General features: G+C 39.2%; 14 protein-coding genes across 21 annotated transcripts; 7 read left to right on the forward strand and 7 right to left on the reverse strand.

Annotated features, from left to right (window-relative positions):
• Window positions 1–26238: 26238 nt before the first annotated feature.
• Window positions 26239–60038, reverse strand: LOC117299519 (equilibrative nucleoside transporter 3-like). The gene is made up of 14 exons (XM_033783068.1): window positions 59830–60038; window positions 58297–58740; window positions 56407–56488; window positions 49302–49435; window positions 48517–48608; window positions 40937–40987; window positions 38045–38130; window positions 36414–36462; window positions 34141–34238; window positions 33119–33223; window positions 32024–32138; window positions 28799–28884; window positions 27164–27357; window positions 26239–26485 (listed from the first exon to the last, which is right to left on the reverse strand). The coding sequence occupies exons 2-14, from the start codon at window positions 58674–58676 to the stop codon at window positions 26365–26367; spliced, it is 1593 nt and encodes a 530-aa protein (XP_033638959.1). The 5' UTR covers window positions 58677–58740; window positions 59830–60038; the 3' UTR covers window positions 26239–26364.
• A 124-nt stretch (window positions 60039–60162) lies between these two features.
• On the forward strand, window positions 60163–70436 carry LOC117299557 (WD repeat-containing protein 74-like). Its single transcript, XM_033783110.1, has 10 exons — window positions 60163–60243; window positions 60939–61045; window positions 61563–61748; window positions 62195–62338; window positions 62627–62728; window positions 63190–63290; window positions 63895–63950; window positions 64402–64544; window positions 64934–64993; window positions 68561–70436. The coding sequence occupies exons 1-10, from the start codon at window positions 60180–60182 to the stop codon at window positions 68732–68734; spliced, it is 1137 nt and encodes a 378-aa protein (XP_033639001.1). The 5' UTR covers window positions 60163–60179; the 3' UTR covers window positions 68735–70436.
• LOC117299590 (RNA-binding protein Rsf1-like) lies at window positions 69153–76614 on the reverse strand. The gene is made up of 4 exons (XM_033783142.1): window positions 76508–76614; window positions 75300–75879; window positions 72245–72469; window positions 69153–71357 (listed from the first exon to the last, which is right to left on the reverse strand). Exons 2-4 carry the CDS (start codon window positions 75863–75865, stop codon window positions 71252–71254), a joined length of 897 nt encoding a protein of 298 aa, XP_033639033.1. The 5' UTR covers window positions 75866–75879; window positions 76508–76614; the 3' UTR covers window positions 69153–71251.
• Window positions 76615–76973: 359 nt separating this feature from the next.
• Window positions 76974–85107, forward strand: LOC117299579 (UBX domain-containing protein 1-like). The gene is made up of 11 exons (XM_033783132.1): window positions 76974–77114; window positions 78328–78381; window positions 78971–79059; window positions 79969–80062; window positions 80494–80530; window positions 80987–81081; window positions 81652–81771; window positions 82300–82371; window positions 82897–83071; window positions 83541–83724; window positions 84297–85107. The coding sequence occupies exons 1-11, from the start codon at window positions 77062–77064 to the stop codon at window positions 84341–84343; spliced, it is 1020 nt and encodes a 339-aa protein (XP_033639023.1). The 5' UTR covers window positions 76974–77061; the 3' UTR covers window positions 84344–85107.
• A 190-nt stretch (window positions 85108–85297) lies between these two features.
• LOC117299568 (acidic fibroblast growth factor intracellular-binding protein-like) lies at window positions 85298–93013 on the reverse strand. Its single transcript, XM_033783121.1, has 10 exons — window positions 92830–93013; window positions 91761–91959; window positions 91349–91475; window positions 90785–90885; window positions 89942–90075; window positions 88737–88845; window positions 88317–88386; window positions 88049–88135; window positions 87398–87498; window positions 85298–86546 (listed from the first exon to the last, which is right to left on the reverse strand). The coding sequence occupies exons 1-10, from the start codon at window positions 92918–92920 to the stop codon at window positions 86468–86470; spliced, it is 1098 nt and encodes a 365-aa protein (XP_033639012.1). The 5' UTR covers window positions 92921–93013; the 3' UTR covers window positions 85298–86467.
• Window positions 93014–93532: 519 nt separating this feature from the next.
• Window positions 93533–110489, reverse strand: LOC117288590 (pre-mRNA-processing factor 39-like). 5 transcript variants are annotated; one of them, XM_033769518.1, is made up of 17 exons: window positions 110275–110489; window positions 107880–108503; window positions 106971–107095; window positions 106442–106570; window positions 103155–103267; window positions 102495–102662; window positions 101738–101993; window positions 100834–100944; window positions 99979–100143; window positions 99548–99674; window positions 98486–98694; window positions 98050–98109; window positions 97262–97443; window positions 96800–96892; window positions 96092–96229; window positions 95610–95922; window positions 93533–95082 (listed from the first exon to the last, which is right to left on the reverse strand). In XM_033769518.1, the coding sequence occupies exons 1-17, from the start codon at window positions 110381–110383 to the stop codon at window positions 95026–95028; spliced, it is 2979 nt and encodes a 992-aa protein (XP_033625409.1). In that variant the 5' UTR covers window positions 110384–110489; the 3' UTR covers window positions 93533–95025. The 5 variants fall into 5 exon arrangements, with proteins under 5 accessions (XP_033625409.1, XP_033625400.1, XP_033625416.1 ...); XM_033769509.1 differs by having other exon boundaries at window positions 93533–95085; window positions 110275–110488; XM_033769525.1 differs by having other exon boundaries at window positions 93533–95085; window positions 101753–101993; window positions 110275–110486.
• A 606-nt stretch (window positions 110490–111095) lies between these two features.
• LOC117292151 lies at window positions 111096–119144 on the forward strand. The gene is made up of 10 exons (XM_033774091.1): window positions 111096–111258; window positions 112261–112344; window positions 112864–113002; window positions 113570–113635; window positions 114181–114409; window positions 114967–115644; window positions 116349–116433; window positions 116984–117032; window positions 117234–117334; window positions 117990–119144. Exons 1-10 carry the CDS (start codon window positions 111220–111222, stop codon window positions 118137–118139), a joined length of 1620 nt encoding a protein of 539 aa, XP_033629982.1. The 5' UTR covers window positions 111096–111219; the 3' UTR covers window positions 118140–119144.
• Window positions 119145–119233: 89 nt separating this feature from the next.
• On the reverse strand, window positions 119234–131718 carry LOC117292143 (spermatogenesis-defective protein 39 homolog). Its single transcript, XM_033774079.1, has 16 exons — window positions 131686–131718; window positions 130680–130784; window positions 129835–129958; window positions 128993–129193; window positions 128393–128464; window positions 127952–128034; window positions 127376–127537; window positions 125880–126019; window positions 125553–125580; window positions 125048–125121; window positions 124524–124614; window positions 123291–123422; window positions 122398–122529; window positions 121878–121964; window positions 120720–120914; window positions 119234–119931 (listed from the first exon to the last, which is right to left on the reverse strand). Exons 1-16 carry the CDS (start codon window positions 131704–131706, stop codon window positions 119911–119913), a joined length of 1668 nt encoding a protein of 555 aa, XP_033629970.1. The 5' UTR covers window positions 131707–131718; the 3' UTR covers window positions 119234–119910.
• Window positions 131719–132938: 1220 nt separating this feature from the next.
• Window positions 132939–155107, forward strand: LOC117295338. Its single transcript, XM_033777935.1, has 15 exons — window positions 132939–133128; window positions 137882–137995; window positions 141054–141191; window positions 141746–141901; window positions 143081–143173; window positions 144076–144192; window positions 144990–145145; window positions 146500–146703; window positions 147103–147621; window positions 149198–149392; window positions 150302–150472; window positions 150790–150879; window positions 151873–152010; window positions 152901–152981; window positions 153934–155107. The coding sequence occupies exons 1-15, from the start codon at window positions 133068–133070 to the stop codon at window positions 154305–154307; spliced, it is 2607 nt and encodes an 868-aa protein (XP_033633826.1). The 5' UTR covers window positions 132939–133067; the 3' UTR covers window positions 154308–155107.
• Window positions 155108–159298: 4191 nt separating this feature from the next.
• Window positions 159299–169684, reverse strand: LOC117299156 (ATP-binding cassette sub-family B member 10, mitochondrial-like). Its single transcript, XM_033782621.1, has 13 exons — window positions 169449–169684; window positions 168350–168897; window positions 167563–167775; window positions 166724–166926; window positions 166170–166304; window positions 165719–165865; window positions 165146–165281; window positions 164521–164616; window positions 163843–164052; window positions 162492–162571; window positions 161759–161939; window positions 161229–161307; window positions 159299–160455 (listed from the first exon to the last, which is right to left on the reverse strand). Exons 2-13 carry the CDS (start codon window positions 168843–168845, stop codon window positions 160227–160229), a joined length of 2205 nt encoding a protein of 734 aa, XP_033638512.1. The 5' UTR covers window positions 168846–168897; window positions 169449–169684; the 3' UTR covers window positions 159299–160226.
• A 5005-nt stretch (window positions 169685–174689) lies between these two features.
• Window positions 174690–179127, reverse strand: LOC117296515. Its single transcript, XM_033779489.1, has 6 exons — window positions 178952–179127; window positions 177300–177370; window positions 176543–176621; window positions 176012–176218; window positions 175427–175528; window positions 174690–174937 (listed from the first exon to the last, which is right to left on the reverse strand). Exons 1-6 carry the CDS (start codon window positions 179007–179009, stop codon window positions 174849–174851), a joined length of 606 nt encoding a protein of 201 aa, XP_033635380.1. The 5' UTR covers window positions 179010–179127; the 3' UTR covers window positions 174690–174848.
• Window positions 179128–181993: 2866 nt separating this feature from the next.
• LOC117289138 (cholesterol 7-desaturase-like) lies at window positions 181994–198606 on the forward strand. Its single transcript, XM_033770132.1, has 7 exons — window positions 181994–182577; window positions 191977–192168; window positions 192473–192651; window positions 193258–193352; window positions 193648–193795; window positions 195362–195535; window positions 196135–198606. The coding sequence occupies exons 1-7, from the start codon at window positions 182070–182072 to the stop codon at window positions 196294–196296; spliced, it is 1458 nt and encodes a 485-aa protein (XP_033626023.1). The 5' UTR covers window positions 181994–182069; the 3' UTR covers window positions 196297–198606.
• Window positions 198607–199661: 1055 nt separating this feature from the next.
• LOC117289134 (uncharacterized protein C19orf47-like) lies at window positions 199662–205922 on the forward strand. Its single transcript, XM_033770118.1, has 7 exons — window positions 199662–199773; window positions 200351–200553; window positions 201333–201411; window positions 201784–201897; window positions 202539–202697; window positions 203688–203800; window positions 204242–205922. The coding sequence occupies exons 1-7, from the start codon at window positions 199752–199754 to the stop codon at window positions 205088–205090; spliced, it is 1539 nt and encodes a 512-aa protein (XP_033626009.1). The 5' UTR covers window positions 199662–199751; the 3' UTR covers window positions 205091–205922.
• A 2138-nt stretch (window positions 205923–208060) lies between these two features.
• On the forward strand, window positions 208061–233690 carry LOC117296017 (scavenger receptor class B member 1-like). Of its 4 annotated transcripts, none has more exons than XM_033778884.1 (14): window positions 208061–208164; window positions 208205–208298; window positions 214518–214795; window positions 215615–215772; window positions 216670–216811; window positions 219436–219648; window positions 222103–222244; window positions 225258–225327; window positions 226464–226642; window positions 227794–227906; window positions 229882–229955; window positions 230744–230795; window positions 231289–231459; window positions 233330–233690. In XM_033778884.1, the coding sequence occupies exons 3-14, from the start codon at window positions 214655–214657 to the stop codon at window positions 233432–233434; spliced, it is 1560 nt and encodes a 519-aa protein (XP_033634775.1). In that variant the 5' UTR covers window positions 208061–208164; window positions 208205–208298; window positions 214518–214654; the 3' UTR covers window positions 233435–233690. The 4 variants fall into 4 exon arrangements, with proteins under 4 accessions (XP_033634775.1, XP_033634750.1, XP_033634758.1 ...); XM_033778876.1 differs by having other exon boundaries at window positions 208099–208164; window positions 214501–214795; XM_033778859.1 differs by having other exon boundaries at window positions 208064–208298.
• The last annotated feature ends 911 nt before the right edge of the window (window positions 233691–234601 follow it).

A 234601-nucleotide genomic window follows, 5' to 3' on the forward strand; every position in this document is an offset into this window, starting at 1 on the left:
AGGCCATTATTTAAATAGAATGTGATGCCGATGTTAGACGTTGTGAGGATTTGCATTTCATCAATTTCTTTGCCCAAGAATGCTAACAATGTTGAATAGGGCCTGTACCTGTACTTACAGTTGGCGAATTCCTATCCTGCGGCTATTTTATTTAGTTTTTATCCGTATCATACCCTCGTCTCCTCTTCATCAAGGGTAAATTGCCGTCATCTTGAAGAATTTCCCCCCTCGATGCCCAGACCCAGCCTGCCCAGTAAAGCGGAAGTTAGGCGCTACAATTGTTGCGTGCACCCGGGCAAGAGCCACCGGGGGCCATCCATGAGAGAGATATCAAGCCTGGCATACCCAACCATTATCTGCCCTGAGATTATTACAGCGAATTGGGAAAGCAAAAAGGTAAATGTTGAAAGAGAGAGGGGTTATGAATGATATGAGGAGGGAGAGATACGAGCGGCAATTCCGGAAGCACGGGTATACGAGGCGCCAAGGCTTCGCTAACGGTCGACGCGTGGGGAAGCAAAGCCCGATCCCCCGGGGGAGAGAGAACCAAATATCCCGAGGTGGGGAAAGTCTTCGTCGGAGAAATTTGATATGATCGTAAAGTCTCTAAAAAGCCCTCTTCAATTATTTGCCGGAATAATCGGCGGGAGATCATTCACAAAGAGAGTCTATGGTCTCACCAATCATAATTCATTTTGAATCTGAGGCAATTCCACTCAAATTTGTTACACAAGTTACCGTTTAAAAATTTAACTTGCCGCCATAAAGTCATCACGGTATATTGCACTTAATCATAGCCGGCGTTCATTCACCTGTTCTGACAGAACGACTACCGCTAGTTCATAATCGGTTCCGTTTTGTGCGAATGCCGATGGTTTAGTATATCTGAGAGAGACGTGTTTAAATTGTTGGAAGCTTTGGCGACAACTGAAATGAGGCATTTTATGTCTATGATATAGGCCGTGTAGTCATTAGCAGCTACGGTTTAGCGTGTTCTGTCTACTCATGCACCTGCACTTTGCACCCTTTTTGTATTTTAGTGTACATTATTGAAAAAGTACTATTTGAGATTTACTAGTGATGTTATTTAACTGTAAATCTTGGTTTCGCCCAAAACCCCGCACTAAAATGCACTAACAAATGAAGCTACCATATGATGTGTGATGTGGTCCTTTATAGATTTCATCAAATGAAGCTACCAGTTGATGTGGTCTGATGTGGTCTTGACGTGATCGTGTGGTCTTAGGCAGGCCACATCATTATGTATACCAGTTGGTGTGGTCTGATGTGGTCTTGACGTGATCGTGTGGTCTTAGGCCATATCAAATGTATACCAGTTGGTGTGGTCTGATGTGGTCTTAGAAAGAAAGAAAAAACGAAGCTGTATCAGATGATGTGACCTGCAAATGAAGCTACTTAATGTGGTCTGATGTGGTCTAACAAATATATACAGTTGATGTGGTCCGGTGTGGTCTTAGATCCTACCAAATGCAGCTGTAGGCCTACCAGTTGATATGTGGTCTGATGTGGTCTTGTAGATCAAATGCAGATGTGCCGGTTTTCATGTTGTGTTCTGGTGTGGTCTTAATTATCCACATCAAATGAAGCTGTACCAGTTGAGGTGTCTGATGTGGTCTAACAATTAATTAACCTGTGCCAGTTGGTGCAGTCTGATGTGGTCTTAGATCAAATGAAGCTGTGCCAGGTGACCTCATCAAATGAACCATATATCAAATGAAGCTGTACCAGTTGATGTGGTCTGATGTGGTCTTGTAGATCAAATGCAGATGTGCCGGTTTTCATGTTGTGTTCTGGTGTGGTCTTAATTATCCACATCAAATGAAGCTGTACCAGTTGAGGTGTCTGATGTGGTCTAACAATTAATTAACCTGTGCCAGTTGGTGCAGTCTGATGTGGTCTTAGATCAAATGAAGCTGTGCCAGGTGACCTCATCAAATGAACCATATATCAAATGAAGCTGTACCAGTTGATGTGGTCTGATGTGGTCTAACAATATTAACCCGTGCCAGTTGGTGCGGTATGATGTGGTCTTAGATCAATTGAACCTGTACCAGTTGATGTGGTTTGATGTGGTCTAGACCTGGGCCAGTTGATGTGGTCACTGATCGTAGATGTCCTTGCTGTATGGTCTGAGGTTGTCTAACAATGAAGCTACCAAGTTGACGCAGTGAATTCCACGCCTACGGAAAGCATTTACATTCCAGCACGGTCATTTCGTGAAGGCAGGCACACAGGCAGGCACAAGTCTAACACGCTTGTCGCGTTGCTCAATTTAGAAACAACTCTCTCACAACCGAAATCCTTTCAACTGTGTATAGAGAGTCTCGTGCCGTAAGTGGTATAAGCGTGCCCAGAAGTGAAAACGAAAGTGACTTTAATTTGACCGGGGAATGTACTTTTATTAGGGTGGTCCCCCATGGCATGCCTCTTTGTCACTCACATTCCTTGTATGCAATGGTATGCATTCTAAATCTCGGAACCTTTTTGAGGTATGTGAGATAGGCACTATTATATTATAGGAGTGCACTGTTTTGTTTAGGTGTGACAGACATATTTAGCACACCAAATGGTGACATAGTGTTCATTCATTCATAAATAAATAAATAAAATAAAGAATAAAACATTTGTTAAGAATTCCACCGAAAAAAACCCCATAAAATAGCAGTACGAGTGTACATAAACAGGGTGACAATAAACTAGGAATAGTACTGTGCCCATAGTTAAAAATGGCTAATTCAGAAAAGAGGTGGTAACCTCTTGTTTTCCTTGTCTGTATTCATGCAGTTCTAACCTGGAGGGTTCCACTGCGTTTCCTGGCACTGATTGCTCATAGCTGTCGCTCATAACATTTACAATCTTGTTATCGCAGAAAATCAAATACCGCGAAAATAAACAGCTGTGTTTTTGTTATGTTTCATGTTTTTTCTTCCATTGAGTTGTGTATCCACATTGTTCATAATGCAGGAATACAGGCTTATGTGCAACTCGTGTGTGTGTGAACAGCTTCCCCGTAGGCCTAACTACCATGCGTATTTCTGGAAACTAACCGTTCAAAAGATGTAGGGCCTTTATTTCCCATGGAAACTAGAAGACAACACTCTAAAACAAAGTTTACTATGTCGCCTTGAACACCCAGCAGGGTGGATATGTGCGCTTTACAAGTCTTATTATTATTATTATTATGTCTTCAGATAAATTATATGTACCGCAATCCAATGCAAGCGGTAGTTCCCATGAAAACTAGAAAACAACTCTAAAACAGGTGAACTCTAACAAGTACCGCAATCCAATTCGTGCGGTAGTTCTTGTCAAATAAAACATTAAAGCTCAACCATAGAGAAAGGACCCCTCAACGATATTCTTGGTAAAACACCCCTGGGTCGATGTGACGTCACTGGCTTGATGCCAGACGACTGTTTACCACGAGTTGCGTCTTGTGTACAAAACCGTATACTCCGTTCAAGGTCGTGTGAATCTAAACGAAATCAAAGGGCTTTGGAGCTGGGGATGAGAACGTGACTCGGTATATAAATAAACATGTCGTTAATTTATTCTTGGAAGAAAGATTGACAGGCCGCCCCCCCCCCCCCCCGGAGGAAGATAACTGTTGGCTGACGTGTGTTTCGTGCAGAGCCCCAGTCCAATCATGGTCCAATACAAGAAATTTAGAGATCATAGACATTACCAATACACCACCACTTATTACCAGCCCCAGCCAAAGCCCCCCATCACACCCAACCTCGCCCACTGATTTCACTTTATGAAGGCCACTCTTTACTCGCACCATGGCAATACTCCTAAAAGGCAGTGTAGTTGGTGGGGCATCGGGGAGCTGTTACACGCAGAACATAAAGAAAACCTTGTCATTTCCAAATTGACTTTTCTTTAACACACAACACAATAAACTTAAACTTTACATAATGATCACCAATTCGGAAACAATGTGTTGAAACTTTCAATAGTTTATTTTAAAGTGAGAAAATCGAATTCTGCAAACTACCTCTATCAACCAAATGGACTTGAGGCATGAATGCAAGACAAAACTAGTTTAGCTGAAGTGATACGACGTTTGGATGTGTGCCGAGGGGGAACATTCTTAAATTCATCTAATAACCATCCTCGCCCTATACTCTGCTCCTCAACTTCACATTCATTCAGCACAGAATCTACACATCCTTCACAAGACCCTCAAGGAATCCCACCAATAAAGAAAATAATGTGCAGGGAACATTTTGACGGTAAACACTATAATATTGATATAAGCATTGTCTAGTTCCAGCACTGCTTAACACACGTGGGAGTCAACTCAATCCGTTCATGTAATGGGATACAAACAGCTGTCAAAATCTCGGACGGGATCCAAAAAGAGTTTAAAGGCACTGGACACTATATTTAAAATAATTGTTGGCATAAAAACTTACTTGATAATTAATGAGCTACGGAGAGCTGATAAAACATTTTGAGAAATGGCTCCCCCTGAAGTAACGTAGTTTTTGAGAGAAAAGGGGAATTTCTCACTCAAATAATAAAAGGCTTCAGCCTAGCACGCACAGTTGTGCAGCAAGGGTGTTTTTTCTTTCATTATTTTTTGCAACTTCGATGACCAATTGAGCCCAAATTTTCACAGATTTGATGCATATTATGTTGGGATACACCAAGTGAGAATAGGCCTGCTGGTCTTTGACAATTACCAAACGTGTCCAGCGCCAGTTCATGCTCCTGAAGACGAGCAGGGTATACTGTTCGAAACGTCGAGACCCCACCGGCTCTTCTCGGAGCCACTCTCACACAAAAGAGATATACCCATGGTTGTACCCGCAAGTTGACTATTTATTTGGAGTTTCTTCCTGTGTCCAGTGCCTTTAAGAACAAAACACTGAGGCAGTTTGGTCTTCACTCTCCACGTTTCTCTAGTGATGCGATTAAGTAACTATGGTGTAGGGTGTACCGTGGGAAAGTTGTGTCCTTTCCGTAACTCACAGAGGGAAGTCGAGGGAGAGAGAGACGCTTTACGCGGTTTAGGAAGTGGGGATGACGTGCGCTTGCTTTTGTCCTCCCCAGATACCGGTATATTAACTTGTCACAAATGACTAATATTGAGAGAGAATTTGTTTTGAAATAGAGGAGACCTTGGGCGGATCTCACAGAGAGTTTAGACTATAGTCTTATCTTGAGCTAGGACAGTTCCTCGTCCTAACTTAGGATTGGCCTTAAGTTTTGAATAACTCCTAAATAGTTATAGGACTATAGTCTTAAGTTAGGACTGTCTTTTTGAAATCGACCCCATGTTATTATTTTATAAACTTCAAAATGATACGAGGCTTTTCCAAAACCCATAAAGCGTGAGCAGCTTTGGCAGTGATTTCTATAAAATTGTATTATGGGATTTGAGGCATTATGTGGTGAAGTATACAATATATATTTGGTTTGCGGTAACACCATGTATAGCTGCCATTAAGTTTATATTAACTGGATATAATTAGTCCTTAGCCGGATAATATTTACAAAACTGTATAAAAAAAACAAGCAATGTTGCGTAAAAAGTGTTCCCCTTATGTATTTTTAGAATTCCAATACAATTTCGTACGCGACATTGGAGTTGGTCCTGTGCCACATTCTATTATTATTATACTCCCTATCTCCTGAGCGAAAGACAATTACGGCTAGTTTCCAAGTTACGAAACTTATCCAAAACAAAGGGGCCTTATCTAAACAAATGCAACTCCTCAGTTGCTCAATAGCTCAATGCTCAGATCAATACAATGAACTTTGATCTTGCCATGGGTGTCATCTGGATCCTCGAAAACGGAGATAGGTTACGCCAGGGTTACGCAAGCAACACCCTCCCCCCCCCCCCCCCGCCCCTGCAAATCAAAACAACAACAAAGAACGGTGACAAGTTGGCACGGGTGTGCCTCGCGAATCAGATAACATTCGGCACGCGAGAGAGGGTGAAATTGGGCCCTGTTCGCCCCGGTTGTGAATAGAGGAAAAAGAACCACACAAACAAGGTCTCTCTTTACGGAGCAAGGTCTAAACACTGGGGGCCCACCCGTCCGTGCCATGGAGCCAGGTATATTTATGCACTACCCTGGATGACGATTTTGTGATGACAATCGAATAACGATTGCACCACTCTCAGAAATATTAAACACTACTCGGTTTGTTGCTATGATGAGACAAAGGCTATATTAAGAGATGATGCAATTTCGTCACGGTATGTAGACGAATGCATCTGTGCAGGGTCGGAGAGAACAACATATTTGCATAGAACAAAACATGAAAGTTGACCTGGTGAGAAAAGAAATAAAGAAACTTTACGTTTTCTCTTTTTCCTCGTCTCTTTAAATCTTTGAAAACTTTATTTGGTGTTGGACTGTTGGAGGAAAGCACTTTGAACAAAACATGAAAGTTGAACTGGTGAGAACGAAGCATTTGCACTAACTTGTGTGTTTCATTTTGACATTCAGCAAAGTGTACCCATTACCCTGTTTGAAATTCTTGTTCTCGGGCTAGGAGGGGTCGTGGTTCTCATAAGAAAAGTGAACCCCCAATGAGAAAGTGTAAGAGTATAAGAACAGGGACCAGTTTCATAAAATAGAAGGTTTCACATGGTTTCATTATTAGGCGGTTGATGTCGGTTTTAACCAATGGGAGACTTTCTGGGACGATAGAGGGCAGCAGACTTACTGGGTAAATCCATTGTTCTCAGAATTATGCGCATGTTCAGAACTACGTAAACAATGGAAACTTACCCGGTATGTCTGCTGCCACCTAGCGTTGGAAAGTCTCCTATTGGTTCCATTTTACACCACGGGGCCTCGCGAAGGTGCCATATAACATATTGAAGACGGAAGATCGAAATATCACCGACTGTCCGGCCAGCTCCTATGGCCCACCACCAACGGCCCTTATTTGGTCCCAGAAACCACGGCCTGTACAAGCCTGCATGGTCATGAAGACCAGTTCCGAAAGCTCACGTGTCCAAGCCGGGCCGAGGCCCAAACACGGGATTAAATAAGGGCAAAATATGACGACGGCGTAGACTTTATAAAGAAGTGTTGGTTGCCGGGCGAGTATGATGTTATGATGGTTTACAATAGCCCTTTTGAGGTATGGCGGACACTATAGGAGTGCACTGGTAATACAGATATATTTACCCAAACCTAATCTTATGAATGTGTCCGCCATATCTCAAAAATGGCCGATTTATAGTCAAGACAATTAGCAAGGTTGTGATTTTTAGTGTGCATGAAAGCAGTAGGCCTACATTCGGCCATGACACCTGGGTAACCTCTGGGTAGTAAATGACAACACTACACGTCAATCCCCTACACAGACATTACAATAAGAAACACCAAGTACAGGAAGTTTTGACGGCTAGTTTCATACTTTCAAAAAACCCACCCCAAAACACCCTGGTGTTTTGCAATAAACTACAAATCAACGGGTATTTTATGGTTAAGCAAGACCTACGTAATGCTTACAGATATATAGGGCCCCTAGTTTTTTTTTCTTCCTGCGACATAGGTGATTAACCAAAATTATGTCATACAACCTTTTTTTGATGAGTTGTTTATGATTCGTTCGCAAGACCCTGGTAAAGGGTGTCACGCTTATGCAAAACGTGTACTTGTTTATTGTGTAAAAGTTAGGCACTGTCTACTCAGCAAGTTTAGCTTCGGTAAACCGATAACTATTTCATGAACACATAACTGTGTTCCGTTTCGGAAGTCAATACATAATTCTGGTAGTAAATATCCCAATACTTTGATGATGAGGTTACCAACTTATTGGTTTGATGTACTTTGGCTGTTCCAGTTATTTATAGAACACAAAACAGTCGTATCATGCGTACTATTTTGGCAATTTGCCTAGAAGGCGACACGGGCTAACTCGTGTGCTCGCAAGGTCAAAATTTTCAAAATTTGAAAAACAAGAATAAAAACAAAATTTACACAGGTGCATCGCATTTGTTTATGTCTATCTCGTTTGTTCACCTCGCAATGCAGTAAACAAACAAACAGAGACGACAAAATTCACTTCCAGGAATCAATAATGGGCGGGAGACATTTCAAAGTTTGTGTACAAGTTAACACAAAGAAAATGATACAATATGAACAAACAAACTAACAGACGTGTACGAAATAATGTTCTTCTGTTAGCCCAATGAAACCGTATAGTCAGAAAGTGGATTCTTGTCATTAGAATTATTTTCATTGGGAATATTGGGACCTTGTACTTAGCCTACAATAGCTCTTCAATCTGAAGTGGTAGTTGGTGACTTGAACAATGGTGTCGTTGTGTAAGCAGCATGGTATGGCGATGGTCAGTACGTAGTCAAAGTCCCATTCTCATTGGAGTGTACTGACACTTGGAGGGTACTGACAATCGGGCGAGTTCGTCTTGAAAAGCGTTTGAAACCGTTTATTATGAAATGCAAATGGTGAGATAGATCATTTAAAAGTAACATTTAATGATCCACACAAACATGCCTCGATATTGCACGGTTTTTCTTTTGCGTTGCGAAGAAACACGGTCGGCCATTTTGAATCCATAAAATGGCCGACCGTGTTGAAAACTGTGCAATATCGAGTGATCCTATTGTGTGTATCATTATATTCTACTTTTATAATATCTTCCTAGCCATAATGTATTTCATTTTACAAACGGTTTCTTACCCTTTTCAAAGACCAACCTGTCCGATCCAAGGCAACTTGTTCCCTTCAATTAATTACAACATAATTCGAATTCGCAGCTTCGCGGCTAGGGCTGTTGCTAAGGGTCGGTGTTGCTTTCAGACGTCCTATTCCCCATCGCATAATGACGCAGCGACCAAGCCGTAGCCGAAGCCGTAGCCACCAATTTGGACAAGGCCTGTGGGCCCAATTTCATAAACAGAACATACTGCTTTTTAGCAAATTATGATTTGGGCATGACTTGCGACAAGTAAACTTCAGGGAATTTTGGCAGTAATTAAGCAACTGTGCTTAGCCAGTTTATAGGCGTGCGCAAGGCGACTCGCGCAGGAAGACGCTCACGATCTTTTTGCATTTTATTTTGACACCTCGAAATGTATCTCACTGCAGCCATCTTTGTCAGATTTCCTGCATACACAATGCACAGTTATAGTTGAAAAGGTAATTTACTAAAGGGGACCAGACTATTTCCCCCTTCAAGCCTCACTTTGGTTACATTGGTTTGAATGGAAAAACCAAGATGGCTACACCATGATAAAACAAAAAGTCTATTGGCAGACCCAGAGCCGCAGCGTGTGACGTCAGTGCAAAGGGTCAATATTAGTCTCAGGGTTCTCAGAATAAAATGTGTTTGCCGTACGTCTTTATATCCACATTGTTATCAAGGCTAGAATGAGGAGTATCGGGACGTGGTTAACCCTTCCCTATCCTCCTATATGCACAATTTGGTTTGTTACATCCCTGGATCCAGGGCCCAATTTCCTGCTAACAATTTTCTGCTGAGCATAATGAGCAGGATACCTGTCACAAATTGTACATGTTTCGTGGTAATTTGGCTGGTTACCTTATTCTGGTAAGCATAATACTTTTTGGGGGGCTGAAGTAGCTATATGAAATTGGGCCCAAGGATTTGAGCCTATTCCTTTTTTTACGAGAAAAACAAAAATAAACCAGAACACAACCGACTTTAAGTAAATTCAACGAGAACCACAATTTATGCAAAACACCTCATTAACACTGAGAAAATAATTCCATTTCTAATTGGGTGTCCTTCCTTTAATCGTTTGGTTTCTGTTTTAACAGTTAAGCCTGTAACCTTGTGGATAAGTCCAGTTTGCCATTATATACTCCGGACACACACATGGACCGACATTTTCTTTTAAGACTCGTGCTTCAAAAAAACATGTTCGGACACGTCCTCATTTTAATCTTCAGCCCTCAATTTTGGTCCAAAGCCAAATGTTTTGGTTAAACAATGGTATCTTATAATATGCAACAGCTATTAGCCAGTGTATACATTCAGAACTTATCTTCGATATTTCTTGTTAAGGAGAGATTGCTTAGGCTCCAGGGGGAGGAGGGGGGGGGGGGGGCTGGAGAAAGATATTAGCTAGAGTGTTTTTTTAAAAGTTCCATGGGGTTAACATTGAGTTTAAACAGCAACATAGGAATTTAGACACTTCTTAGGTGAATGTCTTTCGCCTCTTTTTTAGATGACACCAAAATGTGTAAAAACAATTGTGGCTGGACTGTAACAGAAATTTGATAGCATCATCACACAACCTTTATGGCAGTTTTTGCAAGTTGGTTCTGTCTAGTTGATTAAGATTATATTTTGTTGTCTATCTAAGTTATGAAATCTCCGCACTCGACTAATTCGTCAACGTCTTTCTTTATTCTCAGAATAATAACATAGTTGGCTTTCATTTGTCATAACTCAGTGCTCTAAGTATGTTATGTATTTACTTTTGTTGGATGGGGCCCAATGCTCCCATGCGTTAACTTATCAGCAGCCCCCCCCCCCCCCCCCCCCCCACACACACACACATCCTTCCAGGTTCTAGAAATAATAGATGCCAAAGAATTATCCATATTTTCTTATGGTTCACTCGATGACAATGGAAATTGTCACTGTCAACTATATAATTGAACTAATACAATCGGTGGACACGTATTCGTAATCCCACAGAGTGGGGGAAACTGGAGTGGAGGATATTAGACTACCAACAGAGGGCGGTGTTTTATTTTAGCGATGCGTCCGGGTGTAACTAAGATTTCGCGTTTCGATGCAGCCAGTTTTTTTCTAAGTAACCCGTGTACATCTACTTAAAACTTGATGGGAGAAGAAAAGTATTAATTTAATGGACAATTGAGCAAGTGGGACATTCGTTTTTATAAGTATGCCGCATGTTTGTTTTTTGGTTTGTTTTGTTACGACGCAGTGCGCAGCGTTTGTACACACATGTCATGTTCATGCACATAAAATTTTGTTTTCACGAACAATTGTAAGCAATTTCGAATTAATGCATACATACAATCTATCTGCCCGGGTGTAGATGGTTACCCTAGATTTACATAATAATGATTGTATGCTGTGCCCTTCTAGATATCCTACCACAAATATAGTTAGACGTTAAGATTGAATGCTTACACAACAACACTATATGTAAGTTCTGACTTGCAAGCTGTTGTGTTGGTCTAGCGAAAACAGTAAAACACCATGCACAGTTTTCAGCTTGTAAATTCATTGGCCTCACGGTTGCAACAACCCAAAGCATTTTTTTATAAAAAAAAATAAAAAAAAAGTTTTCGGATGAAAAAAATTTCGAATATGACTTCGTTTCAGTGGGAAAGATTCACAGATTGAAGTTTTTTTCCAAATATACCTTAGTTTTTTGTACTGACTTAAGGCATCACACGTGCTTAGCAATTAAATTTGATACTGAATTTTGTTAAAGATCAATCTTAAGTTTTCACCCTTTGTGGTAACTCTGAGTATCACTGTTCATCTTAATCACACACTAAATGAAAACAAACTTATCCAGAAAGTCATAATAAAGATGACCGTTAGATAAGGAGCCAATTTACGACCAATGTAGCACTGGTTGTACATACAGAAAGGAAAGCCAGTTTGAGTTTGAGTAATCAGGTTAGACTATTACAAATGGTTGTATTTTATTTACCAATCATAATTCCTATTCATTTTGTTTTTTAATTTTAAAACCACAACAGAAATAAAAGAGCAGATTCTGGGTAGGCCTACTACTGTTCATCTCAATCCCACTCAAAGTGAAAGTCATAATAAAGACTCCCTTCCGACAAGAGGAAATAACGTTTCACAGACAAGAGACGAGACTGATGGAGAGCACTGGGTCGCAAGGAGAGGTAGAATCCAATGCAATGAATGGCGACTAGCCCTCGGTACCCCGTCATCGATACCAAGACAACGAGACAGCAAGTCCGAAGAATCGATTAACAAACACCTCAAGCCAGCACTACTTCATAATCAAAACCTTACAATTAGTGCCCATCCCCTCAAATTAATCCCACAATGGCACAGCCAAACTAGAAAATCAATAAGGCATTGCTCAAACACCGGTGGTACCATACGAAAAATCCACAGTCACCTGCTTAACACACATATTAGCAAAATAACAGCTTTGCTCTCAGCTTTCTACACCACTAACCAACTCCCTTGATACTCGTTTTTAGTGATTCTTAGGGTATTTTATTTGGCCTCAGGAGTCAGGATAACAAACTCAATTTGCGGAGAGGAATCGCGACGCGACGTTCAGGCACCACGCTGAATAACCAGCGAAGTCCCCAAGGCCTTTTGGTTTTTAATATAAAGCACTGGTTTTGTGTATCATTTGACGTCAATTTTGAGAGCAAATCTGGCGGGAGTTGAGGGTAAAACATCCATGGGGATATACACAAGGGGATTGATGTCGTGTGAGATACCGTTTGTGTTGCTTGATGGTCGTCTCTTCAAATATAAGAAGACGGGTACCACTTTGAGTGATGGGGAGTGATGGATTCAATACTCTACGATTTGACAATGTCTACTCTTTTATAATTATTATACCATTTGACCATACTTGGGTATACTATAATAGCCTACTTGTTGAGAGATCAATTTCAATCGGCTGAAAAAGAGGAGAAAATCAAGTATAAGGCCTTATGAAGGCACTCAGTCAACAATAACTGAACCTGTTCCTTCTCATTGGTCAGAAGCACGATCTCTTGTGGTTACTAGATAACCCTGATAGGAAATCAGCAGAATTTGAAATCAGAACGACCTACAGTAGACATACTACCTCACACCAAATTGTGCCCTTTTGCACCAACACGTCTTAGGCACATCTTAGACCTATCCCAAATGTGCTTTGTTTGATAAACCTATAGGCACAAAAAACAACACGGGAAAACTGACAATATAGGCCAAAATAGCTGGAGCACCCTGTCTAAACCATTGGCGAAACCACTGTAGGGTTTTGAAGTGTCTGACTGGCACCCGAAACAAAAATACTGACAACATAAGACCGCAAACAATTATGGTCAGATATAGCTAGGTTGGTAGAGAGCCAGCACTTAAATCTGGAGGTCGCAGGTTCAAGTCCCACTTTTCAAAATTGTCTGAAAAGTCAGGTTTGATCTGTATGTGTCCTACTTTTCAAAACTCACTTGTCCTTTGCGGAAATCTCACCCAGCCCGACCCTCAACATCGTCAACTTAACAAGCAAGAACACTAAAACAAGAACTCTTCTAATAAGAGAGAGACAGCCAGATAAAAAGACTCCAAGGTGTGACGATAAAAACTTAATGCTATATTCTCCCTCATTAGTGCAAACTGCAAAGCAGATTGTGTTATTTTGGCAGCACAGTGGCGACTGGTTTCTCACCCTTGCACCAGCCTACCTATTGTGCCGTACCCGTGCCATCAATAATTGCTCGCGATACGATCATCGTGTCTCCCTGCTAACCTTGGCCGTCCGACTCGCTGGCCGCCTGCCTCTCTCAAAGCAACAGCCATGACAGTAAAAAACAAAAAGCCGAACAATTGAGGGTGGATAAAAGATGTTACATATAGATGATAAAAAATCAATGAAATATTTAACCCTGCGGCAGTTTTGCTGTTGTGAAGGTCTGTCTGCTGAAGTGGACGTTTTGATTAGAAATGTGGTTAAAAAAGTATTACTAAAACAAGTAAACACCCACATATTCAGTGATTGATTTCTTCAGATAACAGGCATTTCTTTTTGAAACAATAATAACGCGAGGCATTTTCTGTCTGCTTGAACGGGCGTTTTGTTTGGAATTTGTGATTTTAAAAAGAATATTATAGGGCCTACCATTCAAACAAATTTGATGGTAAAAAATATATTGAAACAAGTTAGCAACCATGATATTTAATGATTAATTTCTATGAATGACCAGCATTTTTTTAAAAATTTAAACAACAGTACCGCGATAATTTTTTTCTTCAAATTAATCCACAATAAGTGATTTATTCTGAATTGTACTGACCGTGACCGAACCATATCTCTGTAGACAATCGTACTCTACTGACCAGCATCTTGCTTTAATAGGGAAGCCTAATATTGCCGTATGTAGACATCTTGTCTCTTCTGGAAAGATGCTGGTGGGCCGGGGGAGGAGCTAGGGGGTGGGGTCAAGGAGTTGAGGATGATGATATTTTGAGAATATGACGATCTCTTCTGACTTTTCTTTTTCTCTCAGTAAACTGTTCAGGACATCGAAACATCTTTCAATTCCGATGTGGTTATGGTTGGGTACGGTTGAAGCTAATATTGGCTAAAGTTTAGGCAAGCACATTCAGACAATAGTTTCGGTACCCCAGTTTGGAAATTTTCTTAAGTAATTTAAGATTACTCCCCCCCCCCCCCCAGATCGATAACTACATTCCATGTAGCATATTTTAGGTGCGGAAGAGATTGGATGGGGGAGGGGGGGGGGCGGTAATTTCATGTTCACATCCAGCTGAAGAAAATCCTTATTATGTACACAATTTCAATTTAGATTTTACAGCAATGTAACAAGCTTTTGGCCCTTTTCTTAAATAATGTCCGAGTTCATTCTCATGTCAAATTTCACTGTATAACTCCTTTCCATCAAGATGATTGTCACTTCGAATAGTCACCCATCAGCCACTTTTAAAGTATTGTATTTTAAAACTTAATGTTTAGAGTTTAGAATGTAATCGTATTAATAAGGTATTAAAATTGAACTTTGCTTCAAAAGCCTCGCAAAGAGCCGCAGGAAATCACAGTCACAGCATTCATCCAATACATAAGCTGTTATTTCTTTCTTGTTCAGACTGTCCCGTCTGCCATTCCAGATGGTAGCTTGTTATTTAGTTTACGATGGAGAATAAAACAAAGGTGGATTAATATTAGGAGGTGCGATGAAGTATAGGCCTACGAGTCCAACGCCAACAGTCTGTGGTCGTATTATGGGAAACGCCTTTTGTGGGATAACGGCCTTGGCAGACTGTTGAGATTGCAGTGATGGGTCGATATGATGTGCCAAACCGTTTGGAAAGGTGGCTAATTGTCCTGTTAACTTCACAATTGTCATAACCTAGAAAACCGAGTCATCAAACCACCTGCAAACAGAAACAACCTTGGCGGCCTGTTAAAACATAGACAGTGGGGGCGCTGTTCCTATTTGTAAGTGAAGCCTCCAACCATATAGTCATATAATATTTTAAAAAGTCTTTGTGCCCCCTGAATATCCATGCACAAAACTGATGAAACCACAAAGGCCTACCCTTTAGAGGGCCACTGTACATCCGTACAACCAATATTGGTATTATAACAGTTAGGATTGGTTGAAAGTGCAACAGGTCATTTGCATAATTAGCTTCACTATAGAGGGCGCACTCAAACTCAATTTGGTCGCATAAGACTGGCTACCTAAAACAACATAAAACTGTGAATAATTTAAATCCATTTTCAAATATTCTGGTCGATCTTGCATCCAATAGATCTATCTGCTCACCATCAGGGAGATGGTAAGAATATATGTCTTGTTGGCCCTTGTCTTTAAGGCAATAACTATCTCTGCTAAAAGCAACATTTGATCTTTGTTGGCCATGCTTGTTGACTGTGCTCTGATTCTTATGCGAAAATCCATCGGTGATATATAACATTACATTATCAATAATAGGTCGGAACAGCTAACTAGCACTGTCGGTTGACATTGGGTAAACAATAACCTACAGTATACACCCTTTGTCTAAACCAGCATGACAATACAAAGCCTAATAAAATAAAAAAAACTCACAATTTACAACTGAAACTTCTATTTATATCTATGAATTGATGTGTCTACATTCCACAGAGGAAAACAAATCCCCCTCTAGAAGTCTGAGGGCTTATTATTGGCTGTGACAACTAGAAGTAGATGTGAAAAATCGATACGGGAAGAGCCAGGTACTTGCACGCGATGGGGAGGAGAAAAAGAAGAAAAATATAAAGAGAGACCGGCTTTAAAGGTACTGAACACCTTTGGTAATGGTCAAAGACCAGATATTCTCACTTGATGCATCTAAATACAATTATTTATGCATAAAATAACAAACATTTAAAAAATTGACTTAATTGGTCATCGAAGTTGCAAGACTCAAGAGAATAATGGAGAAAAAAAACACCCTTCTTGCACAGATGTTTGTGTGCTTATAGATGACTTATAAAAAGGCCAGCTTCAGGCCTGAAGTTTTTTTATTTTTTGAGTGAGAAATTACTCAAAAACTCTAGGTTATTTCTGAGAAGCCAAATCTACAGCTTCCCAATGCTCATACTCATACCAAGTAGGTTTTTATGCTGACAATTATGTTGAATAATGTGCAGTGCCTTTAAAGGCGTCGAACAGCGAGGCGTCTTCGGACCTAGCGCGGTATCCTGAAGAGTCAATACGATTTGGCCCGATGCGGAAAGCTCACGTCTCCCGGCATAGCAAATCTCGACAAGGACTTAAAGGCATGTCTTCGCTGGTTTATTGATGTAGTATGAGGGCGATAGATACAAGTTAAACGCATTGAGTGTGATTGTTTTTGGTAACGTTTGGTGGGTTGGTTTTTGTCTATATGACTTTGGGCGAGATGGGGCGATTGAAGTGTGCTAGACGTTTAGCCAGAAGCAAACAGTATTGTGTTGCGATGTTTCGAGGGTCTTCAAGTGATAGTGTTCTCAATTTTGACGGCATTTCAGATTTTCAGATGGATATCTCAAAGTTTTGGTGGGCTACTGGTAAAAATGTATAAAAGCGAGATTTTATCAACGAATTTCACCCCCCCCCCCCCGATACTTTACAATAGGGCCTAATGCATACTTTTGTACAGGGTTACTGCAAATACCTCTGTATCAGGAGAAGTGGGTTAAAAAAAAGGTCCCTGTGAAAGTTTTGTTCATCTTTGTTACATGGAAGTTTGCAGCCCGGGGATAAGGAATATTGTTTGGTGTTACCCATAAAATACATCAATGTGTGACAACACTGTATACTCAGTACTTTCCCGACATCTATGAAAACATCACAATCAGGCATATTACTCGTACTCGTGTGGGGTTCGGACCGACGACCCTTACAATGCTAGAGCAGTGACTTACCATTAACGTTTGGTAATTACTCAAAATAAATATTAACTTAAAAACTGACTTGGTAAAACAAGCATTGAAGAGCTGTTGATAGTATAAAACATTGTGGGAAACGACGCTCTCTGAAGTAACGTCGTTTTTGAGAAAGAGGTATTTTCTCACTAAAATAATAAAAGACTTCTAGACAAATTCGTCCAACAAGGGTGTTTTTTCTTTCATAATTTTCTCGCAACTTCGATGACCGATTGAGCTCAAATTTTCACAGGTTTGTTATTTTATGCTTATGATGGGATACACCAAGTGAGAACACTGGTCTTTGAGAATTACCAAACGTGAACAGTGCCTTAGAGCATCTCTGTTGAGGCAATGAACTTCTCTATATAAATCAACTGCCCGGAGAGAAACTAAAATACCCCTTGAGCGTCTGAGGGCGGACTCACACAATACAATATTATAACACCATTCCTAGATTAATGCCGCCGTTTGCTCTGCTCCTGCAGGTAATCACACGGACACATTGACCTTCTTCTAAAACAAATTATACCTCATCATCCATCTCGCCTGAGGGAGAGAAAACCGGGGGATGCTGTCGATGGCGGTCATAGCCCGGGGGAAGATCTCCAGCCGCCGCCCGGACAGGAGCCAACCTTGACACCGCTTCGGAATACGGCCAGAGACACACACCAATATTTGGTTGAATCTTACACGAAAACAAAGAGAAATGTGTCCTCCAGAGAAGGCAACATCCTCGGCCATCGACAGTTAGAGATAACATAAAGTGATGGAGCATGAAAGTGGCCCCAGGGGTGGCTACTTGATTAATAAGCGGACATGGGTCAACCTTGACACCGCGCCGGAATACAGCCCGAGAAACGCACCAAGAACAGCATTTGGTCGAATCTTACACAATCAAAGAGAAAGAAATATGTCCCTGGAGAAGGCAACATCTTCTCCATAGACAGTCAGAGATAACATGAAGTGATGGAGCATGGAAGTGGCCTGAAGGGGGTTAGCTGTTAAAATAATTGAAGCTTGATTGTAAATAAGCTTACATGGGTCAGCCTTGACACCGCGCTGGAACACAACCAGAAACACAAAGAAAGCATTTTGTCAGATCTTACACGACCAAAGAGAGAGAACTGTGTCCTCCAGAGAAGGCAACATCCTCGGCCATAAACAGTTAAAGATAACATAAAGTGACGGAGCATGGAAGTGGCCCCAGGGTGGCTTTAACTTCGGGCGGGCGAGTTCACGGTCAGGGTAAAAGAGGAGAGGGTCAGTTTAAAGGCACTGGACACCCTTGGTTATTGTCAAAGACCAGTATTCTCACTTGGTGTATATCCCAACATATTGCACAATTAATTAACAAATCAGTGGAAATTTTGACTAAATTGGTCATCGAAGCTGCAAGAGAATGATGAAGAAAAAAACAACCTTGTTGCACAAATTTGTGTTTGGATTTCAGATGCCCCCAAAAAGGCTTCAGCTGAAGTCTTTCAATATTTAAGTGAGAAATTACCTCTGTCTCAAGACCTAACAATGATTTATACTATCAATTATTCATCAATAATACTTCTTTTTTAATCTGTTGATATGGTTTGGAAAATCATTCAAAACTAGTCAACAAAGTTAACAGAAAAGATTGATGACAATATAGGTGAAAGTTACTGTCTACAAACAATTCTTAAACTGGGATCTTTTTGAAGTGATGACATTTTGATATTCGGGTAACCCCTGGAGTTATAGACCCATATAGATTTTGGGGGCAGTATTCTCGGTGCTAGAGAAGTAGGTCAAAGAGCATAACTTATTTAATTTTTGAGAAAATTACATCCTAGTTTATTTACCAGAGGCTTTTAAAAAGTCTGAATTCAGATACAAGTCTGAGTGTTATATAGTTTCTGGTGACGACAGACCAATGCCAATGGACAATAACAAGTTGACATTACTCGGTAGAGACAAAGGCAACTGCTACAACAATAATTTTTATGCGAACAAACTCACAAAAATCACAACCAAGAAATTAAGCCAATGAATTATTATTGTGACCTCATTTTTATTTACGTGTTTATACAACCTTGCTCTACAAAAAAATAAAATACATCATTTTTATGTGCTTCAATATAGCTATTTCAAAGTTTGGAAGATTTTCTGAAAGTGTTATTTAAATTGAGTCTGATTTCACAAAAAAACTGCAGCTGAGGCAGTAGATACTACAAACTGCAAAGGAAATCTAAGAAGGAAAACAGCCACAAACAGTATATGCCTAAATGAAAAGTTTCTTGGCAGTTAAAATATTCTATTCATAAAGTCTGCTTCATGCTTAGCAATTTTGTGTTTGGGCAGCTCTGTGAAATGGAGCCCGGGCTCAATTTCAAAGACCCCCCTTAAGCACAAAATTAATAAGCAGCTGAGCACAATACAATTTTGCTTACCAGAATAAGGTTATCAGCCAAATTACCATATCATACCCACCATGACTGGTTTCCTACATAGTTTTGCTTAGTACAACATTGCGAAGCACAATTTCTATGAACACTGGCCCTGGTTGGAACATGAGAGACTATCATTTTGTAAAACATGTCTTGACCAAGAATACATAATTCATAATTAATAGACCTATACCATTGTACAACCATGTTGGTTTGGCTCCCTGTCTTCAATAATGACAGTAAACACACAATCTTATTCTACAAAAGGCACCAGTCTATTTAGTCCTTTCAGCCTCGGTTTGGATACACTGAGATGACCAAATGGCTGCTATATGATAACGGTCTAGTATTTAAAATCAAATTCAAAGAGCCTCATTCAATGTTGACAAACTTGAGGTGGTAGGGCGTTCCTCCCCATCCCCCCCCCCTCCAAAAAGAAAAGGAAGTCAACTTTGACTTAAAAATCCATAGATATACAGGATCTCGGTTAAACTGTCCAGAATAAAATGCAGTTTTTCTGGTAGACACGACAGAATATTTTATTAAAATAATACCATTAATAAGATTGAAGTTTAATTAGAATCTCACTGGTGTAGTAAGATTTAAACTTCAATCAGTACTAAATTGAGTCAACAACTATGTGACAATCAATAGGTGACATATAGGCTGGGGGGACCCTAAACATCAGCCGCATCCTTTTAAAACAAAACAAAGACCTGCATGTGAACTTTTTTTTTATATTTGGGGTCTGTGTCCAAGCCAAACTCCACTTTTCCTAAACTCTGAAACAGCTAATAATGATTGTGCAGGTAATTTTTGATGAGATTGAATGAACTGAATAAATCAGTATCCAAATACAAGTCTCTATGCAACACTACCAAAATGTTCAACTCCTATAGCTTTATCAATAGACTGGTACAAACCTAGACTTTTGGACAAGTCGTTAAGTCCCTTGTGGTGAGATAGTCGAGTTGCAGCGGTGCTCTCGCCAGGTCACTGCACTCGTGCGAATTGCTGGTTGCCAGACTTCACCTGCAGAGCACGCATGAGCAGTGACCTAGCGATAGCATTGCTGTATCTCACCACAAGGGACTATTAACGAATTGTCCACTAGTGTAGTACAAACCCTAGGTTTTCTCAATAATATTTGAATATTTACACTCTTCAGACTGCAGTACAGCATAATGTACAAAATATACCACTATAAGAGAATTTCAGCAACACTTAGCGGTACTACCAAAACTTTAACTCCTATAACTGTATCTGGTACAAATCCTAGGTTTTCACAGTGTTATTCGAATCCATGTGTTTACAGTCCGTTCACACTGCAATATAGTAGACTGTATTGAATATGACATCACCGTTCAAATATTTGCCCGTTCAAATAGATGGCGTCTGCGAGCGTGTGCATTATATGTGGTGTGTGCGTGCTTGTAAAAATCAAACCGGGAAACGCTGCGTGCTGCGTGTTTCTTTGATGTCTGCGTGTAGACGCGCATACGGTTTGACCTACACGATGGGGACTTTCACAGCAGAAAAGGGGATATTCAATACGGTCTATACAGAAACAACACATCGTTCAAAATATACCAAGTCAATTTAGTCACTACACTGACCGCTAAGAGTCGCAACAGTGTTCGACTCTTAGCGGTCGGTGTAGTGACTAAATTGACTTAAAAATATTTCCATCTTTCTTTGACAATTTTCACAAACATTTTATCACTAATTAATCAGTTGAAGATTTTCACAAAGGGGGTTTCATTAACTTTGCACAAATCATGACTAAGTCTTGATTCATAATCACAAAAATGTTCACAGAAAATGAAAAAAATCTCAAACCCAGGTCGTAATAATTCTTTCTCGAGTCTAGAATACGAGAGCTAATCATCATTTTTCTAATTTATTTACATGTACAACAAAGAATACTAGACGCACAAAACACGTCAATAAAAACTACACAAACTGTTCTATCACAATTGACAATATTGACAAGAAGATAATAATGCATATTTATTATGCATTAAAAACCTTTCTTAAATAATATAATAGTGAAATAAAAAGATTGTACAAACATGGGAGCAACGTGTTCTTAGACAGATTAATAATAATATTAATTATCATCATTAATGGGTTTTTGTCAAGAATGAATTCCAAACTTCACTCATCATTTGTAAGACATACAAATTACACCTTAAAACAAAAACTATATCAATATAAATCCAACCGCAGGCTCAATTTAAAACAATATAAAAGCAAGTTTGTCTAATGCTCAATGATCAGTTAAAACAAATGGAAGCACAAATTAATTTTGTTTGACAACTTAACAAAGTGTTTTTCAAAAGTAGTTAAAATTTACAAATTAAATCAGTTAAACAAAAAGCAACTTTTACAAGTTATTAGATCACTCAGAGTTTTTTTTAAAAGATGGGGTGCAGCAAGGAACACCAAAGGAACAAAAAAAAATCCATTATTTTTTTGTTTACACGCTGTGATAATTTGTGTCAGGTACCCTACATACAAACATGACAGTGGCAGTTCTAATTCTCATGTCATGAAAGGAACCAGACTATCTCTTCCTTTAAGCCTCAGTTTGGTTACATTTGATCATATAGTAAAGCAAAATGGCCGCACCGTGATAAAGATCCATTGAAGTAATATGTCTCACTCCTTTTTGAACGTTCTGTAATGTTCCCATGGCAACCTGTGGCCAGCAAAAAGATTTTTGTACAAATATGACTTGATTGTTCTTTATTTACAAAGTGATTTTTTTTTTACAGAGGATTAGTTAAAAATAAATTTCTTAAGAATTGACCCATTAGCGGCAGCATTTATATTTTGAACCAATTAAAACTAAAGAACCTGAAATATGTATCTCAAAAGGAAAGCTCCCCATTTCCTGAGAAAAAAGTAACATTTTGACTTCTTAAATATGTATAAATTACATAAACCAATCTACAAGTAACTCTAACCTTTAGATGACTATATGTATCATAAGTCACAGACAAAGATAATTCCGCACTAAGAATATTGTCATCCAAAAGAGGTTAAGGTTTGTGAGCAACCCAGTTATGGAACTGGCAAAAACGTTCCTTGCAACAACTACTTCATCAACAAGGATTTAGCTAAACTTGTGGACAAGTCGTTGTTTCAAAATACAGATAAGCCTGTGCTAACTGATATCAAAGCAATAAAATAATTAAAATAATTTACATCTGGAATTAATTGGCTTGCATATTTTCTTTCAAGAGAGGAGTGAGTGGTTAGAAAGAAGAAAAAAAACCAAAAAAAGTCTTAAAAACCAGTTGGTATAAAATTATTATTCATCACATCACTTTAATAACTATTGAAAGTAATTAAAAACAAAAAATTATTGCCAAAAAAAAAGAACCCACTCAATTTTGTGATAAAATGAAAAATCAACTAGAGTTCCTGCTTTCAATTTAACAGTAATGAAATATCAAAAACCAATTTGAAATGTAGATATTGTTCTTAAATTGGTAGATCAAATATTAATGCCTTAAGTAGGTCAAATACAAGTGTTCAAAAAAATTTGAATTAAATTTATTTCATGTATTATTATTTGATTAACCCAACCTTCCTGGGTTTAAAGTTTTGGCAAAATATTTCCTGTTGAGCACGAAAATGCTGTAAGGGCCTAACTATAAGAAAACATACACAAGAGCAAGAAGTTTGTGTCTTTCTTTATACTCTTAGTACTAGTTGTGCAAGTGTAGGGAATACATCACACTAAATTAGACACTTGTATACTCTTTCCAACAGTCTGTTAGGAACAGCACATAGGGACCTCACGGTGATATGCACAATATAAGAATGGATTTATTATTATTATCATTAAATGTTTGTATGCAAGGCAGTAAATAATGAATGTTTATTGTAATGCAGCAATATGGCCCTTTTTGAATCCACGGCTTCATCTTTGGGTTCGGCTTCAGACTCCGTTCTCTCGTCTGAAGCCCTGAGCACCTATACGCAAAGCACACACAGTATAGTCAAAACAATCAAGGGGCTAAGCTAGCCTGAGCCGTATCTTGAGCCAAAGTCGTGGTTTCGAAAAGGGCCTCAGTGCTACATGGGCCATGGCAGGAACAGGGATACATAAATACCCCAGATAATTTCGCTATTCCTATTGGTGGAACGCAAGCATGTCCAGGGGGTGTTTCAACATGTGATATAAACATGGATAGAAGTGTTTAAACATAGGCGTGGCGCACAAGCTTTACGCTTGGTGCTAATTTAGGAGTAATGCAGTAAATACACCGGTAATCGAAAGAACCATTAGTGTGCAGGTGCGTACGCATTGGTTGAGCGTTGTGTGCATCTTGATGATTAATTTTGTGAAATAAAGAATGAGATCGTGTGAGAACTGAAAATTTACACACAAAAAATTCGATAGATTTTCAATCATTTTTATGCTTTTTAACAAAAAGGGGCATTTATGATTGGGAATAAAAGAGTGCTGACTCGGTCTTGAACATTCGTTTAAAACCTTGCAGGGTCGTGGCCGTGCGATAAAGGACCTAACTGAAGGCAAGGTCCTTTACCGCATGGAACTTACCCTGCAGTTTTTAAAACAAACGTTCAAGACTGAGACACCACTCTTTTATTCCCTTATTATATACAGTGACCAATCAGGCATGTGTGGGTGAAGAATAGTATCAAAATCCTGTACAGATTGGTGGCTAAGCCTTAAAGACAAATATAAATGCTCTCTAGAGATTTCAAAAATAGTTCATCAATTACAACAATAATTACTGATCAAAATATTGAGGGATTTATAGAGGTAATCCACAATCTATGCAATGCAACATACCTGACAAAACAAACGACCGAAAGCTTGAGCTTAATTAGTCATCCAAGTCATGAGAAAATAGAAAGGAAAAAAACAAACCCTTATACGATTTCAAACATTTGGGTTTTATACTGAGAAATATAATTACCGATCTAATTTCTCAAAAAAAGTATATCATTTCATGTAAAAATATATCATGGGAATTTGTGCACTATGACCTTCTCAGCTTTATTACCTTGCATACTAGGGCAAATCTGTGAACAACTTTATATTTCCAAGCTTACAAATATTGACCACACCTGTTTAAAAACAGGAATTGGTTCACTGTTGCAAACCATGCAGACATAAAAGGGTCGGATTTCAAATATAAGTCTGAAATTTCTCGTCCCTATAAAAAGCTCTTACAAGCAAGTTTTAAATGTTCAAGTCTAGTACATGTTTATTAACATTAGTATAGTTTCTGTTGATGATGTTCTGTGCTATTTCTTTAGTGTTGTGATACCTTTTGTGTGTTTAGAAGCCTTTAATTGTCAAGACTTTACACCTCACCACAAGAGAACAAACATCCAGCTCTGTTCTCGTTAGGGAGGTTATTTTCTGGCGTTGTAACTTAACAACCACCACCTAAAAATGACCACTTTAATTAAAAATGGAACCTAAACAGCCTCTCCACTATGAGTTACAACAATACATGTATGAAAACCATGTCTAAAACAATAAACTACTTAGTTATAGTTTACTGGCCTGTAGATATAGTCCTAAGGCATAGTAGCGGACCATCTGAGGAGGGACTGAGATACAGTATATTGATGGTTAAAACAAGCCGCCTTGATGCTCTATCAGATATACCACTTTAATAAATGGAACCTTGACAAGCTCTGTACTACTTAGTTGTAGTTTACTGGCCTGTAGGTATAGTCCTAAGGCATCGCAGCAGATCAACTGAGGAGGGACTTGGTGGTTAGAACAAGCCGCCTTGATGCCCTATCAAGTATACCACTTTAATAAATGGAACCTTGACAAGCTCTGTTCTACTTAGTTGAAGTTTACTGGCCTGTAGGTATAGTCCTAAGGCATCGTAGCAGATCAACTGAGGAGGGACTTGGTGGTTAGAACAAGCCGCCTTGATGCCCTATCAGATATACCACTTTAATAAAACAAACCTTGACGAGCTCTGTACTATGAATAACAACAGTACATGTATGAAAACCATGTCTAAAACAATAAACTACTTAATTATAGTTTACTGGCCTGTAGGTATAGTCCTAAGGCATCGTAGCAGATCAACTGAGGAGGGACTTGGTGGTTAGAACAAGCCGCCTTGATGCCCTATCAAGTATACCACTTAAAAAAATGGAACCTTGACAAGGTCTGCACTAACAACAGTACAGGTTTGACAACCTTGCTAAAACAATAAACTACTTAGTTATACACCAATCTGGGCGCGCATGTGTTGAGCACCGCGCGCCATTTGCTGTGGTGTCTTCAGTGCCTAGATTATGCACGAAGACACCGCAGATGTTAATTTATTTTTATTAACAGAGGGCGCTACCATTTTTTAATTTTTTTTTTTGCGGATTGGTCTTTAGTTTACTGGCCAGTAGGTATAGTCCTAAAGCATCGGGCAAGACCAACTGAGGACGGACTGAGATGAAGAATATTTGAGGTTAGAACAAGCTGCAGCACTTGCCACCACAGTGGTAGACTGCAGGACTTGCCACCACAAGGTTGTGGGTTTGAATCCTCAAACTACCGTAACCACTGACTTCAAAATGACTAGAATAAGTTACTGAAATGCAATTTCTTGATTTGTGCAATTCATAATCATAGACGTTAAACCAATGTTTGTACGAGAGAGATTGGCTGTTGCCAGCTTGGTGTCAAGTTCCCTTGTGGGAGTTTGCCCAAGTTCCCTTGATGGGAAGATCATCTAAACAAAAAAACAATAACACAGGACAGGTTGTTGGCTTTACAGTGTCCTGGGATCATCTTTTCTTTCACTCGTCTTAGAATTGCTTGATGAACCACGGGAAGAAGAGGGAGAACTGGAGACCACAGAAGATACCAAGCACTAAGAAGAAGACCATCATTGATGCAGCCTTGCCTGCCCACTCTGGAGGTACTCTCCTACAGAGAAGAAAAACAAACCAATCATTTAGTACCGTCAAACCATACTTAGCTTGTTAATATTTTCCAGCGGGTTGGCCAGAAATCTGAAATCATTCAATTGCAAAGGAACAATCATTTTATAAAGCTGTGAAGCATACAGCCGTCGATTTCGCCAAACTCTTCCTAACTTAGGATTAATCATAGGACTAACGAAGAGTTCAGAAAAAGGTCTTCTTGCTCAGCAGAAATGTGTTACCAGCCAAAATATCGTGAAATGTATGGCTAGTTCCCAACTAATATTTCTGCTGAATAACTAATTAAAATTGGTCCCTGCTGTGCATAAAGCAGACATCAGCAAAAAGTGTGCCCCACCTATGAGGTACCACATGAATAGTTTTTACCAATTATTTCTTGATGATGTGAAAAAAACCCGGACCCACTGAATTCTGCGCTTACAATCACCATTCTCCGCTTACACAACAAGCAACCTTGTAACCGTAGAAAGCCTAGTAACATTGAGTACGCACAGGCACAAGCAAAACTTCCCTGCTAACTTGTGACATACGCTTGCTGTGTAAGCGCATAATTCCCTGCTTTCATGAGCGCTGATTCTTTGCTTTTGGTAAGCAGAACCATGAAATTGGGCCCCGGTGTGTCGTAAAAAATTCTCTGCAGAAATCATTAAGCCAGACTTACTGTGGTCCTTCCATCATGATGGCCGTCTTGAAATACCCGTTGGTGAGGGACAATATAATCATCAAGCCGATGTAGACGTAGTCGTTGAAGTACACAGGGATCGTCCGTGAGTCCGGTCTGTAGTTACAGAATATGAACAGAACGAAGAACAAAAGGCGACCAACGGCCACGATCCATGACTTATTTGGGAACGGCTGCGAGAAAAGACGGGAACAGAAAATGACATGTAAACATCCTTGCAGTCTTGTGACCCGTGGTATACAAAACTTCTTTCAAGTTAAATACACTAAGCCTGAGATAGGAATCATGCAACTGGCATCCCCCCTTCCCCCAGGAATAAAAGAGACTTTTTAACATACTACGCCTGAGATCAGAATGAGGGAACTGACTCTTGCTTTGTTTCAAGGAGGAAAAGAGACTTAAATACTGAGCCTAAGTCTAACTTAGTCTCAGTCTAGAATGACAGAACTGAACCCCCCTCCCACCAGTAGAAAGAGACTTTAATATTAAAATACAGCACACATCACAAAGTTGGCATCAAATGTCAATAGCACACATAGTCTGAACAGATAATTAAACAGTAACGAACATAATATCCTTATTTTGCATTTGACAATAAGTAAAGCACAACACAAAGTAAATGCAGTAATACAGTCAGCTGTTTAGAGAGAAAGAAATTATGTATAAACTCCATTGTCACTGCTGATGGACTAATAAGAGTTAATACAATAGAACAATGCATTATAATCAGTACAGGCCTTCACTAAATTTACAATTTGTAGCAACAGAAAATTGGCAGTGTTTCGTTATACAGAATAATACAGTAAGAATAGAAAAACAGCAGATCATCATTCAATATCAATATTCAATAACCACACATACATGTACACACATTAAAAATAAGATTCAATGTGTTAAGCCTGTGGGGGGTAATGAGTTAAGTTCAAATAAGTACATAATCATGTATTTAAGCAACAAAACCACAATTGTTAAAACGCAATAAAAAACACAATTCATTGCATTAGTTACAATTAAAAGACTTTGAAATTGTGATGATTAAGTCTTCAACCTGAAAATAAAATGGGAAAGAGGCAAACACGCGAAGTTAATTAATATTTGAATCCTACAGGAAATACTTATTTATAGTATGTGTATTTTTGGTGTTTTATGCAAGGGCATAAAAGCACCTTACTATTGTGGTTGAGTTTTTGAGATAATGCCCATAATCAAAACCGCGTGCAATGTACAGGAGTATACAATTTGATTCAAATTTTGGGCCATACAAACTAATGTTTTTTTAAAAACTTTGTCCTAACCACATGTCTTTGAAGTGAAATGTTTTGCTGTACTGTCGAAAGCTGGTGTGGGCTTCTAACCAATGGTATTTATTGCCATTAATTTTAAGGCTGATTAAAAAATGTATACCTTAAGCAAGGGGTCTATTACATGAAACCGGAAGTAATAGAAAACCTACGGGTCCGTTTATTTTGCATTGGGTATCTTGTGGCTACTTGAACATTCCAAAATACTGATACCCAGACGGCACCATGTATTGATTTCACTACAGTTACATGTAGATCACAATCTTGCAAGCATAAGTAGCTGTCCATGATGCAATCTTTGTCTAGTACTCACCCATTTGATCCAAGCAGGCACCATACTCCCGACAAAGTCCGCCATGTTGAAGATGAAAAAGCAGGTCAGGGGAGTGAAGTACATTTCTAAAAAAAAAAAAGAGTGAGACACAAAATTTGACATCATGTTTAGGAGACAATCTGAGAGCGTAGATGGGCAACATTTAATGGACAGTGTGAACTTCATTCATTCATTCAGTCGATGCGGAGCATCGGATGATGGCCCTCCAAACACGTTGGTCCTCCATTGCTGTACGTAGCTCTTCCCGACGCAGTCCAGAGTCCCGGCACAAGGTGTCCACATAGGTGGTTTGTGGTCTACCTCGGGAACAGTGACCTTGAGTAGGGGCCCAAAGCACAAGCTTGCTCGCTGCCAGCTCATCATGTCTGAGACAGTGACCTGCTAGTCTCAGCCTTCTTGCCCTAATCTTGGTGCTAACTCTCGGCAGCCCACCGTAGAGCTCCAGGTTTGTGACATGCCTCTCCCAATGAATCTGTTTAACAGAGCGAAGCATTCTCGTATAGCAGCCGTCCAGTCTCTTTTCTAGACGACTGGCTAGTGTCCAGGACTCACATCCATAAAGCAGTACTGATTCCACAGTGGCAGTAAAGAACTTCACCTTCAGGGACTGGGACATCTGACTTGACCATATGTTCTTCATGGAGTTAAGTGCCTTCCAGGCAAGAGCGATACGACACTTCACATCTTTCTCGGTGTCATTAACCCACGAGCCCAAGTATTTGAAATCTGCTACCCGGTTCAGCTCGGAACTGACGGTTGTCTTTAAGGGGGTGGTAGTGTTGCTATTAAATATCATGTACTTTGTCTTCCTGGTGTTGAGAAATAGCCCCACTCTGGCACATTCGGTCTCTGTTCTTTGCAGAATCAGTTGAGCCTGCTCAATCTCATCAGATATCAGAACGATGTCATCTGCGAAATCAAGGTCTGTGATCGTGACTGGAGCCACTCGTCTGCTCCTCCTCCTGTCAATGGTGAAGCCAAGCTCCTCCTCTCGCCCATCAATTGCCCGTCTGAGTGCATAGTCTAGCACCACAATGAAGAGATATGGTGCCAGAGTATCACCCTGTAACACCCCTGCTGATATTGGGAACTCGTCTGTTTCTCCATCTGGTGATATTACCTTAGCTCTGGTGTTGTTGTAACTATCGCTGATTGCATCCACAAGCTTAGCCGGGATACCATATGCCCTCAGGATATTAATCATCTTGCCACGATGCACTAAATCAAAAGCCTTCTTAAAATCAATGAAGGTCATCACGGCTGGTAGGTTGTTGGATTTTACCCCTTCGATTATCCTCCTTAGGGCAAGGATCTGTGCTACTGTTGATCTTTTCTGCCTGAAACCATTCTGGTTGATTCTTAGATGTGGATCCAGGGCGGGTCTTATCCTGTTCAGAATCATCCTGTTGAACGTCTTTGCGACAACCGAGCTGAGACTAATTCCCCTGTAGTTGTCCACACTGCTAAAGGCTCCTGATTTATGTATTGGAATGATGTTGAGCAGGGACCATTGCTGTGGTTTCTCTCTCCTGTTTAATGCTGCATTACAAAGCTGCAAAATGATCTCATCAAGGTCGCAGAGTTTTATTACCTCAGCTGGTATCCCATCCGGTCCACCGCTTTTGCCAAGTCTTATAGAAAGCTTCGCCCTCCTATACTCGTTCATGGTGAAAGAGGCATCATCAATAGGTAGGCTTTCAAACACTGAAGAGATCTCATGTTCTTCATCCAGCACTTGTGGAGGGTTTCCCAGGAGCTGGCTAAAGTGATTGTACCAGGTATGCACCCTGCCTGCTGGCGATGCTCCCTCCACTTGACCTGCATTAATCGCTCGTCTGCCTGACACTTCGTTGATTATGGCCCAGGCCTCACTGTACTGCTGTTCTTTGCTAGCAGCCTCTACTTGTAAAATCTTGCTAAAAATGTCGTCCTCCTTTAACTTCTTATATGTGTTGAACAGCTTTTCTTTAGCTCTCTGTATAGCCTCCCCACTGCCTTCAGTAGTTGCATCTACATGTGTCTTGTATGCATCCTCAACCTCTTGCCTGGCTTCTTCTACCTTGGGGTGATCATAGAATTGGACCTTCTTTTTCTTCCGCTTGACTGGTACACAGGATTCAGCTGCACCCCTATTTGCCTCAATGAACCTTGCATATCTCTCTGTTGGGCATTCATCCGGAAGAAGTTGGAATCTGTTTTTTTACCTCTACAGTATATTGCTCCTGAAGAGCCGTGTTGTTTGCAAGGGCATACCAGTCATACTTGATCTGCATCCTTTGATGCCTCCTAGGGGCTCTCAAACTCAGACGGAACTTTGCAGTGACAATTCTATGGTCTGATCCTACACTGGAGAATGTGCTATAGGCCTCAGTATTCATGACACTGTTCCTCCACTTCTTCCTGGCAAGGATAAAGTCAATCTGGTACTTGTTGTGATTGGGACTCAGGTATGTCCAGTATTTCCCCTCAGATTTCCGAAACATAGTGTTACTGGCAATAAGCTGCTTTTCCTGCATGAACTCTATCAGCAGCTCACCATTCCTGTTGGTCAGATCATGAAAAGAGTGTTGAAACTCGTCGCTGCCAAGTCTTGCATTGAGGTCTCCAAGAATCATCAAAAAGTTATTAACGACAGAGTAAACTTAACGACAGAGTAAACCTTTTGTTTTTGTTTTTAACAATTGTAGATGAATACAATCAAACTTACATGTAAAAATTACATTTCAAAAGGCGGATGCGTTCTTGAGACATCTCCGAGTGAACATGTTCACACAGGAAGAATAATTCGTGATAGGAATACACAATCCGATAGACAGTAACACTTCTCAGATTGGTAGGATTTGAAACTTTGCATGGTGGAAATAAGATATAGAAGAGTTTGCGGTAACACCATGTAATGACTATCTCTAAAAGAGTTGGGGTGGTTCTGAGTTAAACCAACGGTTCTTTTCAGACCACCCCAACTCATATAGAGATAGTCATTACATGGTGTTACCACAAACTCTTCTATAACTTCTCAGATTCAAAACTTGGAGTTAAAAACTTGTATATATTTTTTACAAAACCACATTACTTTGAAGTGAAATGTTTCCCAAAATGTTTCCCACTCACAAAAGCTGCTGCAGACTTCCAACCAAATGTTTTTATTGCCAAAAGTGATTACCAAGCGTCAAGTTTGGAAATGTTTTCACCAAAGCTACTTACTGATGAAACTTGAGTGTGGTTGCTCCATAGTGGATTGCACTCCAATGGAGAATGCTGGAAATATGGACAACGTGACGAAGAACAGCAGCCACACACTAAACGCATCCAGCTTGATCTGTAGGAATACATCAACAGAACTGATCATTATATCAAAGCAAATGGGGGTATTCAAAGGGGATCATCAAGGGGTCTAATATTTTTAAAGGAACACGTTGCCTTGGATCGGACGAGTTGATCTATATAAAGCGTTTTTACCTTTTTTTTTATAAAATGCATATGGTTGGAAAGATGTTTTAAAAGTAGAAATAAGAACACAATGATCCACACAAGTTTGCCTTGAAATTGCATGGTTTTCCTTTTACTGTGCGAACTAACACGGTCGGCCATTTATGGGAGCCAAAAATTTGACTCCCATAAATGGCAGACCGTGTTAGTCGACGAGGTAAAAGGAAAACCGGGCAATTTCGAGGCATGTTTGTGTGGATCATTGTATTCTACTTTTACATCATCTTTCTACCCATAGGCATTTAAAAAAAAAACAGTAACAAACGCTTTTCAAAGACCAACTCGACCGATCCAAGGCAACGTGTTCCTTTAAGGGCGAACAAACCATGGGTGAGGCTGTATGGAAATGAAAAACATGAAAGTTTGATAACATTCTGTTGGTCTGAAAAAGGCATTCTCTAGACAATTCCGATTTTATATTTAATACCAGGTAACCATAGTGACACCAAGCGTACTTGGCACAAGGCATACCATAGACAAGGTGTCTCTGTGGCAAATGGTTCGATACATGTTTTTAAAAGTAGAATGTAATGATCCACACAAATAGGCCTTAGAAATTGCATGAACTTACCCGCCAGTTTGTTGAGTCAAATTGTTGACTCCACAATATAGCTGACCGTGTTAGTTCGCAAAGTAAAAGGAAAAATGTCATTTTCGATATTTGTGAGGTTCATTATATTATACTTGTAAATCATCTTTTTTTAGCATGTTTGCATTTCATACCAAACGGTTTCAAACGCTTTTTATAGACCAACTCGCCCAATCCAAGGTATCTTGCACCCTTTAAAACATAAGCTGGTTATATCTTACCCTCTTGAAGATGAGGATGAGGGGCGGGGAAGTTGTGTCTAATGCCTCCTTCTCTTTGTCAGTCAGTACATTCACGGTGGTGTTGTGGTGCCACTTAACAAAGGGCTGTTGATGATTAGAAAATGAAGCGTACAACGGATAAAACAAACTGATGATTGTTAATTGAGAGGGCACATCATGAGTTACAAGGTAAGTTTAAGAAGATGTATTGGGCACCAGGTGTTTTGTTGTACACAGCAGTGGAAACAACCAAGAGTGGGAACCATCAAGGTAATGCACCCAACGGGGTACGTCACTAATGCCCCACTTGGTCATGCATCTTTGTAGCACATCGTGTAACTGTTTCTCAAATAAACTTTACAATTTACCAGGGCAATAACAAACACAATTGTCTGTGTCCTTTCTGCCCCACCTCTCTATCTCTTTCTCTCTCTCTTTTTATGTATTTTCACTTGCCTGATTCTGTTACACAACATATACCTCTTAAAGGAACACGCTGCCTTGGATCGATCGAGTTGGTCTTTCAAAAGCGTTTGCAACCGTTTGTTATAAAATGCATATGAGTAGAAAGATGTTGTAAAAGTAGAATACAATGATCTACACAAACATGCCTCGTAATTGCACGTTATTCGACTAACACAGTCCGCCATTTATGGGAGTAAAATTTTTGACTCCCATAAGTTGCCGACTGTGTTAGTTCGCAAAGTAAAAGGAAAACCACGCAATTTCGAGGCAAATTTGTGTGGACCATTGTATTCTAACTTTTAAGATCTTTCTAACCATATGCATTTTATAACAAACGGTTACAAACGCTTTTTATAGAACAACTCGTCCGATCCAAGGCAACGTGTTCCTTTAATGTGTGTTTTGTTGTCATTTAACTTTCGAAAAAAAGAGTTTCCTAGGGTCGAAAATCAAAACTTTTTTTTGTAAATAAATTTGTTAAATGGTTATAAAATAAACAGGTGACAGGTCTGCTGCGACTCAATTAGAACATCAGCTGCAATGTTGGAATAACTTACCGATCTGTAGGCAATGACGAGGCATATGACCGCCAAGAACAAGACAAATACTGCACAGAGGAAGTATGCAATGGCTGCTGTCTGCAGAGAGTCAGTGGCTGTTGTAAACAATCACAATTAACAGGTTAATTAATTGGTCTTGTTAAATAATACATCAGCGATTGCAAACAAGACAATGTCGGGCAGTCTGTAAAATTGGGTACAGAAACAATGGTGCAAAGCAAAACATTTTAAATGCACATTATATGGGATTTGAGGCATTGTATGGTGAGGTTTCAATGTTTGGTTACCGTTAACACAATTCTACTGGCTAGGTAGATTATGTTCGAATTCCGAAAATCTCCTTTGCAGTGGTAGAGCAGTCTCTCGAACTCCGGAAAAATCTACTCTGCGGTAGTAGAATACAAAGCAAGACAAGTTCTCTGAGGAACATAATCTACCCAGCAAGTAGTACACATTGTGTAACCGCAAACCAAATTGAACAAAATACACATTATTATCAAAATCATCATTGATAGTTTTAAAAAGAACAATCAGATGACAATACAAAGCAAGCAATTTAAAACAGGGAAAATATTAAAGCCCAATATACTGTATAACAAGGCAATAGAATAATATTTTATTCACAGTAATGACAAATCACAAGCAATATACATGGAAACAGGACAACGAAGGTCAAAATCAATGTCTATAATTTCTACACAGACCCTGAAAAACAAAAGAACACATAATTTAAAGTATTACAAAAATTGAAAGCATTGGATTATTATACACATTTGTTATAAGCAATTGCAAAGCAAAGAGAGACACAATTGAAAGAACTGCAATAATTGAAAGCATTGGGAAATTATACACATTTGTCAAGCAAAGACACAATTTAAGGCATTAAAAGAATTGAAAGCAATGGAATATTATACACATTTGTTATAAGCAATTGCAAAGCAAAGAGAGACACAATTGAAAGAACTGCAAGTATTGAAAGCATTGGAAAAATATACACATTTGTCAAGCAAAGACACAATTTATAGCATTAAAAGAATTGAAAGCATTGGAATATTATACACATTTGTTATAAGGAATTGTAAAGCAAAGAGAGACACAATTGAAAGAACTGCAAGAATTGATAGCATTGGAATATTATACACATTTGTCAAGCAAAGACACAATTGAAAGTACTGCAAGAATTGAAAGCAATGGAATATTATACACATTTGTTATAAGCAATTGCAAAGCAAAGAGAGACACAATTGAAAGAACTGCAAGTATTGAAAGCATTGGAAAAATATACACATTTGTCAAGCAAAGACACAATTTAAAGCATTAAAAGAATTGAAAGCAATGGAATATTATACACATTTGTTATAAGCAATTGCAAAGCAAAGAGAGACACAATTGAAAGAACTGCAAGTATTGAAAGCATTGGAAAAATATACACATTTGTCAAGCAAAGACACAATTTATAGCATTAAAAGAATTGAAAGCATTGGAATATTATACACATTTGTTATAAGGAATTGTAAAGCAAAGAGAGACACAATTGAAAGAACTGCAAAAATTGATAGCATTGGAATATTATACACATTTTGTCAAGCAAAGACACAATTGAAAGTACTGCAAGAATTGAAAGCAATGGAATATTATACACATTTTTATAAGGAGTTTGAAAATTAATACAGAAGAGAAGACACAATAAAGCGAAAATATCAATAGCATTAAAGTGCACAATGGATGGATGGGAATTTGACAGCACTAAATAAGCCATTTTGAGATATGGCAGACACAATGCTTCGACACTATACGGTTTGGGTAAATTTGTCTGTACACACCCAAACCAAACAGTGTACTACTCTAATGTCCGCCATACCTCAAGAAAGCAAATAGAGTCTTACAAGAATTTGAACATTTGGATTAAATATGTTTTTGTTTCCCTCACATAGAAACTTAAGCGCAACGTTTAGATTCCTAAAAAGGTTCCAGAACATTGGATGAGCAAACGACTTGCACAGTCTATTATGTGTGTATAGAGTGTTAAGCCCGGTTCATTCTTCCTGTGAATGGAATGATACGTATGTTGACGTCAAAGGGTTGTTTTCGCAGCAAATGTTTTGCAGGAGTTAAACACAAGTCAACTGACGCGATTTATTCGTTGTGGATTTGTGACATCAAAATGCCTATATCCAATTCGCACTCGCAGTAAGTATGAACCAGTATTTAATGGTCCAGAAATTAATGGGCTATGTTGCATTAGACATAAAATGCCGAAGTGTACTTACTTGCCAGAGTGATAATGCCAACAACTGACACAAAGGTTCCACCCAGACCCTGCCAAACAAAAGAACAAAACATCAATACGTCATTGCGGTACCCGCTGCCAAAACATATAGGATTCAAACTGCCTCTATCTACCAGGCAATCTCGGTGGTCTAGTTGGTAAGACACTGCTCTAGAATTGCAAAGGTCGTGGGTTCAAATCCCAGCCGAGTAGTATGCCTGTGATGTTTTTTTCACAGGACTCGGAAAAGTACCGCATATACAGTGCAAGCACACATCAGTGTATTGGTAAAAACAAAAATTAATAAACATCAATAACTAAATTTCATCATCCCATGGCGGAATAAGATCTAATGCTCAAGACAAAAACCACCGGTTAAAGGTTTTGCTATGATTTTTTCAAAAACCAATTCGAACTTTAAAAGAGAGAAGTCTCCCTTTATATGGGATATATACATGTATATCTAAACTCAGAAGATTTTTTTATTACTATTTTGCCCTCGTGCAATTGAGAGAATATTTTCAATCAAATATTTCAACTATATAAAAAATACTCTTACCATTGCACACACACACACAATTTATTTATTACAAACATTATTCATTAATTTATACATGTAAAAGAATAACAAATTACTATTCCAGACTGCCATCTGCATGTTTAGACATAGTCTAATCATTCCTTCCCTTATGAACACATTTTCCAATAGACCTTTATCATGCAGCCTCCATTGGTCATGTTCCTTGTATCGAATAACAATAATGAATGCTGATAATCATTTTGCAAATAGGAACCTGACTATTTTGTTCTTCCAGCCTCGGTTTGGTAACATTGATATCAATGGGAGAAAGTTAAGATGGCTGCAACATGATAAAGGTCTATATACAGAATCCTTACAAAAGTGGGATAAAACAATTCAAACTTCTTTAACCTTGGTACTCTTTCAGAGTCATAATGGTCTGTTTATTCAAAAGGGGAATTTGTATGTGGTAAAAGGTCTTTTGGACCAAGTCTACACTTGTACTCAAGCTATAGACCGATCCAGGCGCGCAAGTGCTGGGCGCCGCCATGCGCTGCGCGCCACTGCTGGGGTGTCTTTGTGCCTAGTTTTGTGCACAAAGACACGAGAAAAAAAACGTTTTCATTTTCACTTTTTATGAGAATTGAATGTCTTCCTCGACAATCTATGAAATTTCCTTGATATGGCTGCTTGACATAACAACATTCTACATTCTTGATAAATGTTTTAAATTAAGCAGAAAGTAAAATACTGAAATTCGGACAAAATACCTTGCATTTTAGCGACTATTATGCAGTTTCCGCATCTTTGATCCCCTACTCGCCTAAGACAAGCACCTTTTTTAAGATTATTCGGCTTATATTTTGTTGCAAATATTTGTGGTCTGTGATCTACATTAGTATATCATGATGTCCTGGAAAGGAAATTGTGTAAGTCGTTCAGGAAAACATTTACGGTAATTTCCATAAAGAGTGAAAAGAAACATTATTTCCTCATGTCTTTGTGCACAAAACTAGGCACATGTACACCCCAGCAATGGTGCGAGGTGCTAAACACTTGTGCGCGCGGTGTGCGTCGGATCGGTCTATAAAACTACTCCTGCATATTTTTACCTGTCCAACAATGTAACTCTGGAGGTAGCTATCCGGCAGTTCAGCTGCGAATGCAAAGAGGCCAGATTGATAGATGGCAGCGGCTCCTATGAACAAATCAAAACAAGATAAGATACAAATTAAGCCAATGCAAGGAATCACTGTATGCGGCCATTAGGGCTCAATAAAACGATGTTGCTTACCATGCCATTCTGCGCTTAGTGCAAACAGAACAACATGATTCATGGGGCGACATGAGTGCTAAATTTGGTGGTAAGCAGGGTTGCAATGTGATACAGGTCTATTGAACCAAGTCTACACTATCACTGAAGTAATATTACTCATATTAACCTGTCCAGGGGCAGGTTTCACAAAGAGTTAAGACGAGTCTTATCTCGAGTTAGTTACTAGTTACTCCTTCTAACTTAGGACTATCCTTAAGTTTTGTATAGCTCCTAGGACCAGTCCTAAATTAGGACTATCTTTGAGAAATAGATCTCAAAGCCCAATTTCATAAAGCTGTTATAAATGCAAAACACAGGTGCTTAGCAAATTTTGCTTTTTAGCAAAACTGAGTAGTGAACCAGTCAAAAACAATGAACACCACACTGCATTTAAGCTGTAACCTATTTCTGCTGTGCAAGAATTTGTTGTGCTTAGCATCTGTAAAATGATCTGCTTTGTAAAGAAGAGGACAGATAAATGTTGCTTAGCAGAGAAAACTAGTTACCAGCTATCAAACCACATTGCATGTTACTAGTTTCTGCATATACTTTGAAAATAAATATTTTTCAATTAGTATTTTTTTCTACCCACCATAGGATCTACAATTTTCACACTTGATATCAAGCTGCCGAAATACAACTCATTAAATGCGCAATTTACAGAAATGCACTTTACTACCATGGCTGTGAGTTGTTGATTTTTAAAGCAAAGAATTTTAATATGTCAGACTTTAGTCAAAAAAATCATAGCCGTGATGGCTTTATTGATCCAGTTATTTGGCATGTGTTACATTTTCCTCTTGTACCAGCTGGTGTACATGTTTGCGAATCAGGACACTTTCCAAGCATCAAGTTTGACTATGGCTACAGCTTCAAATATTTAAAACGCACTGGTTAAAAATGGCTGCTGCAGCCACATCTTGCACCAGGAAAACAGCCATGAAGCCTTATTGTGAAGAAATGAACCACACATGATCCATGCCCAAGATATTTGCAACACTTCATGCTACATAAAAGCACAGAGCAAAAGTCGAGTTGACTCACAGTCCTTGAATGGCTGTGGTGCCCTGTGCTTTTGCTGTGGTGCCCTTTGTACGGTTCCAATACAAATGTACATTTTCCTCATAGAAGTGCCCCTTAACAAAGGGAAATTTCTATGCCCCTTCAAGAGTGAAGTTCAAGGCTTGGACTCGAAACACTCAGCTCCCCCACCACTCCCCCCACCCCCACATGAAATTGCAGAAGGAGACGCTACCATCAGGCATCTTGATAAATTAGCCAAAAAGCATTTATATTGCTTTTCTGTCAACAGTTGAACAGATTCTCTATTACTCACTTTGTGAGATTTGTCATGCGGCATGTACATGATGGTTTTACAGCAAGAAAATCACATGTAATGGTGCAAATATTCTTGCACGCATCATACCGTACAATAATGCACAGTAATTCAACAGAAACAAAACAGAATATCCCATTTGAGGCAGTGATCTGCACTAATGCTTTAAAAGGTTAATACGTCAACTTGAATCCCTCTGTAAATTAGCCTTTATTGCAATACATGTACACGATCCAGTGTAGATGCGTTGAAGGAATACAACGTACAGATATTGGTTATTTAAGTGGCCTATTAGCCTCTCCGTGTATGTATTTGAATGGCAGAAGCCGGAAAGCACGTTCCAGAAAACGCATGTTTAACATTTCTAGAAAACAGACAAAGAGAACAGCTAGATTGTATATATATATATAGATGCCTGATAGACAATGGTATTTTATTTGCCTTTTATGGTCAAATCAACCAGTTTGGGGTTTGAACTATGGGACAATAGGAAGTGATATCAGTTAACTTGACAATACCACCAGACAAACAAGTTCCAGAACATTCACAGAACCAGAGTTGGTTTCATTTCTTTGTTCTGGCTGTAAAGTTAAAGACTCTCAGAAAAGCAAACTTAATCACTGTACTAGACAAGAAACAAATGAAGAGAAGACAGTGAAGAAAGTTTAAAACATTTTTAGATGAGAAGGACAACCCCAGAGATTTATTCCAGTGAAAACCAACTCAATCAGTTAGTGACTGAAAACCCAATCCACATGCCCCCCCCCCCCCCAATGGGATTTGAACTGGGGTCCCAAAGGTGGAAGGCAAGGCCAGATACCACTACACCAACCTGACAGCGTTAAACACCACAAACCAAAGAATTTTAACACAAAACGCAGTAGATACAAAGAGACCACATAGAATTATGTGCGTTGCTTAGGGTGTATTTTCATTTTTCACAATGCGCACTACCCATTCAGCAAAACATAAGAGGAACACATTCCATGGATGTCAAGGAAAATGCCTGGCAGGGCAAAACTTTATCATTTGTTTTCAAATTTTCAATGGCACAGCCCAGAAACCTACAGACAAGGAAGTCAGTTGAACAACATAGCATTGCATCCCTGATAAATATAGCAAGTATTCCAAAAGAAAATATTTTTACAAATTGTTAGCATATATATATAAAAAACACCCAACAAAAATATGCTTGTTTTGCAGGATGTCTGACATTTGCCGCAGTTCATTCAATCTTGACTGACAAATATGTGTTCAAAACAGGGTCCCCGGTTTGGGATTTGTGTGGATCTGACTCTGTTGACGTAACACTCCATGGGGTCACGTCACCCCAGGGAGGAAATGTGTACATACCATTGAAAAGCACAATCGTTGCCATGGTGATGCCGAAGAAAGCTCCAGGCCCTGTAAAGGAGCAACAAAAAGAAAACAGAGAGAAGGTTGTTAATTAACGTGCAGTTCAATCATTTACTTGTAATACCCGACTCATAACCCTAATCAATAGACCTTTACCATTGTCCGGCCATCTTGCTTTTCTTCTATTCGACCCAATGTAACCAAACTTGGGCTTGAAGGAAATAACAGTCTGGTCCCTCTCATGATAATGAAAACTAGAACTGCCATTTCCACTGTTGTATGTGGGGTACCTGACACAAACGTCCACAGGGTGCGACTTTGAGATATTTTGAAACAATACAAGTGTGGATGACAATCAGATAAACCAGGTTACGTCAATTTGGACATCAACTATTTCTTTAGGTCACTATGTTTAACATGGCAAGTCTGTTGCCACCTAGCACCGCAAAAGTTTTTTATTGTGCTATCGATGAGTCATTGATGAACATTTTTGCTAAACCACAAATGATATGAAATTACAGTTATTGCACAAAACAGGGAAAATTTACAAAAACATATGAAGTTCAATTAAATTTTCTCCTGAAGACGAGCAGAGTATTTGAATTGTCAAGCCCGAACCGGCTCCTTTGAGAGTCAACACTCCCTCAAAAGAGACTCATTACAGGGTTGTACCCGCAAGAATACTATATTTTGCCACTTCTGGAGCAGCTTCTCAAAGGATAAGCAGATATTTAATTACATGTAACCACACAGTGATTGTCATTGGTACCTTTTCAATTCAATTTAAGCGGGGGACATAATTGAGCTAAGCCTTATTGACAGCATGCAATCAATTCTTTTTGCATGCATCCACATTGCAAACACGTAGATGGCTAGTTTGGGGGCAATTTGATCAAGAACCAGACCGTGTTGAAAAGGAGACTATTCTTTGCGGGTGCAAGGTTCAGGTGGCTGGTAAAGAGGATGTTAAGGACCTAGAAAGAGTAACTAGAGTCTATGGCCCTTCATGAAGCTACGGCTTTGAACTGGGTTTCGTCTGCCTGTTTGAACCTCCATACCAAAAGCAAGAATTTTCAAACTTAACTAACTAGAGCCCAAGACGGAGCCCTGGCCCAAGCCATGGTTTTCAAAAGGGCCCTGAATCCTTCCCTATATCCTTCAGATATCCTTCAGATGTTACATAAAACTCGACTAGTTAATGTTTACAATAATCATGTGAGCGTCTTCTGTGAGCAAGTGAAACTTAATTGTTATTTTAAGACAAATTAGAAGCAATTTGACAGGGGGCATGTGGGTATCCAAACAAACACGCAGTTTTGTTTGTTCAAATCAATAAAAGTGGACCAATATTTGAGGTAGAAATTAAGAAACTTAAAAATACAATGAACAAAATACAATGGAAACAAACTACATGTTCTTATTTTTTTTTTAAATACTAGGAAAACGGCAAAATCATGATCTTATTTCCCTTGCATATTTCCTTAATCATGACTTAGTCTCATTTGATAGGTTTATAAAGTGCATTACAAAGCTAGAAATGAAGTTTAAAGATTTCATAATTCAGTTCCTGAAGGAAAAGATAAAAAACCATGTTTCGCAAGAATTGCAAGCACGGCATGGTTTGGTTTACAATGCAAGTGCAATGTACACATACTCCACAAGGGAACTTTTCTACGTCATCAGTGACAATAGTGACTATATTATGGCAGAGCGCCAAGACCTCTTCTGTCCTCCAAAGGTCATAAAATTGAAATAGAAGTTATAGAAAAACAAACATTTGTTTGTGTTTCGAGCCATGACCTGGTGAGGTATCAATTTCAGTTTGCCACAACACCATATGTATACTACTTCACTGTTGTGTAGATTGTCCTCGAGACATCGTCTTGCTGTTTATTCTACTGCTGCAGAAAATATTTTGGAATTCGGGAGACTACTTAGCTCTGAAAAGAACTGTCCTGTAGCCGATTTCACAAAACGCTAGGATTAATCCTATCTCGAGTTAGGAAGGACCAGTAGCTCGTCTTAACTTAGAATGGGTTCAATGCGTCCTACATCTTCGGATACAGAACTTAAACTCGTTTTAAGTCCCAAGATTAATCCTAAATCAGGAAGAGTTTGGTGAAATCGACGGCAGCTTTTTTAAAATACTACCTGGGACAACTACTATCATTATGTGGATTAACTCTTTTTAGCTGCTAGCCAACATTTGAGTGGAAAAAATATTTAAAAAAAATAGTAAATTAGGAAGGCTTAACGAGTTAAACAGACGTTTATCCTGTTTAATAAGCATTTTATGCTCTTGCCACATAATTAATTCTGCAACTGCAAACAATAGAAGCTAACTAGTCAATATTTACTGAGTCCTTAATTAAACAGTGAGCATCATGGTGACTTCAAAGTCCACATGTCCTCAGAATTACAAGGACAACACGTGTGACCCAAACTTTTAATAGACATTAGGCACTAGCCAGGTAACTGTTAACTTGATCAAACTGTATAGCTAATTATTAATTTTTGTATTTCATTATCAGCTATTTAACATTTATTTTACCTCATACCAGTTTATAATTTAAAGACAATTCCAAGTCTCATTCATAGAGTTATATATTGACTAGAGCGCTAATGTGGGCCGTGTGGGCACATCCATGTTTATGTACAAACCAATACAAAAGCTTGAAATTTTGTACGGCAATTGTACGGCTATTTGCATAATAGTGCGTTTGTTCTTTTCTATGTTTCATCGAACCAAAAAAGCAGCAAATGTGACGCACAATCTGCTGATGAGTGTACAAACTGTGAGCATCATGTTTAAAAGGCGCATATACTTTTTTTAGTACGTCAATCAAGTCGGGCTTACGGTTTTCGTAGCACGGACGTACGCCAATGGGCAGTTGCGTACGAAAGCACACATGCAGAATGTAAAAAAATCGCGAAAATGTGTGTTCTCTTAAAATTAATCTTGTTCCGAAGTCACGTAACACATCAAAGATGTCTGTGCCCAGCAAGTTAGCACTCTAGTCAATATATATATATAGCTCTATGAGTTTAACATCCTTAGTGGCCGTAGGTCTTGCGTAATTTTTTTGTACACTGACTTCCATAACACTTACATCTTGAAGAAATAAATAACATCACACCTTGAAGAAAATGCCTGACCCAGCATTTAATAAGAAAGCATGCCTAAACAATCATATGAGGAAAAACATAGTCATTGAACCTGTTTTTCTTCCTATGCTGTTTAAGGAAATGCCTCAACCATCCTAGGAGGAAAAACAGTTACTATGTATTTTTTTATTCCAAGGGTGGTTAAGGAAATGCCTCAACCATCCTGGAAGGAGAAACACAGTTACTTTGTCTTTTTTTAATCAAATGATATTAAAGGAAATGCCTCAACCATCCTGGAAGGAGAAACACAGTTACTTTGTCTTTTTTTAATCGTATGATAGTAAAGGAAATGCCTCAATTATCCTAGAAAAAAGACATGGAGGTCTATGGTCTAATTGCGCTATGTAATCCTTCTCTTTAAAGTTTAAAATCAAAGTAAGTTGCCTGATGTTTCGACCGTAGCAGAGTAATAATGTTCATGGTTGATTACCAGCAAAAATGAAACTTTCAGACCACCCTTACATATATAACAAAACTGCTCTTGTGTTTATTATGTGTAATAGTAAAAGTCCTCACTACTTTACTCCTACTGGTTCATAATAGCCACCAATTGTTTCTGAAGTAGAACCTTTGATTGGCTACAATTTTCCCATTTTTTTTTCTGGGCCCTTCCCTTAATCCCTTAATCCCTTTCCCCTCTTTTTTTTCAGTAAGTGGATGTATTTGTTTGTACTTGGTTTATGCCTCTGAAGAAGGTCCGGTTTGGATCGAAAGCTATGGCCATCTACCTAGCCCCTACTCATTATAGTAGTAGAAGTATACTATGCACTATCTTCATGCAACGCATGAGGACATTGGCAGGCCTGGAATTTTATCTTTGAGAGGGCAATTGGAAAATCAAAAAGTTTATGGGAAACTTTTCAAAGGGGCACCAAGGCCAAGGCTCAACTTCATAGAGCTGCTAAGCTAAGCTTACCAACCAAATTTCCATGTGATTTTCAGAATAAGCAAACAAGAGATGAATACCAGTAACAAACAATATGCAACAAAAGGACATTTGGTTGGTAATCCTGGTTTTATCAAGGAAGAAATGTCATGCTAAGTAAATTTTTGTGATTAGCAGCTTAATGAAATCGGGACCAGGGGACAGCAGAGGTCAATGCCTCCTTTGTTGAGGCCACTTGGGGCTTTTGGTCACATCGGGCAATTTTGTTGGGTGTTTTCAGGGCAACCTACTGCACTGCATTGGAAAAAGGAACTCACCATTATCAAACATAAGCAATATTTTTCTCACAATCTGAGACATTAGTTTTTTCCTTGCTTGGTGGTTCTTTGAACTGGGCCCAATTTCATAGAGCTGCTAAGCACAACAATTTGCTTAGCATGAAATTTCTTCCTTGATAAAAACAGGATTACCAACAAAATTTCTATTTGTTGCATATTGCTTGTTGCTGATCAGCTGTACATAGTTTGCTTTAAATCCGGAAAATCATGTGGAAATTTGATTGGTAATCCTGTTTTTATCAATGAAATGTCAAATGGCAGGAATGTCATGCTAAGCAAATTATTGTGCTTAACCGCTCTATGAAATTGGGCCAAAGTTGCCAGTAAACAGTCCCCTGTGACATCGACCTACATACATCATTGCAAGTTTGATGGGTGTATGCACTCTTATTGTATGTAATTTTACCCCCACCCCTAGTAGTTTGCTTTAAAACTCTGATTTATGTCAAGGTAAGGTGTTTTCACACAAAAATGAGCCCACCTTTGTAAAGAATTGAATAACTTCATATTTTGCTCTAAAGTGTTCATGTGTATTATATCCTTTAAAATAAATCAATATCTAAAGCTTTTAGGCTGCGTAAACATAATAAATATGTAGCCGATAATATTCAAACAGAAATCAATGGCAAAATGTATATTTCATAGTTAACAAATTGATTGATGCTTTAACGTGTCATTGGTCACGTAGGCTTTGTTGTTTCTTGCAAATACGATAGCAGGAACCTTTTTGACCTCCTTTGTTTTCGCACAGATTTTGAAAAGAAAGGTCAAAGGCAAGGACCTGCTCAACAATGAGTCAATAAACTCGGTGTGCAACTTGTTTCTAGCATTTTTTTCTTGGGTGGATGAACTTGTAAAGAGTTTTTATGGCCTGTTAAGTTTCATGTATCGAGCATTGTTCAATTCAATTCAATTCACAGTTATTTCCACAAACACATTGTTGTCGAATCGATCCTCCCCTACTCATAATGGTTGTTTTACTATTGATAAAGGTTAAGTCCAAGTTAACATGTACTACAACGAATTGCATTTTAGATTCATAGACTAGGGATGAGAGTCATTGCTGACAAAAATTGTTTGAAACAGGAACCCAGATCTTTGACAGAAACTCCATCTTTTGACAAACCATGATTGAGTTATAGATTCCAATGAGCTTTTGGGAACAGAACCCTCGGTGCTAGAGAAGTAGACTAAAGAGCATGCTTTTTTTTTTAATTTGAAAAAAAATACAGCCTCTTGATTACCAAGTAAGTCTGAATTCAGATAAAAGTCTGAATTATCTCATCCCTGATAGACCCATAACAGAAGCTTAACTATTTTAGAACTTGCAATGCAAGGGTAATTTCACGCGCGGCTCACACACGTGACTAGAACTAGGCAAACAGGGTCCAACGTAATACTGGATGGGCTTAGTTTGTGTACATAGTATATCGTTTGTGTGCATAGTACTCTAAAGCATGGAAGCATGACCAGGACCCAATATTTAAGCACATACAAATTATGCTTTCTAGACTAGACTAAGGTTACCACTCAAAATCTCCTAGTCACATGTACAATATGACTGGTAACCTCCTAATTTTTTTCTTAGCAGCAAATTGTTAAGCCATATTTTCTAAAAATTGGGCCCTACTGCGTTGCTACAGAAACGTAACATCGGTGAGAAGGGTCTTTACATTGTACCTTGGGGGATTACTGAAGTGAGTGAGCAAATAAGATTACACTTAACTCCAAAGTGGTAAATAACCTTGTAAAAGTGTATGCTGCTAAAGACAGTGCCTTAACTTCCTTTTAAATACAGCTTAATAACTGAAAGTGCTGAAAAACAAAAGTAAATGGATGAACAGTTCTAATTGACTGCAAGCCAGTTATTGTACACAAGGCCCCCTGCTACACACAGCTACAATACTCCAGCAAACTTTTGCCGACTTGTGGATGGGGAGTGGGACTACCAAAGGCCAGGGTTAAATCCACAGGAAACCAGTAGGTGGAAAAGTCTGGAGAATTCATCCGATCCCACAAAATATTCTCTGCTGCTGAGTAGCTTGGGACATTACAGTAAACAAAGTTTACAGATACATGTAGGGTTTAAAGGCAGCTACTAGCCTGGCAAACAAACTGTAGTGTGGCTTGGCTAGTCAAACGTCCTTCGAATGTAATGTGGCGCCTAGTCTTAATGTGAAAACTAAACCTGTATAGTTTACATGAAGATGTCACACAAAAATGGTTGGGGCTACTAAAAAAAAAGGTACAATGCCTGCACATATTCGGTTTCATTAAGAAACATAACATGGGTGGAAAGACTGTATATTTCAAAGGGGCCTGATAATTAATATAAAACTTAATTACACTGCCCCCCCCCCCCCAGAAAAAAGGGGGACAAACACAAAAAACATAGTTTAAGGGAACAAGCACTTTCAATTGATTTGTTCGCAGAAAAAGTACGTACTTCCAGTGACAAAATTGTTGATGAAAACCAATTTTACATAACAAAATTCCTATCGTCAAACATCACGCTGGAGTTTGAATCATGCCTCCATAGGGCAACGTTATTTCCGTCATGCATTATCTCTAAATGTGTGATTCAATATTTACTGAAATTTATCAAAGTGACACCCCTCCACCCTTGATTCCGTGGAATGCACCAAAAGTGCACGATGCCATTAACCCCATGCTATCAGCACTCTCAAAATGACATTCACCTCACATGTTCAGAGTGTGACAAGTTACATGCAGAAAACAAAATTTTACACAAATAATGGACAGTTCTAATGTGGCATGTCCCCTGCCCCCCCCCCCCCCAAAAAAAAAAAACGATGAAAGAAGGAACACTCTACTCTGCTCTCAATCACAAAGAAAGTCAAAGACCAAACCTGTAAAATCCACAACAAATGAGTTTCAAAGACCCAACCATGAAAGCTTTTGAACGCAAAGCTTGCTTACATATATTTATCTTTGGTTCTAAAAGTCATTCTGCAATCGGAGATGTTTTATATTTTCATGTTCTGATGAATTTGATCGTAGTTATTTAATCTTTTTTTTTTATATAATAAATTATAATTAAAAGACTTGCTTTCAATGCTAAGTGTCTGCTTGTTTGAGATTGTTAATCAAAATGAACCAACCAAACACGAGGACTTCAGACAAACCACGCCTGAATCTTGTCACATTTGTACTATATTTCTACTCACACTCAGTGGAGTCTAGGATGGCAAGTATTGTGGTGAGAACAAACAGTGACAGCATGAAGTTCAGACTCAGAATATTAGCCATCTTCGAGGACCTGCAACAAACCAACAGAATTGCATGAGTTCAACAACATTTAAGTCACGAAACATTAAACAAAACAAATTCAAAACCCAATGGGAGACTTTTAACAGCCCTTTTCCCATTAGTACTACGCGCACATTACTGAGCATGTCCATGCACGCTCAAAACCGCAATAAAGGATTGTTATATCTGCTGCCGCCAGCTTCCTAAAAGTCTCCTATCGGTGCATTTGTTTTTACATCCAGAGCATGTCCTTGTCGCCATCTGTAATCTTAATTAAAACTAATTTAACTAGTCCTTGATTGTGTAATTTGCATGCATCAGGGATAGAACAACCGATGCAGAACTGCCAGGATTTGAACTGCCTCTAGCCAGCAGGCTAGCTCAGTTGTCTAGCGGAGAGACATGCTCTATCAACCTAAAAGGTCGTGGGTTCGAATCCCACCCAAGTGATTTTCCCGTGGATTTGTTTTCACAGAACTCAGGGAAAGTCTTGAGTATGTCAGAGAAAGTCTTGAGAATCAGATCAATGTATATGTATTGGTAAAACAAAATTATATCAATTAGTCTTTAACGTTCAGGTTTTGAGGCTATACATCATAATGACTACTTCATCAAATCATATTTCACCTATCTTCCAACAAAAGATATCTTTTAAGTAAAATGATTTCTGTTTTCTTGGTGTGATCGGGGAGAACAAACTTACTTCGGAGGAACAAACAAACTGATCGCCAAGAAGAAGACGTTGGGGATGAAACCAGCGATTCCGATGTAGCTGACAAACTTGTCTTTGTACTCGGCATTGTCGCTGACATTACCAAACTTGTGCTCTGTGAAATACTGCAAACAAAGCCAAAACAAAAAGGAAGCAAGTTAAGAATAGAAATTTATAGAATAGGGTACACAAAAAACCAAAACTTCCACAGATTTACATTTAACTTACATGGTTTAATTATTATAATGGTAAAAAGCTTCCCTTAAAAAATAACTTGTTGCTGAGTTTGTGAGAAATAAAAATTGTCATGAAATTCATTTTAGCAACTACAAAAAGCAGTGACTCTCCTGAAACATTGCTCTGTGATTTTCACCTTTTTTCTCAAAAACTTGAAGGCTAATGAAGCTGAAACTTCTACAGGTAAAGTATATTAAATTTTCATTCACAGTGGGTAGGAATGTATGTCAAGGCCAAAAACCTGATATTTTCAAAAGGTATCGAAACCTTTTAATCACGGATATTGTGTATACAGTAACAGAAAATATACTGTTGGTTGGGGGCCAACAGCGTACACATAAAATGATGTCTAGCCCTGGTTATAGGTAATCTTACTCTAAGTGGCAACCATGAATTATGAGTGACTCGTCAATGAAGGGCACAATATTTGAACTTTGCTTTTGATGCAAAGTGTATTGAAAGTAACACAAGTGCAAAGAAATGGTCCAAACAAAAAAATCACAAAAACACAGAAGAAGTTTGTCCTTGACGCAAAATCACACAAAAGTGACAAAATCCATGAGGGGATTGAAGCCATGACAAGCCACAATTTTGGTTACAATCACTTTCAATGCCAGCTTATGAATATGAGGATTTGGGTTTGAGAACCCAAGGTTGAAGACCACAAGTGGGAACCTACTTGGGTAAATGTGGTTGCCTTTAGTTTTAGGCTTTATTTTAACATCCCATGTCTTTGGGTGATGACACATTTTTTTTTTGAAACCTCAGTTTCTGCATTTTTTTTTTGAAACCTCAGTTTCTGCCCTGACCTACTATGACCTCCAGAACCCTTCATGGTTGTACATTCCCTGAGAATTTCAAACAGTGCCTGTCATGAACTCAATGCGAACAAGACCAACAACAGACTACTAATTACATGCATAGGCCCTCAGGGCTGTTTGCCTCGTTTTTGAAAGGGCAAGGGCACCAAGGCATTTTCTCTTTGGCAAAGGGCACCCTATGAGGAAATTGTAAATTTCTACTGTAACATTTCAAGGGCACCAAGGCAATGACAAGGGGCAACGAAGGCAATCGCCTCCGTTGCCTCCGTGAAGTATCAGGCCTGGGCCCTACTAGATCCAAAACCATTTCATGAAGCTGTTCAAGCAGAAAATACTGCTTGACAAATTTCTTTGCTACAAGCAACAACTGAGTCAGGCACCAGCCACAACAATGCAAATTAATGTAATTTGGGCTGGTAACCAGTTTCTGCTAAGCAATACTGTGCTTAGTGAGTTTTTGTACTAACATCTTTTATGAAATTGGGCCCAGAACAGAATGCAGAATAATAATTGAAAACAAGTTTTTATTAATTCTGGTTAGATATTCCCGGGAAAACCTGCATGGAGCCTCTCAATGTGGACTGTTCCCCACCATGAATCAGAATTGGCCCACTGGCTATTGGAGAAATGTAACAGGTGCGTATGTTTAATCGCTGGTTGAGGGAGAAGGCGGTTCATGACCCCTCAGCAGCATTGGCTAGGTAGTAAGCCTATGATGCAGATTGCAATCGAAATTTAGTTTCCTTATTTTAAAAACAAGGGAAACATGCTGGCACCATTTCTACACATTGTTATCTGCAGGATCTATGTTTATATTATATTTCAATGTATTTTTGTATAAATGGTAAATTTTTAGTGTAATTTTTATATAACATATTTTTAGACATGCAAAGGCAAAACGAATTTCACTGTACAAACTTTTGTTTTTTACAAGTGACAATAAAACATTATTTTATTCTATTCTATTCTATTCTATTCTATTCTAGATAACGGCCAGGCAGGACACCCAACAAAGATGGTCAAAGTGCCAGACATTTATTTGGGCAAAGGACAATTGCACATGAGTAGTGCATCTGTGCCTGTAGATTTTTCCCCCACAAGATTTGAGTATCATAAATACATATTCCCAAGGCAATTAATTATTATTACATTTAAATACTTTGTAACAACAATACCTAAACAAAGCGATAAATTGTTTCAGTCATCTTCTATATCAGTTAAACGTCAAGTAACGTTAACAGTAATTTCAACTACCTATAACTCCCAAACCTTTTAAAGCATTTTTAGGGTGTGATTACTTAGAAACAACTAACAGAGTATGCACATTTATGCACATAAAAATGTTTTGTATTTCATAACTGAATAAAACAAAACTAAACTTGGTAACAGGAGTGAGTGAGCATTCGATTTGATAGACCTTTTGCTAGCAACATTTGACAGTTGCCAATTTTATCATCCCTTTTGCCAAAAAATTGTTATTAAAATCCCTGTTGACTCAGCTGGAACCCTTATGCCTAACACTCCTGCAATTTGCCCTGTTGGCGTGACCATCCATCTTAACAATCAAAGCGAAACTTGCTCAGCTACTATAGACATTGATGGATCAGAATTTGTTTTTGTAGAACAACATCCAAATAATCCTACTCTCTCAAGAATGGGCCAGGTCTTGTAGAAAGCGTAGGTGTTGGATTTGAAAGCTGTCCAGCAGAGCTTCCATGACGCATTTAACGGATCAGCAAGCAGTGTCAATGCTGATGCAAATTGCTCTCTGTGATTATGCGCCATTTACCTGTACCATGTACATACAATGGGCAGATGATAGGCCTACAGGTATTAGTCTACTGTACAATCGTGGTGCAGGTTTTTACAACTACAATTTTAGTGTTGATCATGTTTATCCAGGATAAAGGCCCGGTCAAACAAGCCTCGATAAGGAGAACCAAAATGAGAACGTTAAAAATGCAGGCCCTTGATTGGTTGAATGAGCGTGGGCGTATTCTGCGTGGACAATTCAACTAATAGAATGCGTTCTCTTTGCGTCGTTATTGTTCTCTGCAGTGTGACCGGCCTTTTAAAGCATCTTTACTTTGACTGATTTAAATCTGAAAATAAGTAACAGGTAGCCGGGCAGGCCTGCATGTTTTTTTGACAGGGCAAGGTCACCACAGGCATTTTCTCTGGCAACAGGGCAACTCTTCTGAAATTTTCGATGCGCATTTGTGACATTCGTATTTGAATCACGTTCCCATTCGCAGGGAATTATGAACTGGGCTTTAGTCAGGTAATTGCAAAGAGGAAAATAAAATGTAGTAGTTTAATGACCAAGTAGTAATAAATAAATTTATTACCAGATAGCAATTAAAGCTTCACAGGAAAATAAAATTTATTACTCAAATGACTTACTAGAAATAAATTTAAAAACAATTAGAATAAACTAGTTAGTTATTAAAGTGCATTTTATTTTCCTCTTTCAAACCTGAAATAGTTGAAATAAACAAGAAAACTATATTCAATTATATAGCCTACATGTACTCCTCTTTTAATCTTTAAACCACTACTAAATATTATTACAACCACTGCTAAATAGTATATAGATGTCCGAACAGGTTCATGGTTTTGTGAAAATCATTACAATGTACAATGACTTAGCCTTTGAGAACGACTCTGCGAGGGTCGAAATGACAGGAAGCCATTTGCAAAATGTACCATTTATAAAAAGTTCTCTGTGAGTAACGCACATAATATGAACAAAAAAGCACAGCTGCTTCTTCCCCGTTGACCTCCCTCAAGTTGATCTGGATACATCATTAGGCTAAATAATGATTCAAGCCTGATCCTTCACAGAGGCAGCACAGGCGATGGCCCTCCATGCCCCCTGGTTATTGTCTTGGTGCCCTTGAAATGCTCCAGAAGAAAATTACAATTTCCTGTGATAAGAAAATGCCTCTGTGCCCTCGCCCTTTCAAAAACAACACATACAGGCCTGTTGATTTTTGCTTGTTCCTCAAGCCATAATTACATGTACATGTACTTAATCACATGGAAACTGGGGTTTGATAACTATGCATTTGGTGCTCCACATGGGGTACATCTACGGCATAATCCCCCTCCTGACCATTGGGTCTTCATTGTATGCCTGGAATCTCAGGAGTTCTTAAAGGATTTTAGAAAGGTTCCTTCAAGAGGGAAAATTGTGTATGGGATTTGAGGCATTGCATGGTGAGGTATCATTGGTTTGCAGTAACACCATGTGTGACTACCTACCAGGTAGATTATGTTCTTTTGAGAAGTTGTCTTGCTTTATATTCCTGTAACAGGCTTGTAAAAGGCCTGATACTTCATGGAGGCAATAAAGGCGAATGCCTCCGTGCCCCCTGGTCATTGCCTTGATGCCCTTGAAAACAGTAGAAATTTACAGTTTCCTCATAGGGTACCCTTCACCAAGAAGAAAATGCCTTGGTGCCCTTTCTCTTTCAAAAATGAAACATACAGGCCTGCTACTACTTCAGAATATAGATGTGAAAATAGTGTGTTAAAGTACTGGATACCCTCTACCTATATGAGACATTACATAATATACAATCATGACCCTTGACCTAACCATTGTCCAACTCTATACAAACATACCCTCATCCAGCCAGGGCTAAGGGTATGTTTGAACACTGCCTGTGTTCCCTTGAAAGTTAATACCTTGCCCATGAGTAACAAGACCAGCAGGAGCAACATGAGCAAGGCATTCAGCTCCAACCACTGAACAAAAGACTGCCTTCATTGATCTTCCTGGTCCTGAGGGTCTGACCTGACTAGCAGTGTGGACCCTGCATGACAATAGACCCTTATCACAGCTGATTCAACCTTGGGCTAATAAAAGGGTTTCGATTATCTAAGATCCATATCAGTAGGATTTGAACATTTTGCAATGCCAGACAGAAATGGTCCAGAAAAAGATGATTCATAGTACAAAACACAATTGAAACAAATTCTCTATGTTTCCTACAGGTTCAGCAACTAGGGGAACAATCTGTGCACACTCTACCAATTAATGTAAAAAAAGGTTTCACCCACTTGTTTTTTAAAGAGTTCCAATGTTTTTTTGTTTTTTTTTCAATAAGTTGACCACCACTTTTGAATACAGTGGTGAATCCCCTCTGTACATAATCTGTGTATGCATTTAGGCCTGAATTCTAATATAGGGAAATTATGATAAAACATACCTACTTAAAAAGAAATAAAAAAATACTAAAACATTATGTGGACTGCTGAAAAAAACCCTGTAAAGCCCAAGTCACACTGCAGCGATAAGGATCACGATGCTCAGAGAACGCATTCTATTGATTGAATTGCTCAATGCAGAATATGCCCACGCTCATACAACCAATCGAGGGCATGCAGTTTATCGTTCTTGTGTTCGTTCTCGTGACCGGGCCTTAATTACGATTAATTGACAAAATAAGGCATGATGACATCTGGTTTCAAATGTGCTGGTACAGAGCCGTACTGTTAGTTTCTGGCTTCTTTTTCCCAATGGGAAACCATACCCATCTGACATCGAATCCTGTTTCACTGATTAGGCCGAACAAAAGAAAAGTTCGAAGTGTCTGACAATCTTGTTTGGATGAATAAAAAATATAGGAAAAAACATAGAAACATACCAGGACGATGTGCACAAAAATGAGGTTTAGGGTCGGCACCATAATATTTTATTTTATACGTTTTTTTTAAATAAAAAGATACAGGGTCGGCGTGATTTTCTAGGGATGGTCGGGTAACCGGAAACACAACAATTATTTTGTTCAGCCTTAATGGAAAACGTTTTCCACAGAGCATTGTTTCTTTACGTGATTGATGAAAACCTACAACCAATTTGTTGTTAACCAAAGTACCAACAGTTTGAAGGTATTTGTTAAAGTGTCTTTGAAGCAGGATGGCTATGACGAGTCTGTGCCCCTGACTGCTCTCAGGGCTTAACCAGGTAGCCAGTGCGCCCTCTAGTTCTTATATATAACTCTATGGATAATTCAAGGAGCCAACTAAAGCGATTGCCTGCATGCCCCCCTATTCATTGCCTTGGTGCCCTTGAAAAATGCTCCAGTAGAAATTTACAATTCCCACAAAGGGTGCCCTTTACAAAGAAGACCATGCCTTGGTGCCATTGCCCTTTCAAAAAACGAAGCATACAGGCCTGCCAAATTTCCACTTCCACATTGACAAGATTATTTTATAAAAATTGCATAGCAAAACCTTGGCAATAAGAAATGGCTGTTAACTGTGGGTCCATGGCCTGAACCAAGACTGCATCTCAGTTTGGTCATACATGTTATACACTGTACCTCTTCTTGTGAAAAAAAGGACTGAAGGCCTATAATCAATAACCCCCACACCAGAGGAGAATTGACCATTATTGCCCTTCTGCCCTCTCCCTCCTGTGTAAGAAAACAAAGCATTGCACAGTGCATGCTCTACACATGCTCCCTAGTGCCAAGTCCTGGCAACCTTGGTTCAAGACAAACCTAATGTGACATGGATTAAAAAGTCATATCTCGTGCCTGTACCAGGAAAAAATGGAATATCAACACAAATAACGTCATAACCAGTTGCCAGAATATGCAGTACCTTTGCCATTCAGACAGTATCCTGAAAACTCATAATGCAGTTCAGCAATTCCAAACCTCCAACAAACAGTGATGAAGCCAACACGACATTCAATGTTAAAGGGTTAAAATAACGACAAAACCACATCCAGAGTCAAGTACCTAAATACCAATCATCAAGTTTCCTAGAAAATCAAAGTGTCTTGCAGTCTAGAAAAATCACTGAAACCAGGCCTGGAAGTACAATGGGTCAACGGAGGCCATGGGCTTTGTTGCACCTTGTCTTTGCCTTGGTGTCCCTTCAAAAGTTTCCCTTGTAAAATGCCTTGCCCACTTCCAAGATGAAATTCAAGGCCTTTGATTATACAAAAGCTTTTTTACCAAATATAGAAAATAATATCCCCTCTTCCCGATGATGTAATAAGAGGCACCTTAGTTCCTACTTACTGCTGTTGCTGTGATGAACATATTCCAGGGGAGTAACGTAGCAACGCCATGTAGAGCCATGATGCAGAAGATCATCTTAAATCTAGGGGAAAGAACAAAGAAAACACAACATGTCAATTTAGCTTCTTACAAATCAATTTCAAGTTTGACAACATCTCTTGCTTTCGTTGAACAAAAAAAAGCAATTTTACAAGAATCTATAATGACTGAGAATACAGTGCTAACATGGGTAAAACCAAAGCTACCATTCCTTATCCCCTATGCAAATTTCCATCAACTAAATCCCTTGCCAGTTATGGAGCTCTTTTTAAATATAGTATGCAGTTCCCAGAATATTATTTAGATTTTATGTTACTTTTAAACATAATCATTTTTTTTTTAAAAATATGACAAATAAAATGTCGCTAATTGAATCAAACACAGTATTAATGAGTCTTCAAGCAAGCAGGCAGGCAGTGGATATTTGGGGAATAAATGTTTTGGAAACAAGTTTTAGAATTGTTTTGATTACACAAACTTTTATTATACAAACGTTTACGTAACCGGCAAAGGAAACAGAGAAAAACAAACTCATGATGAACGACAACCATACATAATTTTATGCATTATTTGATGTCTGAAAATTCTAAAAACAAGGAAAGATACATTCTGAAGGAAAATAGCACAGTATTTGTACATTGATTTTAAATTGCTGAATCACACAGCATTGTAAGATGATGAGAACCAAAATATGGTGTTCTTTTAATTAAACTGTAAGATGACGCTTCCTAATCACCCACTTCCCCATGTGAATGTACACACAATGTATATTTTGTGTGCAATCACCATGAATCACGAACCTCCCCTGTTATCAATTCACACCATACTATCAATCACTATCATTGAATGACAATGGTGAAATGAAACTTCTTGGGCTTCCCACTAAACTAAACAGGAAAACAGTGCTTTTGCGGGAGTGGAAGTTTCCTGTTGATTGATGCACACACCTCTAGTTAGCACAGAGACGTGCTGATTTGGACTCTAAACTCTTAAATCAATGTTGTGTCATTACAGGCCCTTTTCGAAACCACGTCTTCAGCTTTGGACTCGGCTTGAGGCACCGTTCTCTTGTCTGAAGCCCCGAGCGCGTATACGCAAAGCACACGCAAATTGTCAAAACAACCGGCAGGGCCAAGCTAGCCTGAGCTGAATCCAAATCCGAAACCGTTGTTTCGAATCGGGCCTAAGAAAGTTAAGGTCGAGTGACAAATCCTGTGTATACATTTGTTATTTAGTAAATTACAAATGAACAAGTGCGTATGTACACAGGATTGATTTCTCAACCTTAATTTTTGCAAAAGCTGTTTGAAAATGAAGTGATGAAAACAAGTCCCTTGTTTTGAGTGATTGGATAGCTAGGGCAGGGTTACCTTTGCGATACATTGTTTAACATTGACAGATTCTGTGTTCATAACAAGTTCCCACATTTCTGGTAATAGAGTGAGGGATACAAGGTAGCATACCCATGGTCTTTACCTATTAAATACTCAAGACATCTCGAAAGACCATCTCCTACCATGTAAGGAAGGCATACAATTTACAAGAAAAAGATTTGTGCTCCAAAGGAACCAAAGCTTAGAAAGTCAAATAAGCTGTGCTGAAGAAAAAAAAAATGAAAAAAAAAAACGACATCAAAATTAAAAACAAAGGATTCGAACTGCCTCTGGCTACCGGGCAACTTCACGGTCTAGTTGGTAAGACACTGCTCTAGAGTTGCAAGGGTCGTGGGATCAAATCCCACCCGAGTAACATGCCTGTGATATTTTTTCACAGGACTCGGGAAAGTACTGAGTATACAGTGCTAACACACATCGGTGTATGGGTAAAAACCAATTAATATCAAATACTTACTTATCTACGGGGGCTGATGTGGCTTTTATCTTCTGCTCTTCATGCATTGTGGCAATGTCCTCCCTTGACGCTGAGAGACGTATCGAGGACACTGAACCACCCCATGAGGTAGCGTGTGAGACCCCAAGAGGTAGGTAAGATGCCCCCTTAGAAGGTGACCCGTTGGGTGTGTATATGTGTCCATTGCTCCCATGACCGTTGCGTGACTTCAGTACGGGTGATCCCTGTGGTGTTCCGGTCGAAACGCCGACTGGGTCGCGGATATTTCCATTCATCAACGGCTCGTCACCGTTGCATTCTGTCTCCTCCTCTGGCTCTTCGACATCGTGAACGATGATCTGTGGGTAGCCTCCCTCGAGCTCGATACTTGTTTCTTTCATTTCGTTTTAAAGATGTGTCTTTGTTCTTTGCAGGGACGTGAGGGGTTTCTCTCTGGCTCGTTAGCTGTGTGAAAATGAAAACTGCTAAAAATTAATAACAAGTTCAAAGGCAGTGGACACTATTGGTAATTCCTCAAAATAATTATCAGCATAAAACCTCACTTGGTAACGAGTAATGGGGAGAGGTTGATAGTATAAAACATTGTGAGAAACGGCTCCCTCTGAAGTAGCGTAGTTTCCTAGAAAGAAGTAACTTTCCACGAATTTGATTTTGAGACCTCAAGTTTAGAATTTGAGGGCTCGAAATCAAGCATCTGAAAACACACAACTTCGTGTGACAAGGCAAGGGTGTTTTTTCCTTTCATAGTTATCTCGCAACTCCGACGACCAATCAAGCTCAAATCTTCACAGGTTTGTTATTTTATGCATATGTTGAGATACACCAAGTGAGAAGACTGGCCTTTGACAATTACCAATAGTGTCCAGTGTCTTTAAAGTGCTTGTAATCGTCTGCTTCTACCTTTAGTGCCCTTAGAGCAATGTCTGTATTAAACAATTAGTTTGGGGTTTTATTGTGACCAATGGGTAGAACAAATGGGGGACATACTGGCTATGTCACTGGTGCTGGCATTTATTTTCTTCACACAACACTACTAAACAAGTTAACACCCTCACAAAATCACAGCTAAAGTTAAACATAATAATTACATACTACAGCAGTTAATAATAACATGATGACATTTGGGTAAATCCTAGGGAAATTGTGAGAAAATCAAAAACTGGTTCGGTGAGGACGACGGCCTACTATATTTCGGATAACTTTCCGTATGGCGCCACTTTTTGACAATTTTTTACAAAAAGGGATATCTTATTGAGGTAAACTAGATACTGTATTATTTCATATCGTATGAAAAAGTGGTGGCGCCATACGGAAACTTTTCCACTATTTCTATGGATCTCCATTTCTAATCTACCTCCATGGGCCTACAAACCATGCTGTGTACGTAAGTAATATTTTTACAACAAACAAAAGCCATGAGTAACAGCGCAGACAAGAAAGAACTGACATTTTAATTTCAAAAGAGATTTGTTGTTAAAAATTGTCTTAAAAAAAACCAATTATTTTAACACACCACGAGCACATTGTACCTACCGTATAAATTGTCCACGAAACCAAGAGAGTTTAAACACTTATTTCAGAAAGTCAAAGTCTCACGGCAGAAGTAAGATACGGAAATTGCAACACACATGTTCGTGTTGTTCACTGTGACTCACTGTGAAATGAAGCAAATTGGGCAATCTGATCTTGCAGTTTATTTCATACACGCAAATCACACGTAAAATAGCGCGCCGAATGTGTTGAATGCGTGCTTGCACACAATGTGCGCGCAAAGAATTTTTAACGGCGAGCTTATATAGCGCCCTCTTGTGACAATATATTTGTTGAATTATTTCCGCTATTTTCCTTCCGTTTTGCGCCCTCAAGCGACTGCATAAAACAAGATGGCAGCGTCCACGAGCATGATGAACAACGTGTGGCTGGGTTCGGAAACGGGCATTTTAAAAGGTTTTTAATGAATTTAATAATATTTTAAGACAGCTGTTGCGTAGTATACGGCTTGTACATTTTAAATTAATATGTTGTCAGTTTCTAAGCAGGTCACTTTGATTGAGCCATTGTCATGGACACAAGTCAACGTGCAGTAGACATGCGGATTAGGTGGGGCGGGGGCAGCACGGCGTAGTAGTAGAAAGGGGAGTGGGTAGGGTGGGTGCGATAACCATGATAACCAATGAAGATACTTACAGAAGGTAACACAACACCTAAAACAGCAGAGATATAACTTTAAAGTCGGTCTAATTCAATATATGATTAATATTCATAATCATATATTTTATTTTAAACTTTAAGTTTAATAATTTAAGTCAACTCAAAAGGTACCGAGACGAGACATTCTCTTTAAAATTCTGGGAAAAGTTATATTATTTGTTTTGATTGAATATTGAATTGATTGATGTTTATTAAGTTTAAATCTCATTATCGTGCTGTTTGCTTGGGTTTAAGTTACACCATCTATCAATAATTTCCCCTGAGTCCAATTCTGTGAAACAAAATCACAGGCACAGGCACATTACTTGGTGGGATTCAAACCCATGATTGTTGCCAATTTAGAGCAGAAGATGTCTTACCAACTTGACCTTCATGACCTTAGGTTAGGAGACCCTCTTTTATAATGAATTTGTTTTCCTCTGCTTTTCTAGGTGTCAATGTGGGTAAGAAGACCGCAACGAATTACAGTGATTTGAAGACACTGGACAAAGAGCAAGAAATATCAGCAATGTGCTGGGCAACAGAAGAGGAGCAGATGGTGAGAATTATTCAAACTAAGCAAGATATTGTTGAATGCTTCGTTTTTGAAAGGGCAAGGTCACAAGGCATTTTTTTGCAGGGCATCCTTTGAAGTTTGTAAATTTATACTGGAACATTTCAACAAAGGCAATTGCATTTGGTGCCTCTGTGAAGTATCATGCTTGACTTCATATAAACAGATGACTTAATACTTCAAATAACAAGCATTATTATAACATTTGTTGTAACTTTTGCATTATTCCAAGCTTAAAATTCATGTCTACTTTTTCAGGCTTGGAATTATTATTTCACGGAGCTCAAGAAGATGGCCATGGACTATCGCCCCAACTTTTTGCCTTCAATACTTTCCCACAGACTTTCAAAATTAAAAAACCTGAAATCCCAGGCCTGCTTTAAGAAGAAAATATTTTGAGAACTCTAAATAAGTTTAGTGGTTTTCTCCAAGGTGAAAGCTCTTGTTGTGCAATGGACGTATAATTTCCTCACAAATTTCTCCCAAACCTTTTCCCTTCCAGCTCTTAACCGGCCTAAGAAATGGCACAGTGAAGACCTTTGACCTGGAGAAGGGGGAATTCACCGAGACGAGGGACTGTAGCGGTGGTGAAGGCGTTTTCAGGGGTCTAGCTACATGGGACGATTCCCTCATCACATGTGTGGAGTCGGGGTTGCTGAAAGTGTGGAAAGAAGATACAGAAGAGCAGGTAAAGTACATAGTCTTGGCTCAAGACGTCAGTGATTGTGGAGAGTGTACTGCGCTCATTATAGAGCGCCCTCCAATGGCAAGATATCAACAAACTTGACTGGCTCTCACTAACCAGTCAAATTGGTTTAAATCATGCCAGAAAAAGGGCACCCTATTTGTTGTGAGCGCAGTACAGTATCCACTATCGACCTTCGCGAAGGGCACAAGCGCACTGACTGCAATTCAAACCGTGATGTCTCAGCCTTTACAACAGTCCAACAGGCCTGACCATTCAGCCAAATTTACTAAACTTGACACTCTTGGCCTGCTTGGCCTAAACCCTTTTCCAAACATATCCCGCTATCCGACTATCCCAACAGCATGTAAAGTATACACTCCTTGTTTAGCTTACTGATCGCCAGTGATCCATCAACTAAAAGCAAGGAATCCTCTCTTGTTTTACAGACGGAAATAAATGTTGGAGCAAACATTCGTAAAATGCGGCAGAATCCTGTGAAGAGAAACGTTGTGGCAACCGGAGGGATGGAGAATGACATGAAGGTGTGGGACTTGGAGGACCCCGAAAAACCCGTTTTCCGAGCTAAGAATGTAAGTATCATTGATTGATTGATTGAATTTATTCAGGTTAGAATACAGCGAAAACATGTCAAAACAAATACACAACAATAGGAGAAAGTAAAACAAAATAAGATAAACCAACATAGAACACAAGACCAGTAGAAATACTGCTACAAAATTATCCAAGGATAACCCAAAGAAGCCAATGGCTAAGACTTATTTCAATTTGGGTTCTTACAAACAACTGTAACAGAAAGTTTCACCGGAAAGGGGCCTACCATAACTAAAGCCTGGTGTTTCTCTTTGTTTATTTGCTAGGTTCGGAATGATTTCCTGGAGCTAAGGGTCCCTGTCTGCGTGAACGACATCAGCTTCATTCCAGAGAGCTCCAAAATTGTAACCTGTACCGGACATCATCATGTATGTATAAAAAACCCTCAGCCTAATTTCATAAAGCTGTTAATCAGAAATTACCGCTTGATAAATTTCTTAGTTGTCATTTTGCATTTAATGATATGGTGCGAGTCTCGCATGTGTGTGTTGCCTAAAAATACAGACCGCACAGTAACACACAGAAAAAACTGACTCTCGAAATGGTGCAACAAAGATTTATTCTGGTTACAACATCAATCAAGGGTGGATTTCATGAAGAGTTGGGGACTAGTCTTATCTCGAGTTAGGATGACTTGTCCTAACTTAGGACTAGCCTGGGAATAGTCTGAAGTAAGGACTAGTCCTAACTCTTTGTGAAATCGACCCCTGGTCAGTTGTTCTAAAAGTTTTGTACTATTATAAGGCATCCAGTTGCTCAATGATAAACGAGTGAGAGCGATTTTCCATGGTGACCCTGTAACTTCTAGTGCCGTTGTGTTTTGTTTCAGTTGAGAGTATATGACCCAAGTACTCCCAGGAGAAGACCTGTGATGAGTGTTGAGTTTGACGAGTACCCGCTCATGTCCATGAGTATTGCACCAGGAGGAAAGTGAGTCACTGCATTTAGTTATACGAAGTTATATAATAATAATAATAATAATAATAATAAAACTAGGTTCTTGTATAGCGCTTTATCACACCCCTAAGGGGTGTATCAAAGAACTCAATATTTGTTTCTGGAAGGTATGTAGAGCTAAGTTTGGAAGTATGAGGTATGTTCCTTTAAGGCACCATGTAATGGTTTACAAAGTGCTGTGGCGCAATATACTGCTGATCAGACCAGGAACACCGGGGCGAACCCCTTCTCTTTTCGATGAGTGCACTGGGTTCTTTGACGTGTTTTACACAACACATGGGACCAACGGCTTTACGTCCCATCCGAAGGGCGAAGCATCATGGTAAGGTGTCTTGCTAATAAGGAAACAGACTGGGACTCGAACCCACACTCTGTTAATCAGAAACACCAGAGATTGAATTTGGTGCTCTTAACCGCTCGGCCACAACATTTTCACTTTTACTTTCACTTTTGTTAAATATACAAAATTATGTAATAGGGTTTTTACCCTTCCAGAGTTCTGTGGAAAAAAAAGCCACAAGGATACACGTTAAATTATTGTGTTTTTTACTGGTTTAATGTTTTTATTTCTTTACAGTTCAGTTGTTGTGGGAAATACACACGGAAAGATGGCACACATTGACTTGAGGAAAGGTCAGTGTTAATCCCAAATGTTTTATTTTTAAATATGTATCGATAAATGACATAAATTAGCAAGAATCCAAAAGGATTCTTTAAAACAAATTTTCATTACAAAATCACACAGTAAGTTTGCATTACCTTTACTATAATAGTTTCATAAAATTTGTATGGATGTTGTGAAATGGCGGCACAGAAACAAACATGTACATCCGTTTTAAGTACAGCGTAATTGGCAACTGTTGCCATCACATCGATTCATAAAAGACAATCAAATGGATGTTCACATAGTAAACCAGAATGAAAAGACTCACTGATGCAGCGACATAAAATTTGAAATTGGGAAGAAGGACACTTTGAAAATTAGGGAAGTAAATGCTATAAACTGTATGGCGAAATGACCCTATTTACAAATCCTGAGCAGCCACTAAGCTCTCTAAGACACACTCTTTACTTCTGGATGCAGGTCAGGTTCTGAGAGTCTATAAGGGGTTTGCCGGCAGCATCCGCTCCATCCAGTGCCACCCCACACTGCCCTTGGTTGCTTCCTGCAGTCTGGACAGGTTCCTCAGAATCCACCACATACCGTCGGGCACGCTGGAAAATAAGGTGAGTGCATTGAGAGTGTGATTACAGGCTAAACATTTTGACTTTTTATAAGGCCGTGTCCGAAACAGTGGCTTCGGCTACAGCTACGGCTAGTTCAACATAATTGCTTCTCTCAACCAAGGAGTACAAATGGGTAGAGGCTAGAGCTGTGGAGTTGTCTGCGATGGACTGCTGTCCTGTCCAGGGGGGAATGGAAATATTCTCAGCCCTTTAATGCCAATAAAACCAGATACAAACACCGGACTGATGAGCCATATGGGCTCAGTACCGACTTCAATCCCATTTCAATATTATTAAATATTATTGTTATTATTCAATCCACTGCAGAATAGCATAGTTTTATTGACAAGCTGTGTAAATTTTCCACTTTTTGTTTTTCATAATAACAGATCTATTTGAAGTCACGGCTCAACTGTTTGCTATTTTCCAGTGCAAGTTTCGACACAGTGGTAAGCATAACTGTAAACTGTTGGTATGTTCAGTATTTTATTAAGTCATAACAAATGATTCCTTGTTTTGTCACATGAACATTTATGTTACTTTAAAATTAAGGTTATTGCTTTATCAAGTAGAACATCACTGAGGGACCTGACACAACAATTTTAACTGTATGGTTAATGGGATTTGAGGCTTTGCATGGTGAGGTATATGTGGTTTGTGGTATTACATCATGTGTCTGTTCTTTAGGGAACTACCATGGAGTAGATTTTCAGTTACAGGCACTGAACACGTTTGGTAATTGTCATAGACCAGTATTCTCTCTTGGTGTATCCCAACATATGCATAAAGTAACAAGCCTGTGAAAATTTGGACTCAATTGGTCATTGAAGTTGCAAGAAAATTGTGAAGAAAAACACCCTTGTTGTACAAATTAGTGTGTTTTCAGATAGGAATAAAAGGCTTCTGGCCAGAAGTCTTTTATTATATTAGTGAGAAATTACCTCTTTCTCAAAAACTACGTCACTTCAGAGGGAGTCGTTTCTCACAATATTTTATACTATCAACAGTTCTCCGTTGGTCGTTACCAAGTAAGGTTTTATGCTAATATATATTTTGAGTAATTACCAAACCTGTACAGTGCCTTTAACCTGTTTCTGCTGAGCAAGATTAGTTTGTTTTTGTGCCTACCTGCTTCATGAAAGTTGGCGCAGATCGGATGTTTGTGTTTACCCTGTTCTGAATGGAATGTGCCTTCTGCAGTATTGGTACTGCCCTATCAGAAGCCTGAAGGCGACTTTACGGAACCCGGTGTTCCTGAGGTAATAGACGATGGCGTTCAACCAACTGACCGTCAGTGGAGGTAACTGGAACATGAACAGCGACAAGAGGTTGGAGTTGCGTTCAGAGTAAAACTCCAGAGCAGTGACGTACAGCAAGGGCAAGAGGTTCAAAACGAATGCCGTTAAGATGATGAAGAGTAAAGTGTGGAGAGACTTGTTGTTCTGGGGTGCAACTGGATGATTCCCTAGTGGCTGATTTCCCAGTTGGTTATCTGCATGTATGCGTCGTGCATGCTGGCGTGAAATCAGCATCATCTTGGTGTATGCTACAAGGATTATCAACAATGAGACCACAGTTGTGCACGTGTAAACGGCTTGGATGAGCAACAAGCCTACTTTCTCCAAGTGAAATCCACACAGCCTGTCTTGCCCACTATAAACTGTTTTCCACTCTGCAATGAAACCCAGTATGATTGGTAGGAGTACCAGTGCTGCCCACTTACAGCAGACGGCGATGCGGGCGCGCTTCACTGTAACAAGGGTTGAGTACTGAAGTGCATAAACCACTGAAAGGTATCGATCTAGGGTCAAGTATAAAATCGACAGAACAGATTCACAGAAAAATGGAACCACCACAAATGACTGTATTCCGCACAGAGCTTCCCCAAAGAGCCACCTCTGAGAAATTGCCGAAACTGTCATCGGGAACGCCATAAAAATCCCAGTCCCGATGGCGGCAGATGACATGGACCTCAGAAATACTTTAGTCGTGGCCTGGATGCTCTCAACGTGATGAAGAACAACCAAACAAAGTGGATTCAACGTCACAATCAGAAGTGTGGTTGTTGCCATCAAAACTATACACACGATATCAATGATGGTGTCATCTTCGGTTTTCTGGCCAGTCAATGTTTGGTTTAGTTTCATAATGAATTTTTCGAACAAGATCGCAAACTAGAAGTTGTCTTCAGTCCAAAGCGTTGATGCTGTTTAGCAGTTGCGAATGAGACAAATATAACTTGGAGACTTTAAAAAAACATAGCCACAAATTTATGTCAACATTTATTAGGCTGTTCCGCTGAAATGTCAGGAAATTGCAAGTTCAGACAGGAGACTAATAATAAAAAGGGATGATGTTTGATTAGCAGTCAATGCGGATATTCGTGAAGACGTTTTTATTAATTATTAACTGGTCTCCACACAAATAAGCATAGGCAGAAAAGTTGTTTTTTCATTACTGATACCAGAACCGCTTGTCCAGGATATTGCTATCTGAAACACGAGTCGTGTCTGAAACTTGCATCTAATCACTCAACGCTTTTTAATAGTTTAATAGTTTTTAAATAGATGTAAACTCATATTCTCTTGGTTACTTGCATGGTGTAGTTATTGTAAAGATGAAGTTCAGAATTGAACCCACTCATCCAAAAACCAGTCCTTTACATGCTGTTAATCTGCAATCATGTGTCCTTCCAAATAAAGCTCCATTGAACTAAGCATTTCTAATTACCCATAAGGGCTGATGACATTTCTGCATAGTTTGACAAAATGTACATAAACCTCTCATGGTTTTCACAGGTAGTTTAATGAAAGTCCCCCAAAAACAGAAAACATAGTTAGTCCTGGCTGTCAAGTAGATGCTTGAATATCATTCATTACATACTGATTACAATTGATGAGCGGCACAAAACTAGGCTGTATTAAACTGTAATCACATACGATGAGAGTTGTGCACACATTTGTACTGTCATCTACCTGACGAAATTTTGAGCAATGATCAGGTTTGGGTTATTTATTAAACTTCAATATTTAGTCACGTTCGTTGCTCTTCCGGAGAAAAGTGGATCAAGTGCCATTAATCACCTTGCCAATTCACTAATCCTATCTCACTATTGTTTATTAACCATGGCAACAGTGCAGCTCAGCTATATACATGGATAAGTCACGCAACCTTTTTTTAAATTAAATTTTCACAGGTTGATTTTATTGCGTTCAACTAAATTTATATAGGATTAAAACAATCAAACATTTCCAAGAACCAAAAGGAATACAATGCCTTTAAGGTGCACATTTTTTAGCAAACACAAGACAAAATTGGTAAGAAGACAACATCGTCCAAGACACAGATTTACATAGTAGAAAACATCCCTTAAAATATTTCTGTCTCAAATATAATAAAAGATATAATTAAAACTAATTTCTTGTTTAGAATGTATCACTCAACGAGTGTTTTTTTTTCTCTTTTGAATCGATGTCATGCTAAAATTAATGGTTTTAACTATTTTCCCATGACCCAGATGGCCGATCGATCTCAAACTTCTACAAGTTAGTCAGTTTAAGTACATGGTGAATTACATAAAGTGCCTACACTGCCAGCAACTGTTTTGTACAGCAAAACCAAGTCTGTATTTAATCTGGGATAAAGAATATTAATTTTTGTTTTCTAGTACGCATGTACATGTACCCATATACACCGATGTGTGTTAGCACTGTATACTCGGTACTTTCCCCTTACACCGATGTGTGTTAGCACTGTATACTCGGTACTTTCCCCTTACACCGATGTGTGTTAGCACTGTATACTCGGTACTTTCCCCTTACACCGATGTGTGTTAGCACTGTATACTCGGTACTTTCCCCTTACACCGATGTGTGTTAGCACTGTATACTCTGTACTTTCCCGTGAACTTTCCAGCTCTGTGAACAAAATCACAGGCATATCACTCGGGTGGGATTCGGAACCCATGCGCTTTGCAGCTCATTGTTAAGTAACGTTATTTACCCAATGTTTTTCAGGACACCGAGGGTGGGGTCAAGGCAAACGAGAGACCAGTGGGACCTGTGGATGAAGAGGCAGAGAGCATCTGGAAGCAGATGGAGGAGATCACGGAAGAGTCAACTCAAGCAAAGAGGAAGGTCAATGCCGAGACCAAGACGGCCGTCAAGCGGAAAGCTCCTCCCGAGACATGAGGAGTGCGTTTGATGACTATTCTGAATACAGGCCTGATCCTTCTTTCCCATCTGAGGGCGAGATATTATTTTCTCAGTAAATGGAAATTTGTTCTGGAAAAATTTAAAAGATCACCATATATTTGATAAGTTATTCAAATGTGAATGAAGTATTCAGGTCCAATAAGTAACTCAGCACAAAACAATTTTGTTACCAGTACATTATATGGTTACCAGCTAAAGCTCATTTTCCTAATTTCTGCATTTTGTAAGGGCGCTTATATCACAGATGTCCATGATAAGCACTGCCATCAAATTTGACAAGGGTTAATTTGGAACAGATTTTTGGAGTTGGACTTCTCTTTGCTGTAAAAAATATTACACAATCTACAGAAAAAAAACCCTAAAAATCAATCACTTTTTGAAATGCAAATTCAAGTGAATTTAAACCTGAACAGGCATGTTTTATTTGTGAAAACGTTTCTGAAGCTTCGTTATGAGAATAAATCACCAATATAGATACAATGACAATTGTTTATCATGGATTTGTTCTTTAAATATCTATCCGTCTTTATGAAACAAAAAAAAAGGTCATGATTCTGGGTTCCTGCCCAAGTAAAACTTTTCGGAGAAATGTCCATTAACTGAAGAGAAAGTTTTACTACATTTGGTAGATGATTCTGGGAGGGGTAAAGCCCGGTTCATACTTCCTGCAAATGCTTCAAGCAAAGCAAAGTTTCTTGCGTCACAAAAGGAAGTTTCTTGCATCAACAGTTTTGAATCGCATTCGCAGGAAATATGACTGGGCTTAACACACTTGCCCTCCCTAAAAGACTCTCCTTCTGTTTATCTGGCAAGCTGTACTCGTGCTGTTAATTTCCCACACAGATAGAGCCACTATAGAGGGCACTATCAAACATGTACCGCTATCACCTCTCCACAACTGCAAACCCCAAAATAGATGAAGCTGAGAGTGCGCCATGGATCATGGGAAGATATTAACAAAAGAAGAGTCTTTAATTAGGACTATCCCTAACCATACATTGTTCAATCTCTGGAGGGATGGTTAAAAAAAAAGGTTTACCAATATTTTAAAACGGCCGGCTGTTTTCTTTAAAAAACACAACAACTAATTTATAATAATACAAATACAAATGAGTACAGAAGACAAACTGTAAGGAAATAAATACCCAGTAATTAATTTCATGGTAGGAAGCCTTCAGATGATTTGAAGTAATTATGGAATATACATGAACATTGTTAAGGCTTTTCCATCAAAGCTCTGCTCCCCTAAATAAATGGATGTAACGGAACTGTGTGATTTGTGCCCAAAAGTCCGACATGGGCATCTCACCTAACGCAAGCACAATTTCATTCCTTTGAATGTTTGCATTTGTTTGGTTGAAAAAGTTGTTATGATTGCCATATTTTTGATTGAATAGCTTAAAAAGCTGGGAATAAATATAAATAAATGACTTTGATCAATTTAAAAAAAAAAAAAAATTTGAGTTTCTTACTTGACTGAATAAATTTCCACGAAAAAAAATTCCCCAATTGCATAATTCAGTACATTATATGCCAAAACCACAAAAAGAAATGAAGTTTATCTTACAATTTGTTTTGGTTAAACTGGAAAATTGAATTATATTCAGGACCCACTTTCATCAAACCTGTACGTACAAAGTCTTGCTCAACACAGAAAATAATAGGTTACCAGCCAAAATAACACAGAGTTTACAATGCTGAGACTGGTATCCTATAAATTTCTCGCTTATCACAGAAATGTTTTCGGACTAACCGCTTAAGGAAAGTTGGCCCAGTTTGTCATGAAGTACAAAGTATAAAATATTTGGATACTGCATAAAAATAAACCAATATTTAGACCGCAAGTCAACAAAAATGCAACATTTAAATTGGTTGTCAGACACTTTTGAGGCATGGATGATGACCGACATTTGTAAGCTTTACGATTTATGTAGGTAAAAGAATTGGTCCCAGAACTGTACTGGTATACAATATTTCCTTGCTACAAAATATCTAAGACTATGAAGGAACATTTTTGAACACATGTAATGAAAGCACTTTTTTGCTGAACTTGAGAAGTTTGAATAGATTCCTTGGACTTTTACTAAACATCGAAATTGTCAAAAAGGTGTACCAATACTCACAACAAATTTCACAAAATTATTTTACTTCTTTACTGTTTAAAAAAATGATTTATGCACTCATCTTTTGCTCAAGACATGATTCATGCCTAAAGTGCAAGTTGTCAGTAAAACATAAAATAAAAACAACCCGTCCATCATAATTAACCAGAGTGATACCGGGGGAATAATCATAAGCATAATTCAATTTAAAATGTTACCTATTAATGATGAAAACGACTGGATGGTTTACTTTACATTAAAACACATAAATGGAAGATATAGTACACAAAGCCCAGGCGAACAACTATAGACTGGGTGGCATCAAGTTTAAACAACACTTAATACAAGTGGTTGGAGAGAAAAAGAAAAACCTCTTAGGGTTTTGGTTTCTTCAGCGACGAGGCGGTGGTGACCGTCTGGATCTCTCGCTGTAACTGCTTGCCTGGGTTCTTTCATAGCGTGGGTAGCGTTCAAAATCACTACGGTCATATCGGCCACTGGAAGAACACAAAGAGATATCTTGGTTTAGTGTCATCAGAAAATACCTGCAAACTTAGTCAACTTTAAAATCCTACTCAAAAGCACCCAAGAAAAAGGTTTATCAATTAATAGATACTGAGATTCAAGATCAGAAATCATACGGTGATTTTTGATGACTAACAGTGACAATAAAAAGGTGGTAGTTATAATCAAAAGATCATTAAAAAGTGGGTAGTCATAATCCAAAGAAAGTGAGAGATCATACTGTATCAATAGAAATCCTAAAAATCCAATTGGAAATATGATTCATCTGTCAATAGTTGACAGCGAATTAATGGTCAAAAACAACAATAATATGGTGCTACTAAACCTAACTAAATTAAAATATAATATATTTAGTATGTTAGTATGTTCAGATGTTCATTTCATTAACAGAAGTTGAGAAATCACAATCAATAGAAGTTGAGAAATCACAATCAATAGAAGTTGAGAAATCACAATCAATAGAAGTTGAGAAATCACAGTCAATAGAAGTTGAGAAATCACAATCAATAGAAGTTTAATAATCACAATCAATAGAAGTTAGTTGAAAAATCACAATCAATAGAAGTTGATAAAACACAATCACAGAAGCTAAGAAATTACAATCAATAGAAATTGAGAAACTAATATTGATCAAGCACAATCACTAGAAAATGTGAAGTTACAATCAATAGAAATTGAGAAACCAATATTGATAAAGCACAATCAATAAAAAATTGAGAAATTACAATCAATAGAAATTGAGAGATCACAATCAATGGAAGTTGGAAAATCATATTCAACAAAAAGATATACAATTTTGCACTCATTTCTAAAATAACAAATCCTCAAAACTCTTTGAGAAATCAACATGATAACTCACCTAGCTCCACCACTGGCTGCGGCTGTCCTATAATCCCTGCTGTCTTCTCGTGGCGGGTAGCTCCTTGCAGAGGAGTATTCCCTGGAAGGGGACGCGTAGTCTGGAACCGCACTTGCGTAGGCACGCCCACTCGCGTAGTCACGCCCACTACTTCCGTAGTCTCGGCTAGCTGCTCCAAACTCTCTGCTTCCAAAATCTCTTCCCCTTGTGGTTGGCAGAGGGGACCTATATAGCACGGGTAAAGACTGAAACTTGAAGGAATGTTGCACATACTACTACTACAAAGTGTGAAAGAGTAGATTTAAACAAGTGACTTACATCCCAGACATTTTTTCAAAAACCAAATGACTGTGGACACTGCCTTTTGCCCGGTTCATACTTCTTGCGAATGCGATACGAATTTTGACATCACAAATTCGCAAAAGATAATTCTCAACAGCTGAACTGTTTTCAACTCCTGCGAAACATTTGCTACGAAAACAGACTTGTAACGTCAAAATTTGCTTACATTTGGATCGCAGGAAGTATGAACAGGCTTTATATAGTGAAATTTTACATGAAATTCTTTTAATAACTGGTACAGTACAGAAGATATACTTTATCCAATGTTTTGAGGTAAGGTATAAAATTGGTAAATTATCAACAGTAACTTTGAATTTAATAATCAACAGATATGCAACAAAAGAGCAAACTTTCTCAAACAAAAACCTTTATAAAGTGTTTTCCAGTTTTCTGTTGCATCAAAATGTTTAAAAAGAGAGGAAATTAGCTGACCAACTGAGAAGTTGCATGCTTGAATATAAATAGTTGAACACAAAGAGGCTCTGTTACGAAGCTAATGAACCAATGTTGTACCTTCCTCTTAATTCCAATTATCTTCTACAGAAACATAATACATGTATAATAGACAATCTTTTCCTGCAATGAATGAACACAAACAAAGAAAATTTATCCAAAAAGTCCATAACTCAAATAGTAGAAAAGGAATTAGTACCATTTGTTGTTGAAGGAAAGGCTTGGCCAAGTTCTAGGGTTATCTCCTCACTACAGTTTCATCACTGAACAATAGTCCTTAAAAATGGGCAGGGTTTTTGCTCACATCCTAGCCATTTTTTTCTCGAGGGGCGGCGTTGAGGTGGAGGTTAATGTCGTGACTGAAGATAGTTTGTTGACAAGCGATATCTTTATAAATTGTGGTTTTTTTGTTAATGCAGCTGTGCGAAATTGTAGACTTGCGAAACTGTAGAAGTGCGATATTGTAGATGTGCGTTTTTGTAGATGTGCGATTTTGTAGATGTACGATTTTGGAGATGTGCGATTTTAGCGATGTGCGATTTTAGAGATGTGCGAAATCGTAGACTTGCGACTGCAGAAATATGGAGTGCAGATAACGCGTTTTTTTGTTTCAGTAGACTAGCAGAATTGTAATTTTGGAGCTCAGATCATGGTGAAGAATTAACAGCGATAATTTATGCCGTCTGCTTTTCGTAGCGGCGCGAGTTATGCCAGATGGTATTTTGAAAACACCCGACAAGATGTTCCATTGAATTTAACAGGAAAAACGAGTTCAAAACAGTACGCATTGAATTTCATTGGTTTGTTTTCGGCGACAATAATGTGGTAGCAGTGTGTGCTGCTTGAGAGAAGATTCTGAGAAGATATGGAAGAGTTATCACACAGCGAGCACTATCTGTACCCAATTCCTCAACGGGGCATTTTTTAAATACTATTTCCTGTACATGTATAAACTGTACACAGAAACAGTATTAGCGAGTGAATGCTGAATAGATATCCTATCAGTTTCTACCATACAGATTTCTCCAGGAAAACGATCTCCGGCTACGTCACAAAGCCGTAGAAGTCATTGTGGGTTTTGAGGGACTAGAGGAACAAAACAACAGACTTGTCTGTATACTTGTACAGGATGAATCCAGTTTTTGACCAGGAGAGTGGAGTTTGGTGAAATTGTAGCAAACGGCTTTGCGTTCATCAATAAAGTTGTCGCTATACACATAAACCAGATAAAGAGTTGGTGTGAATAACAAATAGGCCTATGTTAATGAGAAAGAGCATCTTTTGGATGCCTTTACTATAAAAAAAAAAACAGTTCCAGATTTCTTAGCAAATCTCATAAGAGGAACGTGTGTACAACGTAGGATGACAAACAAAAAACTGTAGCGATTTTGTTGGCTATTTGAAGTCGTGCATTTGACCTGATTGTCATCAGGTGCTGTTGATTGCAGGGCTGCTACTCTGTTGAGTAAAAAGGTATCACATACATAGGTACATTTTGTCCCTTTGTAGTATTATAACAGCTATACAAACAGCTATGTAAACTACAACCTGACCAATTTGTGTTTAGAAGGCCAAACGGAAGTGCGGCTATTGTAGATATCAGGCTCTTTTCAAAATGAGCCTGATGGATGTTCGCTTTGAATCGTGAAAGGTGAAACACAAATTGGTCGTATGTATAAAAGCGGACTGGGTACGCAAGAAACTTGGATTAATACGTGTCTTGCCAATCCCGGCAATTCGTGCATGCAGAGAGGATCAATGCGTGGTGCATCTCGATGCTGTAGCGGACTGCAAAGAAAAACAACTAGAAGAGTTTTTGTGAGAAGGTTGCTCTGTAGATCTTCACTCAAATGGTTGAAGCTTGCGAGGATTGCGACTTAGAAGAGGTTGAATCGCTATGGCTGCACTGAAAGAAAACATTTTACGTTAATCTCCAGCAATTCAGTTCCAATAAATAGCAACGTTTTACATAGCATGATGAGGGTTTGAAAGACGCCATAAAAAGAATCAGTAGTGCACACCATCTTTTCAAGATGGTGATAGATTGGTCTGGTCTTTTTTTTTGGCGTCTGGGATTGGGAGAGGCGAAAAGGAGGCATATCGTGCAGACCGTAGAGAGCAAGTGTTTTTGCGAAGCCATCACACTCTGTATGGCCTCAAATGCTCGATGCATGCGGAATAAACACTTGCAGGCATTTGCTTTTTTCAAGCCTGAGCAGCGGAGACTTAAGTTCATGTGGTGCGAATTGCGTATAAATACCTTCTGCGAATTGGCGATCTACTGCGATAAGGTGCCGATTCGTAGCGGCTGCTTCCATATGCATCTCCGCTATAGCGTGATCTAGGCTCATCGCGATACCCAGCACTTCCACTTCCACCACGGCTGGAGTAGTCGCTATAACTGCTGTAGGATCCTGGGGGGCCTCTGCTTCCTCTTGGGGCGCCTGGCCCATCTCCTCTACCTCCGCGTGATGGTCGCATCGCGCTGCCGCCTCTTGATGAACCACCGCGAAAGCCACCACCACTACCACCACGCCTCCCACCTCGGTCTCCTCCTCGCATGCCCCCTCCTCCTCCATCCTGACGGCCTTTTCCTTTGGACGGTTCCACCCTGATATGCGAGCCGAGGAAGTTGTGGCCATCCAAATCCCTCATGGCCTGTTCAGCATCTGAAGTGTTGAAGTATTCGATGAAAGCGAAACCTGGTGGGTTTCTAGCGAGCCAAACGTCGCGAAGACTTCCAAATTTTCCAAATTCGCGGTCGATATCCTGTTTTGTAGTGCTGAGATTCAAACCCCCAACGTACAGTCTGCCCTCCATCAACATCTTGACTTGTTTCTCTGCAAGTAAAATGACAACAACACAAGAGCATTTAAACACGTTTATTCCATAATTAACAAGCTGGCACATTTCTCCTTTGAACTTTATCAGTGCCAAGGTCGTATGTACGATCTTTTTTATGTCCTCAAAAAGTTTTGAATCACTTGTACATTTACGACCCATACAATTGTTATCACGCGAGGGCATTGTTACTCAAGAAACACTGTGTGACTTTTGGGATGAACAACAAAGCCTTCCAATAAACTAAAGGCAAAGCAAGGGCAACACAAATCAGCAAGAAAAACTGGAAAGATACATTGTTTTGGGGAAGAATATTGTCATAAAAACGTGTTTCCATTCGAAAAGCTATTTCACCTCCTGGAGAGATATAGGCGTAGGTCCAAGGCCAAAAGAAGTGGAGGGATTCTAGTGTATTTTGTGCTATTATGGGGCCAATCTTTGGGGCGATTGTGTATTTCGAGTGCGTGTGTGCCGCTCGCAGCGCTGCATCCCAAAAGAAACTATTGAAAATGTGTTCATATCAATTAAAACAACAAATATTCTCTTCCAGAAATTTGCTATAACATGTGTTCCTTGTATTATGTAAATAACAAGCTTCTCACACAATATTAAAGAACCTTATCTCACCGTTTAAATGTCTTTAATTCTGGAAAGTACACACACGAATAAGTCAGTTGTTTGGATGCCGTCGTACAAAGGTCAACGTGAACCCGCGGAAAAGTATTGAAATGCCCTGCGTTCCATTACAATCAGGGTACCATCGAATATGCAAACCATGCAAACCAAAGATCGTATAGCGCCGCTACACGATCTTTGATGCAAACTACTCACTTCATACTATAATCCATCCTGCAAAGGATGGAGGGGGTGGGGGAGAAAAGCAGTGCGTGTCTAGCAATTTAAAAAAGGAATGTCAAAACAATGCTAAAACACTATTATAAAGACAAACTGGTTAAAAATTGATCGTTCTAAACGAATTTTTATTCAAGGTTGTGGTAAAGTCATTGGTGAAAATACCAACTGCAAGATTCTCAACCTCCCAGTGTTGCATGGTTTTATTCAAGTTGTGCACCGCCCTCTAGAGTTTTGAAACTGACCGAGGATTTATTGTATGAAAAGTGATTAGTTAGATTTTAGATATTGAACTTTGGATAAAACAGTGATTTTGCTTATTTTCAATAATGCCGACAGACGTAGAAACATTAATGGAGATGGGTTTCCCTCAAAATAGAGCGTAAGTTGTTGAGATTGTGCGGGGTTCGAATCAGTGTAGAGTTCCACTCAATGATAATGAAAATCAATAAGTTGAACTTTATCATTTTCCTTTGATTAATTTGAATGAATTTGATTTTGAAGTTCAGATCGGATTAGTTTATGTAGATTAGAGTTCACGCAATTAAAACTTTGGCAAAAAAACTTTCAAAGGCCAGGGAGGCCGGGTAGATGGAGCAAGATTTCCCCGCAACAGTCTGCAGTTCTTATATAAATAAGAATTCAAACGAAGTTTGTTTTTAATCAATCAAGAGAAATTGTTTTAGTTCAAAAAACGTTAAGAATTTTCCAAACTAACTCACTGGCTTATATTTATAAATACGATTTTAAAATGGTTCATGCCATATAATTTAAAGCCATTGGACCCTTTCGGTAAACAGTGTTGTCCAACCCACACTTTGTGTACCACAACTTCTATATCAAATAACAAACCTGTGAAAATTTAGGCTCAATCGGTCATCGGAGTCGGGAGAAAACAACGGGAAAACCCACCCTTGTTTCCGCGCGTTTATGACGTGTTTAAAATAAATCTGTAATTTCGTTAACGAGAATTTATATTGTTTTGCTGTTTTCTCAAAAAGTAAAGCATTTCATGGAATAATATTTCAAGAGAAGTCTTTCACCATTTTTTTCTGAACCGAAAGGGTCCAATGGCTTTAAAAGGCCATCGTATAAAAGGTTTATCACAACCCCTTCTTTCCATCCCACGGTGCCTTTCGGCAATTCAGCAAAATCAGTGAATCAGTCAGGCGCGCTTTTCTGATAAACGTTATAATATGCACGATGCCACCAACCAAGTTTGAGTTTGTCATTTGAATTGTTGTTACTCAGTCATGTCAATCATTCACTTTTTGTTACCTATTTTGATTGCACACAAGCCAAAATTTAAATAAGCTGAATTGGTAAACGTGCACAAATAATGTATCCTTTGTTGTGCACGTAAGACACAAGTAACAAAGTCATTGCTATGACGTCGGAGCCAAATTTCATTCAAAACCATGTGGATATAACATTGACTAATCAAACAAAAAGAGAGTTAAGACAAGCACTGAATAAGCTGTGGGTAAAACTGTTGATTGTCAAGAAGGGATATTATTCTGAAGGGCAATATCCACACAATTCTGCAATAAGACCAAATTATAAATACAATAATTTCATTATTTTGTTATCCTCAGGGAACGAGCTCTGGCTGTCACCCAATACAAATCGGTGCAAGTTGCAATGGATTGGTAAGTAGGTAGAATTGGTGTTGTTCTGAGAGAACAATTGTCTCAAACAGTCAAAGTGATTATTTTCTTATGGTCAGAAAGTAATCCTCATTGACTGTTTGTTAAGAAACCTCTACTACCCAATGTCTTACCTGTTTGTATGAAGAGCTACTGCAAAAAGTGCAAACTAAGTCACTGAACACCAATGGTAATTACTCAAAGTAATTGTTAGTATAAAAACTTACTCGGTAACGAGCAGTGGGGAGCTGTTGATTGTATAACACATTGTGAGAAACAGCTCCCTCTGAAGTCACGTAGTTTTTGAGAAAGGGGTAATTTCTCAATCAAATATTAAAATACTTCATGCCTGAAGCTATTTTTTAGACAACTCAAAGCACACAAATTTCTGAAACAATGGTGTTTTTTCTTTCATTATTCTCTTGCAACTTTGATGACTAATTGAGTCCAAATTGTCACAGTTTTTTTGTCTGCATATGTTGGGATACACCAAGTGAGAATACTGGTCTTTGACAATTACCAACGCCTTTAAAGAGCAATGATCTGTTGAAAGGGCTTTAGTTTTATTGTGTACTTCACCCAAACTTGACAGGCTGTTTGCTCACAGCGATGACCCAGACATAGATGAACCATTCCAGGCACCAGAGGGAAACAAGCTTGGAGGAAATGAGACTGATCAAGGTAAGGAAAGGGATGAAGATCTAGGCCTGATACTTCATGTAGGCAAGTGCCCCCTGGTCATTGCATTGGTGCCCTTGAAATGCCCCAGTAGAAATTTACAATTGCCTCACAGGGTGCCCGTATACCAAGAAGAAAATGCCTTGGTGCCCTTGCCCTTTTAAAAACAGAGCACACAGACCTGAAGATCTTATGACAGGAAAGTAATTCTCGTGGAAACAAATACAGATTTATAAGAGTAGGCAGGCAATGTGTAATGAAGTGTGATTCTTTAAAACTGAAAGCTAAGGGGAAGGGATGAATCATATGATTAAGGACAAATGCACCCCCTATAAACCAACAACATCAAAGAGAAAAAGGGAAAGGTTACCTGTGCAAAAAGGAAAACCAATATTAAAAAGAATTGATTTTTATTATTAAAGAGAATGTTTTTTATTAATTGATAAAATTGAATAATGAATTTTGTTCAAAGGAAATATTTTTTTTTCCAAAATGTCAAACATCATCTCATTTTGCTCTGTTCTCAAACCAAACACAACATCAACAACAACAAAGAGAGATGGGAATAGTTATCTGTGCATAAAAGGGGAAACAATAATAAAGAAAAACAGGATGTTTTAGTTTTCTTTTCATTGATATTGAATATTGAATGTTGTTCCAAGGAAACATTTACTCCCATTATTATATCAAACAGCTTCCCATCCTTTTTGCTCTGCGTTCAAGTCAAAACAACAACAACAACAACAACAAAGTGAGGGGAAAGGTTACCAGGTGCAAAAAAGGAAAACAATATTGAGTTTGTTAAAAGGAAATATTTATTCCCAAATATGAAACAGCATCTTATCTTATTCAAAGCAAAAACTGTGTAGACTTTTATGATGGCAGGACATTCTTCCCAATATTTAAATCCAGGCACTGAAGGCAGTGAGCAACAAACAGGCGAAGGTGGGGACACACAAGAAGAACAAGGAACACCAGCGCAGGCCAAGTCACTCAAGTGTGATGAGTAAGTGAATAAAAACGACAGCATGTAAAGCCTCATTAGTTCAAGAAAGCAAATGTGGAGTGAATTTTGCTATGCAAACAATCTTGTTTGTGCCGTTTTCCCAATTGTGCTACCCCCAACCCCCACCCCCCCCCCAAAACAGTATTATAAAATATTTACAAAATAAAGACTCTTATCTAGTAAAAAACAATAGGTACAGATGTGTGTTGGCACTTCAGAAATAACAGTGAACATTTGCACACTTTTGAAGTTTTAAGTGTCCCCCCACTACAATTCTCTTGTCTCAGCTGAACCTTCTCCACAGACAAACAGTAAAAATGTATCGGTTTTATTTGAGATGCTTATTAATTAAATAATGTGAAAAGGAATTCTTTTTTTTTAAAACAAAAGTAGTTTTATAATAAAAGTTACACTTTGTACAATTTTTGCAGGTGTGGGAAAAAGTTAAGAACACCAGAGGATGTACAAGTAAGTTGCTTTTAAAAAGTAGTTTGAGTGTTTTTGTATTAGTTCACCCAGTTGTTAGCCTTTTCACTTCAAGTTTCTTTTAAGGGATGTTTTCAGACATTGGGGTGACGTGGTTGAGTGGATAAGAGCACTGAGCTCATCTCAAGCTCTGGTGTTTCTATTCATCAGAGTGTGAGGGTCCTAGTCCTGACACTTGTGTCCCTGGGCAAGACACTTTACTATAATTACTTCTCTTCTCTTAAAAATGTCAAATGCAAGTGAACAGATTCTAACAGACTTCTATTTCCCCTCAAATATATTTAGAAACTTAGTTTTTGATGTCTTTCATTCCTTCTTTCACTTAACGTCCAGATGTTGACACTTTTGAATCCCCAATTTTTTGATTGAAGTAATGTTTACATCGTTAGCTCTCATGTTGAGCAATTCCACCCAAATTGTCCGGTTTTCTTTAATTAGGTTCATGCGGCAAGAACGGGTCATGAGAATTTCTCTGAATCCCTGGAGGAGATAAAGCCACTGACTGCTGAAGAGAAAAAGGAGCAGGTCTTGAAGTACGTACACATATAATGGCGGAAAACAATTTCATAAAGCATGGCTCAGCACCCAAAGCTGCTAAGCAAAGGACAGATTCACTTAGCAGATATTGGTTAGCTCGGTCAATGATGTTTCTGTGTCCCTTCTTAGTAGATCAACATAAGTCAGGCGACTTCGACCTCTTTGGGCTCGAACTTGCTTAGGCTCCCAGAGGACAAGCTTGCTGGCTGGAAGCTCAGGGTGGCGATAGCAGTGCCCTGCAAAATTCACTCTTCTAGGATTTACCTTGTATAAATCTGCTGCCTCCTAGCATCCCAAAAAGTCTTCTCTATACTTTTAGTTTAAGTTTGTGCTCACACACCGATACAAATTTTCACCCTTGCCCCATCATAAGGCATTTTACTCGGAATTCTCAGTATTACTTTACTCAGTATGCATTATCCAAACGTAGGGAATGTTTTCAGACTATTCATTTTGGTTTTACCCATATACACCGATGTGTCTTAGCACTGTATACTCGGTTCTCTCCTGAGTTATGTGTAAAAATCACTGGCATATTACTCTGTTGGTATTTCATTATGTCCCAGATTGCAAGAACGGATGAAACAGCGTCAGCTGGAGAAACAGCAGGAGGCAAAACGTGAGGCCATCGAGAAGGAGAAGATGAGAAGAAAACAGGGTAAAGACATGACAGAGGCAAAACACAAGTAAGTCTTAGATGTACAGATTGCTCAAAAGCCGTGTTCCTATAGACCAATCCGACGCACAGCGGGCGCGCAAGTATTGAGCATCTCGCGCCATTTGCTGCAGTGTCTTCAATGCCTAGATTGTGCACAGAAAGACACCGCAGTTGGTTATTTTTCAGTAGAGGGCGCTACCAATTTTGTTTCGTGGGATTGGTCTATTGGACTTTTTCTTCCGCTGCCATTCTTTAAGCTTGAAGAAAGAAGCTTGAAGCACCTTGTAAGCCCTTTTAAGGTGCTACATAATTGGGTCTTAAAATTCATCTCTCCAATAACCTATCTTTCTGAAAGTTTGTGTATTCTCAGCGCCTTTAGTACCTTGTTTGGTACATACATGAGCTGTATTAAGACTTTGATACTATTATACAAAAAAAGAAGAAGATCTTAACAGTTTATTCCAAATACTAACAGAAAATTACTTGGGCTTCCATTGCTATGAAATTAACCAAGAGTATACAACGCAAATACTTATGATTTGTTTGCATTAACAAGGATGGAAATGGACGAGGTCAAGAGACTAGCCGAGTTGAAGAGGCAAGAAAAGCTAGATGAAAAGAAAGCAAGGTAAATTACCCAAAGACGCAACAGTAACCATTAACTAGGTAAAGTCTTCGGAAGCAGTGATTATTTTTGATCTTGGTGAATCATTGTAATATATGTTCTTGAAGAAACACTTTTTCCATGGTTTTATTTTTACTTCTGAACCTCTTAACCCTTCTCATTTACTACATACCTTGACAACGGACAAAGATGAGCAGAGTATAAGTCTATTCAAAAGGTTAAAACAAGGAAGGTAGTAGTATCTCTTAAGACCAACTTAATAAATTTATTAGCTTTCATAGCAACTACTTCATCAGTTGCAAAAAAAACAAGACCACAACAGCTCTTTTCAGAGCCAACACTCCTCCTGAAAGAGATTTACACATGGTTGTACCCAAACGTTTACTAGAAAACCATGCAAGGCCTCAAAGATGACTAAGGCACAGAAACAAATTGGTCTGCAGTAGCTAGCAGCATGTAATTTATAGAGATAATTCCTACTATTTAAATTCCTCCCAATAACGTACATTTTCTTGTTTCATCGGTCAGGCAGAGAGTGAAGGAAGAGATCGAGAGAGACAAGTTGGACAGAGCAGCGAGGTATGCCAAGATGTCAGGTCAAGGAGCAAGTGCTGAAACCTCCCCGACTAAGCCCGTTGCAGAGCCTGCAGAACCCCCCACTGCAGCTGCTTCTAAGAAAGTTTACGACTCCACCAGGCTTCAAGTATGACTCGGCATAGTTTTGTTCTTTCCCAAGTATTTAAACTTTGTTTTTTTAACAATGCAGTTGTGTTTACCCCCATCTCTTTTCTATACCAAGCCCTTGATGTATGCAAAGATGAGAAAAAATGCTATTTTTAATAGGAAAATGGCTTTATAACAATAAAGCTACCGGTATATATAAATGTGTTATTTTTAGGTGGTGTTTGCAGTAGGCCCTTGTGTAATTCTTTTTTTGAGTAGTGTTGGTTCTAAAAAGAACCAATGGTTGATCTTTGAGTTTTCAACCACCGGTTCTTTTCAACATTACTCAAGCAACACTACTCAAAAGAGATTCACACACGGTGCTACCGCAAACCTCACCTAATTGCGATCCCACCATGCAAAGTTTCAAATCCAACTAATGTGTTATTGGCAAACTAGAACAATATATTACAAAATTTCACGATATATTTTTATTTTGTGAATTTAAGATTCGGCTACCCAACGGAACAGCCATCACCCACTCATTTGGAGCGATGGAACAGCTAGCCTCAGTGAGGCTGTACGTGCAGCTCAACCGAACTGACGGTAACACCACTCCATTCACACTCATGACAACATTCCCTAAGAAAGTCTACAATGATGAAGACATGGAGAAACCCCTCAAAGAATTAGGTGAGTAATAACCACTTATTCAAAATATCATTGAAATGAATGTATCTTTCTAAGTAATCAGAAACACTGATGTGTTAGCACTGTATACTTCCCCCCCCCCCCCCCCCCCGAGTCCTGTGAAAAAAAATCACAGGCATATTACGTGGGTGGGATTCGAACCCACGACCCTTACAATTCTAGAGCAGTGTCTTCCCGAGTAGACGACTGAGATTGCCCGGTAGCTAGAGGCAGTTCGAATCCTATGTTTTGGCAGCGGGTACCGCAACGATATTACCCTTACACCGATGTGTGTTAGCATTGTATTTTACTCGGTACTTTCCTGTGTCCTGTCAAACAAAAACTGGAAAGTGGAGCATGTGGACTCTGATAAGAGTGGTGTATCTGTCCTTATGCCTATTTGTCGAAAAATTTCAATATTTCTGTACTGGTGTACTTGAGAATTTAATAAATGAAATTTTAGCTTTGTTTGGTTGTATAGTATTCAATCTTTCCAAACCAAGAGAAGGATTGAAGTACACACTGTGGCTCAAATTGAATTAACTCACACCATTTTTGTACTTGTTCGTTTGCAGGTCTGGTGCCTTCTGCTGTTCTAATGGTGACCAAACCCGTATCGTGATGATCACCACCCTACCAACTCTTCTTTGGTCCTACCCCTCTCTTCCAATCACCATAGCATCTTAAGGCAGGCTTATAGTTTTCCAGTACTGTATTAAAAAAGTTAGGGTTGTATATTACATCCCAACAAATCTGCACAGGCAGGGAAACTCAAACAGATGCAGAATGGAAATTTACAAAAAGCATATAATAATGTAGGCATATAAAAATAAAACATATAAGTACAAAAAAATGTACATGTGTATGCAGAAACTTTTCCATAATCTAATTGAACACTCCTCGTAAATATCCAACTCCACAACCACATGTTAAGATGTCAGCACACATTTAATCAGAGCAGCCGATCTTTGCAGGGAAATCAAGCTGGAACTGTTTTTAAAACAAATTAAACTCAAAAACTGCCTGTATGGTAATTGCATTTATAATGCAAGATTGAGCATATAATGCTTTGACATAAGACCATTTTGTGGATACGTATAATAACGTTCTTTGATGTTCTTTGGCAAGTTTTAAACAAAATGCAGACAGTTATATAATACAAATCATGAAACCAACTCCATGCCAAGTAAACATTTCTCATCTTTTTCAAACTTTGACTTTATGTATGAGAATCTGTAAAGTGGAAATTTCAAAATTCTAGGTAAATTTCCTTTAAAACTTTTGAAACTTTTTCAAGAAAGCTCCCTCCTAAAATAATTGTATCTATGTCAACAAGCTTTCGCTAGAAGACGATCAGAGCTTACTGATCGAAACGTGGAGTTGAAACCAACGGTTCTTTTCAGAACCACCCCAACTTATTTAGAGACAGTCATTACATGGTGTTTCTGCAAACCTTTCTGTATCGTATTTCTACCATGCAAAGTTTCAAATCCTACTTAATTGTTAACAAGTTCTTTGAAGTGTATGTTAGGTCTGTGCATACAAAAAGAAATAAATTACTATGGAAGACACTGAATGATTTAAACTGTATGTTTTAATATAGACATTTTCATTATGTACAATTATTTACATCTTACTGTTATTCCGTCAATGGATGTGTTCAGACTTTCCATTAGCAATTGGACAATAAGTGAGTGCACTGTTTGGTTTTTGGTATTGATACATTTAACAAAACCAAATAGTGTCAAAGTATTGTGCCCACCATATCTCGAAATGGCCTGTTGAATGATCAATAATAAAAAGGTTTAGTGCCAACTTCACACATCAATTTGTGTTATTTGTGTTATAAATCCATCATTTAATATTATGAAACTGGTAGTGGGTTACAAGATATTAACACCTGTGCAATATTTTATTGAGTTGCTTGGGCAGGAAATATTGCTAACAACAAAATTCTGCTAAGCAAAAATACGCAGGAATCCATTTGGTAATAATACATGAGGCATGGTATTTTGGCTGGTAACCTTCATCTGGTGAGCAGTTTGTTTTTTGTTTAGCTTAGCAGCTATATGAAATAGGGCCCAGTGCTTTATGAATGCCAGACTGCAGAAAGCAAAACAACTGACCATTGCCCATGGTGTACAGCCAATACACTAAATCAACCACTGAACACTGCTTTTCTAAGTGGAACTGTAACTTCAGCAAACAAAATAACCAGTTCATTGTTTTCACCACACAAATCCACATTGCATGTATTCAACCGAGGAAAGACACTGAACAATCATAAACGTCATGTGTTTTTGCTGCATAACTACACTTGTACATCCTTGCATTGGCATATTAGTAGCATAATTCACAATGACAATTTCAGTTGTACACTAGTTGACTTACATGTACTTGTCTATTAATCAACAACTTGGTACAGTTTTTAATTGGCTGCATATTGTGCCACATCAAGTTGTAAACCATTACATGGTACTATGTGAAGGAATACCATGTAGGTCTCATACTTCAACACCTAGCTCTACATACCTTTGGGAAAAAATACTGAGCGCTTTCAGACGTCCATCGGTAGTAGATGAAGCTCTAAATAAGAACTGTGTATTTTTTTAACCATACCTCCAGTTAAATGGCTTTTTTTGAAGTCCGCATCTGAGAAGGGGGGTGTAGCTGACACTAGGGCCCAAGCTCCAAGTGCTATTAGGCTCTTGCTGAACAATTGATGGTACCTGCTGATTGGAGGGTATCAGCTGTGGTACATGCATTGGATGCACTTTGTTAATGTGGTCATGTATCGGTCCAGTGTAGCATGCAGACGGGTATGCCTGTTGCACAAACAAAATAAATCACAAATCGTGAAATGGACATGAAATGATGTGAATGAGTTTTAATTGTTACGCATCTTGGGATAAAATTTACTTTTGCCATTGGGTTCTCCCTGAGCAGGCTATAGTGTTCCCCTGCCCCCCCCCCAAAAAAAAACATGCCCCAAATTATCCAACAGCTATTTCTGTAGTGACCTGCCTTTGCAAAGTTCTAATATAAATTTACATTTCCCTCATAGAAGTGCCATAATACCAGGGGAAATTTTTCAGCCATGGATCAGTGAAAATTGGTTACGTTTTAAAATGTTGGACACTGGCACTACCGGTACTCAAACAGTCTTTGGGTAGATGCATAATGAAATCGTACAAGCATCTATATTTATTTATAAGGTGTAAAACGAGAAATCTCCAACAAGCCTAACTTGCCATCAGGGGCAAAGTAACTAACATATTGTAACACTCCATAGCTTGGTTGGAATAAAATTGCTCATTTGCTTGATATTTAACCCTTTAGAGGCCATCGCAGCCACAAGTGGCTTGTACCCAAAATTCCAAAGCGGCCGCAAGATTTGACCTACTTTTATTCACATAAAGAGGTCAAAGTAAAGATCATGTCCAGATATGAAATTTTCCAACATAGTATGTTTCATAGGGTCCAAATTTCTAAGCACAAAACCAAATATTCTGTTTCATCATATTCCTAATGACCTTTTTACAGACAAAATTTGATGAAAGACATTAACAATATTAGTAATGTCTCAACGTTTTGTGATGATAATATAGAAATGAATTGTCTCTAAAAGATTAACTCTGGGCGACAACAATTCAACTGAAGCCCCAATAATACAAACCTTGCCATTCCCTCCAGTTGATAGCTGTTGGCGGTGTAACTTTTCAGGAACATGCTCATGTCCGTTGTAGTCCACTGTGCTGCCTTCGTGGGATCAATAATCTACCAATGCAAAAACAAGCCAATATTGTGTTTACTTTAAACTGGTACACATTGGAGGAGACTGCATGGCCTCAGGAAGACCGCACTGGACAGGGACGCGTGGAAGGAGTTCACTTCTCGGATCATCACGGGACGGCTGACGCCCTAATGGACCAAAGACGAAGAACACATCGGAGGGGGCTCCAGGGTCGAGTTCAGTTTTGTGATGCCTTCATTTTCCATTAGATAGTGTCGTTTATGAAAATTACAGGACTTGTTCTAAGATAATTGTTCAATGATTTGGAGTTGAACAAAGAATGTTTTTACTAGAGTGCGACTTGAACCAAGAGCTTCTGCATTAGAGGGCCAGGTCTACCAACTGAGATATTTAGCCCTATGTTGGCGGTCTCCCAACTTTTTCAATATCTTTCTTCATGAGTGCCAGTCAGATGGCACACAACTGCCACGGATGTAAGCCAGGGAACGCACCCAAGTTTCTTATACAACCTGGGAAGCGGCAGCCAGGGGATCATCTTATGGGGGAGGCGAAGTATATAAAATATAATCACACCTTCTCTACGACATCATTGAAGAAGTCTCTCAGTTCCCTGGAATGAATCATGCCACTGGCAATGTTGACGATAGGCCGCGAAAGGTTCTATACAACAAGGGAGAAACACAAGTTAAAGGTTTGTTCAAACTTTAAGGCTTGTGGTTTATTAGTTTATAAACTTTAACGCAGTTACACAAAAATGAAGTTATAATGCGCTGGATTGGGGGGGGGGGAAGAGACCTTGTACACAAAATTAACATATATTTTAAAACCTCCAAATGCTTACCTTGAAATTTGATTCAATGTCGGCAAAAGCTTTCTCTGTTATCTTCCCTTTAAGGGAACTACAAATCAACCTGTAATGAATGTCAGACACATTTAAACAGTCTACTTAATTTTTATTATTAGTAAAAAAATAAATGCATTTATGCAGATGCAATGTAAAACCACAGCATTACAAAAAGTACACATTCTAGCTAGCAATACCTACTATAACTGCATTTTTAAAAGTTTAATCATTTTAATTTAACAAATTTTCCTTGGAACGAATTCCTTTAATCTTTCACAAAAGAAATTGGTTATAGTTTATGTTATAGTTTATGTTTTCAGCAACTGTTTTCTTAGCAAAAAAAAACAATTCTGTGTAATCATGTTCAACCTGCATTGTTATTTGAAAACAGCAATATCCGATATGTTTTTGACCTACCCTTTGTGTTGATCACTTGCATCTTTATCACTGATGAGAACCTTGAGTTCTCTAAGCTCTTGCAGAAACTCTCGGTCGAAATCCGCATCCAAGTCTTCCTTTCTGGAATCTGAACAGTTTGAGGTAAGGAATCGCACAGGTTAAAAGATATTACAATGCTTTGGAAGTTCTTATTTATAACTAGTATATTATTATTATATTATTGTTCATGGTTTATTAAAATACTGCAATACAGCAACTACAAGCTGAAATGTACAGTTACGAACAAAAAAGTAGAAAATATAAAAGGAGCAACAGCAATTTATTACAGAAAAAAAGAAAATATCAAAAAGTAAAAAAAGTAAAAAAAACCATAAAAACACACACAACAAAGAGCTTTGCCACAAGTTAACAGCATTGAAGTAGGCACAAATAGCATCATTTAGTAATCCAATATTGCTAATGACATTATTGAGACTAACATACAGCTACATTGTAATTAACAGTTGACAGACTAAAGAACACATTTAATAAACAAATAAGCAATTTACATTAAAACCATTAATTACTATACAAAATATTAGTTATATTATAACTGCCATGGGGAATCAACCAAATGTTCACACAATGCGAACAAAAAACAGAATAGTCGAACGATTGAACCTAAGTTCGGTACGGCACTATAATGGTCCGGTACAGTACAGTACCTTTCGAAACATAGTATACTATTATATACAAACCCTTGCATGACAACATTAACCCACCTCCACACAATGCTACCAATTTAGGAGTCAATGGGAGACCTTTGGGACACTTGGTGGCAGCAGACTTACCAGGTAAAATCCATTGCTCTCGGTCATGTGCGCACGATCAGAACTACGTAAACAATGGAAATTCACCCGGTAAGTTTGCTGCCACCTAGTGTCCAAAAGTCTCCCATTGCTTTGTGTACATTTTAACTCCCAAAATCGCGGGCAGAATAGGTGCGTGCAAGTGCGCTGCTAGGTGTGAAATGTGCCAATATGAATATTTAGAAAATTATAATTAGCAAACAATGGCAAAAGTATTGGTTATAAAATATTTGAGGATTTCATCTAGATGACATAAAACGTCAACAAAGTACGAGTGCAAACAAATATTAAAAACAACTTATTACTTACGTGTTTATTTTTTGCTATGACAAAGAGTGAAAATGTATCCTTCTTGAATGACCCAAGTACACATACCGTTTGATCCTGCAGTCCATCTAACGATCATCTCATCCGCACAAAATGAAAAGTCGGAGAAGGTCAGGTACTGCAGGCGCTTCTTCCCCGTTTCAAAACGGTTGTTGGCAAAGAAAACAATAGCTGCATACTTCCTGCAGAGGGAAAGTAGGGCTTGATGAAAGTTTTTTTTTGTAAACACAAAAATATTTGGCAAGCTCCTGATGAGAGTGGAATTATACCTAGAATTAGAATTAGAATTTTATTGTCCACATCATAAATATACAGCAATTTAGTTTCCATTGGCACATAAGAATAAACCAATTATTAGTTAAAAACAATGATTACAAGGTCATACAGATTAAAAAGACAGAAATATACACACTCAAATAAAACATTCACCTAAATATGAGCAAATTTATAAAGCAGTCCAGTTAATAAGAAAACCTGCTGTGAACAAACCTGCAAGTAAATACCCCTATTTCCTTACAGCTGATGTGTTAAATAACTGAATGGAGTTGGGGACAAAGGATTGGCTGTATCGAGTAAGGTTTGTACGAGGAACACAAAGTCTAAGACTGGATCTATTAAAAACAATGTGATTAAAAAGGGGGGTTTGTTGGATCTGATAAAATCATATGTACCTTAGATATTGCATGTTCAAAAAGGATGTTGTCATATGTTGGCAAGGTGAGGCCTATAAAGCACTACAGAGAAGGCAGTTTGTCTGGATGTTCTTCACCTGCCAGAAAAACTTCAAAATAAGGTCAAAGGAAAGACACATGTTCCTTTGGCCTCAGCGAGGGCGCTATTTGACCTTGTGACGGATAAGCAAGGGGGTTTATTGTAAAAAAAAAAACATACTTGGCGAGTTCCTCTGAGAGTAGGAAGTTTGTCTGGATGTTCTTCACCATCGGTCCCTCCATGTCCTCCACTGCTTTGAACACTCTCTTGAAGTTATCATACTGCAGAAATGAAAAGAATTAACAGAGTACGTACAAAAATAAGGTCACGAAAGAAAATAAACCCTCGCAAAGGAAACTCTTATATTTCTCTTGTTGCCTTCTGACTGACCCTCCGAACAAAGATTTTAACAAAATAAGGACACCAACATAGGGCTACATAGCACAGTTGGAATGTTAATCATCATGAGAACAAATTGAATGAGAACTCAATTTCAATTATTTCATTTATGTTCATTCTGGTTTTACCCATTACACACATGTGTGTTAGCATTGTATACTCAGTACTTTCCCCGAGTTCTGTGAAAAAAATCACAGGGAATTACTCAGGTGGGATTCGTACCCACGACCTTTGCAATTCTAGAGCAGTGTCACAACATCTATTTAAACTTGGGAAAGTAGTGAGTCTACAGTGAATATGGGTAAAACCAGAATGAATAGAAACTGAATGAGTGTTTAATTTCACCTGTCTTCTGCAGCTTTTGAGGGACACTTTGGTCTTCTCGCCAATTTCATCCAAATCTTTGCGGTGTTTACTCGACAATTTCTTCCCAAGAATCTCACGAGCCACCAGAGAATCAAGCTCGTAATATCTGCATAAAAATAATTTTAAAAATCAGTCTGTTTAAAAATGATCTACCATGTAACTGTCATCTCGCAATGGTTTCCATGGAAACATTTTTTTCACCACTAAAGAAATCCTGGGCACAACCCTGCTAGTAGTAGCCCAACATAATAAATTTAGTCAAATCTAAGTGTGATATAATAATAATAAAAGCCTTTGGGAAAGACTCTGTTAGGGCTGCTAACTATTTTTTGCATCTAATAGGAATAAATAGGGAGTGTGGAAAAACACTTAACAGGTAACATAAAATTACTTTTCAATTAGCATCTTCTGTATGTCTGGCGAGATTTGAAACAGAGGTTGATGGGACAAGGTGATCGGGTTACGGAGGTGTTTTTCTATCCCCATGAACATGCGGTAGTTATCCGTCGTGTCACTCTTCAGAAGATCGTACTTCAAACCAGCCATCTTCGGTGATAACTTCTGGTAGCGGATTGAGGAAGCATCATGCGCTGCGTAGAGAGAATTAAATGAGATTTTGTGTACATGATTAGTTGGGATAATTATTGACAATGTGTGCACTTTTGGTTAAACTGCCCTGTCTAGTATAGAAATATGCCTGCAGGTGTTCGCATGCATCATTTTTTGTATAAGTTTAGTAAATGAGTTACCTAAAACATTACACTAGTTACAGTAATTGTAACGCTCAGGCGAGGGAAGACCCGAGCTTTGACCCTCGCCAGAGCGTTAGGGAAGACCCGAGCTTTGACCCTCGCCAGGCAGAGCGTTACAATTATTGTAACTGCTCATATGTCAGAATGCAAAGGTGACCCAAGAATCAGGATGGAGCTTAATAGTTATCTACCTAGGTAAGTCCTAGTCTAGTTACAATTAGTAACCCTCTGATTGACAAGGGTCGTAACACCTGAGCGGTGTTCGACCCTCGCCGGAGTGTTAAAATTATTGTAACCAAAACCAAACTAGTGTTAAGTATTACCAAAACCAAACTAATCCTAGACCTAGTTTAAACATGCTAAATCCAACTAATTAATTCAATATGCATCAAAATATAAACATATCAATCATTTACAATCATTACTTACATAAACAATGAAAACAGTTAGGGCTTAGGCCTACACGTACAACAATACAATAATGCACTTGCTTTGCAGAAACTTGAGATAATGTTTTTCTTGACTTCAGAAGGCAAATCATTGTGCAATCGAAAAACTCGATTCTCTGGGTTGAACAAGGCTTCAATTCCACAAAATAACCAATGCTAATTTTAAATTAAATAGGTTACATTTACCAAAAATGCAAACCATTCATTTACACACATTACAAATTATGTGTTGTTACGAGAAATATTGAGATAAACTCACACGAATATCCCTCCAGCCAGAGTTCGTAAACCTCAACATCGACGAAGGTTGTATTCCCAACAAAAATGTTCACTGATATTAATTCAGCCATCTTTTAATAGTGCCACTGTTGAGAATAAGGTAAGACACGTACAGAATTCTGAGCTCGAAACCACCTCCCGAAGTTCGGCAGACGACCCAAACGAGGGAACCCCTACAAAATGGCCGCCACACAGCAGAATGATGTCATAAATAAGTGACGTCATCGACCGCAAGGTCGGGATTCCCTCCATGTGTTTGATTTTTGTTTTACTCGCGAAAGGAAAAGGAAATTGCTTTCCTAAATAATTAATCAATTAAAATATAATTCAGTTAAAAAAATTTGCAACTATGCTTCCTATTTCCCCTCGAGAATTAATTGTCATGTGCAAAAAAACGGCATAAAAACTTTATTTCTTATGATTTTACCCAATCAGACCATATTTTTTCCTATTACTCAACCCATACCCAAACCCCAACCCTTGGCCTAACCATAACCCTCTTTAATTGCAATAAGAAATCATGAAAAGTGTTTTGCATATTAGTCTTTTATTATTAAAATTAACTAAAAGTCATTGGTAAAATATCAAGCACAAAACGAATTTCAACATGCTCTTCAATTTGCTCTTCCACAAACCAATGACAACTAACGACAACAAAATAACACACAGACAACGAATGAATGTTCTCTTCAGTATTTTTATTTGAAAAAGTACAGAAAATGAAGAAACACAAGACAGTTTGAAATAATAACATAATGGCGGGGAAAAAACGATGCATCTTTAATAGAAGTGAGTTTGTTTCATCATGTCAGGCAAAGCAAATAAGTTGTTTTGGTCTTCATCAAAAAAAGTTTAAATTAACCTACGTTTGAAGTGGTGGCTGTGGCTGTTGATCACCTGATGTGATTCAAAATCAAGTAGTAAATACCTTTAACAGAAAAACTGTCGTCACGCTCAAATTACAACTAAAACCATGAAAGAGCAAGTTTTGTAACATTCCCTTAGAGAAAGACTCTACTGCCGCTAGGGTCGAATTGTCGGGGCATTATCTGTTTTTTGCATAATACCATAGGTCCTTTTGGTTGGTAAGGAGTTTGCTACAGCATGTTCTATTTTCACATTCCCTGAATGTTGTAAAATTAAAACCCTACTGAGCAAAGGTTTGTGGAACTGAACTAATACAAAAGCAAAATATTACCTAATGAATAAAAATAACCACAAGCACGTTTAATGTTATACTTATGGTATTTTAATGCATTTCATACTCAACATGGGTTCTTTAAAACTTCATGAACGTTATACCATTAAAGACAAAAAAACCTAGTCCATATTCATGACTACACTACATTTTGAACAATCTCCAGCAAATACTGTTTTTTTTCTTATTATTAACTTAAGAGTCATCATCTAACAATGGTGTTCTCATCATGATACCAGTTGAGTGAGTTTCAAATAAATTCTGGAATGAACAAAAGAAAAATTTACTAGATCGGGATTTGAACCTGCTACATCCAGATTAACGTGCTGGCACTCTTACCAAAGATACCTTCGTTTGGGTGCCATTCAGAAGCTATTCAACCTGTAACTGCCATACAGGTAAAACATATTACTTCTTAAATATATTTTACAAGCTGAATTTGCTAATGATTTTAAGTCTCACTGGCCGACCGAATAACATAAACAATACATTCTCATAACAAATGCAAACAAATGAACCAGTGTACTTGTTTGTTTATACAAATTGACCCAAGTTAATAGACTGTGCCAGTCTCGCACGTATTCAATTAATTGGACTAAACCCGGTTCATACTTCATGCCAATACGAAGCAATTATTAATTAATGACCAATGTTTAACCAATGTTTGTATGAGAGAGATTGGCTTTTGCCGGCTTGGTGTTGATATCCCTTTGTGGGAGTTTGCCGAGTTCCCTTGATGGGAAGATTATCTTAACACAAACAAGGGACCATGGTCCAAAAGCAATTTGATTACATGCGAGACTTGCACAGTCAAATCCTTAATAGGTCATCAAGAAGTGTAACAGTCTAACAGTGCAGCAGAAAAAAAGCAATCATCCAGTTGGTTGATCTACTCTGCTGTAGCATGGGACTATGGTTTCACAAGTTAAGCCAGTATCTTCACAGACATCATAATGATAAGGTGAGGTGAGGCTTATGTTAACGTGGGTAGTAACCCTGGTTGAAGTTTCCCCAGGCTTGTTGGTACTGCTGGTACTGCTGTAAAGAGAGAGGTCAAAGATGATAAAAGACTGCCCATATACCAAACTGCTCTTTGATTGACACAATTGGTTTCAAAATTTGGCCAGCGCCCGATTTTATGGAGATGCTTCAACACAAAAAAGAAGCTCAGCACAAGAGCTATGATTACCAGTGGAAATACCATCTCACATGTACCATCTCCGACCAAAATCATTTCTGCCAGTCTAAAATTTATCAAGCAATATTTTTTGCTTTTAAAGCAGCTCTATGAAAAAGACAACAAAGGTGGAGGGGAGACAGTGTGGCCATGAACGGCACGACACATTGTACAGTAGGCCTGACACTTTACGGAGGCATTGGAGTTGATTGCCTCAATGCCACCTGGTCATTGCCTTGGTGCCCTTGAAATGCTCCAGTAGAAATTTACAAGTTTCTCGTAAGGTGCCCTTTACCAAGGAGAAAATGCATTGGTGCCCTTGCCCTTTCAAAAACCATACAGGCCTGGCACTGTATTGTGACGGGATACTTCCAAACAAATTTACCTGATTGTAGTTGTTATTGGGAGGTGCATTGTAACCGCCTGGTCCCGGAGGGGGCCCATAACTAGGAGGAGGACCCTGTGGGCCGTACGGGGCCCCCTGGTTGTAGTTGCCCCAGGCGGCAGCATTCTGGCCCGCTTGTTGCGGAGACTGTGAGTAGTCCGCTGGTCCGTTGTAGGGCTGGGCTGGTGGCATCTGTCCCTGGGGTGGCGTTGAAGTGACCGCGGGGGTCTTGGCTGGTGTCGTCGACGGCGTTGCAGCAGCTGCAGTGGTTGTGGTCTCTTTCTTGGCCTTCTTCTCCGGTTGGGTCGGAGTGCTGCAACGAAAAACAAAGAATTACAGTAAGCATATTGAACAAAGGACAAAACACAAACTAAGTTATCATGCCATTTGAACTGATTTTTCCCCCCGAATCATTACCACAGCCCTCTCTGAAAACAAAAACTTATTTTTCTTAAAATAAAATGATAACTTGTTTAGAATACCCGTGTACAGAGTTCAAGTCAGACCCTCTCTTCCATGCTGGAAATGCATTGCTCTTGTGAACTGGTCTGGCTGGTCTCTCTACAGCAGAAGTAGCATGAGCGCCGGGCGACTGGGACTTTGAATTACCACTGGTTTCACTGAAAAACATGGAATTTTCAGCAGCATACAATTTTTGCTTTTGTTGCGTTCGATTTTCCAATTTTTTTTACCATGAGCATCTTTATACCATGTATTATGTGCAAATGTGCGACCATATATTTTTTCAACGTTACCAATATTGGCCACACCTTTCAAAAGGTTTGGTTGCTTTTAGTACGACACAAACGTCCACAGATTTATATTAAACTTACATGGTTTAAAGATAATGATGGTAGAAAATTTTCCCTAAATTATTTCTTGCTTAGGTGCGGTAGTTTTTGAGAAATGAGTAAAACAATTTCACTAAAATAATTTTCGTCTCAGTGAGATGAAAACTATTTTAGCATATACAACGGTTTTACGCAACTCTCCCAAAAACATTTCTCGCTGTGATTTTTGTTTTGTTTTTTTCTCAAAAACTTGACGACTTTATGAAGATAAATTTTATTACATGCATCTTCATTAACACTGAGTGAGGGATTCATGTCATGGGCAAAATCTTGAAAATTAATGAGGATTTTAGTAAAATTCACAAGCGGAATGGTGGGAAGGGTAGTTTCCCTACTTACGTTGCCTCCGCAGTTCTCTTTTTGCTTGCAGCTTGTAGGATCTCCAGCTGTCCCTTCAGTAACTCCTGGTGTTCCTCATACGCAGTTTGTAATCTGGGGTAGGAATCAAAGAGAAAATCAATCCATTCTTCAATGATCATTTTTCCCAACTTCAGTGCCCAATGTCATGGCTCTGCTTACCATAAGCACAGAACTGCGCTTGCCGAAGTAGGGAATTCTGTACTTACGTCAAGCATGTTTCACGTTTAGCTGGGAACTACGTGCGCGAGTGTTCTCCATGTTACCGAGCATTCTTCGCTTACATGGCTAGCGCAGAAATTTGGTGCTTGCGCGTAAGCCATTGTCAGTGCAGACCTTGGTGGTAAGCAGAGCCATGTTCTTTGAATGGCGCAACCTTTAATCTAGTAACAGATGATTCTATCACAGATGTTAAATTAGACGTGCAAATGGATAAAAACTCACTTAGACACATCAGTTCCGAAGTCCATCAGGTATGTGAGTCGCCGCTGGGAGAACTTCATCTTGTTGTCCACACTGGTGCTGGACTGTTCTCCCTTCTGGAAGAGATCCAGGATGATGGGCTCATTGTTGGGAATCTGCTGGATCTCCAGGTCCAGTAGCTGCAGGTACACTCTGGATTTATCCTACAGGTTATCAACAACAAAATAATGCAAATTCAACATCTATTAAGCAGTTGCTGTACCCACTGCTACAACATGTAATTCGAACTGCCTCAAGCTACCGGGCAATCTCCTGGTCTAGTTGGTAAGACACTGATCTAGAATTGCAAAGGTCGATGGTTTGAATCCCAGCGGGTAGTATGCCTGTGAGTTTGTTTTTCACAAATCTCTGGAAAGTACTGAGTATATAGTCAGGGTTCTCCCCACGTACAAGCTAGCGTATCGGACCCCACGCCGTAGGGGGCTTCGCGCTTCGCGCTCGCATGCTGGGATTGTGAACATCCAAAATTAAAAGCCCCACAGTTTTGAAAAATCCTGGGGAGAACCCTGATAGTGCTAACACACATCGGTGTAAATGGGTAAAACCAAAATGAATATTCTTACAGTAGAGGTTGATTTGATTTCTTAATGAGAATAGTGACAATGATGTTGATTGATAAAAGTGAAGCTCAGTGATTCTCATGGCGCTCCAACTTTATTGACCCTGGGCACAGCTTCATAGAGCTGCTTAAGCACTAAAAGTAGCACAACATATAATGCGTATCTCTGATAACCAAATGGTGTACTGACCTTTGCCTCTTCAAGAACTTCATACAGCACCTTCCTGGCACTCATCACATCATTGAGAACCTGCATGCAACAAAAGAAAGATGAATAACGTACAATTTTCCATTCATATTGCACTTTGTTATTACTAGTACTTTGTTGTCTCTGTTAGCGCTTCATAATTTTATACATAACTGAGGTTCTCTTTACTGGCACTGGACATAAAAGTGCCCCATACTATAAATACAGGAAAACTGGTATGCCCCTTCACGCACAAAGTTTAAGCCCTCATGTTTACTGGTATAAACATTACACCAAGTTGGAGGGTTACAGTCCGGTTCATTTTTCCTGCGAACGCTTCATACAAAGCAAATTTTCTTGTGTCATCAAAATTCGTTTGACATTTGCATTTGCATGAAGTATGAACCAGGCTTAATTTCACAGATACACCCGCACTGACCTTTGCGTAATATCTGGACAGCTTGGAGCTCAAGAAGAATTTGATCTGTTGCTGATTGTGCGCCGTGATGCGATTCTTCAAGATGTCCACCACCCCCTCTTTGTTGTTGACCCGGCGTTCCAGGCTCACTCGTTCCAGGGTCACCATGATGAGTTCCGGCAAGTTCTCCTCCAGCTTCTTGAGGACCTCCTTGGCTATGTTCATGTTCCCTATCAAACAAAATAATAATAATAACAATAATACTAGGTTCTCATATAGCGTTTATCAAACCCCTGGGGTGTATCAAAGCGCTTATTATTTTGTCTTGTTTGTTGTTAAATAATTTTAAGCGTTTTTGTCTGTACTGTATGAATCATGGCCAGTTTTAATTTCCCCAGTGTGGGATAATAAAGTTCTTATCTTATCTTATCTTATCTTATATGGAGCTACGTTTTGAAGTATGAGGCCTACTCTTCAAAGCACCATGTAATGGTTTTACAAGGTGCTGTGGCGCAATACGCAGCCAATCAAACCAGGATTACCGGGGAGAACCCCCTTCTCTTTAAGTTAAGCTCACTTATTTCTTTTAAGCTTGTTACAAAACACATGGGACCAATGGCTGAACATCTCATCCGAAGGACGAAGCATCATGGTTAAGAGCGAGCAACAGTATTCAACCTTCAATTACCACTTTAAGCGTTTTAGTAAATTGCTGAATTAACAGATACTTTTTAACAGAAATACATCTTAGGGGATCAGGTTGGCTCAGTGTTTTTTTCTTTCCCTGCCTTCCATGAATCCCACCTCAGAAGAGAACCTTGCATATGGATTGGGTTTTCAGTCCCGAGCTGGACCCAATTTCATGGCTCTGCTTTATCATATTACCAAAGAATCAACACTTACAGAAGCAGGGATTTCCACGCTTACGCCACACATATTTCACAAGTTAGCAGGGAATTTTTGCTTGTGCTTGTGCATACTAAGTTTTTATGCCAAAAATTATTTTCAGCAATTACCAATAGTGTCCAGTACTTTAACAGATAACCAGATTCATTGAATGAGGCTTCACAAGAAAGACCATACCTTGTTTTTCCTCGAATGCTGCCCAGCGAAGGTGAATACTTGGTTTTCTGGGAAGATGGATGTTGCAGGCTCGTCTGTAGACTGAGCTCACACCCTCAATGCTGTGCGGCTCAAGGTACTTGGCGTACTGCGATGTTAAAAAATAATAATAATAATGGATTCTTATATAGCACACATATCCTTCATTCAGTGATGCTCAAGGCACTTTATCATAGTATTTTCCAGCAAAGAACATAGTATTTTCCTGCATGGACATATTTGCTCCGTATTTTTGGACGTCTTACAAAACGTGACAAACTTTTGAAATGAAATTTCCACTTGTTAGTTTTAAGTATACATTTATATATGATTTAAAAATAACAATCAAACGATTAGGAGACCGAGGGTAGGGTCAAGGCAAACGAGAGACCAGTGGGACTCATGGATCCTACCTTCATCCAGAACTCCTCATAGAGAGCACAGGCCACTAGGCAGCGCTCATACAGGATCAAAACTCTCTCGTGGGTGCCGTTGGTCGTCTCAAAGTCCAGATACTCCCGCCAGTTCTTCAGCTGGGACTTCTCAAGGGGCTTGGCGTGGAAGTAAGGTCTTCTTATCTGCAAATACACATCAAATAAATGTAAACTTAATACATTTAGTCTAGTAGCAATGCCAATAAACAAGCCAGTTACAAAGGGAAGACAGAGGTTGAGCTATGTCGGTGTCCTGAGGAGAGATGCTGGGGCAGAGACCACAACAAAGTTGGCTGCCTGCATAAAGGACAGGGAAGATTTGAGTCAACACCGGGGATCCCGCCTACGGGCGACACGATGATGAATTATTTGCATGGTCACAAGTTGACGCTCAAACTTGATGCACGTGACTGAAGACTTTGGGACAAATTTGGGCAAAGCAAGGTACCATTGTGCCATACACATTCACCAAAAATTGTGTAAGAGTCATCGTAATTATGCAAAAGCTTGCTTGTTTAGAACTCAAAATAAATGATGTCAAACTTCGAGGTCGTGTGCCGGCAGTATGCCACGTAATACGCAGAGCACCTTCGGGCGGTACGAGTGCTAAAGGGTTAAGCCCAGTTCATACTTCCTGCGAATGCGATACGAATGTTAACGTCACAAATTCGCAACAAATAATTCGCAGCACTTCAACTCTGCTCAACTCACTTGGGAATACCGCTGCGAAAGGAGGGTTGTGACGTCAAATCCACGTCAAATTTGCTTCGCATTCGCAGGGAGTATGAACCGGGCTTTAAGCAGCTCTTGAAATTTGGCCAAGGTTAAACTCACCCCTTCCTCATAAGCCCATCTTTTACTGACTTCCTGCTCTGTCAGGCGATAGATGGTCAGACGTGATTCGATTACTTTCTTTCGGATAGCTTCATTCTCTTCGTCGACTTGCTGTTAACAAAAGAAAAAATGACAACAAAAAGTTCACAAATATTATTTTACATCACTAAGAAATTTAATTCCAGTAAAAATCACAACTTACTCAATGTATCTACGCAACTTTCCAAACATGAAAACAAGTATAGGAGTATAGTAAAGTTTGCGGTAACACCATGTAATGATAATCTCTAAATGAGTTGGGATGGTTCAGCTTTCTCCAGAAGACGATCAGAACATACTGATCGAAACGTCAAGTTGAAACCATTGGTTCTTCTCAGAACCACCTCAACTCATTCAGAGATATTCATACTATGGTGTTACCGCAAACCTTACTATATCGTAGTTCCACCATACAAACTTTCAAATCCTACTTAAAGACACTGGACACTACCGGTAATTGTCAAAGACCAGTCTTCTTACTTGATGCATAAAATAACAAACCTTAAATTGGGCTCAATTGGTCATTGAAGTTGCGAGACAATAATGAAAGAAAAAACACCCTTGTCACATGTATTTGTGTGCTTTCAGATGCTTGATTTCGAGACCTCAAAATCTAATTCTGAGGTCTCAAAATCAGATATTTTGTGGAAAATTACTTCTTTCTTGAAAACTACGTTACTTCAGAGGGAGCTGTTTCTCACAATGTTTTATCTTATCAACACTTCTCCATTACTCATTACCAAGTAAGATTTTATGCTTATAATTATTTTGAGTAATTACCAATAGTGTCCAGTGCCTTTAAGTATAAGAGTGTTTGGTGTTGGAGTTGTTTGGCAACAACTTTGGAAATCTTTCTGAAACTTACAGCGGAGACCTTTACCTTGGAGCTAGCACCTGGTTTGACGGACATAAGAGGATCCATCCCTGGAACTCCAACGTCCACCCCAGGTGGGGCTTCCTCATCCCCTGGGGGCCCTACATCACCGTCGTCCCCAAAGCTTTCTGTCCCAGGCTCGGCTACTCCCAATTCGTCAACCACCTCCATGCGAAGCTTGATGAACTCATCCACAGAGAGGATGTCTTTGGGATGGCGACCCTTGTTATTAACGTGCTCTTTAAATCTAGAAACAGGAAAGTAGACTCACTTTAGAATTCAAGGCCTGATACTTCAAGGAGGCAACCAAGGCGTTTGCTTCTATGCCTCCTGGTCATTACCTTGGTGCCCTTGAAATGCTCCAGTAGAAATTTACAATTTCCTCATAAGGTGCCCTTTACAAATGAAAAAATGCCTTGTGCCCTTGCCCTTTCCAAAATGAAGCGTACAGGCCTGGAACTCCTTCCGAGCACAACAGTGAAACATTTCGGAGAGACATTTCTAGTAATTTATATCTCCTGGCCCAATTCTTTGTTCATGTAAAGACTCAGCTTCCTTTAGTCACAGCAGCACCTGTTAGGCGGCCAGGTTGGTGTAGTGGCCTCTTGCCTTGCCTTCCGCCTCTAGGACCCCAGTTCAATCAAACTTAAGAAAATGTTTAAGTTTAGTTATATCCTGCAAATAAATGATATTGTTGGTGCTGTGGTTATTGTTGTTGCTTATGTTTTGTTTTGATTAAGAGCCTTACTTTTCAAAATGGTGACTGTAAAGCTGAGTGGGGATCGTCAGGAGTTGGTCGTAGATCTTGGTCACTTTATACCACTCCTTCCTGTCCTTCTCAAAGCTGATGTACATATCCCACAACTTGTCTGAGCGGAAATCGGTACCAGCAGCAGCGATGGCCCTGGCGTACACTCTGAAGAGGTAGAAATACGCAGGGGATAAGGTTAGGCCAAGTTTTCCTAAAAAATAAATAGTGTATGTAAATATTGCATCTAAAATGCAGAGTTAGTGCCCGAGGGAGATGTGGATTGCTATCCCAAAGTACTAAGGTAGCATAAATTAACATTGCTTTTTGACATCTATTTAAATTGCTGCAGTACCCACTGCTAAAACGTGGTCTTAGCAATCTCGGTGGTCTAGTTTGAATGCCACTGCTCTAGAATTGCAAAGGCCGTGGGTTTGAATCCCGCCCAAGTAATATGCCTTGGATTATTTTTTACAGAACTTGGGAAAGTACCGAGTATACAGTGCTAACACAGATTGGTGCATATGGGTAAAAACCAAAATGAACATTCTAGTTCACAAACACCTACACCCTTACGTGGTTTTGCATTGTGGGCAAAACTATGACTTGAAAATGTGGTACCGAAAAGTTCAGGATAAATAATTTGATAAAAAAACTTACTCTCTCAGTCTGTCGGTGATACTGTCCTTGGGAGCCGTCTGAGCGATAAACTGGATGTACTGCAACCACAGATCCACACTAAGAGGGATTGCCTTCATGCCCGACTCAAACACCTTATCCAAGGAAAAAAATGCAACAAGAGCCAACACTTTTAGAACCAGTCGTCAGGATTTTCACTTCCACTTGGTAACCCCAAACAATGCTAAGATTATAATTCAAAACTAACCATTTTCAAAACCCACCCCTCCCCTAAATACAATTTCTCCATTCAGCCAAAAATCTTTTTCTTTAATGGTACTTCGATTGTGGTGATCCAATTTTAGGCTCACATCAAAGAAATTGGGCAGAGTTGTCAAGACTGAAAGCGTGAGAATGGAGAAACAATTAACACACTAACAAATCAAATACCCAAGTGGAAGTGAAAGAAACAAAAACAGGTAAAAAAAAGAAAAAAAAATGTATAATCGCATATCTTTATCCCTTCCCACAATATATTAAAACATCATTCATCAATTGAACCATACATCATAATAATAACTGGGAGGAAACAAAACATAGTAATTTTTTGAAACTGTGTTATAATATATAACATAACTTGTTCTAGGCCTGATTAGTTTAAGTATATAAACCTTCAGAACACAAACTCCACATCCTTGATGTCATCATCGGACGCTTTGGCCAAGATCCGGAGATTATTCCTCTGGGGTTGCGATTATGAACCAACCGACCCAGATCACTTTCCAAGTACCCTGTTGTTGAGTGTCCGAGAGTGTTGTGTGTGTCTGTGTGCTAAGACTCACTGCTAAAAGTTCCCAATAACAAAACCGCATATCAAATCAAACGCAATTGTGTCATTTGAAGGGGGCTATGATTTCCTCCCAGACAAAAAATAAACTTGCGAACTTGATCAAACTTATTCCGCCCCTTCTGCTTTTTTGTTTTCACAAAATTTCAAAAGCTTCCATCACCAGCAAACCAATGGTGATTCTGAGTGTGTAATGATTTTCTCTTTTAATAGCAAAGTATAGTGTTTTGCTCAATAAGACTTCATCTGTTTGCACTTAGTGTGTTTTGTTTTTATATCCCCTAGCTTTCACAAAACTTCATCATTTCAATTTTGATTCTGAACATGCAACGACAGAGCTGCATTCAAAGCACTTGAACATGTTGTTCTTAACAAATAAAGCATTAAAAAAAACAGATTTGTGATACCACCATAAAGACAGGTTAAACGAAATTCCAGAAAATTAGATGAACAAATTTTGAAAAAGATTTTTTCTTTAAAAGCAGCAGTTGAAAGATGTTACCTTTATTGTATAACATATAGACTCTCTAATAAAAAAGACTACATCATTATTTATATTAATGCAAAATAAATGGATAGGAAATTAAAGTGAACGGAGCTTAGATACTCAGATTAATCACCCAAATTTACTACTATTATCATTAATATTTGTTTAGTTGTTCCAGCAAACATGAGACTTCTTGACCTGTTGTTGGGAAAAATCTACTCTACTTGTTAGTTCAGGTAAACTACAACAAGCTGTACGCAGGAGCTGGTGTTCACGATCGATGATGTCGGTTGGTTTCCACTAACTAAATCCTGTGGAGAAATTAGTGTTAGGGCACCTATCTGTTAAAACTAACACATTTAATAATACCAACACATTACTATTATTTATTTTGCAAGTCCCCGAATATCGTTGAAGGTATTCTGAGCACACACAATATCAAGAAATGACATTTACTAATTAAAACCTTTGAGTTACATAATATTAATGTGTATTAAAATGTGTTTGAAGTCATAAATGAACGTATAAATCTACAGAAAACAATAAGCCATTACATTAACATTATGTTATTTAAACTTTTGTAATCATTCTACTATATCCCAAGTAATTAATTTTTTGTCAACTCTGATTCTTTTTTATTTTTATATTTTTTTATTCCATACTTGTTTTAATGTGATGTTTTTGTTTTATTGTTTTTATTTAGGGTGACGGTTGTTCAGTGACAAAGAATCTGTATACTGTAAATCAATGTCTGAAGGTGTCGTCAAAATTTTCAGTAACAGAGAAAGTTTGTTTATGTGAAATTTAATGATGGTTGGTTCACATCGTGAGCACTATGGTGTTGTTATGCGATAGCCCTATTAACATTAGTTGCCAATACGCTAGACCCCCTGCGCATCTTGGGGCTTCGCAAAAGTCTTTCTTGTAAGATAATTGTATTGTGTTATTGTAGGCGCCTTGAGCACTCTATCGGTGGATATGTGCGCGTTATAAGTTTTGCTCTTATGGTAATCATTTTTGTCGCAAGGTGCTTTAAACTTAATCCAAGTTATCTGCAAATGAGAAAATATCATGAATTAACAATTCAAAATTATTGACTATACAAGGGGGATAAGCTCGGTGTCTTTACCCACAGCAATCATTCTAAACCCAACGTTATGTTTCTGTTAGACCAAGGACCACAGTAGTTAATCGTTATTCTTGACATGGGATCAGGCATACTCCCATAACGATAATAATCGGTTTCTGTATAGCGCTTTATACACCCGGCTTGGGATTCGAACCCCCACTCTGCAGAACAGAAACACCAGAGTTTGAATTCGGTACTCTTAACCACTCGGCCACGACACTTCCACAAATCAGAGGCCAACTTTTTTTTATCCCGAGATGTCAAAACAATTACTCAGGGAGAAAGGGTCAATCTGGTTTTCGAAATGGGTTTTGTGAACTACACTCATGAAAGAGCTTGAACTGAAATGGGAACAAGTGATCTTGCTGAAATAAATTAATTTTTATCTGAGGTATCGACATCAAAGTATTGTCGTTTTGACATACAACTTCAATGAGGTTGAGGTTGGGGCCTAATTTTGATAATTACGAAAAATGCAATATCAAAATTACATATAAATTATTACCAAATATATTATAAACAGATTTAAATAGCTTTCTCATCAAATTTGATACGCTCAAGTGGCTGCTTTTAGGTTAGTCATTACATCAAATCTGAAAAATCAAGTAAATGTTTGGTTGCAGCAACATCAAAACCATTGCTACTATGGTGCTGTATTTACATACATATGCAATGCATGTATTTCAAACACTTTGTCATAAGTAACATTGCGAAGCATTTTGCATGAGCGAGTTCATTGCAGTGACACAACAAATTCTCTGCAAATTGTTTTTTAATCTAACTGGAAAGCTTTTGGTGAAAAACTTTTAAATTGTGGGGTTGGAGAGTTGGGTTGTAACCGAACTATCTTGAGATCTTGAACCTACCTCTTGTGCCTTCTCGATGTCATTGGCCTTCCTTCGTTCCATATCTGCGTACTTCTTCCAGTATCCATAGCAATACGGATAACGAGCGAGGAAAGCATCAAAGGCCTTCCTCACTGATGGCATATGAACCTAAAGTGACAGAAGAGACAAATAGTCTGCATGTTACTCAATGCTTTAAGGCAGAGTTGTAACCAAGTCATTTTTCCTGAGGTCAAGTCAAGTCACAAGTCATCTTTGCTCAAGTTAAGTCAAAGAGAGGCAAAGAGAGAGGTCATAAAAAGTAGAACTCTTTGAACATCCTTTCAAATCTCAGGCCCGATACTTCACGAAGGCAACAAAGGCGATTGCCTCCATGCCCCCTTGGTCATTGCCTTGGTGCCCTTGTAGACATGATCCAGTAGAAATTTACAATTTCCTTGTAGGGTGCCCTTTCCCAAGAAGAAGATGCCTTGGTGCCCTTGCCCTTTCAAAAAGCAGCATACAGACCTGACCCTAGGTACAAGGATTCAGCAACTATTTTCCCTCTTACCTGTTGCTCCACATACTGCAGCAGATAAGTCCATCCAGTGAAGTCCGTGGGTTTGTCCTTGACTGCCTTCCAGTATTTTTCAAGCTCTGGTGGCGGAGCTTTCTCCGCATCAGCCTTTGCCTTCTCTATTATAGAAAATAGAAAAAATCAAAGCAATACATGTAAGAATTTTCATCAAATGTGTTGAAAAACTCTGTTAAACTTCTGCAAGGAATTTAAATCTCACATCTTCTACTCGAGTTGGATTTGAACCCCTGCCATTCTAGAGCATTCATGTATTACCACTAGACCACTGAGCAAGAGACCAGGGGTGGATTTCACAAAAAATTAGGACTAGTCTTATCTCGAGTTAGGAAGAGTTACTCGTCCTAACTAGACCGATCCAGTAGGCTCCGCCCACGGCGCACGTGTGAGCAAGAACACGTGGGGCTTTCCAATGCCTTTCTGCACAACTCTGCCGCGCACGCCAAGATACGCGCACGCATGTCGGACCTTAGTGTCAGACCTGCGTTGCATTGTGATTGGTCAATACGCAATGGGGCGGAGCTTAATGGATCGGTCTCTTGGGACTAGCTGTACGTTTTTTTTAAATCTCTTAGGACTATCTCTTTGTGTAATTGACCCCAGGGCCAAATTTCATGGTTCTGCTTACCGTAAGCAAGTAACAGGCGTTTATGCCAGCTGGGAATTCCAGAGCTGCTTACCGTTAGCAAATAATCAGTATTTATGGAGGCAGGGAATTCCGTGCTTACATCAATTGTATTTCACAGGTTATCAATGAGTTTTGCTTGTGTGTGTAACTCCAGGCCTGCGGTGGTAAGCGAGCCATGAGATTGGGCCCAGTTTGAATCTTGTGAACTAGACGTCAAGATATGATGTTAGACTAAAGACTAAAAGGGATTTACTGACCTTCTTTTGTCATTTTCTCACTTTTCTTGACTGGCTCTGCTGCCGGTTTGGTAGCATCCACCACTGGCTTGACTTCCACTACTTTCTTGACTTCAGTAGCTTCCTTAGTGGAAGTAGCATCTGCCTTTTTTGTCTTCAACTGTGTCTTAGCATCAGTCGCCTTCTCTTTTGGTTTAACAGGATCTTTTTGTGTGGTTCCGGCATCTTCTGCTGGCTGGGCCGCCTCCTCGGCGGGTTTCTGATCAGCCTTTGGCTGCTCTGTCTCGGGTTCCTCCATCTTATCCTCTGTTGATTCTTGCGGCTTGGTGGCTTCTTGCTCCATGGGTTCGTCTTCTTGCTGTTTCTGATCCTCAGTAATTGTATCGTCAGAGTCCTCTGCGTCTTTTATTTCCATCACTTCATCTTCTTTGACCTCCTCTAAGACAATGGCATCATCTTCTTTCTCCTCCGCATCCCCATCTTCTGCTCCCACAATGGCTTCACCTCCAGGACCAGCCGATATTGCCTCCTCCAGACGTTGGACGAGAGCAGCTTTGACTCCCTTTGAGTCCAGACCCCGAACCGTCAGTTCTGAGCGGAGTTCCGCTACTTTCATCTTAGAGGGTGTGATACCATCACTAACATCTGTAATGAGAAGCCGTTAAAAAAATGAGAGGACAGATTTCAATAAACCAAGATGTTGAAAAGAATTTTTTTGTGGATAACTGTCCGTGTCCTGCAAACACTTTTTCAATATCTCATTTGAGTGAATTCGACACGGGAAAGTTACTGTATCCTGCCACCACTTTATGCATGACGAATAAAGACAACGCAATGTAAACCAAAAGCAATAATACACCTTAAAGGCAGTGGGCACTATTGATAATTGTCAGACTAGCCTTCACAGTTGGTGTGTCTCAACATATGCATTAAATAATAAACCTGTGAAAATTTGAGCTCAATCGGTCATCGAACTTGTGAGATAATAATGAAAGAAAAAAACACCCTTGTCACACGAAGTTGTGTGTGTTTAGATGGTTGATTTCGAGACCTCAAGTTCTAAATCCGAGGTCTCAAAATTAAATTCATGGAAAATTAAAACCATTACACTTTCGAAACAGAACAAAAAAATAAAAGTTCAAAAATTTACAAATAACTTGGAGGGTTTAAAGAAGGTAATGGTAACAGACTTCTCTTGAAATATTATTCCATGAAATGCTTTACTTTTTGAGAAAACATTAAAACAAATGATCAATTCTCGAGAATTACGGATTTATTTTAAACATGAGTCATGACACGGCGAAATGTGCGGAAACAAGGGTGTGTTTTCCCGTTATTTTCTCCCGACTCTGATGACAGATTGAGCCTAAATTTATCACAGGTTTGTTATTTTACATATATTATAAGTTGCGATAAACGAAGTGTAGGCCTTTGGTCTTGGACAATACTGATACTGTTTACCGAAAGTGTCCAATGGCTTTAAATAGGCGAATTCATTGTTGTTTTTCCTTACTAATACTAAATATAAAAAAAGGAAACAACTTTTAGTGTAAAACTACTCGGCTGATGCCACAAAAAATCTAACATTGATCATAATTTTGATGAATGAGTAGGCCTAAATTAAATAAATAAAAAAATTCAATTAAATTTAATTGCCAAGACAAGTGAAGAGAAGTACCCAATACAATACAATACAAAACAGTTTCATAAGGTTTATCGCGAAAAAGCAAAATATCAAGAGAGGGCGCTGTTGACCCCACACAAAGGTATAGGCGTTGCATGCACGAGTCGTAGAAACTGCATAGAAACCGCCCCATATTCCTTCCCACAATGCATTGCGTTTCTGAATCGCGATAAACCTTATTAATGAATGACAAATTATAAACAAAACCATCTAGCCATTTCCCATAAGGTTTATCGCGATTCAGAAACGCACTGCATTGTGGGAAGGAATATGGGGCGGTTACTATGCAGTTTGTACGACTCGCGCACGCAACGCCTATACCTTTGTGTGCGTTCAACAGCGCCCTCTCTTGTTATTTTGCGGATAACTTTCCGTATGGCGCCACCACTTTTTCACTCATTTTTACAAAAAGGGATATATCAATCAGGTAAATAAGTTCCTATATTATTTTATATCGAATGAAAAAGTGGTGGCGCCATACGGAAACTTTTCCTATTTTGCTATTCGCAATAAACCTTATTGAGATTTGAGACTCAAGTCAAAATTTGCTTGAGACCGAGCTGACTAGGACCGAGTAGACCCATATGCACAGCATAAACGATGGTGACTTCATTTCATGCACCAACTCGACTCGCATGCATTGAAATGCACGACTAACAAAAAGTGAAAAACATCAACATTAAACAATTGCATTGAGCATTTCCAACAAAATCAAAAGAAGATCGTATGTACCTTTCTCATCTGTAGGAATACTTGGGTCGTAGTCACTACTGATAACAGGTGTTTCGGTTTGCGATGGCTCTGTTGCACCATTTTCTGATATTTCTTCAGGGCTTTCCATTTTTCAGCGTGGCGTCGTGGACGTATGCCGTATAATTGCAACAGCGCCCCCAACCTGTCGTTTGTACACGTCGTATGGTGATGAGGGCCTAGGGAGCCTTGTGATAGACTTGATTCAAGCCTCGTTTTCGTGCGAGAAGTCCCTAATCCCTATCCGAAGTCAAAATGTAGCTATTGGGGTCCCGAGAATGGCCAGTCAAAGGTTGGGGGGGGGGGGGGGGGGTCGCTGTTGCTCAAGTAAACTAGCTAATACTCTTGGAATTCGTTATTAAACGATTAGACCATTCTTTAGCAGTATCAAAATCTGTTAAGCAACTGCTAGGCAGCTCTGTCAAATTGCCCAAAATGGAGGGTATTAGGGCCGCCTGTTGCATTTCTAAATAACAATAGCTATTGTTGATGGGAGATGTTGCATAATCAAGTAATGAGCTAATTTTACTTCTGGAAATCGTTACCAAAGGCACAGTAAAACACTATTATTTTCAGTAAACGTTAAAATACCATTATTTTGCAATAAACGTTTCTGCTTAGCAGCTTTGTGATCACTGTGAAGAAAGATAGGTTGGGGGCGCTGTTGCTATCGAAACGGCGACTTCGGCTACAGCTACGGCTAGATTGCGCGCGTCTGCCTATTCTTCAACACTGGTAGACGCGCTGATCTAGACGCGCGGACCGGTCATGCTACATACTACCTCCGTGTGGTGGTGAAGACAGGGTCACGAGGTGGCGGGGCGTTTAAATTCACGGTGCTTTTTTGAAGTTGAATGGTGGTGAATTCCATGGTTGAATGTTGTTTTAGTAAAAAGGTCTATCCCGAAAGTTGATGGCAGGGAAGAAATGAACAAGCACGGCAGAGAAACCCATCATTATCTGAAGGTAAACATGACAAAAAATACTGCTTGGCGACACTATACTAGACAGTCTATATAGTAATACTTAATAATACAATAGTATATAAAAAATACTAGATACATTAGGAGCTAGTCTAGTGGAGCAATTGTTGTTGATCTGTGTTGCACTTGGGGGGGGGGGGGGGGCAGGTTTGGTCTGCCCATCAATTAACTTTTCATGACACTTGTCATCCAGTGAGATGGTCAACTTTTTACTACTGATGATTGATATCAAATCATTATACCTCCATGGTGATATGTTTACTGATTGTTATATTATTGTTAATTGTTGTCTGATGCCCTCACTCAATCAAACCGTACCAGTTAACTTATGTTATGATAATAAGTTCATTATTTTCGCTGTTGATGATTGAAATATGCAAAATTTGCTTTTTGTCGGCTGGTTGTATATTGTGTATTTTTAATATTCCCCAAGAAATGCTCTGAAAGTGAAACACAGCATCGTTGTGATAACGTCCCTCCTCCCGCCTGACGGAGGGTTTACGTTACCGCAACTATCGTGACACAGCCCTGCATCATTCACCACATTCATGTGACAGTCACATGATATGCCAGGGATGATGCCCCTTTCATTCTAGTTGCGATAGTCATAACCCTCCATTCATCCACCCGGTCTGAGGAGGGAGGATGGAGGGAGGGTTGTTACGATCATAACAACTACTTATGTGGAATTTATAAATGGTCGGACATTAAACTAGTCTGTACTAAAAATAATTATGAGCAGTAGTTGGAGCATTGTGTAGCATTGTCATGCCCCACTACCATCGGCAAACTCTTGGTATATCTTTTGACTGTGTTTGGTCATGGTAAAGTGAAGTGTTGGGTTTCCTGCTCAGGAGGGAAAATTTGTGTCACGACCATCACAAACTCCCCCCCCCCCCCCCCGGCCCCCATCCCCCTGTTTTGTAATGAATTTTATTCTTTTATAAACAAATAAGTCTTCTTAACTTACTCACACATTCCCCAGAAAGGAAAGATGCTAATTTCTCTAGATTTGTGCATCTTGAACCAAGGAGGAACTGAAAACTGGTACCAAGACAGACATAGACAGGTATTGAAATTTGAAACTTTACAACTTTTTGTAGTTTGGGTTTGGCCTCGGGGCTTGTTGCATTAAATGTTAACTGGACCAGAATTGTTTTTGTTAAGACCAGCAACCAAACCATTTGTCTTTACACTTCACTACACAACTCAATCAGCCTTTGTGAGGTATGGCAGATGCAATAGGAGTGCGCTGTTTAGTTCAGGTGTATACACACAAATGTACCCAAACCTAATTGTTGTAGCATTGTGTCCGCCATATCTCAAAAAGGCTTATGAAACTGAAAGGTATTTCAGATAAAGAGGCCTACACACAGTGAGGTTTTTGAAAAACATATTTGTTTACTGGCCTTAAACTAAAACTGCTGGCCTCAGGCATGGTGTCCAGTGTACAATTTAAGCCCTGCTGGTAATTGTTTTCTTTTGGTGTTGGTTATTTACCAAAAGTCTTTGCCCATATTATATTATTGAGGGCCTTTGAACCATTGATTGTCAAAATTAAATGTAATTTATTCTCTTGGGAACCAAGGAAACAATTGCCTTACTAGAAGACTGTGTATCGGAGAGGATCAGTGAGTTCTACATCAAGAAGAGAGCGAGAAGGTTCCACAGACAGCGAGAGAAGAAAGAAGTCAAGCCCAAACAAGAACAACCAAAGATGCTACAAGGTGATGTTAAACATTGTTTTGTTATGGCTACAAGAAAGCTAATTGAATGGATGATGTCTGCTATTAGACCACCACTTGCACAGACTGCAATCCCATACATCCCATGATCCCAATGTACACAAACAATTGGAGAGTGTCTTACTGATGTCAAAGTTTTTCTTTGAGACAGGCATGTATAAAACACACTAGACTCATTGCTCAGCATTGCATGATGACCAGCGTTGCTGAGGTTAAAACAATGGAAGCAGGCAAACGCATCATGCAACTCGCAACTCTTAGCCAATGATAGGTCTTCCTTTTACCTCATTGTATGAGAGTGCTGTTTGAGATTGTGACATCTCATGCAAGGGCTCTATACTAAGGTGGTTGTAGTTAAGGTTTTGCATATTCACCATGGTGCTGGACCATGGCTGGACTAAGTTGGAACATAAAGTAAGTTACAGCTGACAGGAAGTGTCTATAGGTATGACCTAAGGATCGGGTAACTTGCTTTCCTTTGGGGAGGGAATATCCAAACTTAATGATAAATATTTGATTGTATGTACTTGCTCTGTTTGGTTATTGCAGGTAGCACAGTTAAGATTGGATACAAGTTCACCAAGAGAACGGTCACTCAGAGATGCCTCTTAACAAGTGTGTATAACATTTATACCCATTACTCTTAGCTCTAACTATTTAATCTACAAGTCAGTAGTAGCAGCATACTGACTTTTTAGACTCTCTTATGCCCCGTTTCACACTCTGTCTCTTATCCCTATGGACTACATATGGACTACCCCATGGTACTCCGTTGTCATTTTATACTGTCCCAGCCTAGGCGGTTCCAAGGGGTTCTGACTGCACGTTTCAAGAATGCCCATGGGTTTTTACCGCTTACCACTGCTCCAGAGCAGGGGTGGCTATTCTCCGGGGTATGCCAAATTGCCTAGGGAAGATCAGACCCCAAGAGGGGAAAACCCACTCAGTGAGGTTAGCACTGAATTCCTAATCCACATGCATGGCTGTTAGTCTAAGGTGGGATTAGAGCCGGGGTTCACAGAGGTTGAGAGAAACCACTGGGCCAACCTGATTATGGGTTTTTTTTTATGCCAGAAACCTATTGCTCTGTTTATTCTAAAACACCCTATCAAAACGTCTATGGTGTCTGAAAGTTACTTTTTAACTCTTTTTTTTTGCAGATTCCAACTTTGCGACCATAACTCTATTCCCAGAGACACTTCATGTGTACGTGTGCGAGTACCAACCATCCACAGTGCTTAAGACCACCGCTCAGCTGATGTACACAATCAAGGAGGACACCATGGAACCAGTGGGGACCAGTAACTATTTCCAGCGGGGCACCAGTCCAGAAATAAAGAAAGTCGGTACTGTGTCGGCAGTCAAGAAGAGAGATAAACTGAAGATGCTGTAAGTGTTGATTATTGTAGCTCTAACCACCTCTAATAGTACTTAAAGCATGTGTCACATTTAGAGCTCAAAATTAATGCTGGATTGCAGGCCCGAGGCCAGTGATTTGAACATCGAGCCAATAAACTTACGACCGTACAAGTCTGGCAGTCTTGAAGTATTACCCTAAAGACAAATAATTATAAAAAAGACAGCTCAAATGTGAAACTGTGTAGAAAAAGTGTTCTTCTCATTTTGATTCCGGTCTTGTATCAAATTTTTCTGGTTCAGTATCAGTTTTGAGCTACAAGCCTTATAATTGTGGATTTCCCCCCAAAAAGTGAGCCCTGACATTGGTATTTGACCAAACATATGCATGAAGGACAAACCTGTGAAAGATAAAGCTCAATCGGTCATTGGAGTCACAAGAAAAAATTGAAGAATAAAACCTTACAAGTTTCTACTGATTTTGAACATTGAGTTTTAATAGTAACGCACAGATGCACCCTCTACCAATATGCATTTAGCTTATTGCAGATTTTCTCACCATGTGTTGTTGTTTCCCTTTCTCTTTTAAGTGTTAGGAGACGGATTAGGAAAATGCTAACAGAGTCTTGCTCCATGGAAAGTGGCTACGATACAATCACGAACAACCCAACGACCTCCGCCGACACCAATATGGTCTGCGCACCTTGCCACACTACAGGTGGTGGATATGCCCCGGAAGAAGTCGATGATCCTAGAAGCAATAGTCATGTTTTTCAGACCAAAACTGAGCGAGCACTGCTGAGAGGTCTCAAACAGGCTGCAACTTCCACTAAATTTCACATGCAAGGGATGTGTCATCATAGGGAAGGACTCATAGGTAATGATGTGCAAAAACCGTCCAAAAAGAGGAAAGTGGTTCTCGGTGGGGAGTCGCACCCTAATGAGATGGAAACCATAGCAGCTGTTCAAACAAACACAAACAAAGACTCACCCGACATAGGAGGCAGGGAGCCTTTTAAAGAGAAGATAATTGGACCAGCAAATACGGAAAGTGACATGTTGTCAGGTCGATGGTCCTCTTCCGAGATAAAAGAGAAGACTTGCGAAGCAAAGTCCAAAGAGTCGGAGCGGAGTTCGTTTCACGACGACGATGGGGATGTTGAGATGATGGATCTTGAGGAGGTTGTTGACCTTTGTGGGGAGGATGGCGAGGAGGACGTAGCTGGAGGAGATATCAGTTGCCTCAAAGATGGCAAACCAGATGTCGAGTGAGTAAAACTTTCTTTCGACCTCGGCCTTGTGTTAAACTATTTGATTTGGCCATATCTTGAATAAACTGGTCCCTTGTTTTGATCCTTTAAAGCCATTGGACCCTTTCGGTACAGAAAAAAAATAAAAAAATCACAGATTTACAAATAACTTACAGGGTTTACAGAAGGTAGTGGTGAAATACTTCTCTCGAAATATTATTACATGAAATGCTTTACTTTTTGAGAAAACAGTAAAACAATATCAATTCTCGTTAACGAGAATTACGGATTTATTTTAAACACATGTCATGACACGGCAAAACGCGCGGATACAAGGGTGGGATTTCCAAGTTATTTTCTCCCGACTCCGATGACCGATTAAGCCCAAATTTTCACAGGTTTGTTATTTGATATAGAAGTTGTGATACACGAGGTGGGCTTGGACAATACTGTTTACCGAAAGGGTCCAATGGCTTTGAGGATAAAGACAAGCTTTGCTCAACTAAATAAATAATTTCATTGTTAGTTTGGCAAATTAACAGCCTACATTGGTTCACACTGTATTTGGTGTATGTAATTGTTTGGAATCACTGAATGTTCTGGCTGAAGGGACTTTGTGTGAGACAATATTACCCTACCATCTTTTAGAGGTAAAACGGTGATGGAACAATTGTGAGCTTTAGTAACAGCTGACCAACTCTGTGCTGTTGATATTGTTTCAGATGTATGAAGAGGCTTGATGCATTGCAACTGAAGCGCCTAGTGAGAAGGAACAAGAGGTTTCTGAGGGAGATTTTTGTTGGCAAGGTGAGATGAGATCTACTTTTAATTAAACTACAACTCAAACACCATAGAATCCGACTTCCGAACCCACACTCTGATATTAGTTTGATGTGGTGCTTTTGTCAAGATTCATAAAAAACTGTAACAGGCTTTGTACTTCTTGTATGAGCTTGGCAATTCTGCCTGCAAATTGAAAAGTTTGTATTGACCATTTGCACAAGGCTCAGCACACGTACATGCGCCTATCCTGTCAGCCGTTTTGGAAAGCAAAATGTACATAAAAGAAATTGACTCCTAAAAGGGTGGAATTGGTAGACGATGTGTTCCGCGTTATGCAAGGTTTCCATTAGACTATTTCAAGTGGCATGAAGGCAATAAGCCAGGGAGGGGATGTCGCCTCTTTGAGGACACATTGAAGTTCCTTTTACCGCGCCAAGAACAACATTTAAGGCCTGACAATATTTTCATAAAAAAATGACACTGACAGGATAAAAAAAATATCTCCGCCCCACTAAACTGACTCCCATAAGCTTTAAAATCTCACTTTGTTTCTTTGTTTCTTTCTTCTTCCCAGAGACCCTGCAAACGGCATTTGGATTATAAGCAAGGTGGATACGCAAGAGGTATTTTGTAAACATTTATAACTATAGTTGATTAAGACTTTACCTAGGTGGATGTTTGTAGGTTCTTAGTTCTAAAAAGAACCGTCCTGCTTATTAACTACTACCTGGACTAATGTCTACTACTTTATTTGTTGTTGTTGATTTTCAATTTTTTTTTAAATACTAGTGCTCAAAGTTGTATTATATTTTTCTTTGATGCAGCGAATTTAGCGTATGAGGCTTGGTACGGACCATTCACCGAAGACCAAGTTGACTGTATTATGACAGAGTTGATGAAGGTGTACTGTGCAAAGCATAACAGAGTAAGTCTCGTATCCAATCTTCCCCCCTTTCTTTTTCTATATCCATGTGTGTGTTTTTTATGTGAGGCTTTTAGTTACCATGCCTGAGATGTTGCAGATGGCATCCTCCACGCCCCCTCCCCACCCCCCAAAAAAACCTCCATACTCTAAAACACTTTTTCTCTCTTGTACAGAAGACACTACTCTCCCCCCCTCCACCACCCCCACCCTGAAAATCCTCTGACGAACATCTGAGATTCCCAGAACACAGTGAAGAGACAATGGGTGGGAGGGGGTGGGGCTTACACCATGCCACACATTGAGCACCAAACTTGCCTTTTAACTTAGTCTTTCTATTAACCTCTTCTAAGGCAAGGAGACCTTACGAGTAAATAATAATAAATAAACTACAGCATTTATAAGGTGCACTTTACTGAAAAGGAGAAACATTCAAAGGCGCCGGTCAAGTTTTGTCAAGATGTTGGAAAGCAAGCAAGAATAAGTGTGTTTTGAGTTTCTGCTGGAAGAGAGTGATGTTGTGTATTTGTCTGAGGTAATCCGGAAGTGAGTTCCAGAGTCTTGGTGCTATGTTGGAGTAATTGACATTGTAGGGTTTTTCGTCACAAGTTCATCATGAAATTTAGCGCTGGTTTCTTTTGCCTTTGTTCCAACACAGTTCCTTGAATACCTCAGCAAAGTCTTGCTCCCGGAAGCTCTGACAAAGATCTGCATGGACGTCTTGCACCTCTCACAGGAGGCTGCCCAGTTAATCATGGAGGACATATCGCTGTGTAGTGATGCAACGTTGCTAGGCAACAGATACTGATGCAGTCCCACAAGATCCAGTCAAGTACAGTGCACACAATTGCAGTTTTAATCATTAACTGTAACCAGGGCCCAATTTCATAATGCACGTAAGCACCAAAACTTACTAACCCCGGGAAAATGTGCTTAAAGGAAACAGGTAACCAGCCAAAAAACTTAAATTGAGATTACATTGTTGCCACTGGGTCCCAACTCATTGTTTGATTAGCAAGGCAAATTGGCTAAGCAGTATTTTCTGCTAAACAGGGCCCATAACACATATGCTGCAACCCTATCTGCCATTTTTGTTTAACAAAATCCACGGGGTGTTTTAGACCGCGGAACAATTGTGCAGGTCACAATTTGACAACTTTAGACTACCTTTAACAGCTTAACATTGATCCGGATGACAACTTTAGACTACCTTTAACAGCTTAACGTTGATCCGGATGACGTGTACATGTACAAGCATGTCCGCCGAATGCATTGATTTGTGTGTAGGGTCTAAACTTCCCGATTGCAACTGTTTTTAAAGTTGCTTCGTTATGTGCCGTTTTTAAGGAGCCACACTTTCAAAAACTCTTGTTCTACTGTTTGTTGGTCTTTCTTGCAGGCTGCTTATAAATTATGCAGGAAACCTCGACTTTTTACATATTGTACTTGATTTTGCCTTTAAGAATGTGTTGTTAAGAACACACCATTTGAACTTGCCAATCATTCAGAATTGTTGAAAGTCTGTTTTTATTTAAAGCCGTGTACATGTAGTGACAATGTGTACATGTATTTTTCTGCCAATAATACATTGTGTAATTGCCGTTTTGGATCGCTTTAGAGCTCAACAAAAAAAACTTTCTCACTGGAGGGTCATGTGACATCTTGTGAAATGCACTGAAAACATTGTAAAATGTAAATTTTTTTGTTAAGTTTGAAAATGTTACCGTTGAAGGCTGTACGTTTTTGTAAAGTTTGTTATTAAGGAAGGACCTTTTGCTCCGATGTTTGTTTTTCTATCAAAACTACATCGTTGATGAACAATGAACAGGGTGTTACATTCTGTTTATTGGGTAGAGACGCTGCTTTAAAAACAAATTAGTAAAATCTGTATAAAGACGATGATTCTATATCAAATTGTATTTATTGATAAATTATTTAACCAGCTATATTTACATTAAACAAACATTATATCACTTATTATTGACTTATCTTGAGTGTTTTTATACCACTTTTTACATGGATGAGAACTGTGAATTCATAACAAAAAATAATAATAATAGTGGCTTCTTATATAGCACTCAAATCCATCACCAAGCAACGTTCAATTCACTCCAACATTATTTTCAGATCCAATCCACCAAGCTTTGTTTGTTGGATTGCCTTCAAGTGCAGAGCTGCTTTTGAAATATAACAAACTAAACAAATTATAAATAGTACTCACGTTATAGGTTTTACAATCTGCATCGATACAAAATTGGAATCAAGACAATATTTACGAAAAAAAGATTTCTTCCTTGATTCTTTATCATTGGAATGTTTTTATTGAAAAATGGCTGCCCAATTTGATTCACAGTGGAGTACTGTGGCTCTATTTATGTTATTTGTTTTAGTATTGTTTTTGTGGATATGCAATTGAACTGCAGATAAAATGCAAAGAGCGAAGACAAAAAAAGTTCCATCATCTGAACGAATCATTGCATCATATAGGAATGGGTTGGAAGCATAGGTTTAGAAGTCACATAAATAAGAAGCCATGTATGTCCATTGTCCGAAGGTTTGTAGAATCCTCCACAACGTACTCAGTTCTTCCACTTGAAAGTCTGTGAAAAGTGAACACAAAACAGAAACAAAAAATAAGTTTGAAAGTTGTGTACTCTGATGATTATTGTCGGGGAGCTTAGCCTCCATGACCTAGTAAAGTTTGTTTTTGGTTTTCACTAAAGAATTATGATAAACAGGCTCAATGCAAAACATGAGGAACATAAGTACAAGGGCTGACATACATGTGCTGTAGGCTTTAATAACTTTTTGAGGTATGGCGGACATGATACGCGCGCGTCACACGCCGCGACTGATGCCACGCTCACCATGTTGGTGGTCATTAGGTTTACGTGTAAACGCCGGTCGCCTATAATGCGCACTTCGCTGAATAACATACGTTCTATTTATATGGTCAATACACACAAATTTACCACAACTTTACAGCGTTGTAGCATTGTGTCCGCCATATCTCAAAAAGGCTTATAGGTTATTGCAAGGCACTGGACACCTTTTGGTAATTGTCAAAGACCAATAATCCCACTTGGTGTATCCCAACATTGCGTTACAGTTGCAAGAGAATGATGAAATAAAAAACACCCTTGTTGCACAAATTTGTGTGCTTTCAGATGCCTTAAAAAAGAAAAAGAGTTAAGTCTTTTGATATTTGTGTGAGAAATTACCTTGGTCTTTATAAAAAACTATATAACTTCAGAGGGTGCCATTTCTCACAATTTTTCTGAAGGCAAACAATAGCAAATCAGACTAAGACTATCAAGCATGTATAATAACATGGACTTGTAAATGAAACTACTCCCATGGTCAGACTGTTCAGCCTGGATATACTCACAGAGTTCCTCATGATGTCCTCGACACGTCTTGCCTCCGGCGTTCCGCCAGGCACTTTGCTTTGGTACTTGAGAAGTCGCTGACGATCTCTGACCTGGATGAGGGCATCGACCACGATGCTGTGACGCTCCAGCTTCATGGCAAGGGCGATGCGAGACTCGGTGTCCTCGATCAGTTTCAGGTATCTGTCTATCGCCTGAAAACAACATTTTGGATAAACAGGGGCAAGAGTGAAATATATTTGTGGTTAGGGCCCAATTTCATAATTATAAAGCTTTCACAAGTTTCTTTAATTATAATAATATCATGTATTGATTTATATTGCACCCATTCCATGGAATGAACACAAGCGCATAACTACACAAAGATTAAAAAGCTTACTACCGGTAAAAGCACGGAAAAACCACAATCCCCCAAACAAAATTAAAACACAAGACCCTTGCAGGACTACCCAAACAGTAAAAACGCATTAACATAAAGACAGTTGATACAACAGTAAAAACGCATCAATAAAGACAGTAGGTACAAAAATGTTCTTAGGAGAGGAACAATAAAAAAACACATTTATATCACATCCATAAAATAAAACCACATAATTAGACAACGATTACAAATTAACAACTGGTAAAAGCAAGGAATAACCACAACCCCCCCCCCCAAAAAAAATGAAAACACAATACCCTTATAGGTATTCAAGAATTGAAGACAGTAAATACAACAGTAAAAATACATTGACATAAAGACAGTAGATGCAAATAGGAGAGGAACAATAAAAGCACATTTAGTAAAAAGCTTGTTTAAAAAGATAAGTCTTCAGAACAGCTAAGCAAAAACTCAGTGGGGCACTATTCACATCAGTGTAACCCGTTTCAGTTAAGCAATAATTTTCTGTGCTTAGCAAGTTTTTGTGCTTACAGACTTCATGAAATTGGGCCCTGGAAAAAACTGCTCAAGGAAAGTAACATTGCTTACATTGAGTGAGTCAGAGTTAAGCCTGGTTTATACTTCCTGCAAATGCAAATCAACTTTTGACGTCATATGGCTGTTTTTGCTACAAATGTCTAGCAGGAGTTGAGCACATTTCAACTGCAAATCTGTGATGTCAAAATTTAAATTGCATTTGCACTCGCAAACCACACTCTCGCTCAAAGATACTTACATCATGCGGGGCACTCTGCTGTACAAGAATTTCAACAACTTGCTCAAATTTGACGGCGCATTTCATTGTGGCCTTCCCCCTCCAGTTCTGATCGCCAAAAAAGGAAAACAGTTTTCACTTTAATTATTTTATATCGGGATAAACTACAGGCATTAAATTGTATACAAATTATTGTTCACAAGAGCAAATAGTTTTACATTTAGCAAACAAGTCCCATGGTTGGAAGTGCACCTAAAACAACCCAGAGCACTTGGTATACCCCTGTGTTTCTGGTTCACAAAGCAAGCAACCTTCCTCACAGGCTTGGGAGCTGTACAGTTTAGATGTCCTGAAAACATTGCTCTGTGATTTTCCCTTTTGTTTCTCAAAACATAAAGACTAATGATGCTAAAACTTCTACAGGTAGATTTTATTACAAACATCTTCATTCACAGTGAGTAGGGATTCATGTCATGGCCAAAAACTCGATCTACAAAAGTTATCAAAACCCTTCAATTTAAATGAACAAATGTTTTCTTACCTTTGAGGTTAACAATGTGTCCAAATCCTGCCACCGTCGTAGCATTATTCTTGAAAGCATTGCTGTAAACAAATACTGCTTCTCTGTCAGTTTGTGGTGCTGTCGAATCCCTAGGGGACTGCTCACACTGACCTTTGACACCAATGGCAATTATTCACAAAGTTAATGATACATACGACATCTCTGTCATAATTTCATTGCATAAAGTATAACATCTATTTTTTGTAATATGTGCACTGGATTTGGAAAAACATTCTCAACGAGGTTGATATTGTGTATGAAAAAATCACTTAAGTAATACGGCAGCTCAGAGGTCGATTTTACGAAGTGTTAGGACTAGTCCTAAGTTAGAACTAGTCCGAGGAGATATTAAGGCTAGTCCTTAAGGCTAGTCAGGACGAGTAGTCTTAACACTTTGTGAAATCCACCCAGGGCTGTATACTCGCCACAATTTTAAAAGGACTGTTATTGGCCCAAAGACCAGGGCACTAATGTAAAGCACATTCAGATATGATTGTTATTGGCCCAAAGACCAGGGCACTAATGTAAAGCACATTCAGATATGATTGTTATTGGCCCAAAGACCAGGGCACTAATGTAAAGCACATTCAGATATGATTGTTATTGGCCCAAAGACCAGGGCACTAATGTAAAGCACATTCAGATATGATTGTTATTCGCCCAAAGACCAGGGCACTAATGTAAAGCACATTCAGATATGATTGTTATTGGCCCAAAGACCAGGGCACTAATGTAAAGCACATTCAGATATGATTGTTATTGGCCCAAAGACCAGGGCACTAATGTAAAGCACATTCAGATATGATTGTTAGATGAGCTATATAAGAACTAGCTTTTATATTATTTTTATTATTTAAAACTTTGTGACTGACCTCTGGTTCCCCAAAATGATAGTAGCAACAGTAGAAAAGTGTGGTTATGACAGACTTGAAGTACACGTTGGTTTTGCGAGGGTAATCTTTGAACGGTGGGCGTCCTTCTCTTTGTGCTTTGTCATCTACAGCCTGTAGAAATACAAAATCAGATGTAAAATGAGAAAAATAAACTGATGGTTCGAGTCAGAACACAGACGAGTTCAATGCAGATGCTCAGGGGTGAGAGTCATTACTGATGAAAAAGTCTGAAACACGGATACAAATTCAAAGGTATGTTGAAATGTTGGCATTTCTACCGTTTGGTAACCCCTGGGGTTATATATTCCAAGGAGCTTTTGGAAACAGTATCCAAAGCACCAGAAAAGTAGACCAATGAGCAGGATTTCTTTGTTTGTGGAAACAATTTAATTGTGTGATTTTCTTCACCAGGCCGACATAAAAAGACTGAATTCAACCAAAAGACTGAACCATCTCATCCTTGGATGCTTCACTGATTCGATTCATATCAAAGTACTATGATGTACAGCCTTCACTAATGATAAGTTTTTTGGTTTCATGCACAAAACCTAAGGGCCATGTAACATGAGGCAACCAAAAACACCCCATGCTATAGAAACACTTTACGTGGCATATGAGTAGTTTTTCAAAATTGCCTACGATCTCCAAGATAAACATGTGAACATTCAAATGTGAATGCCTTGTGTTCTTGAAACTGGTTACCTGTAAATTGTGTTGTGTGACATGGCTCTTAAACTCATAAAACTATACACCTGTATATATATATATGTCGAACAATACATTTACCACTTTTATGGTCCAGTGACCCTTCCTTTCATTCTAAACATCCTTTGTCCTCGCCACTTCACTCCTATTGGTTCATAGCCACCAATATTGTTTCTGAAATAGGAACTTTGATTGGCTGTTATTTTCCCGCTTCTTTCTGGATCCTTTCTTTAATCCCTTTCCCCCTCTCTTTTTCTATAAATGGATATTTGTTTGTACTTGTTTTATGCCTCTGAAGAAGGTCCGGATTGGATCGAAAGCTAAGGCCATCTTCCCTATTCATTATATATATATATATATATATATAAAGATGGTCGGTGAACTGGCCAAGAGTTCTATCTCGATTTCTGGTACCCAAAACATTGGTATGTGGGTTATCTGATACTTGGACAATAATTAGCACCTTGTAAATGCTGATAAAACAAACAATGAATATTCTTCAGGTACCTCAATCTGCAACTGTCTGTTGAGGAGACTTATATGTTCTTTGATGTGTTCCCCTTCAGTAGACAGGGTGCTAGACTTGTCAAACCATAAACTGAGTCAGAAGAAAGGCGGAGGTAAACAAAACATTAAGATGTACACAAAGCTGTTAAAATAATTGGCATGAACATTTTCCACTTATGTATCAAGTAAGTTATATATATTTAATTTCTGGTATACTAATTATCAACACATTAAAATTTAAACAGGTGGCCAAAACCGATTCAATGTACAACGCTAAAAGATATAAATTTGCAGTAAAATATTACAAAGCTACAACTACAAAAATCAAATGAACCCAAGAGCTAAGTGGCTACAGCAATATACAGCAAATTGAAAAGAATAGAACTTGAGACTTAAAAAAATACAAACAAGGAGCGAGCAAGATGGTCATTGTTGTAAACCACAACCAGGCCCGCCGTAGGCATTCATGAGTTTTGTCAGAGCAAGTTGGTAAAATTGTTGAGGTGTCACAGTCAAATACTCACCTATGCACTTCTTTCAGATTCATCAGCTGCCCGTGGGGTATTGTATTTTCAGTTGCTTGCTTGTATCTCCACAACTTATAAAGAAAGAATACAAGAGCCACATGGTTTACATAGCTTCCCTAAATGAGTGGTTCACTGGACCCATAATAAATTCGTACTTCACTATGACCTCGGACACTTTGACTTGAAAAAGTGAACTCATATATTATTAAATTTGAAAAGTTTGTGTTTATAAATCTGGGGAAGGGTGGAAACACAAGGCTGCCAAAGACCCGTTTGGTTGTGAGGTTACATGACTGAATTACTGGGGTCTTCATTAGCCAGCGGTTCAGTGGGAAAAACATCGGCAAAATTACATGGTTTGAATCTCAAGAAATTTTGTTGTCGAATTGCCTGGGCATAATGTAAAATTTGGGACATGTTTCATTTGGTTCACAGTTCATGAAATTCTTGTAGAGGAAGTGCCATTATGATTCCATACAGAAAACAACAAAATTCAACTTACTGCTGCGTCTTCTATTCTTCCGAGCTGGCTGCAGGGATGAAGTAAAAAAAAAAAAGCATTAAAAGCAGGTACACTACTTAGTAGCACTGTATATTAAGCCTGGGCGACTAGTGCGACTAGTGTTGAAGTCGTGACTATTGATTGCTTAGTGGAGTCGCGACTACTCGGTTAATCGAGCTGCTACGACTACTACAAAAATAGTTGTGATTCACTGGAAGAGTTTGTCAGAGGGACTGGTATAAAAAAAAACACCCGGTCGCCATAATTCTAAATAAATTCCTTCTCTTTCTCCACTAGTTATGATTCTTTCGTTCTGATTTATCTCACCCCATCTCACTTGCGACGTTCTCACTCTTTCCATGCTGCGTCCTGAGGAACGCTATGTACTGATTGGCTGCTATGGGTCTCTTCCGTATCTCGTCAGAAAAGACCGTCTTAGATAGGGTCCTCCTCATGAACATCACCACCTGACAACAAAACAAAGACACAGAGAGAAGTTCTTAACTCTGCTTTACTTTCCAATCCCATTCATCTAAAATCCTCCTTGAATAACTGCATGACTTTACCATAAGTTGATGGATTTGATATGTTGATGGATTTGATTGTACTGCCAAACTATGGCAACTGAGCCCAATTTCACGGCTCAGCTTATAATAAATAAATAATAAATAACTTTTGATTTATATAGCGCCTAATAATTAACACTTAATTCTCTAAGCGCTTTACAAAGAAGTACACTATACAATCTACAACAACATAAATATAAGGGGACAATAATAACACCACTACAAGCATAACGACACAACAATACAAGAATGGTTAACTATTGTAAGAAAAGGTGTGTCTTTAAGGCACTCTTGAAATCATCAAGGGAAGATGTATTCCTGATCGTCAGGGGCAGAGAATTCCACAGAGTTGGAGCCGAAGCCACAAAGGAACGGTCTCCATAGGTATGCATATTAACAGGGTGTACTGCAAGGAGGTGTTGTGACGATGATCAAAGTGTACGTACTGGATTGTGCTTATGAATGAGACCTGACATATAAGATGGAGCAAGATTATTCTGGGCTTTAAAACACATGATAAGAATCTTAAATACAACACGTTTTTCTACGGGCAACCAATGAAGTTTCTTTAGAAGGGGAGTGATGGAATCTCTTGAACGAGCACCCACTATTAACCTTGCTGCTGTGTTTTGAATTCTCTGTACCCGGTTTAATTCCTTTTTTCGGAAGGCCATACAACAATGAATTACAATTATCAACATGTGACATTATCAAAGCATGAACAAGTGTATTAATAGATCTACTATTTAGATATTGCCGGATCTGTCCAATTTTCCGAATGGCTGTGAATGCCAACCGACAGGTTTTAGTGATGCGATCAGACATTGTGAGGTGCTTATCCATGATTACACCCAAGTTGCGTGCCTTGCAGCTAAATTCTGCGCTCACAATCGCCATTCTCAGCCAGCACTAAATTTCTGTGCTAGCTGTGTAAGCGTAAAATGCCCAGTACCGTTAAGTACGCACGAGCACAAGCCAAAATTCCCTGCTAACCTGTGAAATACGCTCGACGTAACCACAGAATTCTTCTTTCCAAAAAACTACATTAATTCAGAGGGAGCCGTTTCTCACAATGTTTTATCCTATCAACAGCTTTTCATTGCTTGTTACCACACATCCCAATAAGTTTTCATGCTACAACTGTTTTGAGTAATTACCAATAGTGTCCAGTGCCTTTAATTTTAAAGACCGACCTAGTTCAACTCCTTCACAGAACCCCCTTCCCCCACCCCCCAAAAATCAACAGTTAATACACACGGTCAGAATAGCATTGCCATCGTGGTAGCCAACGGCCGCGTTGAGTAGAGAGAGTTTGTCTTGCAAGGATCGATAGGGTTCTAGTGAGTATGTCTCTCCTGTTATTATCCTTGTGATAGTATCAGCTACAGGGAGCGAGGCCCAACGTGAACGCTCAACACTCTGAAAAACAAAATAAAAGAAAACACTGTAAAAAAGGGAATCAATACTTTGATGGAAGCACACATTCAACGATGTCTTCTCGTTAATTTTGGTTTTACCCTTACACCTATGTGTGTTAGCACTGTGTATATAGTACTTTCCTGAGTTCTTTGAAAAAAAACACAGGCATATTACCCAAATTTGGATTTAAACCCACGACATGTGCAATAACCCCAGTAATTCGCTGTGATTTCTTTTCTAACGCACGAAAGTACCGAGTATACAGTGCGAACACTATTAGACATGTATTATTGTTGAGGAAATGGAATTTTGTTAGTAAAACATTTCCTCATCACTACAGACTATGTGAAGTTTGTGTACATGGGCAAATGGTCTACAAAGTCTATTTTCTCTACATTAAACATGAAGTGTTACCTTTAATTTCCTTCTCAGTGCCTGCACTTCGGCCTGGAGTTTTGAAATCTCTGCCAGGGTAGGTTTGTTGTCTCTCTTTATGGCTGCATGAGATTTAATTATACATTTAAATGATAACAACTAGTTCTTATATAGCGTGATTTAGAAAAGCGTGTCCATGCACTTTACATTGGGCCAATATTAACATTCCTTTAATCTTTCTCAGCTCCCTTTGGAGTATACATCCTGGGTTCTCATTCCACTGGGTTTTGGTTGCACGTTTCAAGAATAACCCATGGTTTTACCGCTTACTCCCACTTCACAGCAGGGTAGGTTATTCCCTGGTCATGCCCATTTGTCAGGGTAGGTCAGAGGTGAAGCGATCCAAGTGTAAAAAAGGCCGGCCGTTATTCGCCATACTTGCCAAAGCGAATAGAATAGTGTTAAAAGGGATTTTCTCACCTTCTTCAATGGAGGCAGATGAAGAATTTGTACTGTGGGTGGATCGCTGGTCAATCGATCCCCTGTCAAATGCTGAAATTAGGGAAGAGATGTAAATGTAGATTGATAAATAAATTAACATCAGAATATTGTGACTTGAAACAATTAGTGTTTGGTGCATTTTAAGAAGTTGCACAAAGGCATAATTAGCAATTTTGTAAGGCATAGTGAGCAACATAGACCTTTATCATGGTGCAGCCATCTTGAATTTCTCCCATTGATATCATTGTTACCAAACCGAGGCTGCAAGAACAAAATAGTCTGGTTCCTAATTTCAAGATGATTATTAGCATTCATTATTGTTATTCGATACGAGGAACGTGACCAAGATGGAGGCAGCATGATAAAGGTCTATTGTTCTTTGGCTTTACACCGACCTCTCCGAAACCCTACTACCTCTTCTTTGCCAAAATATAAGATAAGGAAAAACTGAAGGCCTTGAGCCCAAACAGCTGCTCATCAAGTTGATGTAAAGAAACATAGGAGGAGGATTGAGATTACCTGTTGACAAAAAAGTTCTAAGGAGTAAGGGTGAAGTTTGGATGTGATTTAGGTACAAACCTGGGGATGGATAATTGTTGGACCGTGGTTGTTCACTTCCGTTTCCCATCGAGCCAGCCTGGTTGCGGGCTGACACAGTACCGCTCGCTGAGTGTTGAGGTACCCGTTTAGGAGCCACGCCAACAGTGCCTCTGGCGGAGGCCGGCAGGTTCGTGGGCCGAGAGTGCTTTGAGTTAGCTGTGAACTTGACAGAGGTCTTCTCTGAAAACAGTATTAACAAAAAGGTAAGAGAAACTTTGGTTTACATGTCTGTGCTTTAAGCAGTCCCTAGGCAGGACGAGGAAAGAATGGGGTACGCAAATAATGTAGAGCAGTCTGGTGCCAACTTCAACCAAAGAGAAACTTTCTACTTTTTGGAGATTACTTAAGTTTCTGATGTCTTAAAAGTTAAAACTCAGAGGACTGAATTTCATAAAGCTATAAAACCAGAATAAATTAGCATGGAAAAACCTCGCTGAAGTCAAAACACAAGGGCCAAATTTCATAGAGCTGCTTTTAACACTTAGCAAATTTGTGTACTTACTGTAACATTAAAATCTGCTAAGGTGTAACCGTATTTCAAAAGTTGGCAAGAAAATTAGGCTGCCATCTTGTACGTTCGCCATTGATTATTGTTTCATCATTAATTTTAATTGAGATAAGCACCGGAAAGTTAGCATGCCTTTTTGAATGCTTACGGTAAGCAGTGCTATGAAATGAAAACTATGCAGTAAGCAAAAAATTGGCAGATAAGCAGCTCTGTGAAATTGGGCCATGGTCTTGACTTGTTCACTGCCAGTTTTCACTAACAGCTTCTGCTAAACAGCTTTATGATATTGCGCCTCAGTGTATAAGAACTTTACTTCCATCCCAGTCGATAGTATCTTGGTCCTCTTCGTCTTCATCTAGCCCCAGCCCTGCAGCCTTCATCGTCTCCTTGAAGGACAACGCCTTACTCTTGTCCCCTCCAAACAGACCACGCCCATCCTGCATTGCAAAGAAAGAAAATGGACTCTTTGATTTACTCAGAAATACAAAAAATAGTTAATTTGGCCTGCAGTTTGACCCTAGCAGAGTATTTCTCGAAAGGCTCAATGATAACACGACAAACATAAACAGGTAACTAAGTGTTATATAAGCAGTGAAGTGGAAATACACGATTAGAGAGAGAAAGAGTAAGAGAGCACAAAAAAAAAAAAAGCAAGGGGTAAACAATGAATAGGGAGACAAGGGGGGGGGGTTGGAGAAAAGGGGCTGGTTTGACCACTTGAAGAGCAAAACACAAAGTACAATCTCATGAGTGGGAAGAGAGAGAAAAATTAATAATGAAAGAGGCTGGCTGGGGAGGGGATACCTGTCACTGCCTGTGGGGAAATCAAGAGGAAGGGAAAGGACAAAGGGTTATTAGTCAATGTCCTTCTTGGATGTTTAGACCATGGGGTTGAATGATCTGACACATGATTTAGAATAAAACAAAACATGGCAGGCCTGCCCTGATACTTCACGAAGGCAACGAAGGAGATTGCTTCCACGCCCCCTGGTCATTGCTTTGGTGCCCTTGAAACAGTAGAAATTTACTATTTCCTCATAGGGTGCCCTTTACCAAGGAGAAAATGCCTTGGTAACCTTGCCCTTTCAAAAATTAAGCATATAGGCCTGCACGGCACTGGATTTTGATGGGTCAGGGCATTAAATGTTGTGTCTTTACATTTTCTGGCGAGAAGTCGTCAAAGAAGTTTGAGGCCTTAGTTCGACCAGTTCTTGATGATGTGTTCCAGTAGTCATCTGTAACCTTTTCGTCATCAGCATCATCCTGTTAAAAAAAAAGACGAATTTAAATTAAAATGATCCCCCACTGTGATTGGGGACATCTTTCCCGTCTATGATTCCCCGAAACCCACACAATTCTACTTCTACTTGCTTCATTTACACAGCAGAGTTAATAAGTTAGGATATTATTAAATAATAAGATTAAGTTTTAAGCATGGTTAAGTGTCTTGCTCAACAAGGACACAAGTGCCGGGACTAAGATTCAAACCAACATTGTGACGACTCAGCCACCACAACTCGAATTGGTGTGCTAGACCGCTTTTCCAAGACACACAGGCCATGGGCAAGCACTAAGCAACTCGCCCCACTTGTGTGGCCAAGGCTAGCTGAATCCTTGGCCACACAAGTGGGGCTACTAAGCAACATGAGCAAAAGGATTGGTGAATCAACAAGGCTGCCAAATGAAATACCTGCTGAACAAAACCGACTCAGGATCGACTCACCTGGTGGCACTGTTGCAGGAGTTATAATAATGTAGATCTTGTCATAAAATTGTATTTCATCTGTTTACTGTTTAGATGTACAGATGTAGCAATGATCACATTATTGCCAAACAAACAGACGATAGAAGAGTTGTCTTCATGTCAAGTCAAGTGTGTGATGTGAGTGTCCCTGTCATTGTGACTTGTCAATGTCAACAGTGTCCAGTGTCCAACCAATGGCAATGGTCCATCATTTACAATCATCAGATCATTGCATAATTGTTACCAAAAAACCACACCCTCTCTTTCTCATCCCGCTTTCTTTACTTTTTTGCCAAACAAAGGGCACACCTGAATATACATTTGGCATTAGCAAACACAAAATAATTAAAACAAATCAATCAATAGCTAGGGAGCTTAAGTCGTTGCTTTATTAAGTTATTTTTAAAGCTCAACACTCACCCCGATCGGACTGAACGCCATTTTGCTTGTTGACGCGACACAATATTTGTCTATGTATATGGGACCGGTCCGAACTGCAGTTGGGGCGGCCCAACTCAAGTGATCGGTCACCAACTAGTCTTGGTGAAAGACCTTCTCGTGTTTATTTGTCACAATTTTCCCCACATGAGGGCGCTATCATTATATGAACCGCTCTCGACACGCACAGCTCCACGAAGGTGAGGACCGTTCATGGATAATAGCGCCCTCCACGTAAGGAAAATTGTGTCAACTCAACACAAGAAGGCCTTCCACCAAGACTAGTTGGTGATTTAGCTCTGGATCCCAGCTATAGTTGGGCCGTCCCCAGTACTCATTACAGTTAGTCTGGTTCCCAGACCCAAAAATCTCCGACTAGGCTCTAATTTAAGATTTTTAACAAGAGACGTCGAGGAATCTTTGGTCAGGGGACCAGACTACATTACAGTTTGGCCGGCAGGCGCTCGGGCAGCTGTGACACTGATGATAGTAATTAATTTGGCCGCCTATCCAATATTCCTAGAACTCAGTCGCAAAAAAGGCGTCGCCGGCGATTTTTTTTTATCATCGATTACAAAGGGAATCATTTGTTTTTTATAAATACCATTTTTAAGGGTGTAAATTCTATAAAACAGAAAAAATTGCCCCAAAATTACAGCATCTCTCATCAATCTATAATCATCTCGTTGATTGGTTTGTACGTGCCAGCCAATCACAACACATGGTTCGGGGTTTTCCCCCTTGCGCCCGCGCGGCCGAGTTTCATCACCGATATTTCAGAATAATTCATTTATACTACAGGGATGTTTCTTTCCTCCGTTATTAATTTTATGGTTTAGTTTTAATACCGTTTGGTTCAAACTACTCAATTTTTTAACTGCAACTGTATTTAAAGGTCTCTGAAGATAAAACAGAACAGATAACGATAGAATCTGTTTCAAATACAACAAATTTTAAACCATTATTTCACCCAATATCCATTAGAGAACCTGGGCGCTTCGTGATGTAGAGTAGACGATCGAGGGCGCTAGTGGCACAGGCCCTTTTCGAAACCACACTCCAGATTCGGCTCAGGCTAGCTTGGCCCCCGCGGGTGTTTTGACAACTGCGCGAGCTTTGCGTACGCGCTCAGGGTTTCAGACGAGAGAACGGAACCTGAAGCCGAATAAGCCGAAGTCGTGGTTTCGAAGAAGGGCCCTCGACCACTAAATTCTACCACCTCCATGGTCGGACGACGTCATAATACATTACATCTCGTCTGAGGTAGTTGTTGATGTGAATCTTTTGGCTAATGGTTTGTGAGTTTTAACTCTTTGGTACCTGGTATAAAAAATACATATTTTTGATAGCATTTTGACACAATCATGATGGCAGGTGTATCAGGAGAAAGTAACGGTGTATCACATCAACGCAGAATTGATAAAGGTGAGTGTTGAACATAAATAATGCAGTTTTGTGGTCTACAATCTGAACTCGATTTAGCCAAAAAAGTGTCACTATTCTAAAACTTAAAAACCATGTTAACCCAGTACAGACAGATAACAACGTCAGCCCAACGACGTGGTTGGATTGGACAAATTTGCCTTGGCAGCATTGGTTTGTTCTTCTACACTAGGGAGGAGTAGGTTTGGTCGGGGCTGGTTATCTCGCCCCCTACGTACATAATATATAGCAAGCTCGCCATGTCCTAGCACTCGCCCCCAACAAAGTCGCCCCCAACAAAGTCGCCCCCAACAAAGTCGCCCCCTGCAAAGTCGCCCCCTGCAAAGTCGCCCCTAAGCGGTTTTACAAAGTCCCCCCCTGGCATTGTCACGATGCGCCCCAAACAATTTCGCCCCATGGCAAAGTCACCCCCTAATATTAGTAATAAAGCGCCCTCAGATGTCATTAAGTTTGAAAAAATAATAAGGCTTCTTTAGGTAACGGTTTTGAATTTGCAAGACCCACTATTTTAAATATCGTCTTCTAATACTTTTTAAGTGTTAAACAATATTTGGTTGATTTATTTATTGTTTTTTTCAATTTTTTTATTTTTCATTTAATTGATTAGTTATAATCTTATTAATTAAGGAATTGTTTTTTTGTTTGTGACTGTGTAAAAACCTGGGGCGAGTCGTTTGCTGGGGGCGACTTTTCTAGGGGCGAAATTGCTAACTGCTAATGGGCGAGATTACCAGCGTCAAGTTTGGTGTCGGTGATGACAAACCAATCTGGTGAGCTTGCCTTTAGACATTGTCTGTCATATGAAAAGGCGAAGTGAATGGACCAAAACTATTCCAAATCCTGATTCAATTTCTAATGATTTCAACTTTCAAAACCTAATTGCTCACTCTGTCTAGGGAGTCTTCCTTTAAGTCTTCTTACTAAGTTAAGATTCTATAAGAACTAATCAAAGGAGCTGTTAAATTTGAGCTGTTAAAGTATTCCATCAAGATCAAGACAACATATCTAGATATCATATGTACATGTTCCGTCCCAACTTGATAATCGTCCCAACTATAGTTGGGACTGGTCCCAACTTGAGTGTTAAAGTTGGGGCGTCCCAACTGTCATGGACTGTAGTTGGGATTTCACATAGAGCTCAACAGTGTATGCGTGGATTACTGTACTGTCGGGTACAAACTGTGTAGACTTGATTTCAAGTCTGAGACTGTGGTTATTATCTGCATCATCAGACTGCCGTCCAAACTGTACCAATATTATGTTGACTGTCCCAACTCAGTGTGGATAGGCCTGTGTTGATAATATTTTAGCTGGGTGGTAGTGGTGGTCTCCTCATAGAAGATGGGACAGTTGTTACTCTAGTTGGGACCCCCAGTCACAACTGTAGTAATGACTGTCCCAACTGTAGTGGAGATAGACCAAATTTTATTTATAATATTTTATTTGATAGGGATGGTCTCAACTATAGTTGGGACAGTCATTGGTACAGTTGGGACAGTTGTTACTCTAGTTGGGACCCCCAGTCCCAACTGTAGTAATGACTGTCCCAACTGTAGTGGGGATAGACCAAATTTATTTTATAATATTTTATTTGGTAGAGATGGTCTCAACTATAGTTGGGACAGTTATTGGTACAGTTGGGACAGTCTTTACTAAACTTGGGACCCCCAGTCCCAACTGTAGTAATGACTGTCCCAACTGTAGTAGGAATAGACCAAATTTATTTTATAATATTTTATTTGATAGGGATGGTCTCAACTATAGTTAGGACAGTCATTGGTACAGTTAGGACAGTCGTTACTCTAACTGTAGTAATGACTGTCCCAACTGTAGTGGGGATAGACCAAATTTATATTATAATATTTTATTTGGTAGGGATGGTCTCAACTATAGTTGGGACAGTCATTGGTACAGTTAGGATAGTCACTACTCTAGTTGGGACCCCCAGTCCCAACTGTAGTAATGACTGTCCCAACTGTAGTGGGTATAGACCAAATTTATTTTATAATATTTTATTTGGTAGAGATGGTCTCGGCTATAGTTGGGACAGTCATTGGTACAGTTAGGACAGTCACTACTCTAGTTGGGACCCCCAGTCCCAACTGTAGAAATAACTTGACTGCGCTTGTTCAAGTTGTCTTGGCCCCTATATGCATATTTATTTGTTTGATGCCCACAAGTTCATCTCTATTTGTACAAAGGCTCAAACTGTAACACTGTAATTTTCAACATAAAACTATATTCAGAATTTCTTGAGAATAATTATACTACGCACCGCCACGCTCCAGCCAAAAAAGTACCGTCCCTTAAACTACACTGCTAAACAATTACCGACTTGATTTCAAGACTAGCTCACACCACGAGGCTGTGCACACACGTCAACCACCACCACACACACAGCATACAGCAGGAAACAACCATGGTACCCTGCAATGCGCTGGTACCCTGCATTACTGTCCCAACTAGACGCCCCAACTGTAACACTCAAGTTGGGACCAGTCCCAACTATAGTTGGGACGATTATCAAGATGGGGCGTAACATACACGTTGGCACGACATTGGCAAGCGTCAACTCGGTCGCTGTTGGCATACCGTTGTTGTATCGACGTTGGCAAAGGGTGACAAAGTTTCATATCGGTAACAAAACGTCGGTCCGATGTTTGAAGTGTGTCGGCAAAACCCGTTGTCTTAATAGAAGTTTCATAAGGATTCAGACAAAATATTCCTATCAGTCGTCGCCTGACGTCCGCGGATATTCGGATATTAAAGAATATCCGGTTACTTGGTTGTGATTACAGACAGTGTTGTAGGTCTCGAGACCAGTTCTGCCGGTCTCGTGTCTCGGTCTCGGTCTCGCCACCCTGTGGTCTCGGTCTTGGTCTCGGTCTCGGACCCTTCTGGTCTCGAATATTTAGCTGGTCTCGCTTCGAGACCGCCTTTTCTTACCATTAATGCAACACAGGAAATAATTTGTTAAAAGTTTTTCATCGGGTCCGTTGAAATCATGTTGGGGTGCGAGCTATACACAGGACGTGTTCTTTCCTAACGATTAGTATGTCACTGGAAACTCTACGAACCGTAATGGGAGAGATTGGGAACATCGTGTATTAACCAATAACTCATACCCAGTGCAACCTTATTAGGGTTCGATCAAATTGAGACCGAGTTTTCAGTGCTGTATACAATGTACTACACGTTAGGAAAGAACACGCTCTGTGTATTACGCACTATGTACATGTACATGTACACGTAAAATCACAAACATTGGATTACGGGAATCGCCGCTTGAAAAAAATTGCGTTTCTGAAAATAATAAACAAAACAATACTTTTAGATCACATTTTCTTCAAATACAACAAGATCCCTGAGCCAGTGAACGGAGAAAAAAATCGCGGCCGATGTATGATGGAAACCAGACCAATGTTATGCATGTGTTTTAGAAGCCGCCCGCGTGCCTTCGGTATTTTTTATTTTAATTTGTTTTCGCCCATCAATTTCGTGAGCTCGAAATTCTGTAATCCCGGTCTTTTTTTTCCCCGATCCTCGCTCATTTTTTGTAGCTTACAAATCCGTAATCCAAGTTATTAAAAAAAAATGGCCTAAACACAATTCCAGCATCCTCTGCACCGGTGGAAAGAGTTTTCAGTAGGGGTGGCACTATCATGCGCCCGCATCGTGCTAGACTGTCAGCAGAAATGTTGGGCATGCTGATGTTTTTAAAGTGCAATGAAAAAGTTCTTTAAATTATGCTACAGATAATCAAGGCATTTTTTTTCTTTTTAAGATGTACATTTTTCAACTGACATAATGTACATTTATAATATTTGTTTCACCCAAATAAAGACTTAATTGAAGAATTTTCCCATCGAAAAAATTACATAAATTGCTTTTTCATATTTGTGCTGGGGTGGGGGTCGGGTCATTCATACAAGTTGATGAGGATCCTAAAATAACGTTACATTCTAAGTGCACATGATTGATGTCTGGACCTAGTTGACAAGATTGAGACTGATTTGGTTTTTCTTTTCGATATGAAAGGGAGTCTTGAATACATCCTTTGAAGTAGCTTGGAGTTTACAATTGTTTCACATGTTTATTTGAGGATGAATTGTGTACACAATCACCCATACAGTTTAACAACTTTGCTTGACTCTTTTATTGTGTCTGTTTTCATTAAGGTCTCGGTCTCGGTCTCGGTCTCAGACTTTTATGGTCTCGGTCTTGGTCTCGACCTTCTGGTCTCGGTCTCGGTCTCGGTCTCGGTCTCGAGCCTTCAGGTCTCGGTCTCGGTCTTGGTCTCGAACTGTTGGGTCTCGACTACAACACTGATTACAGAACTATCCGGTTTATAAATAGCTATTCGCGCCATATACGGATATCCGGTTAAGAAAAAAAAGGCATTCGCGGTTACGGATAGGAAAACCTATTCGCCATTAATCGGATATTCAAATTATTCGCCCAGGCCTGGTGTACGCTATCTGGGTACATATCACATTGCATGCTGGCAATTTTATCTTTGACAGGCCAGGCCATCCTCATTTTGCCATGGAAACTTTTAAAGAGCCATCTGTGACCTAGGCAAAGACCAGGGGGCAACAGAGGACATGACCCTCTATGCTCATTGTGTAATTGCAGGCCTTGCATGACCTCATAACCGTTTACCAATTTCATCGTGTGAATGATGTCATTCAGTAATCTCTTGAATAAAATATAATATGGCTTACTGAAATTACAGTCCAAATCGTTCATGCCGGGGAAGATGTGAAGGTGATCCAGCGCCTAGCATTTCTACTTGAAGAGCAGCTGAAACTAGGAGAGCAAGTTGATTATCGTCGTCATTTCAAACAAGGTACATACTTCCCCTCTCTGGAATTTTTTTTATCTGTACAGCTGAAGGGTACTGCACTGTCAGCGATATCCCTATTTATCTTCCAGTACGCGCTAATCCACCAATCAGAAGCTCGAACTACTAGGGGGATAAAAACATATATGCTACGACCTCTGTTTTATATCCTACTTCCTCTGTTTTTATTACACAGTGCGTATTGTGAAATGTCATTTTGTCACGCTCCGTATACGGACAGTGCAAAAATTACATTCTAAACTTTGTGCGCGTGAACTAACGCTCTGAAATTTTAAATTTTGCAAGTTGCAAGTGAGACTGGAAGATAAATTCGTTATCACACGCACGCTCGTGAAATACGAAAACAATATAGTGCGTCTGCGTCCCATATCGTTAGAAGCGCTATATTTTTTTCGTATTCCACTCGCGCTTGTGTGATAACTTATATAAAATATAGAACACAATGCGCTAAATGGTTATATGATAAAACACACTCAGGTTTGTTGTATGGGTTGTTGACCCTTTGCTTGTGTGACATCACAAAGCCCAAATAGCACCCTCACCAAGTCATGATTTAATTCAATTCAATTCAATTCAAAAATGGTTTATTAAAACATGTCTCGAAGTTAAAAACTGAATTGCACATGTCAACATCATAATATTTGGTTGAAAAAATTACATCAAGTAGAAGTTAACAAAGAAAAGGACATTAAACAAGACATTATTATTATCTTTCTGGATCCTTCCCTTTATCCCTTTCCCCTCTCTTTTTCTATAAAATGGATATGTATTTGTCTGTACTTGTTTTATGCCTCTGAAGAAGGTCCGGTTTGGATCGAAAGCTAAGGCCATCTACCCTATTCATTATACCGGGTGTCTCAAAAAAAACTATACACTTTTGAAACGGCTGCCGAATAAAAATAAACGATTCTGGGGAAAACGGTTTTTGTTTATGGATAGCTTATGGTCTCAACTTTCACATGACACCAAAAAGTCTGCAAATAATTCATGATTGTGTGAGCAATGCTCACTTTTGTGAAGGGTTGAAAATAAGGCTGCGCAGGAATTAGCCTTCCCTTTGTGAGAGGTAAGTCCTTTGTAGCTTACACAATTCAATCCAAGATTTCGGCTACTTCAGGTCAATGGGTAACCTGAAGAATAAGTAGCCAACATCTTTGACATTCCTGTTTTCAAAAAAACGTATTATTGAACAATCTTTGTACATAATCCCCATCTGATTATTAAGAAAAACCAATGAAATGTTCAACTCATCTTACAATAACTGAAATGCGGGATGAAGGTTTTTATTCAAAGTCACATGTTAAAAAACAAACACAGTTTGTAACATGGAAATTGCTACATGTACCAACACCCCACCGCGACTCACATGAAGACACCACTGAGTCTACCCGGAAAAGTTACAATGCTACAAGAACAAAAATGCATTTCCTGTTCACTTATGAATATATAAAAAAGAAATGGTTTAATAAACCATAAACTTCACTCAGCAAACCAAATCTGATCGATTTGAGCATGAATTTATTACATCACCCTCAATTTTGTAAGCTCTCAAGTTGGAAGGCTAATTCCTGCGCAGCCTTATTTTAAACACTTCACAAAAGTGAGCAGTGATCACCCAGCCATGAATTATTTTCAGAATTTTTGGTGTCATATGAAAGTTGAGACCATAAGCTATCCATAAACAAAAACCGTTTTCCCCAGAATCGTTTATTTTTTATCCGGCAGCCGTTTCAAAAGTGTATAGTTTTTTTTGAGACACCCGGTATAATGAATAGGGTAGATGGCCTTAGCTTTCGATCCAAACCGGACCTTCTTCAGAGGCATAAAACAAGTACAGACAAATACATATCCATTTTATAGAAAAAGAGAGGGGAAAGGGATGAAGGGAAGGATCCAGAAAGATAACAATAATTTCTTGTTTAATGTCCTTTTCTTTGTTAACTTCTACTTGATGTAATTTTTTCAACCAAATATTATGATGTTTCAAAAGCCATTTCAAAAGTGTATAGGTTTTTTTGAGACACCCGGTATGTATACATTGTCAAAAATACAAATTGGTAAAAAAAACACAGTATGCACAATTATTAAGGCCGAGTTATAGTCGGTCGTGCGATGGTCGGGCGTCGGAAATCTTGACGCGCGATCATAAAAAGACACGTTTTTTAGGCCTCAGTCTTAGGATTGCGCGCAAGATTTCCGTCGCGCGACCGACTATAAACCGGCCTTTATATATACACACAGAAATTGAGCAAATGAAGTAATTGTGATTCAGTAATTAGACGATCAAAACACTTATTTTAGTCATGTGAAATCAGCGGTTAGCTTAGTAGGATTTAAACCCACAGCCTTGTAGTTGCATGTCCTGTACAGTCTTACAACTGGACCACTGTTGTTGTGGTGATTAGAGCCAGAATCGGGGTTCAAGTGTTCCCATGCTGTAGGACACACTTTCATACTTCTACCGTTTTGAGGATCCCAGAAAGAAACTGTGCCCATGTCTGAATTGACGGCTATGGCTAGATTTCTGCATCCTCATGCATTGAGGTATAGTATGTCCTTTGCAACACTGGGCCGTAGATGTAGCCACAAAGTCGGGTATGGCCTAAGGTCTACTCATCTTCCTTTAGCATCAAGCTTCATCACCATGGGCTTTTCTCAAACCTCGGCTTGGGCTCCCACTTTAGGCTCCAGGCTTCGTCTGCTCCGTCTGCGTGCAATGGACCGATCCGGCCTGTCAATCAAACTGTGCGCGTTCACCCATTTGACCAATCATAGCAATGATTGTGGTCAGACAAACTCGGTCATGCGTGCGCGTATATTTGGCACGCGCAGCAAAATCGTGCAGAATGTCATTGGGAGTGCTCGTACACGTGTCTTGCTCACATGCGCTGTGGGCAGAGCTTAGTGAAAAGCCGGAACGGTCCATATGCGCTGCTCCCAAAATGCAGCTTTAATGCTGAGCTGCGTTTCCACTGCGTACGCTACGCGCGGAGCCGGAGCCCAAGCCCAGGTTTGAAATGAGAACTGTTTTTTTTCCCTGTAGAGTCATTAACAAAAATAGCAAATCACATTGCTGATGTCATCTCCAATGGGTCAGAGGATAAGGGAGTGGTCTTGGTTTTCAGTGAAAAGTTCAACAGTGTTGTTTCAGCAAATCCTACAGCCCGCGACAAAATTAAAAGTGAGTCTACAAATAGTTTGTTGAATTTATGGTACTGTAATTTAAGTATTGTATTTTGAACAGAAAAGCAATGTGCTCAGACAGATGTAGCCTAAACGCATGTAGAAGTAAATAGGTCATTGCTAAATCTTAACAACAGCATTTTTGCAAATTCTTGGGACAAAGTATGCTGTCAAAACCTCTTGCATTGATACAAGTTCTGTGCATTTTAAAATGAATTTTAAATAAAAAGCAATGTCTTAGACAGATGTGGCCTAAATACATGTAGAAGTACATGTCATTGCCAACTCTTAACAATACCATTTCTGTAAATTGTTTGGACAAAGTATGCTGTCACTCAAAACCTCTTCCGTTGATACAAGATAAATGAATTTTCCAAAATGAGTTTATGTGGGTTTTTTATCCTGAAGGCCATGTGAAGACCCAATCCTGCAACTGAAGAGTGTTATTGTTTGTGTTTCAAAACACACTCCTACATGTTAGCATGTTAGTATTGTAATATTTTCTTGTTTGTTTTGAAACAAGCTTGTGTTTTCCTTCCTTGTACATACTAGATATTCTTTCCCGAGAAAGACACCTACTGAAAATTGCAATGGTTTCTGTTGGATGTTCCGTTGAGCCATTTTTCAAGCCCTGCATCAGTCTGAGCAGTTATATCGCCAAATTGGAGGATGGCACAGTAGCAGAAGCCATCTACAAACAGTGGTTCGGTGAGTTTTCTCAGTATTTAATAAGGGAATCAATGTGTGGTGAAGAGGTTTTCAACTAGTGGTTTAATCCCAACGAGGCCTGGTTCTTGATAATTTTACCGAGACAAAGTCGAGGTAAATTATAAAGAACCAGGCCTCGGCGGGTTTAAACCACTAGTTGAAAACCGATTCAACACACTTTGATTCCCATTCATAAATACCTTTTCGGTCAAAAACATCATCACTTTTTGGTCAAAAAGTAAAGTAAATGCAAAAATTATAATTGTTAAATGAATTCTTTCAACACAACACCCCTCCAGCTATGAAATGGTAAAGCCCTCCGCTGCCCCCGGCTAATTAACTCCTTATGAGGGAATGCTGTGCGCGTTGCGCGTATCGCGTGATGTGGCACAACTGTTTCAGCTGTTGCTCTCAACCAATAGGAATGAAGAAACTGTCTTATAAGAACAGGTGCAAGGTCGCGTGTCACGCCCATGAATTAACACTTTTTACCAGTCATGAACAAAGGTTTATACACACCCATGTGACGCGCTCTCCACCAATAGGAATAGCGAAACTGTCTGAGGTATTTATGAATGAACGGTTAAAGCCCGGTTCATAATAATAATAATTGCGGCTTCTTATATAGCGCACATATCCATCACCCAGTAACGCTCCTGGCGCTGTAACATAGTATTTTCTGCGAGATGTTGGACTTTGTTTGAATTATGAGACCTAATTCTGATAGCACCATGTAATGCTTTACAAGATGCTGTGGCGCAATTTGCTGCCGATCAGACCAGGAACATCGGGGCGAACCCCTTCTCTTATCGAGAAGTGTACTGGGTTCTTTTACATGCATTACATAACACATGGGACATAACACATACTTCCTTCCAATGCAAATGCGATACGAAGTTTGATGTCAGATGGCTGCTTTCACAGCAAATGTTTCGTAGCAGTTACTGTCGTGAATTGTTCAGTGTGAATTTGTGACGCCAAAATTTGCTTCGCATTCGCCGGAAGTATGAATCCGGCTTAACTTTTTTTTCTCTGTTTTTACCCTCTACCCTCTTTAACCTTTTCCATCTCTAATCCTGCTGATCATGATGGGCATCAAGTCTGGTGCAGTAAATCACTCAGACGAGGCTTTCCATGAATACAAGTTTTGATTTTACATTTGATTTTACTTTTCTACAGGACCGAAAGCTCAACTGACTTCCCAGGCCGAGATGAGCAGGAATGGTTTGGTCAACCTTGATGCTGCCCAGGACAACTATGCTCCTTCAAAAGGTAGGGATAGTAGAAATGTATCAGAAAAGATTATATATAAAATAGTTTTAATATAATTATATTTATCATGAGAAAGACTCTGTATACCGTACTATAGGTCATTTTTTGGGTAGTAAGCAGATGCATCAATTTTTTTCAAAAGAATATATTTACAAGATTTTGTTAGCTTTGAGAAACTGTGCTAGGGTTTTTATGCACCGAAATACTAGCTAAAATCTATGGCAAACTTTGTACAGATCCCCTTGCCATGCTACCTTATTTTTAATTTGGCTCAAAAAGAAGCGAAACGGAGAGCTAAACTCCTTATAACAAACCAGCCATACGCCACTCACAGTCGTGTTACTTTCCTACAACATTGGAATAAAGGAATAATAATAATAACAATAATAAAAATGAATTGATAAAGCGCCTTATGCTAGGCCACAAAGCGCATAAAGACACTGGACACTATTGGTACTTGCCAAATACCAGTTTTCTCACTTGGCGTATCTCAACATATGCATAAAATAACAAATCTGTGAAAATTTGAGCTTAGTTGGTTGTCAAACTTGCGAGATAATACTGAAAGAAAAAACACCTTTGTCACATGAAGATGTGTGCTTTCAGATGCTTGATTTCCAGTCCTCAAATTCGTGAAAAATTACGTTGAAAATTTTAGTGAGAAATTGCCTCTTTCTCAAAAACTATGTTACTTCTCCCCATTACTCTTTACCAAGTAAGGTTTTATGCTAATAATTATTTTGAGTAATTACTAATAGTGTCCACTGCCTTTAACACGAAAGAGGAATGACCTCCCCCCCCCCCCCTAAAAAAACACACCAATAATTCTTAAGACCTGGAGGGGCAAAATAAATGACAGTTCTCTTTTTTATTTGACTGTTTTTTTTCTTCGTTTTTTTCAGTGAAAATAATCCATGCCATGACAGACCCAGAGACTAAGACACACCAGCGCCGCCTGTCCGATGCAATAGATGCAGTGGTAGACCCAGAGCAGACCACCAGCTCCAGAATCAAGTTCGGTAAGTTTAAAAATGCGATTGAATCTTTTAGAAAAGAGAATAACAAGTGTCCCGAACCTCCGATTATCTACTCCGCGGCAGTAGAATAAAGCAAGACAGTTCCCTAAGAACAACTCTACCTGGCAAGTAGATACACACATGGTGTTACCGCAAACCAAATATACATTGATACCTCACCATGCAATGCCTCAAATCCTATAAACACCCTCCTACTCGCCCAGTGCATTGACCGAATGTTTGAAGCCATATAGCTGCATGGTTTTTTTCAATGGCGCCACACAGTGCACAGAACATTGCATGTGTGTAGGCCTACTGTGTAATATATGCATTCACCACGAGGGCCCAATTTCATAGAGCTGTTAAAGCAGAAAATATCGCTTAAAAAAATCTGTGCTTAGCAATAATGAGCAGGATACCTGTCACACAAAATGTACACGTGACATGGAATTTAGGCTGGTAACCTTTTTCTGGTAAGCATAGGTTTGCTTTGCTGAGTGTATTTTTGTGCTTAAGCAGCTCTGTAATACTGCAGGCTGGCATAGTTTATCTGTCATAGTCGAACAGTACACAGGTTTAAGGGCTTCTGCTGACAAAGTTTGACCCACTTTTTTAGGTCGTGAACCAGTCACAGATGGTTTTGATGACATGGTAACCTTATTCTAGTAAGCACAATTGTTTCGTGCGTAGTTACTTTCTTGTGCTTAAGCAGCTCTATGAACTCTAGATGTGTGTATGTACATGTAAAACAAAAATTCAAAAGCCATAGGTTTTGAGTTTCACATTGTTTTTCTTTGCAGTCTCTGATCAAAGCATTGCCCGGACTGTGCTGGGTGATTTGGAATGTTTCCAGTGCTGTTCAGGATCCATGCCCAAGGTCCATGCAGTGTTCGTTTGGTGTGAAGTCATGCTAAATGCTCTGAAACAAGATACTGAAGCCAAACAAAAAGTTGTGGGTGAGTAACGTTCTGTCAGAGCCAGTGTTGTAGCCACAGTAGTGGGTGGTGCCGGGCGGGCGTGCCCAGAGCTAGCAAATTTCACCCAGCACCCTTGAGCAAAATACACTGTGCTGCCTAGCACAGATTTCCCCCAGATTGCACTTCAGCAATAATGGCCCCCATATCTAAACATTAATAATTTTGTTGAACCGATCACCCTACATGGACTAATTTGAGTTTAGAGTCAACCACTCATTGGTTTAGCTACATGACAGGTCGGAGCCTATTTTTGTCTACTTAAAATAATGTTTTTATCAATATTGAGTAATTTTATTATAATGTTATATATTGTTATATTTATATTCATATTTAAATTTATATTTATACATAGTTTTAACGGTTCCTGTAAGTGGCGGCTTTCCGCTGTTGGATGTCAATAAATAAACAGAAATAAAAAATAACTTGGGAGCTGGGAATGAGGGTGCTTGAATTTACCTTTGACCTTTGTCCTTTATTCTTTAGACCATAATGCTCAAGCAACATCTTAGAAATATACTGCCACGCATCTTGGTAAACTGAGTAGCGTTAACAAATAAATCAAGCTGCCCATGCTTAGTTGACTTCTAGCTTTGGCAGGTTTCATAGCTGTGTAACGCATTGTTCCATGTTACCGTAAGATCATTAGAATAACTAAAATGCTGCAGGAGCTCAAATGGGATCTGCTTCAAAGACGCAGCAGCATAGCTAGACTTACTACAGTTTACAAAGAAACTCACTCCATAACTCTGTCCAACAGAGAACAATACCAATCTGGAAATCACTCCTGACACAAGTCAAAACAGCCCCTGATGGTAATAATTTGAAGTCACTCCTTGAAAAATTAAGTAAGAGCTTGCATGCATTAGGGTATGCAAGTTTATAGCCCAGTAAGCTGGTTTGTGCAGTAAAGAAATGACAAGTCAAGAGAGTGAACATTTGTAGAGCCAACATCCCTTGGGACATAAGGTTTATCGCGAATAGCAAAATATCAAGAGAGGCGCTGTTGAACCCACACAAAGATACAGGCCATGCGTGCGCATGTCGTGGTTGACAACATACACCGCGGTAGCAAAGGCCCCATCTGCCTAACCATAACGCATGGCGGTTCTGAATCGCAATCAACCTTATGGCGCAAGATTGATTGATTGTTCAATTGATTGATTTACTTAAATCAGATTGTTTTTAACAATGAGTTATGTAAAATCCTTCTGCAGTTTTTGAAGTAAAAGACATGAAGAATCAGTGAGAAAAAAAACCAAAACTTTAATAGAATAATAAGAAGGAGAAGAGCACCATACCAAAATCAAAACTATTTGTTGGTATCCCCCTGCAGACATCGTGTGCCGGGACACCAGTCAGCAGAAACTGTATGCCCACTTCCTCATCGGTGTGACCCGACAAGAGATATCAACATTCAGTCGAGGGCTCTCACAGTTCCTGTCTAGGCACGGCCACATTGTCGTTCTCGAAACCTTCAGCAGCCACAGGCCTGTGAATTACGAGCCATTCGCCCAAAACTTCCTGAGCATCTGGGCAGGTATGGCGACCCCTTAGAAACTTTCACCGGCGTTGCTTTTTTTAGGTTGTGCGTCCATGTCAGGGCTCGAACTTTACACCGGACCAGGGTCAGGGTTGGGCCAGTAAGCTTAAGGCTGCACAACTCCGGCTATTTCATGTTTTGGGGTGGGTTTTTTAAAATAAAAATACCTCAATGTGTAATACATGAATCTTTAAGCAGCGCATTGTATTTCTGGAAAATGCGCTATACAAGTCTTTCTTTTTATGTGTGGGGGGGGGGCGGTCTATTGGCAATTGTTGTAAGGAAGATCTTTATAACGAAATAATTTGTTTCCTCATTGGAAAATTATGTGTACTTTTATGATGACACATTAACCAACATTATTAAAACATGTGTGAACTGCTTCATCCCCCTCAGGCCTACAGAAGGTTCCCAAAGACCCAGAGGAGTCTCTGGACCCAACCATGAACTCACTAGAATCCCTGGAGTTTCCTCTCACAATCCAGTCCCATCCCCACCAGAACAAAAAGGGTGATCGCCTGGTCATGAACAACAGCTCCATCTCGCAAAGTGAGGCCGTCCGCACCCAGCAGATGGGTAAAGGGTTCAGTGATAAGAACCCTTCCTTCGACCCACAGGAAAGGATGGTGACATCCAATGGATCCTTCGATCCTCGGCTTGGGAAGGTGATGAAGTACCCCGAAGAGTTCCAGTCGGACGGCCGCTCCAATCTGCATGAGAACTCAAGCCGCCACCACACTCTGCATGGCCTGAGTTCAGCTGACCCCAGTTTAGCCAATCGGGAGGCGGTGCCTATCAGGCAGCCGACGAGTAATGTTGACGGGAAAAATAGAATGGCGACCGGTAGCATTGAGTCCGTTTCGATGAACTGTGTCACCGGGCCAACCATGAAGAATCCACCACCGTCAAGTGAAGGTATATTCCATTTTATAAGCCATTTTGAGATATAGCGGACACATTCAAATGACCCTACATTTTATATTTATTTGTTCAATTTTTATAAAAACTTTACAAAGGAATGAACAGTATGACAACCGATAGGGTTGAATTGCACTAGAACATGTACAATACAAGAGTTTCTTAAAAAGTAGCTACTTTAGGTTTGGGTAAATTGTCTGTAAACACCCCAAACCAAAAAGTGCACTCATATATAATGTCCACCAAACCTCAAAAAGGCTTATATAGGTTTGACTGAGAAACCACATGTAGATAAATAAAGGCTAAATAAAACGCCGTTGGTTTCCCTCCCTCCCCCAGTCAAACAACTTGTCAATTCCTCTCTACTATAGTTTCTCTGAAAATGAAGATCTAACGGTAACCATTTTGCCACCATCTCTAGTTCCCTGTCTTGAACTCTTAATTGTTAATACTGATCCTCAATATGCCCAAACAGCACCAGACTTGTTTTTCCTTCCATCTTCAATTCAGCTTAGCTTTTGTGATTTTAAATATCTGGATATTCACACAGATCTGCATTCAAACACAGTTTGAGTGACTGCGCCTTTTCTTTTTCGTCCCCCCAGAATATGGAACAATCTTTCCAACAACATCAGACAATTACCTACAATACATTTTCTAAAGACACCACTCAAATCTCATATGTTTAAAAAGAGCTTACTGTGGCGTGTCATGGCCTAGCAGTTTAGAGCATTGGATTCAAACTCTCGTGTTTCTGATCAGCAGAGTGTGTGGGTTTGAGTCCCAGTCGTGACACTTGTGTCCTTAAGCAAAATAATAATAATAATAATAACCCGTTTTTATATAGCGCTTTTCACACCCGGAGGGCGTCCCAAAGCGCTTCACATTATTACCCCTGGTCACTGGGCCTTAATTCACTCCTTAAACCATCTCAACTCCCTGGTGGGGAGTATGCAGCCTGTGCAACATTAATATGCGCTACTCGGCTAAATCAATCACAAGAACCATCTCTGCCCTCACAGGTACCCATTTACCCGTGGGTGGAGAGAAGCAATTATAGTTAAGTGTCTTGCTCAGGGACACAAGTGTCATGACCGGGATTCGAACCCACACTCTGCTGAACAGAAGCATCAGAGCTTGAATTCGGTGCTCTTATCCGCTCGGCCACGACACCCCATAAAGACACTTAACCATGATGCTTCGTCCTTCTGATGGGACAAAAAGCCGTTGGTCCTGTGTATTGTATAACCCATGATAAAGAACCTAGTGCACTTATCAAAAAGAGAAGGGGTTCGCTCTGGAGCTCCTGGTTTGTTTGGCAGCATATTGCTTTGTAAACCATTACATGGTGCGAAGGATTAGGTCTAGTAAATTCAAACGTAGTCATACCTTGCAGGAAGTACTGTATATATGCATGTATGACACCGGGAGCATCACTTAGTGACGGATATGCACACTACATAAGAAGCCACTGTTATTTTTATTACTGTATGGCGCCATGAGCAATGATCTTTGGAATATAGCGCCATTTAAATGTTACGATTGATTGATATTCTGTTTGAATGGCCCACAGATAGATGTGCCGTTTCCCTCCCACCCAGTGGAGGGCAGCAGATGGGTCAACAGCCCAGCTCTCGTGTACCTGGGCAATGCTATGGTAAGAACAAAGTTGCAGCGAGCGGCTTCCTATCATTTAGTGTGTATGGAAGTTCAACGAGATCAGATTCGTCCATGAGCCAAGGTGGTGTGGACCAACCATCAACCTTAGGTATGTAGTCAATTTCTATCTCAGGCTGTGTCTTATCAGGCACTGGACACTATTGGTAATTACTCAAATTAATTGTTGGCATAAAACCTTACTTGGTAAAGAGCAATGGAGAACTGTTGATAGCATAAAACATTGTGAGAAACGGCTCCCTCTGAAGAAGCGTAGTTTTTGAGAAAGAGGTAATTTCTCACTCAAATATTAAAAGACTTCAGGCCTGAAGCCTTTTCTAGTCATCTGAAAGAAAGCAACCCAGTTTGTTTTTTAATTTGGCTCATTCAAATCAATTTATTTATTTCAGCACAGTTTAAAAGTAAAAAGTGAAATTGTTTTCCCTGTGTGCATTTAAAACATCTTGTCTCCTTGTTTGTAGTTTGTCTGTCTAGGCTGTCTTCTACAAGCCTTGGCCTTATCAGACTGCCTCATACCCTTGTTATTTTGGTATACATAGATTTACTCTTTTCCCTCCATCTTCTGTGCTTACTATTTTGCTTATTTATGTAGTCTCCTGACGATGACTAGAACAAGCTCGTCGAAACGTTGAGACCAATTCAAGAACTGACGTCGCGCTAGTGCAGTTTATTACGATCCTATAAGCTAAAGTAGTAGTCCCAGCCAACTTTCTAAACCTTCCGCCCGGGTAGTAATTAAAAAGAATTGAGAAGTTTCCCGAACATCCGATAAATCCACTCCGAGATAGTAGAATAAAGAAAGACAGTTCTCTAAGACAAACTCTACCTTGCAAGTAGATACACACATGGTGTTACCGCAAACCAAATACATATTTATGTAAAGTTGAGTTTGATGTTATGAATTGTTGGCATGCAAAGTAAAAGCAATGTTTAGAACACTCCTACTGGCAACTTGGATAATGTTTCTTTCCTTCTTTTTTTTTATTTTGATGAAAAATAGCTTGCTCGAGAGACCTGGGTGTGTCCGCCAGCGACAGCCCTCAGCAGGGACATATACTGTCCGTCGGGGACAACCCAATAAGGATTGCGTCGTCAGATTACGAGGGGCTATCAAGTGAAGCTGCTCACGAGTTGGACGATGAGCTGCGAACAGTGCATACAACAAGCCTTGGTGAATATGTGTTGCTGCCCTAAAAAGAACTGATCCGTTGACCACTATAAAGTACATGAGTAACAGTATGTGGTCCAATTTCCTACAACTGCTTGAGTACAGAAAGGTGCTAAGCACGACAAATTTACGCTTACCAGAATATTGTACTCATTTCTGCTCAGCAGAAAAACTGTTTATCAATGTGTTCTGCTTGAGCAGCTCTATGAAAATAGGTCCAGGCATGTTTATACCAAGGTATTTTGGCCAACCCTAGTTACTCCATATTTAGACTGTAGAACTAACAGAGTGGTTGTTTTGTTTTGTGTGTTTTTACATAGGTCCTGACTCCTCACTGAGGAGCGATTTACAGAGTTTGCCAAACTCTGACATCACAGGCAGTGCTAGTGTTGTACAAAGCGACCGTACAGGTGAGAAACCCATGCCAAAGCAACAAAGTTGATCATGTTTTGAATATTGTATTAAAGTAAAACAGATATGTGTTGTGTTAATAATAATATAATAATAATAAGACTTGTAATGCGCACATATCCACCCTGCTGGGTGTTCAAGGCGCAGTGAAACCAAAAACAAAACAAAAAAACAAAACACACACAAAGAAAAACAGACACAACAAAATTAGTCATTGAAAACCTGTGACATAAGATAAGTTTTGAGAAGAGACTTGAATTTTGCGGTACAAAGACAAGATCGAAGATTAAGTGGTAGAGAGTTCCAGATGCGTGGCGCAACTGAAGAAAAAGACCTGTCACCCCATGAGTGTCGAGACTTGGGTTCAATGAGGAGAAGCATAGAACTTGATCGAAGATTCCTTGATGAAGTGTAAACTTGAAGCAGTTCAGAAATATAGTGGGGAGCCTTGCCATTAAGAGCTTTGTGGACAATGAGCATCAGCTTGAAGATATGCCTTTTAAAAGATGTGATTGTTGCTGGCAACTATTTAAATGTTTTAACAAAAGTTGGTGAACTCCTCATTATTTTGTTTGTAAAAGCACCATTGGTGTTTGGAGTAGTTTTCAACTACAACTATGAGCAAGTTTGAGTGTGCCCTAGGGTTAACTTAAGGTTGACTATTTTGACTCGAAACCCGGGCTGGTCAACCATTGGTTGACTATCGTGGTTGACCATTTGCAACCAGAATCTGGGCCATGGTTCCTTCAATTGTCCCTAGCCAGTTCCATGCGTGTAAAGCTCAGAAGGGAATCAGTGACACTATAGCAAAAAGGCGGAAGGCAATAGAGTGTTGTAGTGGCACATATTTGTTAACTTCCAAACGAGTTGTTCGAGTTCGTGCGTCGCTGCGCATGTACGTTGTTGGTCAGTGATCAATCATGGGTCAACTAAATGTGCGCACCCCAACTTGCTCTATGCTTTACAGTAAAGCAATCATTTTTCTCTCCAAGGTACTGGAACCATGCCCTCGGACGTCAGCAGCTGGACATGCGGGCAATCTGATGGACGTCAATCGGTGTCGTATAGGCAGCCTGAAAATACAGACAGAGTCCTGTCAGCACCTGAGGGGAGAAATCCGTTGCGAGAGGGTAGGCATTTTATTTTGGCTTTCATTTTTTGTGGTCTTTTTTGTGGTCTATCTGTGAGGGTAGAGATTGTTGATTTGAACGATTAGCAACCTGTGTGTGGAAGTGTCGTGGCCGAGCGGTTAAGAGCACCAAATTCAAACTCTGGTGTTTCTGATCAGCAGAGCGTGGGTTTGAATCCCCAGCCGTGACACTTGTGTCCTTAAGCAAGACACTTAACCATTGCTTCGTTTGGATGAGATGTATAGCTGTTGGTCCCATGTGTTGTGTAAGACATGTAAAAGAACCCAGTGCATTTATCCAAAAAAAAGAAGAGGTTAGCCCCAGTGTTCCTGACTGTGGCTGCTGTATGCGCCTAGCACCTTGTAAACCCTTTAAGGTGCTACATAATTGGGTCTCAGAATTCTTTACTGCAATAACCTATCTTTCTGAAAGTTTGTATATACTCAGCGTTTTGAGTACCTTGTTTGGTAGATACGTGCGCTGTATAAGACCTTTTCTTGATATTATTATTGATTATTATTATACTTCAGCGCTCAATGAGCAGAAATGGTTATAGTGTACACTGTTTTGAGGGGCCCACTTGGCTTGAAAAATTGCATAATACATGCTGTTATTATTTAACAAAGCCATGGCTTGAGTGAAGTGTACCAGACTGACCAGTCCTCAAGAGACCTTTATCATGGTGGGGCCACCTTGAATTTCTCCAATTTGAATCAATTTATCCAAACCGAGGCGGGAAGAAAAAAGATAGTCTGGTTCCCTTTTCAGTGCAGTGAATTCTGGCATTCCTTACTGTGACTGTATAAAAGGAACTTGACCAAAATGGTCGCAGCAGGATAAAGGTCTATCACACCCGTTTGGTGTTCATGGATTTTTTGTTTGGTGCACAGGAGCTGCTTGTGGATCTTGTGGATCAGTGAGTTTGCCGTTTCCAGGAGCAGCTACCAACGCTGCACAGAACAGCTTTCCAAGTAAGTGAAATATGTGTCAGTACTAAGATAAGGAAAAACCTTCTGCTAGAAAAACCTTTTTGATCTAAACCTGGATAAATCGGGCCTTATACTTCATGGAGGCAAAGACTCAAGGCCCTCTAGTCATTGCCTTGGTGCCCTTGAAATGCTCCAGCAGAAATGTACAATTTCCTCATAGAGTGCCCTTTACAGACAAGAAAATGCCATGGTGCCCTTGCCCTTTCAAAACCAAAGCATACAGACCTGAACAGTCTTCTCCTACCTCCTGGAACATTTGATATAATTTCATCATTTGACAAACATTATTAAAACTCGCCTGTTTGCAGTAGTGCAATAAATATTATTGTCTTTCTATATTTGCCGAGCGCCATTTTCTATATGGAATGGCACAACATAAATCCTATCATTATAACTAAGGCCCTTTTCGAAACGATGGCTTCGGCTTTGGATTCAGCTTCAGGCTCCATCCTCTCGTCTGAAGCCCTGAGCGAGTACGCAAAGCACACACAGTTATCAAAACAACTGCAAGGCCAACCTAGCCTGAGCCGAATCGAAAGCCAGAGCCATGGTTTGAAAAGAGCCTAAGTGATGTAGCCTTGGTAACTGTATTTAAACTAAAATCTCAACTAAAATCTGAGACTTTGGTATGACAGATTGCAAAGACTAATGCCAGTGATGGAGAAAGTTGAGCATGATCAGGTGAATTGTTCCTCAAAGAAGGGGTAGCAGAAGTGAACAATTTTGTTCACCCCATGTTGTTTTGGTGCGGGATTTAATTTCCTTAAAGAAAATGTTTATTATTTGATCTCTTCGACTCGTGTTAGGAATGATATGGTTAAACTCCTTCATGATAGTAATGATTGAACTAATCAAATATTAGGGTTTATAACCAATTTGATTTATCGTAAAGAAAGAAAGAATTGACTTCAATTGCTTTTGGGTTGTGATCCAGGTGTGAACAGTGTGCAGTCACAGGTTGACAATGGTGACCTGCTGGGAAATATAGACCAGCCGGCACCAGAAGATACTCTCCTGAGCGACTTACACCATGCGCTCATAAGAAGTTTGAAGATTCGTCTGGATCCCCCCAAGCAGACCGTTGCCGACTGGCAGGACGTCGCCAGCTACTTTGGCGTTGGCAATGTCCTCATCACCTTCTGGAAGGGCCAGAAATCGGATAGTTCCCCGACTGAGCAGTTACTGACGTGGCTCAAGGCCGAGAAACAACACCTGACCGTCAAGGACTTGAAAGACGCCCTGGAGAAAGTCAAGCGTCGAGACGTTTTGAGGTTTCTGGAAAAGGAAGGGTATGGAGCCTCCGTTTGAAGGTTTGGTTTGTCAGAGCTGTTTGTGTTTCTTTTTGCATTAATAATAATAATGATAAACTATAAGGTGCTTTAAATCCATGACTCATTCTCAAGGCAGTGTCAAATTTGAAATGGCACAAAAAAAAAAGAGAAAAAAATCATTTAGTTTAACACCTGATGACGTCATTAGAGGCACTGAAAACCTTTGGTAAAAGTGTCCAGTTGTGTGAGTTTTGCAATGCAGACTTATTTATGGGGTGCAATTGTCTTACATTTGAGTTACTTAAGTTGCCAACATTATTGTCAGAGTAATTTACAGACATGGGAACCACTGCAGAAAGACTGCCAAAAAGTGCTGTCATCAAGCTTCTTCTTATTGCGACAAAAATGGGGGAAATAATAAAATGTTAGAACAAACTCTTTTTGGCAACATGTCAAACATTGTACTATATTCTTAAACAAGTGAACATAATATTTAAATTGTATAATTATAAATTTGAAACCAAGTATGTGACTTGGCTTGGTAAGGTTGTTTCCTTTATTGACAAATCTTGTGGATGATTGTTTGATGACACATTCATAAATACCCCAGACATTTTCTCTACTCCTATTGGTGGAGAGCGCGTCACATGGGTGTGCATAATTCTTTTGTTAATGCACACTGGAGCTCTGTTTATGCACACTGAGCTGGCTTCCACGTATCGGGTGCGTAAGATTACCACGTGGAATGCGCAAATCATAGCTATCAGCGCGTAATCTAAGCGCGCGCAACCCACGCGCCACGAACAGATTCTTCACAAAGTTTTGGAAAAAAATTATTTCAAACTGCGAATTTTCAATTGTTAAAGTGTCTATAACTGTAGCTGGGGCAAAAGGGCATTTATGAATGGGAATAAATAAGTAGTGACTCATTCTTCAACGTCTGTTTAAAAACCTTTCAGGGTCGTGTGCCTTTATCACACGGCCGCCGACCATGCCAGCTTTAAACGTACCCTTAAGAACTCGTCGCTACCCTTTTATTCCCTTAATCGAAAGGCACTTTCCTAAATTCCACACGAAACACAAGCTGAAGGCCAGGAATAGATTTGTCCTTTAATGTTGTGCATTATCCGTTCCAATCAAGCGTGATCAATTTGAATTATGTCTGGTACAAGTGAATTGCTAAATTTAAATGTGCATGATGTTGGGGCCCTGGGCCCAATTTCATAGAGCTGCTTAAGCAGAAAATATTGCTTAACAATTTTCTGCTAAGCAGAAACGAGCAGGACACCAGTCACAAAAAGTGCATGTGACACGGTAGTTTGGCTGGTAGCCTTATCCTGGTAAGCAAAATTGTCAAAACGTTTAGCCGTTTCTGAATGATGTACTGCTCATGAACACATCCAACCATGTTAAAAAATGAATAAATGACTCAAACAAAATTGTGACTTTGTGTATCAAAATTACAACATGGTGACAGTTTAATTTATTTAAAATTCCTATCATAAAAAATGCACATTAAATTGTTAAAAATAAACATCTTTTAAAAGTCTGTAAATATTTACTCAGAGGTACTAATTGTTTATAAATTTGTAAAAAGCTACTGTGGTTCTGCAAGAAAGCTATTTTGAAGTTTGATGAACCCCTAACGGTTTAGCATTATATACTTTCTTTACACAAGTAACTATTGTGACTCCAGAAAATCTTAACTGCATGCATATGGAAGGGGACTTTGATGGTATTAAAATAGAGATCCATTAAAGCCATTGGACCCTTTCGGTACAGAAAAAAAAAAAAAAAGTTCACAGATTTACAAATAATTTACAGTGTTTACAGAAGGTAATGGTGAAAGACTTCTCTCGAAATATTAGTCCATGAAATGCTTTACTTTTTGAAAAAAACGGTAAAACAATATAAATTCTCGTTAGCGAGAATTATGGATTTGTTATAAACACATGTCATGACACGGCGAACGCTCAAAAACAGGAGTGGGTTTTCCCGTTATGTTCTCCCGCCTCCGATGTCTGATTGAGCCTAAATTTCCACAGGATTGTTATTTTATATAAGTGTGGGACTTGGACAATACTGCAGATACAAGGATGGGTTTTCCTGTTATTTTCTCCCGACTCCGATAACCGATTGAGCCCAAATTTCCTCAGGATTGTTATTTTATATATAAGTTGTGATACACGAAGTGTGGGACTTGGACAATACTGTTTACCGAAAGTGTATAATGGCTTTAAGCTCCGCCCCATTGCGTATTAACCAATTACAACCAATTGCGCAACCAAAAGTCTGACAAATTAAGTCCGACATGCTTGCGCGTATGCTTGACATCCGCAGCAGAGTTGTGCAGAATGGCATTGGAGAGGCTCACATGTTCTTGCTCATCACACGATGAGCGGAGCCTAATGGATCGGTCTATTGCCAGCCTCATGTAATATGGTTTATGTTAGTAGTACTTTTCCAACTCCAGGCAAAAACATGCAAGGCCTTTTTTACCAACAAGCTCTGACCCATGCCGATAGCTACTTAGGTTGTGTTGAAGACTAGACAGACGTGCATGATCTAGCCCGCTGTAGCAGCCAGTTTGTATACACTGTAGCAGCCGTTTCGGATGCAGCCTTAGTTCAAAGTAATTTAATTCCTCTCTGCTTTCACACTGGCTGATGCGAAAACTTTGATACACAATTAATTCTCTCCATGGGTCAATAACCCTTGACCCCTAATACTTGCAGGGTTGGTCTTGAAATGAGTCAAGCACTCTACGCAAGTCAACTCCAGATGAAAATGTTTTAGTGTGAAAAGGTGATTCAAACTTAACATGAGTCAAATCCATGTCCAACTCACTGAAATATGTGGTGTGAAAAGACTTACATGTATACATGTAGTTGTATTCTGCTTGTTATGCCCTTTGTTTGGTCATCTGTCTACCATTGGGGCCGCAGGCAGATTGTCCCAAACTGCCCAAACGGTTGCATGATTTGACCTAGTTTCAATCATTTGATAAATTTAATGGACTCGGTGTCAAAGTTAGAACCCAGATGTTGACAATTTAACTTATTATCATGTATAAAATTTGCAGATAAAGGCCTAGTATCTTTTTCCCAGAATTGTCCACAAGGAAACCGATATGTTCAAAACCCGGCAAAATCACCCATGTTTTTTTTTCTTCAGCAGTGTGTAGGTCAAACGCAAAAATGTGGTTCTACTTAGTTAAGAGGTCACTTGTTTTTGGAGTCAGTATTATGTTGATTCATTTAGTTGATTCATATTTGTGTGGCTTTTAAAGCCCAAAAAACTTACTTGTGAAAGGAAACAAGATTACATTTTCATTGATAAAATATAAGAGCTTAAAAAGTTAAATTTTTGGTCTGTATATTTTTTCTTGGAAATACATGATACAAGTAGGTGTATTACTTAATCAGCTGCACTTTTGTTTTATTTGCTTCGTTTAAAATATTGTACAAACTAATAAGTAAAACCATAGTTTTCATTTCAAAATAATATTGGCTATCCCACATGGGCAAGTGAAATTTGAAGGGAAAAAAAATCGCATGTCTGTGCACCCATGTACAATGAGGTCGACAGCCAAGTTGTAAACCTGGAATTAGACAAAATAAGTGGTGTTTGAAGATTTGCATGATGTGAAGGGTAAGAACAAACTATAGATATTAGGCAAGCATGTGGGTGCAACCATATAATAATTCTCTTTGAGGGAGTGTTTGTTCTCTTTGAGGGAGTGTTTGCTCTCTTTGAGGGAGTGTTTGCTCTCTTTGAGGGAGTGTTTGCTCTGTATTGGAGACCAAACCAGCTATTTTTCAAAAGAGAATAATTACATAGTTGTACCCACAAGTTTATTATTATTCATATTTTGCTCTTAGACGTGATACAATTTTGCTGTTTTCCAGGAGCTAGTGTGGGATAACAAATTTGTTCTCCAGCAAACAAAGAAAAGTAAGAAACAAGTAGAGTTTTATTTTTACTAAAATGTTTCCTGAAGAGGGTGCTCCAAGGTATACATTCAGTTTTGTAATAAACGAAAAGGGAAACTTACTGTGTAAATTTAAATTCCATTTTGAATCAAACATAGAAAATTCCATTTTCATTTTTTCATTAGGATTCAGGTTTTTCCCGTGGCTATTGACCAATCAGCACTGAAGATTCAAGTTTGCTGGAGGATAAATTTAACTGAATACTTTTTCTCACTTTACCTACTCATAGGTATATCCTTTGTAATTTGTCCCTTATCTAGAAATTATTTACAAGTATTTCAAATGCATATAATAATTAACATTTATTACTGCCAAGTGAATAATGACAAGCTAGATTATTTAGTTTTTCCAACTTAACGTGTAGTTCCACCTTATGTATGCATAATAACGACTAAATTTGTATCAATCATCAAACCATGGTTAAAATTCTGTGTGGCGTATTTTGTTTAATTCTTTGTTTTGTCATTTAGTATCAAGAATTCTTTGGAAATTGGTATTGGAAACTTGTTAAGTGTTATTAACTTATGTTTTACCTCTACATGGGGTGTTAAAACCAAGGTTTGGTTGGGTGGTGCATGTAATAATAGTACTAATAATGCTAGGTTCTTATATTATACAAATATTGACTGCTTTGAGTGCTATGGTTAAAACTATGACTCCCGAGGTGATCCCCGGAGCGTTCTATTTTCCCGAGGCGAAGGGAAAATAGAACGCTCCGGGGATCACCTCGGGAGTCATAGTTTTAACCATTGCACAAGTAAAAGCAGTCAATATTTGTTTTATAACACCCCAAACATTTCTAAATACTGTACTATTATTAAGTTACAGACCTGAATGCTACAATCCACGGACGACGCGAATACAGATTGCAAAAACTTTTACTGTGCTGCATGTAGTGTCATGCAGTCCGAAATGGTTACAGACTATTAATTTATCATCCTCGTACACTCAACGGACGTCTGGGTACTGCACGACGTGCGCTAGTCTTCGGACTAGCGCACGGCAAACCGACGCACTATCACACGGCAGTCGTCTAGCAAAACTAAGACATGTCATGTGACGCGCTCTAAACCAATGAGCAGGCAGAATACTTGTAAGGGGTGTTATAAAGCATTTTATCACAGCCCTAGGGGCATATATTCTTCCTACTTAAATCTGTTTCCAACTTTTTTGCGGTTGGAAAAATCTGACAAATTGTGGTTAAATAGCCTGAAATTTCTATAAGAACCTACACCAAGTGTACATGTTTTTCAGTCCTTGTACTGGATCAAATATTCCTACTTTTTTCCAAGGATCTAATATCATTCCTGATCAAAGTGCTCCGTATTGTCCTAAAGGTATGTGGAGCTTTTTGAATTATGAAACCTATTCCTTTATAGCACCATGTGCACTTAACGTAACTTGCAAAATGTTACTTTTAGGACGGTTAGTAATTCCATGAAAGACAATAATCTTATCTGGCCCCAGGCCAATCAGAGAACCATATTAAGCAGTCAAGTTTCCCTACTGGAAGAACCCTTCACCGAATACACCTTTCCAAAGCTGCTTATGCCAAGTATAAACAAATCTTGCTTCGCGGAAAACACTATCACCAGCCAAAATACCAAGTAATGAGCATTGCCTCAACACTGGTTGCCTGCACAACTCTGCTAAGCAAGTCGTGGTTCAACTTCAGCTACACCTTCCCAGAGCTGCTTATAGATACGTGCCAAGTATAAACAAATCTTGCTTAGCAAAAAAAACAGATTACCAGCCATTGAGCATTGTCTCTTCACTGGTTGCCAGCACAATTCTGCTAAGCAACTCCTGGTTCAGCTTCAGTTCATACATTTTTCCAGAGCTGCTTCCAGATTTGTGCCAAGTATAAACAAATCTTGCTTAGCGGAAACAGATTACCAGCCAAGTAATAAGCATTGTCTCTTCACTGGTCTTCACAACTCTGCTAAGCAACTCCCACTCCAGCTTCAGTTCATGACCGTTTGTCGTTCCACAAGCTTCCTGAAGACGCCATCCTCGACTCTCATCAGTTCCTCGTAGCTTCCGAGTTCCACCACGCTTCCTTTCTCGAGGACTGCGATGTTGTTGGCTCGTTTAATGGTGGACAGACGGTGAGCGATGGTGATGACCGTTCGCCCGACCATGAGCCTCTCTAGAGCTTCCTGGACAAGATACTCACTCTCTGCATCCAAAGCACTGGGGGAAAGCAGAAAAGAAGAAATGAACGGAGTTACTTCAATAATTTTTTCGTCTTTAATTAACAGACAACCCAACGTCAATAATTCAGGTAAGTGTACTAGTGGCATTTAACCCCCTAATCTTAAAAAGGAGCAAAGAAACTTCAAGTGAAAAAACAACACCAGAGTCACATCTCTTGTGTGTTTTCTTTCGTCTGAACTTTACAGACGACCCAACACTAATAACCCAAGTAAGTGTACTAAAATAGCATTTATTCCCCTAAACTAAAAAAGGAGAACTACTAGACAAACCTTACAGGAATGCAGTGATTCACAGGCAAACTGTGTTCAAGAATATCCTACACTGTTCTGATGAAGTTTATTGTGCCTACTGGGTTTTTTTACCAATGTATTTTTGACAATGTATATAATAATAATTTCTTGTTTAATGTCCTTTTCTTTGTTAACTTCTACTTGATGTAATTTTTTTAAACAAATATTTTTACGTTGACATGTGCAATTCAGTTTTTAACTGTGAGACATGTTTTAATAAACCATTTAAAAAAATATTTAAAAAGTAAAACAAAATTATATTGACTCCTGTTTGCTATGCTGGCCATTTTAGGAGTCACACTGCACTAAACTACACTAGGCACTAGAGAATTTCGACTCCCAAAATGTGGCAATTAATATTATTTTTCATGATGACGTCAGGTTATCAATTCCTAGAAAAGCGTTTTATAACAGTACAGCTAAAAAACTACTTTCTTGCCTAGCCCCTCCCTTTTTTACCTTGTAGCTTCATCCAACAGGAGGATTTTAGGGTTTTTCAGTATAGCTCTTGCTAGTGCTATACGCTGTTTCTGACCACCTGTGGAAAAATAAAATAAATAAGTACAATATGCTATTTGAAGATGATCTCATATTTTGTTGTGTAACATATATAATCTCTCTTGGTAATAATAATACAAATACAGTTCTGATGTAACACCATGTAACCGTTTTCAAGGCGCTGGTGGTGCAATCTGCAGGCAACCACACCGGGGGAACCCCTTCTCTTAACGATACGTGTACTGGGTTCGTTCACATGCACTGCACAACACACAATACCAATCAAAAGGATGATGCAACAATGGCTAAAGCCCCCTTGCTCAAAGACACAAGTGTCAAGACCAAGTAAGACTCCAACCCACACTCTACAGTTCAGAAACACCAGAGCTTAAGTCAAGTGCACTTGACGGCTCAGCCACGACACATCAAAGAAGAAGTCTGGTCAGTTTCGTTTGGAAAAACTACTCCGCCCGCCCCCAACAAATTAGTACCTGACAGCATGAGGCCCCTTTCACCAACCAACGTGTCAAACTTCTCCGGGAACCCATTGATAAAGCCAAGGGCGTTGGCAGTCCTGGCCGCGGCGACCAACTCCTCGTGAGTAACTGCCTCCGGGTCGTTGGAACCGTACGCTATGTTCTCTCCTATTGATGTGGAGAACAGTATCGGCTCCTAAAATTGAAATCAAGTCTCTATTTGATACCAAGCTGTAAAAAGCAGAAATCCACTTGCCATATGAAAAATTAAATTGATAATCTAAATAGGTACTAGCCAAAATGTCATTTGGTGTTGATTTCTTTTGGATGGTTCCCTTTTCGCTCAGCAAATCAATTTAACTTAAATGAAATGATAATAAAGATCATTCTGTTCTTTTCAAATCACGGTAAAATGTTGTTCTGAAAATAATTGACAATGTTCAGTATTTCTCTTTAAATCTGGGCCCAATTTCATAGAGCTGCTTCAGCATTAAATATTGCTTAAAGGTTTTCTGCTAAGCAGAAATGGGCAGGATACCAGTCACAAATTGTACTTGTGGCATGGTAGTTTGGATGGTACCGTTATTATGGTAAGCTCATTTATGGATTTGCTTAGCTACTTTTTGTGGTTAAGCATGGAATTGGGACCTGGTATCGAATCTGGTTGAAATTCTTCACATGGAACACCTATAGCACTCTGCATTGATGAGATGCCATGGTGTCTTGTAATGTATATAATTGTGTTTACCTGGCTAACACTTCCTATCTGGCATCTCAACCATTTAGGGCTCAAGCTTCTTATATCTTCTCCATCCAGCATTATCTTACCTGCAGACACACATACACGAAAACATATTAGTATAAGCCACCAATCAAGGACTTCCTTTTAATAATAATAATAATAATAATAATAATAATAACCCGTTTTTATACAGCGCTTTTCACACCCGGAGGGCGTCCCAAAGCGCTTCACATTATTACCCCTGGTCACTGGGCCTTAAATCACTCCTTAAACCATCTCAGCTCCCTGGGGAGTATACAGCCTGTGCAACATTAATATGCGCTACTCGGCTAAATCAATCACAAGAACCATCTCTGCCCTCACAGGTACCCATTTACCCCTGGGTGGAGAGAAGCAATTATAGTCAAGTGTCTTGCTCAGGGACACAAGTGTCACGACCGGGATTCAAACCCACACTCTGCTGAACAGAAGCACCAGAGCTTGAGTTCGGTGCTCTTATCCGCTCAGCCACGACACCTTACTTTGTTCTTCCACAAGGGAGGTTGAGTTGGCGAAGTGGTATCTTTCCTCGCCTTCCAACTCTACGATCCTGGTTCATATTATGCCGGGGCACTTTATGGATTGGGTTTCAGTCCCTACCTGATTGCCTGGGTTTTCCATAGAATACCAAAATACAAACTAACCCAGACAAGGAACAACTACTGCAACCAGTGATCCCATTTTTTGTGAAAACATAATTGGTTGGTTAAAAAAACCATTGTTACATCAGTAAAGAAAGATTTAATGAAGATATATGAAGATGGCTAACCATTTATTTATGAATATAACTTGTTTTTAACCTTACACTAATGTGTCTTAAGCACTGTATACTTTTCCCCCGGCAAATCCCTCGGGTTGGGATTCAAACCAACAACCTTTGCATTGCTAGAGCAGATGTCTAACCACAAGAGGCAGTAAGAATTCTATGTGTAAGCAGGCGTTACCGCAATGATTTTATAGATGTTTAAGTGTAAAACCTACTATTGACCCATTTCACCTGACGTCATCATCAGGAAAATCTTGAATGCGCCATACTGGTGGGCAATTTCACTGTGCGTTTTCATATATCACTCTATGCATAGAGTATGCTGTGAAGTGCGCATTTTAGGCGATGCGGCGTTAATACACGTAAACCTAACTTGCCCACCAACATGGTGAGCGTGGCACCAGTCGACGCGTGTGACGCGCGTGCAAGGGGTCAATAGGGGAAAACAAATTATATTGCAAGACTAACATCTTATTAATACATTTATTTATATATTTTTTTCAAAACTGAATTTCCCCATATATCACTGGATTTATTTAGACAGCCCTATACCTCGATCAGCATCATAGTACCGCAGCAGCAGAGACCCCAGGGTAGACTTCCCGGATCCACTGGAGCCAACTACAGCAGTAACAGACCCAGCAGGCACGGAGAGACTCAGATTGCTGAATATGGAGATGTCATCTCTCTGAGGGTAGGCAAAGTCAATCCCCTTAAAATCTAGCTGTCCTTGGAGGGTGGAGGCACTTGGAATAATACCATCTAGGAGGAAAGTTGGGGGAAGTGGGAGAGTTTAAGAAGGTGATTTGTAATTTCTTTGCACCATTTCTATTTTATACTTTATTTTAATGCAAGACTATGTTCAAGGTTCATTTACTTTTCACGGTATCAAAAAGCAAAAGGCAAGTCATTACAAATAGTTCACAACATAGGTTTGAGGAACTACAAGCAAAACAAATGTGATATTGCAGAGGCACTAAGGAGACACTGCAAAACAAAAGTTCTATAAAACCTAAACCATGCTGCAATCACCCCTTTTCACAAACTCATCGACATGAAATGAAGGTTGCGAGGGCAAAGTAGACTGGCACCTTTTGGGGGGTGCAAGATTTACACTTCCTGATTACTGGTGGATTCACGGTAATTGTCAAAGACTTTTGCAGCATGATGGAGGCTAAATATGCCCCTCCCGACTCTCACTGAGGTCTCCTTTACATTATTTGTCTTCACCTTTTAGAGGAATGGTCGGTGTCCTGTCGAGGATTTCCCAAAGCCGTGTACTGGCACCTAGACCCTTCATCAGCTCAGAGTAGAATGAACTGATTCCTGCAAAGAGAGAACAAACATTTCCATTGGAAAATAAAAAGGTAGTTTAACTGAAATCTCTCACACATTCACTCTTGCTTTGCTGAGATATAGAACAAAGAGCCAATCCAATAGCTTCATTCCACGAACTGTATAACTTTGGAACTCCTTGCCAAGGTCCAATAGATACAAATGAGATGGCGAACACCCATACCACCAGGGAGCTGAGATGGTTTAAGGAATGATTTAATGCCCAGTGACCAGAGGTAGTAATGTTGGAGCACCATGAGTGTCACTGCGTGACGGACCTGAGCGCTATATAAGAAGCCATTATTATTATTATACCCGATACGGAAGGTGTCCGGCATATTGGTACCGCTTGTTGACCATCTCAGATCCCGTCTGGAGGTTGCACTACAAAAGCTTGCCCCCAAACCATGTAACATAGCAACACTGTCTAATCTAATTTGAGTGTTAACTTCTGACCAATCAAGTCACTGAACCACAAATTATTCAAAATCTAACTCGCAAGTGGCTCATTTAAAATTACCTCCTACGGATATGCCGACGTATGCAGCGTATAGGAGAAACGAGGACAGACTGCCCACTGTGATCTGAGCATCTTGCATCATGGATCCGCCATTGTACAACACAGCCAAGATGATGAAGTTGCTGGAAAGGCCCATCTGAAAGGGTCAAGGGTCATAGGTTATATGTCAGATATGTCCTCAATGGAAGACTTTGAGACACTTGGTAGTAGCAGACCAGCCTTGCTAAGAAATAGGATTCAAACTGCCTCTAGCTACCAGGCAAACTGTGGTTTACTGGCAAGACATCTACTCCTGTAATATGCCTGTGTTTTTTGTTCACAGGACTCTGGAAAGTATGAAGTATACAGGCATCATATTTGGTCCTTCGGAAAAAAAGTAGGAACATTTTTATAGGGCTGACCAACAAGTAGTGTAGGCTAGGACATTTCAGGCTACTTAATCACATTTTAACCAAATTTTATGCAAGGGCAAAAGAATTGAGAAATCAAACTGAAGTAGGAAGAACACCATGGCCTGTCCTGCATTTGATTAATGTCAAATCAATGTATTCAAAATGATGACAAATCTCTTACCGCAGCGTAGAATGCACCCCAGAGAAAGGACTCCCTGGTGGCAAGATTCAAGACGTTCTGCACGGCCACCGAGTAGGCCCTCTTCTCCCGGTCCTCTTGAGCGAATGCCCTCACAGTCCGAACGCTGCTGACCTTTTCTTCTGCAACCTGACGAGTCAAGAGAGAAGGTAGGGTTACTCTTAGACTGGTCCCCTGTCCTTATCCGCAAGGATAAGGACAGGTTTTGGTTAATGTGTACACATGTACATCAGATTTAACTGTGAATCTTATAAAGGCCATGTGAAATGATGCAAGGTCAAAGGTGCATATGTAAGTGGGCTCAACAGCAGAACTCTGGCATAATTCTGGCATAAAGTGTGAAGTCATGTTCAGGCTAGGTTACTCTGGGACCTGGCATCTTCATGTATTTTGTTTCCAACATTGTTGGCCAATTCACGAGGACAATACTCACTTCAGTAGACTTGGCCAGGACATCCTGCTTTTGCTTGGAGACTGTGCGAAGAAATCTGCCATAAATGACTGCGACGACAGCCACAGGGGGCACAATGCTCAGGACAATGGTGGCAAGTTTAGCTGAGGAATAAAACTGGGGGGAATTTGAAAAATGACATCAGTGAATCTTACAGACTAGTTCTACAGAAGTAACAATGATTTAAGCAGCACCAAGGAGTATTTTAAAACAGAGAGTCAAATTTTACTATACACTGAAAAATTGTGTTTATTTTAGTTGCAGCATTTGAAATAAGCAACAATGGGATCTTCAGATGTTATTTCCTTAAATTTGAACACCATGTAAATCTATTGTAAGTAAACAATCTGGACGCCCATGTATTTAAATTTCCAACAAATTTGACACCCTTTTACCAATTTTTGTGGGTCACATGTTGGCAAAAATCCCCAGGGAGTGTGAGTTAATGTAAAAGATGGACATCCTGTATAGAATTGTTTTTTTTTTTTTTTTACTTTTTAAATACTTATACAACTTTAAAATTTAATCCAGTTTACCATCATGCCAACTCCCCCCATTGCTTGAGCCAACGCCCGCAGCCCGTCTGAGATGTTTGTTGTGACCGAGTTGCCGATAACAGTGGTGTCAGTGGACAGCCTATTCACCAACTCCCCCGTTCGAGTCTTGTCAAAGAAGGCAATGTCTTGCTTCATGATGGAGTTAAAGACAGACTCTCGTAGACGCTTGACAACGCGCTCACCTAAAAATAAAATAAAAGATATTCTTATCAAAATATGCCTGTGATTTTTTTCACAGAGCTCGGGAAAGTATTGAGTAATGAGTATACAGTACTTACTGGTTTACACACATCTGTTTTACATGGGTAAAACCAAAGTTAATTGTGGAGTCCTGCTATTGTTGTGCAGGCCTGTATGCTTCGTTTTTGAAGGGGCGGGGGCACCAAGGCATTTTCTCTTTGGCAAAGGGCACCCTATGAGGAAATTGTAAATTTTTGCTGGAGCATTTCAAGGGCACCAAGGCAATGGCAAGGGCAATGGAGGCAATCGCCTCCGTTGCCTCCGTGAAGTATCAGGCCTGGTTGTTATATTATTCCCTTTTTTGAAATAAAGTTCCCTGTGGAGTACCATTATAACAAAGACAACATTGTGAGGTAGCATTGTTCAATTGTTAAAAGTAAGTTGGCGTGTGCAAGTTAAGTACAAGGGCACAACTTCAATATAACCAGTCCCAACTTACAATATAACCAGTCCTAAGACAAGTAACTCGTCCTAACTCAAGATCAGACTAGTCTCTTTGTGAAATCCCCCTCCCCCGCCCCCCCCCCCCAAAAAAAAAAAAATAATAATAATTTTAAAACTATTCCATGGCTGCTGACCTGAAGTATACATCAAGTAAACACGTCCAAAGTTTGCGACAGCACCAAGTAAGAACACCACAGACAGGACACCACAGAGCTGGTTGAGATCAGCCATCATGTCCACATTCACACCCTCCGTGGATCCGTTGTATATGACATCAATGACCTTGCCCATGGCAAACGGGATGGCCATGGTTACACTGCTGGAGATGGCCAGCAAGCCAATGGCAACTGCCAACAGAAAAGGACACCAAATTTAATACAGAATTATGTATCACCAATTTCATAAAGCATGATGGCACCAAAAATTTGCTAAGCATATTAAGATCATGCTTAGCAGAAGCAGGTTACCAGCCAAAATACCATAAAGTTTAGATTGAGTGCAGCTGGTATCTAAGGAGAGTCTGGAATTAAATTCACAGCAAATTTGGACACACGTCTTCAAATATTTGTTTCTCCATCCCACACAAAACTCTTGAATGCTTGTTTTTCCTCCATCAATGTTTACTGCCACCCCCCCCCCCCACTGTTAAAAGTACCACAACCTTATTACCATAATCTATATTGATCTGTTGCTACTGAACCTGTTAAAATTAGCTTGTGTGCATTCTAACAAGGATACAGTACAGATATTTACCCTTCACAGGAAAATCACATTTGACACTTAAACAAGGGGAAGGGGAGCAGCTGGACACAGCACCTTTTTTCTTTCTTTTTCTTCTTGGTCCACTATTGATCTTGACCTTTTTAGGACACTTACACTTCTCAAACAGACAGGCCAAGAAATATAAACTCAAATTATTACCAGTTAATCTTGATGTCTCAGGCTTAGCTAGCGACATCAATCTGGACATCTCTGATACTTTAGGCACAATGGTTTTAGTAGAAGCTACCGTCTTATCATCCTCCTTGGCTGGAACGGGTTCTGTTGAGTATGTCCTCCACATGCCTAGGCATGGCGTCAGGGGGTAAGTAGAGCGGCCCCTAAACCAGGAGCCAGAAGCCTTGACCCCTGCCATCCCGGACCGGCCCAGAGGTAGATGTTTAGTTCTGTGAGACACCTTGGATGCCTTCACAGTTGATACAGATCTGGAGAGCATTCTCATAGAGGATGAAAACAACTGTCTTGAAGATGATGTGTTCTGGACTCCACTTCTTGGTTTTGTGATGCAGCATTTTGTGGTATGGGAGCATCTCATCAGCAGATGAGACGCTCTGACTGATGTTCGTATCATTTTGTGGCTCAGAGTGCAGAGCTGAATGACAGCAATTTCAAATCGGTTCTTCAACACTCCTCCCATAGAGAAACAGTCAACTAATGACTATCATCTGCTCTCCTGTTAATTTTGTTTCCTTCAGGATAAAGTTTAAAAAATGAGGAGTATTATTGTTATTTAAATTCCTCAAATCATCGTTAGTACTGAAAAAAATAAAGTCAAATCATTCAACCATCAGGGTTTATAAGTCTATTTCATACAAAAGAGACTACTTGATTTTGGATCAACATCGGAGGAAGGAAGAACCAGTCAACAGGGGGGCTTTTCACTAAAATGCTGCCTGCTTCGCGTCTGCGCCCTGTGCATGCTGGATACCCACCAGATGGAGTTTACACAGTAGCACAGATACACAAATCAAGTTCATTGCTCTACTAATAATGATCAAATTCAAACAATAAGAGGAAGTAACTTTTGGCACTTTTTGGTGTAGGCAAAAGAAAACTGATACTGATTGCTACTGCTACTTGCTAGATCAGTAGATGCAAGTTAGGAAGGTCATATGTGTTGGGCAGCTCGGACACCCAGCAGGGTAATTGGGTTATTACTTATTTATACGTACGGACACCACCTTGGATCTACACTCTCTCTCCCAAACACATCGACTTCGTTTTGTTTACATTCTCTCACCTCAGCTCAGTCCTAAAAAACCGCCGAGTCATTCTTCTGTTCTGGGGCGGGACGAAGGTCGGTCGCTTGTGGTACGTTCTTCTTGCAGAGGATGGAACTGTGATCATTCCCTGCCGGTGGATTTGGAGACATTAAACCATGACCTACTGAGCACTGGTAACGGTTACATAAGCCATCCCATTAAAATGTGTTTCATCATTCACCGTCAATCAGTATCACAACAACAGCTAGCTGATTATAACGCACAGTACAAATGGCATCTAGTTTTGTGCAGGACGTGTGTTTATTTTGTATCTACCGTTAAAGTCGTATAGCGCCACCAATTGGCAAAAACTCTTCCCTTTTGGAAGGCACTAAATACTAAAGTCCACAGCGGTTCGGCCCATCGGAGAATACCCGAGCGAGAATGACCTTATGACGTCATTTTGCATATGCTTGCATCTTTTAGACATGAAAATACAACCAGGCCCTAGTGGTTAGTCTACTCTTATGTAACAACTCCCCAAACCTGCTGCTACAAATGTACTTGAATAAAGAGGTCTGAAGCAGTACTTGCATCTTTTAAACACGAAATCATTAACAACCAGGTCCTAGTGGTTAGTCCACTCTTATTTTTGGGATGATCTCAACGCCGTGGTCTCAAGAATGGATCACTTTCTTCCCAAATTTGACTGTATTATTTTCATGGGAGATTTCAACATTGACTGTAATCCTGCGGTAGCCGACTCCCCGAACCGTTCTCGTTTGTTTGAACTTGCCGACTCGTTGAACCTATTTCAGCTTGTCACCGACATCACTCATCCCCCTTGTAGTGATGATACCATTTCTTCTGGGTCCACTATCGACTTGGTCTTCAGTAGTTCTCCACATAACTTTGTATTCGTTGAGACTGTTCCCAACCCTGTTACCAGCGATCACCTTGCCGTTCAGTTCGTCACTCGTCTGAACACTTCTCCTCCGCATCTCTCTGTTGTTAGACAGTTTTTGTCTTACAATCCTGATTCTATCTCTCATCTCAACGCTCTCCTCCACTATGCACCCTGGGATCTTGTTTTTGACAAAGATGACATCAACTCTTCATGGGAAGGTGTTTTGGATCTGATTAATGCTGCTGTCAAAGACGCCATTCCTGGTTCTAGGAAGCGGACAAGGAAAAGAAACAATTCTCCATTGGTTGATGCTGACCTGAAACATTTGTGCTCTGTATAAGCGTAAACTGTTTTCCAAGGCTAAGCGCTCTGGATCTCTTGTTGATTGGAACACTTACAAACTTGTACGTAATCAGCTAAAATATTGCTCCCGCACGGCTTATAAACACTTTGTTGATAACATGTTTTCATCTAAGGATAACAAAAAACGGTTTTGGTCCTTTGTTCGTAGTAGAAAACGATCACCTTATACCCCATTGTCTTTTAAACATGGAGCCCAAACACTAGTCAACCCCCATGAAATAGCTTGTGCTTTTAATACTTATTTTGCTTCAGTTTTTTCTGCTGATGTCCCCGTTTGTCAAGACCCTCCCACATGTGACTTTCCCATTCCAGCTCTGTCTAGTATTAACTTCTCAGTTGATGATATTCAGCGTACCTTATCTTCCTTACCTCTGGGGAAGGCTCCTGGGCCAGATGGAATCAACGCTAAATTCTTGCGTAACACAGTTTCTACAATCTCTCCGGTTCTCTGTAGAATCTTCAATGATTCCATTGCCTGTGGACGCCTTCCCCGTGGTTGGAAGCTTGCCAACATCACCCCTGTGTTTAAGTCTGGTGACCGTTCCCTTCTTAGCAACTATAGGCCTATTGCTCTCACTTCTCTCGTTAGCAAGATCATGGAGAGACTGTTAGCTAATGCTGTTAAAGATCATTTAAATTCTAATTGTTTACTGTCTGATAAGCAGCATGGTTTTGTTCCTTACAAATCTTCTGTCACCCAACTTATGAATGTGTATCATTCATGGGCTACAACTTTAGATAAGCGTAGTCCCCCAAGGATTGATGCAGTTTTCTTGGATATGAGCAAAGCCTTTGATCGTATGCCCCAACATATACTTGTTCGTAAACTTGCCAGTAACTTTAACATCCGTGGATCTCTCTGGAGCTGGATAAAAGATTTTCTGGTTGATCGTCAACAAAGAGTCACATTTGTTGGTATGAACTCCTCATGGTCCGTAGTTAGCTCTGGTGTTCCTCAAGGAAGTGTTCTTGGGCCTCTGTTATTCAATTTATTCATCAATGATCTTACAACCTCAGTTCTAACTGTGTTCTTTTCGCTGATGATGTATTAATTTATCGTCCAATCCGTTCCTGTTTAGATGTAAGTTCCCTCCAGCATGACCTCGATGAGCTAAGCACTTGGAGTGTTTCCAATGGTATGACGTTCAACCCTACAAAGTCCAAAATCATGCATATTTCCCGTAAACACTCTCTCGACCCCCCTGTTTACACTCTTTCAGGTTATCCTGTGCAACCCACATCTTCTGTCAAATACCTTGGAGTCACTCTGAATGCTCAGCTCTCTTGGAATAACCATGTAAAAAATGTTGTTTCAAGTGCCAATAGAACATTGGGCCTCATTAAGACCATTGCTTTCAATTCTTCTGTTTCAGCTAAGTTCTGTCTTTATAAATCCCTAGTTCTCCCAATTTTAGAATATGGCATGCCAGCTTGGCTCCCTCATACATCTCTCCAGACTCAGGCCCTCGAACGGGTACAAAAACGTGCTACTCGGTTTATTCTTGGGCAGAGGATGGGTGAGATGTCCTACCCCGATAGACTTAAGTCCCTCAACTGGTCGTCTCTGTCAATTCGTCGTAATTTTTCTGTTTTGTATTTTATCATTAAGTGTAAGTTTAACCTTATTCACTGCGATGTGGCAGACATCATTTCTGTCAACCATAGATATCCTAATGTTCTCACCTTCAAACACCTGTATGCTAGAACCGATGCTCTGCACTTATCTGCTCCTCATCTTTTTCCCAGACTTTGGTCTAGTTTGCCAGAAAACATTCGTATTTCACTACTGCTCTTGCCCTTCCACAGCTTTCTCAAATCAATGAGATTTTCTGTCTGTCAACCTCATGAATCTACTGAATAGTAGCTTTAGCCCTATCACTTGTGCAATATTTTAAGTCGTTTTAATTTATCTACAAGTTTAGGTTTTATTTATTTATTTATTTCCCTTTATTGTTTATCCTTACCCCATCTGTTATTTTTACTTATTTATTTATTTTTAATCTAATTCATTTTTTATTCTTAATATATATTTAGCATTTTCTATTGATTTTTAATGTTCTGCTTTTATTATTGCTTTGTGTACTATATTATGTTAAATCTATATTAATTTTATTGTGTACCCCAGATGTGGGGCAACAGATCTACGGATCATAGTATGTATTTGCTTTTGTTGTCCCTTGCCCATCTTGGGGTATAATGTTGTCAATGTATTTTGTTTTGTACTGTTATGGCGAATAAAATAATAATAATAATAATAATAATAATTATGTAACAACTCCCCAAACCGGCTGCGTGGGGGATCGTCGCGAACCGTGCCGGAATGTTCCGAGAGCACACGAAAAGTTCCGAACCGCTGTAGAGGTTAGTTTGCCGTGTACCCCGCCCACAGTGAGAGGAGCTCACACAGGCAATGATATCTGAGCCCTCAAAAACTGTCGAAACTCGTTTTTTTTATTTGTTTGAACGTTTACAAATCATCAACCGTAAAAAACGGGACATGTTTTCATCATATATGCATGCAAAGTAAGTTAAAAGGTAAATGAATCTTTCTCACGTTTCGGACCCCTTTCACTTTCCACAATATTTAATTAAGTTAAATACAATTGCACAGTTTGTTTATGTTTCCTTTATGCATTTAATAAATTAATAAACATTTCTTTTCAACAATCTGACATGATATTTTACGGAAAGTCTTTGGTATTCAAGTCTTGAAAAGTAGCATTAAAGTCAGTGGACACTATTGGTAATAATTGTCAAGACCAGTCTTCTCACTTGGTGTATATCAACCTACTCATAAAATAACTAACCTGTGCAAATTTGAGCGTGATTGGTCGTCGGAGTTGCGAGATAACTATGAAAGAGAAAAAACCCTTGTCACACGAAGTTGTGTGCTTTTATATAGATGCTTGATTTCGAGACCTCAAATTCTAAACTTGAGGTCTCGAAATCAAATTCGTGGAAAATTACTTCTTTCTCAAAAACTATGTCACTTCAGAGGGAGCCGTTTCTCACAATGTTTTATACTATCAACTTCTCCCCATTACCCGTTACCAAGTGAGGTTTTATGCTGATAATTATTTGGAGTAATTACCATAAGTGTCCACTGCCTTTAAGAATGTCTGTCGATTTCTATGGCTATGGAAACAGAATGTCATCTTGAAAATAATAACGTACAGGCAGAATTAATCATTCTTACCAGCAACTTTTATTTTTCCAAAGAAAAATATACAATCAACTCACAAAAACTCGCAGTGTGAAACGAGATGAAACGTATTTTGTTTGTCATTTTTAATATCGTCTGCTTAATTATAATTATAATATTGTATTATTAATCAATTACTCCAAGTTAAATGAACACGTTGCCTTGGATCGGACGAGTTGGTCTATAAAAAGCGTTTGTAACCGTTTTTTATAAAATGCATATGGTTGGAAAGATGTTTTAAAATTAGAATACAATAATCCACACAAGTTAGCCTCGAAATTGCGTGGTTTTCCTTTTACTGTGCGAACTAACACGGCCGATCCAAAGCAACGATATCTAGAACCAATTGAATGCAGATTCTATCCTGTTTGCTAAATGTGTGCATTACCAAAACAAAATTGACCAATAGTACAACATGCACCACTGTAATATAAACGACAAAATTGCCGAAATCGAGGCGCCAACACATAAAATAAGAAAAACACCTGAGCGTTCAATATTCTTGCGTCAAATTCACCTGTCCATGCATTATTATGAACCTTTGGCAACTTATCTATAATGCAGTGTAATGATTACACTTTGTTCCCTCTTTATTTATATCTAATACACAGCGATTGAACGTGGCTGAGTAAGTTCTAAACAGTTTTGGTTTGAACAAAGAAACATTGACTGGACGGGGACTTGAACCACAGACCTCCTACATGGCTTCTGACTGGCACCTCCAAACAAAGAAATTGACTAATAGTGAGAGCGTCAATATAGGGCTGGGAAACTCAGTAGGGCGCTGCTACGTCAATCCATAGATCGTTGATTCAAGTCCCGTTCCAGTCAACCTTTCTTTGTTCAAACTTAAACTTTATTTTAAAGCTATAAACTTCGTCGATTCAATCAGAAAGTAAGTAGTTTTTCGTCGTCCGGAATGTATATCTTGCTCTCAATGTACATAAAGGCGGTCACTTGTTGTGTTTACTTGGCCCGACCGGGAGGTGGGTTAGTTGGTAGGTTGTTGTTTAGTCTGGCCAGTTCAGTTGCTGTCAAGTGCTGGTTGAAAATATCTAAATCAAACGAGAAAATTGTTTTGTTAACTTACAATAAGACTGTGTCAACGTTCCATGAAACGAAAGTCAAAACAACCACTTCAGAGAATTTGGTTTTCACCAAAATGTTGTTATGTCCGTTTGTTTGTCTAGATGTAATTTTTGTATGTTTACACTTCCGATTTTTGTTATGTTCTTTCGACATTGTGTTTTGGGCTGCTAACCTTATTCTGCTTGCTAAGCATAATTTTGGTGTGCACTGCTAAGCTACTTTTTCTGTCTTTAAGCATGCAGCTCCTTTTTCATAAAGCCTGTAAGCACAAAATAATCTTGCTTAGCACAAAATAGTATTGCTTAGATGAAAAAGGTTACCAACCCAATTACATTAAGTTGGCGTTGTTGTGGCTGGTGCACGACTCAATTTATGCTAAGCTAAGACATTTTGTTAAGCAGTATTTTCTGTTTAGCAGCAGATTTGTGAAATTAGACCCTTGTTATTGTACTAACCTTGCCCTGATTTAGGGAAAGAGTCCACCGTTGTTTGTGTCTGTCTGTCCCTCTTTCTCTTGGATTGGAACCTCGCCTCTCTCAAATTAACTGCGTCTAAATCTGATGAGGGTGACAAAATGATCATGTTAAAAACCGTGTGCGTGCCACCATTGGAATTTAAAGGCACTGTTTGGGGCAACATCTATTTACATGGTCTGTTCGTTTGGTAATGATTCTCTAAGTAATAGCTGATGGCTATAAAAAAGTGTCTTGGTAAGAAAAAGTGCTTTATGCATTATACTATCAAAAATGCATTATAGCCTACTATCCGAAACAGCAGCTTCGGATAGTTATAATCAATGTTGAGAAATATTTCACAAAGTACTATGGTTAAGGAAAAAGATGTCACTCTTTATCCCCAAATAATATTTGAATATAAGAAGCGATACCGCGGTAACGCTTCTTAGATGTGCGTAGGCCCTATTCGTTAGATGGGGTTATATTCTCACAAAAACGCGACAACCTTCTGACATGAACTTTTCACATATTAATTGTATTGTGTACAACTATAATGTTTATACAATATTCAACTTTAGCACAAACTTGTCGCAATATCCTGAATTTCCTTCCAGCTTTGGGGCTCATCTGTCTGATTTTCCGCAATGAGGACAGCCATGGTAGATAGGAGCTCTTCAAGAACGTCGCAGTCTTCACCCAGAATTCCCCACAGCCAGTACAACCCCTCCTCTGAGGTTATCTTTCGGACTCCATTCTCGTCGTTCAGCGAGCTTGGTTCGTCCGGAAACAGAGCTGTGTTTGGGATGGACAATAATGTTAGAACCTTAGGCTTAACGTAAAAATGTGGTAATTAATTTGCTGATTATTATTTTTCGTGATTTCGTGATAATTTTGCATTATTGTGTTGAAGGACAGTGATGTAATTAATTTTACTGAATTAATCCAGAGGTTACACAAGACAACATGGTTATGTTTGGCGCCAAAAAATAGCAAAATCACAATTTTCATGAAGAGTGTCTGTCCAAATTATTTTTGGTTTTGTTGAAAATGAAATAATATCAGAAAAACTTTGAAAAAAAATCTTCCTCAAAAATTATAGCGTGCACGTTTACGTACCTTGGTGTAACACCTGCCGACATTCTGTGCTTATCTTGACTGGAAGGCCACCTTCGTTGTTGATGACACATCTTGGAATCTATTTTGTAAAAGTGGACATGAATTTAACTAGAATATTGCATGAAAACCCGGCAATCAACCAAACAAAAAACCGTACTACAGCAACCCAACACCACAACCAACAAACAAACAAACATCCAACACCCCCAACAAACAAACAATATTTTTTGGGAAATCAGTTCGCAGAGATGCTTCCAAAGTTATGTCACTGTTTTACAAATATTTAGGCCTATAAGTAAACTAATAATTGCAATAAAATAGCGACCCAAACCAAAGGTCCCAAACAGGGGCCTTCTTCTAAGCCTTGGACCCCCCATCATTCGAACACACCGGGTAACTTATTTCTGTGCTGAGCAGAAAATGAGTGGGCAATATATAGTTATTAATAATGAAACTTATGTCATTTTGGCTGGTAACATGTTTCTGCTAAGCAATACTTTTCTTAGCCTGAACATCTGACGTCACACTTCGAGGCTCGTGAAATACCCCAGAGATCTGTGAGCCCACGTTGTATTATCACATTTTGATCTCGCATCATTTTACATGAATTTTAGGTTCTGGAGATTCACAGTTAAATTCGACTTCCCGTAAAACCAACACCGATAAGACCATGGAACTATATACTTTTCTATGATTTTTGTTTCCTTACAGGCTTTAAGAAATTTGGCTCATACTGGGTCAGTTCTGCTGGCCTTACCTCTTCATGATAAAGCTGGGTCTCGCGTTTTCTCATTCCCTCTGCCCCATGTTCTTCCGGCAGACATCCAACTGTCAGGGTGAACAAACGAACAGATGCAACAAAACAATTTCACATATTATTTTCAGTTCGATAACCTAAGTTTCCCTTTCATTATCAGTTTCCAAAAATTGGTTGACATAGAAAGGAATAAGTGGGACAGAAGATTAAGTGACAAGGAACTCGATGTAATTGGTGCATTGAAAGTTGTTCTTCATTATATTACAGGCCTACGGTTGTATAGTAATATAACACACTGCAAATATAGGGTTTGGATTTAGTCTTTAGAGATGCAATAACATTATCATTGATGTACACCATGATAATGTTATATTGCATCTTCGGAATAAAGACTATAAATCAAAACCTTTTTGTTGTGTGTTATGAAGTGTTTCGTCTCCGTTTTACGGTAAACAATGGTCAAGGTAAGGCGAATATATATAAACGAGTGGTCAATCAATATAGGCCTAGTTCAAATCAACATTGGACAAACAACAAACTACGTCATGATCTCCTGTGACTTTGACCTGGCTTTACGAAATCCATACCCAATGAATCTGGCCTAATGTATGACGTAAATCCACTATAAGCCACGCCTACACACAAACTGGCTCGACGTTGGGTAGTTTATGATGATTTATAGAAAACTTTATAACTGCATGGAGATTGTTTTCAACATGTTCTATTCCTATAACTCCTCATTGAATACCACCCTGTTGTTGATCTTCAAGGAATGTGCTCATTGTTAGTGACGGCCTGACGTGGCTTAGTGTATTGTGGATTTTTTGTAATTTTTAATGACTCGCAAACCAAAGTGAATTTCTCTGTATAATTTGAATAAATATGTGTGACAATAAACAGACTATACTGACTACATGACTATACAATTTACTCATTATTATAAGTTTCTGTCAGTCAGTAACTAAGCGGTTCATTTGGACGATGGACGGGTTTTGTTCACATGAACGATAGGATAAAAAACTGACTTGGTGACGAGCAATGGAGAGATGTTGATTGTATAAAACATTGTGAGAAACGGCTCCCTCTAAAGTATAGTTTTCAAAGGGGAATTTCTCACTCATAAATGTTATACAAGACTTGAAGGCACCACAGATTTGTGCAAAAGTTGTGTTTTTGTTCAATATTCGCTTGCAACTACGAGTCAAAATCTTCACAGATTTGTTACTTCAAGCATATGTTGGGAATACCAAGTGAGAATATGCATAATAGCCTACTGATTTACAATTTACCAAAGATGTCCAGGCAAAGTATACAGTTGGTTCTTGGAACCGTTAGAGCACTGTCTCAATCCTATACAAAAAGTAGGTGTATTATACAATAAAACTATCCTATAATTTTTGTGTACACATTGCACTTTAAGATATGGTTGCGTGTTGAGATATCGCCGACAATCCGAAGCGGCACTCAGCCTAAGACTATTACGGGGTTAAATACACAATCTGAGAAACGTATCTGACAGTAACGTTTCTCAGATCCAAATTTTGTGGGATAAAAACTTATATATTTTGCACACACATTACTTCGAAGAAAACACTGATCAGAAGATTCGAGTGAACTGATTATGTCCACAATGAACTAAACAAAACACTTACCAAGTTTGTTGGCACAGATGTACAGCAGCACCGGTGTAATGTACAACGACAACATCATCAACCTCTTGCAAGAGGATTAGCAGACGAGGAAAGGAACCACAAGATGGTTGATTTATTTTGTTCAGAAGTTGCAGTTAACTTTTGCTCCTCCTGCCTGGCAACTTATAAAGCAACAGAGGCAAACCGCGCCTCTAAATATACTATCGGTGGGATTTTCCCAAGACTTCTGAATGAAACGAAGTCTCGGTCAATGCCTGATTTTAATTGGTCAATTTGACCATTGACGTCACTAACTACAAAATCTATACAACGAAAACAACGTGACCGACTAATTATACACTCAGTTTATAGGCCGAACGAACCTTTAAGGGTAGTTTTATTTGTAAAATGGGGACAATTAGGAGAAAGAATGGAGAGGATGGAGGGAAATAAAAGAAAAGAGAAAACAAGTTGTAGTAGTTGTAGTCCTTCAGGCGAAATTCGTCAGCTCTTTGTAGCGAAGGAGTTGCCAACAGTGTTTGGAGTGTGTGGGCAGCATGTGAGGTGTGGGTGTATATTTGAGTTCAGAGTCAGTTCTTCCATTTCTTTCTGGTTTCTAACGGAATCGAAACGTATATATAGTTTTAAACGTGTTGTCCACGTCAGACTAGACGAAGAACTCAATATAATGCGTCATATAAATCTATATGGTCATTGACCTTCATCGTGTAGGGAATCCATCTTGTATTTCTTTAAGTTAAAGTATAACCAAAACGAGGCTGGACGGGCAACGAAATGATATAAGTGTAATTGGACCATCAAAATAATGCCCACGGGACCTGACCAAGATGGTGTCAAAACGATAACGACAATGTTGCGAACATTTACGGCTGCGTAAACCCGCAGACGAGATAATTACACAGATTCCCTCGTATATTCTGCTGGGGATTATATCGGTAACTATAATTAAATTATTATTCGTTAAAATATTACCTGTTATAAGAGAAGGTATATTGCTCTTAGATCGGGGACTTGTTTGTTGAAAATAAAATTGTAATTTTATTTTCCATTATTTACACAAACTACGGAGATTTTGAGGCAAAAAAAAAAGGAAAGCCATTGAGACTAGCTGTGACCTAAAATCTTATGATAAAGACAATGACTTATAATTTCATTTAAAAAAAAAAAACGAATCAGCAAAAATGACAATGACGATTTATGCCAATAATTTTGTGAGATGTATCTCATAACTAAAATGACTTTTAATAAGTCATGAGAAGTCATTTCTGACTTTCTTTTTGTTTCTCTCTACAAAGTTTCCGTTACACAAGCTGAACAATTTAGTCAACGTCAATGGATTATTTTTGTTTGCGTACTTGGTTTTCTTTTACTTTTTCTTCCGTACCAAATGTCATTATTGCTCATGGCTATACGTCGAGAAATGTTGAAGGGAAAGCAATACACAAACAACTGTTTTTACCCAAAGAATCGGAGTGGCTAACTTATTCTTGTGTTTAACCACTATAACCTTAGTCCCATTAAGCCCTACTAATAGCGTCATTCATTTTGTTAAAGGTACACTCTAAGGTCAACCATATGAGTGGGCGAATGAGCCCCCAAGTCACACATTTGCTATAAAAACATGGTTCTATAGTTACAAGCAGGAAGGCTATGAAGTATTTGTTTTCTAAGTCCCCCTTTTTAAAGGTTTCGAAAATGAACGATGAATAAAATGTAAAATACAGAAGAGGCCTACAGAGAAACAGTTTGCGCCTGGCACCAATCACAATTGCACGCCCCCCCCTCCCCCTCCAACCGATTCCCCTGCATCTGAATCTGGACCTTTTGAGAATTAAAAACGACATTTTTTATAAACTTTCATTATCGCAATTATTTTCTTACACGCAGTTAGTTACTTGCTTTAAAAATTCCAAAGCAAACTGGAGAAGTTGCCCCTTTAAGAAGAACCTCTCTAAAATGCAGTCTAAATTTTAACCACTAATGATCCTTTATGGATTTTATTCCTATTTGAAAACATACAAAATATATTTTCAATGGTGGACAGCAAATTGCTTCGAGCAACAAGACTTTAAAGGCATATCTTTTAAAGGTGTACCTTTTGATTTTGGAACAGTTCGGTTGTTTCAATAATAGGCCCTTCAACAAAACTAGCATAAGGCAGTGGATACTATTGGTAATTACTCAAAATAATTATTAGCATGAAACCTTTCTTGGAGACGAGTAATGGGGAGAGGTTGATGGTATCAAACATTGTGAGAAACGGCTCCCTCTGAAGTGCCATAGCTTTCGAGAAAGAAGTAATTTTCCACGAATTTGATTTCGATACCTCAGATTTTGAACTTGAGGTCTCGAAATCAACCATCTAAACGCATACAACTTCATGTGACAAGGGTGTTTTTTTCTTTCACTGGTAACCTCGCAAGTTCGATAACCGATTGAGCTCAAATTTTCACAGGTTTATTATTTTATGCATATGTTGAGATATACACCAACTGTGAAGGCTAGTCTTTGACAATTACCAATAGTGTCCACTGCCTTTAACTCATTTTGAGATATCGCCGAAAATCCGGAGCAAACAGGGATCCCTAACAAGGATTCACAATCTGAGAAACGTTACTGACAGTAAAGCTTCTCAAATCAAAAAGTGGTGCATGTCGGCTTTGAGACCATCAAGAGGGGCACCTGTTTGGTGACAAGTTGTTTCTGAAGGCTATTTTAAAACGGTTCGTTTGACAATTTCTCAACGATTTATTTACCTAAGTGTGTTACTTGCAAGTCCATGTTAAACTTGTTTGTTCAAGTAAATAATGTTCATAACTTAGTTCATCTACCATTGACAAATTTTGATTGTCCGATGTAGTGTACAAAGGTTGCTGGAAGAGTTTTGCCCGGCCCCTTCTCATTATTCTAACAAAAAAATCCCTTTATTTTAGGAAGCACGCCACCACTCGTCCAAACTACACAAGGTTCATATCATGTATGGATGGAAATATGTATAGGTTACCATTTTGTATGTATACATACATCCTGTACTGTAGTGTGTGTGTGTTTGATACGTGCAAAAGGCTCACAGTGGCGTTGAACAACCATCAACACCGGCCGACTGGAGTGGTAGTGAATGGTTGAAGTTTTTCTTAAACAAACTTTCAACATGGCAAGAATAAACTCCGTCGTGCTGAATCTTATACTGCCCGTCATCTTGGCAGTCATATTCTTCCGGTCCACGGCCCTGACATCGCTCAGGGATGGCATGAAACCGTATTTTGTTCACGACCCCAACGGGGCCCGTTCCGAAAACACAACGGTCGCTGCGAGCCAGATTGCCGAGGCCCTGGACACTATTTTCAGCGGACGTTTTCTGCTGTCATTGGGGCTGAGCGTTGCCCTGGTGTACTCCTCGGTCTACGTCTACCAACTGTTGTTCTACCCGCTCGAGTTGACCAGGAGCGAGGGAGACGTAGGGTACATTCTGGACCACAGAGGAGGCAAGAGCAAGCAAGATGTTGCTAATGAGATGCGACAGAGAAGACGGCTTGGGAATCTTCCCCCTGTCTATCCGAATGGATGGTTCTCGCTGTTCAGATCTCATCAAGTTCAGAAAGAACCGCGATATGTCAGTGCTCTTGGTAAGTGATGCCCCACCCCTTTCATTGCATTCATGTTCTATTTATGTGATTTGTGCTTAAATGAGTCATCATTCATAAGGAGGGATAAGGAAGTTAAGGAACACCTAGCCCAGGTTGGAACTTTGACTCCTCCATAGACGTCACCTTATCGCAATTTTTCTCAATTGTCGAAAGGCATTGTGTGGGAAGGAACAGATAAGTCTATCTTGCATCCTACTACCAGGGCTAAGGAACACCCCCACCTGCATGTAGAATAAAGCTGTAGGCCTGTATCAGGGGTTTCCCTTAGTAGGTAAAGTCCAAGTAACCAATCAATATCTCCAGGGAGTCCATACTGCAGTGTGGACTCACTTACTTACTTACGATTGATGGGAGAAATTGTTTAGGCTTATGCCTTTGTGACCCCATATCCTATCATTGATTCCTTCCAATAGGCATCGAGCTCTGTCCTGAATGTTGAATGCTGTTTTGGCATATACTACTTTGTGTGGGAGACTGTTCCAATCATTAATGATTCACTGTGAAAGAAAGTTCCTTCTGCACCAAATGTTTTTGTTGAGAGTCGGCTTTTACAATTTAAAAGAGTGGCCCCCTCGCACTGGTGTTTCTAGCTGTATTAAAGAATTTCTTGCAGTCGACTTTTTCCAATCCTTTGAGCTGCTTAAAGGTTTCAATAAGGTCACCTCTTAGTCGTCTTTGTTCTAGTGTGTATACATGTAAGTTCAGGGCTTGAAGTCTTTCTGTGTAGGGGAGGCTTTTCAACTGTGGCACCAGCTTGGTAGCTCTCCTCTGTACTTTTTCTAAAACTTGTTTGTCCTTCTTAAAAGCCATTGGACCCTTTCGGTAAACAGTATTGTCCAAGGCCCACGCTTCGTATATCACAACTTCTATATAAAGTAACAAACCTGTGAAAATTTAGGCTCAATCGGACGTCGGAGTCGGGAGAAAATAACGGGAAAACCCACCCTTGTATCCGCACGTTTCGCCGTGTCATGACATGTGTTTAAAATAAGTCCGTAATTCTCGATATCGAGAATTGATATTGTTTTACTGTTTTCTCAAAAAGTAAAGCATTTCATGGAATAATATTTCAAGAGAAGTCTTTCACCACTACCTTCTGTAAACCCTGTAAGTTATTTGTAAATCTGTGAACTTTTATTTTTTTGTCTGTACCGAAAGGGTCTCCAGGCTTGAACACAATATTCCAAATGTGGCCTTATGTAGGTCTTGTACAGAATTGAAAAGCTGTCGACGTCTATTGTACTTAAAAGATCTTCTCACAACTCGAAGGCTGTTCATACCCTTTACTGCAGCTTTCGTACACTGGTTGCTTCTTGGTAACTTTGTCAATCACCTCGCAGAACAGAAACAAAATGTGGGGTTCAAAGGAAATGACTAAGCCAAGTGTTATACCAGGAATAAGCATGAACATCCTTGACAAGAATTAGGGAAAAACATAAAATGTAAGCCTTGCAGGCCAAGTAAAATTGGTAAAAGAAATCACATACATGTAGGCCTACTTTAAAGAATTCAGGTACTTTTAAAAAAAAAACCCACAGATTTACATTAAACTTACAGGGTTTGAAGATAATGATAGTGGAAAGCTTCCCTTCAAATATTACTAACTGAGGTTGTGTAGTTTTTGAGAAATGAGTAAAACAAGTCACAAAATAATTTTCGTCTCAAAAGACCAAAATTAGTTTAGCATGTAAAATCTTCTTTAAAACCAGTTATGATATTATACCAAAACCACAGCATAACTGGTTAATACGTTTTTACATGCTAAAACTGAGACGAAAATTATTACTTTTACTCATTTCTCAAAAACTACAGCACCATAGTAATTAAAATTTTAAGGAAAGCTTTCTACTATCATAATCTTCAAACTGTGTAAGTTTAATGCAAATCTGTGGACATTGTGTAAAAACATTGTTATTAAGTACATAGTAGCCTTTAAAACTAATAAACAAAATATAGTTTATATAATAGAATTTATAAAGTATTTTTTATACAAATTTGCTCACAGCTACAGTTGACTTAAAGACCTGTCCGCCCTCCATCCTTCTCAGAGTAGCCAAGTCAGTCAATGACTTTGTATTCTCAAATCAAGAACTTTACTTGACCATGTCACATGTATACATAAAGTTCAAACAACACTTTGTAAAACTAATTAAAAATTAAAATTAATATTTAGCAGGAAAATCAGCACACAGCATCAGCATCAAGTTGTGTTTGCTCCAAACCAACTTGTTCTTCAAACCGTTATCTAGATTGTGTTTTACAAAGGTTTAATGATTTCAGAATAGGATCTGAAGTATTTATTCTCAAATATTATAACCTGACCAGTGTAGAGGTGCTGGTATAAAATGAGCTAACATGTACTGATACCTGCTTAATATTATGTGACTGTTTCCTGGAGCAATCATTTCCTACTCAGATTTTGTTTTGTTTTAGTAACCCGTACAATTGATTAGTCTGCATAAATTATGACCAACCTTGCTGACTTTTGTGTGATAATAGCATGGAAGTTTCACAGTCCACAACAGTAGAGGCCTTGGCTTACATAGGCCAATTTCAATTTCAAGGCACTGCTTAGTGTGAAATTGTGTGGTTTAAAGGCAGTGGACACTATTGGTAATTACTCAAAATAATTATTAGCATGAAACCTTACTTGGTGACAAGTAATGGGGAGAGGTTGATAGTATAAAACATTGTGAGAAACAGCTCCCTCTGAAGTGCCATAGTTTTGGAGAAAGAAGTAATTTTCCACGAATATGATTTCGAGACCTCAAGTTTAGAACTTGAGGTCTCGAAATCAACCATCTAAACGTACACAACTTCGTGAGACAAGGGTGTTTTCTTCTTTCATTATTATCTCGCAACTTTGATGACCGATTGAGCTCAAATTTTCACAGGTTTGTTATTTTATGCATATGTTGAGATACACCAACTGTGAAGGCTAGTCTTTGACAATTACCAATAGTGTCCACAAATTATGCAAGTTCATCCCAAAACAAGGCTGAAATCCAACCTTGTAAGGGGCTACAAGAAGAAAACTTTGAACATGAAAATAGCTAGAGGAGTCTCCAGATTGTAGGGTGGAGGGAAACATGCACCAGGCAAGGAGTTCCATAGAGATGCAGTGTGTGGAATAAAGCTGTTGGACATATCTCGTTGTTCTCCATTTCAGCAAAGCAAGAGTAGGCTATATAATGCAGGCCATGAATTTTGTTTGTGAAGTGGCACCGCAATGTTCCTCTGCCAGTAAGGGGCACTATGAGGACAATTTGTGTTGGAACTTTGGGCACCCTAGCAAAAGTAGGGCACCATGGCAATAGCTGCTGGGTGTTTTGTGTGTTATTTTGAGACCTGGTGTACAATAAGTTAATATCAGATTTGTATTACGTGCATATTTCAGTGTACGTTTTTACTAGATCAAACAAGCATGTGACAGCCTGTGAAGGTTTATCTCACTGTATTGCTTCGAAAGTCTGAAGTCCTGCTTGGCTTTGTTGTTCATTACGTCAGTATACATAATACTGTTGAAGAGTTTACATTCAAAGATTTGTATGAATGAGTTTGCTTAGGAAAGATTGATAGAAGTGCCAAAGACCGATGATATTATCATTATTAAGGTCAAGAGTTAGGGGAGGATTTCATGAAATTGAGAAAATTTCAATTCACATTTTAATCAAATTTGTTGTCAGTGCAGGTTTAAATGTTTGTATGCATTACAGTAGGCCTGGGCGAATTATTTGAATATCCGGTTAATGGCGAATAGGTTTTCCTATCCGTAACCGCGAATGCCTTTTTTTTCTTAACCGGATATCCGCATAGGGCGCGAATACCTATTTATGAACCGGATAGTTCTGTAATTACAACCAAGTAACCGGATATTCTTTAATATCTGAATATCCGCGGACGTCGGGCGACAACTGATAGGAATGTTTTGTCTGAATCCTTATGAAACTTCTATTAAGACAGCATAAAACAGCATAAATTAAGTATTTAACTATGCTCACCTCCGTGAAGAGTTAAAACAATGACATTTCTGACGTAATTTGTTCAAAGATTACGAAAGTTTTCGTTCACATAGAGTCAATCACGATCAAAAGAAAAAGCAAATCGCCATCTTTAAATTAGATCCGGTTATTTTTATGAATGAACCGAGTGACACTGTCTAAAACTAATATCAATCCGCCCATACGATCTCATTCACAAACGAACAGCGCCCTCTAGCGGCAAAAATCTTTTTTTTCTTTTTTTCTTATTTTTTTATAGCGCCCTCTAGCGGCGAAAAAACTATTCGAATATCCGGTTAATTTCGGATAGTTGGCCAGCGGTATCCGAATATCAAAAATTCACTATTCGCTCAGCACTACATTACAGGCAGTGCTAGTGTGACTGGGTGCAATAGTACCCCTACAATTACAAGTCATTACATTCCACAAATGTAGAAAATACAGATTAGGTTATGAGACTTAAAGGCAGTGGACAATATTGGTAATTGTCAAAGACTAGCCTTCACAATTGGTGTATCTCAACATGTATGCATAAAATAACAAACCTGTGAAAATTTGAGCTCAATCGGTCATCGAAGTTGCGAGATAATGATGAAAGAAAAATAACCCTTGTCACATGAAGTTGTGTGCTTTCAGATGGTTGATTTCGAGACCTCAAGTTCTGAGGTCTCGATTCAAATTCGTGGTAAATTACTTCTTTCTCGAAAACTATGGCACTTCAGAGGGAGCCGTTTCTCACAATGTTTTATGCCATCAACCTCTCCCCATTACTCGTCACCAAGAAAGGATTTATGCCAATAATTATTTGGAGTAATTACCAATAGTGTCCACTGCCTTTAAGTGGAGATACAATGGGAAAGAAAATGAAACAAACTTCTGATCCTACTGTACCTCCTAAGAGACAACTTACTGCATTGGCTTGACCATCATCATTGGTAACCATGCCTGTAACGCCAGTGTCATTATACAATTGTTGCAGGCTGTGACGGGGTCCATGGCGTTTTGTACACTCGAGGGGGAAAATGGAACCCGAGGCGAAGCCATTTAACCTCGAGCCTGGTGTACACAACCCATGGACCCCAGTCACAGCGTGCAACAGTTGTTTTGTTATACCGTGGTAACATTTTTATTCCTCTTCTCGAAAGTTCTGTTGTCATATTCAAACATTAGGGACTTTTTGTTTTCGACGACGGATGGTTCTGCGACGGTAAAGATGACATTTGGCGCCATCTGCGCATGCGTCGGCTTTGAGGACGGTTACCCTCAATTTCTACGACAGTACTTGGGATGAATCTTCGTTGTGCTGAAAACGACAACGTTTAGCTGAACAACCGTCGCAGAACCATCCGTCGTCGAAAACGAAAAGTCCCTATTATTACGACAGACTATTCATTGTTTTATAAGCAGATGAACAAGAAACAATTCCCTCGAACCCGCGGTTGTTTCGTACACAGCGCTGGAAACCGACCAATGCATGTGTTACACCGGTGTACATCACTTTTCATGTTACCCGGCTCGTCGAGTCATGTAACATGCGTTTTTTTTTGCGGGTCACATGATTGGTTCTCGACCAATCAAACTTCACAGTTTGTTATCGAGGTAATAACAAGTTTCATTGGGTTGAATCTGAATTATATAGTCGACAAAGCATCCAAAATGAAACATCACACCAACTTTTTAAATCAGACAAGTCGTTTCATTTTCAGACGTGGGAGGGAAACCCCAACCGAGGGAAACCCACGCAGTCTAGTAGGGACTGAAAGTGCTAACAATCCGATCTGTAAGAATCCAGTCCAGGAGTTGAACATAAGTACTATTGAACATACTTAGAAGTGGAAGAAGACAATTAAGACATGTATTTTAGTTTCTTTAGATGTGGGTGGATGATTTCTTGATAGGGAGAACCCACGCAGTCAGGTACCTGGACTAAAAACCCAATCCGCATGAAAGAATCCTGTCCAGCAATCAGACTGGGGAAACAAAAGACAGGAAAGAAACCAGTGAGTCAACCTGACTGTCACTGATCACTCTTACTGTGTTGAACAAAAACCAGACTTTATTTGCCCCATCCTCGTGCTTTGAATACAATAAAAGTAAGATGTTGATTGTACTCTCATTAACTTGTAAACTATTTAACTTTTGTCTCCAGATTTTCAAAGGGCATTTTGTTATAAATGTCTTTAATGTAAAGGTCAAAAGCCTGCAAGAGGAGAAGCCCTTGGCTTTCAACTATGTCTTTTTTATGTTGGCTTTCTCCCTGTTTTATCTTTTTTTTTTGGGGGGGGGGGTGAGTCACGCAGAAGCAATACAACCGTTTCTGCCATGTGACTAAACTGTACAAAGTTTGTAAAGTTACAAACGTCGTACTACACGTACACCAGTACAGTTCTTCCGTGAAATCTCTTTCTGACCACATACAAAGGTCACCCCAAATACTCTGTTGGGTTAAGGGCAAGGCAATTCTTTCCCGAGAAAAGGGCACTCACTTTTCTGGAGGGAAACTGCATTCTACTCAATTACATTTTGAGGGGCACCCTTGGCATGGAGACAATTGCCTTTATTGGCCCTTGGAAGTTTATGTTTCAGGCCTGCATACACACAAGTTTCCATGTGTGAGAAAACTATTCATTCATATTTTTAGCCGAATCAATGTCAGTTACCTGTTGAAATGATAATCTACAGTACACTGTACCATAACTATGTAATATCATACAACCAGGCGATAGGTCAATTTACATGTCAGGTTAAATGTTATGTCCACTCTGTGCATATAATCCTTTTAATCTGAGATTCTAATCAGAACACTAACAAAGAATATGGATATGCAAACAATGAAATTGGCATTGTGTTAGCTGTATACTACAACTCACCATTGTGCAAAGAGAAATACAGTATGAACAAGTTACATAAAGAATATTAATTTGGGTTTTTACCCATACACCGATGTGTGTCAGCACTGTATACTCAGTACTTTCCCCAAGTCCTGTGAAAAAATATCACAGGCATATTACTCGGGTGGGCGTTGAACCCACGACCCTTGCAAGTCTAAAGCAGTTTCTTACCACTAGACTACCGAGGTTGTCCGGTAGCTAGAGTCAGTTCGAATGTTTTGGCAGCGGGTACCCCAAGGATATATAAATTGCTCTCTTGTGAAAGTAGCTGTACAAAATATTGGTTGTGTGAACTGGTGCCTCACCTCTTATATGATGGTTCAAGCACCATTTTCTTAACTTATATTAAGTAGCATAAACTTTTGGTATATATATATATATATATATCAAATAATAAACCACAAGGGAAACTGACTGGGAACATTTTTAAATGATTTTTTTTGGATTGAACAAAGAAAAATTGACTGGAGCGGGATTTGAACCAACGACCTCCGGTTTAACGTGCCGGCGCTCTACCAACTGAGCTATCTAGCCCTATGTTGGTGGTCTCCCAATTTTGTCAATATCTTTGTTCGGGGGTGCCTGTCAGAAGCCATGAAACCGCAAACTGCCGTGTAGCCAGGGATCACACCCGGGTAACGATACAACCTGGGAAGCGGCAGACAGGGGATCACCTTAAGGGGATGCGACTTTTTATATCAGATATCAAATAATAAACCACAAGGGAAACTGACTGGGAACATTTTTAAATGATTTTTTTTTGGATTGAACAAAGAAAAATTGACTAGAGCGGGATTTGAACCAACGACCTCCGGTTTAACGTGCCGGCGCTCTACCAACTGAGCTATCTAGCCCTATGTTGGTGGTCTCCCAATTTTGTCAATATCTTTGTTCGGGGGTGCCTGTCAGAAGCCATGAAACCGCAAACTGCCGTGTAGCCAGGGATCACACCCGGGTAACGATACAACCTGGGAAGCGGCAGACAGGGGATCACCTTAAGGGGATGCGACTATATATATAATGTATAACGTCTTGCACAATGATTCCTTTATCACAATACCAAATCATATCACACTGGCCATTAATATGATGATCTTCATTAACACAAGGTACATTTTGTACAACTTTATAACCTTGCTACAACTAAGCAATGGAGCCTTGCTAAAATTGCTCTCTTGTGAAAATATTGGTTGTGTGAACTGGTGCGTCACCTCTTATATGATGGCTCAGCACCATTTTCTTAATGAGCAAAAATGCTTCTTGTCTGGCCATGTCACATGGTTGTGTATGCCCTCTATAGTTCTATTATATTTAACTCTATGCTTGGGCTTTATTAGAACTGCATATGTGAATTCCATTTCGACTGTGTACTAGGTTCTTCACAGAGGGTGTGTTTGATTAGCTTCCCTGGCGCGTCCCCTTAGTGCTCACTCGGCCGAGCCCCTGACAAGAGCTAATCGTACGATCACTCACCCTCTCGTGGTGATGCCATGTACCTGGGGCCAGCTCCCAAGTGACAGTTTCCACAAGCGTAGGACACTGGGGCTTACCTGGGTGAGCCCCTGGAATTACGCCAAATCTATTCAAACTTATTGGGGGCAGACCGGGGTCGACTCAGGAAAGCTAATGGAACACATCCAGAGAATGCTTCAGGGCTTGCATCCTTGCTTGTTTGTGAAGACTAACACAACAGTCTAGTTGAGTGTAGTAAACATTATTGTTCCTTTGTTATAGAAAGGAAAACAAGTGTGTAATGATTACATATAATTGAGGAAAATTCAATAGCAATGGTTTTATAATGTTTAAAAAAACTTCACACTTTGATCACTGTCTGCTGGGCAAAAAAAAGCCCCCAAGTACCTAGGAATCAAAATAACACTGTGACATCACATCCTGTCTGTGTTGTGAGTTATTTTTTAGGTCACAACACACACTTGATTTAAAGCTGGTTTTCTGCGACAGTTGTTTCTTCAGTGTTGATTTCACTTTTCATTTTTTGGGGGTCTTTGCTGGGAACCATGCAGGGCACTGGCCACTGCCAATGGTGGGAAGAAAAAACATGCAGGCCTGGAGTTTCATCTTTGAATTGGCAACGACATTCTTCTTTTGCATAGGGCACTTCCTTTGGAAAATCTTGAAGTCAATGGGAAACTTTTGAAGGGGCATTAAGTCCAGGGGCAACGCCGGCCATGGGCTCCGTAGCCTCCGTGTATTTCCAGGCTTGGGACACTTGTTCAAAAATTTAAGAGGTGGGAGCTAGTTTTCTCATCAAAATACACAAGGATTAATAGTCAAATTAGTTCTAGTGCTTTTATTCAAGTTGATCTTTAAACAGAGACCAAGCAGGCCTAGTACGTCGGGGTTAATTCAACCCATTCACATCAGCTGTGCTTTGTACACCCACAGGCCTATCGCCCCATCTTTGGACGAGTCTCCTTTCATTCAGGGTCAAAGTTCAAGTGTGAAATCTTTCCTCTTTGACACAGGTCAGGAGTTGGTTGTGTTCCGTGGCGAGGATGACGGCCAAGCCTACATCGTGGATGCCTACTGCCCTCACCTTGGCGCTAACCTTGGAGTCGGAGGTCAAGTCCGCGGTAACTGTATAGAGTGTCCGTTCCACGGCTGGACCTTCAGAGGGGAAGATGGCAAGTGTGTCAAGATTCCATATGCACAGAAAGGTGAGAGATTTTATAGATAACTCATAATAGACCATATTGAAAAACCCCATTTGCTATGAAAGTCGCCATCTTGTAGTGCAAACCGTATGCGTGTCCAAACCCGTACATCAATGAAGCATGCAGCACTCAGCACATGCTGAGATATTTGAACAGCGACGTCATATTCAATATGGTCTATTACTCTGGGCAGACATGGACCAAACTTTATAGAGCTGCTTAAGCCACAAAAAAAGTAGCTTAGTTTTATTATACCTGTGGTCATTGAGCATTACTGCAACAATAATGCATCTCCTATCGATTCCAGTTCCTGACTTTGCAAAGATTAAATCCTGGCCGTGCCTGGAGACGAACGGGGAGATCTTCGTCTGGTTCCATGCAGAGGGTGCTGAGCCGTCATGGACCCCACCGGTCATTGAAGAGATCGCTAATGGGAAGATGAAGTATCACGGCATGACCGAGCATGTGGTCAACGCCCATGTTGAGGTAAGCCATCAAAAAATACTTGGATTTTTATTTTAAAATATTGTTTGGCCATAGGACATTGTTTTCTGTAACAGTACTATTTTAAGATCAAGAACCATTTAATTTCTCAGTAGCCCTTTTGCAGTAAATCTCTTTTCCCCATGGAATACATCCAAGGGGAGGTCCCAGGAGTTGTTTTTACCCCCATTTACCATGGGTCACTTCTCACACTTTCACACTGTACCAGCTTAGGTCCCTATTTCATAGAGTTTTGATTACATGTTTCAAGAATACCCCAGAGTTCTACAGCTCACCCCCTACTTCAGAGTAGCTGATCCCCAGGGTATACCAAGTTGCCGGGATAGATCAAGAGTAAAGCAATTCAAGTGTGAAAGGGCTGGCCAATATTTTCCAGGGTTGCCCCTGGGGATTAGAGTAGTGTGAAAAGGGCTTGTGGGAACTTGCCACCCATATAAGGTTTTGCTCAAAGTCTGGTCTGATGCTAAGATTGGGTGGCTATGGAGTAGTGCAGTACCAAATTCATCAAATGCAGAACATGAGATGGAGTCCGGGGGGGTTTGTAGTTGTAATTTGGCTGATTTTTTACTGTGTGTTGTTTTTCTGTAGGAGGTACCAGAGAATGGTGCAGACATTGCTCACTTGGGACATCTACACGGACCAATCATGTTCCTCGGCAGAGATCTACGTGAAATTTATAATGTGTAAGATATCTTCATATTTTTAATCATGGGTTGACAATACAGAGCTAGAGCCTCCAACTTTGCCAAGAAAGTTCCCTGAAAATAAAGTATGTTCCGATCATCTGATGAACAAATTTGAAAATCTCTATGATAGTGGAAACTCTGTCCCTGTATGATGCAAATGTTGGCAACTCTGCAAAATTCTGAAGATATCTCCGGTTTTTCTCAGAGCCACCATGACTCAAAGAGATCTATCTATCTACATGGTATCTCCCCAAATCTTCTAATGTTTTTAAATCTATCTCGGTTGTTACAGGTTCTGGTCATTTGCCAAGCATGAATGGGTCGGGAATTGGGACATCAGTCCCGATGAGAAACACACAGGTACCCTGTCCCTCAAGCATAGGTGTACCATCTTTGGCATTCCACTCCCGCTGATGACGGTGTCTGCAGAAGCTATCCAGGTGGGCTTATCTTTCAATTCTTTCCAGCCCGTCCTACCCATCTGAATTGCTCCTCACACACTTCTTTCTTCTCTCATGCTCTTGGCTGTTACAAATGTGTTATAGGTGGCTATTGCATAAATCCCTCCCTTGTGATTGCAAGTCCTGCCGTCGATTTCACCAAACTCTTCCATAGACATTAGGACTTATTGAGCCCATCCTAAGTTAGGACGAGTTGCTCATCCTAACTTGAGATAGGATTAATCCTAGAGATTTGTGAAATTGGCTGCTCAGGCTAACCACTGAACCCCGGCGGACCAAGTGTCATGACCAAGGTTTTGATCCACATGCTCATGACTCAGCAACGGCCATCAGAATTTAAAATTGATGCTGTGGACCGCTTGGCTTTGATCCACATGCTCATGACTCAGCAACGGCCATCAGAATTTAAAATTGATGCTGTGGACCGCTTGCCTTTGATCCACATACTCATGACTCAGCAACGGCCATCAGAATTTAAAATTGATACTGTGGACCGCTTGGCCACGACAAGCACTACAGCTGATGAAAAGATTGATAGCAGTATGTCACTGTGCAATGTGTCTGGTCACCTGTGACAGGGTGTATGCTTTTTGGAGCAAGTGACCTGAGAACTTTACAGCGACTCTACATTAAGGCACTTTATTTTCAACTCGAACTTCATCATATCTTTCCCAATGTTTGACTTGCGGGGACACTAGACGAGGGCAGCAGACTCACTGTGAATCTATTTTTGGGAAGAGCGCATGATCACTGCATGTAAATAGTGGAAACTCTCATGTTGTCACCATAGTGTCCACCATTTGGATTGTGAATCTTCATGTTTAAAGGAACACGTTGCCTTGGATTGGACGAGTTGGTCTATAAAAAGCGTTTGTAACCGTTTTTTTAATAAAATGCACATGGTTGGAAAGATGTTTTAAAAGTAGAATACAATGATCCACACAAATTTGCCTCAAAATTGCGTGGTTTTCCTTTTACCTCGTCGACTAACACGGTCGGCCATTTATGGAATTTTTGACTCCCGTAAATGGCCGACCGTGTTTGTTCGCGACGTAAAAGGAAAACCGTGCAATTGTGAGTGATACTTGTGTGGATCATTATATTCTACTTCTAAAACATCTTTCTAACCAATGCATTTCATAACAAACGGTTTCAAACGCTTTTTATAGACCAACTCGTCCGACCCAAGGCAACGTGTTCCTTTAATGGATGTAATATTTGCATCTGGGATTAAAAGAATACTAGTTCAAGTTTTCACCCTACACTATTGTGTAGGGTACACTGATGTGAGTTGAATGTGCCTTGTCGGACTGGCCTCTTGTCATGTGGCACGCTCAGTGGGGTAGTTGTTAGATGTTTTATTTTAGTGCGCATTTCATTAACGATGGCGGCCAATGCAAGTGGTCTATTCTACTGAGTTGAATACCTGTTGATTTTTTCTACTGGACTCTGGAGAAGTACTGAATAGACACATTGCTTAGCCAAACATCAGTGTAGGGTAAAAATACCCTAAAAATAATTTCTATTTCCCCCCATCACATCAAGGTTGGTCCTGGTCTGGTGCACCTCTTCATCAGACATTGGTTGTTTGGGGAAGCAGTCTTGGTGCACGCCATCACTCCCATCGAGCCCTTGAAGCAGAAACTGACCCACTGCTGCTGGAGCAGAACCTTCCCACGCTTTGCCGCTAAGCTGATTCTCTTCTCGGAGTGCTTACAGGTATTTATGAAGTCATTACATGTATGGCTAATGAAAGGAAAACAAAAATAATTTGTTTGGAGGCAGGCGCAAATAATCTGGATAGGTAACAAGTTCCTGTAACCTTGTTGAAACTTTGTACGTTTTTAGAGCGATAGAATTTCAGAAAGAATTGGCAGGGAGATTTTGAGACATCAGGAATGCAACTTCTTATAACCATACATGACATTCTTTCTACTTAAAGTCTGGTTTCCCATTTTCTTGCCCTTGGAAAATCAGACGAATTATGATTAAATATCCTGAGAAGTATGTTCAAGAGAAAATAGGATTAGCTGCTGCAAACTGCTAACCAACCAAAAGGACCTATGGTGTAAATGCAAAAAATAGTTAATGGCCTGACGTTTCAACCCTAGCAGAGTGTTTCTTGAAGGGTCGCAATGTCAGGTCATTAACTATTTTTTGCAAGTATATTAAAGCATACTTGTAGGTCAGCCCTTGTGCTCCATAAGATGTTCCTACTTGTGGCCGAGAACTTTATATCATGCCTTGCGAACCTTTTCATGGAATAAAATAAAAGTACTTCAAAAAGAGTTATATTATATCTTTTTTGTCTTCACAAGGTGGAGCGTGACATGATGGTGTGGAACCACAAGACCTACATGTCCAAGCCTGTCCTTGTTAAAGAAGACTCCCTAATCTCCAAGCACCGTCGTTGGTACTCCCAGTTCTACAGCGAGAACAGCCCCAAGTATTACGAGAGAAAGGTTGAGCTTAGCTGGTGAGATGGGAGGGTGTCTGGATGCGGTCATAATCCATTGATGTGAGTTGTTGGAAGTTCGAGGAGTTCTCTTTTAATTCTGAGAATCGTTATAATAAATTCCAAAATAATATAAACTTATACATTTAATGGGAAGAAAGTTAATTGTTTTGGTGTAAATTTGTATTAAATGTGAGTTGTGAGTTGTTGGGATTCCAAGGAGTCCTCGATTAATTCTGAGAAACAAATACCTTCATAATATATACTTACAAAGATAACTTATTGTTATTGTGTAAATTTGAAGGAAAAAACAACATTTGGCTTATATTTTTGTGTTAATGGTTTTAAGTATGTAGAAATATTCCAATTTGTGAATGATGTTTTAATTAGTGAGCAGCTTATGTACCAAATGCAGGCCAATGCTTAAAAAAAAGGAATGTTAAGTCGAAGAAAGTGTTAAAGTTTTTCCACATTCTCCACCTTAGCCTTGCCAATGCAAAGAATAGTTTCCCACCCGAGAACTGACAAAAGTCATTGTTACTTAATAATACTCTCTAAACGATGACAGTCAATTTGGTGGTTTCTTCAGCACAAAGCCATTTTCTTATTGTTAGAATCTTGTAAACCTCAACCACCGTGTTAAACAAATCTAGGGCAGTTTTTAGTGTGTTGTCACTTTATGACCAAAAACATAATTTTTATTTACTTATAATTTACTTGCAATGTAGCTATGCAAGACGAGCATCACAAATTAATTTGCATATTTATGGCAGAGTGGAAAAATGTATTATAATAGTTGTCTACGCATTACATGTACCTTGAATCACTTAATCATGGAAAGCAAGATTTGAAACTTTTTTGTATTAATCAAGGAAAGTTGTATATTTTAATCATGCAAATGCCAGATGAGGTACGTTCTGCTCCCATTCACTTTACATGTAAGTGTCCTGGGTGGATTTCACAAAGAGTAATGACTAGTCTAGACTAGACTTATCCTGACTTAGGACGAGTTACTTGTCCTAACTTAGGATGGGTTCAATGCGTCCTAACATCTTCAAATGCGGAACTGAACTCAACCCAAGTCCTAAGATTAATCCTAAGTTAGGTAGAGTCTGGTGAAATCGACGGCAGGAAAGAGTTAAGACTAGTCTTACCTCGAGTTAGGACGAGTTACTTGTCCTAACTTAGGACTAGCAATAAGTTTTAAGTATCTCCTCCTAACTCTTTGTGAAATCTACCCCTGGTCATTTGGCCAAGAACATGACATGTCTGTCCCAATTGTTCTGTGGGCCAGCAGTCCTCAATCCTCCGCAAACAAATAACTTTCTGATGAGGATTTTGGTGGATTTCTGAGGATAAAATAAGGACATAGATAGCTGGCTTTTCTAGGATTGAGGGGAGTATGATTTTTTTGAGACTTTACACCTCATGTAGTTCTCATGTTTGAAAACCTATACATCATAAGAATGTTTTGGGGTTTTGAACTATAATATTTATAGACAGAAACATTTCTCAGGTACTAAAACCAATTCTAGTGAAACCGTGCTTTCAAAGTAGTACTTTGGAATTATTCAGTTTTTAATCTCATCTTGGTTTAAAAATTATATTATATGCTGAGCAACTAACATTCAGCTAAATATGAACACCAATAATAAGAAGATCAAATTAAGGCCAAGTAAGCTGTTTACATCGTTCCTCGTCAATTTCTGCTCATGGGCCAAATTTCATTTTGAAAAAAAGAAAAATCAAAGTTAGTGCTTTTAAGAATTTAGAGAGCAAACCACAAATACTAAGTTTAATACTTATTGGGTTATTTGTGTGTTTTGTTATCCTGACTAAGCAGCTAATATTATGGAAAGAATTACTGAATGAAAAATAACTGTAAAATAATGTGTAAACAATGTTAAAGAAGTTTATTTTTAGTTGATAATTCAGTGTTTAAGAATGAAATACAATTACCAATGCAATTTGAAAGAGTACTATAAAATGTCGACACACACTCAAAAAGGCCTTTATTATACAGACTAATATCATGGAAGTTTCTTTGGTAGTCGGTAATTGTGACAGGTTTTTGTTTATTTTGTGCACTTACAAGTTTGAAGTTAAATGTGCTTTATTAGTTAAGGTTTTTTAAATTTGCTTGCTGAGTTCTAAATTTAATGTCATCCTTTGAGTGTTGGACCTGAAGCATACAGTTATGGTTTTTAAGTTAATATTACAGTAAATTAACGTAGTAATCACACAATTTCTTTCTGCAGGCTGTCTTAAAGGCAGTGGACACTATTGGTAATTACTCCAAATAATTATTAGCATACAACCTTACTTGGTAACAAGTAATGGGAAGAGGATGATAGTATAAAACATTGTGAGAAACGGCTCCCTCTGAAGTGACCTAGTTTTCAAGAAAGCAGTAATTTTCCACGAATTTGATTTTGAGACCTCAGATTAAGAACTTGACGTCTCAAAATCAAGCATCTGAAAGCACACAACTTCGTGTGACAAGGGTATTTTTCTTTCATTATTATCTTGCAACTTTCGACGACCAATTGAGCTGAAATTTTCACAGGTTGGTTATTTTATGCTTGGGTTGAGATACACCATGTGAGAAGACTGGTCTTTGACAATTACCAATAGCGTCTAGTGTCTTTAACACACTGTATGTATGATTTGTGAATAAAAGATTTATTTTAGTTGTTAGGATAAGTTTATGTTATTTTTAACAATCAATAAACAAAATTCTCTCTGTAAAATAATCATGTAATTGGTAGAGAAATGGATTGATAAATTATATCATGTCATAAAAAGTATTTGTTGTACGATTCAGATTATTTTTAGTTTTTGTTTTGTTTTTTGTTTTGTTTAAAGGCCTGGACACCTTTGGTAATTGTCAAAGACCAGTCTTCCAACTTGGTGTATCTCAAAATATAATGCATAAAATAACAAACCTGTGAAAATTTGAGCTGAATTGGTCATCGAAATTGTGAGAACATAATGTAAGAAAAAATGCCCTTGTCACACAAAGTTTTGCGCTTTCAGATGCTTGATTTCGAGACCTCAAAATCTAATTCTGAGGTCTCAAAACCACATTCGTGGAAAATTACTTCTTTCTCAAACACTATGCTAATTCAGAGGGAGCCGTTTATCACATTACTCATCACCAAGTGAGGTTTTATGCTAACAATTATTTTGAGTAATTACCAATAGTGTCCACTGCCTTTAACGTATACATTATTATTATTTTGTTTTCAGTTTGTTTATTTATTTATTCATCATTGTTGCACACCTTTAAGGTTTATTTAGGAAACTTAGTAAAACGCGCGGTGGCGCTATTTTGTTTTATTTGTCAAAATTTCAGTTGGCAAGTATTTCTCACAAGGTGGCGCTGTTTGAGTCCACCGTTAAAAAGTTGTTAATTTTGATGAAAAGTTGGCGTTACACAGCGTGAGAAAAAGGAGACGTGGCACACATTCTTGCTACCAAATGGCTACTAAATCAAATACAGGTGAACATTTGGATCCCGACTTTTTCTTTGTAACTGTGGAAATCTGACTTTAAAAAACGTAAAATGGGTAGTTTTTGTGTTTATTGCCCGTGCACCAGCGTACAAAAAAATCATAAACTAAACAGAATGCTTTTTATTATTTATGGTATGTCATTTCGCCCCATCCAAACTTACAACAAAGTCGCCCCCTTCATACTCGGCCTCGACCAATCAATATTTAAAATTAAATAGTAATATTTCCTTCGGTTGTTTAAATTGAATGTTTGGAATAGACAGGTGCCCTGAGTACAATCAAATGATTGGAAACTCATAGTAAACCACCATTTCGCGTTGTAGGGACAGGGTTTCACTAGGGCACTAGTTACCACAGAAGTAAACATTTTGTTTAATAGAGGACAACACCCCAGTTACTGGTTCCACAAGAGGGTTAAGTTCACTAAGCACAAAGAAATCAAGCCCAAAGGATCTAACTATGTGCAATTGCAGACAAAAGCAAATGGGCACCACCCAAATAATTTGTTGGTCACCTATACCACTGATCTTACTTAAAAAATTAAAGGGTATCTTTGTTTTGCAGAAATGTCAGATTGGATTAAGTTCTTCACTGCAGCAGGGATACCACCTGGTCCGGCAGCCAAGTACGCCATGACGTTCATGGACAACCGAATCCAGAAGAGCATGTTGATGGACCTGACTAAGGAGTATCTGAAAGAAATGGGCGTTAGCGTCATGGGTGATGTTATATGCATCCTGAAGTATGCAAAGTCGGCCTACTCACAGGTAATTATCTGCGCCCAAAAATGTACTGTGGAAGTGTCGTGGCCGAGCATTCAAGAGCACCGAGTTCAAACTCTGGTTTTTCTGATCAGCAGAGTGTGTGTGTTGTGTAACGCATGTAAAAGAACCCAGTGCACTTATCGAAAAGAGAAGGGGTTGTCCCCGGTGTTCCTGGCTGTGGCTGCTGTATGCGCCCAAGCACCTTGTAAACTCTTATAAGGTGCTATATAGTTGGGTCTCAGAATTCATTACTGCAATAACCTATCTTTCTGAAAGTTTATATACTCAGCACCTTGAGTACCTTGTTTGGTATCTCCGATGCTATATAAAACCTCACTATTATTATTATTACTCCTGAAAAGAAAAGATTTTCTTAACAACACTGGACTGTATTGGTAGTCGACTGAAAAGGGATTGTGGCTTTTTTGTCACACTACAGCACTGACTCATTACTATCCTTTGGTTTATACTGTGCTGGAATGTACAGCGTATATAAACTTTGGTTGAATTTGTTTTGTCTTCATTGCATCTGATGAAGTAGTTATTGCTCTGAAAGCTAATGCATATTTATTACTGTAGTTAGTTAACATTGTTACTATAATACTATTTATTACTTACTGTGCTACACAGATATTATTAGCAGGCAAACATACACATCGTCGTAAATGCGCATTACACAATATTATACACAGGAAAACACACTCAAGGTTTGTTGTTGTGATGATGTCAGTTGAATTGAGTCAATTGATGATTGTTGTGTTTCTTTTTATTTCAATGGACAGTATGAAAGAGATAGGCCTATCCTAGAAGCCATGCCTCAACCACAAGATGGCAAAATAGAACTCAAACGACAAACAACTCGTGAGTATTAGCATTATTTCTTTCAAACGCATAACTTATATTTCCTGACTGTTGTTGCTTTTTCGTGTGCATTTTGTGTCCATATATCATGTTATAGGATTTGAGGCATGGTGAGGTATCAATATATATTTGATTTGCGGTAACACCATGTGTGTATCTACTTGCCAGGTAGAGTTGGCAAGTAGATACACACATGGTGTTACCGCAAACCAAATATATACCATGTTAACCTGCTACTTGTGTACCATTTGACATACTGCTTTGTCCCAAAGGAATTGTTCTTTGCAAAATGGAAACAACCATGCCCTATCAATTTCCAGGCCTGCACTTATAGCTTTCTAATACTCTTACTGTATGTATCTGTTACTGCAGCTGGCAACCGTATGTTGGAGCATTACATGCGTAGGGAAGGCATTCTGGAAGAGAATCCTAAGGTTAAGGTCTCCACAGCCATGGCCACCCGACTTGGAGCTGTTCCCACCACAGGTATCCAGAAAGTTTCATTTTGATATTGTTGGAGTAATGAAAGGCCAGGGCTAAATTTCATGGCTCTGTTTACCACCGAATTCTACGCTTACGATCACAATTCTCTGCTTACTGTGCAAGCGGTGAATTTATGCGGTAGCTGTGTTAGTGACAGGCCTGAATGCCTCAATTTTGAAAGGGCAAGGGCACACTATGAGGAAATGATTAATTTCCTCTGGAGCATTTCAAGGGCACCAAGGAAATGACCTGGGGGCACAGAGGCAATCGCCTTTGTTGCCTCCGTGAAGTATCGGGCCTGAAGTGAAGACTGCCTAGAACAGGGATTGTGCATGCGCACAAGCAAAAGATTCCCTGCTAACCTGTGAAGCAGTAGAGCACTGTAGTAATGTTTTGTCGTTCATCGAGTCTGGGTTTTTGACAATAATGTCTCAGCGCAAGATCCAGGGCTCAAAAATTACACTGGACCACAGGTCCAAGGCCAGTGATTTAAGCATTGGGCAAGTAAACTCATGACTGGACTAAATCTCATAACCAGAATTGAATAATTATAAAAGTTAAGGTTTCTGGGCAAAATATCAAGAACTAAACATCTGTGTTAACACAAAACTAAGCGGTTTGACTTTTTTTTTTCCACTTCCAAGGCTCCAAGAAGAATGCGATGGGGATACCTGGATCAGTGGAGGTCATCCCAGTCAAGAAGGCACGCAGGGTACCCCCAGAGGAAGAGGGCTCTTACATCATCTCCCTGCCCAAGGGAAGCACAGAACGTACTAAGAAGATCCTAGGCCAGAAGGCCAAAGGTGGGTCAATAATTCTAGTCACGGTATCATGTTAGGAACTTTAAGGCCTTGTCACCCGAGGCAACTTTTACAGGCAACTTGGAGGCAACCAACTGCAATGCATGCTTCAGGACCACCTTGGTAGCACATGAGTAATTTTTCAAACAATGTCTTCTCGTTTCCAAGGAATGTATGTGGACATTCAAGTGTGAAAGAATTATCTTCTTGAAGATTGGCTGGAACGGGTTGCCTGTAAATTGCCTCATGTGACATGGGCCTAAGACTGAACAATATGGGCCCAATATCATAGAGCTGCTTAAGCACAAAATGTAGCTAAGCACAAAACAGTTTTATTTGTAAGAATTAGGTTACCAAGCATGTTTTACCAATATACATGTATCATCATTTTGACTGGTTTCCTGATCGACTTGATGGAATCGGGCCCAGTGATGTTTGAATTCTTCATGATGTACCCCCAATAGATTCATTACCTTAATTAAAAGGGTGTCGTGGCCGAGCGGATAAGAGCACCGAACTCACGCTCTGGTTCTTCTGTTCAGCAGAGTGTGGGTTCAAATCCTGGTCGTGACACTTGTGTCCCTGAGCAAGACACTTGACTAAAATTGCTTCTCTCCACCCAGGGGTAAATGGGTGCCCGTGAGGGCAGAGATGGTTCTTGTGATTGGTTTAGACGAGTAGCGCTTATTAATGTTGTACAGGCTGTGAACTCCCCAGGGAGCTGAGATGGTTTAAGGAATGAATTAAGGCCCAGTGACCAGGGGTAATAATCTTGGAAGCGCTTTGAGAAGCCCTTATAAAAACTGGTTATTATTATTATTTTTAATAAGCCGATTAAGACAAGTAACAACTGTGACTTTTGCACCCTACGTTATAGTGTAAACAAGATTGTGTGTTTAGCATGTGGCGCACTCATTGATTGAGGGCGGGGAAAAACTGCTTGTTTTGATCAGGTTTCAATATTTTTCTCAAATATCTCCAAACTCCCCATAGTCGGAGTGTTTGCACGACTAGGTGCTGGTTCATCTGGTGCAGCAGCAGTTGGAACCACTTCATCAGCAGGAATTATTGCCGCCAAAGCAACAACAGCAAGTACAGGGAAAAAGGTAAACGTTTGAAACATTTCTACACCTGTCCTGTCCTCGGGCTCTGTTTCTCGAAGGATCGTATTGCATGTGATGCCCAACAGTTATCCGACAAGCGTGTTCTAATAGATTTGACTACCAGTATGTATTAATTGCGTAAATTAGTACCTATGTCTATGTTTAAACACTCCTTACCATGTTTAAACATGGCAATGTGACCTCTTCTCAACCAATCAGAGCGTCCCAGGTATTTATGGATAGATGTTAAATTGCTTTAGACATAAAGAGTATCTATGTGAAAAGTATCTGTCAAAGGAAATTTCATTACCAAAAATCCATTTAGACCCACTATCATTGGTTTCTGGCACAAAAGTTCCTTTTTACAGCAAGTTCTACTGTATTGCAAAAGTCAGATTATAATTCACAAGAGATTTACCATTTGTTTACCTTTTTTTATCTTAGGCTGGCTCCCCGAATGTGTTCAATCGACTCGGTGGGCAGAACACAATACCGTCTCCGCCCTCAAGTCCAGTACTCCAGTACCACGGAGTACTGAAGAGCCCTCCTCAGCCTTCACCTACTCCGAAGGTCACGATCACAGCTGCCGCTAAAGCTAAGAAGATTTCAGCAGTACAAGAGCGTCTAGGAGTCCAGCGACCAGAGGTGTCTACCACAACGACCTCCCATATGGATACAGTGGGTTTGAAACACAGCCTTCAAGCTCGTTTGGGCGGTCAGAAAAATGAGACGTCACCAGGTGCCTCTCAAAAAATGACAATCACGTTTGGCAATGACGGTGCGCCTACTGGTAGCAAGAAGTCGGCAGGAATCATGTCGAGACTGGGGGCCCAGAAGGATGATCCCCCATCGCCGAAGTTGAAGCAGATGATATCGCTGAAGCCAGGTGTCGCGAAACGTCTCGGTGACAAGAGGAACTCTCCAAAGGTTACTGCAAAGACAAAGGCCACTTCTAGTGGGGTCATGGCAAGGTTAGGGCAAAAACAGGGCACTACGGCGACAGTGACTCTACCAGCAACTCCAGCAGGCAGGCTGCAGAAACGACTTGGGCTGCCAGTCAAGAGCGCCACCACCCCAAAGAGCTCCATGAAAGAACGTCTCGGTCTTCAGAAGGCTGAAGCTAGCTCTACAACGCCGTCGTTTACGGTAACCTTGGGAACCACCCCTACCAGTCAGAAGTCACCAGGTTCATCAAGGAAGAGGAAGAGAAAAGCCGGCGGAGCTCAGGTTCAAACTTCTCTAAGATCAGTCGCCATGGGCCAGGATGTATTTAGCAGACTGGGCTCGGGGTAATGCAACGTAATTGAGTGTAGATTTTATGATGTTTATAATGTGTGTATGCTTAGAATTAGAGGCACTGTACACCTTTGGTAACTTGCCAAATACCAGTATTCTAAGTAAAGTTTCATGGTAATAGTTATTTTGAGTAATTACCAATAGTGTCCAAAAGTGCTTCTGCTATGCATTTAAATACAGGAACAAAAAGTTGTTTTTGTTCACCTCACAGCTCTGGGCCCACTTTTATGGCTTTGCTTACCGCCGATTCTGCGGTTACGATCACCGTACTTAATGTGCAAGCGCCAAATTTCTGCGCTAGCTGTATAAGGGAAGAATGCCTAGTAACATGGAGTCCGCTAGTGTGTGAAATACACTTGAAGTATTCATGGAATTCTCTCTGTAAGCACTGCTTCTTTGCTTGCTGTAAGCAGAGCCATGAAATAGGGCCCAGATGTTATTATCACTCATTTCTTAGCATAATTTCAAGCAAACTTAACTGCCTTCGTTCAGGGAAACAAATTACAATGTACAGTATAGGGTCCTCCTTCTAGTGTTGCCCGTTTTTACAGCACAGAGTACCAGATGAGGGTTGTAAGCAGCTTATTAAAAGAAAGTACAACCATCAGTGCTTCCAGGGCCCAATTTTATAGAGCTGCTTAACACAACAATTTGCTTAGCATGAAATTTCTTCCTTGATAAAAACAGGATTACCCAAAAAAATTCCACCAGATTTTCCGGATAATCAAACAACCGCTGAATACCAGTTACCACGCAACATGCAACAAATGGAAATTTGGTTGGTAATCCTGTTTTTATCAAGGAAGAAATTTCATGCTAAACAAATTTTTGTGCTTAGCAGCTCTATGAAATTGGGCCCATATCAGATAAGCTTTTGTTGATTTTTTTTTAACAGGTGATATATGAGGAAAAACTAACACATTAGAGCCTGTCACAATCTGGTTTTGTTGTTGTTTTATAGGAGGGGGGAGGGAAAAAAAACTACGACCATCTATATTTGGTTGTTTTTCATTCATTATTGTAAAAATGTCAGAGAGAGGATGAATTTTAACAGCATTTATTGTCAAATTTTGTTTATGGCAAGAAAGAAACAAAATACTGTTACTGATGAAATTGACATTGTTGTATTCTTTACTGACAGAATTAACACACATTACAGCAGGAGTAAGTTAGTTTCTATCTAATTCACAAAGAAACATAAAAGCGGGTGTGTTGCAGTATGTAAATATAGTTCTTTTACTTAAAACAAGTTTTTATTTATGTCTGTTTTACAATCCATTGAATGCATTTTACAGTACTAGTTCGGCTGACAACCCCACTAATGTTGTGTTAGGAATTAAAATTGTCTCATAGTGCATGCAGAGACTATCAGGTTTGTGGCTCTATACCATGCATGATATTCTTTCTGTTTTAAAATGATTTCCTTTTTTTGTTCTCCCCCCTCCATCTACAGTAAGTTTTTTAACAGTGGAAAAAAACAACTCTGTTTCTTGGAGTTTGAAAACTTTCTTGTCAAAACGTGTTATCTCACTTGAAATAACCCGGATATACAAAAACAAGAAATCCGTGCAGAGATATAGCGATTTTGCAAAGAGTGTTTTCGTGGAAATACCACAATGTGAAATAGTGTCACAAAGTGTTGGCTTATTGGCCTGGAATGTTGTACCCCTGTCCCTCGGCTAAAATAATAATCAGATTGGTTTTAAGGAAAGTACACCATTAATTTTTTAGAAACAAACCATAACTTTGCCAGAGCAGATTTCAGAAAGGACTTTATCCTATGGATAACAATTCTGTACTTTATTTTTTACAAATGCATGCTCCCAGTTAAACCAATGTTTAGGTTTATGTTGACTTTGTCACTTGGTGTGATTAAACATTTCTGATTAGAAGAGGAAAATAAAATAATCTTTCTTTCAAGGTTTTGGTTGATACATTGTTGCACTCACTTTTTTATATCCTATGTTTCTCTGCATGATGTTTGGATTGGCCCACAAACCCCAACTCCCTACATGTTTTGCTAGCGACTGGCCCATTAAATCCCTTCAAAATTAAGATGTTGGCGAACTTGGGACAGGGTGGCATCACACTTTGCTTAGCAATTAAGATCAATTCTCAGTTAAGAGCATAATCTCAGTTTTTTTGATGAGCACTAAATACAGGTGAATGACCCCCATAATTTAATTTTATTCTTCTAAAAGTAGAAGAAGCCACTTATTATGGGGTCATTGACCTGTTGAAAGTCTTTAGTCTGGTTCCTCCTAGCTAGCTGGTCATGTCCAACTACCCCCCAATGTTTCAGTCGTACACACGTGTGTAATGTGTTGGTTGGCGATTTTCCAGACGGCAATGCCATGGCCAGGCGATATATAATCGGTAAAGCGACCAATGACCGCAAGCGACCAGTCACTGTAAATGATCCTTTGGTGGATTTGTTTTCTTTATAAGACACTAATAATCAGAATTTCTTTATTCTGTGCTACTCATAATCATCCGATCATTAAACCAGTATGTTTCTACGAAAGAGATGAATGCCAGCTTGGTGTTAATTTCCTTTTGTGGGAGATATTTGCTGGGTTCCTTTGACAGGAAGATCATCAATTTAAGCAAAACACAAAACTACAAAAGGCAAATAAGAAAGAAACCCTTGGGGCTTGATTAAACAAAAAGCACTAAGAAGAGTTTTCTGAAGAATTGTTTCAAAATCACCAGTGTCTTTTTTTTATGACATCGCACTTCCCTTAGCAATTAATATCAGTTTGCAGTTAAGAGTTTAATCTGAGCTTTCTGATGAGCAGTAAATACAGGTCATTGACCCCATAATTTAATTCTATTCCTCTAAAATTAGAAGAAGCCACTATTATGGGGTCATTGACCTGTTGAAAGTTTTAGTCTGGTCCCTCCTAGCTAGCTGGTCATGCCCCACTACCCCCCCCCCCCCATGTTTCAGTCGTACACACGTGCATAATGTGTTGGTTGACGATCGTCCAGACAGCAATGCCATCCGCGAAACGACCGACACCGCGATAAATCCAGCCGAGCGGCTACTAGTTACCTACTGTTTTTACAATGTAAATGATCTGCGGTTCGGCCGTCCTTGAAAAATTTAAGACGCTTCGACGAGCAATCGATTGTCCGCTAAAGTTTGGACCACTTGGAAAGAGGGTTCTGACTGACAAACAAGCAGCTGTCTGTGCTCGTTTTTGTAAGTACAACTTTCACTGTCAAGATGTCATGGCCGGGGGAGAGGTGATAAACAAAAGAAAAATTATAAAAAGTGTTCAATATTTTAGCCATTTCGCTTCGGGATTTAAAAAATCTATTTTCCGGATTATTTTCAGTCAAAAGCTTTTTTTTCATAGTAGTGGGTTAGTCTCATAACTTTCCGTACAGCGCCACCACTTTTTCACTAATTTTTACAAAAATTGATACATTCTCATTGAGGTAAATTAAATACTATATTATTTCATATCGAATGAAAAAGTGGTGGCGCCATTCGGAAACTTTTCCGTTTCCTTTCTCCATTCTTCCTCCATGTGTTAACCACTCTCATGTGGGGCTCTGCCTCTGTCCTGGGCCCAATTTCATGGCTTTGCTTACCGCCGAATTCTGCGCTTACGATCGCGATTCCCCACTTACGAACATAGGTTAGTGCCGGCTCCTTGTCTAAACCATTTCTCTATAAAGGCTCAAGTCAAGTCTGGTCGTTCGATCGAACAATCCTCGTTGTGATAATGCAACCCTTCTCCCGCCGTCGGGACTGGGGGAAGGTTAGGTTGTTATCGCAATCAAAACAGTCCTTGCTCTATGATCGAACCATCGAACAGAGGGCAGCCGGGAGATAAAATGAAGTCCTCATAATAAAATGACAATTCAGTTAGTAGTAGGCAGAGTAGGGGGCCTGTCGTCGACATCACCAAACTCTTCCTAACTTAGGATTAATCTTAGGAATTAGGACGAGTTAAATTCCGTATCTAAAGACGTTGGGACGCATTGAACCCATCCTAAGTTAGGATGGGTTGCTCTTCCTAACTCGAGATTGGATTAATCCTACTCCTAGGGTTTCATGAAATCGGCTGCTGTACTCCCAGATCTATGAGGTTCGTTCTGCTTTGTGGAGACGATAGCGGAACGAACCTCCATGTTCTAGGAGTAAATCAATATTTATGGATGTGATCTTTTCACTCATTGTTACCGTTTGTTAAAAAGCAAATCTCATAATGAATGAAAAAATGGCAGTTGGATACAGAAATTTCACTGGAAGCGCAAGGTTTATAGGCCTACAAATTCCTTGTTGGTTTTTCCCATGTTAATTTTTTCAGATTTTTACTTTTATGTATCTATTTTGTATCTTTAGGCCATAGGCCCTAGTTCTTCATTTACTTACTTCATGGGCTTTTGAACTTCAAAGGTTTTGAACATTTCTTTTATAGGCCCGTCCTTTCTTTGGTTGTATTTTGTCCTTCAAGTTTTCCGTTTTTCGTCCATGATGACCATCAATGGAGATAAATCTTCATTTTTGTTGTCCTAAACTTTTCGAGCTGGTCCTCGTCAAAAACCCCTAAAGTCATCTAATACGACTTCAACCCTACTTAATAGTTAAAGGCGTTAGCAGTTCATATTTAGTGACAATGTTCGCAAAATCATGACACGAGAATTATTTCGCCGGGTCATAATCTCCTCTGTTGATATACATACATGTAATCCCTCGAAAAATTCATTGGCCCTCATAGCCTAGTGGTCATCAGTCCACTTACTTTACTGATACATGCGAGTTCGAAGCTCAGCACGAGACCAATAATTTTTTTATCCCCCAAAACTAAAAAAATATTTCTTTTTGTAATATTTAGATTCTTATCTTTATATCGATAGTGTTGCCTTTTCTTTTTCTCAATTGTTAGCCCAACATAACATGTGTGCATGCATGACACGATGATGTTTGAAAAACACAGTTAGCGGAAAATGGTGATCATAAGCGCAGAGTTTGGTGGCTAAGAGTTCTGTGAAATCAAATCGTACTAGATCAAACATCAAACCACTGACCCCCAAAAGTGTTAAAAATCGTAATTAATTAACCACGTGACCCATATTTGCATATTTAATTGGGAAATCTTTGTAGCACCATATCTCAAGAAGTAAACTGCCGTTTTTTAGACTGTTTGTAGTTAAAGACTCCTTGGGGATTGGAGATTAATTTTGAAAAACCGTGACCTCAAGTTGACCTCTACTTCCGGGTCAACCCAAAGTGTGGCAATATCGATTTTCAAACTGTTCTCAGTTAGAGACTCCTTGGGCATTGGAGGCTGAGCCTTAGGTTACCATGACCCCATGTCGACCTCTACTTCCGGGTCAACCGGAAGTGGCACCATAACTCATTCAGCATTTTCTTCTTTTTTTCAATGATAGACTCCTTGGTCATTTTAGCTCATAATCCAAGCAAAGGAACACGGAACAGCTTTGTGTTTGTTCACAAACACCTAATGTCTAGTTTCAATTGGTTCTGGCAAAAGTTTGTGTTTCAGTTTCCAATGATTTGTACATGTGTAGGAACTAAATGCACTAGGCTTCAGATATATTTCATTGCAAGTGCCCTTTGTCTATAGTTCTAATCTTAGTGCTCTACGGTGTTGTCTATAGTTCTAATCTTAGTGCTCTACGGTGTTGTCTATAGTTCTAATCTTAGTGCTCTACGGTGTTGTCTATAGTTCTAATCTTAGTGCTCTACGGTGTTGTCATGCTGGGTGGTGAAGTTAACATGGTTAAGTCATGGACGCGCACAGCATTCCCTTATAAGGAATTGTTTACCCGATCGGGCCGAGGGCCTTACCATAGCTGGAGGGGCGTTGTGTTGAAAGAAATCATTGAACAGTTATAATTTTTGCATTTGTTTTACTTTTTGACCAAAAAGTGTTGATGTTTTTTGACCGAAAAAGGTATTTATGAATGGGAATCAAAGTGTGTTGAATCGGTTTTGAACTAGTGGTTTAAACCCGTCGAGGCCTGGTTCTTGATAATTTACCTCGACTTCCTCTGGGTAAAATTATCAAGAACCAGGCCTCGCTGGGTTTAAACCACTAGTTGAAAACCTCTTCACCACACATTGATTCCCTTATTCAGAACAAGTAGTCAAAATCAGATTTGGCATAGTAGAATAGTCGTGATTGGCTGCGCTGCTTTTTTTTAATTAGTCGCCAGTTAGAGGGCCGTACATAAACTGTTTGGGAGGTTAAGTTTATTTAACAAAAACATGGGCCCAATTTTATGCTCTAAAGCTTAAAAATACAGCAAAACAAAATGGTTACCAGCTAAAATACCATGTCACATGTTTCAATTTGTGACTAGTATCCCTCTCATTGTTTTTAAGCAGGGATTTTTTGCTTGTAAAAAGTAACTCTATGAAATTGCGCCCTGGATCAATGCCATAAATTTGTGTGATACTATCTCTTAAAAATCACTAAGGACAGTGCTTGTCAATCATATTGCACAGCAGATCCACTGGTCTCTTATTATCATTGTGACATAACAATGACTGACTAAATAATCAATAGCAGATTTGCCATAAATTTGTGTGATACTATCTCTTAAAAATCACTCAGGACAATGCTTGTCAATCATATTGCACAGCAGATCCACTGGTCTCTTATTATCATTGTGACATAACAATGACTGACTAAATAATCAATAGCAGATTTGGCATTTTCTAAAGGCACATAATAGTAGAATTGATCGGCTGTGCTGATGTTTTTGAATTAGTCACCAGTAGACTAACATCAACCTGTTTGGGAGACTGACTAGGAGGGACTTCCAGGACTCTTCTTCTTCTTCTTCTTATTATTATTATTATAAATATTTATTAGTCATAAAAACACATACAAAACAAAACAAAAGCCTGGGACATATGCCTGGACTTAAAAAGTTTTCAAAAAACTGTCATGTCATGTGACCATCATGATGTAGTATTTTACAATGAGTAAACAAACCATATTAATATCAGATTTGGGCATTTGAAGGCACGTTAGTAGAATAGTCTTGATGGGCTGACTGTCGGGCTGACCAAGGACATAGAATGTGCATTAGTACATAGAATAAAAATCATAAATAATATGCTAACAAAAGTGCAATAATAAATGTATGGTTGCCTCCAACAGTCCAAGTTGTTTGTAAAAGTTGCCTCATGTGACCATAGAGCAAGGATAGAGCTCTATGATGTGACAAGGCACATATAATGACCAGTTAACCTAAAACTGTATTGAGGTTCTACACACCTTCAAATTAGCCGAACCATCAATTTTGTTATAGGCTTAGCTGAATAATCCCTGCAAAAAATGAGTTAAGGTTCAGGCTCTCAGCATTTCGGAATGCCCTAAATCATTTACAGAAGTTTAAAATGAAGTGCCTGCACATTGGTGAGACTGGATTATCTTCTTTAGTGCACATATTTTATTTTGTGACGAGGCTATTTATGACAGGGTCCACCCCAGGTTCTTGTAGATTTTCGCATTGCTTTTTTATTTCAAATATTTCCCTCTTAAAAGGAAGTCATTTCAGAAAACTAAATCTGAAAACTGTCAAAAACTAAACTAAAACAGGTGGCTTCGGTTGTTACAACTTAAATTAAGGAAAATGTGTTCACAAATGCATGTTGAAAATTGTGCATGGCTATTCACTATTTTATTCTAACTCACATAATGGGTATTTAGAGCTTGTTATTTCATGTTTATGGTTTGGTTGATCACATCACACAAAGTGTAAATACTGTCTGGACGTTTTTGTAAGCTCTACCACTCTTGTATTATACAATCAATTGTCGATTGTTTACAATAGAACGTAGGTCGAGTGTATAGATTATGTAAAAATTCATGATCACATCACCGAGCCTGACTTGTTGCTGCCATTTTTGTTTAAAGTAATCATGAAACGCATGGTTCGTCACACATCAGAAATGAACCAGTAAATGACTTTCGTCAAGTTTTCTCTCTGACAGCATGCTCGACTTTGATTTAAAGGTTAACCCAGGAGTCTAGTCTAGACAGAAAACAACAAGGTCAAAGTAACTTACAAACTTATGGTAAAATGAGTGTTTTAAGTTTACAAAAACAGATTTGCAACATGTGACCTTTGCGTTGATACAAAATCAGGAAGTAACTTAAACTTACCCACTTATGTTTAAAAGATTTTTTGTTATGGCCAAATAAATAAAATTTGTTTAGGGTCCTCCCTTTTTTGTTGAAAAAAAGGAGGATTTTAGGGTTTTTATTTGGCCTTAGTTTACAAAAACAGATTTGGAACATAAGTGCTTTTAGCATTGATATGTACACTGCAGCAGTGGTTTCACTCTGCTGGTTAGGCGCGCGGTCCATTTAGGGCCGGTTCGGCAACCATCACACGATTGCCGCAAACGATTATTTTATAGAGGGTCAATCGGTTGAGTTTCGGGACGCAATCGTTTCCAGAGATTATAAAAAGACTTTACTCAGATGAAGCACAAAAGAGTTGGCGCTTGACTGTGGTTTACAACTAACAAAAGAGTTCGCCTACACCAGGCTATCACTGACACTTCCACCGCTAATCCCTCGCTTCTTTTGGTCACATATTATCTAGACTATATAATCTTATTCAATTGGATGTTTGTTATCTGTTTGTGTACCTCGGGTTCATTACATTATTTTTGAGCAGTTCTTGTAGTCACGCCCGCCCTGATTGTCGTAAGTTAAACCAGTTATTTCAATAAATTAACTCAGTCAGTTCTTTAACTTTTCATTCAATTCGTGGTTCTTAATAGTTACACCTTGCAAACATTTATGGTTTGCAAACCTATGGTTTCAAGTCAACAGTCTCAAAATGTCACTGAATTGGACAGCGCCATCATTTATTTACCAACAAAATGTTCTGATAATAAGATCCATTCAAGTAAGCATAAAACAAAAAAAATACACACACATACATTTGCCCTAAGGCTTAGTTGATAGCCCAAATCAGTTAAGAGTAGCCCCCACTTTGAAGTGGCCTTGCGGTCTTGTGTCAGGCGACATCTCATTAAAAAAAGAAATTTTGAAAGGACTCCAAGGCATTTTATCAATCGGCACCCTATGATTTCTACGGTAGCAAAAAAGCTCTTGATAACATCTCCTTTACATAACGATTGAGCATTGTTTGCTCAAACCTTGCCCTCTGAAATGTGATAACTGCTAAACAGATAGCAGAACAGCCACGATCATTGTAAACAGAATAATCCTTACAAGTACCACTATCTTTTACAGATGTGTATGTTGCGTTTATAGTTAATGTATTGGTAAACTTTTTTGTTTGTTTTGAGCTTTGGACCTGCCCAGTTACGTAACCATAGAATAACCTTGGGTAGTCCATCATCTTTGATAATGAACTACCCAAGTTTATTATTACGTTAGGTTTGGTAACTGGGCAGGTCTGGTTGAGGACTGGTTGAGTTGTACAATTGAAGATCCCCTGCTTGGCCAGTATTTCGATTTGGGAACTGACAACAGCCAGACAGCTTCAAAACCAGCTACATCACCTCGAGGTGTACTTAGCCAGATCTTCACCATGACTTCCAGCAAAGACAGCCCCAAGTTAAGAACTAGAACTTTTGTGATTGCCATCACAATCGGCATCTTAATGGTGTTGATGGGAGGACTCGTCATTCCCATCTCATTCAGCGCCCTCATGGACACAATCTTAGATCAGGTGAGTAGTATTTCATAGACCCTTAAAGACACTGGACCCCTTTGATAAAATATGTCAATCGCACAAAGCGCGTGCGCACTAACATTTTGGTTGGCAAAAATGAGCGCTGTTTTGTACGCAGGTAATGGGCATGATTGGGCGTCTGCTTAGTGCACAACTCTATGGCATTTGCCAACCAACAGGGTCTGTACGCATGCGTGAATGTAATTCATGCATTTCCAGGGGTGATCAAAAGATAAAATTTTAATCATTTCAATGTAGCTCCTAAGATCTGGATCTCAGTCTCAGACTTTTTTTAGCATTAGCGAGGCGTAGCTGCATGTACGCAAGCAAAAACGTGAACGTGAGCGTCAAAAACTTGTGACGTCACCACCTTGAGTTTTTTTCATGCCCACATATGACATCTGCACGTACCTGACATGAAAGATGGTAATTTTACGTATGCTTAAAACGTGAGATTTTTTTTGTACACGTTCACGTTTTTGCTCGCTTAATGTGCAGCTAAACCTCCATAATGACTCTCAAACCCTAACCCCAGTCCTGATACTTCATGCCTCCATGCTCACTTGTCATTGCCTTGGTGCCCTTGTATTTACAATATCCTCATAGGGAGCCCTTTACCAAGGAGAAAATGCCTACATGTAGGTGCCCTTGCCCATTCAAAAACAAAGCATAGGGCTTACATCCCTATTGAATGTGTACAAGTATACTACTGTTCCTCCAATTATAATGTATGTAGATGGAATCATTGAGAGAGTGTGCAACGCAAATCTGATTCTTTTCTTTCTGTTGCTTTTTTTCTCTTTCTTTTTCCTCCAGACGATGGTCATAGACCCTAAATCAGCCATATATACAGAATGGAAGGATCCAACGCTTCCTATTTACACTCGTTTTTATTTCTTCGATCTGCAAAATCCAGAAGAAGTGTTGCAAGGGGCAGAGCCCGAAGTCGTCGAAATCGGACCCTATTCTTACAAGTAAGAAATTGTTCCTCACTGTTTTCCCTCTCTGTGGTCTTCATACACTTGGTAACATTTGACACATGAGCAGACAATAATGCAACCTTGTGTCACTACCCGGGTCCCCCCCCCCCTACCCTTCATCCCCTAAAAAAAGCCAACAAACCAGTAAAGCTTTTTAGTGTGTGGCCTTTCTACCTAAGCATTAATAAATATCTCTTAATTGGACTTGTTATTAAAGCTTCTTTTCCCCTATATCTGATGTGGGTGGTGGGTTTGTCTTAGAAAGTTGGAAGAAATTGGGTTTAAATTGGGTCTTCTGGCGATCAGCCAAGCATTCTGTAGGAATAATTTAATATATGGTTTGATATTAAAATGCAATACTTATTTGTATACCACACATACTGATCTTTTTCATTTGATGGAGGAACACAAGTAAACCTTTTATCCACCATATTGCCATATATTTACAGCCGCGTTGTTCCAAATTTCATATTTGAGTCAAATATGGGAGATTATTGGATGCTGCGTGTAGGGTGGGCGATTTCCATGTCTCATCCAGTGGATTTTTTTTAAAAACAAGTTTCAAATGATAAGGATCAATAAATGAATTTATTTAAAAGTATTGAATGCGTTTCATTCATGCATTGTCACAGAATATGATCACTCGGTGAAATAAAACAATTAGATTTGTTTTACAATGCCCTAAAACGTGGTTCATACTTCCTGCGAATGTAATACAAATTTTGATGTCACAGCCCTGTTTTTCGCAGCGAGTGTTTTGCAAATTGTTGAGCAAATTTCAATTGATGCGAATTATTTGTTGTGACTTTGTGACATGGACATTCGTTTCGCATTCGCAGAAAGTATGAGCCGGGCTTAATATGTTGTCTTTCTATTGTTGTATATTAACAGAATGGCCTTGCCGAGAGTCAACATAACGTTTAATCCCAATGATACGGTGACAAGCTTCCAGCCTTACTCTTATGTATTTGATCGCTCCCAGTCTGTCGGCAGTGAAAATGACACCTTCATGACGACCAACATGCCATTTTGGGTAAGACCCCCACTAGAACCTAAAGGTTTCCTTCAAACTATAGACTGATCCATTTTGCGCACCACCGTTGCTGGGTCATAGCAGCTAAATGTTTTGTACATGAAGACATGGAAAAATCATTGTCTTTGGGTGCGTTCAGACACGGTACTAAAGTTGGTTTAACTCATGGTTCAACTCGATTGAGTTCAACTCAGTGTGTCTGAACGGATCTAAAGTTAGTCTGAATTGAGTTCAACCCACAAAAGATAAACCATCCAGGGAGGGGGTTTATCTTTAGACCACTATGGGTTTATCTTTTAACACTGTGTGTGGACAGAATAAAAAAGACCACATCCGGTTTAACACACAACAGGCGACCCATTGACCTCCATAATCATTACGTAAACACACGGTGACCAATGAACAGGACAATAAACAGGATGTTAGAGTAACGGGGTCGCGTTTTCTTTGACCTCTTAAAACCAAAGATAAACCGGATCGGGTTTAACTCAGTGCTGTCTGAACGCAAAGGGGTTTTATTTTTTTGATCGCCCTCTGCTGCTCGTAAAAGTTAAGTCGGTTCGGGTCTAACTTAGTACGCTGTCTGAACATACCCTTTTTAACTTTTATTGTGAATTCAGTGTTTTCCTCAATGGTTTACACACTTTCCCTGACAGAAAAGCATGACAAAGTTAAACAGAAAATGCATACTAAAATTTTGTTGGAAAACCTTGCTGATGTATTACATTTTAGAGACCCTACCATGCAGCAGACAGCATTTGTGCGTGCTGGCTAAAATGGATCTATAGAAATTTAGGGCAGGGCACTCTGATGGAAGTGTCGTGGCCGAGCGGTTAAGAGCACCGAATTCAAACTCTGGTGTTTCTGATCAGCAGAGTGTGGGTTTGAATCCCCAGCTGTGACACTTGTGTCCTTTTAAAGTTAAGTAAGACACTTAACCATTGCTCCGTCCTTCGCATGGGACGTAAAGTCATTGGTTCAATGTGTTGTGTAATGCATGTGAAAGAAGCCAGTGCAATTTTCGAAAAGAGAAGGGGTTCGCCCCGGTGGAAAAGGCGCGTTATAAATACGTTTGCTATAAAATTATTAAGGACACGCTTTTGAAAATCAAGTATGGGGAACATTGGAAGTCAAGTGACTTTTCCTTAATGCCACTCAAACACAAAAGATACTGATTTTATTGGCTAAGCCATTTGCAGAAATTATGCAAACCCCTCATTGAAAGATCAAAAGAATAAGGTCAAAGTATTTGACAAATGCGTTTCACAAACACAAACATGATCGCGTGACAACATGATTGCATGACCCTAAATTTTTGATAATAATCTAAAGCTATCCATTAAGCTGATCGGGGACTTTTTAACAGTCATGTGTTTTGGCTCTCAACCGTTTCTATTTCCTTAAAAAGTTCAAGTTTTTGGAATGCAAGTACATTAATTCAAACCACAAAGGAAACTGACTGAGTAAATTTCAGTTTAGTTTTGTGGTGAACATAGAAAAAAAATTGAACAGAATGGGATTTGAATTTGTGACTTCTGGAATAAAGTGCCTCGAAAAGAAAACAAAATAACAGAATAGGGAGACTGTAGGACTAGGACTAGACAGCTTAGTGGAGTGCCATCGCAAGTTCAAATCCCACTGTAAAGTTTATTTTTCCTTTCCCCCATTTTGTCTGTCTGGTGCTACACATATTCTTTAATCCTCCTGAATTATAAACATCATGGAAATTCCAGGTCTAGATTAAGATAATCCGGGCCCTCGAGCCCTTTTGGGGATTTAGCGTATTTGTTAAATCTCTTCTCTGTCACATGATTACTGATTTATTCACATAATCATTTTTTTTGTCAGAGTGAAAAAGTGCGCTGGAAGAAAAAAAGCAGCAGGTTTTTTAATCATGGATTTAAAGGCTGTAAAGTAAACCATTGCCAATTTCACTTTATGGAATGTCCCAAATTCCACTTTCATTCCAAAGTTCACAAAGTTTTTACCAAAAGATACTGATACCATAATTGTTGGCTTGAACAACTTAGTTCTAGAAACTCTTTACAGCTATTATACAGAATTGGTACAGAAATTGTTTATTGATGAAAGCTTACTGATGCTGAAGTTCGTACAAGAACCATTTTATTCCCTGTGAAATCTTTTCCTCGGAAATGAAGTCATACTCGAGAAAACTTTATGATCTGAAAACCTAAGCAACTCGACAGCTGATTCCGGTTGTTGCAACCAAAATTAAGGCATGCTGTGCAAAATTGTGCATGGCTTTTCACTATTTTCTCCTTACTCACACAATGGAGTTATTCCAAATTTTCACAGGTTTGTTATTTCATGTATGAAATAAGATTGATCACACAAAACACAGGCTCTGGGCTCGTTTATTTTCTTAGCTCTACCAATCCTGCCTCCATCTTGGTCATGTTCCTCACATCAAATAACAATAATGAATGCTAATAATCATTTCGCAGACTATGTTGTTCTTCCAGCTTCGGTTTGGCAATATTGATATCAATGGGAGAAAATCAAGATGGCTGCACCATGATAAAGATCTATTGTAAACAATAAGCCAGAGTAAAATTCCACTGTAACTTATTGGAACTTTTGTTGAATTTTGTCTTCTCCCTCAGTCTACAGTATATTTTGTGAGAGAGTATAACACTCTCCTGAAGGCCGGGCTATCACTCTTCATGGAAGGAGTTGGTGAGAAGCCATTCATGCCCTTGTCAGTCAGACAGCTAGTGTGGGGTTACGACGAACCACTCTTTGAATGGGTACATACGCATCTGCCCATGTTCCCGCTTCCGGAAGGCTTCGAGACGCAGTTTGGATTTCTACTTGGGGTAAGGACACAACTCATGTACCCATGAACTCAGCAAGCATGACATAAAACATGCGTCTTTGTTTATTTATTATATGAAATATTTCATTTAACAGTATTAAAGCTGACATACAGAACCATCATCCCACCCATTATATCTGGCTACCAAAAATGTTGGGGAAAAATCTCTCTCAATGTTTATAGGAAGCACAACTTTTATTTTGTTTGCCATAAGTAGTAAGTTGTGTAAGTTGTTATTCAGCCTTTGAGAAAGACTCTGCTAGGGTCAAACACCAGGCCATTAACTATGTTTTGCAAGTTGTGTAAGCATAACAACAATCCAGTTCATTGTGGTTCCCATTGATGTCACTGCCAAGTCAAGTTTACATAAAATGAGTACTAAAGCTCCTTCATATACTGGCGCCTGCACAACTTGGTTTTTTCCCCCTCAGGCTACAGCATTGAAACTAACCTGTGATCAAACAAATTTTATACAAAGATCCTTTTACTAATTTTATACAAAGATCCTTTTACTAATTTTATACAAAAGACCCTGAACAAATAAACGGTGTTTGTAAAAAAAAAAATATTTGTCGGCCTAGGTTTTCTTTAATTTGTATAAAAATGATGGTTTGCCTTTTCCTCAATCACAAGTGCGGATACAAAATAAAACATTTACAGGCATTTACGAATGGTGGATTCTTATTTAGCACACATTAATAGTTTATTATTAGTTTATAAAAAAAAAAAAATAAAAAAAATAAAAAAATACAAAACATACACCAATCCACCAATAAGGTGCTCAAGGTGCTTGCGAACAAAGAGACACACTTTTAAAAACAGGTTTTGAAGTTTTTATGAACTGCGATACTTAGTATCTAGCACCTTATAAGGGGGTCTACAAGGTGACTTTTTGCTTGTGCGCGTGTGTACAGGTTTACTAGTCATTCTCCGCTTAAACAGCTCCCTCAGAAATGCAGCGCTTACAGTAAGTGGATAAGGGTGATCGCAAGCACAGAGTTCTACGGTAAGCAGTGCCATAATATTGGGCCTAGGTATGCCATTGTTGGGAAGGTATTGTGTTCAAAAAAATGCCCGTGGGGGATGTTTGAGATGAGAGAAATGCCTCTGGTGTACAATTACCTGCAAATTTATAATTATTTGGTGTTCCCTTTTCCTCCTTTAATAATAATAATAATAATAATAATATCGAAGTCTTATATAGCGCATGTATCTACCAAACAAGGTACTCAAGGTGCTGACTATATACAAACTTTCAGAAAGATAGGTTGTTGCAGTGATGAATGCTGAGACCCAATTATTTAGCACCTTATAAGGGATTACAGGGTGCTACGGCCTATTAAGCAGCCACAACCAGGAACACTGGGGCGAACCCCTTCTCGATAAGTGCACTGGGTTCTTTTACATGCGTTACACAACACATGGGGCCAACGGCTTTACGTCCCATCCGAAGGACGAAGCAATGGTTAAGTGTCTTGCTTAAAGGACACAAGTGTCACGGCTGGGGATTCGAACTCACACTCTGCTGATCATAAACACCAGAGTTTGAATTCGGTGCTCTTAACCGCTCGGCCACGACACTTCATTTGTGAAGGTCTCAGTCATACTTGATGCTTTTTTTTTTAATTGTGTATAAAACCTTTGAAAAGGTTTTGTACAGGACTGTTACAGATCAAAGCCACCATTGTATAATTTTATTCCGAAAGCTGACTGACAATGAAGTTCATGCAATTTTTATTTGAAATATTTCTCTCTGAGAGGAGGTCATAGTCGAGAAAACTGTATGAAAATGAAAACCTATTACAAAACTTCACCAGCTGATTTCAGTTGTTACAACCAACATTAAGTGCAATGTGTTTGCTCCTGACCCACACAACTGATTAAAGGTAGTGGACACTATTGGTAATTACTCAAGATAATTATTATCACAATGCCTTACTTGGTTACGAGTAATGGGGAGAGGTTGATGGTATAAAACATTGTGAGAAACGGCTCCCTCTGAAGTGACCTAGTTTTTGAGAAAGAAGTAATTTACCACGAATTTGATTTCGAGACTTCATATTTAGAATTTGAGGTCACGAAATCAAGCATCTGAAAGCACACAACTTCATGTGACAAGGATGTTTTTTTCTTTCGTTATTATCTCGCTAATTCGACGACCAACTGAGCTCAAATTTTCACAGGTTTATTATTTTATTCATATGTTGAGATACACCAAGTGAGAAGACTGTCTTTGACAATAATCAATAGTGTCCACTCTCTTTTAAAGTATAACTGAAAACTTCACAAAGGAGGAAAAGCGGGAAAAGCACACATCAAATCATTATAAATTTGCAGGTACATGTACTTGTTTCATGTATTTGGTTGATCACACAAGACATAAACACTGTCGGCGACCATTTTGTCAGTTCCACCAATCGTTTACAAAGTTTATAATCTCCCTATTCCATTTTAGAGAAACAACACACCATTGGGCGAGTACACAACTTTCACTGGAGTGCAAAACAAGACAAGAGTCAACGAAATCAACAAATTTAATGGGCAGTCAAAACTAAACTACTGGAAATCTGATTATGCTAATCAGATTGTTGGATCAGGTATTTATAATTTTTCTCTTTTAAAAACTTGACCTTTTTATGCTTAATAATAATATAGGTATTCCCGCTCAATTTAAACAAAAATCCATTCATTTTAACTCCTGGCTCATTAAATTTCGTTTTGAAAATGAATGCACTTTGAATCAGCATTTAAGAGTCAATTTCAACAGTTAAGCATTCACTGGTCAAATAAAATCATTCAGTTTCATCAGGCCGCAAGACTCATTCAATTTCGTTAAAGCCAGTATCAAGAGCTGCTCAACCATTCAATTTCATTTGCATTCAAATTCAAATTCTATGTTATGTGCTTATACTCATTCATTGCTGCCTATTATAAAGGCAGAAACTTTCAGTGGAAACTCTGAATTTCTACACTGGTTTGACGTTTAAGCCCAACGGTTTTGAATAAAAAATGGCTGCCCGTGGTCGGTACAGAGCAAGATAAAATTGAGATTAATATGTTTTCAAATTTTATAACAATCCCTTATAATTTTAAGCTTTTTGTTTCCCTAATTTATTTTGTTAACTTATCATTTAACATGTTGCGGACATTAGCAGAAACAAAGACAACAACATGAATACCAGTGCAACAAAATCTCAAAAGATTTGGTTTCCATTTTAATGTTATCAGATACAGGCTTTAACTTTAAGGCTAACAAAGCAAAAGGAACAATTATTTCAATTTATAAGAAAAGAAAAATGATGTAAATATAATGTGAAGTACATGGAAACACCTCTTATAAAGGACAACTTATGTGCCAGTAATGGAGCTGTAACTTCCAGTTTACTCACAAAGCCATAACTCATCTTTTAATTTAAATGCAAAGAAGTTGTAATTCGTTGCACATAAATGAAAAAGAAAACTCAGACTAGCAGCAAAATCATGTTCGCTTCGGTGAGTCTTAATTTGAATTCATCTATTGTAAATAGGTAGTAGAAATTAAACTTAAGAATGGTCAAAGTGTAGTCTTGAATAACTGTAAATGAAATAGAATGACTGAAGCGAATCTGAACGAGAAAAATGCTCTGAACGAAGCTGAATGCATTAAGAGCTAAAAAGAAACCCTGGTTTGAGAGGATTAGGGGAAAATGCGTGAATTACAATGCATGCTAATGAAATTGAATAATTTTTTGCTGAAATTGGCCGGGAAAACCTATAATAACCAGTTTTTATATAGCGCATTTCACACCGAAGGGTGTCTCAAAGTCCTTCCAACATTATTACCCCTGGTCACCGGGCCTTAATTCATTCCTTAAACCATCTCACCTCCCTGGGGAGTATACAGCCTGTCCAAAAAAAATGCGCTACTCGGCTAAATCAATCACAAGAACCCATCTCTGTCCTCACACGTACCCATGTACCCCTGGGTGGAGAGAAGAAATCATAGTCAAGTGTCTTGCTCAGGGACACAAGTGTCACGACCAGGATTTGAACCCACACTCTGCTGAACAGAAGCACCAGAGCTTGAGTTTGGCGCTCTTGTCCGCTCGGCCACGACACCCCACAAACCCAAGAATGGCCTTGCGGTTAAACTCATCTAATGACATGCATTTAAGACAAGACCCTTGCACAACTTACTTGTTTGCAGAAATATTTTTTTAATGATTTACTGTCAAGTTTGATGCCTTTGAGAAAGACTCTGTAAGGGTCAAGTGTCTGGCCTTTAACTATTTTTTTAATTTACGATCAGAATACAGATTTAACAGAAACAAAGCATTCATCAACAAATAGACAACAAATAGATCAAAGAGGGGCATCAATAAATAAAAACACACACAAATAAGTAAGAAAAAAAAGCTTGTTGCAAAAGATAGCACTGATTTGACTCTGTAGACACCGTTCATTTTTTTGTAATCATCACCATACACCCAGACACTGTTAATCTCGATTTTTTTCCTTGTTTGTTTGTTATTTTGGCAATTTGACAATAAATGACGCAGCAGTTTTGGTTAGCAGTGAGACAATCCGATAAGCAATGTTTATTCATCTCTTTAAACCATCCCATGTTAGCCAAATACACAGACATTTTCAAGGCTGAATGTCGCATGTGCATGATTGGACACTCTTTAATGATCTTTCAATACGAAACCGGGACAATGTTGCAACCTTCAATTTCCTTTACACAACAGTCAAATTTAGGGATCATCAATTTTTTTTAATTCAATATCTTTGTAATTTTCATGAGCTTTTAACCAAAAACTTTCCTACAATAAACTAAATTGATTGAATTGAATTGAATTGTAATATTTAGGCATTCATCTAAATGTAATCCTAAAGAAAATCAGTTCCTGCTGCACAAGTTTTTTTAAACATTGCTTTAAACAGTAGACTTCTTCCAGCGAATAACAATGCTTTTATCTATGTAGGACCACCCGGTTAAAGGTACTGGATACTATTGTTAATTAGTCAAAATAATGTTAGCATAAAAACTTACTTGGTAACAAGCAATGGAGAGCTGTTGATAGTGTAAAACATTCTGAGAAATGGCTCCCTCTGAGGTAACATAGTTTTAAGAAAGAGGTAATTTTTCACTCAAATTTTTTAAAGACTACCGGCCTGCAGCCGATTTCACGAAACTTTACGCAACTGCGTAAGTCCGTTTGCGCAACGTTTATGGCTCAACTTACGCAATAAACGTGGCGCAAGTGGACTTACGCAGTTGCGTAAAGTTTCGTGAAATCGGCTGCTGAATCCTTTGACAATTACCCAAGGTGTCCAGGGGTCGATTTCACAAAGAGTTAGGACTAGTCCTAGGAGATATACAAATTGCATGGATAGTCCTAAGTTAGGACGAGTAACTGGTCCTAACTCGAGATAAGACTAGTCTTAACTCTTTGTGAAATCCACCCCAGGGGAGTAGTCCTGACTTAGTAGATATTAAAAAAGTAAGACTAGTCTTAATTCTTTGTGAAATCCACTGGCTATAAGTGCATACCTGCAGTTGATAAGCACATTCTGTACTTACTTGTGGTTAATGGTAGGGTACAATAACTGTATAATTATTGTTTACAGATGGCATGATGTATCATATGGGAATTAAGGAAGACGAGACGTTAAATTTGTTCCATCCTGATCTCTGTAGGTGAGTTTCTATTTTACTTTAGAACAAAGGACAGGAAACAGGATTTACTTATGTACTTTCCTTTCTCTTTAATCGGACAAGAATGCAAAGTTTGAGTGGCGAATATACATGTAAGGCAAATCCCTGCGTGCTTCCTTTTAATAGGCGGCCTCCTTTTCTTTCTTTTCCTTTTTTTTCTTTTTTCTGTTCTGTTTTCATAAAAAAAGGATACATTTTAACAATCTCATACGAAAACAAAATTTTGTTAAAAAAGAAGCCGAGCCGGCTGTATTTAAAAATGTGTTGGCGGCCATTTTGAAAAAGGGGAGAAAGAAGACATCCTTCCTTTTTTATTATGGCAGAAATCAAATCCTGTTCTATTCAATATTTTTTTCTATGTTCACTACAAAACTGGATTGAAATTTACCCAGTCAGTTTCCTTTGTGTAATGTACTTGCATTCCAAAAACTTGAACTGTTTAAAGAAATAAAAACGGTTGCGAGCCAAAGCACATGACTATCGTTGTATAATGGATCCATTTTGAGCTTTTAGATGCATTTCTCAGATGAAATGTTCCCCCATCAGCTTAATGGATAGCTTTAGATTCTTATCAAAATTTAGGGTCACGCCATCATGTTCGATCATGACTAAGCATGTTTGTATAACGCATTTGTATCTTAAATGTTTAAACCCATTGATATGACAGTACCAGGTCAAATTCTTGAGGGGTTAGCTTAATTTCTGAAAATGGCTTAGCTAATAAAATCAGTTTATTTTTGTTTGAGTGGCATTATTAATCCTTATTTTGATAAAGTTGTTAAAAATAATGTCTTTATCAGAAAAGCAAGCAGAGACAACAATAAGGTTTTAAGGTTTTTTATCCGTCTTATCTGATCAAGGTTCTTTTACACAGGGATGTGATTTCTCCGTTTTTTTTATTTTAATTTGTACAATTTCATTACAAAGATTAAAACAAAACCATATGCCCGTATTTGCAGGGTAGGGCTTTTAAAACCAAAGATAAACGTTAATATTGGGCATAATGCTCACAAAGTTTCGAACTTGCTTGCTTTCGTGCTTTGTGCTCTGGTTTTTCCTCAACAGTCTGTCACATCCCTGTATACAAGTTTATTTTCCTCTGTGCCTTTGATCTACAGGTCCATGCCCTACACTTTTGTACAAGACGATTATCTGGAAGGTATTCCCTTGAAAATGTTTGGGGTACCTGCCTATGCCTATGAGAACAGCAGTACATACCCAGAGAATCAGGGTTTTCTGGTTAACGAGAAAGATACCGTACCTTCAGGACTCATGAGAATCGACCCCTGTAGATACGGTAACATTAATTTTTGTTTTTGTTCCAGTCATGATTAAATAAACCGCTGTTTGTTATTTATCATTATCGAACCATGCTGGAAGCATATTTGATCAAGTTATTGGTGCAATAAAGTTATTTGATTTTAAACCAAGACCGCTTTCCCACTGGATCCACCATTGCGAAATCAGGATCCTGCAACAAGATTAGTTGCAGGCGTGAAATCGCAGTCGCGTTCCCACTTGAGTATGATCGCGCATTGATCCCCCTTTTTGGGAACGGAAGTGGGTTCAAAAAAATATTGTTTTGCTAGCAAATTGCGGGGTCTGATCGCCCTTTGCGTTCCCACTAGACTTTTGATCGCCAATCCACAAGGGCGATCAGATCCGCTTTAATCCTACTCCCGAGGAGAATCAAAATTGCACGGTCAGATCATGATCGCCCTCGGATTCCCACTGGAGCTTATTTCTCTTTGATCGCCCTTTTGGGGTCTTGATCGCCCTTTTCTCGAATTGGGAGGTCAATGCAGGGTGCAGTGGGAACGGGGTGCTAGAGACAAATATAGCTACTGTTAATTTGACTAAAAAGATCTGTAGAAAAGCAAACAATCCTCCCTGGTACAACAGTAATGCCATGGTGAACAAACAGTGGGTACTGATAATGTGGGAACACGGGGACATCGCTCCATGGTTAAACCAATGTTTGTATGAGAGAGATTGGCTGCTGCCAGCTTTGTTTTGTACATCCCATTGCCCTTGTGGGAGTTTACCAAGTTCCCTTGATGGAAAGATCATCTAAACAAACAATCAATGAACAAACAAAAACAGTATGTATTTACAGTTTGTAATTCACAGACAGAAAATAAGAAAGCCTGCTCCCAATTTCCTAGAGCTTTCTGAAATGCCCGAAAAAAAAACCCAATTATGCAGGAAAAAGTGACCAACGAAAATGATGTGTCAGGTGGATGAAGACAGTGAGATTAAAACATTGCTTAGGCATAGAAAAAAGTTGCTTAGGCAAAACAGATTACCAGACAAAATGTCATCAAGTATAAGTTGATGGGACTTGTATGCTGCCTTTTTATTGCTGAGCTCATTATTTATTTGGAGGATTATTTCCGCTTAACAGCTTTTAAAAAATTTTGTATTCATATTTTTTCCCTTTCTTTTCAGGAACACCAATTGCCCTGTCGAATCCGCATTTCTTTAATGGGGATCCCTGTCTTCAGGTGGAGGGCCTGAAACCCAATGCTGACAAACACAGAAATTATTTCTCCATAGAACCTGTAAGTAGTAAACAAGATCTGCTAAGGTTGTCTGCCATTCAAAATGCTACATTTTGGTGCGGCACTTTGGTGTTTCTGATCAGCAGAGTGTCAGCTCAAGTTCTGGTCTTGGCACTCGCGTCCTTCAGCACTACGGGAATGCTCCATTTAATGAAAGAGTCTAAAAAGAAACAGTCTTTTCGTTTGGCAACTTACACCTGTTATCTCCATGTAATTGCTTTTCCGAAAAGTGGACTTTATTTGATCAGTCACAAACCAGTGTAAAGAAACTGGTCAACCACAATTCAATTGATGCAAATAATTCAAGACTCTCTCACTGAAAAGGATGTATACTTGCCGAGTTTCAGTGGCCAAACTGCGGAAATTCTGTAATTGATTTTTCCCTTAATGGTAAAACACTAAACTATTGTTGCCTTGTTCTTTGGTGGGGGGACATAAAAGCTGACCATAGTTCCGTCTTGCTTTGCTTGGGACAAAAAGTCATAGATACATGTAGGTCCCGTGTACTGGGATTGGTACTGCTTGTCAAAAAACCCTGAACATTGTCGTGTCTGGTTCTCAAAGTAAGGACCCTAGATTGCATGTTTCGTTGGGCTTGTGACTAGCTACGGTGAGGAAGTTCACTTATGAGACATCCTTTGTTTCAATATCAGAGTATAATAATAATACTAATAGAAAAGGGGGCCAGACTGTTTGGTACCATTTCGGCCTAGGTTTGGAATAAATAATAATACTAATAGAAAATGGAGCCAGACTGTTTAGCACCATTTTGGCCTCGGTTTGGAATAAATAATAATACTAATAGAAAATGGAGCCAGACTGTTTAGTACCATTTCGGCCTCGGTTTGGAATAAATAATAATACTAATAGAAAATGGAGCCAGACTGTTTAGTACCATTTCGGCCTCGGTTTGGAATAAATAATAATACTAATAGAAAATGGAGCCAGACTGTTTAGTACCATTTCGGCCTCGGTTTGGAATAAATAATAATACTAATAGAAAATGGAGCCAGACTGTTTAGTACCATTCCGGCCTCGATTTGGAATAAATAATAATACTAATAGAAAATGGAGCCAGACTGTTTAGTACCATTTCGGCCTCGGTTTGGAATAAATAATAATACTAATAGAAAATGGAGCCAGACTGTTTAGTACCATTTCGGCCTCGGTTTGGAATAAATAATAATACTAATAGAAAATGGAGCCAGACTGTCTAGTACCATTTCGGCCTCGGTTTGGAATAAATAATGATACTAATAGAAAATGGAGCCAGACTGTTTAGTACCATTTCGGCCTCGGTTTGGAATAAATAATAATACTAATAGAAAATGGAGCCAGACTGTTTAGTACCATTCCGGCCTCGGTTTGGAATAAATAATAATACTAATAGAAAATGGAGCCAGACTGTTTAGTACCATTTCGGCCTCGGTTTGGAATAAATAATAATACTAATAGAAAATGGAGCCAGACTGTTTAGTACCATTTCGGCCTCGGTTTGGAATAAATAATGATACTAATAGAAAATGGAGCCAGACTGTTTAGTACCGTTTCGGCCTCGGTTTGGAATAAATAATAATACTAATAGAAAATGGAGCCAGACTGTTTAGCACCATTTCGGCCTCGGTTTGGAATAAATAATAATACTAATAGAAAATGGAGCCAGACTGTTTAGTACCATTTCGGCCTCGGTTATGAATAAATAATAATACTAATAGAAAATGGAGCCAGACTGTTTAGCACCATTTCGGCCTCGGTTTGGAATAAATAATAATACTAATAGAAAATGGAGCCAGACTGTTTAGTACCATTCCGGCCTCGGTTTGGAATAAATAATAATACTAATAGAAAATGGAGCCAGACTGTTTAGTACCATTTCGGCCTTGGTTTGGAATAAAGGGTGAACAATATCAAATAAATGAATTGATTATTGATTTAGTAATTGAACTAAATCACAGAATTGAATCTTTAATCACAGATTCTAGGAATGCCTTTTAAGCTACGCATGAGATTACAGATTAACCAGTACATCCAGGCTGACAGTGATATACCGTAAGTAGTGGAACTTTATTCACACCTCTCGCTTTATTCGCATCTGGGTTTATCCAGCAGTTGGTATATTATGGGTTTTTAAATTTTTATATAAACCTTTATTGTCACTTTGATTTTAAAAATCAATATATAAAATTAATTGAGTTTTTTATCAATGATATCGCAGCTTGCAAGAGAAGGATGAAATTTTCCTTTTGTGCCAGTAAATCCTCGAGCTTGTCGATCGGGCTATATCCTGTGAGCCTTTAGATCTCGTATTGGGTCAAGTTGGGATAGTGGTAACCCTCCCGCCTTCTACCACTTGGGTCCCGGTTTGAAGCACATAGGGGGCACTATGTGGATTGGGTTTTCCTTAACTGTCTTCTCTTTATTGTGTTTTTGGCTAGTACAGTGATAAAGTTTGCTTTTCTGAGAGTCCTTGGCTACACAACCCGAATAAATGAAATAAAACTTTTGAGGTCCACACTTTACGTATCATATGATATGCTCACCCACATCCCTGCACCCCCCCTCCACACAAACAGTCGTGTTTGACCATTACGTTAGACGTCTATTTTACTTTCTGTTCCTATTTTGGACACAAATAACTAATGAGGACCCATGAAAACAAAGAACCGACTAGTGAGGAACTATTGTCCCTATTGGAAAAATTGTTCTCGGGGAGTGGGGGGGGGGAGGGGGTGTAGGCCATACAAACCCACACACACACACACCCAGGATCAGCCAGGAAAGCTGTAGCAACAATTCATCTGACATTTGTCCATCTGGTTATGTTTTTTCTTCTGCAGGCAAACAGGGAGTGTAAACACAAGGTTCATGCCAGGATTTTGGTTTGAGGAGGTGGGTTATTTGGCTCTTCTGTATTTATATAGTAACTTTTATTGATTGCTACCTCCTTGGAACTACATGTTCCCTATATCGTCTTCTCCTGAAGATGATCACTCGGGGCATACTGATCAAAATGTTGAGTCGTTAACCACTGGTTCTTTCAGAACCAACACTACTCAAAAGAGATATTTACATGGTGTTGCCACAAACCTCTCTTAGTTAGATGTACCCTGTATATGTATTGGCCTTTCTATTGCAAATATTATTAAGAGGCTTCAGGCCTAAAGCCTTTTTCAAGGCATCTGAAAGCACACACATTTATGCAACAAGGGTGTTACTCTTCATTATCCTCTTGCAACTTGGGTGAACAACTGAGCCCAAATGTTCATAGATTTGTTATTTTATGCATATGTTGAGACACACCAAGTGGGAATACTGGTCTTTGTCAATTACCAAAGGTGTCCAGTGCCTTTAATGACTGTGTTTGTAACTCTGGTCTCTACAGGATGTGACTGCCAATGAAGAGGTGATCGGTTACTACAACAACGGAATCAAATTGACTGGAATCATATCAAGTCTACTACAGTATTTGTCTATATGTATAGGTGCATCGATCATCGTAGCATTTATTACTGTCGGGCTCTGCAAGTTATCAAGAAAAAGCAACAAAAGTATTGTAAGTATCTTCAAGTTCAACCCCTACCCCCCAAACAACATAAAACAAATAGATACAAAAGGAGATGGAGTTTGTTTGTGGGGGACCACTTATCTAATGGCAGTGTCATTGTGCAATTCTTCCACTTTATCTAAACCTTTGTATGGTTCTAAGGTTTGCGTTGATTGCGTGTTGTGGCCGAGCGGATTAGAACGCTGGGCTCATGCTCTGGTATTTCTGATCAGCAGAGTGTGGGTTTGGAGTCCTTGTTGTGACACTAGTGTCCTTAAGCAAGGCACTAATAATAATAATAATAATAATAATAATAATAATAATAATAATAATAATAATAATAATAATAATAATAATAATAATAATAATAATAATAATAATAATAATAATAATAATAATAAGACTTGTAATGCGCACATATCCACCCTTCTGGGTGTTCAAGGCGCAGTAAAACCAAAAAACAAAACAAAAACAAAACACAACACAAAGAAAAACAGACACAACAAAATTAGTCATTGAAAACCTGTGACATAAGATAAGTTTTGAGAAGAGACTTGAATTTTGCAGTACAAAGACAAGATCGAAGATTAAGTGGTAGAGAGTTCCAGATGCGTGGCACGGCTGAAGAAAAAGACCTGTCACCCCATGAGTGTCGAGACGTGGGTTCAATGAGGAGAAGCATAGAACTTGATCGAAGATTCCTTGATGGAGTGTAAACTTGAAGCAGTTCAGAAATATAGTGGGGAGCCTTGCCATTAAGAGCTTTGTGGACAATGAGCATCAGCTTGAAGATGATTCGTTGAGAGATAGGGAGCCAGTGTAGTTGTTTCAGAATGGGGGTGATAGAACAGGATTTTCTAGACAGTGTCACAATGCGGGCAGCAGTATTTTGGAGCCGTTGAAGTCGGGAAATCTGGTTGTTAGGAAGACTGTAGAGAAGAGCATTGCCGTTGTCAAGACGAGAAGTAACAAATGCGTGAATGACCTTTTCAGTGGCACTTTTGTCCAAGAACTTGCGAATCTTACCTATATTCCTGATGTTGTTGATGTGTGGCTGAAGTGTCATTGATGAATAAAAAATAACCCCTAAGTTCCGAGTTTTCAGCGAGGGAGCTATCCGAGCATCACCGATGGAGATGTATGGCACTGAAACCTTAGTTAACTGTTGACGTGACCCAAATAGAAGGAACTCTGTCTTAACTAGACCATTATTGTTTCGTCCATAAGATGGGACGTACAGCCATAGGTCCTGTTTGTTGTGTAGTACACATAAAAGAACCCAGTGTACTAGGGATTTGCCCTGGTGTTCCTGTTTTGATTGGATGCATATTGTGCCACAACACCTTAGAAACCATGACCAATGCTATGTAGGAGAACAGGGTCTTTTACTTAAAACTGTAGGTCCATATTAACCTTGCAGGGAAAATACTGAGCGCTTTGAGATGTGATGTTATAAAGCGCTATTTAAGAACTGTGTAGTTAGAAATTGGTTTCATTGAGAAACCAGCTCTATTAATGTAACCTTTTCTGTTAAAGAAACCGGTTCTTTTCAGAAACCAGTTCTATTCAGGAACCAGTTCTACTTAGAGCCAAGTTCTATTCTGAAACCGGTTCTTTTCAGAAACCAGTTCAGTTCTATTCAAAAACCAGTCCTATTTAGAACCCAGCTCTATTCTGAAACCAGTTCTATTCAGGAACCAGTTCTATTTAGAACCCGGTTCTATTGTGAAACCGGTTCTTTTCAGAAACCAGTTCTATTCAGAAACCAGTTTCTATCTAGAAACAATAATACTGATTTGGCAGTTACTAGAAAGAATCACCCCCAGTATTTAAGTTTTATTCGTTTACAAATTTCCCATTCTTCCTTTTCTTCTTTCAGATGAAGGATACAGATGACCCAACTTACAATTCCATCGGGCATGACAATTTGGAGCACTCGGTTAATCACAATCACATAGAGAAAGACACCAAAGACATTGTATGATGTGGGTGTGTGTGTGGTGCATGTGTATTATGATGGTTGTCTCTCAAGGTACTCCTGTTATTTGTTTACAACAGACCAAGGACGGTTCAGCAGTTAACCATTTTGATACAGTAGACAGTTTTAGTTGACTACTCATACCCCCTCTCCCTCACCATAGGCAACTTTAAGTCAAGCACTCAAGCCTGGGGTGGATTTCACAAAGAGTTAGGACTAGTCTTATCTCGAGTTAGGACCAGTTACTTGTCCTAACTTAGGACAATCCATGCAATTTGTATATCTCCTAGGACTAGCCCTAAGTTAGGACTAGTCCTAACTCTTTGTGAAATCGACACCTGGGGTGGATTTCACAAAGAGTTAAAGGAACACGTTGCCTTGGATCGGACGACTTGGTCTATAAAAAGCATTTGTAACCATTTTGTATAAAATGCATATGGTTAGAAAGATGTTTTAAAAGTAGAATACAATGATCCACACAAGTTTGCCTTGAAATTGCGAGGTTTGCCTTTTACTGTGCGAACCAACACAGTCGCCATTTATGGGAGTCAAAATTTTGACTCCCATAAATGGCCGACCGTGTTAGTGGACGAGGTAAAAGGAAAACCGTGCAATTTCGAGGCATGTTTGTGTGGATCATTGTATTCTACTTATACAACATCTTTTTTATTAAAACATATTATCATGGAAAAAGGATTTAGAATCAAAATAATTAAAAAATATATGACAAATAAATATTTATTTAATTGCAGATGCCCTCCTTATCATTTGAAGAAAAGAAAAAATAGAAATGCTGAGGGTTCGAAATCAACTCAAATATTTTAGTAAGAAATTACTTCTTTCTAAAAAACTATGTCACTTCAGAGGGAGCTGTTTCTCACAATGTTTGATACTATCAACAGCTCTCCATTGCTTGTTACCAAGTAAGTTTTTATGCTAACAATTTTTTTTGAGTAATTACCAATAGTGTACAGTGCTTTTGAGAGGATGGAGATAGATTTCCTCTTCAAGAAACAAATAAGGCAAACCCTGCTGATTGTGTGAGTCTTTCTTATGCAAGTATGATATAGTGTTATTAATTATTCTAAATTTTATCAAATAACTGTGATTCCGGTTTCTAAATGTTATCAAATAACTGTGATTCCGGTCGATCGAATGGTGTATAATAGTTAG

The sequence above is a fragment of the Asterias rubens genome, chromosome 1 (genome assembly GCF_902459465.1).
Source record: "Asterias rubens chromosome 1, eAstRub1.3, whole genome shotgun sequence".
In the NCBI taxonomy this organism is placed as follows: Eukaryota; Metazoa; Echinodermata; class Asteroidea; order Forcipulatida; family Asteriidae; genus Asterias; species Asterias rubens.

What these genes read in the sequence shown, in the direction of transcription:
- LOC117299579 (XM_033783132.1), top strand. Translation starts at nt 77,062, where the DNA reads ATGCCGACAGACGTAGAAACATTAATGGAGATGGGTTTCCCTCAAAAT. An exon ending in AGGAAATGAGACTGATCAAG is followed by an intron (nt 79,060 to 79,968) that starts GTAAGGAAAGGG and finishes ATTTAAATCCAG; the next exon opens with GCACTGAAGGCAGTGAGCAA. An exon ending in AAAAAGGAGCAGGTCTTGAA is followed by an intron (nt 81,082 to 81,651) that starts GTACGTACACAT and finishes ATTATGTCCCAG; the next exon opens with ATTGCAAGAACGGATGAAAC.
- LOC117288590 (XM_033769509.1), bottom strand. Translation starts at nt 110,383, where the DNA reads ATGGAAAGCCCTGAAGAAATATCAGAAAATGGTGCAACAGAGCCATCG. An exon ending in AAGTTCTTGAAGAGGCAAAG is followed by an intron (nt 97,444 to 98,049) that starts GTCAGTACACCA and finishes GATAACCTGTAG; the next exon opens with GATAAATCCAGAGTGTACCT. An exon ending in CCAATAACAACTACAATCAG is followed by an intron (nt 95,086 to 95,609) that starts GTAAATTTGTTT and finishes CTCTCTTTACAG; the next exon opens with CAGTACCAGCAGTACCAACA.
- LOC117289138 (XM_033770132.1), top strand. Translation starts at nt 182,070, where the DNA reads ATGGTTGAAGTTTTTCTTAAACAAACTTTCAACATGGCAAGAATAAAC. An exon ending in GATTCCATATGCACAGAAAG is followed by an intron (nt 192,169 to 192,472) that starts GTGAGAGATTTT and finishes TATCGATTCCAG; the next exon opens with TTCCTGACTTTGCAAAGATT. An exon ending in TGTCTGCAGAAGCTATCCAG is followed by an intron (nt 193,796 to 195,361) that starts GTGGGCTTATCT and finishes CATCACATCAAG; the next exon opens with GTTGGTCCTGGTCTGGTGCA.
- LOC117295338 (XM_033777935.1), top strand. Translation starts at nt 133,068, where the DNA reads ATGATGGCAGGTGTATCAGGAGAAAGTAACGGTGTATCACATCAACGC. An exon ending in CATCTACAAACAGTGGTTCG is followed by an intron (nt 141,902 to 143,080) that starts GTGAGTTTTCTC and finishes ACTTTTCTACAG; the next exon opens with GACCGAAAGCTCAACTGACT. An exon ending in CAACTATGCTCCTTCAAAAG is followed by an intron (nt 143,174 to 144,075) that starts GTAGGGATAGTA and finishes CGTTTTTTTCAG; the next exon opens with TGAAAATAATCCATGCCATG.
- LOC117299590 (XM_033783142.1), bottom strand. Translation starts at nt 75,865, where the DNA reads ATGTTGATGGAGGGCAGACTGTACGTTGGGGGTTTGAATCTCAGCACT. An exon ending in AGATCGCCAATTCGCAGAAG is followed by an intron (nt 72,470 to 75,299) that starts GTATTTATACGC and finishes CGTGCTATATAG; the next exon opens with GTCCCCTCTGCCAACCACAA. An exon ending in GCAGCCAGTGGTGGAGCTAG is followed by an intron (nt 71,358 to 72,244) that starts GTGAGTTATCAT and finishes GTGTTCTTCCAG; the next exon opens with TGGCCGATATGACCGTAGTG.
- LOC117292143 (XM_033774079.1), bottom strand. Translation starts at nt 131,706, where the DNA reads ATGGCGTTCAGTCCGATCGGG. An exon ending in ACACATTGTTAACCTCAAAG is followed by an intron (nt 121,965 to 122,397) that starts GTAAGAAAACAT and finishes TTTGGCGATCAG; the next exon opens with AACTGGAGGGGGAAGGCCAC. An exon ending in AGGACATCATGAGGAACTCT is followed by an intron (nt 119,932 to 120,719) that starts GTGAGTATATCC and finishes CACTTTTCACAG; the next exon opens with ACTTTCAAGTGGAAGAACTG.
- LOC117289134 (XM_033770118.1), top strand. Translation starts at nt 199,752, where the DNA reads ATGGCTACTAAATCAAATACAG. An exon ending in GGCTACTAAATCAAATACAG is followed by an intron (nt 199,774 to 200,350) that starts GTGAACATTTGG and finishes TTTGTTTTGCAG; the next exon opens with AAATGTCAGATTGGATTAAG. An exon ending in ACTCAAACGACAAACAACTC is followed by an intron (nt 201,412 to 201,783) that starts GTGAGTATTAGC and finishes CTGTTACTGCAG; the next exon opens with CTGGCAACCGTATGTTGGAG.
- LOC117299519 (XM_033783068.1), bottom strand. Translation starts at nt 58,676, where the DNA reads ATGAAAGAAACAAGTATCGAGCTCGAGGGAGGCTACCCACAGATCATC. An exon ending in AGTTTGTTTGTTCCTCCGAA is followed by an intron (nt 48,609 to 49,301) that starts GTAAGTTTGTTC and finishes GGTTTGTTGCAG; the next exon opens with GTCCTCGAAGATGGCTAATA. An exon ending in CATCCTAGACTCCACTGAGT is followed by an intron (nt 40,988 to 48,516) that starts GTGAGTAGAAAT and finishes GCTCCTTTACAG; the next exon opens with GGCCTGGAGCTTTCTTCGGC.
- LOC117296017 (XM_033778859.1), top strand. Translation starts at nt 208,169, where the DNA reads ATGATCTGCGGTTCGGCCGTCCTTGAAAAATTTAAGACGCTTCGACGA. An exon ending in TAATCAGATTGTTGGATCAG is followed by an intron (nt 222,245 to 225,257) that starts GTATTTATAATT and finishes TATTGTTTACAG; the next exon opens with ATGGCATGATGTATCATATG. An exon ending in TTCCATCCTGATCTCTGTAG is followed by an intron (nt 225,328 to 226,463) that starts GTGAGTTTCTAT and finishes TTTGATCTACAG; the next exon opens with GTCCATGCCCTACACTTTTG.
- LOC117299568 (XM_033783121.1), bottom strand. Translation starts at nt 92,920, where the DNA reads ATGGCTGAATTAATATCAGTGAACATTTTTGTTGGGAATACAACCTTC. An exon ending in ACATTGAATCAAATTTCAAG is followed by an intron (nt 88,136 to 88,316) that starts GTAAGCATTTGG and finishes CTTGTTGTATAG; the next exon opens with AACCTTTCGCGGCCTATCGT. An exon ending in TCAATGATGTCGTAGAGAAG is followed by an intron (nt 87,499 to 88,048) that starts GTGTGATTATAT and finishes TTGCATTGGTAG; the next exon opens with ATTATTGATCCCACGAAGGC.
- LOC117296515 (XM_033779489.1), bottom strand. Translation starts at nt 179,009, where the DNA reads ATGATGTTGTCGTTGTACATTACACCGGTGCTGCTGTACATCTGTGCC. An exon ending in CCCAGCTTTATCATGAAGAG is followed by an intron (nt 176,622 to 177,299) that starts GTAAGGCCAGCA and finishes TTTACAAAATAG; the next exon opens with ATTCCAAGATGTGTCATCAA. An exon ending in TCGGCAGGTGTTACACCAAG is followed by an intron (nt 176,219 to 176,542) that starts GTACGTAAACGT and finishes TCCCAAACACAG; the next exon opens with CTCTGTTTCCGGACGAACCA.
- LOC117299557 (XM_033783110.1), top strand. Translation starts at nt 60,180, where the DNA reads ATGGCAGCGTCCACGAGCATGATGAACAACGTGTGGCTGGGTTCGGAA. An exon ending in CCTGTACCGGACATCATCAT is followed by an intron (nt 62,729 to 63,189) that starts GTATGTATAAAA and finishes GTTTTGTTTCAG; the next exon opens with TTGAGAGTATATGACCCAAG. An exon ending in AGTATTGCACCAGGAGGAAA is followed by an intron (nt 63,291 to 63,894) that starts GTGAGTCACTGC and finishes ATTTCTTTACAG; the next exon opens with TTCAGTTGTTGTGGGAAATA.
- LOC117292151 (XM_033774091.1), top strand. Translation starts at nt 111,220, where the DNA reads ATGAACAAGCACGGCAGAGAAACCCATCATTATCTGAAG. An exon ending in ACCAAGACAGACATAGACAG is followed by an intron (nt 112,345 to 112,863) that starts GTATTGAAATTT and finishes TTGGGAACCAAG; the next exon opens with GAAACAATTGCCTTACTAGA. An exon ending in TCAGAGATGCCTCTTAACAA is followed by an intron (nt 113,636 to 114,180) that starts GTGTGTATAACA and finishes TTTTTTTTGCAG; the next exon opens with ATTCCAACTTTGCGACCATA.
- LOC117299156 (XM_033782621.1), bottom strand. Translation starts at nt 168,845, where the DNA reads ATGGGAGGAGTGTTGAAGAACCGATTTGAAATTGCTGTCATTCAGCTC. An exon ending in GGGGTGCATTCTACGCTGCG is followed by an intron (nt 165,282 to 165,718) that starts GTAAGAGATTTG and finishes TGACCCTTTCAG; the next exon opens with ATGGGCCTTTCCAGCAACTT. An exon ending in AGATAGGAAGTGTTAGCCAG is followed by an intron (nt 161,940 to 162,491) that starts GTAAACACAATT and finishes TTTCAATTTTAG; the next exon opens with GAGCCGATACTGTTCTCCAC.